At 43.4% G+C, this 251,402-nt stretch overlaps 10 protein-coding genes, 2 long non-coding RNA genes and 2 pseudogenes across 19 annotated transcripts; 6 read left to right on the plus strand and 8 right to left on the minus strand.

Annotated features, from left to right (window-relative positions):
• Positions 1–5,770: 5,770 nt before the first annotated feature.
• Positions 5,771–13,445, minus strand: LOC126508336 (uncharacterized). 2 transcript variants are annotated; one of them, XR_007593783.1, is made up of 3 exons: positions 13,369–13,426; positions 12,996–13,227; positions 5,771–6,712 (listed from the first exon to the last, which is right to left on the minus strand). It is a non-coding gene; the product is annotated as an uncharacterized lncRNA (long non-coding RNA). The 2 variants fall into 2 exon arrangements; XR_007593782.1 differs by having other exon boundaries at positions 5,776–6,712; positions 12,996–13,069; positions 13,369–13,445.
• A 31,664-nt stretch (positions 13,446–45,109) lies between these two features.
• Positions 45,110–46,551, minus strand: Rps29 (ribosomal protein S29). Its single transcript, XM_050153644.1, has 3 exons — positions 46,384–46,551; positions 46,049–46,148; positions 45,110–45,211 (listed from the first exon to the last, which is right to left on the minus strand). Exons 1-3 carry the CDS (start codon positions 46,443–46,445, stop codon positions 45,203–45,205), a joined length of 171 nt encoding a protein of 56 aa, XP_050009601.1. The 5' UTR covers positions 46,446–46,551; the 3' UTR covers positions 45,110–45,202.
• A 6,571-nt stretch (positions 46,552–53,122) lies between these two features.
• Lrr1 (leucine rich repeat protein 1) lies at positions 53,123–62,491 on the plus strand. Its single transcript, XM_050153666.1, has 4 exons — positions 53,123–53,317; positions 55,954–56,052; positions 57,297–58,018; positions 62,122–62,491. The coding sequence occupies exons 1-4, from the start codon at positions 53,138–53,140 to the stop codon at positions 62,360–62,362; spliced, it is 1,242 nt and encodes a 413-aa protein (XP_050009623.1). The 5' UTR covers positions 53,123–53,137; the 3' UTR covers positions 62,363–62,491.
• A 1,448-nt stretch (positions 62,492–63,939) lies between these two features.
• Rpl36al (ribosomal protein L36a like) lies at positions 63,940–65,404 on the minus strand. The gene is made up of 2 exons (XM_050153672.1): positions 65,273–65,404; positions 63,940–64,369 (listed from the first exon to the last, which is right to left on the minus strand). The coding sequence occupies exon 2, from the start codon at positions 64,337–64,339 to the stop codon at positions 64,019–64,021; it is 321 nt and encodes a 106-aa protein (XP_050009629.1). The 5' UTR covers positions 64,340–64,369; positions 65,273–65,404; the 3' UTR covers positions 63,940–64,018.
• A 284-nt stretch (positions 65,405–65,688) lies between these two features.
• Positions 65,689–67,560, plus strand: Mgat2 (alpha-1,6-mannosyl-glycoprotein 2-beta-N-acetylglucosaminyltransferase). The gene has a single exon (XM_050153665.1). The coding sequence runs from the start codon at positions 65,953–65,955 to the stop codon at positions 67,279–67,281; it is 1,329 nt and encodes a 442-aa protein (XP_050009622.1). The 5' UTR covers positions 65,689–65,952; the 3' UTR covers positions 67,282–67,560.
• Positions 67,561–70,064: 2,504 nt separating this feature from the next.
• Positions 70,065–79,184, minus strand: Dnaaf2 (dynein axonemal assembly factor 2). 2 transcript variants are annotated; one of them, XM_050153660.1, is made up of 3 exons: positions 76,726–79,184; positions 74,622–74,765; positions 70,065–72,027 (listed from the first exon to the last, which is right to left on the minus strand). In XM_050153660.1, the coding sequence occupies exons 1-3, from the start codon at positions 78,511–78,513 to the stop codon at positions 71,482–71,484; spliced, it is 2,478 nt and encodes an 825-aa protein (XP_050009617.1). In that variant the 5' UTR covers positions 78,514–79,184; the 3' UTR covers positions 70,065–71,481. The 2 variants fall into 2 exon arrangements, with proteins under 2 accessions (XP_050009617.1, XP_050009618.1); XM_050153661.1 differs by lacking the exon at positions 74,622–74,765.
• A 1,973-nt stretch (positions 79,185–81,157) lies between these two features.
• On the minus strand, positions 81,158–105,064 carry Pole2 (DNA polymerase epsilon 2, accessory subunit). 2 transcript variants are annotated; one of them, XM_050153662.1, is made up of 19 exons: positions 104,978–105,064; positions 103,191–103,291; positions 101,290–101,365; positions 100,656–100,733; positions 99,955–100,048; positions 98,467–98,541; positions 94,964–95,047; positions 94,379–94,435; positions 92,832–92,880; positions 92,165–92,237; positions 91,600–91,772; positions 91,138–91,227; positions 90,558–90,612; positions 89,170–89,229; positions 89,000–89,077; positions 87,655–87,763; positions 86,389–86,565; positions 83,470–83,537; positions 81,158–82,619 (listed from the first exon to the last, which is right to left on the minus strand). In XM_050153662.1, exons 1-19 carry the CDS (start codon positions 105,043–105,045, stop codon positions 82,505–82,507), a joined length of 1,680 nt encoding a protein of 559 aa, XP_050009619.1. In that variant the 5' UTR covers positions 105,046–105,064; the 3' UTR covers positions 81,158–82,504. The 2 variants fall into 2 exon arrangements, with proteins under 2 accessions (XP_050009619.1, XP_050009620.1); XM_050153663.1 differs by having other exon boundaries at positions 81,158–83,112.
• A 4,813-nt stretch (positions 105,065–109,877) lies between these two features.
• Klhdc1 (kelch domain containing 1) lies at positions 109,878–146,300 on the plus strand. 4 transcript variants are annotated; one of them, XM_050153669.1, is made up of 14 exons: positions 109,878–110,050; positions 111,829–111,976; positions 123,444–123,514; positions 124,001–124,118; positions 124,526–124,644; positions 126,458–126,536; positions 127,602–127,685; positions 129,400–129,483; positions 129,950–130,008; positions 133,484–133,596; positions 136,101–136,173; positions 137,451–137,535; positions 139,286–139,338; positions 144,799–146,300. In XM_050153669.1, the coding sequence occupies exons 2-14, from the start codon at positions 111,899–111,901 to the stop codon at positions 144,983–144,985; spliced, it is 1,203 nt and encodes a 400-aa protein (XP_050009626.1). In that variant the 5' UTR covers positions 109,878–110,050; positions 111,829–111,898; the 3' UTR covers positions 144,986–146,300. The 4 variants fall into 4 exon arrangements, with proteins under 4 accessions (XP_050009626.1, XP_050009628.1, XP_050009625.1 ...); XM_050153671.1 differs by lacking the exon at positions 111,829–111,976 and having other exon boundaries at positions 109,879–110,050; XM_050153668.1 differs by lacking the exons at positions 109,878–110,050; positions 111,829–111,976 and adding an exon at positions 113,074–113,258.
• On the minus strand, positions 115,001–122,661 carry LOC126508430 (uncharacterized). Its single transcript, XR_007593812.1, has 2 exons — positions 120,937–122,661; positions 115,001–117,026 (listed from the first exon to the last, which is right to left on the minus strand). It is a non-coding gene; the product is annotated as an uncharacterized lncRNA (long non-coding RNA).
• Positions 146,301–156,085: 9,785 nt separating the features above from the next.
• Klhdc2 (kelch domain containing 2) lies at positions 156,086–167,919 on the plus strand. The gene is made up of 13 exons (XM_050153667.1): positions 156,086–156,549; positions 159,676–159,755; positions 160,349–160,466; positions 162,411–162,526; positions 162,805–162,886; positions 163,268–163,351; positions 163,855–163,935; positions 164,011–164,069; positions 165,215–165,324; positions 165,666–165,738; positions 166,666–166,753; positions 167,448–167,500; positions 167,612–167,919. Exons 1-13 carry the CDS (start codon positions 156,397–156,399, stop codon positions 167,733–167,735), a joined length of 1,221 nt encoding a protein of 406 aa, XP_050009624.1. The 5' UTR covers positions 156,086–156,396; the 3' UTR covers positions 167,736–167,919.
• On the minus strand, positions 167,842–212,833 carry Nemf (nuclear export mediator factor). 2 transcript variants are annotated; one of them, XM_050153658.1, is made up of 34 exons: positions 212,418–212,833; positions 212,138–212,339; positions 211,435–211,503; positions 211,189–211,291; positions 209,643–209,768; positions 207,298–207,446; positions 206,292–206,359; positions 202,319–202,405; positions 199,394–199,467; positions 197,849–197,919; positions 197,695–197,770; positions 197,190–197,252; positions 193,032–193,109; positions 192,730–192,938; positions 192,349–192,534; positions 191,370–191,433; positions 189,249–189,337; positions 186,421–186,524; positions 185,606–185,668; positions 185,034–185,146; positions 182,955–183,012; positions 182,072–182,130; positions 181,877–181,997; positions 180,119–180,389; positions 178,494–178,536; positions 178,325–178,374; positions 175,419–175,572; positions 174,355–174,432; positions 173,670–173,867; positions 171,079–171,111; positions 169,186–169,286; positions 169,033–169,076; positions 168,872–168,951; positions 167,842–168,662 (listed from the first exon to the last, which is right to left on the minus strand). In XM_050153658.1, exons 2-34 carry the CDS (start codon positions 212,194–212,196, stop codon positions 168,585–168,587), a joined length of 3,219 nt encoding a protein of 1,072 aa, XP_050009615.1. In that variant the 5' UTR covers positions 212,197–212,339; positions 212,418–212,833; the 3' UTR covers positions 167,842–168,584. The 2 variants fall into 2 exon arrangements, with proteins under 2 accessions (XP_050009615.1, XP_050009616.1); XM_050153659.1 differs by lacking the exons at positions 211,435–211,503; positions 212,138–212,339; positions 212,418–212,833 and having other exon boundaries at positions 207,298–207,396; positions 211,189–211,204.
• A 7,029-nt stretch (positions 212,834–219,862) lies between these two features.
• On the plus strand, positions 219,863–219,953 carry LOC126508469 (uncharacterized; annotated as a pseudogene).
• Positions 219,954–231,114: 11,161 nt separating this feature from the next.
• Positions 231,115–233,177, minus strand: LOC126508389 (40S ribosomal protein S3a-like; annotated as a pseudogene).
• A 3,971-nt stretch (positions 233,178–237,148) lies between these two features.
• On the plus strand, positions 237,149–240,374 carry Arf6 (ADP ribosylation factor 6). The gene has a single exon (XM_050153649.1). It carries the CDS (start codon positions 237,151–237,153, stop codon positions 237,676–237,678), a length of 528 nt encoding a protein of 175 aa, XP_050009606.1. The 5' UTR covers positions 237,149–237,150; the 3' UTR covers positions 237,679–240,374.
• The last annotated feature ends 11,028 nt before the right edge of the window (positions 240,375–251,402 follow it).

Here is a 251,402-nt window from a genome sequence, read left to right on the forward strand (position 1 = left end):
GACACCACAACCTCGCCATCATGACGGGAAGGAGGGAGATGAAAAAAAAAACAAGAACGTGAGGCAACACTCGATGAAGGCATGGATGGAATCTGACTAGAATTAGACAAGAGTCAGAGGAGTGTAGGAGGAGGGCCTGCTTGTTCATCCTGACCGCCCAGCTAGCTTAGCCCCAAAATAACCATGACAGAAACTGTATTCATTAAATCACTGCTTGGCATGTTAGCTCTAGCTTCTTATTGGCTAACTCTTACATCTTAATTTAACCCATTTCTATTCATCTGTGCATCACCACAAGGTTGTGGCCTACCAGCAAAGTTTCAGCATGTCTACCTCCAGCCACGGATCCATGGCGTCTCTCCAACTCTGCCTTCTTCCTCCCAGAATTCAGTTCCATCTTCTGCACCTACCTAAGTTCTGCCCTATCAACAGGCCAAGGCAGTTTCTTTATTCATTAACGGTAATCACAGCACACAGAGGGGACTCCCACTTCAGAGGAGTGTGGCAGCAAGAAACAGAACACTGCAATAAAAGAAAAACCCTTACAGTAAAATGCATCACAGATGCTGTATTGCTTTCCTGCTCCAAAACTCCAGGAAGAAATTGCTTCAACTCCTGCATTGCTGGTGGGAATGCAAGCTGGTACAGCCAGCCCCCTTGGATATCAAGGTGGCGATTTCTCAGAAAATTAAGAAACAAACTTCCTCAAGACACAGCAATACCACTTCGGGGTATATATCCAATGGATGTTCAATCATACCATAAGGACATGTGCTCAACTATGTTCATAGCAGCTTTGTTCGTCATAGCCAGAACCTGGAAACAACCTAAATGCCCCTTGACCGAAGAATGGATAAGGAAAATGTGGTACATTTACACAATGAAGTACTACACAGCAGAAAAAAATAATGACATCTTGAATTTTGCAGGCAAATGGATGGATCTAGAAAACACCATTTTGAGTGAGGTAAGTCAGACCCAGAAAGATAATTATCACATGTACTCACTGATAAGTGATTTTTAAACATAAAGCAAAGAAAACCAGTCCACAAATCACAATCTCAGAGAACCTAGACAACAATGAGGACCCTAAGAGAGACTTACATAGATCTAATCTACATGGGAAGTAGAAAAAGACAAGATCTCCTGAGTAAATTGGGAGCATGGAGACCTTGGGAGAGGGTTGAAGGGGAGGGGAGGGGTAGAGAGGGGAGCAGAGAAAAATGTAGAGCTTAATAAAAATCAATAAAAAATGTTTCAGAGACTTTCCCAATCTCTTCAGATGGTGTTTGGCAAACAGGTATATAATCAGAACTCTCCGGGGGAAAAAACAGAAGTGACAGGATTCAGATACAAAAAGAGGTTTGTTAGATATTTGTATTACTTGTCTTGTTGCTGCAACAAAATGTCTAACAAAATCCACTGAAAGAGGAAAATCGAGATGGTTTAGCAGATAAATGTGTCTACCAAGCCTGAACCTTAGCTGGATCCCTGGGACCCACAAAGTAGAATAAGGGACCCAACTCCTGCAGGTTGTGCTTCAACCTCCACAGGGACACCAAGGCATGTGCATGCCCGTGCACATACACACGAAAAATGAATATATATGTGTAGCCTTGGATGTCCTAGAACTTGCTTGGTAGAGCTAGAGAATTAAATTTAATTTTAATTAATTTTCTTTGTCAAGACTGTTTGATCCAGGCTGGCTTTGAACTCACAGAGATCCACCTACCTCTGCCTCCAGAGTGTTTTGGATTAAAGGCATGTACCACCACCTGGTTCAATTTCTACTAAGTTTTTGAGACACGGTTTCTTCGGAGCCTGTCCTGGGATGCGCTCCATTGACCACCAGGCTGGCCTTGAACTCACAGGAATCCACCTGTCTCTGCCTCCCAAATGCTGGGATTCAAGGCATGCGCCTCCATTGCCTGGCTCAATTTCTACTTTTTAAGGATGGGATTTTCCTTAGAAGGAAGACCCAAGGTCTGGAGGGTCCACGGCCATTTTGTGATGATGGGAACAGAAGCCATGTTTTGTAGATGCTGCAGCAGGACCGTGGAAGCCTGGACCCTTGGCCATGTCCTCCAGGAGTACTTCAGCTGTGGTCTGCCTGCCTCTGGAGTTCCAGTTCTATATGAACAATAAACCCTGACGTGGATAGACAAAACAGTATGGGTTTTGTGGGGCAGGGGTTGGGGAAGATTTTTTTTTTCCAAGACACGGTTTCCCTGTATAGCCCTGCCTGTCCTGGAACTCACTCTGTAGATCTGACTGGCCTCAAACTCAGAGATCCTCCTGCCTCAGCCTCCCAAGTGCTGCAGTTAAAGGCGTGTGTCACCACCATGCTTGGATTTCAAAACTAGACAGACTCATGACACAGTCGCTCCTAGTTGTTGAACAGACAGCACTCAGTCAAAGGCAGGACTGTGCTCAGGATAGAGGATGTGCTCAGTCTGTGCCAGGCCATCGGCTCAATTCAATCCCCAGCATCTCAAATGAGCTTTCAAAATAAAAAATAAAAACCAACAAATAAAAAGCCAGGCAAAACAACTTAGCTCAAGCAAATGAGTTATCTAAAATATTCTTATCTCTGAACTTCAAAAGTATACCCTATGTCAATGACGTCTCTTTTCTTTCCAAAAAAAAAAAAATTTTAAGATGTATTTACTTGTATTTTCTCTGTATGACTGTTTTGCCTGAATGTGCATGCCTACCATGTCCATACCCTCAGAGGTCAGAAAAGGGTACTGAATTGACTGGTACTAGAGTTACAGAAGGTTATGACCACCATGTGGGTGCTGGGAATCAAACCCACATTCTTTACAAGAACAACAAGGGCTCTTAACCCCTAAGCCATCTATCTAGCCCCAAAATATTATTTTCTTAACATATTTTACTTTATGCAGATATGCAGATGAATGCTTTAGCTGCATATAAGTGCATCACAGGTGCGTAGTGCCTACAGAGGCCAGAAGAAGGCATCAAGTCCCCTGGAACCATGTTACAGTGACCATGCCAGTGCTGGGGACCAAACCATGGTCCTCTTAACAGCTGGGCCACCTCTCCAGCCCCACTCCAACAAAATATTTGTATTCAATGGTTATATTCCTTACTTAACCTTTAATGTTTTTAATGTAATTATTTTTATCCATTGTGCAAAAATTAAAAATATCCTGAATAGATTTTGGGGGGAAGGGTTTATTATATTGAGCAACAACTTTTTTTTTATTTGCGTATTATTTATTTAATTATTATTTATTTATTAAAGGTTTCTGCCTCCTCCCCACCACCGCCTCCCATTTCCCTCCCCCTCCCCTTTCAAGTCCCTCTCCCTCATCAGCCCAAAGATCAATCAGGGTTCCCTGCCCTGTGGGAAGTCCAAGGACCACCCACCTCCATCCAGGTCTAGTAAGGTGAGCATCCAAACAGCCTAGGCTCCCACAAAGCCAGTACGTGCAGTAGGATCAAAAACCCATTGCCATTGTTCTTGAGTTCTCAGTAGTCCTCATTGTCCACTATGTTCAGCGAGTCCAGTTTTATCCCATGCTTTTTCAGACCAAGGCCAGCTGGCCTTGGTGAGTTCCCGATAGAACAACCCCATTGTCTCAGAGTGTGGGTGCACCCCTCGCAGTCCTGGGTTCCTTGCTCGTGCTCTCTCTCCTTTTGCTCCTGATTTGGACCTTGAGATTTCAGTCTGGTTGAGCAACAACTTTGTGTTTGATGTAAAACTGTGCGTGAAACTTTCAATACGTGGGACACACTTGTCTTTGTTCTTGTCTTTAAAGAACATAGAGTTGATTATTTCTTCCTGGTATCTGCTTTAAGGTGGGGGCAGGGCAGCTGTCAAACAGCAACAATGGAATATTGTAAATATTTTGTCAAGTAAAAGTATGTGGGGGAAACATCTTTTCCATTTTTGCTGACAAGTTGAAGTTGCTTTTGTTTTTAAACAAGCTTGAAAGTTCTTGATAATATGCTTTGAAAAGATTAATACACAGGGCCCATTAGAGACGGGGTGTGGACATGTCTGGTATGAAGGCAATTGCTGGTGACACTGGATGTTCACAGAGGGATATCTGAAGATGTTTGTTGTATACCACACATTAGAAAAGGTGTGTCAAGCCTTCACCCATTGCTGTAGCGACACACAGGGTGTCTTAAAAAGCAACTTACATTTGTTGTCTCTGTACAGGTTTGTGTAACACGAAGGCCTGCTGGTTGGGGTTTCTGTCCTGCCCAGTTTCCACAGCAGGTAAGCCCCAAAGAAAAGGTACCTTTTTCAGCAGGGCAGGTCACATCTTCCTTCTTCGGTATCTGGACAGGACTGGGGAGGAATGGGCTTCCTCCTTCCCAGAATTCTCCTGTTCTCTTTGACCCACCTCTACTTTCTGTCTGGTTGTTCCGCCTATGCTTCCTGCCTGGCTACTGACCAATCAGCGTTTATTTAAAACATAATTGGCAGAATACAGAATTGTCTCACATCAGGTTTGGAGGCAAGAAATCCAAAGTCAAGATGTTGGTAGGGCCAAGTTCTTCTGAAACTTGTGGGGTGCTCTTCTGCTGCCTTCCACTAGCTTCTCATGGCTGTCTTCCCTTGAGTCCTGTTTTCACACGGCAGTCTCCCTGTGTTTATACACATCATTTTCCCTCTGTGTATACCTACATTCCTATTTTTATCTTTCTCCCTTAGGGCCTGACCCTCGTGACCTCATTTTGACTCCATTATTTCTCGTACGATCCCATTTCTATACGGCCATAATCTCAGATGTCTGGTCTGATATCTGAAGGTATCAACAGGTTTCAACCCATAACACAGGTGCATTGGTTACTGCTATGGATTAATTTATTGGACTAAATGGTACTCAGAGAGCTGGTGAAACATAGGAATAAATGTGTCTATGCAGGTGTTCCTTGAAATGGGGCACCCCACTAAATTCAGCAACAAGGCATGATGGTACGTGTCTTTAATTCCAGCACTCAGGAGGCAGAGGCAAGACCTTTATGAGTACAAGCCCAACTCATTTTACAGAGAATTCCAGGCCAGGGCTGGAATAGCGAAATGCTGTCTCAAAGATGATGAAGAAGAGGAGGAGGAGAAAAAGTAGAAAAAGAAGAAGAATGGAAGAACAGTGTTCACTGAGACAACACAAACAAGCAGTTGGGGAGGGAAATGTGGCTCAAAGGCCATTCACTTACCTAGGATATGATGACATTAGTTCAATTCCCGGCACCGCAAACAGCATTGATGCTGATAATAGCAATAACTGGCAGAAGCAGGAAGAGGAAGAACATGGAAGTCCTTCTCGGCCTTTGCACTCAGTGATTTCAGAGTCACAGAACCATAGCTGGGAGGATGAAGGGGGACTGGCGGGAACACGACCCAGGTACTCACCCTCCCTGGTACCCAGTCCTACAGATGAGAGCATCAAGGGTCCATGACGAGACCTCCAGATCTCCAGTCGAGTGCTAGGTGGTATCCATTGATCAGGAATCAATGATCTTTTATTGATATCAGTGAACTTTCCAAGTGCGGGTGCTTGGAGCCATCAGCGCGGCGAATAAAACTGTGAGACTCTCCATCACTTTGGTTATTGCCTTTTTTTTTTCACGCCTCATACTGGCATCTGTTGAGCCCAGGGTTATTTGAGGCCTAATGTTCGTGGCGCTGTAGTGTACCGTGAGACGAATGGAGGTTCAGCTAATTAAATGCCTGAATAACATGAGGTGCTTGGGAAACCTCAAAATCCATCTATTGGCCTGTCCCAAAGCCAAGAGCTGCGGCTGTTATATGACACAGTAAAAGAGATGCTATGTGGATGTTAAATATTTTATTGAACATAAATAATTAGACTATCTAGCCATTTTCCAGGGCAGGAACCTGATGGCTAGCGTGCAGAAAGAGTCGCAGATGTTCGCAAACTGCAGAAACGTCCATTTGCTTCTGAGCGCCTTCTGAGCAATTTTTTTTTTAACTCTAAAGAAGGAACATTTATAACTGTGAATAAATTGTTTGTGGTTTAGGCAAATGTTTAGGAATATTCAATAAAGCGTTCATATAAATATTCAGCTATGGAGATAATTTGATTTAAATAGATGGTACTTTCAATAAATAAACATTGTTCAACATGAATAAACATTTTAAGCAAGCGGCGAGCATCAAAACCCAGCTGATGTTTCATGCAAATCTTTGGAAAACACTCTATTAACGGTGCTTCTTAAACCCAGCACACATTGTTAGCGATGCTTCTGTACCCCGTATCGTCAGGAACGTTTGTGTAAAAGCGCAGCCTTGCTCCAAAGAATGCACACATCCTACGACACCGCCATTTTATTCCAGTCTTTCCTTCTTCACAGCCTTTTACCGTACAGCACTATGGTGTCTGAGGGTCTGGACAGAGTGGGAAGAACGAGATAGCCCAGGGCGCCAGCCATCACTGCCTTTTACCTCTCTGTGACCTGGGGTAGTTAACAGTATTTGTCTTCAATCTCACCATTTGTGCACTAGAAATCAGAACAGCTTCTTCGTAGGAATGAGGTTAGATAAGATCCTGTTATCTCCTCTATGATTCTGTATAAATGGACGGAGCACCATCGGAGTCATCTGAAGCAGGCTTTGCGCAGTATTGTTGCCTGTAACTGTCACCATACACCGTGAAAGAGGGTGTAGGTTGCTGTAGCTTCCATCTCAGGTTCAGCTTGATTACTCTGTGTCCTGTACGCAAAATGTTAAATGTCTTACCATAAAATTCCAGCATGCAACCAAGAGCAAAGGCATAGCCTGTATTGTTTTGAGAGTTTGATTGGGCTCATAGGGAAGTACCACCCCATACCTTGGACTCTGGGGTTTTCATTTTAAAACCCGTGGCTTCTGGGAGGAGCACATTACTCATCCATGCAGAATACCTTCATTCAAACTCTTTTCTTAAAAATTATATGCTGTCGCAGGCCAGACATGGTATCACAAGCCTTTAATCCCAGCATTTGGGAGACAGAGATAGGAAGATATTCATGAGTTCAAGGCCAGTCTAGTAGGCCAGCCTGTTTCAAAAAATTATATTTCTAGTTAGCTTATAAAGTAGTAGCTTTCTGTGTGCTTTTTTTGGGTAACCCGCTCACACCTCACCCCCATTCCATCCACTCCACCCCCTTTTAACCCTTTCCTCCCCTAGTGTTTCTCCCCCATTTTCATATCACACATGCTTTATTAACTCCCTTACTGCGGTTTGAATATAACTGGCCCTCATAAGCTCATAAGGAGTGGCCCTATTGGGAGGTGTGGCCTCTTGAAGGATGTGTGTCACTGTGGGGGGCAGACTTAGAAGTCCCTTTTGTTTAAACTTCTCTCAGCCTCACAGTTCACTTCCTGTTGGCTTCTGAACAAGATGTAGCCAGTACCTTCCTGTTGGCTTCTGATCAAGGTGTAGCCAGTACCACGCTCCCTGCCGTGATGGCAATGAACCGAACCTCTGAAACTGTAAGCCGCCCCCATCAATTAAATGTTTTCCTTTGTAAGAATTGTTGTGGTCATGGTGTCTCTTCACAGCAATAGAAACTCTGACTGAGACACTTAACTTTAAGGCCTCCTAACTGCTCCTCCTTTGTTGTTTCCTGGCCTCCACAGACACTCCAGTTTAAATACAGAAATCCAGAAGTTTGAAGCTGAGAATGACGTATGATTGAGAACTTACAGCCTCTGTCTTTCTAAGTCCAGGTCACCCTCACTCAGTATGATAGTTTCCAGCTCTACTCAATTCCTGAAATTCTCACTCAAGTGCAGAACAGGAGTCCATGGTGTATAGGAACCATTGTGTATAGGAACCACTGTGCATAGGAACCATTGTGCATAGGAACCATTGTGTATAGGAACCATTGTGTATAGAAACCATTGTATATAGGAATCACTGTATATAGGAACCACTGTGTATAGGAACCATTGTGTATAGGAACCACTGTGTATAGGAACCACTCTGTATAGGAACCACTGTGTATAGGAACCATTGTGTATAGGAACCATTGTGTATAGGCACCATTGTGTATAGGAACCATTGTGTACAGGAATTGTGTTTTCATTCTCCATCCATCAGCTGACAGACGTCAAGATTGGTTCCATTTCCTAGCTATTGTGAGTAGCACAGCAATGAACACGGCTGGGCAGGCATCGCTGTCATAGGCTACAGAGTTCTTTTGGTATGTGCCCAAGACTGGTAGAGCTAAACATATGAGTCTTCATGGTTTAAAAACAATAAAACTGTAGCTACATTAAATAGGTAAAGAATGCATCGTGTCTATTTGTGCATGTACACATGTATATGCACATGTGTGCTGGCACAAGTGCACATATGTGCATGTGGATAGTAGAGGATGACAAGGACTTCTTCCATCACTCTCTACCTTATTGTTCAAGACAGGCTCTCTAACTGAACATGGTGCTCACCGTTTACTTAGACTGACCTGCCAGCAAGTCCCCAGGGAGTCTACAGCCTGCCTCCCCAACACTAATATTACAAGTGTGCTCCACCTTCTTGACTCTGCTTTTGAATATAGATGCTGAGGATCTTAATTCAAGTCCTCACGCTTGTCGGCAAGCACTTTACTGACTGAGTCATCGCCCAAACCGAGGAATACATCTTAAACACCAAGTGTTAATAAGTTCACGTGGGGGCTGGGAGATGAGCCAAAACTTGAGTTCAAGGCTACTCTGAGCTGCTATCGTGATGACACAGGAACTTAGGGCGAGGATGCTGCCACAGATGATCCCTCCCCCACTGATGCACTAGCATAGATGTTGGATCCTCGACGCTAAGCCTTCTCTGTCTCCATGTCACAACTCAAGGTTCAAAGTTCAGGGCAGGACCAGCCAGTCAAATAAGATAAAGATTACTGCCCAAAAAGAAGGACCTGTGGGGTAGGAATATCTTCCTCCCTCACTGGCTGCCGCAGGAGGACCACCTAGAAGCCGGGTATAGGGGAAAGACGAAGGGATCTGATTGGTTGCTTCTGTTTTCTCCATGCATTATGGCAATGACCATCAACCAGCAGAAGTAAGCAGACAGTACTAGAGATTCGAGGAAAGAAAGGGTGTGGACCAGCACTTCAGACGATAGTCTTCCAGTGATCCACATAGTAAACTACCCCCAAACAGTGACCTGCAAAAACAACAACCACTTATTTTCCCATGAGTCTGTCCGTTTTCCTTCGGTCCTTCATAGGATCACAGTGAGATGGTGGTGGAGTCTACGTCATCCTGAAGGGTTGTTCTGCTATAATTCTGGTCCTGGGCTAGGAAGGCAACACTGGAGCACCTCACAGTCTCTCCCTCTCTCCCCCTCCCTCTTTCTCTCAATTTACATATATATATACATATACATGTATGAAAAGGTTGGGGTGCAGGGCAACAGACCACAGCCCTGACAGAGCCCAGACCTTAGTTTCACTTCACTACAATGGACAGAGCTGAGCAAGCAGGTCTCATGAAAACCATAACTTCTGGGTGACCATTATCAGCAAGCACCCCCACAAGCCCTTCTGCTAGCTCAGCAGATGCCCCCCAGACTTCTGTAGGCTAAAGATAGTTTTCCCTACCCTGCTGCTGGAAGATTCCTAACCACTAGGACCTTCCACCAATCAACTCCAGATTAATTCCTCCTCTCTGAAATTCCCTAACTCTGCTTAGAAGGAGCTTGTGACCTTCTTTAGGGGTCACTCTTTTGCCACCCCAGCGTTGGAATCAATAAATGCTCTTGTTATTGCATATGTGGTTGTTGGCCTTCTTTAGGGGCTTTTTCTTTTTTTAAATATTTATTTATTTATTATGTATACAATATTCTGTCTGTGTGTATGCCTGCAGGCCAGAAGAAGGCACCAGACCCCCTTACAGATGCCACCATGTGGTTGCTGGGAATTGAACTCAGGACCTTTGGAAGAGCAGGCAATGCTCTTAACCTCTGAGCCATCTCTCCAGCCCTAGGGGTTTTTTTCTTGAACCCTAACAATGTGTATATATTTTACTTGTATATTCATCATGACACACATGTGTGCGTAAGTGTATATACACATCTATACACTGTTGATATTTATGTGTATATTCACTTAGAAATGGAAGACTCCCAACGGCCCAAGAAAAACCAGCAAAACCTTTGTGGCCTATTTTAACCTGGCCTCAGAAGTCACGGCCATTCGTTCTGCTGCAGGCCTACTCATGGCAGCGGAAGGACTTTGATTCTGAGTGGTGACGTCCTACCCAGACTCAAGGGAAAGGGGTGTAAGAGGTCTCTCAACGTAAGAAATGTCAAAGAATTTGCAGGAGTAGTTCTAAAGCACTACAAATAGAAAAAAAGAAATATCGAAGAAGAGGAGACAGAGGAAATGTCAGGGCTACACGGGCGTTCCTTAGGGATTCATGGGCAGGAATCAGAGAGTCTGGTTGGAAGTTGACTTTAGGCTTGTTGGGTATAGATCCAGGAGGAAGACAGTCTATTTACAATAGATTTCATCAACAGTCCTCCTTGTGAGAACGTAAGCGCCGTGAGGGAAGGACCTTTGTCTGACTTATCTCAAAGGTTAAGCGGATCAAAGGGGTCCCTTGATGCATCCTTGGGTTGATCCTGGGTCCCTCGATACATCCTTGGGCTGATCCTGGCTCTTTCAAACTCTTTCAAGTCAGGGCACCTGCCTGCCTCCCTGTCTCTGACTCCACCATTCGACTCCACACAGCTCCCGTGAGTGCTCAAAGCCTTAGGTCGCACATCTATAAAATGAGGACAGTTTGGTTTTCAGAGCTCGTTCAGGCATGAAAGTCACATCTTGCCGTCTCGTCCCGCTCACCTGATGGCCTGCAACACTGCTGCCAAAGCACACCCGTTCAGATGAGGGCACCAGCAAGGTGCCTTCAGGTTTCTGCCGTACAACTGATCCACTTAAGAGGGAGCCTTTGCGCTGAATCTAAAAGCAAAGCTGCCTACGTTCAATAAACCCTTGCTGGATTTCAACTTAAGAACACACAGAGAGAACTATTGACGCTGTAGCTGTAAGGTCCTAACAACAGATAGATCTAGCCTATTATTTGACCTCTTGGGTGTTCGCTTCCTTTCTTAGTGATCACCCAGCCCAATCAGGTAAACCTGTCTCTTTTTATCTTCCCAGGTATGTCTACCCCTTTCTCTCCCAAATCATTTTTGTTACTTTTCTCTGAACATTCCCCCTGTCTTTGCCTTTCCAATATCTAATGCAAATGTCGTGCACAAGGTAGGGAGTTGGGGCAGAGCTGCAAAAGCAACAGAGAATATGGAGCAATGAACACAAATCCCATTACTAGGTTGGCAACATTGCCTGAGCATTCACTGTGCCCTAATGGCTGAAGCATACCCTCAGGCCAGATTTACTAGCCTGGCAACTGCCTATGGGGTGGATTTGAGGACTCAAGTTAGGTCTGCTGCTCAAAAGTGGCTAGGCAGGCTTCAGGGCCAGCTCAACCGCTAATAAAATGCATGTGTGATCTCAGAAAAACTATTTCTTAACCACTTCGTTTCTTGGTTTCCTCCTTTAAATTATGAGGATGCTAGTGTACAGGATTGCAGGATCAAATGAAATAACACACACAGTGCTTTGACCCATGCCTCGGACAAAATGAACACTCACAAAAGCAAGGGTAGTATCTGCTCGCTTTCCACGCTGCCTGAAATTCTACCATAGCCACTTATTCCTCGGGGCCAAGGCAGGGACCCAGTCTTGCAGCTACTCTAACCACATTGCCAACCTAAGCCCAATTTTCTCTTCTTTTTTCTTTGGTGGATGTCCATGTGGGGTGGGAGGAAAAAAAGAGAGAATCAGAGCCTGGATAAATGCAGTGTGGTACTGATACCACAGAGACAACAGAGAAGGGGTTCCACGCCATTTATGAAGGAGGAGAAAAAAACAAAGACTCTTGGTTTGGGATATGGGAAATAAAGAATAGGAGAGTTTGAGGATTTCTAACCAGATAACCAGACAGATGTTGATGCAGCTGATGAGAAAGGATGCTGTCATGGAAGTTTGACTTGTTCATTGGGCACGTTTTAATAAAGTTCATAGGACAAGACACCTCGAGAGCATCATGATAAAAAGTTCTTGTGGAACTTACGCTGCCACAACAAAACACCCAGGCGAAGAACAGTGGTCCCTGGGAAGCAAAAGAAGCTGGTGCAGTATTGAGGATTGGGGTCCGGGGGTGACACGCTAGAAGGGTTATTGTGGAGGCCCAGGAAGAAGGACCGGAGCTTTGCCCGATGGAATCAAAGAAAATATGTCAGAGCTCTCGAGTTTGCACTGGGAGTGTACTCTTTCCCTGATTAAATGTGGGGGAGACCACACAGAGAGATGACAGGAGACCAGGACAATAGGTGACTAAGATTTAAGAAGGAACATGATAAAGAAATTATATTTGCGAACCTAAATTTCAAGCAGTCTCTCCCACTAAGATAAAAGGGGGGCGGGAGAATGTGAAGGTGTGGACTGGTACAGTGGCACCCCACTTGGCTCTACTTCAGGGTCAACAGTAAGATCACCCTGCAGGGGTCTTAAGGAGCCTAAGCCTTTGAATTGGGTTTCAACAGCAAAGGACCCAAGACTCTGCTTCATTCAGCAGTTCTGCTGGCCTCTTTGATCTCTGAAAAAGTCAAGCAACAGATTTTTCTTTTCTTTAGTCAAAAGCTTTCCATGGGTGGTTTCTCGGGAGCCTTGAACACTGCTCTTTGGCTGGGTGTGTGGTGCCCAGGAGGGAACCACGAACCCTGAGCAGGCTCAGCCCTGGGCAGGGAGACAGGTCCCAGGGTTTCAGAAACCTTTTCAAAAGGAACTTCTTTTGAAAAGAGGCAGCCAGAAAAGCCCACACCCAGAAGAGAAGCAATGCAGATGGGGGGAGGAGGGGATACGCACCTTAGGAACTGGAATACAGGGTAACTAATTGGAAGTATACCCAGAACGTTAAAGAATTAGGCACGGTGCCTAGGTTTTCTTACCAGTGGAGTATGAGCTTTGATAACGGACCTCATGGAAAGCACGGATGATGAAGGGAAGTCCGAGGATGGCATCGCTAGAAGGAGAGAGAATGGATTTACTTCCTGCTGACCAGCTTTCACGGTTCCAGAAGGTGCTGTGCGGGCTACTGGCATGAAAAGACATCAGGGTTTTTCCACAGGGCCAGACTGCATGCTGCATGCACACCAACCTCCAAGCAAGATGCATCCCCTGCTGCAATAGTAGGAGAATTACTATTATAGGATAACTAATCACTTTTTGTTTGTTTGTTTTTCAAGACGGGGGTTTGCCCTGGCTGCTCTGAAACTCGCTTTGTAGACCAGACTGGCCTCAAACTCACAAAGATCCACCTACCTCTGCCTTCTGAGTGCTGGGATTAAAGCCTGCACCACGAAAGCCCTGCTGTTACCACTGCATAGTTGAATTTGAAACTTGGTCTACAGGAAGAACTTTCACTGTAACCCTTGTCAGAAATCAATAGTTACAGAGGTCATAGGCCCTAGGATAGTGCCTCTTTTTGGGATTTTTGCCAAATAGCCATGGTTGACCTCTCTTTCTCTCTCTCTCTCTCTCTCTCTCTCTCTCTCTCTCTCGCTCTCGCTCTCGCTCTCGCTCTCATATTTCACATTTGATTTGTTTCAATTTAGGAATTTTAACAAATATTTCTGAGACGTGTGTTTTTCATTATTATTATTTAATTGAAAGTTTACATACCAATCCCAGTTCCTACTCTCTCCCCTCCTCCCGCTCCCTCCACACACCTGAGCTGCTGCCAGCCTTGCTCAGGGAAGCTTTTGTGGGGAGAGGGTTGTTGTTGTTGTTGTTGTTGTTGTTGTTGTTGTTGTTGTTTTCCAGTGAGTAGCACTCAGTGGAGAGACGCATATCTAGTCTAAGTTCTGAGAGAGGACACTGAGAGCTCAGCCCCAAATAGAACACATCTCTCAACCCCTGTCAACCCGAGTCAAGGCTCAGGGAACATCACAGAAGAGGGGGATGTGGAGAAGGGCTGGGAAATGCTCCTCTCTGGGTGCGATGTGGCTGTGGCACTCGGGAGTCCATAGCAGCTGTGGTTAGCTGCATAGGATCAAGTCATTTCAGCACAGGTGGGGGGGGGTTGCGCCTAGGCCTCAACCCTTACTGAGCAGCTATTGGCAGTTGGTGGAATTGGGGGAGGGAAACTCATTCTTCCTAGAGGGAGAAGCCTCTGGTGGGTTTCCCACACTCCAGGGGATGGCCCCATACTCATGAACATATGGAGGGGGTCATGTTGGGGGACTTAGAGAGAAAAATGGGGGGATTGGTGTAATCATATTTCATTGTGTACGTATATAAAATTGTCAATGATAAAGAAAAATGAAAATTTAAAAAATAAAAATACTTTTAAAGAAAATGTTGCATTTGTGTACTTTGGAACATGCAGCTCAGGATGTTAACTATGAAGAACAGCCCGGAGTCCAAGGGACAGTGGACTGAATACAGAGATCTCACAAATAACACGTAAGTGATGGATGAAGTCATGAGAAGGGATGCAACTGCTCCAGAACAAGGTGTAGAATGAGACAAAGAAGACACTGGGAGGAAGACCCTAGGAGAAAACAGTACCTACAGACTACACAGGGCTAGCAAGATAGCTCAGCAGGTGAGGGCACTGCCACCAAGCCTGATGGCCTGAACTTGATCCTTAGATCCCACACAGTAGAAGGAGAACAATGACTCCCACAGATTGTCGTATGCCTTCCTCGTGTGTAGTGACACAAATGCACACATACACACATGTAAAAATAAACAAAGCATAGGAAACAAGAAACACACACACAAAGGTAAAAATAATAAATAAGACATTGGATTAACCAGGAGATAATACCAGAGCAATTAGGAGAAGATTTTCAGGAATGGAGTCATCCAAAAAAAAAAAAAAAAAAGCCAACTGTTCTGTAAGTGTCAACTGAAATGTCTGTTCAACTTAACAGGGAATTCATTAGTAAAATTTTCCAGATAGAGCTAAGCATGATGGTGCACATCTTTAATCCCAGCACTCAGGAGTCAGAGACAGGCGAATCTCTGTTAGTTTAAGGCCAGCCTGGTCGACAAGAACATACCGAATTCCTAGCCATTCAAGAACATATAATGAGACCCTATCTAAAAAAAAAGAAAGAGAGAGAGAGAGAGAGAGAGAGAGAGAGAGAGAGAGAGAGAGAGAAGAGAGAGGAGAAAAGAAAGAAAAAGTCTTTTCAAGATAGAAGCAGAAAATAGATTATTGAGGATTAAAAAGCCAGAGTGAGGCAGTGCTGATGGCCCTTTTACTACACTTAATGTGTGGAGAAAGGAAAGAGAGGACAGTAAAAAGGAAGAGAAATGTCCAGAATGGGCACTGAGCCACCAGCAGATATGACTTTTGCTGTTTCTTTATAATAAAAAAGATGTAAAGGTGATTCTATCCTGTGTAGAAGAGTCTACCTGGGATGAAATGGGTAAAAATACAAAAAAAGGAAAGAAGAGAACTCCGACAGTAAAAGATAAGGGCGGAGACTGAAGAGGGAGAAAGGGAGAATTTACTCAGCTGGCAGATCACCCTTAGTATCAGAGCATCAGGAAGAGAGGTAGACACACAGGCTGGTGCTGATGCAGGTACATTCGTTCGTGAAGCAATTGCTCTCTATCTTGTTCCATCTTGTTCCTAGAAGATATTAGGAAATGTCGTCTGCAGAGAGTGAAGTAGCTGCCCTGCAGGTAGGAGCCTGAGGGGTGAGAAAAGCTCCGACGCGCGGAAAGAATCGCCAAGCAGAGCTGACCACGTCCTTGACCTACATCAGGGCCACCGCGTGTACTTGCTGCAAGACTGCCTCTGTGATCTCTGAGCAGCTCAGGTTTGGGAGAGAAAGCATCTTAGGGAAGAAGATACAAGGTGGAGGTTGCAGAAAGGGTGGAGCACGCTCACGAGAGAACAGAGGAATTAAGGATGCTAGAAAGAGGGCGGCAAAAGCAAAATGCACCATGAGGCTTCATCTAAGTGATAACGACATGAAACCACAGGCAGGGGCTGGCTAAAGGGAAGCGGGAGAAGGGAGCCAAGAGACTGGAGATCACCACAAAAAGCGAAAACAGGCGAGCTTTTGAGGCAGGAGCTCACTTTCTGTAGGTAATATGGGGAAAGTGCCCAAAGTAAGATCTCTAGTTTCACATATGGTACAGTGAAAACGGACGTGAGGGTTAAAACCACAAGGCTAAGAACACTAGGGAGAAGATAGTCAAGTGGACCTAATAAAAGACAGAGAAGCCCTGAAAAACAAAGCCAGTGTTAGTGAGCTGGCCAGTTAGCGTTCACGAGACCCCAGAGTCCGTGAGGCACACACAACCTTATTTCTAGCAAGCAGGGCTTCTAACTTAGAAGCTCCCATGTAGTAGACCATGCCATAGACAAGGTGCTAACTGTGAGGTAACCCAGAAAGACGACAGCTACATCTTAGTGGCTGTGATAGTGAACTCGTTGCCAGAGTCAAGCTAAAAGTTGATCATGCAACTATTATAGCAAAGAGAGCTTGGGAGTCATTAGCATTTGAGACACCTGCAGAGCCAGAGAACAGCAATGCCAGCCAAGTGGCTAGTGGTCAGCTATTTTTTTTTCTTAAAATATTTATTTATTTATTATGTATACAATATTCTGTCTGTGTGTATGCCTGCAGGCCAGAAGAAGGCACCAGACCCCCTTACAGATGCCACCATGTGGTTGCTGGGAATTGAACTCAGGACCTCTGGAAGAGCAGGCAGTGCTCTTAACCACTGAGCCATCTCTCCAGCCCTAGTGGTCAGCTATTAAGGTCAACATATAACAAAGGCAGAATCCAACACAGAAAAAGCAGGGCTTCAGCTAGCCCTAACTGATGGGCGGAGCACAAACAGCATATGGTCATCTCCCTGGCTGGGCCAAAGAGACGTGCAGACCCTCCACTGGCTCAGCCCAAGATAGCCCAAAGGACCAACCAATCTCCTAAGAGCCTCAGCTTTGCCTTTGATCCTTTAAAAATCCCTACACAAGAAATGTAGACAGGTTTTGTTGTTGTTGTTGTTGTTGTTGTTGTTGTTGGGACTGCCAGTCGGCTCTGCCCTGCCAGCTGGCTCCCCAAATAACCACACAGAGACTTATTAGTAATTTTAAATGCTCAGCCAGTAACCTAGGCTTGTTTCTTACTAGCTCTTCTATCATAAACTAACCCATATTTCTATCTATGCTCTACCACGGGGCAGTACCTTGGTTCAGCCCAGCATGTTCATCTCCGGCTTCCTCTGCATCTGTACGGCAACCCCACCTTCTCTTCTTCCCTCGCTCCCTTTTTGTCTGCAAGTTCCACCTAACCTCTACTTGCCTAGCCTCTGGACATTTAGTCCTTTATTAAGCCAATCAGAAGGCACCTTCATATCTTCACAGCATACGTAAAGATTATTCTAGAACAAAGAAAATTCATTTTAACCCACATCTTGCCCCTTTTTCAACAGTAAAACCTGATATCATTTGCACCCCAGAGAAACCACGGGACATGCTGAGGTCACATCTCTCACTCCATTCTCTTTTTCCCAACATAATATTTGGGGATTTCGTACAGTGCACCCTGACCTCTCACTTCCTATTTCTCCCAGGTCCACCCTCCCACTTCATACCTTCCCTCAAAAAAAAGAAATTACACAGGTCCAATTTCCATTGCCCATATACTCACTAGAGCATGGTCAAACTCCTAGTGAAATGCCCCTTAAAGAAAACGGAGTCCTGCCAGGCAGTACTGGCATATGCCTTTAATCCCAGCACTCAGGAGGCAGAGACAGGTGGATCTCAGTGAGTTCGAGGCCAGCCTGGTCTACAGAGCAAGTTTCAAGACAGCCAGGGCTACACAGAGAAGCCCTGTCTCAAAAAAAGAAAAAGAAAAGAAAGAAAAAAAGAAAACTAAGTCCTTCCTCACCTACCCTCCCCTGCCAGAAGAACCACACTTCAGCACCTTTATCACAGGTTTTACAGACACTTTTCAATGTTTAGCAGTATCCTTCCTTCCCCTTATTCAATTTTCCTAAAAGCATTATTTGAATAAGCTCTGTGTCCATAGCAGACAGACACAGCCTCTGCTTCGAGACAATTCAAAATGAGTCTACACTGCTTTCTCAGGTGGGAACTGAATACCATGCCTGGCACTATGATTGCTCTGTGGGTCTGAGCAGAAAGTAGGCCAGAAAGAATGGGATAAACGATCATGATGATGTTATAAAACCCCAGGCTAGTGGTTAGGCCCGGGGAAGCTGCCAATGCACCCTAATAAGTAAAAGGCTGAACAAATTGAAAAATCAACAGTTCCTCTTGGATCTGTCAGAGAAGCAAGATCACCAAGCAAGCCGCTGCCCCCAAAGTGGGAGAAACAGACAGGCAGATACAGAGAATCACAACTCACACAGCAGAGAGCCCCACAGGAGCCAGCTCTGAGCAGGATGACCGCTGTGTTGCTGAAGCCCCAGCATGGATAACCCAGAGAGTCTAAAACTTTCACGAAGCCAAACACAGGAGGCATCAATATTTTGTGACTATTACCTCTAATAGTCCTATCAGATTCTCCAAGCAAATATCAAAGGGAAACCATTTTGGACCAACCCAGAACATTCTTCTTAACAAGGCCTTCCTGAAGTAAGACACACCTTTTATCCCAGCACTTGGGAGGCAGAAGCAGGCAGATTTCTGCGAGTTTGAGGCCAGATCGAGTTTCAGGACTGCCAAGGTTACATAAAGAAACTCTGTCTCAAGGGGAAAAGAAAGAGAGAGAGAGAGAGAGAGAGAGAGAGAGAGAGAGAGAGAGAGGAAGAAAGAGAAGGCAGAAAGGGAGGGAGGGAGGGGGAGGGGGAGAGAGAAAGAAGGAAGAAAGAAAGAAAGAAAGAAAGAAAGAAAGAAAGAAAGAAAGAAAGAAAGCCACAAGTGGCTGGAGAGATGGTTAAGAGTACTGGCTACTCTTACAGAGGTCCTGAGTTCTGTTCCCAGCAGTTGCATGGCAGCTCACAGCCATATATAATGGGGTCTGATGCCCTCTCCTGACATCATATACATAAATAAATCTTTGAAAAGAAAACCACTGAAGCTGGGCATGGTGACACACTCTTTTAATCCCAGCACTTGGGAGGCAAAAGCAAGTGGATCTCTGTGAGTTCAAGGTTACCCTGGTCTACTAGTTCCAGGACAGCCAGGGCTATGTAGTGAGACGCTGTTTCAAAAACTCCAGAGACAGACAGACAGACAGACACACACACACACACACACACACACACACACACACACACACAGAGAGAGTGGCTCCTATAGCCAGAGACCAACCTGCCAACTGTTGTCAAAGTTTAACCAACCCAGGGGAAGGTCAGCACAGCCTAGCCATCCCGTCCAGGGCACGGTGATACTCACAGTCCAGATTCAGGTTTCACTAAAAGTCAGGTTTCACTAAAGTAGGAGAACTATCCTTCTCCTACACTTTATTGCCTATGTCACTGTGAGCAAAATGCCTGACAGAAACAACTCAAGAAAGAAAGATTTCTTTAGGTTCATAGTTTCAGAGATTTCAGGCCTTCGTGGTGCAGACGGCATGGCCACAGCAGTGGAGCCTAAGCTCTCCACAAGACGACACACCAGAAGCAGAGAGTTAGACAGATTCGGGGGTGCTATGCCTGGCAAAATCCCGCCCTCAGAAAGTGGGGCGATCCCAGCACTCAGGAGGCAGAGGCAGGCGATCTCTGTGAGTTCAAGGTCAGTCAGTCTGCTTTACACAGTGAGTTCCAGGACTGAGGATCAAGTATCCAAAACACTTGTATCCTGGCAGTGGCACACAGCTTTAATCCCAGCACTTGGAGGCAGAGACAGGTGGATCTTCGTGAATTTGAGGCCAACCTAATCTCCAAAGTGAGTTCCAGGACGGCCAGGAGACTGTTAAACAGAGAAACCTTGTCTCAAAGAACCAAAAAAAAAAAAAAATCCAAAACTTGAGTCTATGTGAGACATTTGAGATGCAAGCCATAAAATATAAAGCCTTAAAACCTTAAAATATATGATGCCACATGATAAAGGTCTATATGTGAGCGTTCCTTCTCCCCATGTTAAGAGGGCTTTTTGCTTTTTTCTTTTTTCTTTTTTTTTCTTTTTTAGACAGAGCCTCACTATGTAGCTCTGGTTGTCCCGGAATTCACTATGTATATCATATGGAATCAGACTGACCTCAAACTCTCAGAGATCTTCCTGCTTCTGTCTCCACCCCAAGCCCTGGGACTAACTGAAGGTGAGGGCCACTCTGCCCAACTGAGGGCATTATTTTTAACTGTGTTTCTGCACTAGGCCCCAATAAACCTGACTGAAATCTAAAATGGAGTCTCTAGCACTGAAGTTCCACATTGCCAAACAGAAACTAAGTTGTTGTCTAGCTTTCTCAGTCATAAGGACGGAGGGAAAACCAAATTCCCCCGTGAGCCTGTTCCAGTTAGTGTGACAATTAAGGACCTTGTGATCTTAAATTTGAAAAAAAAAAAAAAAAAACCCAAAATATTCTGATGTCTACAACCAGTTCCTTTTTTATCCTTATTTTTCCCTGACTCCTCCTTGAAAGGAAAGAGACTTCAAAATGGCCAGTCTTCGGTTTGTTCATTTCTGCTTTCTTCAGCCTTTTTCTTCCTATAAAACCAATCTCCCCTGCTCAGCTCATTGGAACACCTGCTCTGTTTTATGAACTGGAATGTTGCCTGATTCTGAAATCACAAATAAAGCCAATATATCATGTACAACTTTCAACAACAACAAGAAGAAGAAAAAAAATAGGTCATACCAAAAATGCAAGAATACAGTCTAGGGGCACAGCAAGTGTTAGAATCAGCATGGTATGGAATTATCAAACTGGGAATTTAAAACAAGCAGGTCAGGTTAGGGGCTGTCTGGTGAAAGCAGACAGCACACACAAGTCCATGGGTGAAGTCAACAGAAACAGAAAATCCAAAGATCTGCTGAAGATTAAAACATATAATTATGAATTATGAATGCCTTTGAAAGGCTGATTTGTTGACAGGACAGGGAGAGACTTTCTGGGTCAACAGGAACTTGCAAAACTGAAAAGAAAAAAGAAAAAAGGCATATGCATGTCTGCATGCCCCTGTTTGCACCTGTGCGTGCACACATATATACACATCAATGTTAAAGAACCGGGGAACAATTACAAACCCCCTGGCTTTCCAAGAACCTCAAACAGATTCCCAGACTTTAAAATGACTTTCTGTTTACCTGCAAACGCTGGACTCCTGAAGCAAAGAAAACTCTCCTCTCGGCCACTCTGACTCCTTGTTGCCATTATGTGGCGATAAAGGAGAAAGCTGAGTCAAAGGTTGGGAGCCGAGGCTCCCTGAAGAAGCCCCTTCTGTGCTGAGGAGCCTGCAGAATGCTGGGTTAGCTGTCAGACTTGGGGCAACTTGTTACACAACAGTAAGTTCCTAGTCATGCGGGAAGACAATGAGGTCCCAGGTATTGGTGGTTCGGTTGAAAACCATTGAGGAAATATAAAGACTGTGAATGAGATGAAGGTGGACTAGCGTGGACTCACCCTTTCTGATGAGGAGCACCAGGAGGGTCAATATGAAAAGAAAAAGGTAGCAAAAAACATCATTAACAATGACAAACTCAGCCTTTAATCCCAGCACTCAGGAGGCAGAGACAGGCGGATCTTTATGAGTTCGAGGCCAGCCTGGTCTACAAGAGCTAGTTCCAGGACAGGCTTCAAAGCTACAGAGAAACCCTATCTCGAAAAACCCAAAAAAAAAAAATAACAAATTCAGTATTAAAATATGATGTCTAAGGTTCCTTGGGGCATCCAAACCAGAAGAAACTGAAAGATTAGCCAGATGCAAAGTGTCACTATTAAGAGGGAGACAGAAAGTTTTCTAGTTATAGAAACAGAAAAAGGGAATGATTGTGCTTTTATTCTTAAAATCGGGGATTAATCTTCAGTCTTCTGTGACCTGAACAAGGAGTTCCAGGCAATTCAAACCCTTTGAACTCACTCAGAATTTTTTTTCTGGTCAGCTGACTATATAAATTAATAAGATTCTGCTATGGGCTCAGTCTTAGCTAGAGAGATTTCAATAAACTTTCTAAAGCCATTGTACATTAATAGGTTCCCTGGACATTTTCCAAGGCAGCCCCACAGCTTCCTTCCCAAAGTTGCAGGAGCTCCGTATCGACCCAGAGTGCCTCCCTGGCAGTGTGATGGGGTAAAGTTTCAAGGGACCGGGACTTGGATTCCGGTGCCCGCCTTGTCTAACCAGCCTGAGATCCTCAACCAAGACCTTCTGCTTCTGGAGCATCCTTATTTGACAAACACGGCTGGCAACGGCATCCTTCACAGCCCTGACGTCAAGATAAATAACAGATGGGAAACGCGCTTGGCAAACTGTAAAGTGCAGTGCAAACCGAAAAGAATTCCTTTTAGCAGCCATGTTTTCAGAGAAGGCTGTCTCTCAGCTAGGGCCAAGCCTCCAGTCAGTTTAAATCTTTTATCAGGAGACATTCCTCTCCAGCGTCGGCTCCCTTTGAGCGTGGCGTCACCGCGCCCCTCTGCATCCCCCCCACCCCCACTCTTACCTCCCTTTACCACCCTTTCTCTCCTGCTGTTTTCTCTTTCACGTCTGCCTTCTCCCAGAGCGCTCTCTGACTTTCCTGTCGCCCCCTCTCTGTTTCCTTTACCGGGGAGACATTTCCCACTAGTAAAAGCTCCAGCCCTGTCCTTGAGGAAAGCGTAGGAGACCCATCCTGTTTTCATTTGCCGGAGAAAGTGCCACCTGCAGAGTGAGGACTCATTCTCCGCAGTGCCGCAACCCTAAATGTCAGCTCTAAATTAACAGAGTTCCTGCGAGCCTGGGGCACTGAAGACCCGGAAAACTTAAATTCTAACCAACACCTCATTCTCCCAAAACCCTGTGTTCGCCAGTGGTCTAAATTTCGAAGGTCATACTTGCTTCCCCCAAATCGACATCTCCGTCCCCCAGGGAAATATTTGATGATTAAGAACACTGGTTTCAGAACTGATTGGGTCACCATGGGCAAGTGATCTAAGCTTCGGTTTTCCCAGGAGAATGAAGCCATCTGCTTCTCGGTCCTAAGTGTATTGGTTACTTTTCTTTCTCTGTGACCAAATACCAGACAAGAAGCAACTTGTAGAAGGGTTATGCTAGCTCGTAGTTTGGGGGTACGGTCCACGATGACGGGGAGGTCGAGGCAACAGGACCAAAGGCTGCTCATCGCTTTCCACGAGCCCTCAGGAAACGGATAGCAATGAATGCAGGAGCTCAGCAAGCTTTCTTCCTTTACTAAATCCCGCCCACAGAATGATGCTACCCACATTGACGGTGAGTCATCTGCCTCAGTTTACCCAATCTACAAACTCTCTCACAGATATGCCCAGAAGTATGTCGCCAGCTTGATCATAGGTCCTTAACAGTCAGTGTTAGCCTTCATACCAAGTATGCATTAAAAGGAACAACCTAGCAGGGAGGTGGTGGCGCACACACTCGGGAGACAAAACAGGCAGATCTCTGGAAGTTGGAGGCCAGCCTGGTCTACAAAGTGAATTTCATTGCATGAAGTACTTTCAAAGATGCCCCACGGAGGAACCTGTAATTGTTAACTAGCAAACAGAGCCATTGCACACAAGGCTCTGATTCAGTCCCTCTCTCTGCCTTGCCTAGCCTGCTGCCCTCACAACCCCTCTGTCCTCGGAACGCCTTCTCCCTTCCTCTCCGCCATTCCTAGAGGACCACAGCAGGGCCTGGCTCCTCAGCAAAGCCATTCCTGCTGCAGAAGTCTACAAGGACTTCTTTGCCGGGCCTCTCATAGCTTGTGTAGCTGGTGTCTGCACTACTCATCCACAAAGTACACTGCACTTTCTTAGAAAAAGGCAAGGACTGTTCTGCTGCTGGTCTCATTCAGGACAAGTGGCTTTTATCGCTGGTACTGTGATTTGCGTCAGTACCAAACAGACTTCCGGCAGGCCCACTAATGTGTTTTCCTGGTTTCATTGAGGTAAGGTCTCACTCACACTTGTAGCCCAGCCTGACCTCAGACTGTCCACGGCACACCTGCTTCAACCCCCAAGGACTAGAATTACATGTATGAGCTACTACATCCAACAAACCCTGAGTCTCAAAGTGTACGTATAGGCAGTGAAAAACACCGAAGGGAGAAATGTTGTTGGTTGGTCAATTAGTTGAATTTGAGACTGGATCTCACTATGCAGACCTGGCTGGCTTCAAACTACAGAAATCCACCTGCCTCTGGTTCCCTGGTAAAATGTGCCATTTTCAAGGTGAAATGGCTTGAAGCTCACTTTGTGTTCTCTAGATATAGTATGAACACAGCTTGGTCAGTAAATTCAAGGGAAAAAAATAACATAAGAGAGATAAGCTTGAGAAGATAAAGCCGTTAGGGTTTAAGAAAGGTGACGGCAACTGGCTGGGACCAGTAAATGTGTACCCAGGAATCTTGATCTTCAAAACTGGGAAAGTGTGGGGCTGGAGGGTGGCTCAGAGGTTAAGAGCACTGACTGTTTTCTCTGGAGTTCAATTCCCAGCAACTACGTGGTGGCTCACAACCCTCTATAATGAGATCTGGTGCCCCCTGCTGGCATACGTGCTCGTAGAACATTGTATACATAATAAATCTTTTTAAAAAATACAGGGAAAGTGTGGGTTAAGGTTAGTTAGATTGTTTGTCTGCCCAGAACTCATGAGTGACTTTAAAGTCATTTGTTAATAAGAGGTGGAACCTTTAAGGCATGATTAGGTCATAAAGGCTAAATCATGGATTAATGGATCCTTCCCAACGGTCTGTTACAAAAAGCCAGCTGTCTCTCAGTGATGCCTCGTGTCCCACGATGCCTTGCACCACCTTGTGGCTCTTCAGAGTCTCTGTCCAAAAGACTCCTCCACCAAAAGCAGTCCTTCACCCTTCAGTGCTGAACCTCTCAGCTTCCAGAAATGGATAAACCTTTATTCCTTAAAATTTACCCAGAGATTTATATCTCATGTCAAAAAAAAAAAAAAAAAAACCACTGAATCAGTAAAGTTGAAGAGAGGGTTGGCAAAAAAGGAAGGGCATTGGTGGGGAAAGCTCCACCTTAACACAGGGGTAGAGCTTCCCAGGTTCCAAGGATGAGTTTACAGAGCCCCATGAACTATAAGGAGGGTCAAGAAGGGGGAGATATCCCCTGCCTGTCTTTTAGACCCTATCCAAAGAGACAGAGCCAGGGTTAGTCTCAAAAGCAAGGTCAGAGCCGGGCAGTGGTGGCGCACGCCTTTAATCCCAGCACTTGGGAGGCAGAGGCAGGCGGATCTCTGTGAGTTCGAGACCAGCCTGGTCTACAAGAGCAAGTTCCAGGACAGGCTCCAAAACCACAGAGAAACCCTGTCTCGAAAAANGTCTGAAAAAACAAAAAAAAAAAAAAAAAAAGCAAGGTCAGTATTAAAAGCCTAGAAGCTGGACGTGGGAGTATATGCCTGTAATTCCAACACTCAAGAAACAAGGCAGGACAATTAAGTGTTTAAGCTTAGACTTATGTTATAATATAATATAAGCTTGCTTCTAAAAGAAATCTAAGACAGTTTTAAATGTCCTTACCCAAGGATGAGTTTGCTGACTTCTAAAAATAAAAGACCTTTAGTCTTGCAATTAGACACTGAAGCTTTAAGTGTGAATACGGTTCATAGATAAAATAATCACCAAGTGCAGTTAGTGCCAAGCCACCCTTGGAGATATTTGGCTAAGAAAGAACCAAAAAAAGAAAGAAAGAAAGAAAGAAAGAAAGAAAGAAAGAAAGAAAGAAAGAAAGAGAAAAGAAAGAAACCTGGTTACTGAGACTTTCAGAAGGGAGTCAACCAACACTGAACTTCAAAGCTGAAACAAACTTGTGTCCCAGGACAGCTTCCTTCAGAAAAACTGGGGAGCACGGAGGATGCCTCAACGCCCCAGTGAGGTGTCGCAGTCAAAAGTCAGCGTGTAGCAAAATGCCATCCTTAAAACTTCCTCAACAGTCTCCGCCAGCATCCAGGCTGGTGGTTACAGACTGAACTGTAACCACACCTTCTCCCTACTCCCACCAAATCTAAATGCTAAATCCCCAGCTGCCAGTATGACTGTATTCGAAGTCAGGACCTTTGAGGAAATAAGGAAAGTTAAATAAGGTCGGAAGGGTAGGTTTCTGATCCAGCAGACCTGGCATACTTTTGTAGGTTAGAATTAGGTTTCACTACTCTCTCTTCCTTCCTTAACCCTGCCCCGTGAGTGTGTGTGTGTGTGTGTGTGTGTGTGTGTGTGTGTCCAAAGAAAACCCGTGGGAATCAATCCTCCCCTTTCACTCTGTGGCATCCAAGGATCAAATCTCAAAGATCAGGTGTGGTGGCAAGTGCCTCCACCCACTCAGCCTTCTCACCAGACCTGTTGTTGCTGCTATTGTTATTGTTGTTGTTGTGTTTGTTTTCTGAGATAGTGTTCTCCTATATAGTTCTTGCTGACCTCCAGCTCACAATCCTCCCACCTCCACCTCCCCATAGGACTGGGGTGGCAGGTGTGCACCACCACGTCCCCTGAACTGGTCTTGATAATAAAAGTGACTGGTAATCATTGCAGAGGAAAGGTTGTGTGATCATATGAGAGTGGTAGAAGCCAGCTGTGTGGACACCAGGGGGAGAGGCCTCACCAGGAACTAACCCTGACGGCACATTGGTCTGCAACTTGTAGCCTCCAGGACCCGTGAAAAAATTAATTTCTCTCTAAGCCACTTTATCTGCGGTATTCTACTATGGCAACTGGAATAGGCTAATGCAGGGGCCTAATGAATAACTGTGCAACACATTCAGACACACACATACACACAAAGAGAGAGACACGGGGAGAGAGGAGACAGAGATGGAGACGGGCAGATTTTTGTGAGTTTGAGACCAGCCTGATCAACACAGAGAGACGTCCAGGGCTACATAGAGAGACCCTGGCTCAAAAAAAAAAAATCTAGGCATCTCCAGATGTCCAGCTAGCTGTCCAGAGGTTCCTGGAACCACTAATTTGGGTCTGTAAGAGAGGCTTCACAACACAGGTTTTGTTAATTAAATTCTGACCACTAGTGGGTGAAAGAGTTAAGAGTGCTTGCTGTTGCTTCAGAGGGTACAAGCTTGGTTTCCAGCATTCACGTCAGGTGGCTCACAGCCCCCTGTATCTCCACTTCTAGGGAATCTAACACCCTTTTGTGGATTCCACAGACACCCACACCATGTGACATACACGCAGATACATGTATAAGTCCACAACTACCCAATACGCATGTATACACACATACACATAAAATAACTAAAAGGTAAATATTGTTTAAAACACTAGCCACTGATCTTAACAGTCTTGAGCACTTCTCCCCTTCTGTGTGTTGAGGGAGGGGGGGATGAATGTTTCAACCCTCCAAACACAGGAAACAGTGCGTCCCCCACCACCACCACCCTGCCCAGGACTCCCAGTCACTAGATTTCTCATTTAGGTTACAAAAACATCCATCACCTGAGTGACAGCAAGGGTCTCAGGAGCTATGCGCTGGGACCTAAGGGCACAGACCAAATATGCATTTCCTAATATATCACACTACCACGGCGGTCATTTCTCACAACGGCAAGGCAGCTCTGCAGCCCAGGATTGTAAGCCTCACGTTTGCTAAGAAAGAAAAGCACATTTCAGAGAAATTTTGCGATACAGCCAAGGTCACAGGACCCCAGTAGCCTGGACACAAAGCACTGGGCAACTGTCATACTGCTGTATTCCCTGATGCTTTTCCCACCTTTGTTTTTCTTTCCACGTAACAGACCTGGCTGCCCTGGAACTTGCTTGGTAGACCAGGCTGGCCTTGAACTCACAGAGCTCCCCCTGCCTCTGCCTCCCAAGTGCTGGAATTCAAGGTGTGTGCCACCAGTGCCCAGTGGTTTTCTTACTTTTGGTTCAATATCTTAGGCATCTTCAGATATCTGCTTTTGTCGGTGTCCTAGCTACGTAAAAGAGTTGACGCACACTCCACGATGAGAGCCGTGAAGAGAACAAAGGAATACAATGGATAGAAATTTAAATACAGGAACTTCATCAAAATGGCTTGAAAGAGATGTGTGAATCACTTGAGCTGAAGATAAGGCAGGAAGATCAAAAGTTCTAGGCCAGCCTGGACTACATTGCCCAGAGTGATGAAGGCCTGTAATCCCAGCGCTGCAGAGGCTATAGCAGGGCAAGGTCAAGTCTGAGGTTAGCCTGTGCTACATAGCAAAACGGTCTAAATAGCAAGGAAGAAAGGGAGAAAATGAGAAAATAAAAAGAGGCTCCCTGTACTGGCCTCTGCCAAATCCATATCTCCAATAAACTCTGTCATTTGTGGGAGGGTAGAAGCAGGGGCAAGACAAGGTCTCTCTGTGTATCCCTGGCTATCCTAGAACTCAGTCTATAGACTAGGGTGGCCTCGAACTGAGAGATCCAACTGCACTGCCTTCCAAGTCCTGGGATGAAAGGCTTGAGCCACCACTGCCTAGCCCTGTCATTCTTTTTTTTAATATTAATGATGTATTTATTCTTATTTTATGTGCATTGGTGTTTTGCCTGCAAGTATGTCTGTATAAGAGTGTCAGATCTCCTACAGATAGTTATGAGCTGCCAGGTCAGTGCTGGAAATTGAACCCAGGTCCTCTGCAAGGGCAGTCAGTGCTTTTAACCACTGAGCCATCTCTCCAGCCCTTTTTAAATTAAATTATATACATTAGCTGCTTACTAACTCTTCAAGAATTTTCATGCATGAAGTTTGTTATAATTATCAAATCTGCAATATATTTTTCTGACTTTAACCTTTAAAAACGTCTTTTTTTTACCATCAAATTAAAGCACCTTGTTTTTGCCATTCATATAAGCAAGAATTTCTCTCTTTTTTTTATTCGAGAGCTTAGCTCTCTCTGCAATGGCATACGAAGCTTTTAACTGTGTGATCACTCTGCCATCTAGCTTCCTAATCCTATATAGCTTTCCCTGAGAGTCTCCTGGGTCACGTTAGGACTGAGCATGCTTTGGTTCGAAGTACATTGTTTTAGAACCCTTAACAAATGTTCAATCATGCTAGAGAGAAATCACGATAACAGGAGGCATCGTGTCTCCTCCGAAACAAGGAACGGACCTTATTTGAAAGGTCAATCTATAGTGTTGTCAGAGACCCCAGGGCCAGGTACGATTGCTGCTTGTTAAATAAAGGTCAATTGAACAGCACACGTTTTCCTCCAAGAATCTAGAATGCAGATCGGGGACTTAAGCTTCGCGGGTTAATGTGAAGGCCAACAGACCAAGCGAGTATCCTTCCTTCTGTTGTTTGCCGTGTCCTGCACACGTGGGCGAAAGGGCCAAGTTTTCCCTAGTAGTCTGCATCTGACTGACCAACCCTGCTTCTCTTAAGTTACCAAGAGTAACAATTAATATGGGAATTGTATTGTTTCTGGATAATGATAACGTACCCCAAAGAAACAAGGGAGCTCTCTATTTTGGCTTGAAACTGTGTTTGAGGTCATACTACAGCCCTTTCCTTGAATGACCAATATTAGGAAATAAATGTCTTCCTCAGGCTCGAGAACCCTGTTAACGATGGAATGAGAACAACCTGAGTAGCAAACAGCAGCACAGCTGTTCTCACCCACATGGGGAGCCAGATGTTTGCCTGTGAAAATGCTCCTTTGTTCCTGGAGGGTTTGTGTATGCTTGTTCTGGAGGTCTTGGCATCCTGTCATGTCCCTCTGGAGCTCCACTCTCTCTCACAGCTCTTTCAGCAAAAGCATCTAATTTGGCAGTTGGAGAGATGGCTCAGTGGTTAAGAATACTTCTTGACTGCTCTTCCAGAGGTCCTGAGTTTGAGTCCCACCAACCATATGGTGGCTCACAACCACGATGAGATCTGGTGCCCTCTCCTGGCCCGCAGGCAGAACACTGTATATATAATAAATAAATAGATTTTTTTTAAAAAAATGCATCTAATTTGAAAATGTTTTTAGTTGAACCTAAATGGAAAAAAAAAAGGCTACTGGGCGTGGTGGCGCACGCCTTTAATCCCAGCACTTGGGAGGCAGAGGCAGGCGGATCTCTGTGAGTTCGAGACCAGCCTGGTCTACAAGAGCTAGTACCAGGACAGCCTCCAAAACCACAGAGAAACCCTGTCTCGAAAAACCAAAAAAAAAAAATCATTTAATTTCTATATCCATCAAAACACTTTAATCCCATTAATCCCAGAAAGGCAGAGGCAGGCAGGTAGATCTCTGTGATTTTTAAGGTCAGCCTAGTTAGTCTATATAGAGAGTTCTAGAATAGCTAGAGCTACATAGAGAGACCCTATCTTACAAAAAGAAAAAGAAAGGGAGGGAGGGAGGGAGGGAGGGAGGGAGGGAGGGAGGGAGGGAGGAAGAGATTGAGAAAAGAAAAAGAAAACTTTGTGGTGCTACACAGATTATTAGAAATGGGTTAAGCAAGATGTGAGAACTAGCAAAGAAGAGGCTAGAGCTAATGGGCCAAGCAGTGTTTAAAAGAATACAATTTGTGTGTTGTTATTTTGGGGGTAAGCTAGCTGGGATCCAGGTGGGAACGCAGCCTGCTGCTCCTTCTACAATCCAGTATCAGCTATCTGACATCCAATATCAGATTCATTCAGCTATGGGTGCTGACCTTGCCTTTAATCACCCCCTTTGCATTCTGAATTAGCATTTTTAAAAACCAAAGTTTCAATTAATATTTGTCTAACTTCTGGGTATGATAGCATCCTATTTACAGCTGAAGTCAATCTTTGTGAAAACGTCTTTGGGGACTTGTATAATTTTAGTAAATGATTTAATCCTCTTTCCTGATTCTTCAACCTTGTCCCAAGCATTCAAAGCTGCTCTACAGCATAGAATCAAGGTATCATCATCAAATAGAGACTCTCTTTGCAAATCAGAATACTGGTCCCCACGAGAAGCTGGTCTTTGGAAATCTCATGACCTCCATTCCTATCTCATTGTTCCTTGACTCTAGTTCCTTCACTCCACTGTGTTCTCCATTGTTACTGAGGAAGAGCATTTAATACTACTGGAACTAAATCTTTCTAGTCTTATGGAATGATTCTATTCCTAGTTGCCCATCAATTTAACATCTGTTTCACAAAGGGTGAATTCATGCCAAATGAAATGACTGCTACCTTAAATCTCTCCAGATCTATCATTTCTATGGGACTCCAGTTAACTTCTGCATAGCCTTGATGGTGCCTATTGTCTGGTAGTCGTTCTTGTATGGTAACTGGATAAATTAAGGCTGTTGTTCTAATAACTGCAGGCTGCTCTTCTGCAGTTCCATAATGCAATGGGGTGGTAGGTCCTGCTCTAAATTCCTGTTTGTGTATTATGAATGAGTATGTTTCTTATTTTTATTAGTGGGTCTTTCTAAAGTTTATGTCTTATCAGTAGTAAGTCCTTCTAAGACTTGTATCTTATCAGCCAAATTTTTCTTATTCTCACTAGTAAGTCTTTCTAATGCCTGCATATTATCAACCAAATTGTCATATTTGGCACAGTTATCAAGCCACTTTTTCGAGGAGAAAATATTGATTATCAAACTGATAGTAATTTCAATCGACATTATGTCAATCCCAGCTGAGTCATTTATCCCCTCATTTAAATTTTTCATTTTCAAACCACCCATAGTCACACTATATAGGATCCTAGCACCCTGCATTGTGATGTTCCCCATTCTCAATGTGGGAAAGATTTTCTTTCTGTATTATTTAACTCTCCCCTAAAGGACTTCCCAGGTATCTCACAAAATCTGCTGACGTTTCAGTAGTGGTGACAAACTCAAGCCCCTCCCACAATTTGAGCCTGCTTTCCGGGAGTCCTGGCGAGCAACCGCCACCTGCTGTGAGTGCCCCAGGCACTGCCTCCCTGCCTGCTGGCGTGGCCTCTCTGTCCTTGTGTTCTTGCCCCGTGTTGGTGTGCCAAATGTTCTTTTAACTTCAGCTGTGGTTGTGCTGTTGTTTCAGTCAATGATTGTGACTCCACAGTCACTGGCCTGCTCCTCTAGCGGCAGCTGACCACTCAGGCCAAAGCCTGGGGCGAGTTCTATTCCTGCTGCTAAAGGTAACTTTAATGAAATCTCTATCGCTCTACTTACAAATAAAACTTAAAATTCAAAGGCTGTGGTGGAAACCTGCAATCTCAGAGAAGCTGAGTAGCAAAAAGCCAACCTTTTCTCCTCGCTGGTAACCCGTGATTCCACTCCCCCAAACCAGAAACTACTACTTCCTGTGCCTCTCTATCTCTCTCCCAGAAGCCCTCTGATACTCTATGATTACTTTCTGTCAACTAGTTGCTAACTCAGCCTCCTAACCCAAGGTTGATTTTATTTAATAAATGTAAATGCAAACTCAGGGTTCACAGCGTGGTCAAATATCCCCTATTTTTATTGCATTAGTCCATTTAGACACTTTCCAGAACTATGGACTTTGGTGGGTTAGATCTCTGTTTTCGTTTTGGATGGTGGTGCTGTCTATATGCTGAATTTTACAACCCGAATGGCACTTCCATCATGGGTAAGGTCTGGGGCCCTGGTACACTTACTGTGAGGGAACAGCAGGCCACAAGGGTGAAGATACCCAAGGGTCCTGATTGTTTTTTGAAGGTTTTTTTTTTTTTTATGATGTTCAAAAAGAGTTTGGTTACTAGAAGCATAATGAGAATGGTTCTTTGTTTTGATTGATTATATCACATACTTATTTCTGTTGCACATGTTGCTTCTTATAATGGGAAATTATAATTAAACCAATGATCTGATTTTAATAATATGCATAGCCAATTACTCATAGGCCTAAAATGGTAGGCAAAAGATTCTCCCTAAAAGTTCACTTGAAGATATAGCTTTGCCTTACTGCATGTGTACCCAAAACCAGTTGAGGCCAGATCAGCCCATCTTGTATGGTGTCCAGACATAACTAGGAGTATGACTAACTAGAAGCTGTCATGGTCATTAGGAAGAAAGAAACCTGCTCCACTTTTGAAGTCAGGTGTATATGCAACTCAAAGCAGGTTGGGGGGGGGAGCTTGGGAGGTCCTAGATTGCTAACAGGTTGCTAAGAACATTGTTTAAGTGCAGTGTAAGGATGTCAGAGTGTCAGGTACAATATCAGAGCGGGACTGTGTATAACCCAAATCAACTGGAGTTCCAGGCTATTAAACTATTCTCTATGCTTGCTTGCCTTAAAACAGGAGAATGCACACACACACACACACACACACACACACACATACATATATGCCAATCCAAACATGCTTGCAAACACTTGTAATCCCAGCTTGGGAGGTAGAGCTGGGGACACAGGAGTTTACCAGCCTCTACCGCACAGCAAGTTCATGGCCAGTCTTGACTTCATGAAAAGCCTGTATCATAAGAAAAGAAAAGAAAAGAAAAGAAAAGAAAAGAAAAGAAAAGAAAAGAAAAGAAAAGAGAGGGAAGGGGAGGGGAGGGGAGGGGAGGGGAGGGGAGGGAAGGGAAGGGAAGGGAAGGGAAGGGAAGGAAAGGAAAGGAAAGGAAAGGAAAGGAAAGGAAAGGAAAGGAAAGGAAAGGAAAGGAAAGGAAAGGAAAGGAAAGTCAGGCAGTAGTGGTACACAACTTTTGATCCCAGCTCTCAGGAGGCAGAGGCAAGAGGAATTCTGAGTTCAAGGCCAGCCTGGTCTACAGGTGAGTTCTATGACAGGAAAAGAAAAAAGAAAACAAGGAGAGATGGACAAATGGAGGAAGGAGAAAGAGAGATAAAGAGAAAATAAATATATTGGGGTTGGAGAGATGGCTCGGTGGGTAGGCATCTGTTGCATAAGCAGACCTTAACTGTCCACACAAATGCTGGGTAGGCCCACCTGTAACACCAGTTCCTGAGTGGTAGAGACAGAGGATTCCCCATAGCAAGCTGGCAGGCCACACTAGCCAAGCTGGCAGACTCTAGGGTCAGATGAGAGTCCCAGTCTCAATATATATAAGGTAGAGTAAAACCACAGAAGATACCTGACATCAGTCTCTGTCCACCACACACAGATTAGCACACACCCAAACACATTCATGTATACACGCACATACCACACATAGACACGCAAAAAAACAGAAAGGAAAAACCTACCCCATACACACACAAAAAAATAAGGTAGCACTATCAATAATGCCCATAATATAAAAACTCTGGCCTTGAAGTCAGTTGATCAAATTATAGCTACACAGCTTATTAGCTGTGCATCTCCAAGTCATTTAATCCCTAGCAGCCTCGGTTTTATGGCCCATAAAACACACATAACAACCGTTATCTGCTTTTCAGAAGATCAGTGGAGACAGTGTGTGAGAAACTGCTCTCTGGCACTAAATAAATGTGAAATCTTTGCTGCTACAAAACCTTGAGTCTGAAGATATCTTTCAAAGAACACTCAGATGTAACAGCTGTATTTTGTTGGATTTTTGGTTTTGGTTTTTGCCGTGTGTTGTTCTGAGACAGAGTCTCACTGTCTAGGTGACCTAGAACTTACTATGTAGACCAAGCTGGCTTCAAACTCAGAGAGCCTCCTGCCTGCCTCTTGCCTCTGGAGTGCTGGGATTATAGACATTTGCCATCATGAGTTGCTAAACAGTAGTGTTTTTCCCCATAGGCTGCAAAATGACCCTGGTGTGACAACAGGTTGAGATGAGAAGAAGATAAAGGAATGAGTGCTAAGAACGGGATCCTGGAGCAGGAGGGTGGCTAGATAAACATGTTCTCTCCAGGAGTCCTGGAGCAAGAGGATGGCTGGATAAACACGTTCTCTCCAGGAGTCCTGGAGCAGGAGGATGGCTGGATAAACACGTTCTCTCCAGGAGTCCTGGAGCAGGAGGATGGCTGGATAAACACGTTCTCTCCAGGAGTCCTGGCTGGGCACCAGCACATGAGTCCTAACTGGGCGTTTAGCACCACCCTGGGCCAAAGGCAGTTTAACAGAGCATAAACTCATGCCATTAACCCCAGAAATTTGGAAGCCGAGGCAGGAGAACTGCTTTGAGTTCAAAGCCAGCCTGGACTACATGGTAAAACTCTAGGTGGGTCTGGGTTGACAGAGCAATATCTTGTCTCAAAAAGTGAAATATAATAGCAACAGCAATGATAATATAAAAAAAAAAAAAAAAACTAAATCCTGCGGTGGTAAAGTTGGCTTCTCCACCGCTTAGCTACCCCTACCTGGATTTCTCCAGGGTGTCCGTGCTGGTAGAATGAACCAGCTTTGTCTTGTACAGTGGTTCTCAACCTGTGGTTCAGGACCCCTTCAGAGTTGCATGTCAGGTTATTTACGTTATGATTCATAACAATAGCAAAATTGCAGTTTAAAGTAGCAATGAAATAATTTTATGGTTGGGGGAGGGGGGTGTCACCGCAACTTGAGGAGCTGTGTTAAAGGGTCCCAGCAAGAGGAAGGTTGAGAACCACCGGTCTTGTGGCTGCAGTTCCAATTCTGTGCGGGTTTCCGCAAGCCTTCTCCTTCCGCCGTTGGCGGGGTGCATCATCTGTGCCGAAGGTCCGCACTCGGTCTTCATGAATGTTAATATGAGTTAATTAGCATCAGAGGAAGAGCAGATGCCCGAGTGCCCGGCGAAGCGGGATTTGCAGGTAGGGGAAAGCGAGAACACGGAAGGGGCGGGGCGAGCAGGGCTCAGCCTGGGAAAGTCAATGAATACACCGCCGAGAGCCAGGGTCCATTTCTTTTTATCTTATTCTCTTATTGATTTGCCTGCGCTGCCGTGAATGTTTATCACTCTGTCAACTAGTCCTTTAATTTGCAATCTTGTTATTATTTAGGAAATAAAATGCAAACCTCCTTTAGCATTAATATAATGAGACATTACACTTTATGGGCAATTGTTAGAGGTTTTAGCAACCCATATATCTCTGGTTCCCGGGGAAAAGACTTATTGATTTTTTTTTCCAGCAGTTGCTGTTAAAGCTCGCTATTCAGCAGTGGCGTCTCAGTGTGTCGACACAGGGGAGCTGTTTACACAATCGGCGTAATTACTACCAGGTTGCATGTGTACATCACGCTGTTGGTACTTACACTCTTACAGTGTTATTAAACTAAGCCATTCTTTTCTCGCTTGCTGCTTCAACACTTGAAATCTTAAACATACCTACAGCGCTCACTTCTGGGTTTAGATCATATACAGTTGGAACTTATGGCTGCAGCCAAACGCATCCTCAGCTTGGTCAGTATAAGCCTATATCCCCCAGGGGCAGACAGAATCATTGTGCTATGCAGGAAGAGAGGGGCTCCTCATTTATCTCTCCAGATATTTCTTTACTCTTCTCCCCTTCTTCAAAACCTCAGCAACAGGCTACAGTCTTCCAAAGGAAATAAACTCCTTCCCTGTTTGTGCAGGATCTTGTGTGAATATTGTAAGATTATCTTAACTGTCTTTTTTTTTTTTTTTTTTTCAAGACAGGGTTTCTCTGTAACTTTGGAGCCTGTTGGAACTCGCTCNCTCTCTCTCTCTCTCTCTCTCTCTCTCTCTCTCTCTCTCTCTCTCTCTCTCTCTCTTTCTCTCTAGGGCCAGGATTACAGACAAGTTCCACGACACCTGGTTAGTACTACTGTGTTAAGGATAGAACCACAGGTTCATGGTAAGCATTCTACCCTCTGGACTACATTTTCTTCCATCCCAGCTAAATTGTAAATTGTAGTCTAAATTGTTCGCCCCCTGTTAAGGAGTCCACGTCGACTGTTGTCCTTCCTTTATCCTGTCCTTCTCTCCTTCAGCTAAGACTTTACACTGCAGATCTAGTTCTGGGAGAAGTTTTTTTTTTTTAAAAAAACATACTTATTTATTTTGGGTTTTGTTTTGTTTTTGAGACAGGGTTTCTCTGTAACTTTGGAGCCTGTTGGAACTCGCTCTGTAAACCAAGCTGGCCTTGAACTCACAGAGATCCGCCTGCCTTTGCCTCCCAAGTGCTGGGATCAAAGGTGAGCGCCACCACCGCCCAGCTTCTGAATTGTCTTATAACAGGGGTGCTGGCAGAAGTCTAGAGCACTGGTTCTCACCCTTTCTAATGCTTCGACCATTTAATAAAGTTCCTCACGCTGTGGTGACTCCCATAAAATTGCTTCATTGCTACTTCTTGACTTTAATCTTGTTAATATTATGAATTGTAATATAGCTACATGTGTTCTCTGATGGTCTTAGAACATCCTTGTGAAAGAGTCATTTAACCTCAAAGGGGCCATGACCCACAGGTTGAGAACCACTGATCTAGGGGCTTTCTAGACTTCCCTAACACAAAGCATTGATGTTAGTGAAACACAGAAGACAAAGCCTCAAAGAAAGGGAAAGTAACAGCTTTATCTCTTCAAGATGGGTATGGCCCTAAGGCTAGGAATCCCAAACCCAGAAGCTGACTTGGGTATGGTACAGCACCCTTGGGTCCTCCCCTTCTCTTTATTGCCTTTTTAGAATCTCACCCTGTCTGGCGGTGGAGGCACACACCTTTAATTCCAGCACTCAGGGAGGCAGAGGCAGGCAGATCTCTGAGTTTGAAGCCAACCTGGTCTACAGAGTGAGTTCCAGGACAGCAGAGATACACAGAGAAATTCTGTCTCTAAATAAATAAATAAATAAATAAATAAAGGAAAAGACAGGAGGAAAGGGGGTGGGGGGAAGAAGAAAGGAAGGAAAGAAGGAAAAGGAAGCCACCCCTGTGCCTTCCTGTTCCTGCCCTTTCACCTCAGAGGCATGAACAAAAGATCCATCATCTTGGTGAGACTGCACTTGCTACCTATGTGGCTCTAACTCTCCTTCAGGTTCACAGTCAACTTCTAGTGGCTGCAGGTTCCATCTCATTAGTTGACCAGGGACATTAAAGGCTAGTTCAGGAGGACTCAGCCACACAGAAATGGGAAGGTCTGGGGAATGGACAGTAATCCAGGAAGAGAATAACTAGACGGTATGAGGAAAGAGATTATTGAAAGGACATGTGTAGAGGGTGAGGGCGGTGGGGTTGTCGTTCAGTGGACAGAAACCCTGGCCTTGATCACCAACTCTTTATAAGCTGGGTGGTAGAGGCAAGACGATCAAGAAGTTCAAGGCTATCCTTGACTACATAATGAGTCTGAGGCCAGCCAGGGCTAGAGATTCCATCTGAAGGAAAAGGGAGTTGAGATGAAGGAACCAGAAAAGGGGGAAAGAGTCCAGTTGAATCTCCTCAGCTGAGAACCAAAAAGTCCAACAAAATTAACATTTTCTGTGAAAGTTTTAGAGACATATTAATAAAATAGCAATGAGGGCTGGAGAGATGGCTCAGTGCTTAAGAGCACTGACTGTTCTTCCAGAGGTCTTGAGTTCAATTCCCAGCAAACACATGGTGGCTCACAACCATCTAAAAGGAGATCTGGTGCCTTCTTCTGGCCTTCCAGCATACATGCAGGCACAGCACTGTAATAATAAATACATACATACATACATACATACATAAATAAATAAATAAATAAATAAATAAGCAATGAATTAACACACTTAATAAATCAGCATAACCCCTAACTACAATCTAATATTTATCCTTAAACCCACAAATAAGAGTATGACTTAGGGTTTTATTGCTGTAAAGAGACACCATGACCAGAGCAACTCTTTTTTGTTTTTTTTTTTAATACTTATTTATTATGTCTACAATATTCTGTCTGTGTGTATGCCTGATGGCCAGAAGAGGGCGCCAGACCTCTTTACAGATGGTTGTGAGCCACCATGTGGTTGCTGGGAATTGAACTCAGGACCTTTGGAAGAGCAGGCGATGCTCTTAACCACTGAGCCATCTCTCCAGCCCCAGAGCAACTCTTATAAAGGAAAACATTTCATTGGGGCTGGCTTACTGCTCAGAGGTTCAGTCCATTATCATCATTTTGAGAAGCATGGCAGCATGCAGGCAGACATGGTGCTGGAGAGGTAGCTGAGAGCTCCACATCTGGCTCCACAGGAAGCAGGAAGTGACAGTGACACACTGGTCAGGCTTGAATTTCTGAGACCTCACAGCCCACCCACTAGTGGCACAGCTCCTCCAATAAAGTCACACCTGCTCCAACAAGGCCACAGCTCCTAAGAGTGCCACTCTCTATGGGTCTATGGGGGCCATTTTTATCCACACCACCATAGTGAAGTTCTCACCCTAATCGAGGAAATGTCTCTTTGTAACAAAGACCGTTACAGAAAACCACACACGATCAAAATCCAGAGGTGTGGAGTCTAGTCCCATCTGATACAACTACAACACAATTCCTGTACCTCAGGCTCAGAGATCATTGCAGAAGAGGGGGCAGAAAGATTGCAAGAGTCAGCTGAACAAAAAGCTTATTGTGAGAGTGTGACTCCTGGAAATGTCAGAAGCCACACCCTAGAAGTCTTAGCAACGTGGCTACCTAAACAAGGACAACATCAGTAGACAGACAGATGTGGAAGAGAGAAAGCTCTCCAGACCTCAGCCCTGGACAAAGAACCAGGCAACTAAGGAGTGCTGAGAGCAGGAGAAACAGGCTTCCCCAGGGAAGAGCACACCGCTTAGTTATCCAATCCAAATGGTCCCTGAAAATGTATTACAGGTAACACTATAAAGAGGGAGCAAGTTGCTTTTATCTATGTAGGCATACACACACACACACACACACAAAAAGAGGACATGAATTTGAAAGATAGCAAGAAGTGGATGAATGGGAATGTTTGAAGAGAGGAAAGGGAAGGGGAAATGATGTCATTATATTATAATCTATATATATTATACATATATTTAAAGTTAAAAAATAACAATGAATCATGCCTATTTCCTAAGCCTATATGACCTTCAAATATGGCCTATTTTCCCAGATATTCTGGGAATCTCACAAATGGGACTAAACATTTGTTTATAGTTTTTTAAAAAAAAAAAAAAGAACAGTCCTTGAAACCTAAGAAAATAGGCCTGCAAGATTGACAGTCCTGGTTTCCAAATGCTTATTCTACACTGTGTTTCTACAGCGAATCCCCTTAAATTCAAGACTACATAATAATTAACCTACCCAGATTCAGCTTGTCACTCCCTAGAGTTTTAAAAGCTCCATACAGGACGTCTGTAACCAGCACAAATAACTTTAAAAGACTGGTTTGTAATATTATTTATGTGTCTGTGTGTGTGTGTGTTGTACTTGTTTCTGCAGAGGCCAGAAGAGGGTGTCAGTTCCTACACCTATATTGGATATGGGTACTGGCAAAAGGTCTGAGCCATCTCTACAGCCCTACAAAGAACTTTTCAAAAAAGATTTCATTAGCTGGGCGTAGTGGTGCACACATTTAGTTCCAGCACTTGGGAGGCAGAGGCAGGAGGATCTCTGTGAGTTCGAGGCCAGCCTAGCCTATGCAGAAATAGAATCCCTGCAAACCAAACTGAGAGCAGCTGGGGCTGGAGAGATGGTTCAGCTGTTAAGAGCATTTACTTCTTGCTTACTTACTAGAGTTCTGTTCCCAGCTCCTACCTGGAGGCTTACAACTGACTGTGGCTCCAGTTTTGGGGAAACCTATGGACTCTTCCTGCCTCTGCAAGTACTTGAACTTGTAATGTCATAACACCCCAACACACACACACATTTGCACATATTTGTAAATAAATAAAAACTTAGTACCTGTGTGAGAGAAAGACAGACAGACAGACAGAGATGGTTCAGTGTTAAGACCATTTATCCTTCTTGCAAAAGACATGAGTTCGGTTCCCTACACGTATATTAAGCAGCTCACAAACAGTTGCCCATCACTCCAGTTGTAGCAAGGTCGATAGTCTCCATGGGCACCTACACATGCACAATAACTTCACACAAACACACATATACACATAACGTAAAAAAAATTAAAATTAAATAATTTTTTCAAAACCAGCAGTCACCAGATACCCCAGGCCTAACAGAGTTCTAATCTCCTGCCGTACCTACATTTGTCACAGAGGCAAGCGTGGCTAACATAATGGAATGTTCACTTTCCTGTAACAATGAAATCGTTCCACATACACAGTCTCCTACCTTTCACTGAAAATTGTTTCTGCTTGTTAGACTACAGATACCTGCTAAAGCTTTCCCTTGCTGCTGGGCATTCAGAGTTTAGTGGCAAGAGTGATTTTTAAACTACTGCCTGGTCTGAACCTTACTGGCTGTGCAATCCCTTGTGCCTGCCAACTACATTTGTAAAATAGGGATGAGTTCTCACAGCTGGAGAAAAGCCACCCCAAAACTCATGTTGAAGCCCTGGTCCCCGAGGCGTTGATTTCAGGGAAGGCCTTTGGGAGGTTAGTGAATACCAAGGGCACTCACTTGTCACTCACAGTGAGGACATTTAAGAAAGCACTATCTGAGCCACAGCTCAGAGCATATCCTTCTCTAGTGCGGTGATTTTAACTTCCCAGTCTCCAGAATGCTGAGAAACAAGTAGTTCAAGCATTCAGCATTGTTTCAAAGGCCATAACAGACCAGAGACCCCAGCCTAAAAGCTGTGCTCCACTGGCTACCTAGCGAGGCTATTTTGCCATCAAAGTTTATTTGGGGGCCCCTGTTAATTAATGCAAAGCATCTTGCTTGTGCTGTTGTAAACACACTAGCATACGTAATAAATGACATTTGGAGATAGAGGTAGTTCTTTCACCGTGTGCTGTGACGGTTAAGAGCTTAAGCAACGATGTCAGATGTCAGACAGACTCAAGTTCTGGTTCAGTTTTGTCTCTCTTGGGAAGATTACCTTGGGGTAACTACCCCATGATTTGTCTCTCGGGGAAGTTACCTTATGTCTAAACATTAGTCTCCTGAGCTATGTAATGAGGAGCACGTCTCCTGAAAGGGACTCTAAACCTTGAAAAGGAAAGGTCTGTAAAGCCCTTCACATGCAGTCTAGCAAAGAACAATTTTTTTTTTTTTTTGTTTTTTTGAGACAGGGTTTCTCTGTAGCTTTTGGTGCCTGTCCTGGAACTACCTCTTGTAGACCAGGCTGGCCTCGAACTTACAGAGATCCTCCTGCCTCTGCCTCCCGAGTGCTGGGATTAAAGGCGTGCACCACCACCGCCCGGCTCAAAGAACAAATTTTAAACAATCTCTATTGAGAGTCCTGTTCAGCCCGGGTAGAGTTGCCAGGCCACCTTTCCACAGCAGGCTTTCCTCCAGTGTCACAAGGGGTCGGGACTGGCTAGTTTCCCTCTCGTATTCCCGAACTGCGAGTGTGTTACAGAATTTACTCAGGGCCATCAGACTCGAACAGACCTCAGGTGCATCCAGGAGACGCATGATCAAGTCAGATTCTTCTCACACTGAAACATGAAATACGTGTTAAGTTTCTCTCGTCTTCAGCTCCCAGATTCTTTACTTGCTCAACTGACAACTTCTTGTCCATCCTCAATATACAACATGAAGCTCACCCCATTGCCAAAAGAACATCCTACACCCTGACTAAAATATAGCTTTCTTAGATGGTTCCTGACAGCAGCTGAGGTGTGGTTTTGATTTTGTGCTGGGGAGCCAGGCCTCTAACTCACTACTTCCCCTAAGCTGTCCTTGAACTCTTGATCCTCCTGCTCCCACCCACCAAATAAGGAGCTCAGCCCGCACCACACCTAGATCACAACTGCAACTGATCTCTCTAAAGGTCAAGATGGAGCACTAGGAAGCTTGTAAACTTTTGGACTTCAGGATTCTTGGGAGGTTCACCAGCAATGCTTTTAAAAACAATAGGCAATTTAACTGCAGTTAATCCAATCAGCTTTTTCCCAGCCACTTCTCTTGTCACTTTCCCTGTCACATCAAACAGTGGAGACATCAATTCTGCTTTTTTGTCAAATGCACATGGTACAGCTCACTCCCTGCTTAAAACAGATCCCACACTTGGCCCACGCTGGTCTGAACTTCTGAAGGCAAACCAGCCTTCAATTCTTGATCCTCCTGCCTCCACCTTGAAAGCTGGCATACTGGCACGCACCACACCCGGCTTAGATCTCCACCTTCATCCTGATTTGCTCAGCCCTAAACCCCGAATAACCCAAGAATCCTTTCTTTCGTGTAAGAGACCTGAAAATACAGGCCTCCACACTCTAAAGGACTGAAAATTCTGTTTCCAGTTTTCACCCCACTGTACTCTGTGATTTAAACAAGCATTTAGCTGGGCAGGGGTGGCACACACCTTTAATCCCAAAGCTCAGGTAGTAGAGGCAGGCAGGTGGCTAGCCTGGTCTACAAGAGCTAGTTCCAGGACAGGCTCCAAAACCACAGAGAAACCCTGTCTCGAAAAACCAAAACAAAAAAAAGCACTTCCTAGAAGGCTGCACTGGCTGTCTAATGGGCATTGGAAACAGTATGGCAACACTTTCTCCAAACCTGCCTTCCACCCTACCAATAATTCTTCCAGTTGCTCCCATCTCCCACCTTCAACAGAACTTAAACCACTCCAGCCAGTGCCGGTCCAAGATCACCTGCTTAGATTCTCACTGCCATGGTCCCATTTCCTGTAGGCCCAGCCTCTTAAGCACTGGGTTAGAGTGCATAAACACAGCTCTTGCTATGCTTTCAGCACAGGTATAAAAGAGTAAGGCCTCCTAACAGCCAGCACTTTGCTTCCACTCTCTACTGACCCACCAATTCAGCACATCTGAATTTGGTACAGAATTCCCGAGACCTAATAGCTTCTCAGACCTGGAGTCACCTCCAGGACCCATCTCTTAATACTTTTGTATTTATACACACATGGAGAAGAGCACATGTATGTCATGGGACAATTTGCAAGACTTGGCTTTCTCCTATGTGGGTTTTATAAGCTTGGCAAACACCTTAAAATCCACTAAACCATCTCCTCTGCCCTTTAGACAGTCTACGTAGCCCTGGAAACCAGGCTGGCCCATCTTACCTCTAGGGGGTGTAACTAAGACCACTGTAAACCAACTATAATTATATACACTTTTAATTCAAGCACTAGATGAGGCCAGAGAGCCAAAGTTCAAGACAAACTTCAACTACACAGTGAAACCCTATCAAAGAGCACTGTATTCTGTTTTGTCTCCATGTAGCCCTGGTCTGGCTCTGCCTCCCAAGTGTTGAGATCAAAAGGTGTACAGCACACCCATCTGGCTAAAAAACACTGTATCTAATAGATTCCCAAACTCATGGCAAGTCCACAGACCATAAACTTTAGTGAAAACAACTTTCTGGTCTGTTACTTACCCGGTCAAGTTAAAAACTCATACTATATCTTTCACTGAGTTAGCCTTCATTGACCAGCTTCCTAGATCTGCAGAAGCTACCAGCAAACATTTGTCTACAAGCTACGTAGGTGCAGTACCCATAGGAAGGATTCCCTAAACTGGAGCTAGATGGCTATGAGCCGCGGGTGCAGGGAATCAGAACATAGGTCCACTTAAGAACCCTCAGGTGGGCGGTGGTGGCAAAGCCTTTAATGCAGGCACTCAGGAGGCAGATGGAGGCCAGTCTGGTCTACAAAGCAAGCTCCAGCACAGTCAGAGTTACAGAGAAATCCTCCAACCACACCACCCCCCAAAAAACAACTCTCTCCAGCCCTAAGGCATTTTTTAAAAAAAAAAAATCTTTTTCATCATACATACAAACATGTGTACATGCCTTAGGAGTAAAGTTCCCACTCCCTCCCCCCTAAGGCATTTTTAAAATTATTTCTGGACACAGTAAAACACCACCTATCAGGACTGGGAATTTAGATCAACTAAACTGATAAAATGCTCTAATGACAGGAGGAGATACAAGCCTTTAATCCCAGCACTCAGGAAGCAGGAGGATCTCTTTGAGTTCCCTAATATACTTCAGGATAGGCTACAAAGCTAGAGAAACCCTGTCTAGAAAAATGGGGGTGGGGGAAATTGTTGATCCCAGCACTAGGGAGGCAGAAGCGGATGAATGGGTCTGAGTTCGAGGCCAGCTTGTATTTAGAAACCCTGTCTCAAAATAAAAAAGAAAGAAAAGAAAAAAACAACACAACTTGAAGGTCTTCACTTTGTTTTATTCTTATGTACAAAGACTGGCGTTCATCTTTTCCACTGGGCAGAGTCTTGAAGAATCCATTCAAGGTCGCTTAGTCCAACTGCAAAGAAAAAGCAAAGAATTTATTAGATCCTGCCATTTTTTACTAGTTCACTCACCAATACCACAGAAACAACCTGAACCAAGTGTTCTGGAGAGCTACAAAGCAGTTTGCCACAGCTCATCTTAGTCTGAAAAAAACTGTCAGGGAGCCCGAACCATTCTAATCCACGATCTTCTCACACTGAGTCACTCAAATCTCCACACTGTGTATTACTGGGCTTACGGCAATAATTATTATAATGGAAATTATTTCCAATATTGGAATTTTGAACTGTCCCTGCTGCACCAGAGAGCTCACGTAAAATATGTAGGCCCATTAAACACAAGCTTTTTAAAAACTGGTCCCGAATTCGGGTGCGGTGGCTCACACCTTTAATCCCAGCCGTCCAAGACCAGCATGGCCTACTGAGCTCAAGGGTTCCAGGGATACAGAAAAACCCTGACTCGAAAAAGCAAACTGGTACAGTTAAAGAGAAAGCTGGTGGTTTTATGCCAAAAAGCAAATTGTTTTTGACCAAAAAAAGTGACTTGGGCAATCAACAAAGTTTCAAATAGCAATAATGTGACCACGACCTCAGAATCCTCCAAAGGCAAAAAAACCTTTGCTAAACATGTCTAAGGCTCTTCCCAACCTATGATCTAACGCCCCCGGCAGGACATTTAAGGCACATAGTCGATTAGCAAATCCTCGGCTACTATGGAGAAAGCGTAGGCTCTCCTACCAACCCGACCCCCAAACCTGGCAAGGCATTGGTCTTTCCAGCCCCCTCGGCCTGTGGGTCTCGGTCCGAGGCTCCCGCCCACACGGGGACGACAGCGTCGGGAGTGCGCGTACCTTAATGAAGCCGATGTCCTTCGCGTACTGCCGGAAACACTGGCGGCACATGTTCAGCCCGTATTTCCGGATCAGACCGTGGCGGTTTGAGCAGACGCGGCTGCACGGGGGAAGAGAAAGAGAGGGCATTCAGGCAGGCCATTTCTCACCGAGGACGCCGCACCGCCCGCACCCCGCCCGCCCGCCCGTCCTGCACGGGCCCGTCATGGCGGCGGCCGCCATGGAGGCTCCGAACGCCGGGCCTGCGCGCGGCCCGCGGGCGCCGTCACCTCCAGCAGCCCCGCCGCCCACAGCGGCCCTTTCCCCTACGCACAACCCCACCATCCGCTTCTCACCAGGAGCGGGATCCCTGGCCGAACTTCCGCGGGTGACTCCAGTAGAGCTGCTGGTGACCCATGTTGCCTCACTGACGGCCGACGAGCCTAAAGGAACGAGCCAGCGCACGCACGCGCTCTTCAAACTTTCCGGAGCCACACTTTACCCAGAAGACACCGCTCAGGCGTGACGCGTGCGCAGTGCGGCGGCGCTGGTCGGGGCAGGGCGGTTTGAGTGACAGCTCTCGAGACGACGGGGCGGGCACAGTGGCTGACGTCACCGCAGGCAAACCTCTAGTATCTTCCCGGCCGCGCTGTCGACCGCCGGGCGCGGTGGCGCACGCCTGTAGTCCCAGCTACTCGGGAGGCTGAGACAGGAGGATCGCTTGAGTCCAGGAGTTCTGGGCTGTAGTGCGCTATGCCGATCGGGTGTCCGCACTAAGTTCGGCATCAATATGGTGACCTCCCGGGAGCGGGGGACCACCAGGTTGCCTAAGGAGGGGTGAACCGGCCCAGGTCGGAAACGGAGCAGGTCAAAACTCCCGTGCTGATCAGTAGTGGGATCGCGCCTGTGAATAGCCACTGCACTCCAGCCTGGGCAATATAGCGAGACCCCGTCTCTTTTTACGTTTTCAACGTTATTTTACATCTTTTTTTTTTAAAGATTTTTCTTTAAGACCGCAAGCTTTTAAAATTTTTTTGAGGCAGAAAAACGAGTTTAGCCTTCGCTCAACACTGACACCTACTGGCGTGAATTTATAAAACAACTTAAAACAACTGCAATGATCAGGCGTCGACGATAGGGGTCTCTTTCCCTCTTATTAAACAACGGCTTTTCCGTTTTTTGGATTTGATACACTCCACCGAGAGATAAAACAACTTCTAGAGATTGGCGAATAATGTTAAGGTGTTCAATATTTCAATATACTTGAGTATATCACCTTTAGTATACTTCACACCTAAAAGTACTTGGTACATTTAATAATAAATGTAAAAAATATTTTTTTTTTCATTTGTTTTTGTTGTTTGTTGTTTTTGTAACAGTCTCCCTGTGGAGTCTAGGCACGCGGGGAACTTGCTATCTGCCCAGAGTGGACTTACATTTGCCTCCATTCCAAGTACTGGGCTTGTGCCACCAATAGCAGTTTAGGTGGCTGAATTTGAAGAAAGATGAAGTATTTATATTTATATTTACTAGCGAAATAAAGGGTGCTTTTGATTAGGTAATTTGATACCAAAACAACTAACAACAAATTTCAGAATGCAAGTAAATATCTGATCTAGATGCCATATTTCCACAGAAACATAAAATTGTACATAGTCCTGAAATAAAAGCTTTAACTAGATCTACAGGATGTAGCACGGTGTGCAACAATAAGGTGTGGGGAGGGAACAACACAACTCTGAACAATAGCTCTTATGAGAATTCTTCCAATTCCACTTCTATTTTCCTTTTTAGCTTTGATGACGTATAATACAACTAAGCAAGCATATGGGACACAGACAGACCTGAAATACTATCCATGCTAGACAAAGAATAAAGTCAATAGTGCAAAAGCATGCTGGCTTATCAGTGCCTTATTTTTGGTTCATCTAAGTGGCCCTGGTTGCTATTGGTGGGATCACTGACTTTACGAAAGCAAGTAGCCCATGCCTAGCATTCTCGAAGAGTCTGGCAGATCTCTTTGATCAGGTCTCTTGGGATCCAAAGAGCATCTGTGTTTTCCTAGCTGCCTCTGAGAGACTGGCTAGCATTATGCCAGTGAGTCTGGGCCAATCTGGAAAATGTATGCTTGCAGGCTTGCGTGTACTCACTTGCCAATTTGCTGATAATTGCCAAATTATTATATTGGATAGAGTTCATCATTCCAGGATTGGAGAGATGGCTCAGTGATTAAGACCATCGGCTGCTCTTCCAGAGGACCTTGGTTCAATTCCTAGCTGCCACATGGTGGCTTCACAGCTGTCTGTAACTCCAGTTCCAAGAGATCTGACACCCACTTGCAGGCAAAACACCAATGCACATAAAATAAATAAATAATTTTTAAACAAAGAGTTATGGTCCCAACCTTTGGGGAGGCACTAATGATTGACTTTATATTTATATATCTTATATTTGCTAGTGAAGCACTATCACTGACTTCACACTCTCACTACTTTCAGTGACAATCAGTGTTCTCTGTGCTCTTAGACAGCATAGCAGTTTAGGTAAAATCAGATAGAAAACAAATTCCAGCTAGGTGTGGAATTAATCCCAGCACGTGAGAGACAGAAGCTGACAGATCTCTAAGCTGGAGGCCTACCTGGTCTACATACCAAGTTCCGGGCCAGTCAGGGCTATATTATGTCTCTAAGTTAAATCAAATTTAAAAATAAATTTCAGAAATGCCAAAACCAACTTACAACGCTCAGTAAAATTCTGTTTGTTGGCCAGGTGTGTGGTATACTTCTTTAATCCCACTGTCTCTGTGAATTGGAGCCTGGTTTACAGAGAAAGTTCCAGGCCAGCCAGGGCTGCTTAGTGAGATGCTCTCAAAGAAAAAAAAATACTTCTTTCTTGAGTCAGGTGTGGTAGTGCATTTGGGAGGATAAGGCTAGAGAATCAAATTCAAATGTGAATTCAAAGCCAGCTGAGCTATAGAGCACGGGTGTGGGTCAGCCTGAGCCACATAAAAGGATCCTATCTTTAATAATAATGATGACGGTGATCGTGTTCTCCAGAACAACTATTGACTTTAAAATTCGTATTACTCAAGGTTCTCCAAAGGGACAGAACCAATACACTATGTGGGTAGGTGGATAGCTAAATGATTGATATCCATATTGTTAAGGTAATCTATTATAAAAATTGGCTCACATACCAACTGCAAGCTAGAAACCCTAAGATGCTGGTAGCATGGCTCAGTCCAATCCAAAGGCCTCAGAAACTGAAGGCTTGATGATTGAGGGTGTCCCGTTAAAAGTACTAGAAAGATCACCCCGCTTCCTGGTGCCTATGTAATGGAGGGTGGATCTTCCCCACTACTCTACTTTCTCATCTGTCCTCTCTAGAAGAAACCTCATAGACACCGTCAAGAACAGTGATGTAATTTGTTTGTTTTGTTGGTTGGTTTTTTAATTTTGTATTATGTATATAGTGTTCTGTCTACATGGATGCCTGCTGGTCAGGAGAAGGTGCCAAATCTTATTACAGATGGTTGTGAGTGACCATATGGTTGCAGGGAATTGAGCTCAGGGCCCTCTGGAAGAGCAAACAGTGCTCTTAACCGCTGAACCATCTCTCCAGCCCCTGTTTGTTGGTTTTTTGAGACAGGGTTTTTCTGTGTAGCATTGGCTGTCCTGGAACTTGCTCTGTAGACCAGGCTAGCCTCAAAATCACAGAGATACACCTGCCTCTGCCTCCCAAGTGCTGGGATTAAAGGCATGGGCCACCACTATCCACCAATATTCTTTAAACCAATCAACTGATATCCAAAATTAAGCATATTTTTTCATGCAAATTTTTTTAAAAATTGAATTTAGTTATAGAGAGTAATCATGTACATGCTAATGTAAAGTATCAATTTTAAATTAAATTTATAGTTTTACTTTATATATGCATACTGTATCTATATCATTTCCCCCTTCTCTCTCCTCCCTTAAACCTGTTTCATGCCTCCCTTCTTCTCAAATTCATGGCCCATTTTCTTTAATTATTACTGTCATATATATGTAAATAAATATGAAAATGCAGCCGCTGAATCTCTTTAGTGTTGTCTATCTGCATATGTTTTCAGGGCAGACTACTTGGGATTGGATAACCAATTACAGGATTCATGCTGAGGAAGACTGGTTCTCTCTCTCTCTCTCTCTCTCTCTCTCTCTCTCTCTCTCTCACACACACACACACACACACACACACACACACAGCAGTCTTAATTACCTTGTAGCTCTTTCTCTAATGTTTCCTTATGAGACTTCCCCCAATCCCATTTTTGTGTCCACTGCTGTTGCCACTCTCTAGGTCTTGTTAAGGCAGCTACATTGTTTCGATGAGTGTCGTTTGCCCGACATATTGAGGAGATACAATCCGGAAGCAGATGTGCTTGGCCTCTGGCCCTTAGAACCATGCCACCTCCCTCTTCTGGGATGTTGCCTGAGTCTTAGGTGTTAGCGATTGCGATTGCGGTGTAGATGCCCAGGAGGGGCTGGGCATCCATCTCAGAGTCCGCTGTTCTCTTCGTTTTGTCCAGCTGTGGCTTGCTGCCAAGGTCTCCCTCTGCTGGGAAGAGGAGCATCGTTGATGGAGGGAAGGAGCTATGCTTGTGTTTGGGTACAGAGATAAGGGTTAGAATGAGGTTAGGATTTTTTCTGTTTTAGGATGGATGGTGGCAGTAGTAGGTTCTCCTTTAAGATCCATGACCTTGCTAGCCACGGGTAGTCAGCCAAGTTTTCAGTACTAGGCAAGGTTTCCCTCCAGCTGAATGGTTCTCATGTCCAATAAGACAACTGTTGATTAACTCCCAAGAGATAAGTACCACTATTGCACCTTTAGGAATACCTTAGATATTCTAAGATATCTAATATGCTAGGTGGGGGGGGGAGTTAAAGTTTATGTACTTTAAATTTTTTTTAAATATTTATTTATTTATTATGTATACAATATTCTGTTCGCGTATATGCCTGAAGGCCAGAAGAGGGCACCAGACCTCATTACAGATGGTTGTGAGCCACCATGTGGTTGCTGGGAATTGAACTCAGGACCTTTGGAAGAGCAGGCAATGCTCTTAACCGCTAAGCCATCTCTCCAGCCCCTGTACTTTAAATTTTGTCTATGTCTTAAATTACTGCTTTTAGGTTTTATTTTAAAATTCTTGTGTGTCCATGTGTTTGTGTGCATGTGTGAGAGAGAATCCTTAAGAAAGTCAGCCATAGAGTCACTAGGGATGTGGCTTAATAATAGAGGACTTGTCTAGCTGCTGCGAAGCCCTGGGCTCAATTCCTTTCACTGTTTTGTTTTGGTGATGGCGGTTGTTATTTAAAATAAATTATTTCCCTGTGATACTTTCATCTTTTCACATTACATTTTAAACCTTGAATCCATTTAAAACTAACTTTTTCTGCCCCACTCCCAAGGTAGAGGGAGACAGAATCAGAATAGAGACTAAATGGCTATCTACTTTTAAAAGAAATATAAATTTAAGATGAGCCTGCTCTGTTGGCTAAACAAATAGCACATATTCCTAAAATTTAAATAGCATATCTACACGTACTATCAATTTATCCTTTCTGCAAATATGTTCTGAGTGCCTACTCTGTATAAACACTAACAAAGTCTTGTAGATAACACTGATGACTCAGAACCCAGAAGCTGGTAGTCTAGCTGTTAAGACAGGCATAGCTAACCATAGCCTGGTGTGTTAGGATTCCATGCGTTTGTGTTCCAAGACAAAGGGCTGCCCCAATGGTACACATAGTTAAAAACAACAATAAACACAATTTATTGAGAAAAAGAAAGCACTGTTGAGAACAGAAGTGAGTGAGGAAGCTGGAAAAAAAAAGGAATTATTCTCATGGGAGTTTTACATAGCAACAGCCTCTCCCAAATTTGTACTACAGGGGCTCTTTTTGCACTTGCTCTGTTAGGTCCGTGAAGCCCAGGAGAGGGAGGCCTTCCAGTCTTTCTTGGCACACTGTCTATGCTTCATTTGCTATATGAAGCACAAGTGGGCAAGGGCTGCCAACTGGCTTCAGTCTCTGGTCCCTGCACACCACAATGAATAAGGTTGATTATGGGAGCAGATGAGAACATTCAGAGACATTCAGTCTATTATCAGTCCTATGCCTAGTATATGGCAGAAACTCGGGAAAATAAATGTAAGGAAGTTTTAGGTGTAATTGGAGTTCTCAAAAAGGAAAACCGATGCCGGGCATGATGGTGGCAATACTGGGCCGAAGAGAGAAAAGCAATCAAATATAAGAATGTATGAGGGAATACTGAACGGGTGTGGGGTGTGGGTGACAATTTATTATCTGTGCCTCTCTCCTGTGGTTTTTCCAGAATGCGAAATCAACACACGCAAAACGTCAACACGCTATATATGTAAACAGGGATGTTCATTGCTTAACCATAATTTTACCACAGCTAAATTGAAAATTCGTGTTTCTGAACGCCATTTCATAATTATAAAAGTGCAGCTTGGATAAAGGAATGAGAAGCGAAGGTGGGTGTCGAAGTCCTTCCGAGGCTCAGCAGCCGATCACCGCTACAAAGTGAAGTTTGCTCGACGAGCATCGCCTCGCCCGCCCCCGTCACCTAAAGCGGCGCTCTGACTTGACTGATGCTGCCTGGCGAGAGCACGTCCTCGGCGGCGCACATCCCAAACGCCTAACCCTGTCAGCAGGGCGACCCCTGCCTTCCCGGGTATCCCCAGCCCAGGGTGTGAGGAGAATTGCAATGAGCGCCCGGACAGCCCGACCCGCGCGCCCCGGGACCCACCCCACCACCTGTCAAGGAAAAACATGGCGTCCTCGGCGATCGCCTGTCCAGAGCCTGACGGACGGTCCTCCGGCGCGCACCGAGCATGCAGGGATTCACTCAGAAAACATAAGGAAATGCTAAACACGGGCATTCTACCCGTCTCACGGGGAATTTGCCATGGAACTCCGGGAAGTCCCAAAGCCCGCGGACGCAGGCGGGCCACGGGCAGCCCTCGGGTGAAGGACCCCGGAGGCCCGTCCTCCGGGTGGCGCCAAATTCCAAAGGCCGGGCGGCCGGGAGGCGGCTGTCGGGGCGATGAGGCTGCCCTGTGAGGTGGAGGTCCTCAGCCGGCACTTGCCGGTCTTGGGGCTCAAGAGCCGCGGCAAGGGCGTGCGAGCGGTGGTGAGCCTGTGCCAGGCGCCGCGCGCCGAGCCGGGCGGCCGCGCCTGCCTGCTGGTCTCCACCATGAAGGACAAGCGCGGGACCCGCTACGAGGTAAGAGACCCGGCCGCCCTCTGAGCATCCTTCCTCTCGCCGCCGCCTCCCCGGGGTGTGACTCGGTGACAGCGACGCGGCCCGTGTACCCCGCCTCCTCTGACAGCGATGTGAGGGCGAAGGGACCCCGCAGAATCGTTCAGTCAAGCGTGCCGCCCCAGTGTTTTTCAGAGCTTTTTAAATTTCTTTTTTTTTCGTTGGGTCTGGAGCTCAGTTGTGAAAAGCTTGGCGATAAATCCTGAGGTTCTGGGTCCAGTCTGCAGCACACACAGGCAGAATGCATGTGCCGGGGACTGCTAGCCAAAGTTGAGTTTGCGCTAAATCTGACTGTCGTTGTCATTGTCCTCGCTGTCGCTGTTGTTAAAGTTAAAGTTTCCCCGTGTCCTCTGCTTTACTTCATAAATGCTTGACCCGCGCGCGGTCCCGAGATTGTTTGTACCTGTAGGTAGGTGGCAAACTCTAGAGTCGTCTGCCCGTCACTGAACCGAAGTTTGAAAACGAGCTTTATAAAATCCGCTCTCCTCCGTTACCAGACACTGCTGTTTGATGAAAACTAACGAAAACAGGAGATCTTTGTGTCCACCATGGAGATGAAGGAACGATTCATCACCTACCCTTTTTATCTGGTTTTTTAGTGCATTTTATACGTTTTCTAGGATTCTTTCCCTTATATATTAGAGTTCATAGCAAATACTTAGTTGAGGAAAGAGAGGGTTTTTTGTTTGGTTGGTTGGTTTTTTGGTTTTTTGAGACAGGATTTCTTTGGTACCTGTCTTGGAACTAGCTCTTGCAATCAAACTGTCCTCGAACTCAAGAGATCCACCTGCTTCTGCCTCCCCAGTGCTGGAATTAAAGGTGTTTGCTACTACCGCCCGGCTACAGTATTAACTTTTTGAAGCTATTTATTTTTATTTAGTTGTTTACTTTTGAAGTGCTGGAGATTGAACCTAGGCCCTTGTGCATGCTAGGCTAGCTGTAGCACTATGTAACTAAAGATGGCCTTGATTTCCTGATTCCTGCGCGCCTCTCTCTCTCTCTCTCTCTCTCTCTCTCTCTCTCTCTCTCTCTCTCTCTCTCTCTCTTTCTCTCTAGGGCCAGGATTACAGACAAGTTCCACGACACCTGGTTAGTACTACTGTGTTAAGGATAGAACCACAGGTTCATGGTAAGCATTCTACCCTCTGGACTACATTTTCTTCCATCCCAGCTAAATTGTAAATTGTAGTCTAAATTGTTCGCCCCCTGTTAAGGAGTCCACGTCGACTGTTGTCCTTCCTTTATCCTGTCCTTCTCTCCTTCAGCTAAGACTTTACACTGCAGATCTAGTTCTGGGAGAAGTTTTTTTTTTTTAAAAAAACATACTTATTTATTTTGGGTTTTGTTTTGTTTTTGAGACAGGGTTTCTCTGTAGCTTTGGAGCCTGTCCTGGAACTAGCTCTTGTAGACCAGGCTGGCCTTGAACTCACAGAGATCCACCTGCCTCTGCCTCCTGAGTACTGGGATTAGAGTTGTGAGTCACCACACCTAGCTTCCCAGGAAAAACTTTAATGCAGATCTAATTATCCTTCTCAGTTTAAATCCTTAGTGAATTTTATGGTTCTTAACTCTTTCACTCTTGGGTGTCTGTTTTTTTTCCATACATATTTGCTCTCCTCCCCACTTCCCACCTTTTCTCCTTGCTAAATTCCTGAATTATTGGCTTCTCACAGTTACCACGCTCTCCCTCCCCGGCTTTGCATATGTTGCCTCCACCTGGAATGCTATTTCCTCCTATTCCCCTTACTACATACTCAATGTGTTCTAGTCCTTCAACTCTCTCACCTTACAATCCCATTTCTACTCCTAAACTGGGTGAGGCTTCCTTGCCTAGGTTATAGTAACCCCTACTTTAGCTTTTTGTAGTACTTTTTAATAACTGTGGTTATTGTCTCAGACTGTGGTTTTGGTTTTTCAAGACAGGGTTTTTCTTTGTGCCCTGACTGTCCTGGAACTTGTGCTGTCTGACCCTGTTGGCTGGCCTTCAACTCATATAGATCCGCCTGCCTCTGCTGTGATTAAAGGCATACGCCACCACTGCCTAGCTAACCATTCTTATTCAACACTGCTCCAACTTTTTATCTTGGTGCCTAGTACACAGCGGCCTCTCAGCAAAGAGTTATTGACGTCTAAGGCAAAAGCATCAGTTATGAAAAGTTCTGAGCACCAATTATATCAGTTACTGTTCTAGCTCAGAGGTTACCGTAACAAGACAGACTTTTTGCTCTCATGGAGTTTGCATACAGTCTAGCTAAGGGCATGTTCACCCGGAATAAGGGACTGAGGCTGTGAAGGTGGGGAGCTACTGCTGGCACTTCTTTCTATAGCCATGTAGCTGGGTTGAGAGAAGGGGAACATTCTCTTAAAATGAAGGAAAGTAGTACCCAGTGTCAGCTGGCTGGAAGCTATAACTATTCACTAGCTTTAAAGAAAAAAGAAAAGCCAACCAAACAAAAACTTCATAAAACACTTAGACTTTGGGACTGAAAGCCAACTAAAACCTGGAAGAAGACTAGTACATTCTAGTTGCAGTAAGTGTTATTGAATAGTCATGACTAGTTTTGTCCTCTCCCTTACCCTTCTTCTTTGATTTTAATTAGCTAAAAGAAAACATTGAGCAGCTCTTCAACAAATTTGTGGATGAGGGGAAAGCCACTGTTCGGTTAAAGGAACCTCCTGTGGACATCTGTCTGAGTAAGGTAGGATATTGAAAACTGTAGCAAAACATATACAAGCTAGGTGCAGCATCGCATGCCTGTAATCCCAGCTCTCAGCAAGCAAAGTCAGAAGGAGTTCTATAAGCCCAAGTCTAATATGATCTACGTGTCAAGTTATTGACCATCCAGGGATGCACAGGGAGACCATATCACAAATACTGAAAACAAAATGTTTGCATGTTAAAGCATCTTGAGAGCCCAAATAGCAATTAGAAACAGTATTTGCAGGTGTATTTTTGTTTGTTTGTTTGTTTATTTGTTTGTTTTGAGATAGGGTCTTAGGTAGCCCAAGCTGACCTGAAACTGACAGCAATCCTGCCTCAACTTCTCTAGTGCTGGTATTACAGACCTAAGCCACCACTTACAGCTTCCTAGAATCTGTCTTTACTCCTGGTGTAAATACATTGACTTAGTCACTGTTCTATTGCTATGAAGAGACACTATGACCATGGCAACTCTTCTAAAGAAAAACATTTCACTGGGAGCTTGTTTACAGTTTCAGAGGCTTAGTTTACCATTGTGGCAGAGAGCATGGTAACAGGCAGATATGTGCTACCACAGTATCTGAGGCCTTCACATCCTGATCTCTGATCTGTAGGCAGAGAGACTGAGACCATTGTGAGCTGCTGGGAACTGAACCTGGGTCCTCGGCAAGAGTAGCAAATGCTTAACTGTTGAGCCTTCTCATCAGCCCAACACTTATTCTTTTTTTTTTTTTTTAATATTTATTTATTATGTATACAATATTCTGTCTGTATGCCTGAAGGCCAGAAGAGGGCGCCAGACCTCTTTACAGGTGGTTGTGAGCCACCATGTGGTTGCTGGGAATTGAACTCAGGACCTTTGGAAGAGCAGGCAATGCTCTTAACCACTGAGCCATCTCTCCAGCCCCCAACACTTATTCTGTGTGTATGTATGTCTCTACATGGGTGGAGGTCTAAAGACAGCCTTCAAGAGTAGGTACTCTGCATCTGCTATATGGGTTTCAGGGACTGAACTCAGGATGCCATGCTTAACAACAAGCACCTTTACCCACTGGCCCTCTCACTGTCCCCCGAACTTTGAAAGTTAAAATTTAGACCAAGTGCTAAAATATATTTTACAGCTCATTTCAAAATCTGGTTACTAGCCTGTGTATGCAACTGTAGGATTTTTTTAAGGGAAGAACTAACAAGCATGAAGTATCTAAAATGGGATTTATAATTGTGTAACTTTTTTTTTTTCAGGCCAATCCTGGCAATTTAAAGAGTTTACTTTCAGCTGTGAGAATGGCTCACAGAGGCTGTGATGTCAATATACCACTTTCAACACTTACACCGGCGAAGACTTCAGAATTTGAAAATTTAAAAACCAAGATGGTTATCACATCCCAAAAGGATTATCCTCTGAGCAAGAGCTTTCCATGTTCTCTGGAACATCTTCAGGTTTCTCATTGTAGGCTGGCTCGAGTTGATATGCGAATGCTCTGCTTAAAAAACCTTAGGAAGTTAGACCTAAGTCACAACCGTATAAAAACGCTTCCAGCCACAATTGGAGACCTCACCCACCTTCAAGACCTTAACCTTAGTGACAATCACTTGGAGTCATTTAGTGTGCCCTTGTGCCAGTCCACACTCCAGAAGTCACTTCAGAGTTTGGATCTCAGCAAGAACAAACTCAGGGCACTCCCTGTGCAGTTTTGCCAATTTCAGGAACTTATGAGTTTAACCCTTAGTGATAATGAACTGATTCAGCTTCCCTTCAAGATAGGACAACTGAAAAATCTCCGTTTTCTAGCAGCAGCTCGGAACAAACTTACAAAACTACCTTGCGAATTTAAAATGCTATCCCTAGAGTACTTGGATCTTTTTGGAAATACTTTTGAAAAGCCAGAAGTCCTTCCAATTGTAAAGCTTCAAGTACCATTAACGTTACTGGAGTTTTCTGCTCGAGCTGTACTATCCCATAGGTAAGACTTTCAGTCATAAATATGGTTCTTTGGTAGCATCCTGATAGTCTGATGAAACTCGGGGTGTTATCATTCATAAAGAGGTGACCTGAGGGTGGCCCCACGAGGAATAGCAGTGGGTCACCCCAGGCACTGGGATCCCCTGAGGCCACACAGGAGACAGACAGATAGATATGCCATGCAGAGAGAGCTCGGGTATAGAGTTTATTCAGTGGGTTATGGAGGGGGAGAGAAGGGAGTACAGATGGGGGCGTGACACACTGGAAAGGTGGGAGATACACTTGCCTTAGCAGAAGCAAGGAGGTTGGGAGTGGGCGAAGCTTGTCTCTTAAAGGGACAGGGTACCCAAGTGACAGACCAGGCCAGCAGATAACAACATTCTCATCTTTTTCTTATAATATAAAGGCAGGGAGTTAGGCATAGTAGGTTGAAGGAATTCGGATGGTGGGGTCTCAAGACTGCTTCCTGCTTGTTTGTGGGTGGTGATGTCCTTCTTGGGGGACCTGAGAAAGCTGGGTGCTGGTTACACCCTGGGGTGGTTGGTCACTTTACTCCTGTCCAGGATTTGTGGTATGGAACTGTCCAGTGTCTCTTAGACCTAGCAGAGCAGAGGACAAAGTTAATTTTAGGAAGAAAAAAAAATTTTCAGGACCAAGGAATTGAGAGGGTTGTATCTGACCTGTTTAAGGTGAATCCTTAAATTCAGCTCCCTGGAATTCACAAGAATTCTTTGAGTTCGTGAAAACATAAGTTTTAGAAAACAGCAGCATATGTATGTCAGAATGACTGACATGTTTTGCACAATGAAAAGTATCTTTAAGACTATGAAATACAACGTGAGAAATTTGATAACTTCTATTTGTCCTCACACCTTATAACTTGCAGGTACATATTTTAATAATTTGCATTTGTATATCTTAAAAAGAACATGTTAAGAAGTTGTACCGAAATTTGTTTGGTGAGGTTGTCCTTTGAAACTGACAAAACCTCTCAGCTGTCAAACTACATCAGCGATCTTTGAGAAGGATAAAATTTTAATTGTGGAGTTATTGATTAAAAAACGATAGAGAACTTACCCAGTTGTCTACCTCAGAGTCCTCCATGGTCATTGAGGGTAATAATTTGCCTTTGCTGTTTAGCACAGGGCCTGCCTGGTTTTAGAAGATCCTGTGGATTAGGAAATCTGTAGGAAGACAAGCCTACCTCAGCCTGAGCAGCTAGGCAGTCACTCCATTTGAATCTTTGTCCACTTCTGGAGATCTTCAGTTTAGATGAAAGGCAGTTCGCACAGTGGTTAGTGCTTTCACTTGATGAAGTGAACTGCTGATGACGTTGTTCTGTGCCCATCTGTCTTCTGTTTTCTTTGGAGGAAATAGAGTGCTGCTGCTAGGAGCTAACCTGTTTTTCTGTTATGAAAAAATCTTTCAATAATTAAACATTTAAATGCCATGTTCCCCAGATCTTTGGGCAGTCGAGGGCTATTTATTCGGGTATAGATAAGTTATAATACACTAGGCCAGCAAATTAAAACACAGAGTATTTTTTTTTCTTAAGTTTTTTTGGTGGAATCGGGAAATAGTGGGGCATGTATGATGCCACAGCATTCGGAGGCCAGAGGACAACTTGTGGGAGCAGGTTCTTGCTTTCCACCATGTTAGTTTCTGGGATTGAACTCAGGTCATCGGCCTTGACAACAAGCACCTTCACCCACTGAGCCATCTCACCCTCATCTCAACATCTCAACAGTCAAGTTTTAATAACTCCTTGGCGTGATGGCCTACACCTTTACTCCCAGCACTCAGGAGGCAAAGGCAGAAGGATCTCTGAGTTCAAGGCCAGCCTGTTCTAAAGAGTGAGTTCCAGGACAGCCAGGGCTGTTACACTGAAAAACCCTGTCTCAAAAAACAAAAACAAACAAAAACCCAAAAACTCCTATTGTGATTTTTTTTTCTCTATTTTATATGGCTTACTTATTTTTGTTGTTGTTACAGTACTTTTTACTTGTCTTGTTTTCTCTAACATTTTATTTGCTATCAGTTTTTGCCATAAGAATATAAGATTAGCAAGGGTATGGACTTTTTTTTTTCTCACTATTTCCTACTTGTGTATTAAATGTTTTGTTTTTGGGCTGGAGAGATGACTCATAGTCAGGGAGTACTGACTCCTTTTGCAGAGGACCCAGATTCAGTTCCCAGCACCCTCTGAGGGATGCTCACAATCACCTGTAACTCAGGTTCCAGAGGATCTGGTCCACTGTACAAGGGTACATCCACACCCGTACATGCTTCCACAGGCACACATACATTGCACATTCATATATTTAGGTAAAACATTCATACACGTAAAATAAAAATAGATACATCTTATTTTAAATATGCTATCGTGTTCCTGGCTTATATCAGACATTGATGGCTAGATGAGTGTATAGCATCATTTCTCAAAATACAGTGTCCTGAGCAGCTGAAACACCATCAGGTGGATCAGGAAGGAACTTGTTAAAAGTTGCAAGTTCTTGGTGTATACCCAAAACCTACTGAATCAGGAATTTTCAGAATGGGGACCAGCTCTCTGTTTTAATAAAATCTCCAGGTGAGTCGGGCAGTGGTGGTGCACGCCTTTAATCTCAGCACTTGGGAAGCAGAGGCGGGCGAATCTCAGTGAGTTCAAGGCTAGCCTGGTCTACAAAGCAAGTTCCAGGACAACCACAGCTGTTAAACAGAGAGACCCTATCTCGGGGGTGGAGTAATAAAAGCTCTGATAACCCAGAAATTTGAGGATTTCAGTCTGGCACAATGATGAAGTGTGGTTCACTAAGCCAGACTTGAATTGGACTACTGGCTTCACCCATTTGTATGACTTTAGCACATTAGTTAAATTCTTAATCTCATCTGAAATTGGAATAATATCCACTTTATAGAATTTTGAGGCTAAATGAGCTAATTTATACCAAAACATATTGGACTTGGAAGGATTCGGTAACTGATGGTTCTCTTCCTCCTAGCTCTAAACACTAACTGTAGTTGGTTTCATGAGAATGAACTTCATTGACTTGATTTTTATTCATTGATTGGCTTTTGGCTTTTGTTTTCTTTTGTTGTTCATGTTTCTTTCATATCGAGATGGAAGCTAGGAAGTGAACTAGCCTAGTTAGCATCACTGTCAACTTGACACAGTCTAAAATTACCTGGAAAAAGAGTGTCAGTTGAATAATTTTCTCTATCAGGTTGGTTTGTGGCCATGTCTGTGAAGGATTGCCTTGATTAGTAAGTTCACACTAGAATACTCAGCCCAGTATGGGTAGCCCTGTCTCTGGGCAGGTCCTAGGCTATATAAGGAAGCTGGCTGAAATTAGCCTGAGCTAGCCATGAGTGAGCCGACGAGCAGTGGTCGTCCATGTTTCTGTGCCCAGCTCCTGCTTGGGTTCCTGTCTGACTTCCCTCACTGCTCTGACTGTCCTGGAAGGATAACGTGAAGTAAGCCTTTTCTGTCCCTGAGTTGCTTTATGATAGGGTGTTTGTCATAACATAGGGTGTAATTAGAGCAGGAATACTTAGTGCTTATAAAATAGTAAGATGATATTTAAAAAAAAATCAACAACTGGCCTCAAACTCAAACTATCTGCCTCTGCCTCAAGTGTTCTTTTTTTAAAATGACGATTGAACCTTAAGGTGCAAGTACCCTTCCACTGAGTTATACCTTCTGCTCAGTCAGTCAGACCTTGAGTTTAGGATCTTTCTCTTCCAGCCTCCAAAGAAGTTGAGATTACAGCCAGTCAACCCAGCCTTGCTTTTTAAGACAGGGTCTCATGCGTTCAGCTTCCTTGGCACATTTTGTTTGTTTGAGATGTCTCCTGTGTAGGCCTGTCTGGCCTGAACTCCAGTGGGCCTCAGCCTCCAGAGTACCTTCAGGATTATACCTAGGAAAATCAAGGGACATTTTGTTGTCTTTTTGCCATCTCTTTGTCCTATTCTTAGCAGTTGGAAACATAAAATGGTTCGATTGAGTCCCATCATTTTTATTTCATTATAATCCAGTGTTCTAATTCTTGTCTAAACACATGAAATTCACAATATAGTAACATTATATATTTTTCCCCCATTTAGGATTTCGTATGGCCCTCATATCATTCCTTTCCATCTTTGCCAAGATTTGGATACTGCCAAAACCTGTGTTTGTGGAAGATTTTGTCTAGACTCTTTCATTCAAGGAACTACTACAATTAATCTACACTCTGTTGCCCACACCGTGGTCTTAGTAGATAATGTGGATAGAATGGAAGCTCCTATTATCGCTTACTTTTGTTCTCTAACTTGTTATGTGAATTCTTCTGATATGTTAAAATAATTAGTTAATAACAAAAAGTTTCTTAGATGTAGATGGTTGATTATTTGTGTTTTAACAGTAACAAATTGGAGAAAGGGAAGCTTTTTGTATATTTTCATGGAGGAGAAAATATATTTATCTTCAACCATTTGACTCTGGAATTTAAATTTAAAACTTAACTTTTGGGGGGTGGATTAATACTCGGCACTTAAGAGCAAATACTCTCTTGCAGAGAACTGGGGTTCTGTTAGCAGCACCCACATTATGGCTCACAATTGTATGTACAATTGTGTATGTACAAATTGTTCCAGGGAATTCAATGCCCTCTTCTGACCTCCAGGGACACCAGGCATGCATGAGGCACATACATATATGCAGACAAAATACTAAATGAATCTTTAATCTTATTGTGAAGCTAACAGATTTATGATTGCAGTGGTTTCTGTGCTGTAATCACCCCACCCCCATCGTGGATCAAAGCCAGGGCTTTGTGTGTGAGCATAGCTCAGGGTTTGTTTTGTTTTGGAGCCTGGCCTCTAGCAATTGTAAACCAGGCTGGCCTTGAACTCAGAGATCCACCTGTCTCTGCCTCCAGAGTGCTGGGATTTAAGGTGTGCACCACCACCACCCAGCTCATTTTCTTTTTTTAAACAAATCTTTTTTAATTTTTTTTATGTGCATTGGTAACTTTGCTATGGGTGTCGGGTCCCCTGGAAGTGGAGTTACAGACAGTTGTGAGCTGCCATGTGGGTGCTGGGAATAGAACCCTGGTCCTTTGGAAGAGCAGTCAGTGCTCTTAAACTCTGCTGAGCCATCTCGCCAGTCCTTGCCACATCTTTTTTATTTAACAAAGTAACAAAGTTAAACAGATACTTATTCCAATCACATAGATCGTAAGAATGTTCTTGCTCTCAACAGGGCAAGGTGTTTGTTGCAAAGCCTGACATCTAAGTTTGATCCTTGGCACCCACATGCTAGGAGAAAACAGATTTCTGCAAGTTGCACATATGCATATACAATAACTTCTACAAAATAGAGTAAGACAACTGAGGTGAAGAGCACTGGTTGCTCTTCAGAAGACCACCAGTTCCCAGAACCTACATGGTGGCTCACTACTGTCTATAACTCTATTCCCAGGGACCTGAGGCCCTCTTCTGATGTCCTCAGGCATAGCACAAACTTGGTGCATAGATATATATCCAGATAAACACCTTGAACTCAGAGATCGCTGCCTCTGCCTCTTGAGTGCTGGGATTTAAAAGTGTGCACCACCGCCACCTGGCTGAGGATTAAATCTTTCCCACCTGTTCTGTGAAATGAGCGACATATCCACAATATATATGTTTTGTGCCCATTATTTAGCAGTCAATTGTATTATCTCTGTATACTTCTTGTGGGGCAGCAAGTAGAGTGCATGCCTAACCTAGCATACAGGAAGCCATGGATCCAATCCAACAGAGCACCAGAAACACAGGGTATGGTGCAAATTCTTGTAATCCTAATACCCAGGAGGTAGAGACGGACCCTATCACTAAGCACCACATTTAAAACAACCCTCAATATGCAATTGTTAGAATCAAAACAGCACAAGGCTTAGGTATCAATAACAATAACTTTTATTTTCTAACAGGTAACTTTCCTGCTGCTTCAGCATTTTCCTCTCAGAAAACCCAAGTTTTAGAACTGGATCACTTGGCCCTTTCTCTTCTTGTCTCCTCCCAGTTCAAAATGCTTGCATCTCTTAATGGCCAGCATCCTCTTGGACCTGCAGTTGGGCTCCACACACTCAAGCCTGAGCACGATCTTCTTTGTGGTTTTGGCCTTCTTCCGGAAAATTGGCTTTGTCTGCCCACCGTAACCACTCTGCTTCCGATCGTAGCGCCGCTTCCCTTGGGCGTACAGGGAATCCTTGCCCTTCTTGTACTGGGTCACTTTGTGAGGCTGATGCTTGCCACATTTCTTACAGAAAGTCCTTCGAGTTTTGGGTACGTTGACCATCTTTGCAGTAGAGCGTCTACCCGATGGAAACTGTAATTTAAAAAAAAAGATTCAGGCATAGACTCTGAATTGTTAAAGTTTTAAAAATATAATTTTTAGGAATTTATAAAGACAGTCATCAAAAATGTGTAAGGCTGCTGGGCGGTGGTGGTGTGCACCTTTAATCCCAGGCAGAGGCAGGAGGGTCTCTTGAGTTCAAGGTCAGCGTGGTCTACAGAATGAGTTCCAGAACTGGCTTCAAAGGTAGAGAAACCCTGTCTCGGGTGTAGGAGGGAGAAGGTATGTGTAAACCCACCAAGTACTCATTTTCCACATGAATACACGGCCATGCCCGGGTACACCAGTTTGAATGCCTCAAGTGCGAGGCTGGGCACGAAGCTCAGTTCTGAAGCTTGCTTATAGGGCTTAAACAACCTAGGTTCAAACCCCAACACTGCAAGCCTAAACAAAAACTAGCTTTTGAGACACACTGCAAAAGCACACTTGACGGACGATGTTCTGAACTCCACATAGAAATCCTGTCTCCAAAGGAAACTAAGACATCGGACACGTGGGGTCCGGGGAGGGGCCAGCTTCTTTCAGACTACCCCACACCGACTCCGTTTTCTGGCTCGTGGCTATCTATGACTGGCGGAGTTCCTGCTACGGCCCGCCTCGCTCTCCCGAACCACGTCGGTCCGCCTCGCCTTTACCCCTCTACCCGTCACGCGCCAGCGGCCCCGAAGGCTGACGTGTCGTTAGCAGCCCGCGTGTCCCGCGGCCCGGGAGCCGCCATGCTGGAGCGCTTCTTCCGAGAGGGCCGCAGGCTGTTGACCTCGGCCGTGCCGGGCAGCGCTCGCCCGCTTCCCGCGACGACCGACCCAAGCCCGGCCGACCCCTGCGTCGGGAGCCCCGGTCCCAGAGCAGCCAGCTCCCGCTCAGCACCAGACTTACCGAGAAGAGCCGGGGTCCGAAACCGCCGCCACCACCGCACGAGCCGGACGGGAAAGGGCCGAGGCGAGCGGAAATCGGAACTGGGTCTGAGCGACGGGACCACGAGCCAATAGGCGGCGGCCGCCTCCGGAGACCCGCCTCCGGACGCCCCTGGGAAGCGCCAACCAGCGGCCGGCGGGGCGGGGTGGAGGGTGTGGGCCGGAGGGCCCGGGCGCTCGCGGGGCCAGTCGCGGCTTGTCAGAACGGTCGCCGGCGGAGCGGGGCGAGGCTGCGGCGCTCGGTGGCGGCGTTCGGCCGCGCAAGCGAGGATGAACTCACGGAGGACGCAGGGCCGCGGGCAGCGCAGGTAACGGAACCGGGGTGCGGCGGCCGCGGGCTGGCTTTCTTCCGGGACCCGGGCTGCTGAATGGAGAGGACCGAGGCGACGCTGAGCCGCGGCTCGTAGCGGCGGGGCGGCTGCCCGAGCTGCGACTGCCAGAGAGGATGTGCGGAGCCTGGGCGGCGCGAGGCAGTTGAGAGCCGTCGGGCCCAGGCCGCCGGGGCCCGGGATGAGTTAGCGAGGGCCGCCGCGGGGGCCAGTTCCTAGGGCTGCAGGCCAAGGCGACGGCGCCGCCCGCCCGCCCCTTCCGTGCAGAGGCCGCCAGCTCCTTTCCGCGCCCGCGCTCCCAGCCCTGGAGACCATGAGGTTCCGCATCTACAAACGGAAGGTGCTAATCCTGACGCTCGTGGTGGCCGCCTGCGGCTTCGTCCTCTGGAGCAGCAATGGGCGACAAAGGAAGAACGACGCCCTTGCCCCGCCGCTGCTGGACGCGGAGCCCCCGCGGGGTGCGGGCCATCTCGCCGTGTCCGTAGGCATCCGCAGGGTTTCCAACGAGTCGGCGGCTCCTCTGGTCCCCGCGGCTCCGCGCCCGGAGGTGGACAACCTCACGCTGCGGTACCGGTCCCTGGTGTACCAGCTGAACTTTGATCAGATGCTGAGGAATGTCGATAATGACGGCACCTGGACTCCCGGGGAGCTGGTGCTGGTTGTCCAGGTGCACAACCGGCCGGAATACCTCCGGCTACTGCTGGACTCGCTTCGAAAAGCCCAGGGCATTAATGAAGTCCTGGTGATCTTTAGCCATGACTTCTGGTCCGCAGAGATCAACAATATGATAGCTAGGGTGGATTTCTGCCCTGTTCTGCAAGTGTTCTTTCCGTTCAGCATTCAGCTGTACCCGAGTGAGTTTCCGGGTAGTGACCCCAGAGATTGCCCCAGAGACCTAAAGAAGCACGCCGCTCTGAAGTTGGGGTGCATCAATGCCGAATACCCTGACTCCTTCGGCCATTACAGAGAGGCCAAATTCTCGCAAACCAAACATCACTGGTGGTGGAAGCTGCATTTTGTGTGGGAGAGAGTCAAAGTTCTTCAGGATTACACTGGCCTTATCCTTTTCCTGGAAGAGGACCACTATCTAGCCCCAGACTTTTACCATGTCTTCAAAAAGATGTGGAAATTGAAGCAGCAGGAGTGTCCTGGCTGTGATGTCCTCTCCCTAGGGACCTACACTGCCAGTCGGAGTTTCTATGGCATTGCTGACAAGGTAGATGTGAAAACTTGGAAATCCACAGAGCACAATATGGGATTAGCCCTGACCCGAGATGCCTATCAGAAGCTGATCGAGTGCACAGACACTTTCTGTACTTACGATGATTACAACTGGGACTGGACTCTTCAGTATTTGACTGTCTCCTGTCTTCCGAAATTCTGGAAAGTCTTAGTTCCTCAAGCTCCTAGGATTTTCCATGCTGGAGACTGTGGTATGCATCACAAGAAAATATGTAGGCCGACCACCCAGAGTGCCCAGATTGAGTCATTCTTGAAAAATAACCAACAGTACCTGTTTCCAGAAACTCTAGTTATCAGTGAGAAGTTTTCTATGGTAGCCATTTCCCCACCTAGGAAAAATGGAGGGTGGGGAGATATTCGGGACCATGAACTCTGTAAAAGTTATAGAAGACTGCAGTGAAAAAAAATCACCGTTGCGAAAGTGACAGTCTTCTCCTTTTTCTATTTCTCTCAGAGGGATGTACAACTGAATAGAGGGTATAGGAACTGGTTTCTGCTTTAATACATACATTTCTTGTTAAAGGTGTCCAAATACATAGTAATCCTTTTCCGTTATGTCTTGATTAAAATTTCAAACTGAAATTTTCATTTTGGGATTTGGGTTTTAAAATTCAGTCTGTATCTGCTTAAGGGTAATGATTCGATTATTATTGATTAAAAAAAGAAAATTTTATTTAAATCGCATCTGTTAATCTTTTTATCTAAAACTTTGTAGTATACGTTTCCACTTTCAGAACTTATTTTAAGTACAGCAAGGTTTATTTAAAAGTGTCCCAGCAGTAACAGTATTTGAGTGGACGGAACCGTTAGAGCTCTGCTGGGACGGCTCTTAGGAAGGAGCTGCCTGACGGCTTCAGAACTCAAGTTCCGTTTGTTCAGCACCCTGTCAGAAGTCATTTCAGTGTTACTGATTCCTGTGCTGTTGTTACGGTTTGCCTGTGCTTTCGGCCTTCATACTACACGATTTCTGTTGGAATGTATTTGGTTAATAAGAAAGTTTAAACACTGTTTTCACCTCAATGTAGAAATACAGTGGTTTTGATTTTTATTTTCCTTTCTAGTGCTGCCAAAATAAAATACTCATTTTTGCATAAACTATTCCCTAGTCATTTTGCAGAATGTTGTATTTGTACCAGTAAAGGCATTCTAGAAGTTTTGAGCATGAGCATCGTAGCTCAGTTTTTACTAACTATGCATTATATGAATCTAAAATGAAGCTGGCTCGTGACAGTGCATTCTCTCAGGAAGAAATTGTTTGGCTTTCAGATTAGTCAGGCATAGATAATGAACAATAAAAAAAAAAAAAAACTGCTGCATAAGGGAAATACTGCCTAAACTGTTTTTTTGAAGGCCAGAAATGATACAAAGTTCAGTCTTGCCAAGGTGCAGCAGGTCTGGTGCCAGCTGTGACTGAGATACTTTTAAAAGAACAGGCACAGTACCAGGGAGCAAGCTTTAGATTTACTCCATATTTTTATATTACTTTTCCATAATGTAATTATATTCAGCCAAAAGTTAGAAGACTCGTTGAACCAAAGCCTCAAAAATTACTTTTCATCAGTTTTGTACTAGAAATGGATGTTCTCTTTAAAGGTGAGGCATAGTTGTGTGGTTTTGTATTGCCCGTACCTCTCAATCTATCAATGTCTTTTTAAATGTTTTACCACATTTGTTTCCCATGTGCACATGTATGGTTGTACACGTGTGTATCCAGTGTGCATGCTGAAGGTCAGAGGGTAAGGGTCAACTACAGGTGCTTGGCTGTGCTACCCACTGAGCTATCTCACTTTCTTCTTTGCTTGTTTAAAAGATTGGTTTGTGTGCACGCTCTGGCTGGCCTTGAATTTGTAACCCTTCAGTCTTTAGCTGGGATTACAGAGCCTCGTGCGTGCAAGGCAGGGACTACCCGGTACATGGTGCTGCCTTTGTATAGGGAGCGATGTGTGTCAGTCTCCTGCCCTGCTATCGCCAGTTCAAAGGACTAAAGGAAGTAGACGTTTCCAGGAGTGTTCGAAGGTTGCTCGTAATTAGCAGCCTTGTCTGAAACAGAGATACTTAAGTTCATGGCCTTGGGACCAGTAATGACATCAAGAGAGATTTTCTTTTCTGTGTTCTTTCATCCTGTTCTAGATATTGTGTGTGTGTGTGCGCGCGTGCGGTGGAGGGAACCTGTGATGGTCTCCTCTACCACATTTTAAGAGTTATAAATTGATTCCAAAATAATGGTTTCTCACGTAAAAGACATTTTTTTGGTAGAACAAATGGCTAGGTTTTTATTAATTTCTGTTGTAAGGATTTTTAAGTCATTTTTATATGTATAGGTATTTGTCTGTATGCTTATCTGTGAACCACCTGTGGAGACCAGCGCAGGGACATTGGATCCTCTGGAACTGGAGTTACAGACAGTTGTAAGCTGCCACATGGGTGCTGGGAATTGAACCTGGGTCCTCTAGGAAGAGCAGCCAGTGCTCTTAACCACTGAGCTGTCTCTCTAGCCTCTCTAAAAAAAAAAAAAAATCTTAAACGCAATTATTTAAAATTAATTTTGAAAATGATCATGTTTGAAAATTTCTAACTTTGGGCTAGAGAGATGGCTCAGCAGTTAAGAGCACTTGACTGCTTTTCCAGAGGACCTGGGTTCAATTCCCAGCATCCGTGTGGCAGCTCCTAGCTGTAACTCAAAGATCTGACACCCTCACATGAATGTACATGCAGGCAAAACACCAAAGCACATAAAGTTAAAAAAAGCTTATATGTATTGATGTTTTGCCTACATTTATATATATGCTTGTGAGCTATAATGTAGGTGGTGGGAATCAAACCCCAGTCTTCTGCCAGAGCAAGTATCCCAAACTCAGCCGTCTTTCCAGCCTCCAAAGTTTTGAGGCAGGTTCTCTCTGCAGCTCTAGCTGTCTTTGGACTTCCACCTACCTGAAGCTGGAGAGTATTGGGATTAAAGCCATGCACCACCACACCTGATCTTAAGATATAGTTTTTAATTATATTTTTATGTCTGTATATGTTTCGTGTGTGCGCACAAGTTTGTGTGCCACAGTAGGTGTGCAGTCAGAGGGAAACTTGCAGAAGTAGGTTCTCTCCATCCGAGTAGTACCAGCAATTGAACTCAGGTTGTCAGATTTGGCAGTAGGTACCTTTATCTGCTGAGCCATCCAGCCATTCCCCCAAATTATTTTCACTCATATATGTGACACTTATATGAAAATATATAATTGGTACCAAAAAAGTAACATAAAATTAAACACAAAAGCCAGTATGTACTTGTAATACAACTATGTAGTTTTGTTTTGCATTTCAAGACAGTGTTTCTCTGGGTATCCCAGGCTGCCCTGGAACTAAGATCTGCCTGCCTCTACCTCCCGAGTGCTAGCCTGTACCACCATCGCCTGGCTCAAGTATGTATTTTAAAGGTCTGGCCTGCTTGTGCATGCCTAAAATCCCAGCACTCAGAAACTGAGGCAGGAAGACTGTCACAAGTTGGTGCTAGCCTGACTACAGGGAGTATGAGCCAACTGCATTTCACAAAACCAAGGGTCCAGAGAAATGGCTCAGTGGACAAAGACCCTTTCCACCAAGGCTGGTGGCCTGGATTTAATCCCTGGGACACACCTTGTCCTCTGGCCTCCATGTTCTTGCTGTGGCCTACCTGTCCACCCCCCACCCACAAATAAGGAACGTGTTCGTTTGTTTCCTTTGGTTATTTATTATGTATACAGTGCAGGCCAGGAGAGAGCACCAGATCTCATTACAGATGGTTGTGAGCCACTTTGTGATTGCTGGGAATTGAACTCAGAATCTCTGGAAGTGCTCTTAACCTCTGAGCCATCTCTCCATCCAGTTTTTTGTTTTTTAAAAACGATTTTACTCTTCTTGAGAAAAATATTTCTATTAGAAAAATCACAAAGCTTATAATTAAGGAAACTTCAAAAAAAGTATCTCTTTTTTTTTCCCCCCCTGGAGACAGTGTTTCTGAGTTGGGGGGAGAAAAAAACAGTCCTGATTGTTGTAGAACTCACTTTATAGAACAGCCAGGCCTCTAACAACTTGCACTCCTAAGTGCTGGAATTAAAGACGTGCACCACCACTGTCTGGCATTTTTGTTTTTAAGGCAGCCTCTCATGTAGCCCAAGCTGGCCTCTAACTCATTATGTAGCCTAGGCTGGCATCTAATTCATTAGGTAGTCCAGGCTGATCTCTAATTCATTAGGTAGCCCAGGCTGGCCTCTAATTCATTACATAGCTCAGGCTGGCCTCATTCATTATGTAGTCTGAGCTGACCATGAGTCTTCTCCAACGTTAGGAGTTGCAATTACAGGCACCTACCTGGCTGCTGGCTCGCCGTCAGGATCAACTGTAAATGTTTATTTTTACTTTTTTTTTTTTAAGTAGCTATTTTTTGTTTTTGTTTTTTGAGACAGGGTTTCACTGTGTAGCCCTGGATGTCCTGGAATTTACTCTGTAGACCAGGTTGCCCTCAAACTAACAGAGATCACCTGCCTCTGCCTGTTTTATAGTTAAAAACACAAGCTATTTTAGGTCCCAAATTTTTTAAACAACATTTAAATTTCAAAATTATATACAACTAATCCAAGTCATACAGCAAAGCGTTCTGAAAACTGAACGCACAGCGAGTCGTGTGGTCTTTGATGATCTGCACACTGCCATCCTCCGTATTGGTCTCTTTGATGATCTGCACACTGCCCTCCTTCGTATTGGTCTCCTTGATGCTATCCAAGTCAGGTATGTTTTGTGCTACAGTTTTGTTCAGTACTGAAGACAGGTGATCACCATCTAATTCCTTTTCCTCAGTCACAACTGTCTCTTTTATAGTTTCCTGCTCCTCGGTTGAGCAGGTTGCACCGTTTTCTTTTATAAACTCAGGATCCGTGTTTGGCTCTGGCTGCTGGGGTTTTCCAGATAGCACGTGAGGAGCGTCAGAACAAATGTGTTGAGGGCCCACAGCTGAGCCACAGGGGTTTGTTTCTAATGCTTCCACTGTTGCAGATGAACGGGAGTCAGTTGTAGAGGAGGGAAAATGGTCTGTGTTTCCCTTTCCACTCAGAGGGCATCCTTCACTGCCCCCTTTTCCCGTTCCTTGAAGCCCATCAGGATCACTACATTCTTGTGACTGTATCAAGAAAAACAGCAAATTAGTAATTCTTTGAAGCAACAGAAATTGAATCATAGTACTCTCTGAAAATCATATTTTTAAAAATTGTGTGTATGTTTGTATATTCACACATGATACAGCACATACAGAGAGGTCAGAGAGCAAGTTATGAGCGTTGGTTCTCACCTTCTTATGACATAGGTGCTGGGAGAAAACTCATCAAGCTTGGCATTGGAGCCTTTACTGTGTGTGTGAGCAAGGAGGGATACGATTAGGGGTGCTCAGAGGTGTGAACAATTTTCTGGAGGTCTCCTTTCACCTACATGGTTTCAAATTCAGCTCACCAGGTTTGCACAGAAGCACTGGCTCTACTGAACAATCTGAAGTACAAACTAGCTTCAGTTTTCTTTTTCTATTAAGTTTTTTAGACAGGGTCTGGCCTGGAACTCAAGAGATCTGCCTGCTTCTGCCTCCTGAATGCCGGGATTAGCCACAATGACTTGTGGCTTTAATTTTCTGATTAAATCCTTTCAGTTAGGGCTGGGGAGATGGCTTAGCAATTAAAAGCACCTGCTGAGAAGACCAGTTTCATTTCCCAGCATTCATATGGCAGGTAGGGTGCTCTCTCCTCTCCTCTGGCAGGTACCACAACAAGATACACGCAGACAAAACACTATACACAAATTTTTTTTTAATTTTATTTAATTTTATGTATGAGTACTCCACATGTATACCTGCTTGTCAGAAGAGGGCATCAGATCCCGTTATAGATAGTCATGAGCCACCGTGTGGGTGCTGGGAATTGAACTCAGGACCTCTGGAAGAGCAGCCTGTGCTCTTAACTGCTGAGCCATCTCTCCAGCCCAAAATAAAATCTTTATATTCGTATTTTTCTCTTTCCTCTTCTCTCCTCCCCTCCCCTTCTCTCTCCCTCCCTCTCTCCCTCCTCCCTCTCTGTCTGTCCTATTGAGACAAGGCTTCTCTACACATCTCTGGCTATCCTGGGAACTTACTGAGGAGATCAGGCTCTGACTCCCAAGTGATGGGATTAAAGGCCTGTGCGGCCACCACCATTGGCTAGATTTTAGGCCTTTGATCCCAGCACTTGGGAGGCAGAGGAAGGCAGATCTCTGAGTTCGAGGCCAACCTGGTCTACAAAGTTTCAGGGTAGTCGGTGCTACACAAAGAAACCCTGTCTTCAGGGGGAAAACATGTTTTAAAAAATCCTTTCAATTATTCGTCATCTCTTTCACGATAGCTTCAAGGATCAGCCTTTCAAACATGGCCACAGATGTCGTCAAGTCATTACCATAGTGGCACTGTGGAGTTTCTTGACTTTTCTCAATCAGGAATGCTAGTTCCTAAGTTGTTTTGTCCAATGTTGAAGACCATAAACATAACCAAACTTAAGATTCAGCTAAAAAATGCTCTATGATGTAATTTTTATGATTTGAGAGTCAAAAAATACTTGCTCATTCTGCAAAAATCTCAAACTTCCTAAATATATGTATATTTGGAGGAATATTGTGGAATTAAAAAAATTCTGTTCTTCTATGAATCAGATTTTAAAGTATTTTATTTATGGGATAGAGAGTAGGTTCAGTGGCTGCTTTTCCTGAGGATATGGGTTCGATTCCTAGCACCCATATGACGGTTCACAGCTGTCTACAATTCTACTTCCTAGGGATCTAATGCTGTCTTCTGACCTCCAGGGGCACCAGGCACATATGTGGCGCACAGTCACACATGCAGCAGGACACGCATATACATTAGATCATATGCGACACAATGCATATGCACAAGTTGTTCCCATATAAATAGTTTTTTTGGATTAACAAGAAAACTGTCGCACTAAACTGTCTGGTGTATTTCTTATCAGGGGAGCCACGATTATCTCTTTTGAGATGTGTGAGCCTTTCAATGCTTTTGATGTGGTGTTTCTATAAATATTATCCAGAATAAATGATTCTGTGGGGCTGGAGAGATGGCTTAGTGGTTAAGTGGCTGCTCTTCCTGAGTCCTGAATTCAGTTCCCAGCATCCACATGACTGCTCACAACTGTGTAACTCCAGTTCCAAGGGATCTGGCACCCTCATATAGTAAACATGCAGGCAAAACAGCAATGCACATAAAATAAAAATGAATAAATCTTAGGGAAAAAAGGTTTTGGATTTCAAGTAACAGCAAGACAAATTGCTAAATTTGTCTAAATGTAAAATTCTGAGTCCAAGGTTCATTTGCAAATTCACTACTATCTGGCAGAACATCAAGTTTATCTGATTTTTATCCCTTCTTTGTTAGTTACAGTAAAATGAACACTTTTTAAAAAATAATATGAAAACAAAGAGTAGAGTTTTTAGTCATACATAAACATGCAGAAAAATCTGCAGTCATGGTGTGGCACATATCTTTAATCCCAGCACTAGGGAGGCAGATGCAGGCAGATGTCTGTGAGTTCCAGGCCAGTCTGGTCTACACAGTGAGTTCCAGGACAGCCAAAGCTACAAAAAGAAACCCTAATTTGAAAAAAAAATTTAAAAATTAAAAAAAAATCAAAAACTGAAGTCATTCGGCCAATAGTCACCACCCTTTAAACCCCACCGAAATACTACCTTTGCACAAATCTGAATCTTCTCGTCTGTAACCTGAAGAACTTCAATCAACGGTGGGACTAGAGGCCTTGCCTGTGTCAACGGGGAGCCCAGGACCTCATCAAGAAACTCATTAACGTTTTCTTCATCAAGAAACAATCTTTCCTAAAGTAGAAAGAACAAAATGTTGCATCTTCTAGGTAGGTCACTGTAAAAGTCCTTACACAGTTCACTGATACAGTTTTAATGTTTATCTCACCGACAGTGAGTGCTGTCTTGAAAAGAGGAATTCTAGGATTGTCCAAAATATAACATGAAAAACATGTGTTCACAAGATCCACCTTAAAAGAGAAAAGGAAGTCTTGATGCTTTTTCTAAGTTTACTAAAGTAGAGGTCTGCTTTCCCTACCAAGATGAACTTACTTACAAATAGTATTTCTTTCATTTTCCAAATATATAGTGTCTTCAGTAGCCCAAGCTGGCCTCTGTGTACCTGCAGGTGACCTTCAACTTCTGATCCTCCTGGCTCCACCTCCTAAGTGCTAGGATTGTGCACGCAGCACCATAACTGGTGCCCCTGGTATTAGGAATAATCACTTCAAGGCTGTAGGTACAATTCTAGCTATTACAGTTCAGCCTTCTAATAATTCCTAATGACCCAGCTAAGAAATAAACAGAATATGTCTTTTAAACTCTTTACTATGCAAACTGGATACAAAACTGTATTTGGGAAGTAAAGGCAGGAAGATCAGATGTTCAGGGTCACCTTCACCTACACAAGAGTTCAAGGCTACCTTAGGCCACTTCAGACCCTGCGTCTCAAACAAAATACAGAAAAAGTTTTTGGACACTTAAGAGCCAATTACAATATTTTATTTAAAAGTACATTCTATTTACTTTTAATTTTTAGAAGCAGTGTCAGAGTTTAACAAAGGTATTTTAATACTAACTTTAAGAAAAAAGATTATAAAAAGCACACTCAGTGCTGGGCATAACGTCACACACTTTTACTCCTAGTGATGGGAGCTGAAGCTAGTGGAACTCTGAGTTCCAGGCCAGCCTGGTCTGCAAAGAGAGTCAGTTCCAGGCCAGTCAGGACTACACAGAGACACATCTCAGAGGAAGGAAAAACAGGCACACACGTGCAAACACAGTGCAGGATTTTCAAAAACATCATCACGTTTTGTTTAGCATTTATTTATTTATTTATTTATTTATTTATTTATTTATTTATTTATTTATTTTGGGTTTTCGAGACAGGGTTTCTCTGTGGCTTTGGAGCCTGTCCTGGAACTAGCTCTGTAGACCAGGCTGGTCTCGAACTCACAGAGATCCGCCTGCCTCTGCCTCCCGAGTGCTGGGATTAAAGGCATGTGCCACCATCGCCCGGCCCACGTTTTATTTTTAAGAATTGATATATTTTAGTGTGCTGCGTGTATATAGTTATTTAAAAGTAAGCTGAGCTGGGCGGTAGTGGCACACACCTTTAATCCCAGCACTTGCTAGGCATAGGCAGGTGGATCTCTGTGAGTTCAAGGCCAGCCTAGCCTGGTCTACAGAGCAAGTTTCAGGAAGGCTCCAAAGCTACAGGGAAACCCTGTCTCGAAAAAAAAAAGTAAATAGATTTTAAGACAATAGCAGAATTCTCAACAATTACTAGAAAATTTAAACCACAATCACCCAAATCTAACCACAATATAACTTGTTTATATGCATTCAAGTGAGGAACAACCATCTAACGATATTCAAAATTATTTAATTCATAAGATCAGTTTACTGTTACTCAAAATAAGATTATCTTCTGTGCTTATATGAGTAAATATGAAATATTATAATTATAAAGTAAAGATTATTATGTGGTCCAATGAGGAGGACAGAATCAAAGAAATGTTTCAAATTCTCTTTGATTAAACAGTATATGAATTTGCAAGTGAACTAATAATTAGAAAAATTATATATTTAGAACAGTTTGCAACCTTTGGATATGTGCACACTTGGCTTTGAGAACGCACTTACCGCGTACTATCTTTCATAATATGAATAGACGGGAAACATTTGTGTACGTGCCTGTAATCAAAAAAATTTTAAAGTAAGATGGAATATTTCTAATAGTGAAAACGGTTACCTCCAAAGAATCATGGTTCAAGCCACAATACCATTCTCGCCAGCGTCCACGGCTCTCCGGAGATTTTGCCAGGACTATCACAGCATTGTTTAAAGAAATGCTAATCTCGGGTTCTTTGGTACTCAATGTATTCTCTGGAGCAAACTGCAAAGTGAAGGAGTAGCCCGAGTCTGGTGTGGAGAAGCACAATTTGTAACGGAGGGGACTCAGGTCTCCGTGAAGACTTTGCGGCTGAATCCGAGGCACTTGAATGAGCAAAGTCAAGGAGTCCTCGTCCTGATTACACCGCAAAGGAGGGCACAACGGTTCGATGCTCTCGGTTCCGGGGCCACCCATGGCTGGGCCCGAGGCGTCGTGCAGGGTCTCCTCCCGCTGCTCACTCGTCTGGGCACTGAGGTCTCCGCACGGTCCCCGTCTTCCCGCAGGGGGCTCGGTGTCGCAGCCCGGGAACGCAGAACAAGGGAGGCTTCGGTCCCCAGAAGGGGGACCTTCCCCGAGGCCTGGAGACGCCACCGAGTCCCCACCGAAGTCTCGCTCCCCTTCAGCGTCTGCAGCCCCGAACCCTGGGGCTCCCACGCCGCTCTCGTCCCCGCGATCGGCTCGGGTCCGCTCCGCCGGCTCTGCCCGCGCGGCAGCAGGGTCGCCCTCGGAAGCGCAGGCTGCGCCGTCAGTTCCGGTCTCGGCCGCGGGCTCTTCCGGCGTCGCGGCGAGGTCCCGGCGCGCGATGTGCAGCGCCACGGGCAGCGTGACCACCAGCTGCCGCCGCGCCTTGTTGAACTGCGCCTTGCCGCGGCCGTCGTCCACCGGGTAGGGCAGCGAGAGTCGCAGGCGGTAGTCGGGGCTCCGGGAGTCCAGGCACAGCAGCTTCCCCTTCACCTCCAGCTCCGCCTTCTCGGCCGAGCGCAGCAGCGGCAGCTCGATGGTGACCACCAGCTCGTGCGGCACGGGGCTCGGGGCGGCGTCGCGCGAGCAGCGGTAATCCTGCAGGTCCACGTGGTGGCGCTGCACCACGGTACAGCGCGGCTCCGTGGGCTCCGGCCGCTGCTCGGCCTGGGGAGCCGGGGGCGCCGGTGTGCGAGCCGTGCTCTCCGCCGCCGCGGGGTAGCGGTACGGGTACTGCAGGTCCGGGAGAAGCCCGGGCGGCTCCCCCTCGGGCTGGGCAGGGACACCCCCGGGAAGGGGCGTGCGGAGCACGGCGGCCTCGGGCACCCCCTTGTACTTGATCTTCAGGGTCTTAGCGTTCCTGCGGTCCAGCCTGACGCCGAACTGCTGCTCCACCGCCTCCAGGGCCGTGGCGTTCAGCATTTCGCGGAATCGCTCGTGGCTCCGGGCTAGCGCTAGCGCGTCCGGGTGGAAGACCACGTCGTAGACGGTGTAGCGGGAGCCGCTGCGCCCCGCATACTTGCGGCCGGGCGCCAAGCTGTAGGGCAGGGACCAGTGGCTGCCAGCTGCCGTGCCGCCGCTCCCCGGGCCCGGCCGGCTGCTGGGCTTGCCTACCAGCTTGTTGCTGCACACGTTCACGAAGCAGCGATGCTCCCCGTCCAGGCTGGTACGCAGCACGTGGCCCGGCTCCGGGTGCACGAACCGCACCTCCACCCCGCGCTCCCGCTCCAGTGCTGTGATATCCTCCTCGTAGCGTCTCCGGTTCTCAGGGTCGGTGATCTCCGAGGCGTACTCGGAGAACATTCGGCGGAACTCTGGGTCCTGAAAGGCGGAGGTGAGCCGCTGCACCTCCTCTCCGCTCAGATCCAAGTCCTCTAGCGCTGAGGAGGCCGCCCCCTTGGCCATGGTATCCCACTCGGCCCCTCACCCGGGTGAAGGATCAGCCCGAACTGGAGTGTCTTAGGGCGCACTTGGCGTCTGGTGTCACAAGTGACCAGCCTTAGGAAGGTAACGGCTGGATGGCAGGGCAGCGCGTGCTTTGTTGCCATAGTAACACCTGGGAGGCGGGGCAGTGATCTCGTGGAACTGCTAGAACTAGGCCCTTTCTCCAAACCAGGCAGCCATTCTACCTGCTGCAGGTTTGAGATCTCAGTGCCAGGGCACACTTTGCAGTCTATCGTGATAACTGTCCTCATTTTCAGCACTGTGTCTTTATCTTATTAACCGTTCACTTCTACAGACAAATGAGAAGTTTTCTAGCCAAGGTTACAATTCACAAACCTAACTTTTATCTGAGTCTTTTCATTTTGTGAAACCGACATTTAAGCCCTAATTATTGTTACTTCCATTTTCAGGTATAACACCTTATAATTGTCCCACAACAACTCCTGGAGGCAAAGGATGGACTCGAAAATCTCAAATCCCTGTAATCAGGGAAACGTTATTCACTTTTCAAATGTAAATATAAGATCCATAAATCATTTAGCAAAATCACGCACTTTATCCCGACCAGCTTCCTTGGGTTAAGAATAAAATTAAAACTGCACATCTTTTTAAAACCACATTTCCAGGGCCATTGCTCAATGATTAAGAACTCTGGCTGGTCTTCCAGAGGACGTGAGTTCAGTTCTCAGCACCCACATGTCAGTTAACTGCAGCTCCAGTCGCAGAGGATCCAAGAGTGCCAGGCATCAACGGATGCAGACAAAAATAAATAAATAAATAAATAAATAAAGAAAGAAAGAAAGAAAGAAAGAAAGAAAGAAAGCCACATATCCTTAGATCGACTCAGTAATTTCTAACAGGGTGATTCTAAAGCTAAAAATAGGAGCTCCACAAGGAATTGATACAGCAGGTGTGGTAGTAATACAATGGAATTTTATGCCGCCAGACTTGATAGGAATTTTGTTTAGTTATGGTGCTAGGGACCGAACCCAGGATCTCACACCTACTCTTCCACCGAGCCACACCCCCAGGTCCAGAGAAAGGTTATGAACTGATAATTGGCCAGTCCAGGATCAGTTTTATGTGTGCAGGATTTAGCACAGTTTACATTGGCATTAGAAGGCCGTTTCTAAGTTTTTCTCTTACCTCATCCTTTTTTGTGTGGGGGAGAGAGAGGGCCTGGCGCATACAAGACAAGCACTCTTCCACTGAGCTGCACCCGAGCCTTCCAGCTCATTTCTGCACGTCTTCCTCTGTTAGGTTTTAAGAATGTCCCAAGATAGCACCTTGTCACCATTACATCATCTCTTTTTTTTAAATTTTACTTAAGATTTTATTTATTATGTATAGTGTTCTGCCTGCATGTATGCCTGCACGCCAGAGGAGGGCACCAGATCTCACTATAGATGGTTGTGAGGCACTTTGTGGTTGCTGGGAAGAGCAGTCAGTGCTCTCAACCTCTGAGCCATCTTTCCAGCCCACATCATTTCTTCCACAAATATATAAATATTTTATGTATTCAGCTGGACATGGTGGTGTATGCTTTTAATCCTAGTAGGTGGATCTCTGAGTTCAAGGCCAGCCTGGTCTACAGATGGAGTTCTAGGACTACACAGAGAAACCCTGTCTCCAAAAATAAATAAATAATAAATAAATAAACTCACAAATAACCAACTTATGTTTCAACTCCTAAACTCCAGATTCATTCAACTATGCATCTGATGTCTCCATTTGAGTAACAATTATCAAATCCTGGAGCCTTGAAATGGCTGAAAGCAGAACTCTGGACTATTATCCTTCATCTCAGCAGTCGCAGGCCTGGCTTGGAATGCATTGGTCTCTTGATGTCAGTACTCAAAGCTCCTGTTCTCTGCTCTCCTTGCTCGCACCAGCCAGTTTCCCTGTACATGGGACCCCAGTGCTGGCTCACCCCTCCCTGTCTTTATCACGGTCTAAAGCCTCTTACTCTGCCTACTATGTAGGTAGGCTAATGCTCTTTGGGGAATTTATTTCATTGTTTATGCTCCTGTATTTAATGCACATGTGTAGGTCAGAAGACAACTTTTGGGAGTCTGTCTCTATTTCCGCTGTAGGTACCAGGGATCCAACTCAGGCTGTGGTCAGGCTTGCACACAGCAAATGCTTTTATTCACCAAGCCATCTTGCCAACCTGATAAGTTAATGCTAAAGCACTAGGAAAATAAAATCATTGTGCTCTAAGGACCCCAGGCCACTGGCTCTCTCTCATGTTGGGGAAACATGCTGAACAATCACACGTAGAGATTACTATTGAACATATGCACATAATGAAAAACTCCATTTCGAGGTATACGCCTAGCAGAAACATCACCACAACATATGCACTAGATGTGTTTGTACACACACAAGCACAGTTTAAAGATTTATTTTCAGTTGTGTGTGTATGTGCATAGGAGTACAGATGCCCACTGAGACCAGAAGAGTAAGTCCCTGGTGCTGGACTGTAGTGGTTGTAAGCCACCCACTATAGGTACAAGGAACTGAACTTGAACCCTCTAGAAGACCAATATGCAATCTTATCCACTGAGCCCCTTAGAGTGTGTGTGTGTGTGTATTTAACAGCACTATTGGTTAGTAGTCCTCAAATACTAGAAAATAGCTTAGCTCTCATTCGTAATCAAGTGGATAATTAGCAGCACATATCCAGCACACATCAGCTATACAGCAATACCAATGAATGCCACTACTGTAATGTTATATAAAAGAAACCGATACAAAATAATGCGTATGTCTGGGAATAGTCCATTACACAGTCAATAAAAATGTGGCTAAGTAAACCTCACTGGTAGAATCTGGGCTATACAACTATGTCAATGAGAAAGAAAATACCACACTAATGGTTGTTCTGAAAAGGGGGAGTGGAGTGTTGGGCCCGGAAAAGAACAAGAGTGGTCTTCCAGGGTAGGCCCCTTTCTTAATCACGGTACACTGTGATATTGGGTATACTGTTGCGGGATATTCGATCACACTGATAACCCGGAGATTGCGTTATGTAAATAAAATCAACAATCGGTCAAGAGGCAGAGCAACCAGTTGGCTGGAAGTCACCTTAGCGAGTGAGATGAAGCCAGGAAGTCAAAGAGAGCCACAGGAAGTAGAAGAGGACATCTGGTTGGAGAAGGTTGTGTTTTAGACAGGGGTAGAAAAAAGCTCTTTCTTCCAACCGAGGACGGAGCAGCTAGGGGCTTTCTCTGCCTCTCTGAGCTAGCTAGTGGGTTTTTCACCCCAGCATCTGGCTCCCGAGTCTTTATTGATAAAAATAAAAAGACAGGGACTTAGTAAAAACATTTACTCCCTATGTGGAGGCAGCTGAGGCATTGGTAGGTTCAGGTGCAGTCACTGTGCCATAGAAAAACAGTATACAGCTGGCAACGATGCGCTGAGGTGTGTGTGGTAATGAGGGGCTTTATATCTTGTATTTCGAAAGCTTCAGATTTTGTTTGGAAGGAAGACCTTGAGCCAGGTAGAGTGGTGCATATCTATAATCTACCACGTAGGAGGAAAGGGCAGAAAACTCATGAGTTCAAAACCAAACTTCATTAAAAACAAGTAAGATGCCTTCGTGGGTCTTACTTTGTGGTAACTATTGCCTACAAGATTAGACCTTCATTCATACCTGACCACTGAGCGTTGGAGACCCACACATTAGATTTCTCTACCTGAACATTGGCTAGGCAGTTCACCATGTTCAGAACAGAAACCCTGACACCTCTCAAACCTGAGGTCTCGGTAAATACCTCCCTGGCTTTTAGGCCTGTATCTAAATATATCCTTGATTCCTCTTTACTACCCTTCGCTGCCGCTCAGCTACCAAGTCCTACCTTGTCCTACTGTGGCCCCACTATCTGCTGCTTTCCACGCCTGGTCTGAGTCACCATGTCCATCAGAGGTCCAGCCACTTCACAGTTTGTCTTCACACAGAACAGTGTGATTCAAAGCAGACCGCCGGCTCCAGGTGTCGCTCAGTAGTGCAGTGCTTACCTAGCAGTGTGGATGGTTCTGGGTTCAATCCCCAGAAAAGCAAAAAACTAAACAAAAATCGTATGTTTTATAAGTATAAAAACTATGGGAATGATAATTAAAAATTAAAAAGTTATGGATAATTATGTTGTAAATACCAACACCCTAAAACAGATTTTTCTCAACTTTGTAAAAAGAATTTTTACGTGTGAATTTATTAATACAATTATGGTGCCAATAACCCAAGTCAGACTGAAAAGCTTCTCAAAATGTTAAAATACTTATTTTCTAAAATGAACGGATTGTGACTAGCATGGAATTAAACAAGCACAAATATGTAATCTGAAAATATCTACATGTTTTAGAGACAGCAGAGAAAATAGTTTTCTATAAAACTTTCTGAAGTGTAATATAACATCAAATTTTATTAAATACAACCTGTGCTGAACTTTCTAAGGTTTGCCATAATTTTATTACAATTTAATATACAAATTACACAAGATAAAAAATGAGAAAATTCATTTCCTTTATTCTCATGAGTCTCAAAAGCCCTGAAGTTTGCTGAAATAGAAAAATAAAATTAAATTAAACATTATCACTCATTTCTGACCTGTGAACCCATCACTTCACACATCTAGCATCTCTCTACATTGCTACTACTTTGCCTAGGCGTTGAGAAACAATCCCGTGGAAGACAGGGCTGACCTATGTGAGGAGTAGGAAGCATCCTCAGTCGCCAGCCTGAGAAATCACTAAAAAAGTTCTTATCAACAGAAACAAACCAAGCAAGAACTTAGCCTGACTACTGTTCAGTCTAAAGCATTCCCAGTGAGCCGCTGCAGACATACACAGAAAATCTAAGCATACCTAGCAAATATGACTTTCAGCAATGGAAAAGCAAGAGAAAGCCAAGCTCACCTGTCTTCCACGGTCTTACTGGAAGGGTAAAAAACTTTGAATGAAAATCCACTTCTTGGAAAAGAGCCCTTTAGAGAGACAAAAATGTCCACAAGTGACTATTTGACTTGTAAAAAATAATCCCTATTTTCAGAATCACATTTCTTAGCCATAACTTAAAATTACAATATGTGCAGCCTGGTCTACAAGAGCTAGTTCCAGGACAGGAACCAAAAGCTACGGAGAAACCAAAAAAAAAAAAAAAAAAAAAAATTACAAGATGTGACAATAAAATAGAATAGATGTTAGCGTGATTTTTTTTTTTTAGAGGTTACTATAAAATGTCACAATCGAGTAGTCTTTTTAAGTTGACCAGTTTTCTGTCAGTAAGTGTCCCTGGAAATGCTCTGGCATGGCTCAGTGTGGAAACAAGGAGTACTGTGAAATATTAAACACACACAGAAGACAGACCTCGTGTTCAAGTAGTCTCCCCTGCCTCAATGGCGAATTGGCAGGATTCCAGAGTGCCCCCGGCACCACTAAGCAGGAACTACAAGCAACTGTCTATGATGAAGCCCTAATGTTACCTCAGAGGTTCAAGTTTTTCAGTCTGTCTGAAGCCCTGATTCAATGCCTGGCCTACAGCAAGCACTCGATACTATAAGTAAGTACCAAGATGAAAGAAAGAAAAAAAATGGAGCTGGAAAGATGGCTCAGCAGTTAAGCACATATACTGCTCTTCAAGAGGATCTACGTTCAATTCCCAGCACCCACTTCAGGTGGTTCAAAACCATTCTAGCTTCAGGAGCATCTGACCACCCCCCCACCCCCACCCCCGTCTCTGGGGGCACCTGCACTCAAATGCACATAGCCAGAGACACGTATAACTTAAAAAATAAGAAGAATCTTTTTTCTTTGTTTTTCGAGACAGGGTTTCTCCATGTAGCTCTGGAGCCTGTCCTGGAACTTGCTCTGTAGACCAGGCTGGCCTCAAACTCACAGAGATCCGCCTGCCTCTGCCTCACAAGTGCTGGGATTAAAGGTATATGCTGCCACTGCCCAAAAAAAAAAATCATTTTTTTTAAAAAAAAAGTAATGAAGCAATATCAAAGCCAAGTTTTGAAGCTGACCAAAATGTATGAATAAGAGAATGATGCACTTCAAAGAGTGGGAAATTCTTTGGTAAGTTGTTTTTAAAATAGCATCAACTACAAAAGTGTTCAAAGATTTAACAGATGTCTAAAGAGAATATCCAATGAGGAAACAGTCTCACTGTGAAAGGATGGTTGAATGTAATAAAGACTGAGGGGTTAGAGATGGCACAGCTGTGAAGAGCACTCGATGCTCTTGCAGAGGAACCAGGTTCAGTTCCCAGCACCCCATAGCAGCTCACAGTCATCCGTGACTCCAGTTCTAGGGAGTCCAATGCCTTCTTCTGACATCCTCAGGCACCAGTCACACACGGTACACATCCTTTCTGATCCTTAGAGAATGATTCCCAACCAAGGGTCACCATCCCTCAAGAGACACTCAGGCATTTAGGGATACTTATGATCGTCACAAATGAAAGATGTATCAGCAGCATACAGTGGGATGCAAGGATGCTGCTGAGTTTCCCACACTGCACAGGAAACCCCCTACAACCAAGAATTACTTGGTCCAAGATGCAAAAGTGCCAAGGTTGATAAGTCCTGTGTAGAGAAAGCCACACAGATGTACATGTGCCAGAAACAACCAGTCCAAGTCATAATGCTTCTAGTCATGACCCGGATGAAACAAAGAAGTATTCAGACTTAGAGTTCCTAAGAATCAGCATGCAAATTAAAAATCACAAAGGAGCCAGGTGTAGTAGGGCACACTGTTAATCCCAGCACTCAGGAAGCAGAGGCCGGTGGGTCTCTGGGTTTAAGGACAGCCTGGTCTATACAGGGTTCCAGGACTACACAATGATACCCTGCCTCCTATCAAAACAAACACAGCACTAGTAAAGACAATACTTTGTTTGATATAAACTATGTTTATGTGATTATCTGTGTGGTTGGTATGTATTTTCCACGTCCTAAAGCCAATCATATATCCAGACACTGAAGCAGTTTGAACATTCTAGAGTAGTTTCAGGGTTCTGTAGAAAAATGAAGTTCAGTGCAGCATAATGTAATCTCATCCATCCAGGCTTGGATTCTGGGCATTTGGGCAGTTTCTACGAGTCACAGTTCTCAAAAGAGAAGCATCAACAAGGTTAAGGAAATGGCTACAGGATCTGAAAGCAGCTCCCAAAGAGGATTGCACAGTGTATGTGACTTTGCTACCTTGAAAGGAAAAATACTTATTTGATTTCATATTTTGGTCTGCTTGTTATTTAAAAATTTAAGCCAGGTGGTGGTGGTGCACAGCTTTAGTCCCAGCACTTGAGAGGCAGAGGCAGGTGGATCTCTTAGTTCAAGGCCAGCTTGGTCTACAGAGTGAGTTCCAGGACAGCAAGAGCTACACAGAGAAACCCTGTCTCTAAAAAACAAAAAGCAAAACAAAACAAGAAGAGAAAATTAAAATATTTTATAGTTGTATCACATACTGAGAGTCTGGAAATCTTCTATGTATACTAAACTATATGGTGCTGGACTAGTTATGTATTTTATCACAATGATTTTATGCTCTATATAAATTCATAGAAATGTGCTGTAGGACACAAAGTGGCTCAACAGGTAAAGTACCTGCTGCTGAGCCTGACAACCTTGGGTCCATCTTTGGGACCCACATGGAAGGAGAGAACTGACTCTCACCATGGCATACACACCCTGTCACACACACACACACACACACACACCCTGACACACACAGACACACACACACACACACACACACACGGACACACAAGAGGTAGGTTTGAAAATTAGAAGAAAGACCATGCACTATAGTCTTGACCATCCACGACATCCTTACAGGGTTCATGCAGAGGCACTCCGTGTTGGTCACAGTGAACGGGTCATACTTGTCTGCGATGACCAGCAGGTCGGGCACAGGGTACACTCTCAGGGTGTAATCATATGCCCAGTAGACGGGGCAGACATAGATGGGTAGAGGAGTCAGGTGTCCCTGAGATAAGACCGTCTTGACAAACTACAACAGAACACAAACAAAGCAAAACACCTCATCAGTGCACACAAAAACAGTGGAGCAAGGAGTTTAAATAAAGCATTGATTTTCATGAAGATCTAGTTACAAAATTTTTGTAAATTTTACAAAATACACAAAATTTGTAAAAATTTTACAAAAATATTTACAAAACAAGGAAGTCTTTTTTTAAATATTTTATTTATTTATTATGTATACAGTGTTCTGTCTGTGTGTATGCCTGCAGGCCAGAAGAGGGCACCAGACCCCATTACGGATGGTTGTGAGCCACCATGTGGTTGCTGGGAACTGAACTCACAACCACCAAGGAAACAGACTTATGCCAGAGACCTCGGCAGGACCAGATGAGAGTCAAGGACCTCTAAAGGACTAGGCCTGAGCTAGTGTAAGACTTTAAGACAATCCTGAAGCCATTTCTGACAATTCTGAATNGATGGTTGTGAGCCACCATGTGGTTGCTGGGAATTGAACTCAGGCCCTTTGGAAGAGCAGGCAATGCTCTTAACCTCTGAGCCATCTCTCCAGCCCCAACAAGGAAGTCTTGAATCACAGAACATCAATAAACATTGCTCTTAGAATGAAATTATCACATATTCTAGGAAAAACAATCTAAGTTTTCATTTAATGTCACTGTTCATAACACCGTGCCCCCTTTAGTCATTATGAATCAACCACACATATATAGTCATTTACCAATCCAACTCATAAAAAAATAAAAAGGTGTGGTAATCTGAACTCCCACCAATTACGAAGCTGAGTATTGCCACGAATTTAAGGCCATCCTGGGCTACAGCAGGAGACTTTGTCTCCAAAAATCTAAAATAATAATAACTAATAATACCAATTTGATTCTGCTGGACATGATAGTGTAGCTAGGCCAGCTACAGAGGAGGCTAAGAGGATTATTTGAGCCTAGGAATTCAGGCCAGCCTGGGTAACTCAGTAAGACCCATTTCTTAAAGAAAAATCAGACACAACCATGGCTCAGTACACAACATGCAGGTAAAACACCCATATATACAAATTAATAAATAAATATAAAACAAAAGGTAGTTTGTCAAGGAGACTACTTACATGAGTAGGAATATCCAAATTGCTACTAGGAAAACGGACACAGTTTCTACACATTTTATTTACTAAGTCTTCACGGAAGATAATAATTTCTTGTGTACAATACTGAATTCTGAAATAAAGCAGTAGTTGAAAAAAAAAAGCAGTAGTTGAATATTTGACTTCCTCGGGAAAAAAAATAATTTTAAGTCTTTTAATATCAATATTCCCCACTGCATTTCTTAATGGTCACCACAGCAGAAATTCAACCAGGCCATCTCATCTCTTCTCCAATTTAATTATTTGGAGTTCTCTCTTGCTCTCTCTCTCTGAATGTGTGTGTGTGTGTGTGTGTACACAGAGCTAGGGTTTGAGCCAAGCCCTTACATTTCCCATAAAGCCCTCTACCACTGAGATGTGCTCCCAGCCCTTTACTAAGCTCTTAATGTGTGCCCAACGCTATGCACAAGGTAAGTGAGCAGAACAGAAGAAAAAGATATGAGTCTTCTATATTTGACATTCTCACGGGGGAAGAGGCCAGAGAAATTAAAGACACGACACTGATGTATGCTGGAAAGGAGAGAAAGGCGAAGTGGAATTGTACCTGGGGAGGAAAGGGTTCAGAAGGCTGGGGATTAAGACAGAGTTAAAGCGGGGAAGGCTCATCAGGCGGTGACCTGAAACCTCTGGAAGAGGAGCACTGCGGGCAGGGGAAGAGGCATAACCCAGCACCAAGACTGGGGTGTGCTCGCGGGCTAGGGGCGCAGAGGCTGGAAGTAACTGGGAGAGGAAATTTAAGTGGGAACGGAGGACACTGCACGGATGCGGACTGTTGCCAATGGCAGCAGAGACCCCATCTTTCAACACAGGGACGACATGATAGGGTTTCTTGTGTTAAAAACAGACCACACAGGGGGAAGAGTAGAAGCCAGAGACCAGTGTAGAGGTTACTGATCCAGATTATAGAAGACGGTGGGTCACAGAGGTCAAAGGTGAGCTGTGAAGAAGATAGGGCTACCTCAAAAACTGTAAGGGAAACTTCTATGGTTACGGCCCCAGAATAGGTGAGAGACGGCAGCTTGGGGCAGGATCGGGGCTGTCATTTATCTACTGGGCATCCAGAGTGAGATTTCGGTGGACATCTGGGCCCACATGCATGGGGTTCATGAGACAGCTAAAAATAATGTCGGCCAACCCAGAGACCATAAATTCACTATCAGTTAAGGATTTGAACAAAGTTAAAATACTTTTCAAACCTTGAGAACCCCAAAATCAAAATTTCTTTTTAGATTTACTCAGATTTCAGAAATAAATTAGAATATTTGTTAAATGGAATGAAAGAAGTTCAACGCAAAACGCTGCTACCTACCTGCACGGGTTAGTAGTGAACACTGAAAACGGCACCCTTTCTCTGAACTCCTTCGTGATACTCTCGGCAAGCGGAGGCCTGGGAAGACAACGTGACAGAGGATGTGTTTACAAAGTTAATACAATTCTCTTGACTGTCAAAAAAGGGGGAAAAATGTGAACAAAGATTACCTTGGTAAGATGGAACCAAATCCAGGGTCCTCAGGACCAGGAACAAACACAAAGCGGCTACTGCAGGGGAATGCAACATCAGCCATTAGAAATGACGCCTGCAACACTGCCCCAAGTCACTGCCTTCGGGTGAATCACAGGCGCCTTGCTATATAGTCCGGGCTAGCCTTGAATCTACAGTCCTCCGTCTCCCCAGTACTGGATGCCATTATGCCTACCTACGATTATTTTTTATTTCATACATTTCAATAAACTGCTAAAAGTCTCCAATCCAAACTATGTAATACTATTGTGGTGACCAAGTGTTCTGCATTTGCACCGTCCAGTCACTGAGTATGCTCTTACTGTGGCTAGTGTGGCTGATGGACTGGATCTCATTTAATTTTACATGTGTGTGTACATTTTACACGTATATGTATGTGTGTACGAGCCAATGTCTGCTATTGCACACATGTGGAATTCAGAGGACATCTTGTGGGAGTTGGTTTTCTCCTTTTTGGGTCTCAGGAACTGAACAGTTACTAGGTTTGGCAAGCACCTCTACCCATCTTGCTAGCCCAGGAGTTTATCTTTATAGAGGCACATGAGCATAGCACAAATTCTCACTGTTCTTAGTAAAAACCCAGAGTCAGATATTAGGGGGTGAAAGCTGAGAGAGAAGCAGAGCAGCCATGCACTAGAGAGACTTTTCACCTCTACTGAATCCTCAGACCAAAAAGGCAATCCTGTCCTCAGACTGTGTCCTCAGACTGTGTCCTCAGACTGTGTCCTCAGACTGTGTTCTCAGACTGTGTCCTCAGACTGTGTCCTCAGACTGCATCTGAGCTCCTGTCTCCTCCCACCTTATATTCCTCTCTCCACCCAGCCATATCACTCCTGTCTCCATCTCCCTAGAGCTGGGATTAAAGGTGTGAGCCATGGCCTGGCTTTGTTTCTCTTTGAGACTAGAACAGTCTAGTGAAGTCCAGGGTGGCCTTGAACTCACAGAGAGGCCCCCCCCCCTCTCTGGAGTCTGGGATTAAAGGTGTGTGCACTACTCCCTGGCCTCTAGTGGCTTACTTCTGCACTCTGATCTTCAGGCAAGCTTTATTTGTTGGAACACAATATCACCGCACACGAGAGCGCTGACGATCACACTAAGGTCCAGCATCACCACAACCCAAAATGCACTTGCCGCTCTCCAGTCTGGATTCACCACAAATCCAGAGAGCAGTGTAACAAACACGATGATGTGAGAATTTTATCCCGGGATCTTTTAATACTCTCAACTCTTTCTCTTTCTACAGGCAATTTCTTTATATTGTTGATATAAACTTCATTATTCAAGTTTAAAAAAAAAAAAACTATTTTGGGTTAAAAACAAAAAAGGGAGCCAGAGAGATCTTTACCTTTGGTGGATACTTGGGTATTCACATATTATGTCTGCCAAAGACTTTAGGGAGTCTAAAAAAATTTAGAGATATTTCATTTGTATATGTCCATAAAGTTACAGTTAATTAAACACAGCCATATATCTCCTGAACAAAATTAAAATATTATATATAATTTATCAATATACTTTATATAAATATAGAAACACTCAATAATTATTGGGTTTTGTTTTGTTTTTGAGACAGGTTTCTCTGTGAAGCCCTGGCTATCCTAGAGCTCACGCTGTAGAACAGGCTAGCCTTGAACTCACAGAGATGAGTCTGCCTCTGCTCCTGAGTGCTGGGATTAAAGGTGTGCATCACCATCTTAGAAACAATCTTTTTCTTTTTTTTTAAGATTTATTTATTATGTACACAGTGTTCAGCCTCCATGTATGCCAGAAGAGGGCACCAGATCTCATTACAGATGGTTGTGAGCCACCATGTGGTTGCTGGGAATTGAACTCAGGACCTCCGGAAGAGCAGTCAGTGTTCTTAACCTCTGAGCCATCTCTCCAGCCCCAGAAACACTCTTCTAAACAAACGAGATCCTCAATACCTTTCAAAGCCTGAACTTGATTTTTTCCATAGGGTGCAGATGAAAAGTTACCGCACAGAATGAAGCAGGTTGGAGGTGCCGGTGAATAACCTAGTGGATAAAAAAACATAGATTTTCATGGCAGAACATTTTGCTTTATTAATTTAATTATTTTTGAGACAGGATCTCACTATATAGCTAGGCTGCAATTCACAGAGATCCGCCTGCCTCCGCCTTCCAAGCAATGGGACTAAGGGCGTCTGGCTGGCTATAACTGTGAAAGTTTGGGTTGGTTGTTTTCTTTTTAGAAGAAGTTTGCCTACACAGTCCAGGCTAATCTCTAGTCCTGGCTCACTCCCCCACCTCAGGCTCCCACGCCTCAGGGCCCACAGATGCACTCTACCACCACAGAATGGCACACATTTAGCTTTAGGACACAATCCCTCAGCACAGTTCAGGAGGAAATACAGAAATAACACGTACCAGAGAACATGACGTGAAGCTTCTCCAACACCTGCACTTGGTCCAACCAAACGTCAGACACAAACACAAACATGGCGTCCTTGTTCTCCTCCTCCAGCTGTCTCAGCTTGGCAGAAGTCTTCACTGACGCATTAGAGGGCCCTCCAAAAAAATTAATATTTCCATAGTACGCCCTATATAATTATAACACAATTATCACCTATACCATGTCTGTTCACCGAGAAAGTAAAACTGTGCCAGACATACAATCGTCCAACACAGTATTCCAGAGATGAAGCATTTTGCCTGCAAATTATTTAAAACATATACATGAAAACAGCTATAACAGGAATATTCAGTATGAACGCTTCAAAAGCTGTCCTCAGAGCACAGCAGCCACCTCCATTTTAATCAGCTTGGCTGCGATTATCCACAAAACTGTCAAGAGACCATCAACAGGTCAGCTTCTATTGCTTGTTCCATTTTAACACAAAGCCTGACGCCTTGTAGTGGCTGAGATACACTATGTACGTCCACCATTGCCAGTATATAAATTCCTGTGGCACAGAAATCAAGTATTTAATACCTTGTGGTGCTAGAGGGCTCGGTGGGTGGAAATCCAAAGGCATTGACATGAAACACTTGATCTTCAAACCAACCTAAAGAAACAAGAAAATAAACAAGTAACAACTCACTTTTATCTGCTCAGTCACCTTTTTCTGAAAAGACAAATCCATCCCACATAAAGCAATGAATTAGACCACAGAAGTCACCGATCTTACTGAGAAAGCCCACTCTAGAGCCACAGACAATTCAAATTTTATAAGGGAAGCTACATTTAACGAGTATACCCCATCTCAACAGACTCATATTTTAGGGTGGAGCGGGGGTGAGAGGGATTCAGAGCACACGGTGGAGTGCAGGGAGAGCAGCCCCTCGGTGAGACATGATTGTGTGACTCTGTATGAAGTCCAAAGGTTTTTTTCAGTTTTACAAGCTGTGACTCACACATCACACAGCCTGCACATGGGTGGTTTCCAGTACACGCGGTGTGCAGTTCCTCCCGTCTAACCTCAAGGCTTTCCCTCAGCCCAGAGAGCCTTCTAATGGCCTGTTTAAAAGTCACCTGCTCATCATGCCGAGGTCACCTGCTCACCATGACTGCCGGCTGGAATTCTATCATGAGGGGTCATCCTCAAGCAGAAGTTTTACTGTCCAGCAAGGGCGTGGAAAGAACGCGCGCGCGCGCTTACCTTCAGCCAGGACAAAGCACGCCTCCGTGTATAAGCCGCTGTGGAACTGGTGCAGACAGCTGAGGAAGTTCAAGACTGTGCTGGGAACAGCAGTGACGCCAACACACAGCCTGAGCCCCAAGGCTCGGTTAGCTTCGCTGGGTTGTTTTAGATTTCTCTTAGGGGGTTGTTCTGGTGTTGTGGGGTGGAGGGTGTGTGGGCAGGGGAGGTCTTATTTGTCTGTTGCAAGGGCAAGTTGAGACATGCAGCCGGGACTGGCCTCAGACCCCCTAAAATTCAGCTTTCCAAGTGCTAGGATTTCAAGTGAGCACCCATGCCAGGCCCTGAAAGGAGTTTTAAATAATAAACTGCACGAAAGCAAGACAGCTCAGCAGGTAAAGACACGCATTGGCAAGACTGAGTTCAGCACTCAGCACCTGCGTGGTAGGAGAGAACAAACCCCTGCAAGTTGTCCTGTGATGTCCACAGACACACCATGATATACATGGATACACATTACACACACACACCCAAATGTAATTTTCAATTAAATAACAAACTAAAAACTCCACACGGATGTATAGGTCATTCTCGGCATGCTATAAATTTCTTAAGGGCAGGGCTGGAGAAATGGCTCAGAGGTTAAGAGCACTGCCTGCTCTTCGAAAGGTCCTGAGTTCAATTCCCAGCAACCACATGATGGCTCACAACCATCTGAAATGAGGTCTGGTGTCCTCTTCTGGCCTTCAAGCATACACACAGACAGAATATTGTATACATAATAAATAAAAAATATTCTTAAGGGATTTTAATCTCTAAGAGTATGTCTACATTCCCATGTTTCCAGCACATGCAAGTCACAGTGGAAACCCAAAGAGAGAAGTTGAAGAACGATATAAAAGCAATTTCCCCAGTTCACGTAACTTAATAATTGCATTTACTTATGTATTTAATATGTTTGTGGTGCTATGCAGGTGCTCTCCCAAGAAGGTAAACTCCCAGGCCTCTAGCAGAGTTTTCTTTTTAAATTTTCAAAAACATATTACTTTATTCTGTGTTATATGCTTGGGTGTTTTGCCTGCATGCATGTCTCTACATCATACGCATGCTGTTGCCTGAGGAGACCAGAAGAGGGCGGCAGATCCCTTGGAACTGGAGTTGCAGATGGTTGTGCACTGCCATGTGGGTGCTGGTTACTTAATCCAGATCCTACGGAGGCAGAGGCTCTTAACCACTGAACCAGCTCATTAGCTCTGAAACAGGGTCTCCCTATGTAGCCCTGGCTGGCCTGGAGCTCACTATATAGACCTTAAACTCACAGAGATTGGCTTGCCTCTATCTCCAGAGAGCTGGGATTCAAGGCACATGCCAGCTCACCCGACTCAGAATTTCTGTTTTGGTTTTTTAAGACAGGGTTTCTCTGTGCAGCTCTGGCTGTCCTGGAACTAGCTCTGTAGACCTGGCTGGCCTCAAACTCACAGAGATCCACCTGCCTCTGTCTCCCAAGTGATGGGGTTAAAGGCATGTATCACCAAAAATGGTCAGATTTTTTTTTTCTTTAAGGATATTGCTTTACTAAGATCCAGCTGTACTATCCCAGTAGGATCTTCCAGGAAAAACTTCCCCTGAAACAGAATGAAACAAAACAGACTCACATTGGTGTAAGAATGAATACGACAGCATACGAGAAAGAGAGAGAAGTGGATCCTGTCGGCGGAAAACCGAGCCCGCACCCCTGTGTTCGTTTCTTGGCAACCTCAGACTCACTAGTCGCTTACGGGAGACTCACGGGCGCTAAGGACAGCTGCTGCAGACCACAGGCTGACAAGGACAACCTGGGTGGTTGCCATTCGGCCTCCCCAGATGCCTTCAGCTAAGAGAATGACCAGCACCTCCAGGGCACCAGGATGTGGTCAGCAGCTGGCTCATTCAGAAACCCAGAGCCAGTTCAAGCAGGGGTCACTTGGGGGTCTACCCGGAGGCTATGCAAATTGAACACCTGGTCAGTCTGTCCCACCAATGTCGCAGGAGCGGACACAGGTGAGAAGGTTCACTTCTGTGCTTCCTGTGGAGACTGTGTTGCTAGGTTTTTATGAAAATGCACAGCCAACTCAAGTCCAAAAGTAAAAAGGAACACGTCAGTCTTAACTTACCTCTTTCAGCTGGGTTATCATTCCAAGGACAATCACGTCGCCGACTTTGCTTGTACTGCCCAGTAGAGTTTCTATTGTTTTAAGCTAAAAGAAAAGAGAACAAATCCTGAATGATGAAAAGCATGGTCTCATTTTCTTATAGACAAGCAAATGCTGAGTAAAGGTTACTACATACAGCTGCTTTACAGTAGGAAGAGTAATCTGCAAGTTTTGTCCTACAAAAAGCTAAAACGTCAAATGTGTAATGACCAAAAATGTAACCAAAGAAGTCAAGCATGGGGATCCATACCTAAGGAGGAAAGATGTGTCTGAGGCCAGCCTGGACCACAGTGAATCCGGCACCAGTCCAGCTACAAACACACAATCTTTGATTTATTTTTTTAAACCTCATTTTGTTTGTTTATTATGTGTACAGTATTCTGCCTGCATGTGTCCCTGCAGCCCAGAAGAGGGCACCAGATCTCATCGCAGGTGGTTGTGAGCTACCATGTGGCTACTGGGAATTCAACTTAGGACCTCTGGAAGAGCAGTCCCCTGCTCTGAACCTCTGAGCCATCTCTCCAGTCCCAAATACACAATCTTAAAACAAAACAAAACAATACACAATAAAGAGGACTAATATAATTTATTCAGACGGTTATCAATGACTAGAGCTTCATGATGATGTACCACTGTAGACAGTAAATATTTTTTTGTTTTATTGTGTTTTTGTTGTTTGTTTTGGTCTGGTTTGGTTTTTCAAGAAAGGGTTTCTCTGTGTAGTCCTGGCTGTCCTGGAACTCATTCTCAAACTCAGAGATCAGGCTGCCTCTGCCTTCTGAGTACTAGTATTAAAGGTGTATGCCACCGCCTCCTGGCTTGTTTTGTTGTTGTATAGCCCTAGCTGACCCGATACCCCTTGTATAGCATAGCCTCCCAAGGGCAGGAATCATAAGCATACACCATATTACTTTCATACTGGGGCAAGGGGCACGCATACACATGGAGTCTGTGAAGGTCAGAGAACAACCTGAGGGAGTCCATTCTCTCCTTCACCACAAGGCATCAAGTTGAGGTCATCAGGCTTGACAGCAAGGACTTTACCTGCTCAGTCGTACTGACAAGACTTATTTATATGGTTTTCAATTATTTTTTTATACTCACATACATTTGTGTACTGGAGAGAGGAAATGTGGTGTGGTGCACTTGTGGAAGGCAGAGGATACTATAAGGGAGTCTGTCCTTCTGCCATGGAGGTCCTCCTCTACCCACTGAGCCAACTCGCCAGCCCTGTTTTTACTTTTCAAGGCAGAGTCCTGGCTATGTTGCTAAAGCTAGGCTAAAACTCTCAACTCTTGCACCTCAGCTCTTTGAGAGGCAGGATGGCAGGTGCCATCGTGCCTGGCCCACTTTCATTGTGTGAGGAAGACGACTTAAAACTTAATGAGTCTGGGGAACTAGTGAGATTGCTCAGCAATTAGGAATAGTTACCGGTTTTGCAGAGGACCTGGGTTTGGTTGATGGTAGATGTTTGGAATGCCATTTCAAAACATCAACATGAGGCAACACGGGACAAAGGCATGACAAACACTGTTGTTTTTAGAATCAAACCCAGGGCTTTAGATACGCTAGGCAAGTGTCTGATCACTCAGCTTAAACCCAGCCCTCCAAATATGCACAAAACATGCTATTTTTGTAGTTTATAATAGGAATTTTCCGCTCAGAGTCTACCAATAGCCTACTTGGGGTTCTGCTTGTTCTTAAGTGTTGCTTAAATAGGAAACAAACTGTTACAAACACAGAACTAAATAGGAAGATTGAGGGGCTGGTGAGATGGCTCAGTGGTTAAGAGCATTGCCTGTTCTTCCAAAGGTCCTGAGTTCAATTCCCGGCAACCACATGGTGGCTCACAACCACCTGTAATGACGTCTGGTGCCCTCTTCTGGCCTGCAGACATACATACAGACAGAATGTTGTATACATAATAAATAAATAAATAAATATTAAAAAAAATAGGAAGATTGAAAAGAGCAATAGATTATGGAGCCACAAGCATCAAAGAGGAGAGAAGGCATTGCTTCTGGGCTGTGGACACGCAAGCTGACGTCAGAAACCTAACACGTGACACAGACTTTGTACGGAAATTTAAGTAGCGTCGATTTCGAAAACGACACAAATTACGCTGTGATACAGTTAAGTGCAGAAACTGACAAATAACTATTAGTGGTTTCTCTTTGTGTGCCATCACTGAACGTTACTTTTGGTTTTTTGAAACAGAGTCTCATGCAGCCCAAGTTGGCTTCGAACTCACAACCAAGCTGAGAATGAAGGGGGATGACCTTGAATTTCTCACTCTCCTGCCTCCAAGCTCGAGGATCACAGGCCCGATGACCACACTCTCAAACATAACTTTAACGTCATCCAGGGCTACTGTTTCAGCCTCTAGCAGAGTCCTCAGCATGAGGACTGATCTACCAAGGCAGAGAACCTAAGGAACACTGGAGAGGCTGGACTTCTTCAAAATCCATCTGACCCTCAGGACGCTGGCAAGGCCCAGACAGAAGAAGCAAGGACTTCTAAGCAGGGTTCCGAGCACTGGAGAGGAAGAGAAAGCCACAGACAAACGGTGGCCAGGCCACGCCTACTGCTGAACAAAAATGACTGAGCTGTTTGGAATCATCTTCCGAACTACAGCAGTGGAAGGTGCACACAGGTCAGCTCTCCTCCCAAGTTACCCCAGTAAGGCCGTCTGTGTTCTCACTCATTCTTCACGGCTTCTTCAGCACACCTGGGGGGCGGGTACCGAAACCAATGTCCTTTGATACATAAGTTTTCCTTACAACTGATATGACACATTTTAGTGTCACAGGTATGGTGATCAAGAGAAGGATGTGCAATAATCAGTGTTTTGAGTGAGAACACAAAAGGTAACAAAAAGCTGGTCAGGAAGCCAGCGCAGGGCTCGGGAAGACTGGCACTGGTCTGGGGGCTGGAGACTAAATGTATGTTCCCCGGTACCAGGCCTGCTCCAAAGATGAAGTAACTTCTACTGAAGAGCTACGGAACCCCCAGCACTGGGCATGACACTTACCAGCAACAGTCGTGGGCCAGGCCTACAGCCAGTTTAACAGGTACATGGCTTTATTTTCAATTAAAATTCAAGGAATTAACCAGGCATGGTGGTGCATGCCTTTGGGTACATTGGGCGGCAGAGGTAGGTGGGTCTAGGGCCAGCCAGTCTACAGAGCAAGTGCCAGATCAGCCAGGGTACATAGTGAGACCTTGTCTAAAGCAAAAATTAAAAAAAGATGGCTGACTAGGGAAAAGCACCTGGCTCTAGGCCTAATGACCCGGGTTCAATGCCTAGGTTACACGTGGTGGAATAAAGAACCTCTCCTGCAAGCTGCTCTGACTTCCACATACACAGGAGCACACACAGAAAGAAGTGTACAAAAAACATAACAATAAATATTGCACTTGTATTAATATATACAGCCCCTAAATAATTAAGACAGTGCTCAAACCTGGAATTTGCTTCCGCTTTCCTCGGGGTGTGAGCCTATTACCGGAGGAGTGAATAATTCATGTCTGTGCGTCCTCTGTGAAAAAAGAGAGATCCCTATGAATTACTAAACTAAACATTTAAAAGAGTCATTAAAACACTGAAGAGAAAACACTGTCCTTAAGGCAAATCCTCCCACTGCAAATCCAGGGCCTTGCACCAGCGAGGCAACTCTACCACTGAGCTAAATCCCCAATCCCTACGGCAGCTTCTAAAACAAAAAGTATTTAAAACCCTGAACTTGGAAGCTAGCGAGAAAGAGAAAAGTCACCTGTGGTTGAAAGAAAACGGCCCCCAAAGAGAATGGCACTATTAGGAGGCATGGCTTTGTTAGAATAGGTATGTGGAGACGGGCTTGAAGGTCTCATAGATGCTCAAGTCATGCCCAGTGTCTCAGACCACTTCCTGTCGCCTGTGAGTCAAGATCTCAACTACCTCTCTAGCACCACGTCTGCCTGCATGCTGCCTTGTTTCCCGTCATGACAATTATGGACTGGACCTCTCAACTGTAGGCAAGCCAACACAATGAAATGTTTGCCGTGGCCGCGGTGTCTCTTCACAGCAATGGAAACCTTGACTACGACACCACCATAAACACAGTACTGTAAGCGCTGGCTATACACCAGGCCAAAAGAGACCCAAGACCCAACTGAGAGAACGCAGAAGGGATAAAAAGAGGGTGAGCCAAGATGCTTCAGGCTAAGAAATTGGGGTATCCAAAGGAAGAAGGCTGTGGGAAGCTCTGTATTAGTTAATTCTCTCATCCACTGCTGCAACCCAATGTCCAATAGAAAGAAGCTTAGGTGGGAAGGGCTTTACTTGGCTCATGGTTGAGAACTACAGTCCATGCTAACCATGGAGAGGTGCAGGGGAAACATGGGGCTCAGCTGCTTGGCTTGCTTCCTTGTTTTCCTTTGTCTTTAGGCCAGTGGATGGCACAGCTCACACTGGAGTGGGTGGGAGGATAATTCCCTATCCTTCTGGAGGTCAGGCTTACAAACAAAATTAACCACTGGCGACAGCCAAGTCACATTAGCAAACTAAATGAGGGGGAAATGCATGCAAAGCACTAAACAAAGCCTGACATCTCAGTACCAGGTACTGAGTGCTGGCCACTCCCTAACATCTAAAGGGAAATGTACTTCATATCCCTGTGTTCTCATGGGGTGTCAACCACAGAACCCATGAACAGTCTACAGTGACCTTCTCTGTTGTTTGGGGACAGGGTCCTACTATAAAGTCCCAGTGGTCTGGAAATCACTGTGTACACCAGGCTGGCCTCAAACTTGCAGCAATCCTCCTGCCTCTGCAATCTTAAATACTGGAATTATGGAACCCAGATTTGAATGACCAGCTTTAATCTACAAAGTTGCATTCTTTAAACATCCTTGAGATTTCCCAAAGCTCTTTTTCTCCCCAATTTACTAGTGTTCCCCCACTCCCAATTTACCTGGTGTAAGATAGTATACCGTTCACGATACAGCTCAGCTTTATCTCGTGCTGTTCCAAATAAGGTTGGCGCAGCGTGATTAGTCATTGATAGACTAGAAGAAAAGGAATACCATTTAAGTATGTATGTCTGTATATGTGCATATATATAAACTATATATATACATATATGATAGTTATAAAAAATTAATACAAAGGGGCTGGAGAGATGGCTCAAAGGTTAAGAGCACTGACTGCTCTTCCAAAGGTCCTGAGTTCAATTCCCAGCAACCACATGGTGACTCCCAACCATTTGTAGTGAGATCTGAGGCCTTCTTCTGGTGCTGCAAGCAGAATACTGTACACATAATAAATAAATAAATAAATATTAAAAAAATTAATACAAAGGTCAATCAAAAGTGAAACATAAAACTTTGTGAAAAATTATACAATTGAAATTCACTTAATCAACAAGTAGAAAGATAGCCCGGTGGATAAGAGCACTTGTTGCTCTTGAAGAGGTCCTAAGTTCAATTCCCAGTACCCATACAGAAGCTAAAAACTGTAACTCCAGCTCCAGGAGATCCAGTGCCCCCTTTTGAGATTCATAGCACCAGGCATACACGTGGTCATACTCATATACTCATGACAAAATACTCATGCATGTAAAATAAATAAATCTTTAAAAAAATTAAATCAATAAATGATATGTGGTATACTTACGGGAGGAATTTTTTTCTTTCTGAACTGTACACAAAATGTGGAATATCAAAAGCTCCAATAATATTGAAAATATGCTCTCTGAAAAGCAACCCATAAAACACAGACCAAACTTATTAAAACACAAGGATTATAAATAGTAGTAATTCACATCATAATTTTTTGCATATAATACTCTGCACATTTTCTTCAAGCCATGACCAATTTTTTTATAGTGTTACAAATAAGAGGATAATGTTTTTAGCTTGTACATTCCACTACTTTCGAGAGATACGACAGTCACAGGTGTGATGGTGCTTCCCATTATCCTCGCACTAAGAAGGCAAAATCTAGGCCATATAATGAGACCTGTCTCAAACAACCCAAACAATAAACTATACTTTTGATGCTCAATTTAATTCATTCATAACGCACAGACTATGAAATAGGCTGGGAACACACCACGTCAGTAATAAACAAACACTATAATCTCACTAGAAAAAAAACAGTAAAGACAAATCATTTAGCAATCAAATTTATAATGTGGGCTCACTTAAAATGAAACAAATAACGATGGCTTCTAATGTAGAACTATTGACCACCCACTGTTTTCCCTTGGTAAGGCTCCCGCAGGAAGGAGCCGATGTGACCCACATACATAGTCTCATCGACCGACTGCCGGCACTCCTGGACGGCCGCTTCCACCACGGACCGCTCGATCATGTCTGATGACACTGAAACGGCAAGTTCAAAGTCACAGTTTAGAACAGGGCTGAAAACTCGGGTGTCACAGCACCCACCTTCTAAGGTTAGTAAAGGCGTAAGTCACAAAACAAACAGGTTAGCACTTGGAAACTGGAAGCAATAGGAACAGGTGTTCAAGGCCATCCTGGACTACACAGAGAATCTTGAGGCCAGCCTGGGCTACACGAGATCCTGGATATAGAAGTACACAGCAGTAATTACAACACTTTTGAGGCTGGCACGCACACACACATAAAATCTCTCATTGTACCCATTTCTTATTGATGGTAGACCAACCTTGAGTATCCAGCCCAAGAACACAGCTAAAACAGTTTAGAAAGCAGCACAAACTTAGGCCTGATCAGAAAGCGGGCACCCTTAATCACTCTGTTTTCAGGCAAAAATACCATATGCCATTAGAAACTAACATACAATGATTAATCATCATGATTTCCTAAACTGTTTATTGTAAAGGAGTTTTTTAAAGGAAGACTGGTATTTTGAATGTAATTGGCCCCCATAATCGCATAGGGAGTGGCACTATTAGGAGAGGCAGCTTTGCTGGAGGAAGTGCGTCACTGTGGGGGTAGGCTTTGAGGTTCCCTATGCTCAGGATACCACCCAGAGAGTCAGCTGTCTTCCTGTTGCCAGCAAGATGTAGAACTCTCAGCTACACCTCCAACACCACATCTGCCTGCATGCTGCCATGCTCCTTGCCATGATGATAATGGACTGAACCTCTGAAACTGTAAGGGAGCCCCCTTAATTAGATGTTTTCCTCGTAAGAGTTGCTGTGGACACAGTATCTTTTCATAGCAATAGCAACCTTCACTAAGACACAGAATGTGCGGAAATCCTGCCTTTGAAGGTGTGATATAGAAAGACGAGAGAAGGCTACAATTCCTGTCCTGTGGGCAGTAAAAACATTGGAACATTCCTTCTTTTCAGGCTGCTGCCTGCAATAGCAGATGAAGTGCTTAACCAGCACACCAGGCAAGTTAAGCCTTCTCACTTTTGTCTCCCCCACTCACCCCTGCAAACATTTAGGAGTATCTGACTTAATAAGACAGTCACAGGGGGCTGGAGAGATGGCTCAGTGGTTTAGAGCACCGTCTGCTCTTCCAGAAGTCCTGAGTTCAATTCCCAGCAACCACATGGTGGCTTACAACCATCTGTAATGAGATCTGGCGCCCTCCTCTGGCGTGTGGGCATACATGGAGGCAGAATGTTGTATACATAATAAATAAATAAATCTTAAAAAAAAAAAAAAGACAGTCACAGGTGTGAAGGGAGAAATGAGTGACCATTAAGGGTCAGCGACATGATTCAGCACATAAAGGCCCTTGTCACAGAATTCTGATGCCTGAGTTTGATCCTCAGATCCACATGGTAAAATAAAAGAACCCACTCCAAAGTTGTCCTCTGACTTCCACATACATACTGTGGCATAGGTGTACACACACACACACACACACACACACACACACGCATGCGTGTGCGCACACACATACCACACATACAAAATAATGGTAATAATATAATCCTTTAAAGGACAAGATCAGATTTATGAGTTAAATATAGAAAAGAGACCATGGCAATCCCACCTCCCCAGGGATTACAAACTACAAAAGGGCCATTAAGGAATAGAATACCCCGAGGTCACAACTGAACTAAGCCTTTGGGAAAAGACACTGCGATGTGTGTATTGCAGAACTCTGGAATATCTTAATAAACAGAGCCTCAATTTCCATTTAAGTCTAGATCTGAGGACACGAAGCTACAGCAACTTAAGCATCATCAGAAAATGTGACTTACAGGGCTGCTTTTCAACTGCATCGATGATCTTTTCTAGGGTCTCTTCAAGCTCTAACTCGGTGACAGACTGAAGGGCTTCAGTGAGATACTTAGTGGCTTCCCTGAGAAAGAAGGAAAAAAAGAGGCCAAGAATTTCACAAAGTGCCCATTCATTCCTCCCATCAAGTGGTCCTCATTTTGCCTACAGTTTCTGAACAAAACTATATCCTTTGATTCTTGGCTATGAAAACTGTTTTTATTGTTGCTGTTTTTGAGACAGGAATTCTCTATGTAGCCATGGGTGTCCTGGAACTCGCTCTGTACACCAGAGCTGGCCTTGAACTCACAGAAATCCACCCACCTCTGCCTCTAAAGTGTTAGAATTAAAGGCTTGTGCCACCACAACTGGCTAATAGAACTGTTTTGTTTGGTGGTAGTAGTACCAGCACACTTTTGTTTAAATCTTATAAAATTCAAGCTTTATAAAAAGCCAATGTAACTGAAAACTCAGTTCTCTCTCTAAAGCCTGAACTATCAAGGTTGGAAACTTCAAAAATAAGCAAACAAAGCCAGGTGATTGCTGTGTTACACGTCTTTAATCCCAGCACTTGGGGGACAGAGACAGGCAGATCTCTGTGAGTTCAAGGTGAACTTGGTTAACGGAGTGAGTTCCAGGACAGGCTCCAAAAATAGAGAAACCTTGTCTCTAACCACCCCCCAAAAAGAGCAAACAATTAAAATAACAACATATCCTTGCAAGCAGATCATGCTAAAATACCTTTTTAAAAATAATAAGCAGGATACCCTGGACATCGGAGATGACCCCATCTTGACCAGAGTGTATGAGACCAAAGCCGAAACCCCAACTCAAGTCTTTTCTGGATTCCTGGCCCACAGAAAACGGCTAAAACAAGAGTGCAGCTTTAGTCTCTAAACCTCAGGGTAATCTGTTTCACGGCAACAGGTAACTAACACCATCTTCCTATAGTAAAGTTCTATGGTGTTTAATACTACGCATGGCGCCTTGAAACTAAGAGATGTGAATACACATCTCACTGAATCAATGAGCTTCCGACAGCTTAATAAAAGTTCGCTTATAGTGAAAGGAGTTAACTGATGAATTATTTTTCTTTTCAAATATCAGAGATTAACAACTAAATCCATCATTTTCTCCCAGGATATACCCAGGTTGACACTTGGACACTAATGGGCAAAAGGTAAAGTTAAAAGATGTAAAAAAATCATTCTAACTGTATACTGTGCTCAGCAGGTACTTAAAACGTTTACTGTATTATAAAATGCAAAGACAATGCATTTGGGCACACTGCCTTTTGGGCAAGATGTAAACTAGAAAATCTACAAAATAAAAATAGATACCTAAAACACCTTTAAATTTTATCCAGTTTTTAATTGTCCAGGCAATAAAGCGAATCCCAAACCGTGATGGGTGGGAGGCTCACAGTCTGCGCCAACATACATGCAGACGGAGTTACCCAGGCCGCTCCTTTGACCTGTCTCCCTGTAACTTCCAGAAGTAACAATGAAACGATTTGCACCCAGCAGAGACGGGGACCTCGGCTGATCTGAGGCCCTAAGCCTCTCATTTCCCGGGTTCTCTTGAGCCCCCGGCAGCGCAAGCTCCGCCCAGCCTGGAAGTAACATTTGCACCGGGCGCGAGAGTCGCGGAAGCCCCGGGAGGATCTGCACCCTCAAATGCACAAGACCGACCTCTCCTTTTATAACAGAATATTCTAAGGGTCTCTGGGCGCCCGGGGCACTGCGGAGGGACAGGCTGCCTTACGACTCACCCTCTCAGCAGCAAGCCGCGCAGCTTAAAAGCTGAGACCGCGCGGCTCCGCAGCCGCTCCGGCGCCATGTTCGCAATTTGGCGCCACCACCGGGGCTCCGCCCCTCCTCGGCTAGACACGCCCCTGCCCCGCCCCCAAATTCTTGAACTGGTGAGTTGTGCGTTTGTCCGTCACATAGCAAGAGCTGGAGAATCTCAGATCCTAGTCCTGAAGCAGAAACCCGCCTTGCCTGGGGAGTGAAGCAAGAGCGATCTAAGTAGGAACAAGCTTCCTTTATTCCAAGTGCATTTCTGAAACACTCGGCGCTCTCATATTCGGGCTTCGCTCTGACTCTAGCCAAGCTTCCCGCACCCAGGATCTTTCCTTCCAAGGCTATGGAAGGTGTAGGACCGCCCTGTTTACAGGTTCTACACAAACCCTGGGAAATATTGTGTCTTCACTGTTTCCTCCAGCAGGTACTCTCTCCATCACTCCCATCCAACCAGCATTTTAGCTGAGGGCCTCTTCACAATGTGTTGTTATTAACAATATAAATGTATTAATTGATGTGTTTCATACATTAATTAGCAGTGTCCCCACTTCTTCCACTGCAGCCTTTTTTTATATATGGAGAAACAAACAATTACAAGCGACTTACTTGCGACGAAGGAAGGTACTTTTGGTAGGCCACATTTTAAAATGTTTGCTCTTGCCTGGTCTACAAGAACGAGTTCCAGGACAGGAACCAAAAGCTACGGAGAAACCCTGTCTCAAAAATAAAAAAATAAAAATGTTTGCTCTTGCTGAGTGTGACAGCACATGCCTTTAATGCCAGGACTCAGAGGGCAGAAGCAGGCAAATCTCTTGTGAGTTCCAGGACAACTTGTTCTACATAGTGAGTTCCAGACCAGTCAGTGGTGCACAGTGAGACCTTAAATAAAAATAAAAACCTAAATAATAAAATGCTTTTTCCGGTGAGCTGAAAAAAACATGGAGTGCTTACAAGTGAGCCTGCAACTTTATGGGACACAAGGAAGCACTGGGCATGATATCTCAGGTCTGTAATCCCAGCACTGAGAAGGCAAGAATATCATAGCAAATTCAAGGCAAGCCTGGGATACATGAGACTTAGTGGGAGGGAGACAAATAAGCAAAAAACATGAAAATGAGGTGGGTGGTGGTGGCGCACACCATTAATCCCAGACCTCGGGAGGCAGAGGCAGGAAGATCTCTGTGAGTTCAAGGCCAGCCTGGTCTACATAGAAAATTCTAGCACAGGCTCCAAACCTACACAGAGAAACCCTGTTCCGAAAAACAAAACATGAAAATGATTTCTCTCTTTCTTTTTTGGTTTTTCCACACAGGGTTTCTCTGTAGATTTGGAATCTGTCTTGCAACTAGCTCTTGTAGATCACGCTGGTCTTGAACTCACAGAGAAGTGCCTGCCTCTGCCACCTGAGTCCTGGAATTAAAGGCATGTGCTATCACCACTCAGCTGAAAATGATTTTTTTAAATATTTATTTATTGAGTATACAATATTCTGTCTGTGTGTATGTCTGAAAGCCAGAAGAGGGCACCAGACCTCATTACAGATGGTTGTGAGCCCCAGATGTTTGTGAGCCACCATGTGGTTGCTGGGATTTGAACTCAGGACCTCTGAAAGAGCAGCCAGTGCTCTTAACTTCTGAGCTATCTCTCCAGCCACAAAAACTTTCCTTTTTTATTTAAACAGAAAAGGGGAAATGGTGTGGGAGGTCCTTCTGTATATATGTTGCTTTATTGATTAATGAATAAAGAAGCTTCCTTGGCATGTGATAGGGCAGAGTAGAGCTAGGTGGGGAAAACTAAACTGAATGCTGGGAGAAAGAAGGCAAAGTCAAGGAGAAGCCATGGAGCAACCAGAGGAGAAAGATGTGCTGTCAGATGGAACCTTGCCAGTAGGCCACGAGCCTCGTGGTAAAATATAAAATAATAGAAATGGGTTAACCAAAGATATAAAAACTAGGTAGCAATACACTTAAGTGACTGGCCAAACAGTATTGCAAATAATATAGCTTCTGTGTGATTATTTTGGGGCTGAGCAGCCGGGAATGAACTAACAGCCTCCTACAACACTCCAGAGAATTGACAATGACAGGGGTACTCATTTCATAAATACCGGTGTGCAGAACAGGCCTGGGGACAACCAGCTCCAATGGTACTTCCACCTACCCTACATCCCTATAGGGCCTGGGTAAATTGAAAATAAAAACATGTTGCTAAAACAGCAGTTACAAAAAAAATTGATTGAAGATACCCTGCAAGGGTAGGGCACTCACACAAGTCATAGATAATAAACAAAGGAAAATAGCAGTGTTAGTCCTGGCTTACCACCTGATGAGTTGTATGCCAAGGGGGTACCTGAGGTCCCCCAAACAGTACAGACTGTTGCCTCTGCTATTGGTTGCTCACCATATTTAGATAGTGTGATGACTATATTTGGTTGTCAATGTGACCACGTCTGAGATTAACTAAAATCCAAAAATGGAGGGCACCTGTGAGGGACTCTTTTCTTTAATCTCAGTTTGAAGTAGGAAGATTCACTTCTAAACTGGATTTTGAGGTGAGCTGACACATCTTCAATCTGGCCACACCTTCTGCTGGAAGCCTATATGAGGACAAGGAAGGAGGCTTTTGCTCTTTGTCATTTGGAGCCTTTGACAGACCCCACCACCACCACCACCATAGATGAGTCACAGAGGAGACCTTCGAGATTCCAGAGCAGGGCTCTATCATCATCTGCAGACAACTATTCTCCCTTTGAAAGACAGCTCTTGGCCTGCTATTGGGCTTCCGTGGAAACTGAAGTTTGACAATGGCCACCAAGCTACCGTGTGCACTGAGCCCTTCATGAGCTCCGTGTTATCAGTCCACCAAGTCGTAAAGCAGGACATGCACAGCAGCTGTCTATTACCAGATGCAAGTGTACATATGAAATCGTGCAAGATCCGGCAGTTCTATACCTGAGCAGGTCCTGGAGGCACAAGCAGTTACGTGAAAAAGTTGCCCCAATGTCTCTCATTACAATGCCTTCTGCTGCCTGGTCTACACCTATAGCCTCACGGGCTATTCCCTAGGATCAACTGATTGAGGAAGTCTAGGGCCTGGTTTACTGATGGTTCTATACATTATGCAGGCACCACCCAGAGGTGGACAGCTGCAATATTACAGCCCTTTCCTGGGACAACCCTGAAGACACCAGTGTAGGAAAATCTTCACGATGAACAGAACTTCAGGCAGTACACATGGTATTACAGTTTGTTCAGAAGGAGAAGTGGCCATATGTGCGATTGTTCGCTGATTCATGGGCTGTAACCAATGGATTAGCTGGATAGTCAGGGACTTGGAGCGATCATAATTGGAAAATTGGTGAGAAAGACATCTGGGGAAGAAATACATGGATAGATCTCTCCAGATGGGTGGAGGATGTGAAGATGCTTGCGTGTCGTGTAAACGCTCATCAAAAGGTGACTGCAGTAGAGAAGCCAATAGTGGATGGCCCTTTCTGTGAACAGCCAGTCTCTTTCCCCAGCAATTCCATCACTGCCCATTGGGCCCATGAACAAAGGGGCCATCTTGGCAGAAATGGGATCAACCACATGGACTTCCACTCACCAAGGCTGACCTGGCTACAGCTCCTCTGGGTGCTAGATTTACCAATAGCAGAGACCAACACTGAGCCTTAGATACGGGGCCATTCCTCAGGGTGACCAGTCAACAGCCACTTCCTCCATGGAAAGAGCAATGCGTTTTCCTTACTGGAGTAGATATTTATTCTGGTTATGGATTTGCCTTTCCTGCACATACTCCTTCTGCCAAAACCACCATCCTTGGACCTACAGTATGCCTTATTCACAGTCAGTATTCCACACGGCACTGCTTCTGACCAAGGAAGTCATTTCACAGCCAGAGAAATGTAACAGTGAGCCCACAGTCATGGGATTCACTGGTCTTACCATGTCCCCTACCATCCTAAAGCAGCTGGCCTGAAAGACAGATGGGATGGCCTTTGGAAGACCCAGTTACAGAACCAGTTAGCTGGCAGCAGCAAGGAAGACTGGGGTGGGATTCTCTAGAAGGCAGCAAAGGCTTTGAATCAGAGTCCAGAATAAGGTAGAGTTTTTCCCATAGCCAGGATCCATGGGTTCAGAAAGAGCTAGTTCCAGGACAGGCTCCAAAACCACAGAGAAAAGCAAGACAGTAATGTGACAGGGCACTTCTCAGTGATGCTCTGGTCTCTGGTCTGCTGCATCAACGGAGAACGCAGAACTGACAGGCATTGATATGAGCACCAGGCAGAACACACGACAAGTCCCCGAGTTAGAATCTTCTGTGACTCCTTGTCTGAGAATAGCCCCAGCACGATGCACATCCCATGTCCCCAGGCTTGCTTGATTCCCCTGGGATGAATGCACAAAGATGTGATATGAGAGGAAAGAAGGAAACAGTCCCATGCTCCAAGGGCGAGGGAGATGGAAAACGGAGAAAATGGTCTAATGGTCTAAAGAGAAAATGGGAGTGGAGTGTCAGCTCTAGAAGATGGCGAACCATCCTGGATGCTGGGCAGACAAGAGGAGAAGGGACTTAACATTACCGAACACTTACACACGGCTATGGTGGCAAATTCTCTGGTATGTCTATTTGTCGCAATTAAAAATGTAATTCATTCTTTTTAAAAAAAAAAAAAAAAACAGAGAAACCCTGTCTCGGAAAAAAAAAGAAAGAAAGAAAGAAAAGAAAGAAATCGAGGGGGTGGAAAAGGGAACAGTTCCACTTACTGACACTTCCAGTGAACCCCTAGAAAAACTTCTGCTTCCTGTTTCTGCAACCTTATGTTTTGTTGACTTAGGAGTTTTGGTTTCAGAGGACGAAGCGCTCCTGCCAGGAGCCACGACAAACATTCCATTGGACTGGAAGCTCAGACTTCTCTCTGGCCACTTTGGGCTCCCAATGCTCTCAAACCAGCAGTCTAAGAAGGGAATAACAGTGTTTGTCAGGAGGGGCGATTGATCCAGATTGCCACGGGGAAATTGGATTACTTCTCCACGATGCAGGTAAGAAAGATTACGTCTAGACTGCAGAAGATCCTTTAAGGCATCTCTTGGTGCTACCACGTCCCGTGATTAAAGTTAATGGGAAACTAAAGCAGCCTCCTCCAGGCAGGGTGACGAAGGGCACAGACGTGTGTGGAATGGAAGGGATGGGTCACTCCTCCAGGAAAAGAGCCGAGACCTGCTGAGGCTCTTGCCAAGGAAATACAGAATGGGTAGTAGAGAAAGGTGGTTCTAAATACCGGCTAAGGCCACGTGACCAGCTACAGAAACAAAGATTATACTTAACATGAATGTTTCTGTTGTATTTTGGTGAGAATGCATTTGTACAGATATTTGTGTTTATCATGTGATATAATGTAAATTAAGAGACTATCAGTGGTTATGATACTTAAGTTTGAGATATTAAAAGAATGTCTCCCAAGAGACATTGCCACCTATTCTAAATTTGTCATGCATTTGTGGTTGTCTAAGGGATAACTATATATGTTATGTGTAATTATGACCTGGTTAAATAGATGATGTGTTCGTGATTGTATGTGGGTGTTATGACCTGGTTATTGTTTTCATTTGGAAATTAATTATGATATAAGAAGGTGATTGTATGTCAAGTTGGCAAGGGGGTGGGCTGTGACGGCTATTCTTAGATGTCTACTGGACTGCATCTGGAATTAACTAAAAATCCAAAAGTGGAGAGCACACCTGTGAGGGATTTTTGCTTAATTTGACATGGGTAGATCCACTTTCTTTTTCTTGTAATACAGGGTTTCTCTGTGTAGCCCTGGCTGTCCAGGAACTCACTGTGTAGACCAGAAAGGCCTTGCACTCAGATCTGCCTGCCTCTGACTTCAGAGTGTTGGGATTAAAGGTACATGCCACCATAGCCAGGTTTGGTAGATCCACTTCTCAGATGGATTTTGAGGGAAGACATTCACCTTTAATCCGGATCTTGAGGTGGGAAGACACACTGATTAGTGCCTTCCAGAACTAGGAAAGCTAGCCTGGAGCGAGGAAGAGCCAGTTCAGTCCCATATCCAAGGCGTGTGGGCCACGCCTTCTGCTGGAAGCCTTCCATAAATGAACATGGAAGAAGGAAGCTTTTGCTTTTTGCCTGTTTGCCCTTTTCTTGCCAGCACATCCATTCCTTCACTGGCACTGGTGTTAGAGCCTACTTCTACTTCTTCAGGGTCCCAGCACCTACAGAAGACCAGCTGAGACAGCCAACCTTGTGGACAGAGCACCTGCTGGGTTCTTGGACTTCTGGTTCACAGCCAGCCATCATTGTTGGATTAGTGTTAAACCATTTTAATAAATCCCCTACCTCTACAGAGATTCATTCTATAATTTCTGTTATTCTAGAGAGCCCTAATACAGATAGATGCCAAAGACATCACATACAACATGCTTTAGTGAAAAGACACAGAAAAACCGATATCGGACTGAACTGGTCCTCCTCCCTCCAGGCTAGCTTTCATGGTTCTGGAAGGCACTAATCGGGCTGCTTAGGGGAAATTGTAACCACCGGTCCCACTTGGCTGGGGATCCTGGGGGCTACAGTATCAACACATTAGGCCTGATGTGCCCTTTGGTGAAACTGTTACCAGTAAAACCAATTATTTTCTGATTGGATTCATGGACCTCATAAGAGAGAATTGGTGGCTGGTTCTGTAAACCCGGTCAAAAGCCCGTGGCGAGAAACCATAGACTTTCTGGAAGGCTGCTAAGTGATATGTATCTGTCTAACTGCCTCCTAAATATTTGTGTTTCTGCCCAACCATTAGTACAGCTGTCATCTTTGGTCAATGAAGTTTCTGATACTGCGGGAGACTCAACCAGTAGAAATGTTTCTGAATGCCCAACCCGAATGGTACATCTATACATCCTATCCAAGTCTCAGGGGACAACCTGGAAGAGGGAGGCGGAAGGATGGTAAGAGGTGGACCATTGTAGAAAGCGATCAGCATTGACTGTGGGGTGGGGGAGGGGCTCCCTGCCACCAGTGGATTTGTAGACAGTTGACAGTTGCGAGGGAAGTAAGGTTCACGAGCTCCCATCCTCCAGCTTTTGTAGGCAGTTAACAGTTGCTAGGCAGAGACATTTTTTATTCAGTGGTCTAGGCCATGCTCTTGTAACTGTAATTAAACTCATTAGTTCATCAACCGAGACCTGGACGGAATTGTTTCCTCGGTCTATTGAACAGAAGGTTGTTCCTCTCACCAGAAAAAGTTTATGCAAGTGGGGAAAGCAAGATACAGAGCCGGGCAGACAATAATGCTCTCTTCTGGGTTAAGGGGAATTGTGCCTGCGTTCACACACGTTACCACGAAGAAACACTAGAAAAGTATCACTCGGTGCCTCAGGCGCCAATGCCTTCTACTGTGATTAGCACTAGAGTAAGTACACGTGAAGGAAAAAGAAAAAAAAAATAAGCACTCAGACACTACAAAAGCAAAAACCTCAGACGTGATTTCCAACCTATAGCCGGACGTGGTAGTGTGAGCACGCTGGAGGCTGAGGCAGGAGGATTGGCAGAGCACTGCCAGAACTACAAAAAAAGTGGAGAGGATACAAGTCAATGAGCTGGCCCAGGTGAGGTTCATAAGCCCAGCACGTGGCCCAAGTGCAGGAAAATAAGCAAGCTCACTTCACAAATGAACATCATGGAGCTGGAGAGGAAGGGCTGAGGGGACCCAAGTTGGATTCCCAGCACCCACATGGAGGTTCACACCCATAACGCTCGGCCCACGATGTACATGATCCACAGACATACACATAAAATAATTTTTAAAAATAAATGAACGTCACGAGAAGGAAGTGAAGAAACGGTTCCAGATGACTAAAGACCTAAGAAGTCCAGACAGTGGCTGCAGAGAGGCTCAGGTAGAGGAGCGAGATGTGTCTAAGGAGCTTTCCTGGGAGCATCCTGCCCCCCCAACCCCAGAACCCCTCTCTCCCCCTCCCTCCCCCGAGCCCCCCCCACCGCCGCCGCACCCGGCGGCCGCGCAGCCGCGCAACCGCGCAGCTTTCCCGGTTCCGCCTGCGCCAATCTGGACCCTCCTCGCGTTCCGTTCGTGCGTGCGAGCCGGCGCCGAGCTGGCTGGGCCGCGGAGGGCCGATGGCGGACTCGCAGGCCTTCTGCGTGGCCGAGGAGCGCAGCGGCCACTGCGCTGTGGTGGACGGACACTTCCTCTACGTGTGGGGGGGCTACGTGGTAAGGGGAAGGGGCGGGCGCGCCGGGGCGGCGCGGGAGCGGCGGCTGGGGGGGGGGGATGACTGCCGGCACCGCGGCACCCCCAGCGGCTTCCAGGAGGCTCGCCTGCGCAGCGCACCCCACTCGCCGCGGGCCGCCCGTGGTCGCCCCGGCTCCCCAAACCACCCAACCGGGGTCTCGGGGTGCGTGCCTCCTCCAGCCTCCGTGGCGCAGGACTGGAGAAGACCCCTGGACTCTGTGCTGTGTTATACTGTCTTTATTGCCACGGTGCGACCTAAAATACCCAAGTCACCAAGCAGTTAAATGTATCAGCTATTTTTAGTGGCATTTCTTTGCTAATTAAGTACTTACGTAGTCTCAAAAATAGATTTGTATTCGCAACACCGCACCACGGAATTCTGTGGTTGAAAATTCGTATTGCCATGGCGGTTGGAATGTGAGTTTGTCTGTTTCTTTTTTTTTTTTTTTAATATTTTATTTATTAGCCGGGCGGTGGTGGCGCACGCCTTTAATCCCAGCACTTGGGAGGCAGAGGCAGGCGGATCTCTGTGAGTTCGAGACCAGCCTGGTCTACAAGAGCTAGTTCCAGGACAGGCTCCAAAGCCACAGAGAAACCCTGTCTCGAAAAACAAAAAACAAACAAACAAACAAAAAAAAATTATTATGTATACAATATTCTGTCTGCATGTATGCCTACAGGCCAGAAGAGGGCACCAGACCTCATTACAGATGGTTGTGAGCCACCATGTGGTTGCTGGGAATTGAACTCAGGACCTTTGGAAGAGCAGGCAGTGCTCTTAACCTCTGAGGCATCTCTCCAGCCCCAGTTTGTCTTGTTTCTATGGTCGGAGAATGATAGCAAGAATTATCGAGTTGGAAAAATAATTCGGGTCATCCACGCCAACCCCGTTCGTTTACGGATTAGAAAATAAGCCCCACGGAAGCCCTACTGGAAATAGACGCTATATCGTCTGACTTCTCTATACCTTTATACGACAGACCTGTAACCCGAGTGACTCACAATGAAATAAAGTGCATAATGTGTGTGTTAAGAATTCTCAGGTCTAAGTGGGCTTTTGTTGTTGTTTTGTGTGTTTATTCCTAATGTAGTGCAGCATCGGAAAGAAAAAATCAGAATTAGCTTTTGAGAGTCCCTAGGAACTCTCAGTCTTAACCAATAGGATCATAGATTACGGTCTAATCTGTATAGCCCACAAGTCTCCATTTTATTTTAATATTTTTAGATTTATGTACACAAATGTTTTGCCTGTATGTACGTCGTTGCGTCTTGTGTATGCTTGCTGTCCGTGTAGGTCAGAAGAGGGTGTTGGATACCCGGAACTGGCATTATAGACGGTTGTGAGCCGCCACGTGGGTACTGGGAATCCAATCCAAGGCCTCTGCAAGAGCAGCCAGAGCTCTTAACCACTGAGCCATCTCCCTAGCCCCAAGTCTCCATTTTATAAAGAAAGGCATTGACCCTTTGATGGTCATATGACACCAGGGACTGCTTTCTGGAGCCTTGTTTTATTAATTTAGTTAACTGAGACATCTCAACACTGCAGCTCAAACAGGTTGGCCTAGAATTTCCCGTGTAGCCCAGGTTGGCTCCAGAGTTAGGGCTAGCTTCCTGTTTTTGCCTCCCAGTGTTCAAACTTACAGGCAGGAGTGACAACAACTAGCTCTCCCATCGTTTTTGGCTTTATCTGTTTTTGTTTATTTGTTTGTTTGTTTGTTTGTTTGTTTTGTTTTGAAACTGGTCTCAGGTACCACCCTGGAGCTCCTGATCCTCCACCCTCCACCTTCCACCTCCTGAGTGTTGGGATTATTAGTGGTCCTTTCCTGGCCTGGCTTCATAACACACGATAATGGCAGTATGCACATATTACATATACAAATGATGGCCGTGTGCACATTAAGTTTTTAAATAATGTTTTTAAAGATCTACCACTTGGAGATATAGACTTACTAAATTTTATATGCTGTGTTATTATCGGGTTGTCTTGATAATGGTATAAGGTAAATGGAAAAAATTAAAATAATAATCTTGCCAGCCAGGTTGTGTAGCAGCATACCTGTAAGGCCTGAAGTTGGGAGGCAGAAGCAGGAGAAGCAGGAGCTGAAGGGCCTTCTCTGCTAGATTGTGAGATCAAGGGTAGCCTGGACTACAAGACCTTGCCTCAAAAATAATAGCAATCTTCAAATATCTCATCTTTGTATGGATTCACCTTAACTCCACAAATGAAAAAGACCAGTGCATTATAATTCTTTGGCGTTATAAAGGAAATGTTGGAATGTTTTAAATTTTTATTTTACTCTTGAAAATTATAATCAGTAAGAGTCCAGTTCTCCAGAATATTTCAAAGAGCAGAGGCATTCCACACACCACCCTGAAAAAATACAACACAGATTAAATACTGGGTCTGTTCCTTCCTAAACCCCAGGAGCCAGCAGCAGTGTGGTACACCTCAGGTGTAAGTGGGAGGGGGAAGTCATCATCAGTGCGGTAACGCCTCAGGTGTAAGTGGACGGGGAATAAAAGTAGGAAGCCAAAAAGACCACATGCCTTATCTCCAGAAAATGCAGGATTCTTTCATCAACTGTCCTAGAAGGGCCTTTGGAGCAGGAGACGGCTGAAAGGTCCAGGCAGCTGGAGGGATTCCAGCAGTCGGTGGTTAGGAATATGGTTGGCGTCGTCTGTTTTATATTCCAGTTTTCCTCGTTAATGCAAGCGGCGCCTGTGTGGAAGCTGACAGATGCGCGTCCTGAAAACAGATAGCTGTCCGAGGTGCTTCTTGCTTGAGAAGAAGCAATGGAACTGAAGCTGGTCTCACGAGGCCAGTGCAGGTCGTGCTAGGATACTCTTGCTCTCTGCTCCCCTGTGGCTTTCCCAGTTTGTTGGCGTCCACACAGGCTGTCAGTGCTGCTGGCAGGGCCGTGAAATGTGGGTGGTTCCCGAGATCGTGAAGGAAGAGTCATTGTCTGTCCATAGATGGTGGATCTTCCTCTCGGGACCTCAATCAGGCACTTATGTTTCTTAACAGGACTGATAAGGATGAATTTTTCTCTGAACTAGAAAATTTAATCTATAAATATGATAATCTTGCCTGTTATGTATGGAAGATCTGTTTAGAAAATGTTTGAGAGGGGTGACGGGAGGAGGACACTCTAAAGCAATCAGTGCCATGGGCTGGGAGAGAGATCGCACGGACAGTCAGGCTATGTGACTGTTTTTGTTTGTAAAAGCAGCATTTTGAATCTGGATAACTAATTATACAATAAATGCTTCTTCTAAGATAGCTAGAGGAAAATTCCATCAGAGCCTTAGGACTGACAATTCAACAGGAAAACAGAACTTCGCTGTGGGGGAAGGAAGAGGACTATTTTAAAATTCTGGGTCGAGAAAAGAAAATCTGAGTTGGAAAAATATATAAAGAAAAAATTGACAGTTCAAAGTTTTTAAAATAGCTTTTATAAAAGCACCGCGAAATGAGAACCCTAATCTTAAATGAGGAAATATGTGTAATGTATATGGTAGACTCAAGTCCTACAAAAATCAAGAGCAGTTGGAAAGTGAGTTTCAAAGAAGTGGAGGACGCAGGAGGTAGAGTCCTTGCCTGTGCATATGAAGTCCCGGGTTGGGTTGGGAAGATGGCCATGTGATCCCCGCTGCAATCCCAGCACTGCAGAGGTGAGGCAGAGGGAGCAGGTGTGCAGCTCACCACTGGGCGAGCTAATAGGGGGCTAGTAACCAGTCTGGGCCAGACTCTGTCAAAGAAGAAGATTTGAAAAAGTAGAAATAAAATAGGAGTAAAAACATAAAAGTCCATTACCTACCTGTAGAGTAGATATGATCAATATCTTGAATTTCTTCTTTGACACTATCACACATACATCTATAAGCAGTATAGTATTTGATCTGAGAATTTAATTATAGCATATTTTCCCTTTTAGGTTTATGTTTTGCTTTTCTAGACAGGGTTTCTCTGTGTAGCCCTGGCTGTCCTAGAACTCACTTTGTAGACCAGACAAGCCTTGAACTCACAGAGATCCACCTGCCTCTGTATCCTGAGTGTTGGAATCAAAGGCTTGTGCCACCACCTCGAGACACATGTTTTTTAAAATCAGTTTAATTGTTCTTTTTAAAAATTGCTATGTGTATGTATGTATATGGCTGCTGTGTGTGGGAGTACCTACAGAGGTCAGAAGAGGGCGCCAGATCCCCTGAAGTAGGAATAGCAAGTTGTGAGCCACCCAAGTGCCTGACTTGCATGCTGGGATCTGAACGGCTGTCCTCTGGAAGGGCAGCAAGTACTGTGTGTGTGTATGTATGTATGTATGTATGTATGTACGTACGAATGTAGGAATTTAGAGACAGGGTTTCTCTGAGGTCCTGGCTATCCTGGAACTCTCTGTAGACCAGGTTGACCTCAAACTCAAAGATCCACCTGCCTCTGCCTCCGAGTGCTGGGATTAAACCTAGAGATTTAGCTGTCTACTGCCATCACCACTAGCACCACTTCACCTCACCACCTTTTAGTCCTCTTATTTATTATCCATTCCATTTCTTCAGGACCTGTGCTATAACTTCGCTAAATATCACCAGATAGTTCTCAAGTACACTGCAAGCCACGGTCCGTTACTGAAGTGTATCCTATGCAATGTTGCGCTGTGTAAGCTCGCTGTTACTCGGCTAGTCCACTTTTGGTGACTGTTGTTGTTGTTCATTGCTATAATGAGCAGCGGCAGCGAGCATCCTTACGTTGTCTGTTACACGCACAGGGCGTGTTCATTCTCTAGGGCCTGTACCAAAGAATAGAGTGCTGGACCACTTGTCGGGCAAACTGAATTGGAGATTTCAGATGGTTGACAAAATATTTGTATTAATTTACATCTCCACCAGCCTCCTCATTCTTCCACATCCTAAACAACATTTGCTACCATCTGCCCTTATTTTTTCTGCCAACACAATGAGGGTGACATGGTATTTCATTGTAGTTTTGGTTTTCATTGCTCAGATTAATGATGTTTGCCGTGTGTGTGTGTGTGTGTGTGTGTGTGTGTGTGTGTGTGTGTGTGTAGAAGTGCAGGGACGTGTACTGTGGTGCATATGTGGAGGTCAAAGGACAACTTTGTGGAATTGGTTCTCTCCTTCCCTTTGTTTCGCCATGCTGCCTGCTGCTGCTGCAGATTCCAGGCGAGCTGGTGCTCGGTTCTGGGCGATTCTCCTGTCTCCGCCCCATGTCTGGGGCGCTGAACCAAGGTTCCCACGCTTGTGTGGTAAGTGCTTTTATCCACAGAACCAGCTTGGTGGTCAAGGTTACTGATAAGTATCAGTTTATTTTCATAACTTTGTGATCTATTTGTGTTTTCTCTTTTGTGAAAATACTGGTCTATGCATTTTTCTGTTGGGTTGTGTTTTTTTAAAGATTTACATGGATTCTTTTAGTGTATAGTTATATGAATTGAAGATGCTGGGCCAGTGAGATGCTTCAGCAGGTAGGGCACTTGGTGTCGAATCTGATGATCTCAGATGGACCCCTGGGACCAACGCTGTGGAAAGAGAGAACCAACACCCACATGTGTCTTCTGATCTCCACAGGGGTACTATGGTGTGCACACACTAAACGTAAAAGCAAAGGAAAAGCCTAGCACACTGGAGACGTGGCTCAGTGCTTAAGAACACTGACTGCTCTGGAGGACTGGGATTCATTTCCCAGTGCCCGCAAGGTCGCTCACAATCTTCTGTAATTCCAGGCCCAAGGGATCCAACACCCTCTTCAGACCTCCTCAGCTATCACACACACACACACACACACACACACACACACACACACACACACACTTACACATTTAAAAATAAATATAAATTGAAAAAATGTCAGTTTGGAGTTTGTTTTTGTACTTTCTCAATAGTTCTTTCTTTGGCCAAAAGTTTTACATAATACATTCTAATATAATTTTAATTCCAGCCCTTTTCTCAGTGCTCTGTGTTTTCTGTAGCTTGTGCCCATTATTATTTTCTAAACATTTTAGTTTGCCTTTCATGTTCAAATTTTTCTTTAGTTGATTTCTGCTGTTGGTCTGGTTTAGTGTAAGGAATTTTTGTCTCTATCTATCTATCTATCTATCTATCTATCTACCTACCTACCTACCTACCTACCTATCTAAACTATTCGATGTAGCACAAGTAATAAAAACCCAGAGACAAACATTGGGGTTCAAAACTGAAGATCAGAAAAGCAAAGCAACCAACAACTAGAGAGACTTTTTACCCCAGACCAAAAAGGTGAGATCCTGTCTCCACAAATCCTCAGACTCCAACTCCCATGAGTTCCTGTCTCTTCCCCTTATATTCCTCTCTCCACTCAGCCACATCCCTCCTGTCTCCACCTCCCTAGTGATGGGATTAAAGGGGTGAGCCCCCAACACCTGGATCTGTTTCTGGATTGATCTTGTGTAGCCCAGGGAAGCCTTGAACTCACAGAGATCCTTCTGCCTCTGTCTCCTGAGTCCTGGGATTAAAGGTGTGTGCCACCACCCCCTGACCTCTAGTGACTTAGCTTTGCATTCTGATCTTCAGGCAAACTTTATTTATTAAAATACAAATAAAATATCACTACATACATATGTCCCCCTTTCCACTCTAAAAATTGCTGTTGGTGACTTCTTTCTCCCTTAGATAATCTCGTCAGAGGTTTATCAGCCTTTTGAATAATAAGCTCAATTTACCGGATCCTCTGTACTTTATTTTTCTGTTATTAGTATCTATTTTTATTACTTCTAGTATTCTGTGATTTATGTAGTGGTTTTTGTTTGCTTTTGTTTGTTTGGGGGACAGAGTCTTACTCTGTAGGCCCAGCTGTCCTGAAACTCGACATATAGACCAGGCTGGCTTTGAACTGGTAGTCATCCTCCTGCTTCTCACTCCCAGGCTCCTCCCCACCAGCTTCTTCTGCGTTAGTTCTGGAATTTTTTTTCCCCCAGGACTGAGAATTGAACCTAGGATCTTGCTGGCAAGCTCTGCTGCTGATCTATGTTTCAAGCCCTTTTTACTTTGGGTCCATGTGTCACACTGGTCAGGTGCCCTTGAACTGCACTCACTCCAAGGCCCAGGCAGGCATTGAACTATTCCTGGCTCAGCTCCTTGAGTAACAGTTGCAGACTGCCCCACCAGCCTCATCTCCTTCTTGAACTGCTGAAGTTGGGTTCTTAGGTTGCTCCTTTAAATTGGCTAATATACTTGAGGCTGTGCATTTTCTTACAAATGCCCCTTTAGCTACAAGTTTGGGTAAGCAATATTTTGTCTTTTTACAATTCTAAATTTTTAAAAATTATTTTCAAGACTGGGTTTTTCTGTCTGGTTTGTAGCCCTGGCTTTCCTGGAACTCTTTCTGTAGACCAGGCTGGCCTTGAACTCACAGAGATCTGCCTGCCTCTGCCTTGGATGGGATTACAGGTGTGCGCCATCAGTGCCTCGCATACTTTGTATTTTCCATTAGTTGTTGGACCTATAGTTTACTTAAGTAAACGTTCAAAATTTCTGTACTTACAACAGTATTCTTTTAAATATTATTATTGTTATATTTATTTAATTGTTTGTCTGAGACAGGGTTTCTTTGTCTAGCCCTGGGTGGCCTGGAACTCTCTCTGTAGACCAGGCTGGCCTCGTACTCACAGAGATCCTAGAGATTTTCTGCCTCTCCTCCTGAGCTGCGGTGAAAGGCTTGTGCCACCACACCGGCCTGGTGTACTCGTCACCGAACGTGTCTTATGTGTTCTCCTCTCGGCTGTTCCTCATTCTCCTTCCTTAACTTTTGCAATTTGAGGATTGCTTCAGAAGGGTTTGTTCTTCTTCAGTTCTTTTTGTTTACGTAGAAATTACGCAACTTATTTTTAGTCATTTTATTGCTCCCCTATTTACATTCATAGGAACGCTTCATAAAGTTCAAGGTGAAAATCTGCGCTTGTTTATTTGTGTGTGCCTGTGTTGCCAGGTGGGGTGTGATCTGAGGACAGTTTGCAGGGATTCGTTCTCTTCTTCCACCATGACAGTCCCCAGAGATGTCATTCAGGAAATGGACTCCTTTCCGCGTTAAATCTTTGTGTTGACTCTCAAAGTTCAAAGGTCAAGGGCCAAGCCAGGGGTGCAGCACAGCTGGCCGCTAGAGCACCTGCGTAGCCTGCACAAAAGCCACGGGCACAGGCTGTGTGACAACAGCATCTACTACAGATAATTCAGTGCGGATGGTTGGTTGGTTCTTTGGTTTTTCTGTGACGGGAGCATAGGAGTGGAAAGAGAGGAAGTCGAGAATGGTTCGGGTTTTAAAAGATGGGTCAGATCAAATTTGGGACGATTCATAGGGATGATCCAATGGAAAAGGAAACTTGATTTAGAAGAGAGGAGATTGGTTTGGAGAGGCATCCCAGTGGCTAAGAGTGCTTCCTGCTCTTCAACAAGCCCCTGATTTGGTTCCCAGCTGCCATGTCGGATGGCTCACAAACACCTGTAACTCCAGCCCCAAGGGATTCCATGCCACTGACCTTCATGTGCACCTGCACAGACAGACAGACAGACAGACAGACACACACACGCACATACACACACATAAATTTTTTTAAGCTCCATTTAAGAAGGTGTAATGCGGGGGTGAAGGCTCTGAGCAACTAGTGCCAACTTCTCTGACTCGGGCTTCACTTGTGTTTCTGTATCCCCCGTGAAATGTTAGTCAAACAGAGCTTTTCCTGGCTAAAATGAAGTTGCAGTCAGTTCTTCAGGAATTAGCCTGCTTGGCTATCCAGTATAAATTCCATTTGCCATAGCCAGCCGGTGATGGTGCACACCTTAATCCCAGCACTCGGGAGGCAGAGGCAGGGTGATCTCAGTGAGTCTGAGGCCAGCCTGGTCTACAGTGTGAGTTCCAGGATAGTCAGGGCTACACAGAGAAACCCTGTCTCAAAAACAAACAAAAAATTCCCTTTGCCTTTTACGTATGAGGCATTCTGGCACTAGCTCTGTAGACCAGGCTGGCCTCGAATGCACAGAGGTCCACCTGTCTCTATGAGGACACTGTCCAAAGCTCTGAGAAATTAACTATAACAAGTAGATGTGACCTCTGCCCCTGTGGTGTTTGTGGTGAGCTGCAGGCCTGTCTGAACAAAGTGAAGCCCTTTCTCAAACAAAGAAAAACCAAATAATTTTTTTTTTTTTTTTTTTTTTTGGTTTTTCGAGACAGGGTTTCTCTGTGGCTTTGGAGCCTGTCCTGGAACTAGCTCTGTAGACCAGGCTGGCCTCGAACTCATAGAGATCCCCCTGCCTCTGCCTCCCCAGTGCTGGGATTAAAGGTGTGCGCCACCATCGCCCGGCACCAAATAATTTTTTAAGGTTTAATGAGGTCTGAGATAACAGTGTCCAGGACGGGGAATCAGGCATGAAACAGCCTTCAGAGCCAGCGATGCCGAGGACACAGCAGGCACTCACAGAACAGTACTCTGATGTTAGAACTGTCAGCCTGCAAACTGCCGCATGGAGACCTTCATTAATTGTGACAGCTTGGCCATCAGCTTAGCCACTGTCCCATTAGCTCTTATAACTTAACCTGCTTTAGTAATCTACCTTCTTCCATGTGGCCCGGCTACCTCTGCTTTGCACCCTATGTCCAACCTCTCCAGTGTCTCCTTGACCTCCCCACACTACCCATCCTGCTTCCTCGGCATCTGGGTGGTAACTCTGCCTTTCTTCTCCCCAGAGTCCTCTGTCCCCTGGAAGTCCCACCTAACTAACCTCTTCCTTCCTAGCTATTGGCCGTTCAGACCTTTATTACACCAATCACAGCAATCCATCTTCACACAGGGTACAAATGCCCTACAGCACGCTCCAAATGTGTTCAGTGTGTGAAGGTTTTCGGTGCAGTGTGCCTGGTTATATCTTCAGGAAAGCCCTTCTTTCCCTAGCTCTCTTCACCCCAAGCAGTCTTCTGTAATGTGTGACCTACAATGCTCTGCTGTCTTTAGTTGTTTTTCTAGGTGAAAGTTTAGCTACCCTGAGCCTTTTTCTTGAGACTCATATATTTCTCGTTTTATTCTAAACATTGACTTCAGTTTTTCTCACCCCAAGGAACTATTTGAACTTCATACGTGAAGAACATAATAAGAGTGGTAATTTTGTGCGTTCTTCATTTTTAGTCTATTGAAGACAATGAGGTGTACTTGCCGAGCGATGAACTTTGGACCTACGACATTGACAGCGGGCTGTGGTGAGTACTGTCATAGCACAAAATGCCAGTCTTCGTAGACCCTAGGGGACAAGAGCAGGCTTCGCACACCCCACGTTCACAATGGCCCCTCCTCTCTCTACAGTTCTCTCCCTCCCTCTGTCCCTCCCCATCCCTTTCAAAGCCTTCACTGTCTCTGAAGAGGGTTTTACTCAGGGTGACTCAGCATGAGAACTTCTTGGACCGTGCCCTCCCCGGCAGGATGAAAGTCTTTATTGTCTCTTCACCCTTCTTGATTTATTCATTGTTTTCTTTTATTTGGGGATAGGGTCTCGCATTGTAACCCAGACAGGTCCCCAGCTCTCATCTTCCGGTCTCAGTCTCCCCAGGGCTGGGATTACAGGTGTGTGTGATGGCACCTGGCTATACATTTTGCTTCCAGTTGGCTATGGGAAGAGTACTCAGGGAATTTAAAGGGAGCTTATGTCTGCTAGGAAAGTAAGAGATTCTCTGTGGTCCTTGTTGTAGGAAAATGCACCTGATGGAAGGAGAGCTCCCCACCTCCATGTCGGGAAGCTGTGGGGCTTGCATCAACGGCAGGCTGTACGTGTTTGGAGGCTATGATGACAAAGGCTACAGCAACCGAGTAATCCTTTCTCCTACCTCAAGAGTGCGGTACATGAGTCCCTGCTGTGCTAGCTCATGCCACACATCTGCAGATCCTTTAAGGAGAAGACAGCTGGAGGGCATCCTAAGTTTAGAGTCGGTAGACGTTAAAGATAGATGGAGGACACAGCAGCCGTGTTCCTCTGTGTGTCCCTCCTTCAGTGAGCTGCATTCTTGATTGTTGCCCACAGGCAAGAGCAGGGGGGAAGGGGCTGTTGCAGTATGTTCTCCACACCATTGCTTCTGTAATCCCGTCTTGTTTTCATCAATTCTATAATTTAAATTTTCTAATGGGTATTTATTGGAAATAAAAGTTGGGTTAGTTTTTGGATGGCAGACTCATTTCCAGATGTGTTGGCTCCTAATGTTACCGTCATCTTTTCAAAGCTCTACTTTGTCAACTTACGAACAAGAGATGGAACTTATGTCTGGGAAAAAGTCACCAAGTTTGATGGACAACCACCCACACCACGTGACAAACTTTCCTGCTGGGTGTTCAAAGACAGGTAAAGCGGCACCTGAACTTTAATATCCTTAGGTTAGGATATAGCCTTTGGCCAAGCTTGAGGAATCACCATGTTTTCCAGTAATTATAATATGTTTTGATGTCAGTGGCAACAGCGCCCTAAAACTGGTAAGAACCATGTTATAAAAGTGAACACGGGAGCTGGGCGGTGGTGGTGCTCGCCTTTAATCCCAGCACTTGGGAGGCGAGGCAGGTGGATCTCTGTGACTTCAAGGCCAGTTTGGTCTACAAGAGCTAGTTCTAGGACAACAAGATCCAAAGCTGCAGAGAAACTGTGTCAAAAAACCAAAAAACAAACAAAGGAACCCAAAAAAACCCAAAACCAAAAATCAACCAACCAAATAAACAAAAACATGGAAGAAACGATGTTTGGATTTTTCGCCTTGAATAATTTATTTGTTTCTAGATCATTATCACATTGACCTGTTAAAATCTGAAGCTATATTGAAAAGTGCACATGGAAGGCCAGCTTCCTCTGTCTACCCTGTCCACCACGATGGTCCCTTTGCCCCCACCACAAAGAGCCCCTAAGTCTGTGTTTCTTTTCTTCTTGGGTGTGGCTTCCACACATCGGCTACTGGAAACTTCTAAAGCTCCAAACGCTATTCAAGCACAGTCCCTGGTGGTCTTGACTTTTTCAGATTCCTCAGATGATTCCTGGGTACAACTTTGCTCTGACCCAGGTGCTTCCAGCAGTTGAAAGTTTAAATTATCCCCAGGGGATTTGCTCACCTGTCCTCTTGAACTTCAGCTTTTTCCCCTTCAGTTCTTCAGCGAACCCAGGGCTTCACACAGCTAGGCAAGCACTCTGCTACTAATTATCCCGAAAGCCCTGGTCCAGCTTTTGAAGACCCTACTGAGCTTCCCTAAAGACTACAAGAGTCGGGACACGGGGCACGCGTTCAATCCCCTGAGGCTGACTTTCCTCTGACTCTAATTTGCCATCCCAGCCCAAGCGTGACTGCTGGCAGCGTGGTGGTTTTTCTTTACATGTCCCCACGTATCTAGTGGCCCCTTTCTCCTGCCCTTGCAGGAGGCATGAGGAAGCCTGTGAATCTCTTCTCTCCCACTGTAGGTTCATCACCTGCTGAGGTTATTTCCTTCATGTCTCGTTCCCTGAGTTCTTTGTTTTTTTAAACCCTAATTGTGTAGTTTATTTGGCTTGTTTAGGTGGGTAAGGTAAGAGAAGAAATCGATTTCAAATTTGTTTTTTTAAGAAATGATTTATGGAGCTGAGGGGGGTGGTACACTTTAATCCCAGCAGTGGGGAGGCAGAGGCAGACAAATCTCTGTGAATTCGAAGTCAGGCTGGTCTACAAAGCAAGTTCCAGGATAGCTAAGGCTGTTACTCAGAGAAACCCTGTCTCAAAACACCAAAGCAAATAAAATAAATAAATAAAATAAAAATGATTTATTACTCATCTTTATATCATGTGCATTGGTGTTTTGCCTGCATGTAAGAGAGTATTGCATTCCCTGGAGTTGTGAGCTGCCACGTGGGAACTGAACCCTGATCCTCTGGAAGAGCAGCCAGTGCTCTGAACCACTGAACCATCTCTTCAGCCCCTCAAATTCTTTTTGTTTATGTGACTTTTGCTGCAGGGTCTCATTCTGGACTTGGCCTAGAATTCATTAAGTAGCCCAGGCTGACTTGGGAACACATGATAATCCTCCTGTCTCAGCTTCCTGAGTGCTAGAATTGCAGACCTGAGCAATGGTGCCCAGCTATTTCAACTATCTGAGCAAACTAGAAACAAGACTCCTAAAGTTTGTCCTCTGCATTTGTTTTTCAGATTAATATATTTTGGTGGTTATGGGTACAGGAGGCACAGTGAACTTCAAGACTGTTTTGATGTACATGATGCATCTTGGGTAAGGAAGTAATCACTCTTTGATTTTTTCTTTAATTCAGCATCACTATACGCCTTAGGAATTGCCCCCCCCCTTCTCTCTCTCTCTCTCTCTCTTTCTTTCTCTCTTTCTCCCTCCCTTTTGTTTTTCAAGACAGGGTTTCTCTGTGTAGCTTTGGAGTCTGTCCTGGAACTCACTCTGTGGACCAGGCTCTGCTCGAACTCACAGAGATCCACCTGCCTCTGCCTCCCAGGTACTGGGATTAATCATGCCCAGATATGAAAAACATTTTTTAGAAAGGGGAACCAAATTTCTTGGTAAAGTAGAAGGGATCAATTAGAGTTTAACTTTAAATTTACTTACTTACTGTTTTTTTTTTTTTTTTTTTTTTTTTTGAGACAGGGTTTTTCTGTGTAGCCCTGGCTGTCCTAGAACTCACTCTGTAGACCAGGTTGACCTTAAACTCAGAGATTCCCCTGCTCTGCCTCCTGAGTGTTGGGATTAAAGGCATGCACCATCATGCCTGGTGAATTTAACTTTTTTACCTTTATTTTTATATTATGTGTATAGATGTTCTGCCTGCATGTATGTCTGTACACCATGTGTGTGCCATGCTGGCAGAGGCCAGAAGAGGGTGTTGGATCCCACGGGCCTGGAGTTACAAACAGTTGTGAGCTGCCCTGTGGGTGCTGGGGGTTGAACGTGGGTCCTCCAGGAGAACAGTCAGTGCTCTTAAATGTTGAGCAGTCTTTCCATCCCATTCCCCTCCCCCATTCCCCTAATTAGTACTTTTTTTTAATGTAGCAAACAACAGCCAACTAAAGTTTATTATAGCAAAGATAAGTTTTGAAATAGGTCTCAAAATATAAATGTTCATTCTGTCTCATACAACTGAGGAAGTGAAAACCCCCTGAGTGAGGGAGTCGCTGTCCTGGAGGCGGGCAGCAGCGTGGCGTGGGCTTGAGGGCAGCTGTGGGGTGTGGCGTGGGCCAGGCTTTGCCACCGTGGCGACGCTGTCCATCACTTCACCTTCACCAGTACATGTGTTTCAGCCACAGAGCTCCTAACCGATGGTTTCTGTTCCAGGAAGAGCAGATCTTCTGGGGCTGGCACAGTGATGTCCATGTGTTTGACACAAAGACAAGGACTTGGTCTCAGCCTGAAATTAAAGTAAGCACTAAGTTACCTGGAGCCTCCGGAGCCGAAGCCCTTCCTCTGAGCCAGCCCACTCTCATTCTTACTAGCTTTTCCTTTCTTGATAAACTCTTTTTGTGTGTTAGTTTCTGCGTGGGGGTGCTATTTTTATATTCATTGATATTTTAAAAATGCCTTCTTCCTAAGTTACTTGATTTTAGTAATTGGGTTTGTAATTGCATGAAAAATAATTCTCCCTCTCTCCCTCCCTTTTCTGTCTTTGGTGTTTTGAGAGGGTCTCACTATGTGGACTATACTGATGTGGACTACACTGACCTAGAACTTGCAATCCTCCCTGACCTTTACATCCTTGGTGCTAGGTCACAATTATTTATTTATTTTGGTTTTTTGAGACAGGGATTTTCTGTGAAGCCCTGTCTGTCCTGGAACTCGCTATATAGACCAGGCTGGCCCTGAACTCACAGAGATCCACCTGCCTCTGCCTCCCAGGTGTACCTACCCCAACACCGCCCAGCCAGCTTTTCATTTTTAAGAAAGAGTCTCACGTATTTCGGCGCACCTCAAGCTTGCTGTGTGGTCGAGACTGGCCTGGAGCTCCCGCCTCTGCCTCCCGTGCAGCTATTCCAGGTGTGGCTCTCTACAGCCGCTCTCCACCCCACGTGTCTGTGGAATTAGCAGCTCTCTTACAAAGCCCTTTTAAAACAGAGTCCAAGAGTTTTTTCTTTCTTTTTCCCCAATGCTAGATCAAGTGAACAGCCTCATACGTACTAGGCTTGTTCTCCACCATGGAACTGTACCCTTAGCTCAACACCTGTGTTTTTACAAACCCATGAGCTACATGCGATTCTACCAAGAGAAAACATATTATCACTATTATTTTATTCTGAACCAAACATAAATTCAGATTCATTTAAACAGTATATAGAAATCAAACAGATCAACACCTTTTAAAGATTTATTTTTATTTTATGTGAATGGGTGTTTTGACCTCATGGATATGTGGGAAACGTGTGTATAGCCTGAGGAGCCTGGAAGAGGCGTTGGATCCCCTGGAACTGGAGTTACGGAGGGTTGTGAGCTGCCATGTGGTGCTGGGAACTGAAGCAGGTCCTCGGCAGGACCAGTCAGTGCTCCTGGCCGGTGAGCATCCCTCTAGCTCTAGGGACCAACTTTTTAAAATGATTTTGTCTCACTTTAACAGTTACAGAGGTAAATGCTAATTCTTTATACCAGCTGGATCTCAGTACGGTTATTCAAGTGAGCCTCAAACATCAGCTGAGCTTCATTCAAGATAAAGGATAGAGAAGTATTTTTTTATATAGTCTAAGAATTTTAGGAAGAGAAAAACAACAAAAAACCCAACTTCTAAAATCCAATATTGCCTAGGAAATGAGAAGGACTTAAGCTTGACTTAAACCATCATTGAAGTTGTTTTGTGAATTTGAGGACTTTGGGGGCCATGAGGAAATTCTTAGTCTCTGTGATGTAATATTAGATCTTTGGTGTGGAGTAAGGGAAGAAAAGAGGAGAGATTTTTTAAATCTGATTTTTAAAATCTTTCTATTTCAAACTAAATTTATATGAACTTTCATTTTGTCGGGGTGGTGGGCATTTAAGGACAGAGGGGTGCGTTTTCTTCTTGAAGAAGCTATTTGTAGTTCTGACTGAGCACAGGATGTGGCTGGTACAGCTGCCTCAAGTCTGCCTCTGTTCTGATCTCTGCTTGCAGGGTGGAGTTCCGCCACAGCCACGAGCCGCGCATTCATGTGCAGTTCTGGGAAATAAAGGGTATATCTTTGGCGGACGCGTTTTGGTCAGTGTTTTCAATGGAAATGATATTTTCATGGGTGATGTTTATCAAAACTTGTCCTCTGACTCTGTGGAGCATCTGAACATTCAAATAACCTACGAGATTAAGCTGCACCTAGTGCTGATTTGTATTTGTCTTCTGTTTCCCAAGGAGACCCTCCACACTGTTGTACATGATTTGTAATCGTATTTTAGTGAGGACCCTCCACTTGCGTGCAGGGTCAGGAATGTTTAGTTTCTTAACATCTAAGCTGTTACTTTAAACCATCTCTTCCATTTGCTTCTCTGGCACATTATTCTGGGAGCTCCATGTTAATTTTCTTAATCCTTAGAATTGATTTCCAGTATTTAAGCTTCTAGTGCGCAGTAGACTAGGGCAATTCGTGCTTGATCTGAACTTGTTTGCAAACTAACATTTTATTCCATAAAAGAGTTAAAATGCTGTCCAATCATTATGCGTTTTATTTCAGCAAACTAGAATGAATGACCTACACTATCTAAACTTGGATACCTGGACTTGGTCTGGCAGGTGAGTCTGAAGTCCTCGGTCCACTCTGGAGGGATGGGTGTGGGCGGGGGTGTGGGCAGAATCCAAACTTGGGTTTCTGACATTGAGCTGATATTTTTTTAGACTATGTATCTAAATAAAAAACATGAAATTTAAATTTTTTCCCTTGCTCCCTCCCTTTTGAGACAGAATCTCACCAAGTAGCCCAGGCTGGCCTTGAATTTTGGTTGTCCTGCCTCAGCCCCCCATGTGAAAGGATTCCAGGTACCACAGTCAGCTAAATGGGGTTTGTGCAAATTATACAAAGCATAAAAATAGTAAGAGTTGAAAAGAATCATGTGAAAATATCGGCTTTAGAGTAAGTATTCTTTGGGGACTGGTCTAGTGGAGATGGAGTGGCTGGTGGAATCATTCTACACACCTTCACCTAGATAATGAAATGGATGAAAGACAGATTACATATTAACTTGGATATGCCTGTAATGCAGTGTAATCAGGGCTATATATTATTATAAAGTATAAATACTATTAAAGATAAAACCATAGGCTAGTTGATGGTGGTATGAACCTTTAATCCCAGCACTTGGAAGGCAGAGGCAGGCAGATTTCTGAGTTTGAGGCCAGCCTGGTCTATAGAGTGAGTTCCAGAACAGCCAGGGCTATACAGAGAAACCCTGTCTAGAAAAATAAATAAATAAATAAATAAATAAATAAATAAATAAATAAACAAACAAATAAATAAATAAAACCACGAGGACTAGGGAAGTAGCTCAGCCAGGAAGTGCTTGCCTAGCAGACATGAGGTCCCAGCTCAGGTCCCCAGAACCCATATAAAAAGCCAGGTATGGTGTGTGAGCTTCCAGTCACAGCCCTAGGGAGGCAGAGAGAGGTGGATTCTTAGGGCTAACTGGCCAATCAGCCTTCCTGAGCCAGCAAGTTCCAGGCGGGTGAAAATCCCTGTCACATATAAACACACAAACAAAGCTAATGTAGACAGCTCCTGAGTCACAACCCTGTGGCTGGCCTTTGGCCTCCACACATACACAAATAAAACTGTGATTAGCCAGACACAGTGCTACACCAAGTAATCTCACTTGTATACTCAGGAGGCTGAGGCAGGAAGACAGTGAGTTTGGGGTTAGCCTTGGCTACATGGCAAATTTGAGACCTGACTGGGGTATATAGCAAGACCCTGTCTTTAAAACAACACAAACCCCAGCAAATAAAAAAATAAGACCATAAAAGTGTGAGAAGAGCTGGGAGGTGGTGGCGCACGCCTTTAATCCCGGCACTTGAGAGTCAGAGGCAGGCGAATCTCTGTGAGTTCAAAACCAGCCTGGTCTACAAGAGCTAGTTCCAGGACAGGCTCCAAAACTACAGAGAAACACTGTCTTAAAACAAACAAACTAAAAGTGTGTGAAGAAAATATCTAGTTATTCTTAAAACTTTGGCATTAAAAATTATGTAACCCTGAACTCGGTAAGAAAGACTTATTCATAAAATCAGCTAAAGATTAAAGATTTCTCTACAAAAAAAAGTACACAAAATACTAAAAGGCATATTGGAAATGGAAACCAGAAGTAAACTGAAAGCAATATTTATTTATAGCCTTTTTTTTCTTTTAGAGAGAAAGTTGAAGTCAAAAGTCCCCAAGAACTCTTAGAGGGGAAAAACCGACAATCTAGTAGGAAAGTGGGAAGGACACAGAGGAGCAGCTCCCAGAAGGACCGGGTGCCCAGAGGCCACCCGAGGCCACCCGTGCTGAGCTGTGGCCGGCACAGTTTCTTCCCGAAAGGTAGCCTACAGTTTGCTTCAGCTAGACACGGGAGCGGGCGGTGGTGGTGCAGGCCTTTTCTCCCAACACTCGGGAGGCAGAGACAGGTAGAGCTCTGGAGTTTGAGGCCAGCCTGGTCTACAGAGTGAGTTCCAGAACAGCCTGCTCTACAGAGTGAGTTCCAGGCCAGCCTGGTCTACAGAGTGAGTTCCAGGATAGCCTGGTCTACAGAGTGAGTTCCAGGACAGCCTGGTCTACAGAGTGAGACTCTGTCACAAAGAAACAAAAAGAAAAGAAAGTTTAACTTTAATTTTGACTCAGGAATTCTCTGAAGACAATGCAAGTATATTTATGGATATGAATGTGTGCGTATGAATCTAAAAAAAATGCTTATTGCAACTTTTAACAAGAGATGGCTCAGCAGTTAGGAGCATTGGCTGCTCTTCCAGAGGACCCGCATTTGGTTCCCAGCATCCACATGGTGACTTACAACTGCCTGTAACTCCAGATCCAGGGTACCCTCACACAAACACACAACACCAATGCACATAAAATAAAAAAATAAACAAAAGATAAAAGCACTGGGCAGCGGTGGCGTACACCTTTAATCCCAGCATTCAGGAGGCAGAAGCAGGTAGATCTCTGAGTTTGAGCCAGCCTGGTCTACAGAGTGAGTTCCAGGACAGCCAGGGCTATGTAGAGAAACTGTTTCCAAAAAAAAAAAAAGCAAAACAAACAGCAACAACAACCAAAACAATGAAACCCAACTAAAAATAAAAACAAAGCCTGTACAAAGCTTGATCTCAGTCCTTCTGTCTGCTGTAGGATTGTTTACATCACAGGATCTGTGTCCAGGGCTGCCAGGCTTCCAGTGCCAAAAGACACTGCTCTGTGGAAGCCTGAAAGTCATACTGAGAGAAATGAGGTGCAGAGCAGTGTGTGATCCAGTCTGTGTTCTTAGGAAGCACAATTAGCAAGCACGTAGAAGTCCTTAAAGATTGGGCCAAATTAATATTCGTTCTTGTTGCTGGGGGGCAAGGCTATAGTAGTCTCCTTTCAAAACATATTTTCGTACTTGTTAAATGATTTATAACCAAAGTATTTATTTTCCTTTGTTTCCTCTTTCCTCCATTCTTTCTCCTTCCTTCCCTCCCTTCTTTATTCCCCTGCCCTCCCTCCTTTCCTGTCTCTTTCTTTCCCAGCAAGATCTCTGTATATAGCTCAAGCTGACCTTGAAGTTACTGTGTAGCCCAGGATAGCCTCAAATGCACGATCTTGGGGTGCTGGGATTGCAAGTGTGCACCTCCACTCCCCAGCGCAATTTTCCTTTAAGATCTGAGATGAGCCTGGGGTGGTGGTGGCACACACCTTTAATCCCAGAACTGGGGAGGCACAGGCAGGGGGATCTCTGTGAGTTTGGGGCCAGCTTGGTCTACAAGAGCTAGTTCCTGAACAGACCCCAAAGCTACAGAGAAACCCTGTCTCAAAAAACAAAAACAAAAAACAAACAGAAGATTTGAGATGAGCGTGGTGCTCAGTGCATAGCACTAATGGCCAAGGCAGGAGCTCTGTGAGCCAGAGGCCAGCCTGGCTGCGTGATGAGACTGTGCTGGGGAAAAATACGACCTGAGATGATAAAAAAAAAAAAAAAAAAAAAAAAAAAAAAAAAACCTCATTTTGTTTAATTCAAAGTTTGAGTTTAATTTTTTTCCCTTGCTGCAGGATTTCTGTTAATGGAGAGAGCCCTAAACCTCGGTCATGGCACACACTGACAGCAATCGCTGATGACAAGCTTTTCCTATTTGGTGGACTAAGTGCAGACAATGTTCCTCTGAGTAAGTCCATACAGCCTAGCATACGGTCATTTCCTCCTTTACCCCAAGTCCTGTGGTGTGCAGTACCCAGGTGGCAGGCATCGGGGAAGGGCGTATCCGTGTCCCAGTCCCTGCCTGAGGCGTGTGGGAGCCTGAGGGGGCCTCTGTCCTGGGGGTGTGGATGGTTAGAAACTGTTTTTCATTTCTTCCTGTTCTGTGTGAGATGTGCCTATGCGCATGTGTGGAAGACAGGACAGCATGAGAGTTGGGTCTCTCCTAATACCATGTGGGCTCCAGGGGTCAAACTTAGGTCACTGGGCTTTGCAGCTGGTTCCTTTACCTTCTGAGCCATTGCTCTCTCTCTCTCTTTTTTCTTTTTTTGATTAATTATAGTTCATAGTTATACTGAAGTCATTCTTTTCTCCCAGTATTCTTAACCATATATCTGCAGGGTGGGATTATAACTCACTGGTAGAATGTTTACCTGACATGTACTTGGTCAAGGCTCTAAGAGAGAGGACAGAGAGAGAAAACTTAAAGCCCCCTTCCCTCCCCACATCCCATGATCCTGCGTCCGGACTGTCTGTCCAGAAGCTGTTGTACTGTAAGCCAGAATGTGAATCGCAGTCTTCCCTGAGGCTGGAAGCGCAAGGTGAAGCCAATGTCTTCTTTTTGTTCTAGAACTACAGAATGCTCAGTGGGATCCTGTAACTCCTCTCATTGGTGCTTTGTTTGTTTGTTTTACATTTATTTATTCATTTGTGTATGTAGTGTGTGTGTGTGTGTCCCACACTGACTTGTGGAGGTCAGAGAACAGCTTGTGGGCGTTGGTTATCTCCTGCCATTCTGTGGGCTTCAGGGACGGAGCCCAGATCCTCAGGTCTGGGCAGCAAGCACTGCGATCCACTGAGCTGTCTCTCTGGCTCAGAAGTCTGGAGCTCCTGTTACTGCTGATTCTAGTAGCTGTGAGTTTTCCAGTGAAGTTCTTTTCGTATCAGTAAATTGCGGCATCAGGACACACAACTGACCAAGGGTATGCATGGCTGGGTTTGACATGTTAGATTATTTTCTTAACTATTTTTTCCGTTTTATTATTTGTGTGTCTGTGTGTATGTACACATGTGCCATGACATGGGTGTGGAAATCAGAGGACAGCTTTACAGAGTCAGTTCTCGTCTTCCAGGTGGATTCTGGGAACCACTCTCAAGACTTGACTACAGATGCATTTATCTGTTAAGCCATCTTGTGGGCTCTTCTTTTGAAATTTATTTGCTTTATATGTACTGGTGCTTTGCTTATATGCATGTCTGTGTGAGGATGCCACATCCCCTGGAACTGGAGTTATAGACAGTTCTGAGCTGCCACGTGGGTGCAGGAATTGAACCCGCATCCTCTGGAAGAGCAGCCAGTGCTCTATAACATGAATTCTAATTAGTCTTAATAAATAAAACCCAGAGTCAGATATTAGGGGTGAAAGCTGAAGAGACGCAGAGCGGCCAGCCACTAAAGAGACATTTTACCTCTACCAGTGCTCAGACCAAAGGGGGGTTCTGTGCTTAGACTGTCGCTTCAGACTGCACCTCAGACTACCTACCGGTGCAGGGGTGATGCTCAGACTGCAGCTGTCTCCCCCAAACCTCAGATGGCAGTGAACTCCTGTCTTCTGCATTATATTCCTCTCTCTGCCCGGCCATATCACTCCTGTCTCCACCCCTAGTGCTGGGGTAAAAGGCATGGGATTTGTGTAAATTCTCTTTCTTTTTGAGACTGGATCAATCTCACGTAGCCTAGGGTGTCCTTGAACTAACAGAGATCTATTTGTCTGTCTCCCGAATCCTGGGATTAAAGGTATGAGCCACCAATGCCTGGCCTCTGGTGGTTTAACTCTGTGCTCCGATCTTCAGGCAAGTTTTATTTGTTAAAACATAAACAAATGTCAGCACACTGCTCTTAACCACTGAGCCATCTCTCCAGACCTAGGCTTACTATTTTTGATCATTAGCATATGGGAAGTTGAATGATCTAACCCTTCCTTATAGAGTAAGATGAAGATTTGGTTGCATGGGTACCAGAACATTTAGTTTTGTGTCCATTCATCTTGGCAATGTGTACTGCCATGTTTACGGGGAGAATCACGCAAGACCTAGAATCATGCAAGATCTAAGAAGTCATAGGAAGGACAACACAGACGAACAGAGCACATGTGGCCGAGCTCTTCTCTTCTCTCTCTCTCTTCCTCCTTCCTGTTCCTTCTTCCCCTCTTGTCTTTCCTTTTTCTTCTCTTTGGCTGACATTGAGCCCAGGGCTCACTTGTGCTAAGTAGACTTGAGTATAAGCCCAAACCTTGATGGTTGTTGCCTCTAGGGTGTGGGGCACTCTTGCTTTGTAGATGCTTAAAATATTTATGAAAAATATGCAGACTCACCCAAGATAATGATGCAAGTATAACATGACAAACCTGTAAACAACATTAATATTATAACCAATGCCCTAATCATCATTTCTGAACTGCCCTAATATTACAGGTGATTGCTGGATTCACAATATCACAACAAACTGTTGGAAACAACTGAGACATTTACCTTACACCAGGCCCAGGTAAGCCCAAAGGAAACCAGTGAGAGTTTGAAGATTTAGGACAGAATGCAGTGTCGATAAGGAAACCATAAGCAAAATACTTACTTCTCAAATAAGCTTCATGTTAACTGAATAAATTAATTGTCATTTTAATTATGTTCATTGGAAATGATTTATATACTTTTTATACATAGTTGCAAAATTGAAAATGTTACTTTTAGCTAAATATATAATCTTGGCTAATAAAGTAATTTAAAAACTGATCGACTTTTAATGTTACTATTTTTAATAAATAGATTGGAATAGGGTTAGCTTTAATCATAGTTGTTTTTAGGAGATATTTGAAGTAATTTATTAGACATATTTGCTTTCAAGTTACTGTAGAGATAGATGTTTTTTCTTATTAACCATTTGAGCAGGTAGTGATGGTCCACTCCTCTGATCCTAGAATTGGGAAGTATGGGCGGGAGGACCAGAAGCTTGAGGCTGTCATTGGCTATGTAGTGAGTTTGGTGGCAGCCTGGGCTACGTGAGACCATCTTTGAAAATAAACAACAGTCTGGTATATTCATTAATGTGAACAGTTTGAGAAAGAAAATGCTATTTATTTGTTGTATATTGTAGGATAAATATTATAGAAACAATGTTATTATTAAAGGAAATCAAATAGCACCATAACAGTTTCTCAGATTTAGTTGACTAGTGTAATGAAAATGCCCTCACAGGATATTCAGATACAGCAGACCGCAGGATCCTCTGCAGACACCATGCTGTCTCGCACCATAGTCCAGAAATAATCTTTCACCAGACTGTGTAAAGTCAGATTATGATAGATCTTTCTGTTATTTAACAAATGACAATTGAGAAAAAGATTAAATATTTATATGTGTGTTGATATGTAAATCTGTACTAATGCTGTTTTAGAGTGATGGCTTTGAAGTAGACGTAGGAAGGGGGTTCCGGGGTTCCGTGTGCATTTGTCAACTGATGGGACGCAGAGCGCAGAGGAAGGACAAAGGTGACAGGAATTGACGTGGAGGCCACCGAAGGTGCTAGAAAGGGTGCTTGTTGCACTTGAGGAATTGAGCCTTTAAATTCATTTCAGGGATAATATGTATAAGATAAGGGACTTAGCAAATCTGGGAGCTGAGACAGAGTTAGCAGGAGTCATCTCTCTGACTGAAACATGATGAACCTGTGGCATAGATCACTTCAGAGTGTGAGCTTTGGAATCGGCTGTGTGATGTGCACTCTCTTCCCTGACAGCATCTCACTCTGTCCATACTTTTCCATCACAGGTTATGGCACACGGCCTGCTTGGGAAAAGAAAATGAAATAATGGTCTTTGGTGGGAGCAAAGATAACTTACTTTTCTTGGATACAGTAAGCAAATCTTATATTTGTTCCTTCCCTCGTGGGCCATGGGAAGTGCAGAGCAGCTGGCCACTCCCCCTGCTGCACTGGATGGACAGGCACTGGGTGCTCCAGTTTGCATAGGCTGCTGAAGAATTCCAGGACTGAGTATGAGGGCTGGCCACAGCGAGCCAGAGCTGCCAACAAGGCACTAGCTCCCTTGCTTGTCCTGAGGCACAGATGGCTTCTGCAGAGTGACAGACCTTGAGAAAAGGTGGCTTCTCTGCAGAGACTTGGGTTGACCTTGTAGTGTGTGGCCACCAGCTCAGACAGTACAGTGAACCCTAGACTGTTTCCAGCCAGGACGCGGTGCTCTTAACTAAAGCTCTAGCGCCAGTTAAATAGTTAGCTGCCTTAGTTAAACAGAAAAGGCCCTGGGTTCAAGTCCCATCACTGCCCCTCCCCCAGTGGAACATTAGTGGTTTGTCTTATTTTTCTTGGCACTGGAATCCCTTGTTTAGAAGGTAGGCTTGGTGGTACATTCCTATACCCAGCACTTGCTCAGGAAGTTCAGGATGAAGAATTGAGGGTTCAAGGCCAGCCTGTGCTATACAAAGAGACTCTGTCTAAAAATATTTTAAAAATGAACAATGAACAAAACCAACAAAAATAAAAACCTTCTTCTCAGAATATAAAACTTACCCTGTAATGGTGGTACAAGTCTTTAAATCCAGTTCTCAGGAGGCAGAGGCAGGTGAATCTCCATGAATTCGAGGCCAGCCTAATCTCCAAAGCAAGTTCCAAGACAGCAAGGACTGTTACAGAGAGAAGCTTTGTCTTGAAAAACTTAAAAATCTTTGCCAGTTGGTGGTGGCACACACCTTTAATTCCAGCACTCGGGAGGCAGAGGCAGGCAGATCTCTGAGTTTAAAGCCAGCCTGTTCTTCAGGGTGAGTTCTGGGACAGCCAGGGCTAACAGAGAAGCCCTATATCAAAAATAAAATATTAAAATAAATAATAACATTTTCAATACAGAGGAAGATATCATGGGGATGCCAGGTGTGGTTTGGTTGCTAGTTCACAGTACTAGGGAGGCTGAGGCAGGAGAATCACCACAAATTCAAGAGTAGCCTAAATTCCAGGCTAGCCTGAGTTGTATAGAAAAATCTTTTTTTTTGAAAGAACACATATGAAATATTTTATTTAACTCATTAATAAGTAAATTAGGCAAATGTCATAATGAACTCAAAATAGAAGTCAAAAGTCAGAGGCATTTTTAGATTTGTATAAAAAAATCTTATCTGAAAAGAATAAAACAAACACGGAGGAGGTGGCACTCACTGGGGGACCTGCCTGCCTATCAGAGGAAGGCATCAGTGCCACAGGAGAACCTGGAAGATGGAGACAGTGCACAGGACCTTTCAGGGGAAGAGTAATTTGGCAGAAATCTGTTTAATGAAACAAATATTAACAAGTTCTGTTACTGTTCTCAGAGAGCTGTCTCCTATTTTTAAATTTGTAATTATACTGGGTATTGATTAGGTAAAATTTTGGTTACTGAAATTTGTGTTTGTAAACCTCATGCTTCCAAATAGGAAAAACATGTATGCAGATGTATGTCTGTGGTTGTGTACACTTGTATCCTCGTGTACATGTGTGTTACTAGCTAAAGAGAAATTTATTGACTGTTTTATACTTATACAATAGAAATCATCTATAGTTAAAGCTGTTATTTTCTTTAAATCCTTAATAAGACCTTTTTTTTTTTTTTTTTGACTAGGGTCACTGTAATGATTTATTGATCTTTCAGACACAGCCCTATTCACTGCTCAGGTAAGTAAATACAGTATTTTCCACATACATAATGTCATGTGTAGAAGTGTGTGTTTACTCAGCATTAACAAGGCCCTGGGAACAATCTGCAGCTCTGTATATACAGAATATGGCATCTGGTGTCTGTAATCCCAGTACTCGGAGGAGGACACAGGGGCTGAGGAGTTCAGTCTCTTCAGCTATGGAATGAGTTTGGTTTTAGGGGATTATTGTTGTATTGGGTCTTTGTTTTCTTTTCTTTTCTTTTCTATTTTTTAGAGAAACCCTAAAGCTGGGCGGGTAGGGAAGGGGAGAGGATCTAGAAGGATTTGGGGTAAGGAAGAATATGGTCAAAATATATTTAAACTTAAAAATGTTTTAAATAATAAAAAAGCCAGGCGGTGGTGGCATATGCCTTTAATCCCAGCACTCGGGAGGCAGAGGTAGGCAGATCTCTGTGAGTTCGAGGCCGGCCTGGTCTACAAGAGGTAGTTCCAGGATAGGCACCAAAGCTACAGAGAAACCTTGTCTCGAAAAAACAAACAAACAAATAATAAAAATTTTAAGTTTTTTAAAAGGAGAGAAATTCTGACATGAGCTATAATGTGGATTGGCCTCTAAGATGTACCTAGTGAAATCTGTCAGTCACAAAAGAACCAGTGCTGTGTGGCTCCATGTGTCTGAAGTAGCCAGAGTGGGCACGCGCGTGTGGACAAAGGGTGGATTAGAGGTATCAGAGTGGGCACACGCTGTGGACAAAGGTGGATTGGAGGTATCCAGAGGCTTGGCTGGGGAATGGGAAGTTGGTCTAACATGGGTTCGGGTTTCATCTAAGGAGGATGGAAAGATTGGGGATGGCGGGTGTGGTGGCTGCAAGTCCTTAACAGTGCGGAACTGTTAGCATGGTGAAGTCTCTGCTCGGTTTACTTTAGCTTGGCTTTAACAGTAATAAAATGTCTGTTAAACAACAAAAGGCAGAATATGAGCTACGAATATGTGATAATCTCTTGTCTTTGGGGAGGCGTCATACTATTTTACAGGTAGTTTATCACTTGAATTCAAGAAAATATCTACATCTGCCTAAGAATAAAAGCCAGATGTAGTGGCACAGGCCTTTAATTGCACACTCAGGCAGAGGCAAGTAGATCTTGTGAGTTCAGGCCAGTCTGGTCTAGATAGCAAGTACGAGGCCACATAAAGCTACATAGTGAGACCGTGTCTCAAAATAAATAAATCTTTATCTCATCACTCGGGAGGGGAGGCTATAGTTCAAGTTTCTGGAAATCAGAATATGTCTGCTAATGTCATATATAATATATGGTATAAATATATTTAACAGATACACTTAAAGGAATTTAAGCTGGGATTGGTGGCACACACCCTTAAGTCCAGCACTTGGAGGCAGAGGCAGGCAAATCTCTAAATTCAATGCTAACCTGTCTACAGAGTGAGTTCTAGGACAACCAGAGAAAGCATGTCCCCAAAAAACCAAGTCATGATGATGATGATGATGAAGGAATTCTTTTAACTCCAAAGCTGTTTAGCTGCTTGGACACATGGTCCTCTGCCTCTGTCTCCAAGATGCTGGGATTGCAGATGTGCCTCACACCCAGACGACGCAGTCACGAGGAAGTAGATCTTAGCAAAAGAGAAAAACAGACAGACATTGACTGAACAGGATGCTCTTCTTTTTGACACAGCAGCTGGGGTACAGCTAGTGGGAAGTGTGTCCAAGCAACTAAAGAAGCATATGGTGAGCCAGGTCGTGGCTCAGTGATTGGGCTAGAATGAGCGGAAGGGAAAATAAGGGGGCCTGGGAGCTGGAGACCGACACTGGGCCCCCGTACTCAGCTGATGCTGGACGTATTCTTATATGTCAAAATTTGAACATGAGGACTAAGGAGGTGGCCCAGTCAGTAAAGTGCTGGCCATGCAGACATGAGGACCTGAGTGTGGATCCCCAGCACCCATATTCAAAGCTAGGCACAAGAGTGGGTGCCTGTAAGTCCACTGGGGAGGTGGAGACTTTTGAGTTCCTGGCGCTGGCTGGCATCAGTCAGGCTAGTCAAACAACTGAACTCCAGGTTCAGTTAGAGACCCCGTGTCAAATCATCATCAGTATCATCATCAGTAATAATATGTGGAGAATCATCATCATCATAGAGAGGAGGGTGCCTCGGTCACTTTACATGTACATATGCACATATGCACACACGCATGAACATGTATGTGCCCATGCATACAGCACGACCACTCATGTACAACACCCGCCATACACACACACACACACACACACTTGAATGTGACAGGAACATAGTTCTCCTGTGGTGCCTACTCCCCGTGGTGAATCATCCACACTGCAGTAATGTGTTCATTTTATTTTAAATGTTAGGTCAAGGCATTTGTCACTGGCTGTTCTGAAGTGCTGGGAGAAAAGAATCATGAATAGGGCAGAAATCATTGGAAGCCTTAGTAGGAACACATGTGTACACATGTATGTATGTGCGTGTATGTATATACATATATATGATATATGAACAAACTAGATGTGCTGTCTTATGGTATTTTCCAGCGTGTGGGTATGTCCCATGTAACTGTGTGGTCACTAAGCATGACAGTCTGTATCTATGTCAGAAAGGCTAGTAAGGGTCTCTCTTATGGACAGGATTTATCAGACCGAAGATAGCTATTTAGTATGTTCGCAGTTTGGGGCTGTTACAAAAAACTTAGGTACGAAGTCATCTCGGGGATCCTCTTTGGAAAGTGTACATACAGATCCTTTCGGGAGAAATTCCCAGGAGTATTGATACGGCAGACTGCACTGTGATGCTCTTTGGTGGCCCCACTTCTTGCCCAACCTCCGTCTCTCTGCCTCGCATCTTGCTGTGCCCGCTTTGATCTCCAGCTATATTTGATCCTCTGACTGAATTGTGCTTTCTCTACTAAAGCTAATCTTTCATTTCCGGGGCTTTGGGAGTGTTTGTTGAGGTCCTGAGGTCTTAGCATGGGGGTCCCACCCAGAACACTCCCTGACTTGTGTTGTTGAAATCATCTCTGCGGAGCCCTTCAGAGCCGTAGGACTTCCATCACGGGCACTCGGCGTTTCTATCAGCTAGACGCTTACTTCCTTTGCTCATGAGCTCCTTGGATGTGGACACAAGGGTTTCCTGTGTTGATTTCCTCTCCCAGGAAATGCCCACTGAAAGTTATCTTTCATAGGCTGGCTCCTCTCTGCCTCCTCCTCTTTCTCCCCATGACTGAAGGCGTAAGTCACGAACAATGCCACACCAGTTTGGAGTTATGATTAATAGGGTGTTATTTATTTAAAGGGGAAAAAACTTACAGATCACCGTCCCTGACAACAGCCATCTGCACAACCAGGAAGGGAGTCTAGTCTCCTGCGGAGTTCCTGCTCCTCCGGAGCAGGAAGTGAAGAGAGAGAGCAGAGGAAGTAGCCGCTTTTTTAAAAGGAGAGAGACCACGCCCCAATGGGCTGGTATCACAGCAGCTATTGGTTGGAGGGGTGGAAGGACCTCCCGCAACACCACGACAAGGTCACAGGAGTTGGGGTGCCAGCATAGGAGCAGAGCTGGGCATCTACCTGGGACAGAATTCAAATCTGCCTGTACTTCTACACCCAGAACTTCTTAACTCTTCTTATTTGGACTTAGTAATGGGAAGGAAAAGGCCCTATGAAAATAAGAACGAGTGATGAGGGGGTCAGCTCAAAGAATTCAGACCTACATGGAATGTTTGTGCCAGTGACAGCTAAAGCAAGCGCCGGAGGCTGATGCAGACCCGTGCATGGTGGGCAAGAGTGACCTGTGTCCAGTTCTCCAGCCCTGCAAACACTGAACAAGAAAGAAATCCACTCTTGTTTTTCTTTTAGAAATCAGAAATGTTTTATTTTATAATTAGTTTTGAAATTATCAAAAACAAATTAAAGAGGTAGTTAGAAAAGAGCAAAAGGTAAAGCAAAAAAGATGACAGGAAATATGCAAGTTTCATAATTTTAAGAAGATTTATTGTTATTTTCTGTGTCCAAGGGTTTTACTTGCATTTATGGCTGCACACCACCTGCATGCCTGCTTTCCATGGAAGGTGTCGGATGTATGTGAGCCACCGTGTGTGCTGGGAATCATACCCAGGTCCTCTGGGAGAGCAGCCAGGGCTCTTGACCACTGAACATCTCTCCAGCGCAAGTTTCATAAGTTCTGTATTGTTTTTGTTTGTTTATTCGTGACAGCTTCTCTGTGTAGCCCTGGCTGTCTTGAATTTGCTCTGGAGATCAGGCTGGCCTCGAACTCACAGAGATCCACCTGCCTCTGCCTCTGAATTCTGGGATTAAAAGTGTGTGCAACCACTATCTGGCAGCACTTATAATTTTTAGTTTTTAACTTTTCTGAGAATTTCATATGTGACTATACTGGGCTTTGTAACATTTCCACTCCCCCCTCTTCTTTATTTATGATTACTGGTACATAGACAGTTAATAAGTTAGTGTGACGCGGTGTCTTGTCCATCTGTCCCTCTGTCTTCTCTCATTTCATCACTGGTCTTCCTGTCCTTGGCATCTGAGTTTTGCTTTTCTTTTGGCCTTTATGCTTACTGTCAAGTGTTCTTCCCTTTAGGTATATCTCTATCCCTGAATCTTCTAATGAAAGAATATTATGTGTGACAAATTGCATTTTCTATTTCCTTGATTTTTGCTCAGATATGACCTCTTTATTGTATAAAAAGCATGATTATTGTAGTGATCTAAAAAACTCTCTCATATTACAAAGAATATATGTGTGTATACACAAACACATTGCCATCTAGACTTTTTACATTGATTTTGTAAGAAGGAAAAGGGACTACTTAGCTTGTCAGGCATGATAAGTACACTCCTGTAACCCCATTACCTGGAGAAGGTGACATGGGAGAGTCACCTCAAGTTTGAGTCCAGCCTGGGCTACAGAGTGGGCCCATATATTTTTGTTTTCTTTTGGGCTTTGTGGATGCTGGCAAGCATTGATGATATATAAAAATGTTCAAAAATAAACAAACAAAAGCCGGCGGTGGTGGCGCACGTCTTTAATCCCAGCACTCGGGAGGCAGAGGCAGGCGGATCTCTGTGAGTTCAAGGCCAGCCTGGTCTACAAGAGCTAGTTCCAGGACAGGCACCAAAACCACAGAGAAACCCCGTCTCGAAAAACCAAAATCAAAAACAAAAACAAACAAACAAAGCTTGATGTGGCTCAGAGGTCAGGAGGACTGGTTGCTCTCCCAGAGGACCCAGATTTGGTTCCCAGCATCCATGGCAGGTGGCTCACAACCCTCTGCAGCTCCAGCTCCAGCTCCAGGAGTTATGCACCCTCTTCCGGCCTCTGCGGTACTTGTACCCTCATGACATACATTCACACAGATACACACATACATAAAATAACACAATGAATCCTGGGTTCAGAAGCTAACCGTTCTCTCATGCTTTGTCGACAGGTCGTGTCTTGACTGCGTTGGGAAAAATGCTATCATTTTAAAACGTCAGATCTCTTTATTACCTCCCAAACTTCTGCAGCAAGTTCTCAAAAAAATAACATTTTGGACTGCAGCCAATTACCGAAAAGAGCAAAGAGCCCTAAAAGAAGAAACGGAAAATAAGCCCCACTGGGTCAATGGCCACTGATGCCCTGAGCCCCCTGTGTCAGCGCGTTCCAGTCAGACTGCGTTTGACCCTCCCCTCCAGTCGCGGGTTTTATTTAAAGGATAAAATTTACAACAAATGTTTTGCTACTGTGATTACATGATATGGGATATATGGAAATAAGATGTAATTTAAGATTTGTCGGTGTATTTGTAAACTGATTTACTTGTAAAAGATTACATGTTCTTTCTGGAAATAAGTATAGTAGTAACAGTTCTTAACTCAGTGAGTACTTTTCTGGAAATATGTCCATTTGAAAAACAAATTACCCCCAAATCTCCAGAAATCCTCCATCACAACTGTGGATGTAGATATAAAAACACTGATTAATTACCATTACTTTAAGAGCACCCAAGTGTCTCCTTAAATATCATCAGAGCTTTCCATGCACCTGCCGAGCAGAGGACCTTGTCTAGATAGTTCTGTCTGCACCGCCCAGGACCGCCTGGCTGCAGGTTGGTTTGTCTCACAGGCTTTGAAATATTGGGGTGTGCGATAGCGAGCAGCTTTGGATCATGGGAAACCCACATTGCCTTGGACACGTGTCTCTAAAGTGCTGTTTGCAAGCAATGTGGAGTGACCATCTGGTGGCTTTGACTCTCCAATCCGCGTTTGTGCTCTGCTGCCCCACAGAGTTGAGGCTTTCTCTAGACACCGCTTGTCCTGACGACGACAACCCCTCGCTCTCGGCATCATTTACTCAGAAACGGGAGACTGTACTGTTGCATTCCTCAAAATGGTACTTTGGCCATTTTGAGACATTTTTCTTCATGTGCCCAGTCTCGTCCTTCCATTGGGATCCTTGTTACAATTGATTGCTAAAGGGTTATTACATTATTATACGACATAATCTTATCACTGTCAGCGTGTGAATTATCGCTGAACTTTAAGATGCTGTCAAAGTATATTTCTGTATTGTAGATAATTTATAGTGAAAATTGTAGCATTTCATTAAACTGTAGATATGTTTTATAGTGCTATATTTTGGATGTGTAAAGCTTCTATTTATGTATTGGGATAGTTTGTGTTTACATTTTATTTAGTGAACTCAGTATACAGAATTATCACCTCACAGTTTACTCAGTGTGGACCAGTCAGAGTTCATTCCAGTGTGGGGTTGGCAACGTGGCCCTGGATGTAAAAGGGCTTGCTGCACAAGCCTGGCCTGAGTTCGTCCCTGGTACCAACATAAGGTGGGAGGAAAGAACTAACGCCATAATGGTTGCCCTCTGACCTCCACATGTGCTCAAACATATAATGCACACACAACAATAGCAAATAAAAATTATAAATTTTAGTGTGAATTTTTATTTTTTTCTTACCATTTTTAGTCTGATTAACAGACTTGGAAACTGAATTTCATAAATAATATACTTATTGGGGAAATTATTTTTTATGAACTTAAATATTAATTAATGTCATAATAATCAAGACACACACATATATATGTATGTGNGAGAGAGAGAGAGAGAGAGAGAGAGAGAGAGAGAGATAGCCCACAGAAAGGCAGAAGACTATGGCACAGAAGATGAGAAGACTATGGCACAGAAGATGTCTCTATGCCTCATTGCAGGCAGGAAGCAGTGGGGTAGGGCTCAGTGCCACATTCAGAAGCTCACCCCAGTGGCATACTCTTTACAGCTAGGTCCTCCTGGTTTCCATGGATGCCCCAAATATCCCCACCATATGACAACCAAGTGTTTCTCATAGCCTGTGTGGCGCTTTCATCTTTAAACCGTAATATTCTACCGCTAGCCCCAAAGGCTCGGAGCTTTCATTTTTAAACCGTAATATTCTATCGCTAGCCCCAAAGGCTTGGAGCTTTCATTTTTAAACCGTAATATTCTACCGCTAGCCCCAAAGGCTCGTGGCCGTCACATGCATTCTCCTAGAGTCTGAGTCTTAACCATGCCAAGACCCTCAGAAACCCCAGTTCAAAGTCCCTGAGACTCATCTCCTGGCCTTGGGGATGTCTAAGCATCATCCCATGGGTCCCGCTGACAACAGAGGCGAAAGAATCCTGGACCTAGAATCTGAGCATGCCTGGTTCTGGGGTGTCCCTGCTCCATGCCTTGGAATCTTCTAGCACTAGCCGTCAGAGGAAGACAGACTGCTGTCGAGGAGTGATGGCTTCTGGGAACCGGTGATGATCTTTCAGGTTGGTCAGCACTGATACTTGTTAGGAGAGAGTGGCAACTTCCATCAGTCATAGAATTATGATGACCTGTATGTAGTCAGTTAACATTGTTGGGCTGTCTTTTGAATGAGAACTATCGGAATGGCACTGTCAAGAGGGCACTATCAGGTGGGTGTTATCAGGAGGGTGCTATCAGGCGGGCGCTATCAGGTGTGGCTCATTGGAGGAAGCGTGTCACTGAGGATGGGTTCTGAGGCTTCAGAAGCTCAAGCCAGGCCCAATATCACTCTCCTTCTACTGGTTTAGATGTAGAACTCTCAGCAACCTCTTCGACACCATGGCTGCCTGCATGCCACCATGCTTCCCACCACGATGATACTACTGACTAAACCAGTAAGCCAGTCCCAGTTAAATGTTTTCCTTTATAAGAGTTGCTGCGGTCATGGTGTCTCTTCACAGCAATAGAAATCCTAAGACAATGAGGAAGGAGTTGGACATTGGTGAAGATCTCCTGCCCTTCTTTACTATATTTGGGGGCGGGGTGTAAACCATCAATCAAACAGCCTAGCTGGGATGATCCTCTGCAAGGGGGGGGATATGACTGAACTCCCCAATATGGTGGTCGCTTGGCTCTGAGGACACTCATGATAACTTGACAGAGAATTGATAGATTGTATAAAGAATTTAAGAAACAAAGAATGAAGAAAACAACCCAATTCAAATGGGCCATAGGTCTTGGGCAGAGAGTTTTCAAAAGCAGAAATAAAATGACTAATACGTATCTCAAAAAGTGTTTGTCGAAACCCTGTCTCGAAAAACCAAAAAAAAAAAAAAAAGTGTTTGTCATCCTTAGCAATTAGGGAATGAAAAATGACATTGAGATTTGATTGTTGGCCCAGACAGAACGACTAAGGTTGAGAAAAGAACTGACGGTCGAAGTTGGCGAGCGTGTAGGGGAAGGGGAACCCCAGTCACTGTTGGTGGGATGGCAAATTGGTGGAGCCACTATGCAAATCACAGAGAATTCTTGAGAAGCTAAAAATGAATCTACCGTATGACTCCGCTGTGGTCCTCTTGGCGCACGCCCGAGGGACTTGACATCCTTCTCCACAGATGCTTGCTCAGCCAGCTTTGCTGCTGTCCACTCTCCAGTGCCAGGAAATGGAAACAACCTCAACGTCCTTCAGCTGCAGCTGGTGGATAATAAAAAGGCGCTACACACTGTGGTACATATGTCTAGCCGTAACACACAGTGATATCAGGAACTTGGTAGGGAAGTGGAAGGAACTAGAAAATATTATACCCAATGAGGGAACCCAGACCCAGAAAGACAAGCGACACATGTCCTTTCCCATCTGTGGTTCCTAGCCACAAATCTTCAGACATGAGTACATGACCTGGTGTGACCCTCGAAAGCAGAAAAGCAAAAAGGGCCATGGGGGGGGGGAGCAGCACCTGAGCCTAGCAGACTAGCAGGGGGGGGTGATAGGAAGGGAGAAACAGGGAAAGTGGGAGGGGGTCTAGGTGGGAAAAGACAATAAGGGGAGGACGGGTAAATAATGTTAAGGATTTTTAACATGTCGTAGGGAATCATTATAACCTGAGATTACACATAGTAAATATGTGTTTGTCATCTGCATGAATGTGTAGTTTGATGAAATTAAACTAAAATGTAAAAGTTATTATTTTATATACACCTAAAATTACATATAATAAAAGTACATATAATAAGCATTTGTGTGTCTGCTTGTATGTGTAGTTCAATGAAGTTATTAAATTGTGTTATAGACACCTAAAATTACATAATAAAAGTGTGTGTGTGTGTGGTATCCATATACATGAGGGTGCATATGTGTTCATGCATGTGCACATGTAGGCCAGACAATGACCCGGGCGTCTTCCTCAGGTGTTCCCACCTTATGTTTTTGGACTGGGTCTCTCATTGGGTGTTCGCCAACACAGGTAAGGACCTGCGTCCGCCTCCTCAGTGATGGGAGCATACAGCCATGCTCCTGCTCCGTTCTTACAGCTTCTGCGGATCTGCACTCATGTCCTCACGGTTGAATCAGCACTTTGCCAACTGAGCCACCCCTCAGGTGTTTGTTTGGTTGACAAGGTCTCTCTGCAGCCCAGGCTGGCTTCGAAGTCATGGCAATCCTCCCGTCTCAGCCTTTGGATTGCTGGGGTTGAAATCACTATTCCTTCATTTGGAAATCTGATTGCTTTTTAAATAAAATTTCAGTGATTTTAATAATAATGTCTACACTTCTTCCAAAAGTACGTCGTTATAAAAGCGTATGCTAAAGATCTTTGAAATTTTATTTTTAAACAAACTTTATTATTAAAAAAATCTTGCAAGTAAATACATCTACATGAAAATTAACCAGATCCAAAGTCTCTACCACTTAATGGGTTTGCAGCTGGAACTGTCACTCAAGGTGAAAGCTGGGAGACCTCACAGTGAATTCCCTGTTTTAATTACTGAATACATTTTATACACTCACCACCCAAACCAAGATATCCGTGACAGGATTATGGAAATACAGATCATTAGCTTTACGTCTCTTTCGTAGCTCATGTCCTTTGCCTGCATTCAGCTCTTCTTGTGTTCTCTAGAACCCTCGTGTACATTTCTTCACATTTATACACACTGGCTAGATTCCAAACACGTGAGAGAACAGACTCCTTCCCATCTGACACTGGGTGACCTTGTCTAACATTGCACATTCTAAGTCCATCCATTTCCCTGCCCCAAAAAAATTATTCATTTTTCTTTAGAGCTGAGCAGTGTAAAAAACATGAGATAGAGAGGCAGACTCCATCTCCACAGGCCACGGAGAGAGGCTGACCCACTCTGTTTCACAGGCCACGGAGAGAGGCTGACCCATTCAGTCTCCGCAGGCCATGGAGAGAGGCTGACACACTCAGCCTCCATAGGCTGACACTGCTTTATGGGACAATGAGGGTCCCAACCTTTCTTCAGGATGAAGGCTGAGAGCTCTTAGAGGGGCTGGGACACACAAACACACACACACACACACACACACACACACACACAACAAGAAGTTGTAGCTGTTATTTTTTATTTATATGGGATTTGACTGGAAGTAAGTTACTTTTGTCATCCAGACTTATTATTTCTGCAGGCAGGTGGAACAGTCAGGGTGGTGCAATTCTTTATGGCTTGGGGCTATTGCCCAGTCAGCCTGACGCAATTCCTCATGACCTGAAGCTGTTACCCAACAAGTTGCATTCCACCTGTCGCAAATACCAAATTTTCATTACTCATTCATCTGCCGATAGACAACTAGGCTGATTCCAATAAATAAGCATGGGGTACTGGAGGCTATGGAGTTCTCCGTGTGTGTGCCCAGGAGGGAAATAGGTGGGTCATATGGTAGCTCTATTTTTAATGTTTTGAGACGTCTCCAAACTGACGTCCACAATGGCTGTATTAATTTGCATCTCCACCAACAGTAACAAGGGCTCCTTTCTCTCCACATCCTCGCTAACGTTTGTTTCCACATTTGTTGATGATGGCCATTCTGTCGGGGTGAGGCAGCGTCTCAAAGTAGTTTTAATTTGCATTTCCCTGATGGGTAGATCGACTGAACACTTTTTAAAATAGCTAAAAAACAGACCGAATGGCAAACATGACAAACAGGCCGTGTGTGTGTGGTTTTTTTCAACTGTCTATTCCAGCTCATTTGTTCTATTTGTTGACTAACGGCTTGACCCTTTGTTGTAATCCTTTATAACGGCTACAAAGCCTAGAAAAGGGTACTGGTCCATGCAGAACCAGAGTTACCACAGCTGTGAACTGCTATGGGGGTGCTGGGTATTAAATTGGGGTCTTCTAAGAGCTGCTGTACTCTTAAGCCCTGAGCCATCCCCCCAGCACCCATCCCTTAATGTTACTTTTTGGTTTGTGATCAGTTTCATGTAGAGGAGCTGGAGGGGTGGCCCAGCACTTAGCAACCCTGGCTGCTCTTCCAGTGGCCCCGAGTTCAGTTCCCAGTACTTACATGGCAGTTCACAACTATCTGTAACTCCAGTTCTGGGAGACCCAGATCCCTAACACAGACAGACATTCAGGCAAAACACCAATGTGTTCAAAATAAAAATAATTAAAAAAAAACCCATAAAACTTGTTAGAAGGGTGCTGGGGAGGAAGGAAGCTCAGTTGGTAGAACGTGTGACATGTACAAGGTCCTGAGTTTGATCCCTGGCACTGGATAAAGCAGATGTGGTAGCACACACCAGGGAGGTAGAGGCAGGAGGATTAGAAGCTCAAGGCCACCTCCAGTTCTGTGGTGAGTTTGAAGCCAGCCTGGGCTTATTAATCTTGAAGTCTTTCCTTTTTTTGTAAATCATATTTATGGGCCAGCCTGTGTAGGCCTGGTCCAACCTTCTTCTACTCCACCCACTGCTATCTGAGCGTGGAGCCACCCTACGACTGCTCTGGAGAGGGCAGACAAGGCGACAGAACCGTCAGGATGTGGTCTATCTTTGTGACCAGCTTTTCCACTCGCCAGAGATGAGGTTCTCATTCGTTGTATACATGGCCTTCCTGAGCTTGCTGGCCACCAGCCTCTTCCCGCTGACTTAAGCACCAGTTCTTGACCTGCGTGGGTTAAGTCCTCCACCTTCAATCTTTTGCCCACAGTCTTGTACTCTGTTTCCAAGCTCTCAAGAGTGGAGATGGCCCAGGACTCTTGGGAGCACCTATTGATAGTCTCACTGACGTGACAATAGAACTCTAGCCTCTTGAGGACCAGGATCAAAAGTGTCTCTGTGACGTCGGCCACCTTCATCCTGGCTTCTGTAGCAGGATCCTCTGGGATACCAAAGTCCAGGCAGACCATGAAAGACAGGATGTGGTGTGTAGCTACTCCAACGGCATGAGCACCTTGCTGAGGCCCCAAATGTGCTGCTCAGCCAGATTCTTCTCTTTCAATATTAGTACATCTTTTTTATTTAAAAAAAATTCCATTAATTTTGTGTGTACAGGTGTGTATGTGGGTGGAGGTGCCCAGTTGTATGGATGTGTAGGAAAGAGGTTGGATGTCTTTCTCAATCACTCTCTGACCTTATTAGTATAAAATGATAATTATTAAACCTTTAAATTTAGATTGGAGATGAGTGGGTGTGCTCGTGCCACAACGGAGGTCAGAGGACAATTTTGTTGAGCCTGTCCCCTCCTTCCACTTTTCGTGGTCTGATAGCTAATCTTGGTTGTCAACTTGGTCACAACTGGAATCAACTAAAACTCAAGCAGCTGAGTCTTTCTGTGAGGATTTTCTCATTGGAACATTTGAGGTGGGAATATCTGTCTGTCTGTCTGTCCGTCCGTCCGTCCACCCATCCATTCTATCAGCTGTTCCTCTACATCACTCAAACACACATGGGCTCTAGGGTTCAGGTCATCAGGCTTGTTCATCAGTTTTATCCACTGAACCATCTTTCCAGCCCCCAACCTCATTTTTTTTTTCCAAGACAGGATTTCTCTGCATAGCCTTGCCTGTTCCAGAACTAGTTCTGTGTACCAGGCTGCCCTCCGGCTCAGAGAGATCCACCTGCCTAGATATCCCGAGTGCTGGGATTAAAGGCGTGCGCCACCACCACCAAGCTTCAACCTCAGGTCTTTCATTGAATCTGGAGCTCATTGACTGGCTGGGACAGGCTGGCCAACAAGGCCCTAGGATCATTTAGCCTCTACAACTCAGTGTGTGGATGACAGAAGTGTAATTTTTTACATGAGTGTTGGAATCTGAATTCAGGGTTTTGTTTGTTTGTTTGCTTATTTGTTTTTGTTTGGTTGGTTTTGTTTTTTTAGGACAGGGTTTCTTTGTGTAATCCTGGCTGTCTTGGAACGCACTCTGTAGACCAGGATGGCCTCGAACTCATAGAGATCCTCCTGCCTCTGCCTCCTGAGTGCTGTGATTAAAGGCATGCACCACCACTGCCCAGCTCTGAACTCAGGTTTTTTACATTTGCATAGAAAGCACTTTACCCACTGAGCCATCTCCCCAATCCTCTGTTTATCCTTTGGGACAGGTCTCACGTTGCTGAGGCTGACCTTCCTCCCAAATTCTGAGATTACAGGCGTGCACCACGACAGCAGGTTTTGTTGTTGTTGTTTTGGTTCTGTTGTGTGTGTGTGTGTGTGTGTGTGTGTGTTTGAGGTAGAGTTTCCTGGAGCTCAGGTTGCCTCTCAGCTGACTGCACGTCAAGGATAACTTTGAACTTCTGACCCTCTCATTTCTACTTCCTACATACTGGGATCACACCACTGCATATCCAGTTTATACGCTGTTACAGATTAAGACCAGAACTTCCTGCATGCTGTGCAAATACTCCACCTGCTGATCCACATCCTCAGCTCCTCACTGAAACAGGGCCCAGACCTCAGCAGAACTAATTCCATGATGGAAGTACCACTCAGGCCATAAAACTTAGCACAGAGGCAGCACCACCTGTCAATGTGAAAACAAAGACCTAATCCATCAAAGTCCACAGTTCTGGGGAAAGTCTCAATGTACTAACCTTGCCTTTTGGCTTCTGTAATTCTGTTTCTGGCTAACCTTGTTAACAGAAGTATGTCAACCCAGGATATGGTTTTTGTGCTTAAAAGCTCACCCTGAGAAAGGCTTGGTGCTACACTGCAATCTCAAACACCCAGGGTAGTCAATGCTCAACCAACAAGAACTTTCTATTGACTTAAATTCATGTCTTGTTCTCGGGGTTTCTGTCCTGCCCAGTTCCCACAGTCATTAAGTCCCAAAAAAATCACACAGACGTCTACATTAGTTATAAACTGATTGGCCCATTAGCTCAGGCTTCTTATTAACTCTTATAATTTATATTTGCCCATTATTCTTGTCTATGTTAGCCACATGGCTCAGTATCTTTTTTCAGCGAGGCAGTCACATCTTGCTTCTTCTGTGGATGGATCTGGACTGCAGAGAGATCAGTTTCTTCCTTCCCAGAATTCTCCTGTTATCATTGACCCGTCTCTACTTCCTGTCTGGTTGTCCCACCTATACTTCCTGCCTGGCTACTGACCAATCAGTGTTTATTTAATACAGACCATTCTCCCACACCAATGTCTGAGTAATCTTCTCCGGTGGTCACCCCTACAATATCAATGAATTGTTCTTGCAGACAACAATCTTGGGGCAGTAAAATGTGTCTAAGGGCAGGTCCTCTGGGACAAGGCTGATTTTGTAGGGAATATCCGCATGCATGCTCCCTACCCCTAGGACAAGGTGATCTCCACTGTTGGGAGACCAGAGATAGACCTCAGCTTCAGTGTAGACTTGTCATTCAAATTACAGGCAGACTTGCAGAATGAGAGGTTGTGGCCAACAGTCTGGTGTCTTCTACCAGACTGGAAACTGAGGCTGGGTTGTCATCTCCAGTGTCATCCAACACAATGTGGTCGGTAGAGCCAGCAGAAACACTGCCAGAAATCTCTTTCTGGCAACTTGCGTCCTGGGCGGCAGCACAGAGGTTATTTCACTGTCTGGCTGTCCTCTCGTAATGGTTGGTGAGGAAGGCCCCTTCAGCACTGCACAGCGTGCGTTAGGTTCACATTCTCTTCCATGGCCACAGCCACAAGGAGACCTGGTTCATGCTGGTCATGCTGGCGATGGTCAAGAAGAGCCGACCGTAGCTGATCTTGGAGTCGCAATCCACCAGCACTTGGACGGCAAAGTTGGGTGGATCTCTGCGAATTGGAGGCCAGCCAACATGGTCTACATAGTGAGTTCCAGGACAGCCAGGGCTATGTAGAGAAACCCTGTCTCAAAAACAAACAAAGAGGGGGAGGAAGGAAGGAGGGAGGGAGAGAGGGAGGGAGAGATAAAAAGAAAAAGCTATAGTTCTCATGGTCTAAAAACATCCTGACTATAGGAAGGGCCATCTCTGAAAGGCCTCCTTAAGCAAAAGACCCTTGGGGGTTCACCAGCTAGATGTAAGCTTTACACATTTTCAGAAGCAAGTCTCACACACCTGGTCTGGGTTTTCGTTGGAGAGGGTAGAAATAAGGGCTGTTGTTAAGCAACAAAAAGTGTTTGCTGTGTTGTAAGGATGTAAACCTCTAAGGATGGACATTTAAGCCGGGTATGATAGGACATGTTGGAAATCCCAAGCTTCGAAGATAAAGGCAGCGATACAGCGTCTCAGAAAACAAAAAAAACAGACAAACATTGATAAGAGCATTGGGTACATGATAAATGAGCTTTATATGCGACAGTCATTTTGAATGAAACAAAACGAGGATCCCTCAAGTGAGAGCCAGTCAAACACGTAGACTGGCCTTGATCTCAAAGAGGTCAGCCTCGGCTCTGGTGCTGGGATTAAAGGGCCTGCGCCATCCCTTCCAGCTGCTGGTGTTTTGTTTTAGATAGGGTCTCATGTAGCTCAAGCTGCCTCTCAAACTTTCTGAGAAAGATCTTGAACTCTGGCTCTTCCTGCCCGTTTCCCAAGAGCGGGAATAACAGTCATTCAGGAACCACTCCAGGCCCTTAACTGAGTTTCAGCAAGCACATTCCGCGGCGCCTGGAGGAACGCCAATGAAAAAATGCTTTTTTGTTGATTTTTTTTCTGGCATATATTGCTCTTCGTGGCAGTCCCAAAATGAAGACAGGAAAGAAAAGGCTGAGCAGCTCTGAGAGACACCATTTAGATGAGGGACCTGAAGTGTTTTCCAATCCAACCTTATTTTATAGCCGCGGAATTGGGTTTAAATAATTTGTAATTTTCATTTGGTCTCATTAGAAGCCCCAATTGTGAGTCTGGGATTCGCCCTCTTCCACAAGGGTGGTCTGTCAGTGGCTAGGAACCTTCTAGGCCTGGAGCGTCGGGAGGTGGGCGGGACCGACCACTGGAAGACCAACGGGCGAGGTGGGAGGGGGCACGATCGCGCTTCCGGAGCGCGCGGGCAGGGTCGGCTGTGGCGACTTCCGGCGGAGGCGTAAACAAGGCCCTAGCGCCTGGAGGCGGGGCGGGCTGCGAGTGCGAGCCGCCTCGGCCGCTCTCCCGCTCAGAGCCAGGGTCCGGTGGCCCCGCGGTCCCCGCGAGCCCCGCAGGCGCTGCCCCCGCGCGCCTCAGCGCTCGGCCGGGAGGCGGAGGCGCAGCGCGGGAGAGGCGGGTCGCCGGGGCTGGCCGCGCGCCGCTGTCCACCGCTCCGCTTTCCTTTGTCTCCTGCCTGCGGGGCCGGAGCGGTCCTGGTGCACAGCCCTGCAGCCTCAAGATGGCTGATGGCAACGAGGATGCTCGAGCGGACGACCTGCCGGGTCCGGCCTTCGAGGGCTACGAGGCCATGGAGCTGGCCTGTCCGGCCGAGCGCAGCGGCCACGTCGCCGTCAGCGATGGGCGCCACATGTTCGTCTGGGGCGGCTACAAGGTCAGCGGGGGCGGGGCGGGCTCCGTGGGCGGTGGGCGACCCCCGTGGCTCCTGTCCGTGCAGGAGAGCATCTTCCTTCCCGCCTCGGTGGACTCCAGCCTCCTCGGCTGCTGTCACCGCTCTCTAGGACTTCTGAGTCACCCTGCCCCCACCCCCGCCCGACGCGGTGTTGTCTTTGGAGCGCTCGGAGCCAGGCTCTGTTATGTGGGTTGAGTAGCGGGTGACTATGGCCTAGGATATGGAGAAGGGTGGAGGCGAGGTTGTGCGACAGTCATCCATCCACACCTTTGGCCCAGGTCACCCACGAAGGCCTCGCATCCCGAGGTGGGCCAGTTAGCCGACAGATAGTATTTGCCCACTGTATGGACCAGGGCCATAGGAATCGCGCACTCAACCTTCCGAGGGTGTAGCCGTGCCGTCAGCGTGAGCTGATGCTCACCTAATTTTCCCTAACTGGTTTCAGCTGAGGAGGGTTTGCTCCTCAGAAGGCCCGACTACGAAAATCAAAGGAAAACGATTCCACCAGTCAGCAGTGGATCCCCGGCAGCATTTGTAATTGGAGTGCAGTTCTTTGGCCTTTGTGACCAAGTGTCTGTTTGGAGTCGTTTGCACGGCGCGTTCTACCCCGAGCTGGGCGTACTGCTCTTGTCCCCCATTTCAAACGGTGCTAACTGGTTCTATAGTACTGGTTTTAGAACTCCACGATACGCTTCAATTCCTGGATTTCATTTGGTTCCCACTTGTTTGATCCATTTGAACCACAAAACTATGCATACTGTTTTAATATTAAAAGGATCTCCCCCTTGGTATTGGCTTGAAATTCACTTCTCTGCTCCCATACTGGGAGTGTTTGCTTAGGGACTCTAGTTCTGGTAACACTTTAGCTTCTGGTACTGGCGACCTGATCATAGTTGGCCATTTTTTTTTGTTTGTTTGTTTGTTTTTTTCGAGACAGGGTTTCTCTGTGGCTTTGGAGCCTGTCCTGGAACTAGCTCTGTAGACCAGGCTGGTCTCGAACTCACAGAGATCCGCCTGCCTCTGCCTCCCGAGTGCTGGGATTAAAGGCATGCCCCACCACCGCCCGGCTCAGTTGGCCATTTTTTTGAGAGAACTTTCCCGATTTGGTTCAACCATTAGTTATTTTGCTAGTCCTAATGAATGCATCATGTTGTTCCCCGCTTCCAGGGACTAAGTTTTTAGAGATTGGTGATCAGAACTTCAGAGTAGGAAGCAGATGTGTGGTGACCATTATTAAAATGTAAATTCTGGGGGTGGAAAGGTAGCTCAGTGGTCAAGAGCACTGGCCATATTTCTGAGTTGGAGTCTTACCACCCATATAGCAGCTCACAACTGTCTGTAACTTCAATCCTGGGGATCTGACACCCTCCCATGGCCTTTTTGGGAACTGCACCCAGGGAGTGTACAGACAGTCATGCAGGCAAAACTCTTTTTAAAAATGTAAATTCTCTTTGAGGAAGGTAGACCTATTGATCAATCACACTTCAGTCTAAATTATGTTATTCATAATTTGAGCCTTGTGGACATGGGAATGAGACTCTTCTATAGTGTTGGGAAATTGCCAGAGTGGAAACTTCCTGATGGTTTCCAAGGTCCTCAGTGCCTTGACGTTAGGAGAGGGAGCAGTCACTGTCCATGAAGTTGGTGATACAGCACCTGCAGTCCTCCACTTCAAACAAAGATAGGGTCTTGGTATCTCTGACTAGTTTGTAAATTGCTATGTGGACCAGGCTGGCCTCAAACACCCAGAAATCCATCTGCCTTTGCCTTCAGTCCTGGGATTTAAGGTATGTGCCGTCATCACTCGTGGTTGGAACCCTGAGAAGAGGCACAGGAGGCCTTGGAGATGATGATAGATGATCTGGCCTCTTCCTAGTGCCCCCACTTCAGGCCGGTGACCTTCTCTTCTCTTCCCACTCCAGTAAGAGAAGAAGGGTTCACGGCTGCTCCGTCACAGGATAATACTCAAGTGCATTGGTCCCTGATGCATTTTCAGGGAAGTGCAGTTTCTCTTGTGTTTGGTCAGGATCAGAAAGTGGCCAGGGAGGATCCAGGAATGCAGTAAGGCAGTCCTCATGGAAAAGGAAGGGTTCTGGTCTCACCACTGCTTGCTAAATAACCCTAGGCAAATTATTTATACTTTAAAACTTTGTAATAACTTTTTTTTGTTTGGTTAAATAAAGCAATTTGAGGACATATAAACTTGATCTTTGTTAGTTAATACCCTTCATTGAACAAACAAGGAAATTACAGTTGCCACTGAAGACTCAATATTTGCTTGCAGTTTTGCCCTCAGAATGAGTGGGCGAAAGGAAAGCTTGACTAGAACACCATATTAGCATGGGCAGGGCATGCAAGTCACCTACAGGCAGGCAAATGAGATCAGGTGCATGGTCTGGTCTGTTCGGACACAGCATGACCTTAGGGCAGCAATTCTCAACCTGTGGGTCTCTCTTGCTTTGAAGGTCAAGTGACTCTTGGCTCACCTAAGAGATTTACATTACAGTTCAGAACAGTAGCCCAATTACAGTTATGAAGAGGCAACAAAAGTAATTTTATGGTTGGGGTCACCACAACATGAGGAACTGTATTGAAGGGTCGCAGCATTAGGACCGGTTAGAACCACTGCCTAGGGACTCCCTGGGGGCTCTTGTACTATTTGCAAGTGTTGTATCAAAAGTTTGACTGAAGGTCTGTAGGTCTGTTTGTACTAAGCATTACTGTATGTAGCTGGGTTCTGGAAGACTGTATTTTATATTAATTAGAACACAAAACTTAATTTTATATCATCAATATCATAAATAGTATCTTAGATAAGATACATTTTAAAAACCAAACCATAAAACGCCTCTTTGAAATGAGTTACTGGGGCAGGGAGATGGCTCAGTGGGTAAAAAACTCACTGCGCAAGCCTGATGATCTGAGTTCACTCCCCAGACCTCATGTAAGGGTGGAAGGAGAGAACTGACTCGGTTGTCCTCTGAGTTCCTCTGAGCTCCGCATCAGCACTGAGGCACGTGTGCTGACCCATATCACGTACACCCTAGTTTTAAGTTAAAAATAAAATGGCAAGTTATTTATCTCTGCATTCTTTCTTATTCTTCACAGAGCAATCAAGTGAGAGGATTATATGATTTTTATCTGCCCAGAGAAGAACTTTGGATCTACAATATGGAGACTGGAAGATGGTAACTGGGTATTAGGGCAGGTGGTGGGGTACTTAGAAACTTTAAATAAGGTTGCAAAGGAAGTTGAAAACCTATTCTGCTGGGCCAGGGGGAGGTTTCTCTCTACATAGCTCCAACTGTGTAGTCCAGACTGACCTAGGACTCAACAGAGATCCCCTTGCTTCTGCCTTCTGGGATTAAAGGCATATAGCACAATGCCCCCTGAAAACCCATTCTAATCAATGAGAATATTATAATTAAGGATGCTAAGCTCGCTCTAGTCTAGTTTAGATTAGCTACTGATCTTAGTACATACCAGATACTGTCAATGCTTAGAAGCTTCTAATCAAGCCTTGGTCAAAGTACCAAGAGGAAGGTCATATAGAAACTGGAATGGGAAGATGCTACAAGTTTGACTTGGTATTTTGAAAAAAAAAAAAAAGGTTTTTAGTTTGCTATAATTGTTAGGTTTTATATGGTTTATAATTTTATCAGCTCAAAAATTTTGAGAAAATTTCTTAAGAGTACTATTTTCTGGGTTGCATTATTGTCAGCCATCTTTTATTGTGGGATATAAATTAAGTGGGAAACTTATTGAACCATCTTCTTTTTAGGAAAAAAATCAACACTGAAGGTGACGTTCCTCCTTCCATGTCTGGGAGCTGTGCTGTGTGTGTGGACAGGGTGCTGTACTTGTTTGGAGGACACCATTCCAGAGGCAATACAAATAAGGTTAGTGTCTGCGAAGATTATGGTTTGGAACAGTTTTCTCCTTTCTCGTTGTGAATCTCAGATTTCTAAAGTTCAGCTTATTCTTCTGCACTCTAGTTAAGCATGTACTTGATTGTGGTATGATTGTGTATGGTGAGAGTTTCTCTACAGTCTGTATGAGGCCTGTGTAAAGTCAGTGTTAGCAGCCAGCCTGTGTGTCATCACTTCCTAGTGACTTCTGATTGGTGCTCTCAGTTACACATTCTCTTGACAACTCTGAGGGGTAGAGGATGTTAGCTAGAAAGCATTTTCAAAGTCAATTATAGACAAAACTGGTAAAAGTGAACTCAAAGTCATAGGGATAAATTAATACTCAGAAAAGAAAGTAGCTGGTGATGGAGGCGCACACCTATAATTCCAGTTACTCGGGAGGCAGAAGCAGGTGGATCTCTGTGAACGTGAGGCCAGCCTGGTCTACAGATAGAGTTCCAGGACAGCCAGGACTTGTCTTGAAAAACCAATAACCTAATGATGCCCTAGGACACATGCTGCTGCTTTGATTTTTTTTTTTCCAAGCAGGCAAAAAGAATTCAGTTGTTTTTAGGCCAGTTAAAGACAGATGAAGTTCCAGAAAGGCACATGGTTTATAGGCAGACTCTTTTTACTCATTTATACTCAGAGTAGAAGGTTGGACAGCTCACATTCTGGAAGAGACACCTAAAGGAGTGACTAAATGACTGCCGTGTAGCCATTCGGTGGCGCCATGCAGAGCCTGGTGCACAGTAACAGCTCTGCTGGGTTTGTAGAGTGGAATGGAACAAGTGCTTACTCAGCAGGCAGTGCTTCAGTTGAACAGTGAGAAGTCACAACGTGGAGACTTGCAGGTCTGTTTTATTCAAGGACATGTCAGGTGGCTTCGTGATTTTGAGATCTGGGAGGAACACTGTGGTGTCACTTGGACTCCAGTCCATCCCTTCTTTCCTTACATAAACAAATGCAGATATGGCAGGAAAACAAGTGGATACGACCTGAAAAGGCTTCGGGGGGAGTGAAGCTGGTTTTTGGGGAGTGGGTAATAGGACGACTAATAGTTACTAACACGGCTAGAGTTCAGAGGTCACCTTTGACCAGAAGGAAACTTAGGTGTTTCAGAAAGGGAGGGATGTGTGTTCTGTTACCTGAACTCGAGTCCTTAGTCCAGTATTTAACCTTCCTTTTTTCTCAGGATTTATTTTCATGTGCACGAGTGTCTGCTTATGTGTATATCTTTGTACCATGTGTGTGCCTGGTGCCTGTGGAGGCCAGAAGAGGACAGTAGACCCGGTAGTCTAAGTATGGACTGATCTTTAGCCCCTAGAAGTAATTAGGCAGGAAGACGTGTTCAGTTGAATTTGAAGAGCTAGGGTTTTGTTTTTGTGTGTGTGTTTGTAACATGGTCCTGCTATAAACAAACCCATAAAATCAGAAAAATTCAAGCTGCTTATCCAAAATTAGGGTAACACGTGGAGCTTGTGCCAAGATACAAATGATCACATAGCCAATTCCTTTGTTATAGAAGTGTAGCTAATGAAAACAAAAGTAGCTGAACATTTTTAAAGTGTTAGTGATTTAAGAAATTTACATTCTGGGGGGCTCAGTGGTTAAGAACACTGACTGCTCTTCCAGAGGTCCCGAGTTCACTTCCTAGCAACCATATCTCACAACATCTGTTATAGGATCTGATGCCCTCTTATGGCATATGCAGGTATACATGCAGAGTGGTCATACATAAAATATACATAAATAAAATTAAAAAAAACCTTTATATTCTTTTGTAAATTCAGAATCTTGATCCAGACAAGTGGCAGCCAGTCTGCAGTCAGACTTAGCACTGACTTACATGACACCTTTATCATAAAATACAAAACAAATGTCAATATGAGTTTTCTTGTACCCAAAACTAACTGAAATCATTGCTTCTGACAGTTCTACATGCTGGATTCAAGGTCTGCAGACAGAGTGTTACAGTGGGAAAGAATTGATTGCCAAGGAATTCCTCCATCGTCAAAGGACAAACTTGGTGTCTGGGTGTATAAAAACAAGTACGTTAGACGCACTGTAGGTTGGCCTTTTGTACAGAATGTCGTTACCTTGTAAGTACCCTAGTCAGCGTTATAAGTAAGCATGGAGCATATCACATAGCAAATACATGAGTTCATTTAACATAGCACCTAAAAGCTAGTTGTCATGTTAAGTATTATTGAGTATTTTCAAATACTCTGTTATACCCAACTCACTCCATATATCAATGTTTAAAAAAACACTATGACCTAGCTTACAGATACTTAAATCTTTTATGGTTTGGTTTTATATCAAACAGGTTAATATTTTTTGGAGGATATGGATATTTACCTGAAGATAAAGTACTGGGAACTTTTGAATTTGATGAAACATCTTTTTGGGTAAGTGAAGTTTCATATTGCCTATGGTCTACTTAGATATGTTGAAAAAAAATCTTTTTTTTTTTTTTTTTTTTTTTTTTTTTTTACTGTGTGAACTTTTTATTACATTTTGAAAATTTTTGTGTGTGTTAGTGCATGACTTTGTGAAGTGTGTTTCCAAGTAAGAACAATTTGTGGGAATTGGTTCTCTCCCTCCACCATGTGGGTTCTGGGCAGTCAACGTAGGCTTGACAGCAAGTGCCTTTACCGGCCGAGTCATCTCACCAGCCCAAAAGTCCTTGACCAGAGTTTTGTTTGTTTTACTTGTTAATAAATGGGCAAGCAAGGGTTGTATAATTTTATAAACAGTATTTATAAAATAATGCAGATGCTTTTCCATAGAATTCAAGTCATCCAAGAGGATGGAACGATCATGTACATATTTTAGACACTGAAACGTTTGTCTGGAGCCAGCCCATCACCACCGTGAGTTACTGAAGGAAGTGTGCTTAGAGAACAGGGTACCCGAGTTGGGAGGGTCTGAAACTGACAGTTCATTCCTGTTTTCTGGAGGGTACAATCTGTAGCTTTCTTGCTCTTCCAGGAGTATAACCTCAGAAGTTTAACAAATATATAGAGGCTATGTTGTACCTTCATTTGCTAGTAACTAAAATGAGCTTTACATTGGAAGTTAAAGATTAGATTTCTTTCCTTTTAAAGATACTATACAATGTGCTAGTCTTTTTTTTAATTACAGCAGCCATACTGACATAACTCATTCAGTAACAGTCTCAGAAATATTAAAGTGTTCAGCTGTGGTATTTAATACTGTTTTTAATATTTAATATTGCTTTTAATACAAATTTGTACTTTGGCATTTCTGAGTATCTGGCATATTCTTGTTCTATGATATTCATAAAAAAATGGTATTTTCTCTCTGTTTATAAAGTCCACATATTTATGAAGCTGTTTTCACACCTTTGTAACAGGGTAAAGCTCCTTCACCTCGTGCTGCCCACGCTTGCGCAACTGTTGGAAACAAGGGCTTTGTGTTTGGTGGCAGATACCGAGTGAGTATACAAACAGTTTTTAATGGTGTGTTTTTGGATGCTTCAAATGGTAACTACTTACTTACTCTTTTTTAGGATGCTAGAATGAATGATCTTCACTGCCTTAATCTGGATACATGGGAGTGGAATGAATTGTAGGTATTATTTTAGGTATTTAGAAAAGCTTTCCAAGGTACATTTCAGACCCTACGCCCACTCCCTACTCGTATGTAGTGAACGTGCTTTCAGTTTCTTACTGGGGTCCTTCAGGAAAGAATTTTATTTTTATTTTCAGTCTTCTTAACTATGTGCCTGGTACAGCATGTTTGCTGAAAAGAGAAAGTCTAAAGTTGATCTGCCTTCAAAGAACATAGTTCAGTATAAAGTATGTAGTTAATATACTGATAAGTTTCTTTTTAAGCATGTGTCTGGATTTAAGATGTGCATACATGATGTATGTTTGTGTGGCTGCATGTTGTGGTATGTATAGGTCCAAAGCTGACATTAGGGGTCTTCAAACATTGTCCACTGTATTCATTGAGGAAGGGGTCTCTCAGCTAAACCCAGAGATCGCCACTAGAGCTGGCCAGCCTGCCTGTTTAGAGGATCTCCTTGAGGCCTTCTAAATGCCACTCAGTGCCACTATGTGCACTTGTAGGTGGGCTGCCGTGTCCCCATGTTACTTACATAGGTGCTGGGGATCTGAATGGTCCCCATGCTTTTATGGCAATTTCCCTGCTGAGCCATCTCCTGAGACTTCAGGAAACCTTTTCAAGTTTTCTTTTTCTAATCTATGTAAATTTTAAAAAAACTTTTTAGCATTCCTGTGTTACTTGCTTTAAACAGATTTTTGTGTATAAGGTTGATGATGTGTGCGTGTGGAGATTAAGTATAGTCTTTGGTATACTCAGTGCTGTCCACCTTTTCTATTTTGTTGTGGTTTTTTGTTCTTGTGAAGGGGTATTACACTGTATAGTACAGGTTAGCATGGAACTTAGTACATAGCCTAGGCTCTCCTCAAACTTGTGCAAGTCTTCTACCTCAGCCTCCCAAGTGCTGGGATTCTGAGTGTGAATCTCTTTTTCTTATTGAGATATGGTCTCTCCCTAGCTTGGGATTTTCCTAATAGGATAGGCCAGCATACTCCAGGGGTTCACCTCCCCAGCAATAGAATTGCAAGCATGCATCAAGCCTGTCCCCCCCCCCCTTTAAATAATGTATGGATTCTGAGGATAGAACTGGGGTTCTCAAACACTTTATTGACTAACCACAGATACTATAACTCAGCTGTTATTTTTAGAATTCCACAAGGCATATGCCCCGTTGGCAGATCCTGGCACTCACTGACACCAGTCTCTTCAGATCATCTTTTTCTCTTTGGAGGATTTACCACTGAAAAGCAGCCACTAAGTGAGTCCTTTAAATAGATATATTATCATATATCATATTTATGCATTTGTAGTATACTACTCATGAAATTCTGTCCTAACTGTATCCTTTCAGGTTGACTTCATGTTGACCCTGTAACACCTTTTAATTGTACATATTATGACCTAAATTCATTCTGCCTTGTTTAAAAAAAAATGACTTGGAGCATTTAAAATCCCTGCTGATAGGTTGTACAAGTTATTTCTGTAACTAAGGAAAACAGGGAACAGGATATGACTTAATATGTTTCTTGCTAAAGCTGTGCCCTCTAAGTTTAACACTGATAGGATGAACATGCTTCATGGCCTTTTCTCTTTAATTAGGTGATGCCTGGACTTACTGCATCAGTAAAAATGAGTGGATTCAGTTCAATCATCCTTATACTGAGAAGCCAAGGTATGAACTACCTGAAAGGTATAATTTCTTATAATTCATAAATTACTAAATCAGATGAGTATACAGGACTGGTAAGAACTGAGGATGTTTTGGCTGAATTTTATCAGAAATTCTTAGGAAAATCTGGTACTCATATTAAAGTTTAACATCATACTTCCCCAATCTAGATGAAGAACAGTGGTGATGCTTTTACACTTTCAAGAATATACATGGAAAAAAATCAAACCAAGAATTGTTCATTGGTTTGCAGTAGCATTATTCATTAAAGATTTAAGTAAGACTGTTTTCAAAGGCGGGGAAGGAGACACACACCCGTAATCCCAGCCCATAGGAGCCAGAAGCAGGAGGGTCGGGAGATAGGGGCTCTGGGCTACATGAGACACTCTAAATTTTAAAGTTGTTCTTTTTTTCATTTTAAACACTGATGAAATATTCTTTTTAGTCTCCAAAGGAATTGCTATAGGCAATCACATACTTAGCATTAGTATTTAAAGTGTATTTAAATATGCCAGCCATTTTTTTTCATCCAAGCCTCATTCTGCTAAGACATTTGGCAGAAATGACCTTTCCATGGAATTAATCCAGTTTGGAGAGCTTTAGTCTGAGATACTGTGTGTGGGGCCAACTCACCTTGCCACTGCTTAGCTCCCATAAGACTTTTAGCTAACAAAGAGCTAGATTGTTTGGTTAAAAATCCCTTATTATGTAGCTCTGACTGGCCTCAGACTTGGAGATCCACCTGCCTCCACTTCCATTGTGTTCCACACCAAGGCAGGCCTTATATAAAGCTGCTTTTCCTTGAGAATGGATTTTTACTATATTTGGTATGAACTACCTTGAAATCTGTCTATCACTAGTTCTACAGTGTAGTTCAAATGATCAGTTTGGACTTCTGAGTTACTGAACTCACTCTTGTTTTACATGCAGGTTATGGCATACAGCTTGTGCAAGCGATGAAGGAGAAGTCATTGTTTTTGGTGGTTGTGCAAACAATTTGCTGGTCCATCATAGAGCTGTAAGTATACCTTTACTGCTGTTGAACATTTTTGTGTGCAGGCACACGTACATGTGCGCCATGGGATGAGGACAATATTTGCAGTTAACTTGTGTGGGTTGTTAGATCTAACTCGTGGTGACAAGAGCCTTTATCAGGTGACCTTGCTGGGCTTTTTAAATTTCGATTTTTCAAGATAGGGTTTCTCCGTGTAGCCCTGTTCTGGAACTCTTCTCTGTAGACCAGGTTAGCCTTGACCTCGAGACCCACCTGCTTCTGCCTCCTCAGTGCTGGGATAAAAGGTGTTTTGCCTGCATGTATGTCTGTGCTCCATGTGCCTGTAGTTCTCATGGAAACCAAAAGAGGGCTTTCAGACCCCCCTAGAACTGGGGTTACAGTTGATTGTGAACAGCCCCAAGTTGGTACTGGAAACTGAACACAGGTCCTTTGGAAGAGCAGACAGCTGAGCCATCTCTCCGTCTCTCCAGACCCTCTTTTTATGCATTGCTTAGGACTGAGCACAAGGCCTGTGAATGCTAGGTAGCATTTCCTCACTGAGCTATACATTCCCAGCTTGGGGTCCAGCTCCTGCCCTCGCTGGCCTCAGACTTGCTGCAGTCCTCCTGCCTTGCATCCTAGAGCCAGGGTTATAAGAGGGCACCGCAGCAGCCTGCTTTCAGCACTTGCCTTTTAACCTGGGCTTCTTTTCTTTTAGGCACACAGTAATGAAGTGCTTATATTCTCAGTTCAACCAAAATCTCTTGTTCGGTAAGTTCTTGCCAGGTACTTGGTACCAGGTATATGGTTATTTAAAGGTAATAGTGAATCTTTATTCAAGTTAATGTAAAATTATTTTTCTCTTTCCTTGTCCACTTTTAGGCTAAGCTTAGAAGCAGTCATTTGCTTTAAAGAAATGCTAGCCAACTCATGGAACTGCCTTCCAAAACACCTCCTCCACAGTGTTAATCAGAGGTTCGGTAGTAACAACACTTCTGGATCATAAGGCTTCAGAGATAATTCTGATCTACTTGCATGGAAGACAACCCTGTATTTGTCAGAGAGTGGCATCCTTTGTATAATTATATACATTGTTGTAGTTTGCAGCTTTCTGGGTTTTATGTGCATGTGGATGGCCTAGAGAACCTATTTTTGTGTCTAAAGTTTACAATAAATGTATTTAACATGTACCTATTGTTAAAGTTAAAGAAAAAAAAATCATTGCATTGGCTTTTTGTACCAAGAATGGGTATAACGTTTTTTATAAAATGTACTTCTGATAGTAGAGATTAAGATACTATTTGATAGCTGCTAGAAATGGAAAAGAAAATGGCACACAACTGAGTGACATTACAAGGAAGAAATTAGGGTGATGCACAGAAATAATGTCACCTTCCTGTTATTTTTTGCATATGATGTAAAATTTGACAAAACTTTCAAGACACAAACTCTAAGTGTTTAATTGCCCACATAAAACCAAACAAAACCCCTCATGATTGGCCATAATATATGTGTATTAGAAGTCATCTACAGTAAAGCTCCGGGTCAGTAGTTAATGCAGTTGAGCCACTTCAGGGTCTTTACATCATTAAATGAAACCTCAAGAATTTCAATAAAATGTAGAACAATTACAGATGTGTATCATTTAACTTCTCACAAATATTTTAGGAAATACTATTTAACAGTTTATATATATATATACATATAAAACTTGAAAAAAATCTTAAGTCCTTTTGGTGATACAGCAAGGCAATGTGTTCATTTGTAAATATGGAAGTCCTATTAACACGTCTGCATCTGTGACTTCCAAAGGCTATAGAACTGGCTCTTCCCAGTGTCTCAGGACTCATTTCAGCTATTTTCTTTTTACATGAAGAAGATTAGGTGCAGACACTTTCACTTTGCCAGGAATGTTTCTTGATAAATCTGTGTCCTAAAAAAAAGAAAAGTGCTTAATATCCCATGTAGTAAATGATGTTTAGGATGATCCTCTATATTCTACTGTCAGAAGAAAGTCATTATAACCTTTGCTGAGCTGATTATACTTAATCTATGGCTCCTAGTAAAATAGCACTGAATCAAGACAACAGACAATATCTGGACCACACCACCAGTCCCCAGAGTTCTGAAGGAAAACTTTACCTTCACACTGCGGAATAAATCTTTTTCTCTTGCTGTTGCTTCTTTGGAATGCATGAAACTATTCAAGGCCGTCTTTGCAGCTGTAAATAGAGAACTGAAGAATGTACTTCTGGTTCAGTCACTTAAACTATTTTAAAATCACAACTAAAACTCTAAATTACCTTTTCCCTTTTTCTGAACTCCAGGAGTAAGTTTCACTTTGTATCTTTAAAACAAACAAAAAAACCCCAAAAAACATTACACAAGTTATTACATGGAGATCGTAAAGAGATTCATAAAGGCATTGTGTTATGAATGAAATAATACTGGCTTACTTATAATTTGTCATGGTGGTGTAAGGGGCACAGATTGGAATAGCAAACATTAGTACATCTTCAGGATGTGGCTGCCCTGTCAAAGAATCAAATAGATTTTCCTAAAAGAGGAAAATAAAAACAATTAGAAAAGGAAATTATGCCAAACTTTAAAAAAAGAACATTAGGTGTTGGAGGAGGTAGGGTGTTGAATAGTAGAGCCCTTGCCTAACATGCAGACCCTCTGTTCAAATCACACCATCATAAAAGCAAAGGCAAGATCTAAAAATTAACATTTGAATACATAATGCATGTTTAGCCTTTTCTGAAAAAAAAAAAAAAAAAAAAAAAAACAAGCCGACAACAGTGCCTCAACTCTGCTTTATAATTCCAAAGAACTTAAAAGTAGTGTTTCAACATATTTCCTTTACAACTTACAGTTTTGGCCTAGAATAGTCAACAATAGGAACAGCTTTTAAAGCACCACTTAATGACAGAGGTGAGGAAGACAAGTTGGACTCTGCAACTAAGCTGCAGGGAAGCTATTGTGGATTCAAAAGATGCGCATGAATAACTGCAAGGAATTTAAGTCTGTTGCAAGGAAACAGGACTTAAAGTGTGGGCTAGACCAGTGATTTTCCTGTGTAGAAGCCTCTATTCTTGAACTTATTCAAGTCTCTTACTCAACTCAGAGCTCACAAACTGAGCAAGCCTAATTGGCCAGCAAGGCCAGAGCGCCTTTTGTTTCCATTTCCTTAGTGCCAAAAGGTACATGCTATGCTGCTTTGCCTGGTTTTTCATGTGGGTGCTGGGGATTGAGTTCAGGTCCTCATGCATGCATGGCAAGCACTTGACAGACTGAGCTATCCCATTAGACAAAATAGTCTCATTGTGTAGCTCTTGCTGTCCCTGAACTCATTGTAGACCCACACTTCAGCTAGACCAGTGATTTTGAATCAGGGACTTTGCTCCCGCTACAGGAGATTCATCAATATCTAGACATAGTTTTGGCTTTCAGAATAAAAGGAGTGGCATCTAATGGTTTAGGCCATGTGTATTGTTAACTTATGTTATATAGGCCTGGCAACAAAGGATCATGCTCTCCAAAATGCTAACAGTGCCAAAGTTGAGCAAGTCTAGGCTACTTTCCTTTTTTAAAATGTGTGTGTATTTAGGTGTCAGAGAAAAAAGTTTATTGTGTGTATGTATGTGCATGCATGCATGTGTGTCCATGGAGACCAGAAGAGGACAACAAATCTCCTAAAGCTAAAGCTACAGCTGGTTCTGAGTGGCCCCATGTAGAGGCTGGGAAGTGAACTCAGGTCCTCTGGGAGGGCAGCAAGTGCTCTTAACTGTTGAGCCATCTCTGTTCTTTTTTTTTTTTTTTTTTTTTGGTTTTTCGAGACAGGGTATTTCTGTGGCTTTGGAGCCTGTCCTGGAACTAGCTCTTGTAGACAAGGCTGGTCTCGAACTCACAGAGATCTGCCTGCCTCTGCCTCCCAAGTGCTGGGATTAAAGAAATTTCAGATCTCCTTAAACTAGTTCTCATTTGTGGGCTATTTACAAGGGCAAAATGCTTGGTGCTGAACTTTTAAATTAATTTACAGAATACTATAAATTATTATCCCCCGTAGTAATAATTTTGAGGCACAAAGGAAGGGGAGGGATAAAGAATATTTTCAGGCCTAGGTATGGTGGTGCACCTTTAATCCCAGCTCTGAGGAGGCAGAGGCAGACAGTTCTCTTGAATTCAAGACCTTTCAATAATGCATAGCAAGTTCCAGGCCAGGCAGGGCTACATTCTGAGTAGAATAATTTGAGATCCACACAATCATCTGGCTTAGTTTGGAGTGATAGCTGATGCTCTGGCAAAGATTACAGTGAGATGGAATAGCAACCCCACTCAAATCATACCTCATTTCCCTGCTGATCCAGATCGTGTTCTTCCTAGGTCCAAACAAAGATTAAATTCAGCTTTTGTACCAATATGCATTAAGCAGAAAGAAATTGATATAAGGCTGTTTTATAACTCACAAAATAGAAAACTGAAGAATACAACTTGGATCCCCTAAAACTCTAAAGTGGATTAGTGTGTACATATTTAGTACTTTAGAAAACACTGCCATTGAAAGAAATAAGGTTTTTTTTTTTATCTGTATGACAAAACCTTTTACTTAAAGTATATGATGAAGTCATGTTAAGTTGTAGAGACAACTGAAATGACAATATTTGTAGAGAAAAGTAATCCTACAAAAAAACCTCAAAAAGTTTGCCAACAATTTTTAAAAAATATTTATTATATTTATTTATTTATTTTATATACAATATTTTGTGTATATGCCTGCAGGCCAGAAGAGGGCACCAGACCTCATTACAGATGGTTGTGAGCCACCATGTGGTTGCTGGGAATTGAACTCAGGACCTTTAGAAGAGCAGGCAATGCTCTTAACCTCTGAGCCATCTCTCCAGCCCAGTTTGCCAACAGTGTTAAGATAAACTTTAAATATTGAGATAAACTTAATTTTGTGTATTTAAGTTACGAGGACAATACCTATTCAGAGACAAACTAGGCTGCTGTAACAAGAGGCTTCAGAGTCCACAATTTTTTAAATAATAAATTTACACCTAATGGTTCTGGAGGCTAAAAGTTCAAGATCAGGACAAGAGTAGGTTTTGTGAAGACTTGTCTTGAAATGGTCCCTTAGTAGAGCGCAGTAGCACACACTTGTAATCCCCGCACCCGAGGTGTTGAGGCAGGAGGAGCTGACTCAGCAACAAGTTTAAGACCAGTCTGTGCTACCTGAGACAGCTGTGTAGTCCTAGCGGTCCTGGAACTCCTGGAACTCACACTGTAGACCAGGCTGGCCTTGAACTCTGAGACTCTCCTCTCCAAGTGCTGGGACAAAAGGCGTGAACCACCACCGCCCAGTACATGAGACTCTTAAAACAGTAACAACAAAAACTGGCATCTGATTGCTAGGTTTTCATTTGAGAGGTCCCTTTAATCTCAGAAGGGCATAACTTCACTTCCTAAAAGCCTAACCTCTTAATATTACTACACTGGCATTTAGACCAGAATTCATATCCATGAAAGACTAATAATACCTCTTAGGAATTTTTCCTTTGTCCTAACTTGCTACATATCTTAAGCTGGCCCCATACTGTAGCATGATAAATAAAAACCCAGAGACAAATATTGGTGTTCAACCTGAAGATCAGAAAGGCAAAGCAGCCAGTCACTAGAGAGCTCTTACCTCTATGAAATCTTCAGACTGAAAGAGAGCTTTATCCTCCTCTCTAGTCCTGGGATGAAAGGCCACACCTGGCCTCTATGGCTGACTAGTATGGCTGTTTTGCATTCTGGTCTTCAGGAAAACTTCATTTATTAAAATACAAATGAAATATCACTCCATCATACTTTAGCTCCTTCCTTCTGTTTTGGCTTCTAAAGTACTGGAATATTAGCTATATGCCATCATATCTCGTATGGATATGGATATTTCTGGGCCTAAAGTTTACAGATAAAACTACACATATGGCAGTAATAGAAAAACTCATGAACAAAAGTGAAATTTAGAAACATTAAAAACACTGCTCAGTAGAGGAAAAAAGAATAGTGACAAATTCCTACAAGCATCTCACTAAACAGGTAACTCACACTTCACTAAAACAGTGTGGCCCAAGTAAGAACAGCCAAGTCAGGATTATAGTGATTACCACACCTGTTAACTTTCAGCTTGTACTTTATACAGATTTATTTTTAAAAGCTCAGTATTTCAAGAATTTTACCTACTCCGGTACAAAGATATACTTACTGTGATTTTTAAATGATTTATTTGATAACACCATTAAGTAAGTACCTTAGCTGGAAAAAATATTTCTTCCTGCTTCTACAACTGAGACCTAACCTCTGACAACATAGTTATTTTTAATATTATATAATACAAGAAAGCTTATAATACTATAGAAAAGTTTACACAAGTAAAACTTTATTTTCTACTTAAGCCCAATATATCCTTATTTTAACTGAGTTCCATTGGAATCATGTGAAACCTCTCCCATAAAACTGTTACTTTGTGTGTGCTCTGTGCATGAATACCTGTGTGCATGTGCCTGTGCAGGTCAGAGGGCAATCTTGGATATCATCAGAAATACCATCTACTTTAAGACAAGATTTTTCATGGCCCTGGAGCTTGCTGAGTGGGCTCTGCTCCCCAGCCAACAGCCACCCCAGTGCGGGGATCGTAAGTAAGTAAGTAAGTATATAAATTACAACCAGTTCTGGGGCTAGAACTCAGGTCCCATGGCAAGCATTTTACAAAAGGCCATCTTTCTAGACCCAAACTAATTTTCCAAAGGCATCTAGTCAATTTATCAGCAGCACATTTTTTTGTGAAACTAATTTTATCTTTGAGGCTTTGTTTCTATGATGAAGACCGACTTATCTTGGACTAACCCTGGCTCTCGTCACCCAGGCTCTGGTCACCCCACTTGGGAACACTCACCTTGTCATCATGAGGATCATCTACAGCCAAGTCGTGTATGTCCTGAGTCAGGACCTGAAGGGACGGTGGCTCCTTCTTAACCACATCGAGAGCCCGCTGTGCCCCCCTGGGCTTCTGTGGCTGCTTCATCACAGGCTCGTCTTTCGCTTTTCCTTTCTTCCCTTTCTTCCCCTTTTCTTCTTTGTTTGAACCTGCAGACTTTCAATTCATAAGGGGGAAAGAATCAATGTAATTATTATTAATACAAAGGTTTTAAAATAATTTTACTTTAATGTTTTGAATCTACGCTTTTGTTTTTCCTTACAATTGTGTGTACGCTTATGTGTAGGGTGCCCATGCCATAATAGACATTTGGAATTCAGAGGATGACATGTAGGAAAGTTTTCTCTTTTGAACACGTGGGTTCTAGGAACTGAATTCAGGTTGCCAGGCTTGGTGGAAAGTGAAGTGCCTTTACACACTGAGCTGCCTCACTGGCCCAAATAATGTAAAAATTTTATTTTCCTTTTTTTTTTTTTTTTTTTTTGAGATAGGGTTTCTCTGTAGCTTTGGAGCCTATCCTGGAACAACCTGGAACAAGCTCTTGTAGACCAGGCTGGCCTTGAACAATGTTAAGGTTCTTAATGTTTATCATAGCCTAGATGCCCACTGAAAAGCAAGAGAAATAATTTAAGATGTTACTCACCGCTAGCAATTTCATAATAAGTTCACGATCTTCTTCATCCTGGTCTTTGTATTTTTCCTTCATTTTTTTCATTTTACTCTGAAATCAAAAGATTTGAAAAAAAGCAATAAACAATAATTTTTAAATGCCTCTCCATTCTACCAAATATGCTTTTGAACAAGGCACCAACCAATATAAAGATCAATGCGGAGGATAGGAAGATGAGTATGCCATAGTCCTCATCCAGCTGGGACAAGGAAGGGGAAGTCAACACAACTTATTTTGTATTAAAAGCGGCTTTAAAAGTCTGGCTCTCTGCCCTTCTCCCGCCGTCTGTGAGCCTTCCTTCTTGGGCCCCTGTGCAGGAACAGTGCAACAGGTACAGTGGATCCCTGAGTAGTGGAGGGCTAGGACTGAGCAGACTCCTCTAAGTGGCTTCACTGGTGACTCAGGTTGGGGTCACATACACTGGCAACCCTCTTGTCAGGATATAGGTCTCCTGTTTACTGCTTCCCACTGTCTGAAGCGAATGATGCCCCTCAGATGGTCTGCCACAGTGAGAACATGTTATCTATATCACAATGGCTGCCTTGTTCAACTTTCAAATCCCAGTGCAACAACACTGAAGGAAGGTGTCCCCACCATCTCAGCCTCCATGCTAGTCCTCATGATCTCTCAGCAATGTTTAACATCGGAAGTTTGTATGTGTTGGTAGAAGCCCTTTCCCGGTACAACCTTCATCAGGTACAGTCTTACCTTTCCAGCTAACTTTCAGCCTCAGAATTAAAAACTTATGTACATATTCTATTTTACTTAAAAATTACTCTATGTATATAGGCATTTTGCCTACATGTCTATCTGTGCACCACTTGCAAGAGGCCAGAGAAGGGTGCTGGATGTCCCGGAACTGGAGTGACAGACAGATGTTAAGTGCCATGTAAATGCTGGAATTGAATCTGGTCTTTTGGAAGAGCAACCAGCCCCTTTTATTTCACTTTTAAACGTTTAAACAAGACCAAGAGGAACACCGACTTCACTTGCGAGCCATACTGAACTAAGGGGTCATTCAGAAGCATATTTATTACCTTTTGCCCTCTTTTCATTGGCTGTCCAGCTGCAACATTTCTGCCTGTGTTCTGGTTAGCTTCAGTGTGCACAGCATTTTCTCTTTCTTTCTCCTTTCCTTCCATCACTTCTAAATCCCCTGAGTCACTTGGAAGCTTTTTCTTTTTCATTTCTCTAAATGAAAAAAAAAAAAAAAAAAAAACAAGTAATATCACATTTTAAGAATGTCAAATGTGTCCTAAAAATGTCTAAATGGGAAGGGGAACATATACAATGTTTGCCTTTTTAACTTAATAACTACTAGACCACTGTATATAAAGAGACTCATATTATCAGGTAAAAAAGACCTGAAAAATCTTTCAAAGATTTCTTATTCTGTCATCAAGACTCAAAAGTATTACTTTTGCTTATCCCTCCTCAACTACACATTCATTCATTGAACCAACAACCCTCATGTGCAGACATCAGGACTTCAGAAGGGTACATTCTGTTGCTTTGGCATCTTTCTATTCCCAGTGCTACTGTCCAGGTCCTCACTGCCTCTTAGACTCCTTTGAGTCTTTATAACCTTCCCTGTTTCCTCACCTTTGTCACAGTTCCACTCAAAAGTTTCCAAAATATTCTCCTAATATCACTTGTAAAATAAATCTCCAAGTCCTAAGTCATGCCAGGTTCTCTTATATTTAATCTAAATTTACCTTCTACTCTAACCATCTATGACTTTATAACATATACAAAACCTTTCTTTTTCTTTCCTCTCAAGTCTATTTATCATTTTTCCAAAATATCACAGATACATTTTACTTCCCAATCTGTCTTTCCTTGTTTTAATGCTAATTGTCCTTAAAGTCTTTTTCAATTTCGTGTATCTGTTAAAATATCTAAGGTATATTTCTTTTCTTTCTTTTTTTTTTCTTCCCTGAGACAGGGTTTCTCTGTAGCTTTGGAGCCTGTCCTGGAACTAGCTCTTGTAGACCAGGCTGACCTCAAACTCACAGAGATCCGCCTGCCCCTGCCTCCAGAGTACTGGGATTAAAGGTGTGAGTCACCACTGCCCGGCCTAAGGTATATTTCTTGTGTATATGTGCATGTAGAGCCCAGAGGATGATGTGTGTTTTGCTTCATCAAACTCTGCCTTATCCCCTTGAGGTAGGATCTCCCACTAAACTGGGAGCTTTCCTGTTCTTTTGGTTTCTGACCAAGCCCCAAGAAACCTCCTGTTTCTTTGTCCTAGTGCTGAGACAACAGGTGCTCACTGCTGTGCTCAGCTTTCTACACAAGGTCTAGGAACTGGAACTCAGGTCCTATGTGTACCTGACAAATACTTTACTTACTTGAGCATCTCCCCAGTCCCTAGGCTTTTGACATATACAAATTTTTCCTAATTAATTAAAAATTTTTCTATTTATCTTTATTAATATCCTAGAATTAAAGAGAAAAAAAAGGGAAGAACAAGAGAGGGTAGGAGAGAAAATGAAAATAAGATCAAAGCGTGGGAGCTGAAGAGATGGTTAAGAGCACTGACTGCTTCTCCAGAGGACCAAGGTTCAGTTCCCAGCACCCACATGGCAGCTTATAACTGTCTGTAATTCCAGCTCCAGGGGACCTAACACCCTTACACAGACACACATGCAGGCAAAACACCAATGCAGAGTTTAAAAAATAAGTTATTAAAAAAGACCAAAGCGGGGCTGGAGAGATGGCTCAGTGGTTAAGAGCATTGCCTGCTCTTCCAAAGGTCCTGAGTTCAGTTCCCAGCAACCACATGGTGGCTCACAACCATCTGTAATGAGGTCTGGTGCCCTCTTCTGGCCTGCAGACATACACAGAGACAAAAGATTGTATACATAATAAACAAACAAACAAACGAATGGATGAATAAATAAATAAATAAAATTTTTAAAGAAGATCAAAGGATGGTATAGAAATGTATGGAAATATCATGATGGAATTCATTAATTTGTATACTATAAATGAATTTTAAAAAATCAAGTGCTGGGGCTGGAGAGATGCCTCAGCAGTTAAGAGCACTGGCTGTTCTTCCAGAGGACCCAGGTTCAATTCCCAGCACCCATACGGCAGCTCCCAACTGTCTGTTATCCAGCTCCAAGTGATTTGATGCCCTCACACAGACATAAAGGCACATAAAAATGAATAAATTAGAAATTAAATAAAAAATCAAGTGCTTTATATCCATAATGTCGTACATTCACTGTACATGTTTACATAATAGTAAAAGGTTTGTTTTACTACTTATCTATCTCACCTATCATAAATGAGCCTTAAATACAAAAACACATATTAGAATTGGACATAAAGGATCTTGGTGATGGCCAGATGGAGGTGGCGCATGCCTTTTCTTTTTTTAAAATTTACTTATTTTATGTATATGAGTGCTCTATCTTCATGTACACCTTTATGCCAGAAAGGGCACCAGTTACTATAGGTGGTTGTAAGCCACCATGTGGTTGTTGTGAAGAACAGAGCCATCATCTCCCCAGCCCCCAAAGGTGGTGGTGCACACCTTTAATCCCAGCACTCTGGAGGCAGAGGCAGGTGGCTCTCTGAGATCCAGGCCAGCCTGGTCTATAGAAGCAAGTTCAGGATAGTCAGGGTTGCACAGAAAAACAAAAAAATACCAGAAACAAAAGAATTTTGGTGATTAGGAATCTTCAAAATAGTCAAATACATGTTAGCTAAGTTATTTTAAAGTTTAAATTTATTATTTATTCTTCTGGATATATGATGTGTGAATACAGGCACAAACGTGCTCTATCCACGTGGAGGTCAGGATAAGGCCCAGGAGTCAGTTCTCTCCTACAGTGGGGGGGCTGGGAAGTGACTCTGTCATGCTGTACAGCAGGCAGTTTTACCCTTCCCGTCTCTCATTGTTCAGCTGTCAATGTTTTATATAACCCCTTTTTACCTTCTTTCTTTGGCTGACAAATGTCTTCGGCTCTGTGATTTACTGTCACTCTATTAAACAAAACAAAGAATAATAAAACTATTGCTATTATTTTTTCAAATAGTAAATTACAAAAGAACTTATTCAGAAAAACCATAATTTTTAAAAAATAACTTCAAAAATAGCTTACTGCATTAGAAGATTCTTCTTTTGTAGCCAGTTTCTGCAGAGGCCTATGGAAACAAAAGAATTTATTAGCCTACGAATGCCATTTAGTTCGTCTTAAAATTCCCCCATCTGCTTACAGTCCTACAAACCTTCAAATACAACAAAATACATCCAAATCATATTCCCATGCTTTTATATACATTCCTCGTGTGACATGCGTTAAATCTTTTTCTGTGTCAGCTGCTGCTAGAAGCTCTGCACTAAAATCTCCACCAAAACCCTGTAAAGGGAATACTGTTTTCTAAGACAGAAATTCATGCTTTAACACAATGTAGCTTGCCCAAAGAGACACCCTAAGACTTAATTTCGGTCTGTCTGACTTCTAAGCCATGCTTTAAAACTCTAATAACAATTCTTAAACAAAAACAAACCAACAAAACATCATCCTCTGTGGTAGTGCACGCCTTTAGTCCCAGCACTGTAGAGGGAGGCAGAGGCAGGAGAATCACTGTGAGTTCAACACCAGCCTGGTCTACAGGGTGAGTTCCAGGACAGCCAAGGCTACACAGAGGAACCCTATCTTAAGAAAAGAGAAGAAAAAAGAGGGGTAGGGAGGGGGAGAGGAGAGGAAAAAGGGGGGGGGGGGGGGGGGGGGGGGGGGGGGGGGGGGGGGAGGGGAGGGGAGGGGAGGAGAGAGAAGAGAAAAGGAGTGACTGATTTGTGAGACAAGGTTTCTCTGAGTGTTATGAAACTCATTCTGTAGAGCAGACTGCCTCCCTCTGCTGAGATTAACAGTGCACACCACTATGCTCTGCTTTAATATCTGTATTTCATTATGTATATGTGTCTGTATTTGGGTATGTGCAAACGAGTGGAGGAAAGCCAGAAGACAGCTTGGATTCCCTGGAGCTGGAGTTACAGGCAGTTGTGAGTGGCTCAACAGGGGCGCTGAGGAAAAAACTCATGTACCCTACAAAAGCAATACACTCTTTTGAGTTGTCTCCCCAGTCCTTCCTTCATAGCAATATTTTCAAATAAATGCTTTAGTAGAGTCTTCATCCCCATCATCTCCTGAGTTCCCCTAGCTACCCCTCACTGCAGTCTCCTTTCCTCCTTCCCGTTCTGTGTCCTTTGCACCGCCCCCACTCCATGTCTCTTCATCATCTATTTGTTCCTCTTGTCTCCTCCCCAGGGTTTTAGGCTTTTTACACCAGACCCATCTCTATACACATTAGAGGCTAACATCTGCATTTGGCAGAGATTGTAGCCTTTTTCTTTCTGAGTTTAGATCACTTTGTTTAATATCTTATTATTCAGATCATCCATTTTCCTGAAAATGTCATAATTTGCTTTTGCAATGCTGGTTGAACCCCAGGTTTCTAAGCATGCAAAACAAACACTATTACTCAACAAACATGTCCTGAGGCTGGTTATTTCTAGTCTGACCTACTTTGGCTACTTTATATACTTTTCTCCTCTGATCCTGGGACTTTCTAGCAGAAGAGGAGGGTGAAAGGACTAGACTAACCCCGAGTAATAGCTACAGCATGAAGAGCGGGTGGAGACTGAAGCTAGTGTTACTGTTTTATAAGGGTCCCTCAACATCACTTCCAGTCTATGAAGGAAACTTCTTCTTTTCACCGTTACCTCTGGGACTGAAGGTGGGACAAGTCAATGGTGGTGTCGGGGTAATCGAGGATGCCTTCCTCCTCACCCTTCATCTCACCAATGGGCTCTTCGTCTTTCGTGACTTCTTTGGATTCCCCATCTTCAGAACTTTCCTCCTGTATTAATTCCTTACTTAATTCATCTCTGCCACTCTCAACAGCAACCTCTTGATCGACCTGAGTCACAAGTTCTACTTCTATAGGAGTTTCATGTAATTCCTCTTTATCGTCTTCACTGCTGTCACCCCCTTCTGTAAATTCCATAAGGAAAGTCAGTATGCAGCTTCCATTGATGCTATGTGATTGATTCCAAGAATTCCTAGGTTGCCCAAGTGGTCAACAGAATAATTCCTGATCATCTCCACAATGTATTATGCCCTATTCTGACAAAAGGATAGTCCTTACATGACCTCCAAGATCACTCTATCACAGATGGACAGTGCTGATATTTCTGTAACAAACCTAAGTTGTCTGTCACAGCTACCTCCAGAAGGCAAAATAATAAAAGTAGCTGTATAAATTCTAGTTTTATTAATTTGTAAATGACAACCAACAAACATAATATAATTAACTTCACACTTAATTGAAAGAATACAAATATTAATAACTGGACCCAATTGCCATCTTGCAAGGATTATCATGAAATTAAATAATATTATTGTTATTTATATAGCACTTTATAACAGGGACATGGTAGCTATCAATCAACAAAATCTAACAACATAGTAGTTTTAAATTAAGCAATGCAATATGACTTCACAAAAAAATGACCCTAGGAGAGAGAATAACTATAGAAGTAATTCAGGGTACCCTTTCTAGGCACACTGGCTTATACCCATAATACTGGCATTTGAAAACTGAGTCAAAATGATAGTCAAAAGACTGGCCCTAACCAAAATGTTAGGAACTATACTGGATATAAATTCATCTTATCATTTCTAACTCCTAAACCCAAATGGAAATGTTAATTCAAGTTTACCTGTTAGATATATTTACAAGATATCCAGTAGGAACGCAAACTTTGCCAAATGTATTTTGATTATGTATTTAGTTAACTATTTTTATCATTAGAATATTTTTTTTTCAATCCTTAGCACAAAAAAAAGCATATTTAGCATTTCCAGAAATAAAATTCAAGAAAATTAATAGTACTTTGGGTTATTTTTGAAATTCTGGTCATCACAGAAGAGGCACAATTTCTCAAGATTTAGGAATAAAACTAAAGAATGAAAAATCACAGGGCTTGGCTGGGTATGATAGTGAAGTCCTTTAATGCTAACACCAAGGAGACCAAGAGAGAAGGACTGATAGAAGGTCAGTGCCAGCCTGATCCATATGACAAGGTCTAGGCAAGCCAGGCTCCACAACAGTCTCTTGTCAAGAGGAAAACAAAGCCCCAAGCCTGGTTGGGAAGATGAAGATTTTCATTGGTAAAGTGCTTGCCTTTCAGGACATGGACATGAGCTAGATTTGCAGAAACAACATCAGGGAAGGGGACCAACAGCAAATCAGGCGTGGTGGCAAGCACCTGTAATCCCAACAACCATGGTAAGGGGTAAGCTCACTGCCCAGTTAGCCTTGTTAATGAGCAAGCTCCAGACCAGAAAGAAACCCAACTTTTAGAGAAAGTCAACAGTGCCTGGGAAATACCCAATGTGTCCTCTGGCTTCCCACACACATGTGCACATAAACAAGCACAAACAAATCACAAGCCAATGTATTATAACACGTCAACTACCTAGTTGCTCCATCTCTTCTGACACGAGTTCACTTGTGCAGCTTGTCAGTGTTTCCATGTCTTCATCCTGTGTTCTGACTTTTCGTTCACCTCGATGTCTCCAGACGCAAGACTCATCTACCTGAAGAAAGAGTTTTTCCTCACTGCTGAGCTTCAGTGAGAGTATAAAGTAAGCCCAAAGAAAGTGAAGAGTACCTTAAAAAGGAAGCTAAACCCCATCATTAGATACGACGGAGGAAGGAAATTCTTTTTTCCTATAAAAGATAATATACATTAATATTATAAAAATCATTTTTTCTACTTTTTTGTCTGAAAATAATACATACCACTGATTATATCCACTTTCACCTTGTACTAGAACATAAGCATTCAAAATACTTAGTATTATATATATAGGAATAGTTATCAAGAAAAAGTATGAGAGCTTGTTCCCACCTTTTGAGTTTGCCAGAACCATAATAATCTTTTTTTTTTTTTTGATTTTCGAGACAGGGTTTCTCCGTAGCTTTTGGTTCCTGTCCTGGAACTAGCTCTTGTAGACCAGGCTGGCCTCAAACTCACAGAGATCCACCTGCCTCTGCCTCCCAAGTGCTGGGATTAAAGGCGTGCACCACCACTGCCCGGCTTCATAATAATCTTTTTTATTTAAAAAGGTCAGACTAGGGGCTGGAGAGATGGCTCAGAGGTTAAGAGCATTGCCTGCTCTTCCAGAGGTCCTGAGTTCAATTCCCAGCAACCACATGGTGGCTCACAACCATCTGTAATGAGGTCTGGTGCCCTCTTCTGGCCTGCAGGCATACACACAGACAGAACATTGTATACATAATAAATAAATAAATATTTAAAAAAAAAAGGTCAGACTATAATTCTTATTCTTATAAATCCAACTATGTGAAATACATTCTCATCAATAACTGTATGACAACAAATGCTGACTTTGCCATGCCAAGGCAAAAATTTCCTTGTTTCTCAACAAAATTTGTATGTGCAATTATAGCAACCCATTTCTACTCAAGAATATCTGTAAAATGGCTTCTGCCTTCATAATTCAACTTAGGGATATTTTTCATGTTGTTACCTCTTATCATGAAGCTTCCTGTTGTCAAATATTCTCCTGTTGGTGCTGTTTTAGACACCTGAAGAACACAATAATGCATTATATTCTTATCTAAAGAAAAAAAAATGAGACAGGTTCTCAGTTATTATAGGTCGGCCTTGAATTTGCTCTGTGACTGAGGATGACCTTGAATTTCCAGTCCCTCCACCTAGGATTACCACTGTGGCCTCCTTTACATGACCCTGGGATTAAACATTGGGCTTTGTGCATGCTAGAAAGGAAATCAACCCAACTGAGTTACATCTTTAGTCTCTTCAGATCTTCTTTTAAAAAGTTTTCTACCCAAGAGGAGGAAATAATCATATTCAAGTGAGCAAATCTAAGTGCTGAAAACTTTATAATTTAGTAAAAATCCTCAACATTGCAGACACATATATCCTTCCCACAACAGATATACTTGACGGCATAAATGAAGAACAAAAGACCCACTACTCCAATAGAATGACATGGACTAGACTGGACCTAGCTTTTCCTTCTAGCATAGGATATAATGAGTAGAGAATAAGTTTAATAAGCTTAGCACAAAACTTTACTAGAAGATAAAGTTATAGTCACTAAAATCCTTTTCTAGGATTCTTTTTGAAAGTAAAACAGCTTTTTTTCCTTAAAAAACAAATAGTCTGAAAGGTTTTTTGTTTTGTTTTGTTTTTAACTTTTCAAGACAGAATTTCTCTGTGTAGCCCTGGTTGTCCTATAGACTAGGCTGCTAGCCTCTAACTCAATTCTAATGCTGGAATTAAAGGCATGCACCATGTCTCGCTTTGAAAGATTTTTTTTAAAGATTTCTTTATTTATAATGTCTACACACACAAGAAGAGGGCACACACACACACACTGCAGAGATCAGAGGACAGGTTGCAAGGAATTAATTCTTCCCTCCCACCATGTGGGTCCCAGAGATTGAACTCAGGTCATCAGGCTTGATGATAAGGGTATTTACTGACTAAGCCACCTCCCCGGCTCCTAAAACAGCTTCTCCTACAAGGAAATAAAAATTAATAGAATTTTCAAAATGTAGTTTGATAACACAAAGTGAGAGAGCTCATTCCAAAGATTTTACAGACTTGTAAATTCTCTGATTTGATGGTATTTTTATTAGTTATAAACAGTTAGAAAACCACTTCAATAGTGATTTAATAGTGGATGTATAAAGTATTATCCCTGTAAGTACATTAATTTCCTAAAACCACATCACAGAATAGCAAACATAAATATAAAATAACTCTTAAGGATGGTATTTTTTAATCCTACCACATAATTTATGATTCTTGCATAATTCATATATCATTGTCAAATATAATTCTTGAAAATGTGGATCTATTTGCAATGGGAAATCAAATATGAAATGATAATATCAAATAGCACTAACAGCTGAGCTTAGTGGCACAGGCCTGTAGTCCCAGCTACCTAAATGGCTGAGGTAGAAGGGCTGAGAGTTCAAGCCCTGTGTGAGATATATAAGTGAGCTCAATGCCAGCTGGAGGAACTTAGATCTCATCACAAAATAAAGTAACAAAGAAGGCTAAGGGCACTGTTTAGAATGCATTAGTCTCTAAGTGCAATCTCCAGTATGACAAAAACAAATCAAAAAGGCATCCAAAAACAAACAAAAGAGCACTGAAAACATAGAGGGGCACTTACTAAAACCAAGTGAATACACAAAACACAACTGACACCTAGTTTCTGGAGAGGCAAAAGAGAATTCAGAAAATCTAATTGAGCCGAATGTGGTGCTGCACACCTTTAACCCCAGCACTTGGGAGGCAGAGGCAGGCGGATCATGTTTGTGATCAGCCTGGTCTACCCAGCAAGTTCCAGGCCAGCCAAGGCTACACAGGAAGACCCTGTCTCAAAAACCCAAAGGAGAAATTTTGTTTTTTTCTTCACAGCACCTACCACCTGGTTTGCATATATTTTTCTCTACTGCTTAAACATAAACTTTATCAAGGTAGGTACTGTTCTTCCTTCTACATCCTACCCATCTGTAATGAGGTATAGCCCTTAAGAGATTATGAAAATGGACCACACAGCCCTTATTACCTGATGATGGTACACCCACCAAGCACTAGTGATAACTCGAGCATCCCAAGCAGCACTATAGCAAAGTGCCATTGTGCCTGCCTCAGTCAGAGTCCGTGGAGGGATGGGTTCTCCTACAACAGCAATGCTATGTTTCAATACCAAAGTACAGAGCTTCTACAGAGCAAGATGTCAAAGTTATACTTAGTACACAGTCAACCATCTTCTATCTTAAATATTTACACCACATTTATGTCAAGATTCTACCTACTTCTACCTGTTGTTTAGTGTTAGGGACCAAAAATTTGTATTTTATTTTTTATACTTATTTGTGCATATGTGTATGCATGTATGTGTATGTGTGCTTATGAGTGCATGATAATGCAGTGTAACTACGGCCACTATAATTCCAAAACATTTTATCACATCCTGTGGTGAGCCCACAAGTATTATACAGCAAATGTACAGCTGACAGATCTATTAGACTGTCCATGATAAGTGTGTGCAATTCACATGCATGCATCCACACACATACATAACCGAAACATTTTTTTAAAATGTTAAGAAAACTCCAGATAATGGAATTATATTACCTGTTGGATTCTTAATCACACAGCTGGTAGCTCCATGAAGATCAGCATGTACATAAATATCTCCTTAAAGAAAGACAAATGTGAAGTGATATTTTAGATCCTGTTCTTTCTGTTATCTGTTTTTGTTTTGTTTTCTCCTAAAATTTTACTTTACTTAAAAATTTGATGTTCACGATTGTTCTACGGCATGTATGTAAGTGAACTACCTGCATGTGGTGTCCACAGAAGGGAGAAAAGGGCATCAGATCCTCTGGAACTCTGTTACAGGTGGTTTTGAGCCACCATGTGATTGCTAGGAACTGAACTCAGGTTAGCTGCAAGGGATGCAAATGCTCTTAAGTGCTGAGCAATCTCTCCAGCCTGCTTCTTTCCTGTTTTTGAAACAGGATCTCTTAAGGCTACTTAGTTTATCTGGAACTTCTGGGTTAAAGTGGCCCTCTTGATTTAGCCTCTCCAGCAGCTCAACTACAGGCATGCATTACACACCCGCCTATAAACTGGACAAATGTTCAGACTTCAGCACTTAAACACTAAGCTTTAAAAACTTGGATCTTTTGTTACTTGGAGAACTGGAAGCTATTCTGTAAATACAGCAGAAGATCAAAAGTCCAACAGCACAGAATAGCTCATCAATACTCCTTTTGCAATACCCACTCAGCAACAAGTGGTAAAGACTTTCCTAACAAATTGTAAGACGGAGAGCATTAAATTTCTACTGAATTCTGTCAAACAAGAGTATAAGATGAAAACCAGTGCCTATTGGTGAAATAAATAATAAATCATTTAAGAGAAAATTTCATAGATTTTAGTCTTACCTGGTGTCAAGTATCTTTTTACAATGATCTCATTCTGTTGCTGATCTCGACCACCTATAATTAGATAGTTCTCTGAGCTAATGAACCACAGAAATTTCTCAAACCTATCAAATTGAAAGAAAATAAAGTTAACATTTTCTTCTTTATAGCTGCCTGAATTCATACCCTTTTTAAAACAAAAAGTAACAGAGAAACCCTGTCTCGAAAAAAAAAAAAAAAAAACAAAAAATAACAAAGCAGGAAGCTGTCATGCCTGTATAGAATAAGATAAAAACAATACAATTACTCTTCAAGAACCAAGCAAAAAATTTTTTAAAAATTAAAAAACAAACAAAAACCTGTAATGTAATTTTTACAGCAGTTTTAGAAGAAACAAAATTCTGTTAGGATACAGTGACACGTGCCAGTACTGGGGAGGCAGAGGTAAAGGTGACACAGTCTCTGGGGTGGGGGGTGGATGAGGACGCCATGGGGAAGAGGAGGACAAAGTTATCTCACTAGGTGTGGTGGGTGAGACTCACCTATGCTCCTAGCACTTAGAAGAGAACCAAGAGCTTTTCAAGGCTAGCCACAGCTACGTGTCAGATTAAGGCTAGCTTAGGCTATCAGAACAAACAACAACCCACAAACCCAAGTTATTTCCATTTAATTCTTCTTTTGGTTTTTAAGACAGGGTTTCTTTCTTTGCTTTTCCTTTTTTGTTTTTCGAGACAGGCTTTCTTTGTGTAACATCCCTGGCTGTCCATAAAACAAGCCAAGTATAGTGGGGTGATGCAGGCCTATAATCTAGAGTATTTGGGAGGTTGTAGCAGGAAATTTGCAAGTTCAACCAGCCTGCCCTACACAGTGAGTTCTAGACCAACCAAAAACACACAGACTGTCTTTGTCTTAAAAAAAGCAAAGAAAAAAAGGGAAGAAGAAAGAAAGAAAGAAAGAAAGAAAGAGAGGAAGGAAGGAAGGAAGGAAGGAAGGAAGGAAGGAAGGAAGGAAGGAAGGAAGATTGACTCAAATTTGTAATGGAACACTTCCTCACTTCCCCTCCAAGGTTTCTTTCTCTATGTTGGCCTGGCTTGAACTCACAGATCTACTTGAGTGCTGGGATTAAAGGTGTGTACCACCATACCAGGCTTTTGAAACACTTTCCTATAAGAAAAATTTTAGGACCATTCACTCCATTTTATAGGTAAATTTGATCTACATTTAAAGACAACTCAAGAAAGAACATTTCTAGCTTGTTTTATTGGGGCACTACGACCATGATATGACTACCTGATAAAAACACTGCAAGAAAAAAAAAATCACTACAGTATATAAAAATAAAAATTATAGTCAAGCTGGTCAATATAGATGTCAAATGTAACCAAACTAAGTCGAAAGAAAAGGAAACCAAAAAATTCAACAAAAACTTGATAAATGGGAAACAATCAATCATATTAGACTCAGGAAGCTGAAATGACTCCAGAACCCAGGAAAACAACTTCTTTTACAATATAAAACTCAAAATGTCAACATAAGTAAGATGTGGTAGCACAAATTTTTGAAAGCCGAGTCAAAAGGATCACAAGTTCAGGGCTAGTCTGGGTTACACTGAGAAACCCTGCCTCAAAACAAACAAAAGATGGCAACTTAAAGAACTAGTTTTAAGATGGCGTTAAAAACAGGACTGGCTAAAAGTTGCTTAAATAGTTTTCTATCTTCTTTCCAGTTCTAAATATGTTTGTAGTCCCCTTTTCTCATGCCAACAGAAGGTGAGGTAACACATAGCACACGTTAAACAGAAATAAAACAGAAACAATAGAGGTCTAACATAATGGATGCTACCACCCTCTACCATGTATGGTTCCCACTGGGACCTGAGATTGTGACAGCTAAGCCTTCACTTTACAAGTAGGTGGGGGGGGGGGGTTTAACACAGATCCTGTCACAAGTCCAACCATCAAGAGAACATCTCATTAGCACTTTAATATCCTACTCTGAAATATGAGCAACAAACAAGGGGCATCAGATTCTAATGAATGTCGTTACTATGAAAGCTGGAGAGTCCAGAAAAAAGGAGGTAGGTAAATAAGGTCATAAGGCAAATATTATTCTAAGGTTACCAAGTTATGATGGCTGAACAAATCTGTAGACCAACAGTACAACATGAGAACTATAATTGTAAAGCCAGGTGTGGTGGTGCACATCCTCAATCCTAGCACCTGGGAGGCAGAGGTAGAGGGACCTCAGGGAGTTTGAGGATAGCATGGCTGTACAGAGACCCTATCAAGACAGAGAGACAGAGACTAGAAAGGTGAGGCACACCTTTAATCCCAGCACTGGGGAGGCAGAGGCAGGTGGATCTCTGTGAGTTCAAGATCAGCCTGGTCTACATACAGAGCAAGTTCTAGGACAGCCAAAACTACAGAAAGAGACCCTGTCTCAAAAAAATAAAACAACAGAAATAAAAAAGCCCACCAACTTTCCCCTCACAATCCCACTCCCTAAAAAACCCCCATGAAGTCGTAATACAAGCTATTACAGAGAAAAGCAAGAGTATATAAAAGTCTGACCTAGACGAGCTAAAAGTAGCGACTGAAGAGATGGCTCAGTGGGTAAATGTACTTGCCGTCAAACTTGAGGTGAAAGCCGTCCTCTGACCTCCTCAGTGTGCTCTACAGCACGTTTCCCCACTCATATACCCACATACAACACAATAAATAATTGAATAAGTAAATAAATACAAAGAACAATGGGATAAGGATGAAGAACAATAGGACTCCTGGTTTTAGAGCTAGTGCTGTATTCCAACACAAAGAAAAACTAAACATAAAAAAGAACAGAATACTTACCAATACACTTTTCTTGCCTTCTGGATAGAAGTAACTGTTTGTACTTCTTTTAAGGTTTGCTTTGTTTTCTTTTCTGCTGATTTAAATGCCTATTTATAAAAATTTGTTTTCATTATTTTAGAATGTAGCTACGTAACATCAATGTACACAATGGCATAACATTGCTTTAGACAGCTTTCACTATATTGCCCAGCTGGCCTCTAACTCACAAAGATCCTTCTACCTCAGCCTCATGGACTACAGGAACACGCCACCACACCCAGGTTAATAAACAGTTGTTGTGACTCATGAGCCTGCTGACCTGAGTTTGATCCCTGTGCTCACAAATTGTCCTCTAATCTACATATGTGTACTATGTGCAAAAGATAAAACAGAAAAAAGATTCTGTCATAAGTGACTTGATTTATACACAAGTACATATATAACAAAAAACAAAAGATATTTACCTTAAGAAGTAAAATGAATTAAATATTTACTGCATGCAAAATTTTAAGACCTACAAATTAAGAACTTTCTTGTTGCTGGGAATGGTAGTGTACTCCTATAACCCCAGTACATGAGAAACAGAGGCAAAATGATCCTGAATTAGAGGCTGGCCTGATATACAAGAATGAGGCCAGTCTGGATTATAGAGCCTAGATCAAGAAGGTTATTCATTAATAGAAATTAAAGCCTCTACTTTGTTCCAGACAACCTTTAGAGACCAGAATGCAACAATGAACAAAACAGCCATGGTAACTTTTGTTGGTGGTGGTATTTTTGTTTTGTGTTATTTTTAGTATGTAGCTCTGACTAGCCTGGAACTCCTCATGTACAACTCACTATGTAGACCAGGGTGGCTTTGAACTCACAGAGATCCACCTGCCTCTGCCTCCTAATTGCTAGAATTAAAAGTGTGTGCCACTACATCTGGCAACAATGATACTTTTATGGACTTACATTCTAAAGGATAAACAGACAAATATTCAAATAATTTTATATCAATTGAGGAATTAAGAAAAAAAGCAAAGTAGAGTAGATTAAGGGTGGCATTATTTTTAGTAGAAATGGTCAACAAAGACGTCTCTGATGTCTCACTTGGGCGGATATGTAAATTAACAAATGGAGAGAAAAAACCCTTGAAAATCCGAGGGCAGATCATTTCAGGTAGGAAGACTAGCAAGTGCAAAGATCCATAGTGCACTATGGTTTCAGCAACAGGTAGGATTCCAGTGCAGCCAGAAAGAGTATGTAGAAGGAAAAAGTCAGGCGATAAGGAAAAAGGCAAACATCATACAAGGCTCTGTAGGCCAGGAAAGTAGCTCTGAATTGTATTAAGATGGAACGAAACTGGATGCTTTTCAGTGAAAGAATGATGGAGTTTGCTTGTGGTTTAAAAGTATCACTATGGCTGCTAAATTGAAAACAGTCTGCAGTAGGAGAAAAGGTCTACTTATGTGAATATAGATAACCAAGGCCTAAACCAAATGAATAACAAAACATGGTCAAAATATATATATATATATATATATATATATATATATTGTGTGTGTGTGTGTGTGTGATGTGACAAAGGCTGCTCTCAAACTCACTGTACAGTTTAGGATGACCTCGAACTCATCATCATTCTGCATCCACGTCCCAAGTCCTAAAATTACAGCCAAGTGACACAGTATCCAGCAGGTTCTGGTTATACATTAAATTGAGAAAAAAAAAGAATGTGGGACTGGCAAGATGGCTCATGGAGTCAAACACTTGATCCAAAGTCTGAAAACTTGAGTTTGATCTCTGGAGCCCACATAAAAGTAGGAGAGAAGCAATTTCTACAAAACTGTCCTCCAGTCTACACGCTTCCTGTGGTATAGGCACATATATATGTACATACATACTAGCAACAGTAAATGACAAATTTAGATATGAGAAAAGAATTCTGGACATCTCTGACATTTAAGCAGATAACAATGAAAATGCTATTTGCTGAGATGATGAAAAAAGGAGAAAGTTTAGGAAAGAAAGTAAGCACAAGAAATATGCATATGTAAAGCAAAATTAAAAATGAAAGATTTCTAAACTAGAAAACCTCACTTAAACAGAAAACAACAGTAAGCTGCAGAAACAATGTACATCATTTTATCAAATTACCTTCTCAGCAGCTTCAACAGTCCTCTGTGTTTTTTTAGCAGCATACCTCTTATGATCATAATATCTAGAAAAATAAATCTATTTTCAATATTAAGTAAAATCTTTCTTTAGTTTTTATTTTCAATTTTACAATCCTAGATCATATCGTAGCAAGTTGTATAGAGCACAAAATTAATTTTTACCAAAAGAAGTATATAAACTTTTCCTACAAACTGAAACACTCCCTTCCAGGAGGGGGTACTAGGAGACCCAGGAAGCAAGCACACTTCCCATGTCTGAGAAAGCTGTAGCCTGCAGTAAGTTTCATCAGGGTCCCTTTGGGTTAGAGATGCAATAAACAACTGCTTGAGGAGACGGCCAGCTGGACTGCAAGAGATCCCTTGGATTTGTTGAGGTGTTTCTAACTTGAGCACAGGGCTCTAGATAAACAGATTTCCTGAGGCATCACCCATGCTGAAGTGGTCTTTTCAGAGATGCAGCTATTTCTGCGTTATCCTTGCTCCTATAAGTCAGCCCTCACTCGTACTTCAGTTAGTAACTCCAGTAACAACTCAGTGGTTTGCCAACTTAGACTTTGATCTGCAGTGGATTCCCTTTCTAGGGTGAACAGACATATATGAGTACATGTGTGTGTGTGATGTTTCATTTCCCCAGATGAAACATTCTATCATTCAACAGGCAAAATGACACCTGTTACTAACATCCTACTGATTTAACATAGGCAATATTTTATCAAGAATTTATAGTTTGAGAAGTATAACTCATCAGTTAAGAGTACTGGCTACTCTTCTAGAGACCCTTGGTTTGGTTCCTGTTACCCATACTGCTGCTCACAACCATCTGTAACTCCAGTTCCAGGGGACCTGATGCCCTTTTCTGGCCTACTCAGGCACCAGGCACACTGGTGCATATATTTATTACATGCAAGAAAAATACCTATGAAGTAAAAGCTAAAAGAATCAATGGTTAAATGGCTTACTTTTTGGCATTGGCATAGGCTGACAGGCTGAGATCCACATCAACAAGCAGCGGCTTGTTTTTCTGAGGCTTCTGCAGCTGCTTGTTCTTTTGCTTTTTCTTTTTCCCTTTTGGTGGTTCAGCATCATTGTTCTCAACACTGGCATCACAATCATCATCTTCCTCCTCTGATAACAAGTATGGATTTCTATTAAAAATATTCAATAGTATTTCACTAATGTCAATGACATCACTTTTCATTTCAAACTTTCTCAAAAAAATTAGAAATGATTTAATTATATATTTTCTATTTTTGAGAATTCCCAAAGAAAACAATTTACAAGAATACAAAAAACAATTAACAAAATAAAAGCAAGCACTAAGTGGTAAGAGGCACACTTACCGCAGCAGCATTGAAACATGGTTTGTTTGGAGTTTTAGTTCTTTGATTGCACTTGCAACAGGGTCTCCTTGAGCTTGTGCTTCTTTCACAATCAGGCCAATTTCCGTCCAGTCTATCTGGTTGGCTAATGCACTTCGGACTACCTGAATGGCTCTATCGACTATCTGCAGGTTCATCTCTATGAGCTCTCCTTTCAGTTTGTCTATTTCCTTAAGAAGCAAACCAAATGTATTTACTATAATGCCAGTTGAGATAATCATATAATGCCAGTTGAAAAGAATTGGAAAAGCTAGGGATAATACCTGAGCCTGCTGAAGAGCTTCTAATCTGGTTTCATGATCCTTTCGAACATTATCTAGTTTCTTCAGCGCTTGTTTTTCCTTTCAGTAACAAAACAGATTTTTCAAGTTAGGCTTCTTTCAATACACAGCACTTCTACCTCTCAATTCCTAAAGCTTATTGTCGTAATGCTTCCTCTGCTTGTCAATGGTGTCACTTAGGCAGCTTAAAAAGTTTGCCCACAAGTCAGGCGATGGTGGCACACATCACCATCTGCTCGAATCCCAACACTTGGGAGGCAGAGGCAGGCAGATCTCTGAGTTCCAGGACAGCCAACACTACACAGAGAAACTGTGTCTTGAAAAACCAAAACGACAAAAAGTCTCCCCAGAGTTCACTCCCTCAAGTCTTACCCTCTTAAAAATGTCATGCTGAAATATTACCTCTACCTCCCAGTCCCTGTGTAGACTGTGTGTTTTGGTTACAAGTAAATTATATGTGAAGTGTGGCCCCAATCTCTCAACATTATTCAAACAAACAAAGATTTCTTATGGCATATGTTTTTCTTTCTCAGGCAGCATTAGAGATCAAACCTAGAGTCTCACACATACAAAGAAAGTACTCTACCACTGAATTACATCAGTAGCTCCAAATAAAAATTTTTTAAAAATTGTTTTAGTTACATGTGTATGAATGTGTACTTGCTTATGGGTGCCCAAGGAGACCAGAGAGGACACTGGATCCCCTGGTCGTGAGGTCAGAGGAGATTCTGAACAGTATAGTGTGTGCTTTTTGCAGCTGAGCTCTCTCCACACCTCCATAAATTCTTGTGTAAAATACATACTTAAAGATTCCACTTTCAGGGCTGGAGAGATGGCTCAGTGGTTAAGAGTACTGGCTGCTCTTCCAAAGGATCCAGGAGACCCAGATTCAACTTCCAGTACCTACACGGCAGCCCACAACCGCCTGTAACTCCAAGATCTGACACCTTCACACAAACATACATGCAGGCAAAACACCAATGCACATAAAAATAAATAAATTAAATAAAAAAAGATTTCATTTTCATTTATGCGTGTATATGTGTGGATTTCTGTATGTGAGCGCAGATCCTATGAAGTTCAGAAAAGGGCTCAAATTCCCTAGCGCTGAAGTTACAGGCAGTTGTGAACCCCTTGGCATGGGTGCGAGGAACTCAACCTGGGTCTTCTGGAAGCACATTATGCATTTCTTACTCATTGAGCCCTCTCTCTAGCCTCCCAGTAAGTTCTTTAAAAGTACAAACTAGGAGCTGGAGAGATGGCTCAGTGATTAAGAATACCTGCTATTCTTGCAGAGGACCCAGGTCTGGTTCCCTGAATCTAATGGTGACTCACAACCATCTGTAACTCCAGTTCCATGGAATTTGACACCCTCTTTTTAACTTTTATGGACAGTAGGCATACATGTAGTATACATACATGTAGGCAAAACACTTATACACATAAAATAAATACATCTAAAATCAACTTTTTTTTTCTTTCTTCAAGCCATGGTCTTACTCTGTAGCCCTGAAACTCACTCTCTAGACCAGGCTGGCCTTGAACTCACAGAGATCTGCCTGCCTCTGCCTCCCCAGTGTTAGGATTAAAGGCGTGTGCAAGAACCCCGTTACCCCTCTAAAATCAACTTTTGAAAGGCACACATTATCGTCTTATTTACATTTAGTTCCCTCAGCATTATATTCCAGTATTTTCCACATCTTTCACTCACATAATAATCTGACCTCCTATATAACATTTTATCAGACATAATTCATGCTTCAGAATTTGTTTTTTGGGATAGGTAGCAGACAAGGCTGGTCTCAAACTCACTAGCTAAACTCCTGATCTTCTTGCCTCCACTTCTCATCAGCAGGTATTACAGGCATACATACACCACCATGCTTGACTTACATTTCAAAATTACTGATTTTAGGAATATTTTTTCATGCTTTATAACATGGTCAAATTAATTATTATTTAAATGTTGGACAAAATAGCTAAAAGATTTAATTTATAAGAATGGTGACTATTAAAAGTGATTACCACAAAAAGTTATTGGTGTAGTTCAAGTATCCTTAAACAGGTGTTTGGTACAAGAAGTATTTCATATGCTGGAGTTGTTTTAGATTTTTGGAATACTGGCATACACACTATGGTATACTAATATTAAGTATCTGAAACCCTTCGGTATCACTGTGTTGATATAACTGCATATAAAATTGTACTGGTGCCCTATGGAATGGGATTAGGCATACATATGTACATATACACAGGCAAAATATTCATACTTGTAAAATAATTTAAATTTAAAAAAATATTAAATAAAGAAAATAATGAGTATCGCTGTGATACCTTTAATCCCAGTACTTAGGAGGCAGAGACAGATCGATTTCTGTGAGTTTCAGGACAGCCAGGGCTATATATAGACCCTGTCTCAAAAAAAATTAAAAATATACTAATAATGAGTATTCTTGCTAAACATCTGTTCGCCAGACAAAGTGCTTCCATCATGTGAAAATCATAGTGCAATTTATTTAACTACATGCTTGGAAACTGTACTATTTTAAAATAAAAGGGAAGAGCGTATAAGCATTCATATAACTTGAAATTCTGCACTGTTTTTGTTATGCTTAACTCTTTTTTTAAAGATTTATTTAGTTAGTTAGTTAATTTTGTATAGTGTTCTGCCTGTGTGTATGCCTGCAGGCCAGAAGAGGGCACCGATCTCATTATAAATGGTTGTGAGCCACCAAGTAGTTGCTGGAAGTTGAACTTAGGAACTCTGAAAGACCTCTGAGCGATCTTAACTTTTTATTTATTTTTTTTTATTTAATTTAATTTTATTTTTTTGATTTTCGAGACAGGGTTTCTCCGTAGCTTTTGGTTCCTGTCCTGGAACTAGCTCTTGTAGACCAGGCTGGCCTCGAACTCACAGAGATCCGCTTGCCTCTGCCTCCCGAGTGCTGGGATTAAAGGCGTGCGCCACCACCGCCGGCCTTCTACTTTTTATTTTTTGAAACTACATCATTTCCCCTTTCCTTCCAACCCCTCCCATGTACCTTGACTCTTTCTTCAACCATTGTTACATACACTCCCCCTACACCACCATGCCAAATACAAAACACAACCTGCTCAGTCCAACTAACACTACCAGTATGTTTACGATTTCAGTTGTGCCCACCTGGTATTGGACAATCAATTCAGGGACCGTTCCTGGGGAAGACCTGGGAGCATTCTCAGCATTCCATAGCTGCCCATAATTAATTCTTTGTCTGGGGTTGAGACCCTACGGCTAATATTTTTTAAAAAAATCAAATCTCTTCCAAATTAAAAGTGACTTTGGGATATATTGTATAAGAATAGATAAAAATTAAAAAAGGAAAAAGAAACAAATGTACAGCACATGCTCTAAAAATATGGTCAAATGCAGCAAAAATAGTGCATGTAAAATTTTCATTGCAGAATCATCACACAGAACAGACAAGGACCTAGTTTTAAAACAGCTTACAAAAAACAACACAACGTTTACAATAAAGACACAGGAAAGGAAATGCAGTTTATCCTCTGGCCCAAGTAACATGTTCCTTATAATGTAGTCTCATAGTGTTCAAGTTGAGACGCTCTGGGTTGCTTTAAATACACTAAGTCATACTGGGATATATAACAGGCTAGATCTCACTCCCTTTAGATCTTTAGAAAGATCTGAATATGGAATAAAAGTGGGAGGATGGAATGAGGTTATACTTCTCAATAAGACTCCTCTGGGCTTTTATCATAAACTAAGAGAAGGGCATATCATAAACTAAGAGAAGGGCAAATCATGGTAGCATATGCCTTCAATCCCAGATTTCAAAGTTTGAGGCCAACTTGGTCTAAATATCAAGTGTCAAGAGTAGCCAGAATTGCAATGAGTTCCTATCTCAAAAACATAACACTTGAGCTAGAGGTTAAGAGCACTTACTGCTCTTCCAGGACTATTCCTTTCTCGGCATCCACATAATGGTTCATAACTATCTTTATCTCCAGTTCCAGTGGTCTGAGCTGAGAACTCCCATATGACATCCCATTCTTCTAGAAAGCAACTTATTCTTAAATGAAAGCACTTCCAAATCACTCTGACTAGCTAGTCTAATATAAATGCTTTAAATTATACTATACCTGTTGTAAAGCTTTTAAATCAATTTTCTGACCTTCTATCTTGGAATAAAATTCATCCACAGCCTTATTAAAACAAAACAAAACACAATTAGCTGTAAGGAAAAAAGCATGGTCTCTACTTCACCTTGTGCACACACAGTGTTAGCCCATTTCATACCTTAGTATCCTCATTGGACCTGACCACATTTCCAATGATACAGCTAATAATGTCAGGAATAAAACTAAGGTCAGGCATTTAGTCTTGTTTGGAAATAAAAATGGCAACAACTGTTTCTAATAGTTGTATGTGTAACTGTATTGATTTTTAATCAATCCCCAGATTCACACTGACTACAAGGCAAGAATATGTTCTGAGTTTCTTTTATTTTTGTTTGCAGTCAGGACTAAATCCAGGGCTTTGTGCATGCACTCACATGGGGCTACACTCCCAACCCCAAGACAGCAAAAATAATCCTTACCGCTCATGTCATGTTAACTTGTAAAACAACAGAACCAGAAAACCAACCTTGTCAAATGATTCAAATTCTATATATGGACATTGTAAATGTTGAGAAAACAAGAAAGGATGAAATTCTTCATACCTGTAAAACATTTATTATATCACAATTAAGAATATTAATTAGCATACAAAGCAAACTGACCCATGGCTACAAACTCACGTGAGTATGTCTTCAGCTGGTTTATCTGCATCCAGGCTTGGTTTTACTTCTCTTTTCTGAATTATATAGCCCTACAAAAACAAAAAGCAACTAATATTAGACTCATCTATATTTATAATTCATAAGAGATTGACATATTGACTGTTGTTTTCCCTAATTAAAGATACATTTTGAATACATAAGAAAAACATTAAAATGAGGTGATTTTCTAACTGTTAAACTATGAGGAGATGATAAGCCACCGTGTTGGTTTTTTTTTTCTTCTTCTAAGTACTGGCAAATTAAAGAATGCTTCTCTAGGGGCTGGAGGGATGACTCAGTGGTTAAGAGCACTGGCTGCTCTTCCAGAGGTCCTGAGTTCAACTCCCAGCAACCACATGGTGGCTCACAACCACCTGTAATGAGATCTAGTGTGCAGGCCTACATGGAGGCAGAATGTTGTGCACATAATAAATAAATAAATAAATAAATAAATAAATAAATAAGTAAGTAAGTAAGTAAGTAAATAAAAGAACTCTTCTCTAAAATCAATTCAAGATGGAACGTTTTAGCTATAGTGATACTGCCTATAAACCCAGCACTCGGGAGGCTGATGTAGAAAATCTTAAGTACTAAGGCCATCCTGGACTCCATAGCAAGACCTTGTATCAAAGAAAAACTGGCTGGAGTAAGAGTTCAGCAGTTAAGACTGATTGCTGCTTTTCGAGAGGACCCAGGTCTGGTTCCCTGCACCCACATTAGGAGGCTCACGATTGCCTGTAACTCTAGTTTCAAGGGATCGGCACCTTCTTTTGGTCTCCAACGGTACCCACACACTGTGGCATGCACTCACATATGCACATAAACATAATTAAAAAATCTTTTTTAAAGTCACTTTTTTTCCTTTTACAAAATTTCCTCAACTTTTATTGTCTTTTGTGGGTTTTGTTTCTTTGTTTTGTAGGTGGAGTCTTGTTTAGCTCTGGTTGGCTTTGAACTTGCTACTCAGACAAGAATGACCTTGAACTTCTGATCCTCCGGCCTCTACTTCTCAAATGCCCTAATAGTGCCTAATTTATGCAGCTCTGGGGACCAAACCTAAGGCCACGTGAACTCTAGTCAAGACTTTTATCAACTGAGTTTTTTGAGTCACACACAGTATTTCCTATAAAAGATATAGAAAAAAATTTACAAGAAGCAATACAAAAGCAAAGAGACTACCTCAGAACTAGGTGTATAGTCCAATAGTACAGTATGAATGTGTATGGCTCAAGACTCACATAAAACAAAACAAAACTATAAGTTAGAACAATAAACAGATAAAAGATATTTTATTTCTGGAAATCCAAATAAGATCAAAATAATACAAGGCTGGTGAGACTGATCAATGAGACGTCTGTCACCACGCCTGACAAGCCTGAGTTTGATCTAGGACCCACACAATAAAAGGAAAGAGAAACAGTCACCTCCTGCAGGTTGTCTAACCTTCTGAATGCTATGGTACCTTCCCCAGTAAACAGATACATTGTAAACAACACACAGTAAGTATTCATATGCTGCTGCTACCTTTCCACTGAAGTTGGATGTTTTTTTCATATAGTCTTCTGCCTTCTGCACACAAACCAGTACTTTTTCAATATCTAATGGAGAAATAAAACAAGGGGAAAAGGAATGCCAATCAAGTTGATTAACCACTTTAAGTAATTATACATTATTTATTTTTGTTTTATTGAGGAGGGTCTCACTATGCAGCGCCACCACACCTGGCTCAACATATTTATTAAAAAAAATAGCAGAAAGGTAGCTGAGTATGGTAGTACAGGCCTCTAATGCCAGCACTAGGGAGGCTGAGGCAGGACAATCACCATGAGTTCAAGGCCAGCTTGGCCTGTACGTACGGTAAGACCCAATCTCAAAAAGACAAAAAACTGGGATGCTGTCAAGTCTCCAGGAAGTGGAAAGAAGACCAACTCCTAATAAGTTGTCCTCTGAACACACACACTCACTAAATGTAATAATAATTAAAAAGAAAAAACCCACAAAAAAAACAGGCCAATGAGACAGTCCAGTAAAAGTGCTTGCTACACAAGCCTAGAGACATGAATTCAATCTCAAGAACCCAAAATAAAGGTGGAAAGAGAATATAGATTCCACAAAGTTGGTCTGAAATCTCCACACATAAGCTATGGCATGTGTCTTGCCTCCCCATATATCAGGCACACACATACACACAAATTTTTAAAAATTGAAAAGAAAAAGGAAAAGTATTTATGATATAATGTAAATGCTTAATAAAATGAGATCATTGTTTCATTTGTATGATTGGGCATATATGTGTGTATATTATATATATTTATGATTATATTTTGGTCAGCATATTCTAAATCATCCACCTTTCTTACAAAGGATTCTTTATTCATAAACCTAATTTCCATATATACTTGTTTCTGGGTTCTTTGTAAATTTATCTAAAAAGTTACTATTTAGGGCTGGAGAGATGGCTCAGTGCTTAAGAGCATTGCCTATTCTTCCAAAGGTGCTGAGTTCAATTCCCGGCAACCACATGGTGGCTCACAACCATCTGTAATAAGGTCTGGTGCCGGCTGGGCAGTGGTGGCTCACGCCTTTAATCCCAGCACTTGGGAGGCAGAGGCAATCGGATCTCTGTGAGTTCGAGAGCTAGTTCCAGGACAGGCTCCAAAACCACAGAGAAACCCTGTCTCAACCCCCCCCCCCCAAAAAAAAGGTCTGGTGCCCTCTTCTGGCCTGCAGATATACATACAGACAGAATATTGTATACATAATAAATAAATATTTTAAAAAAAGTTACTATTTAATTACTACAGTCTCATAATACATTGTAACATGTGGAAAGGTTATATATCTACATTAAATAACCAGAGTTGTCCCAAGCATTTCCCCATGCTTTTGTTCCATGAGTATCGTGTTCATTAAAAAAAAAAAATACCATAGGTTGTCACTAAAGACAAAGAGAATACATGGCATTAGTTTATTTCAGAAAATATTTTATTTGTATTTTGTTTGTTTTTTGAGACAGGGTTTCTCTGAATAACATTTCTGGCTGTCCTAGAACTTGTTTTGTAGACCAGGTTGACCATGAACTCACAGAAACCCAGCTACCTCTGCTTCCTGAGTATTGGGATTAAAGGCATACACCTTCACTGCCTGGCATTGCTTTGTATTTTTAAACAAATAACATTTCATTTCTAAAATGAAAAATATTGCAATACCTTAGGAAATGATCAATAACCCTCAAACACAAACACTACTGATGTTTCAAACATCATACAAGGTTAGACAAGTTAAAGTTTTTCCAAGAACAAATCTTCCTTACATTTCCTTTACTTTTTAAATAACAGCTTTAAAGAATTTATTATTTTTATTGATTTATTGTGTTTCTGTGTGTGCTTCAGTGTGCATGTGGACAGCTTGCAGGAGTCAGTGTGATCCTGGGGTCAAACTCAGGTCATCAGGTTTGGGAGCAGGTACCCTTCCACTGGGCCATCCCACCGGCCCTTCCTGACTCATCTTACTCTGAAAAGAGAGCTTCCATAAGTAGTTAGAAGAACCTAATTTCATCATGCAGCCACTCTACACAACTGTAGAAACTCAAATGTGTGTTGGATGCTATTCTAGATGCACCCGGTACTGTAAGTCAGAAGGCTAGTAATCCAGCTATTCAAGACGTCTACTATCCCAAGCTCAGTAAAAACTAGGGGTATGAAAAGAAAAGTGTTAGAAAGTCCAAAGGTACGAAGACCAAAGTGCTTATTAACAGGGATAAATGTTCACAATGAAGGAAGAATGGAGGAAAACCCGTATGTGCAGGACACTCTGGTCAAATTTTTGTTCACTGTTTTGTTTTTTTTTTTCTGTTTGTTTTTTTAAGACAGGGACTCACTATGTAGTCCAGACTGTTAAATTATTTCTAGAAAAAAACAAAACCCAAAAAAACCAAGGGCCAAAGGCTAGAGAGATGGCTCAGCAGTTAAGAGCACTGGCTATTCTTCCAGAGGACACAAGTTCAATCCCCAGCACCCACCATGGTGGCTCACATGGGTTGTTAACTCCAGTCCCAGGAGATCTGACACCTTCTTCTGGCCTTCCAGGGCACCAGGCAAGCATGCAACAGATACACAAGGAAGCAAAACACTCATACATGTTAAAAAGGAAAGAAGGGGGAAGGATGACTAGGTGTGCTAGCAACACACATGTAACCTCAGCATCCAAGAGGCTGGGGCAGGAAGACACAGAGTGCAAGATGACCCTGCGCTACAAGGTAAGAGAAACATTATTTCCAAAAAAATCAAATCAAATAAAGGAAATAAACAAAGTGTTTATCAGTACATTTTCCTAGCACTTATGGGGTTTTAGGTTCTATTTCCAGCACAATGAAACTTCAAAGAAAAAGGACCAAAGGAAAAAGGAAACAAATTAAATCTGAACAAAATCTGAACCATACAGACATACCTTTGCTTTCAAATTTTTCATCCACTTTGACATTACCAGGGAACCCATTTTCTATAAGACAGTGTTCAATGAGAGCTGGTCCATAGGCTATAAAAGCAAAGAGTATTGTTACTACTTTCCTATAAAACTTCATATTTAAAACACTATAAATTTATAGCTCAGTATGGATAACCTACTCAATATAAACAGCCAGTGAAAGTAAGTTTAGTTCTTTTCGAATGGTTTGAGAATTAAGACCTGAAGTAATGAAAAGGAGTCTGAAATTACAATAAGCAGAGAATTGGTGCATGTTACAGGCATTTAACAGCAATTAAGAAACACACATATAAGATTAACTAGAAATGTAGTTCAGTGGCAAAGTACTTACTGAGCACACCAAACAAACAAACAAACAAACAAACACCCTAGGCTTGATCCTGAATACCACAAAGAAATCATAAGGAAAATTATAAACTATGACCAGGAGAGATTTATCACTGTAATTCAAGGTTGAATTGTTTCTAAAAATTGACTAAAGTGTTCCAATTAGCAAGTGTGCAATACTTAGACACTTTTCAAAAGATACACAAATGTCCAAAAGTTATGAAAAACATGTTCTACACAGGCTGGAGAAACAGTTCAGCAGTTAGGGCCCAAGTATGATTCCCAGCACCCACATCAGGCAACTCACAACTGAACTTAACTGTTCCAGGAGGATCTGACGCCTCTGAGCTCTACAGGCAATGGCACATATATTCACATACCCACACATAAATAAAATAAAGTTGTACAAGATCACTGATTTTCTACAAAATGCACACCAAAACAATAATGAAGTATCACCCTATAAAATGAATTACATAAGACAACCAGCACTATTTAGAGACTGTCTCAAATACAAATATATATATATATGTGTGTGTGTGTGTGTGTGTGTGTGTATTTATAAACACACATTGAATGAATGCTATTTGTCTATTAAAAAGAATGAAATCCTGTCAAGTTGTCATTTGCAGTAAGAATGGAACTGTACATTATGTTAAGTGAAATAAGCTAGGCATAGAAACACAAGAACCACATGACTTCACAGTATATAAAATCTAAAAAAGTAAACCTCAGAAACCTAGAGTGATTATCAAGGGACTAGGCATGACAAGTTAGAGAAAAGTTGATCAGTGGGTACTGTGTTAGAGTATAAAGTTCTGGCACATTACTGCACAGTAGGGTGACTAAACATAACCCTAATGTATTGTACATTTGAAAAAGCTAGGAGAAAGTATTTAGAAAGTTTTTACTCCAGAGAAATGACAAATATTTAAAGGTAAGTAAAAATGCTGTATATGTATACTAAAATCTTGTTACCCTAATAATACATACAATTTTTATTAGATATTAGATTTTAAAAAATGTTGGGCATGTTGGAACATGCTTACTATCCCAAAAGGCTGAAACAGCAAGATCCCAAGTTAGAATCCAGCCTGTGCTACACAGTAGAGGCACGTCAAAAATTTAAAAGCGGGTGTGTGGGAGGCTAAACAGAGACGGCTCAGTGGTTAAGAGAGCCCTTACTGCTCTTGCGGAGAACCTAGGTACAGTTCCCAGAACCCACAGGGTAGTTTACAACCATCTGTAAGTCCACTTCCAAGGGATTTGGTGCTCTTTTCTGACTCCATAAGCATCACGCATGTACAAGTACGCGCACACACATTCACATACACATTCTCTCTCTCTCTCTCTCTCACACACACACACACACACGCACGCACGCACGCACGCACGCAAAACATTGAGGCATAAAATTAAAACAAAGAAAGAGCCCAGGATATAGCGTGGTGTAAGATGGAAGATTTGATCAATATCAAACAACTTGGGGGGGGGGTTAAATTAAAACAAGCAATTGGCCAATAAGATAAAGCATATTCCCAGAACACAGTCATATTCATAGAACCATATATTAGTGAGATACAGAAAAGCCCACCACCAATTGCTATTTTAAAAAAAAAAACACTCAATAGGGCTGGAGAGATGGCTCAGAGGTTAAGAGCATTGCCTGCTCTTCCAGAGGTCCTGAGTTCAATTCCCAGCAACCACATGGTGGCTCACAACCATCTGTAATGAGGTCTGGTGCCCTCTTCTGGCCTGCAGGCATACACACAGACAGAATATTGTATGCATAATAAATAAATAAATATTAAAAAAAAACACTCAATAAGCCAGGCGGTGGTGGTGCACACTTTTAATCCCAGCACTCAGGAGGCAGACACACATGGATCTCTGTGAGTTTGAGGCCAGCCTGGTCTACAGAGGGAGTTCCAGGACAGGCTCCAAAGCTACAGTGATATCCTGTCTTAAAAAAACAAAACAAAAAAAAGACAAACAAACAAAAACACTAAATAAAGGAACCATTTCCACCTGTCAATGAATACCAATTAAAAAAAAAAACTATAATATACCATACTTACTAATAAAACACTAAATATATTCTCTCTCAGATGAGGTAAAAGATAAGGCTATTTATTCGTTTTTACCATAGCTATTCAGCACTGTACTAGAGATCACAGCTAGTGTAACAAAATAGAATTAACTGGGGCTGGAGAGATGGCTCAGTAGTCAAGAACACACTTTCAGAGAGCTTAAGTTCAATTCCCAGCACGTACATGGTGGCTCACAACCATTTATAGTGGGAATCTGATGCCTTTTTCTTGTTTGTGGACAAAGCACCCATATACATAAAGTATATGAATAAATCTTAGCAGACACACATGCAGTTGAAATACCCATACACATAAATTATTTTTAAAAAGATATAATTATTCAAGGCCGGGCGATGGTGGCTCACGCCTTTAATCCCAGCACTCGGGAGGCAGAGGCAGGCGGAGTTCGAGACCAGCCTGGTCTACAGAGCGAGTTCCAGGAAAAGCTCCAAAGCCACAGAGAAACCCTGTCTCGAAAAACCAAAAAAAAAAAAAAAAGATATAATTATTCAAAAGCATTCAGATTAAAACAGAAAAAGTAGCTTTATTCTCAGAGGAGATAAGACCCTATATGGGACAAATTCCTAAAAACACACACAAGCGCACAAGAGTGCGTGTGCACACACACACACACACACACACACACACTCAATCTTCTAGACTAAATGACTTTATTAGCTCTGAAAGATAAAAACTTAACTATCAAAATATATACATATCAATTGGGGGACTAGAGAGATGGTTCAGTAATTAAGAGAACTTGCTAATCTTAGAGAAGATGTTCAACAACACAACAGCTCACACCAGTGTGATACCAGTTCCAGGGGACATGACTACCTCTTTTGACCAGTGTGGACACTAGACATACATACATGGGGTACACATATATCCATGAACGTACTCACGTGTGTATATAAAATAAAAACAAATCTTTTTAAAAAATCAATGGTATTCCTAACAAAAAGTTACGGGTGGTGTGTACCACCAGACCACTTTTATATAATCCTGGGCTTTGCGAATGCTAAGAAGGCACCCTACTAACTGAGCTATATCCCCAGCTCCATCTGCACTGTTTTTCAATAAGATCTAAGCACTATAAAAATCCCCATCTTTTAGGACAATGAGACTTAGTGGTAGATAGATGCTCATTACCAAAAAGTCATGGGTTCAATGCTCAGCATCACAAAACAAACAAACAAAATCTTTCTTTGAGAAAACCATACTTAGTCAAAAGATCCCTTTTAACTTCTTGCTCAAAAAATAATCATAATGCTTTCTTTTTATTTATATGTACACGTGTGTAAATGTATGCCTCATGATACCCATGAGAGCCAGCAGAGGACGTCAGATCCTGGAGCTGGAGTTATAAGGGCTGTGAACCATTGGGAATGGTGCTGTGACCTCAACTTAAGTATCTTTCCAGTCCCTCTTCAATTTTTTGAAAGGGGAAAATTTTTTAAAATATATTCATGAAAGTGTTATACACAAACATCTTCCATAAAATGCAGGAGTGTACTCACGAAGTAATGGATTAAGAACTCTCTTCAGCAGTTCACCTTTAGGAGCACCAGTTATTACTTCAGTTAATCTGTGGACAAAATCGGCAGACTTTTTATATTTAATAAACCTTATAGCATCATTCACATTCATATTACCTTTATATCAACTTATTTAATCTTTACAAGAGTCTGAAATATAACAGAAATTGTTCTTGTAAATACGAAAAACTAGTTCAGAAAGTAATTTATCCATGGGGCTAGAGATGGCTCAGAGGTTAAGAACACTTGCTCTTGCAGAGGACCAGAGTTCAGTACCCAGCACTCACAACTGGTAGACCACAACCATCTTAATTCCAGCTCCAGGGGATCTAATGCCTTCTTCTAGCCTCTGTGGCAAAGATACACATAGACACAGACACACATTTTGAAAGTTTTTTTTTAAAGCTAGAGCTGGGTGTGGTGATATATATGCTTACAAATTTGAGTGGGAGATAGATGGAACACCCTGAGTTCAAGGCCAGACTAGGCTACAGAGACCCAGTATCAACACACACATACACATGCTCATAATTTATCAACAATTAGAAGGTTCTTGAGTGGTAACGTGAGACTTAAATCCAGGTTTCCTATAAGAAATCAGCACTTTAAGCTGGGCAGTGGTGGCGCACGTCTTTAATCCCAGCACTCGGGAGGCAGAGACAGGCAGATCTTTGGGAGTTCGAGGCCAGCCTGGTCTACAAGAGCTAGTTCCAGGACAGGCACCAAAGCTACAGAGAAACCCTGTCTCGAAAAACCAAAAAAAAAAAAAAAAAAAAAAAAAAAAAACCTTGCCTTAAAAAGAAAGAGATGGAGGGAAGAGTATGGGTAGAGGGAGACATTTGCTATCCACAAATAAAATTGCTTATATACTTGTTTTATACAGTCCAGTGTTAGTTATATAACTAAAGATTTTTAATTGAATTTTTCTAATTCTGAAACATAATCTAGCTTACTTTTTAGTACAATATATGATTTTATAAACACTTACCTTTCTAAAGTCAACAAAGGTTCAGCAGCTCTAGCATGATCAATCGGATAGCGTTCACGAACAGCAAACTTAACATCATCTGCTTCGTCAGTTCGAAACCTTAGGATATTTAAAATTAGGTACTCATAATCTGTGAGAACAATGTTTCCCTGCAATAGAGTAAAATATGATTTAATGTTTTTCCAAATCAGTCTTGAAACATCTTAAAAACAGATAAAGATGCCTCAGAAGACCCATGTATAGTTACAGAAATGAAGCTGTAAAACAGAAAGCAGGAGGTACATCTAACAAGGGCTCCTTGCACTGACCCAATAGGCTGTGAAATAAATTCTGAGAGCACCAAGTTGGAAGCAACCTAGAGCTAACCTAGAGCAACTTTATGTTCTTTGTCTGGGTACTGCACAAGTTAACTGAAGTTTTCATTATGAAAACCTAACAGTTGAGTGCCTTTAATTAAGTGTGCCAAAGCTAGGCACACTTATGGCTGGGATTACGTCTATAATCCCAGCACTGAGTGCAAAGTCATTCCTGCCTATAGAGCAATTTGAGTTCAGACTCAAGTATGTGAGTCTGTCTCACAAATCAACAACAAAAGTTCAAAGTTTCAAAATATTCAGGTGAAGAGAACATGAAATGCAAATGCATGGAATTATGAAATAGTGTAGTGTGTCTAAAAAAGGACAACAGTGTAGCCAGCAGTGGTGGGGCAAAACTATAATCTCAACACTCAGAAGGTTGAGGAAGGAAGATTCCAGATTCCAGGCCAGCCTAGGATACATAGGGAACACTGTTTTTGAAAATAAACAAATAAATTGAAAACAAGCCGGGGAAATTGCTCAGTGCTTAAGAGTACACACTGCTATTGCATAGTACCTGAGTTCAGTTTCCAGAACCCATGGCAGGCAACTTACCACGGCCTCTTACTTCAGTTCCAAGGGAATCTGAGGATTTTTTTCCCTCTGTGAGCATTTACATTCAAATGCATGCATGTATTTGCACATGTACAAATACACACAATTAAAAATGAAAAAAAATATCTTTTTAGAAGATCCATTTTAAAAAATTAGGGGGCTAGAGAGATGGTTCAGCAGTTTAAGAGAACTTGTTAGTCTTCCAGAGGACTAAGGTTCAATTCCCAATACCCACATGGTGGCTAACAACCATTTGTAATTCCAGTTCCAAGAAATTTAGTGCCTTCTTTTGACCTCTGCAGCAACTAGGCAAAGGGTCTTTTTTTTTAAAAGACAGGGTTTCTCTGTATAGCCCTCACTGTTCTGAAACTCACTCTGTAGACCAGGCTGGCCTCCAATTCACAGAGATCCTCCTGCCTCTACCTCCTGAGTGCTGGGATTAAAGGCGTGTGCCATCATTGCCCCGCTAATGAAAATCTTTTTTTTTTTTTTTTTTTTACAAAATTTCAAGCACTAGTTAAATAATCCCTCCCCTGCTATGCTGTTTTTTGACCTTACGTTACTTTTCTCAGAGCTGTTCCTACTAAAATAGGTATAACTAAAAAAAGTTTTAAATTTTATTATTCTGTGTGTATGTATGCATATACACACATATATACACATATATGTGTATTGTGTGCGTGGTGGTGGAAGTAGCATATGAATGTGTCACAGTGTGTGTGTAAAGGTTTGTGGAGTTTGTGGAGTTGGTTCTCTCCTTCCACTTTCATATGGGTTCCAGGGAATGAACTCAGGTCTTCAGGCTTCATGGCACTTTTAGCTGCTGAGCCATCTCACTGGTCCAAATTTATTGTAAATTTGTATTTTTCAGTTTCTTAAGTTGATCTTGAGTTACAGTAATCCTCTTTACACACAGTCTAATCAACCCTAAATGCATCATCCTCAAAATTTCAGACAGGAAAGCTAGGTCAAATTCTGGTACACAGAAGGAAAGAGCAATTTTAAATTTATTTAAATAGATTTGAATATTTAAATATATTTATTTAAATATATTCTAAAGTATCAACAACTACCTCTTACAGATACCTCAATGACTAAACAAAAGTCCAAATGCACACTCTCATATATAAATTCTTAGTATTTATATCAAAGTCATCACTAACTGGGTTTTCTTTGAGTTCGAAGCCATTCAGGTCTACAGAGTGAGTTCTAAGACAGTCAGAGCTACACAAAGAAACCCAGTCTTGAAAAAAAAACTTAAAAAGAGATAGAAAAGTATTAGCAAAGATGTAGAATTAAAATAACGCTTAACATCATCAAATTAAAACAATAGTGTTGAACACGATGAGCACCTTAAACACACCACTGAATGAAAGAAGTGAAAAACAAATAGGGCTATTATTCTATTCGCTTGCTCCTCTCAATTTAACTTACCCTATCATAGAGCTCAATGATTAAATGATAAGCAGCTTCGTCACTTCCAAATTGGAAATCCACAATTCTATCCACCCCAAGTTGTTTTGCACTGACTAACCTCCGACTCTTCAAATGTTTTCGACACTAGCAAGAAACAGAAGAAAAAAGCACTTATGCAATAAAAGTAAATTCTTAACCACTTGGTACTAGTTTATGAAAATTGTTATGTCATCAAGAATATTTAAGTGGTAAATAAAACAGTATGGTCATAAACCAAAAGCTTACAAATGATAATCAGAAGAAATTTCTTTTACGTATTTATTTATTTGGGGTATGAGTGGTAACATATGCATGCCACAGTGTGCATATGCAGGTCTGTAAATAACTTGCATGAATAGGTTCTCTCTGTACTCCAGGAATCAAACTCAGGTCATTAGCCTTGTAGTTTTTGTCCACTGAGTCATCCTGACAGTCCCCAGTGGGTGGGAAAATCCTTAAGCCTTTATTCTAATAACTTCTAACTGAAACAGTTGTATTCTGTGTTTTAGAGCAATGATGAGAACCAGGGAAACCATTGATTTACCATGTACTGGGCACTGCCCTGCTTATTTCATACACCAGGAGCTCCTTATTTATTTAAAATACCTTCTGCTCTGCTGCAAAAAAAAAAAAAATCTTATTATTTAAATAGACAAATAGACTTAACTCATAAGAGTGCCAAGAGTTTGCTATTGCTTTCTCTTTTTTGAGGCAAATGTCACTCAGTAGCTCAGACTACCAAACCCGAGCATTCTGTTAGAGTGACACATGATGGCAAACTCCTGTCATCCTAGCACAGGAAGAAAGAGTATCCCAAATTTGAGGTCAGTCTGGTCTAGATAACACATTCCAAGCTGGGAATGGAGCCACATGCCTTTGGTTCCAGCACTCGGGAGGCAAGGGAGGTGGCTCTCTGAGTTTGAGACCATCTGGTTTACACAGAGAAACCCTGCCTGGACAACAACAATAAAAAGGAGTAAAGTTCCAGGTCAAAATGTTGTGGAATATTCCTTTGACACTGTGTGAAGATATGTCACTGTGAATGGTTTAAATAAAAACTAAACAGCCAATAACTAGGTGGGATTTTCAGGGCAGAGAGAATGCTGGGAAGGAAGATGTAGAAACCAGACAGATGTCAAATGACTGGACCTCATAAAATGGGATAGAGGTAAAAGTAGAACACAGATTTAATAAAAATATGGGTTAATTTAACTTATAAGAGCTAGTTAGGAACAAGCCTAAGCTATCGGCCAAGCTTTCATAGTAAGAAGTCACTGTGCGGTTATTTGGTAGGCAGGACAGTTAAGGTACATGCACCAAGTCTGAGGATCTGAGTTGGATTGTAGTCCCTACCCCTCATCTTATGGCGGGAGAACTGACTCCCCACAGGTTGTCCTGACATTCACTTGAGAGCCCCAACTGTGCCTGTCTGTTGATTCCACCAACATACACACACTCCCACATTAATGAAATGAATGAATGAATGATGTAGTTTTAAAAATTAGCTTCAAACTTAAAATTTTACCTTCATGGCAAAACTAGATGGCATCATGTTCTTAGGCCACTCGAATTCTGTTGTGTGAATACGTATACCAGATTCAAGTAACAATGTAGCTTTAAAATCAGGTCTGTTCAAGAGAAAAACAAATTTTTCTTTAGACATTTGCCAAAGTTCACTTTCTGGTGGGAAAAAAAAACCTAAAACGCAGGTTAAAAAACAACAACAATGTCATATCTATTTACCAAAAATAAGCCTATAAAACATTCTTACTTTTGAAGCCGAATAAGATATGTCTTGTTATCCACATCATAAACGTTGTTTACTCTCATTCCTAGCAAGCTGTAAAGATAAAAAGAAACATGTAACAAAATCATGCTCTTGTTTGAAGCAAAACTTTCCGTCATTTAATGTCGAGGACCGGGAACTCTTCAACTGGGTATCAGGACCGCCTATTAAGGTTACCCTCTCCCCCAATTAACAGTAGCCATTTAAGCATCAGAAACACCTGACAGCTTCCTTCAATTGAACCGGCCCAGGGCTTTGGGGAAAACACAGTAAAACTGAATCTAACTGATTTATTACGAGGGGCGGGAATGGCCGAGCCCCACGAAAATACGCCAGAGCTCCCACAGCTGAGTAAGAGCCAAGCTCAGAATCCAGGTCCCGGTCTGCGAACCACAACTGAATGGCACTGCTCGCTCTCCTTGGGATTGAAGGATGGGAGTTCCGGAGAAGCCAAACCTTCGCTTGGGGACTCAGGCCGCCCGGCAGGACGCAGACGGACCAGCGCCCGGGAACGGCAGCACGCGGGCACGCGTCCCCGGGGGTACCCCGAGGGCACCAGCTCCGAGGTCGGCCTCCAGGCCCCACCAATCCCCGGGGCACCGGGACGAGCGTGGGGATCCCGGGCCCGTTTCGCGGCCGCCCGCTGCTCGGCCTCCTGGCGCGAGCCTGCTCACCCGCACCACCATACCTCGCATTCAGCTCGGCGAGCACCGCGCGGAGATCAACGGTGCTGAAGCGGCTCTTCATGGCGACGGGACGCGTCGCTACCGCAGTCCTCTCAGCTGCTGACCCGACGCCCGGCCGCTTGGCTCCTGCGCACGCGCGCTCAGCTCGTCGCTACGGCAGCCCGCACGACCCAATATTTCTTGAAGCGATAGTGCGTCCTGTAACTGAAACATTTTGTGAAATCAGGGTCAGCTCCGGTTTTTTCTCACTATATCAAAACAACTCGAAATAGGGCCAACTACCTTCTCGAATCTGCGTCCCTTCCTTGGACACCTATAGGATTAGTACCGTCCCCTTGTCTCCTTGCGTTTGGGGCTGGATCCATGTCGGCCACCACAGCGGCCCTGGTGCTCAGTGACAATCTTGAAGCGAGTTGGCGCTCCGGGTGGAAGAGCAAGGGCGCTTTCCGAAGGCGAATTTGAGCCAGGAGAAAACCGAACAGTTGGCGTGTCCGCATCCAGACGAGCCCTAGAGAGGGGCTCCTATTTGGTTGGCTGGATCCGAAGTAGGCTTCTGCAGCGTACTGTTAGATCCTCATTGAATGTGGTGGGTGCCATACAGCCTGGGTTTCATAAATCCCTGGCATCTCAAATATTCAAGAATTTCGCTAAGATGTCAGATAAAAATAAAGCGAGAGTTCCCGTGGGAGAACGAGAATAATTACTTCTCGCCCACATCCCAGCCTTCTCTGAACTTCCGATTCTGCGATTCATGAATTATTCCGGGTCCAAATATACGCTAGTCTGTTTTTTTTTTTTTTTTCGTTTTTAAAGGTTCTAGTATTAGTAATAAAGTTAAAACTAAGAACAAAAATCTATAAAACAAAATTATTAGTTTTGGACAGTAGAAGGATGTGTGTGTGTGTGTGTGTGTGTGTGTGTGTGGTTGTTTTTGAGATGGGCTCTTGCTATGTAGCCCAGGCTGCCTTAGAACTCTCTCTTCTTTTGCCTCAACTGAAATTACCAACACACTTAACAAAGTGAACAAATTTTACACTAGTGATATATGTACTTAGAAGTTAAAAGTCATAAGCATTCAAATGAAACCCATCTGAACAAAACACCAAAATCAGGAAAGGATTTTTGTAATTACTGTTTTGGGTTTTTTGAGACAGAGTATGTTGTATAGTCAAGACCGCTCTAGACCATATAACCCAGAGTGGCCTCCGCCTCCCTCTGTCCCTAGTTTCCTGGGTATCAAAGGTACAAACTGCCATGCCCAGATCATAAACCTTAACACTGGCAAATGTCTTCATCTGTTTTCTGTTGCTGGAACAAAATGCCAAAGGTTAGATGATAAAGCTCACTTACTCCACAGTTTTTGAGTGCTGGAAACCTGAGACTAAGTGGTCTTGCCTGTTTCAAACTTAAGAAAGGCTGTCACAGGTGACATCATCATGACAGGGCAAGGACAGGGACAGGTGAGAAGGGAGCTGCAGGGACCAGGTGCCAGGCTGCTGCTTCTCTCTCCTCCTCCTCTTCTTTTGTTTGTTTTTTTGAAACAGGGCTTCTCTGTAGTCCTGGCTGTCCTGGAACTCACTCTGTAGACCAGGCTGGCCTCATACTCAGAGACCTGCCTCTCTGCCTCTTGAGTGCTGAGATTAAAGGCCTGTGCACCACTGTCTGGCCAGGCATCTTTGAACAGTTTTCTCTCATGGGAGTGAAACTTTTTTTCTCCCGGGAATAGTACTGATTCTGAGACACAGGATTCCTAGTTTTCTAACGTTTCTACCTGGTACCATCTAAGCCCCAACTGTTAAAGCTTCTGTCACCTGCACATGACTCCATGGGGCATCAAGATTCCAGTGCTCAAACTGTATCACTATCACAGCATTCTGTAGTGAGCATCAATTTTTTTTTTCTGAGCTTGACAGTGGTGGCGCATGCCTTTAATCCCAGCACTCAGGGGACAGAGGCAGTGAATCTCTGTGAGGTCGAGGCCCTGGTCTACAGAGCGAGTTCCAGGACAGGCTCCAAATCTACACAGAGAAACCCTGTCTCAAAAAAAAACAACAAAAGTAATTTCTGTTCTAAATACAACTAGAAGGTTAAGTGCATAGCCAAAACACATGCAGAGGTATAGACACAGGGGAAAGAACCGACATAGAATACTTAAAATATAGGCATGTGGCAGAAGAGCAACAGACACGAATGTGCTCAGCTCTCGGTTTTGCTGCATCACCCATGAAGCTTTACTTCCTCTGTAAATGGCTTGTGTTGCAGCTACACCAGCCACAAGTGTAGAGATGTCAAGAATGCAATGCCATAAGCATGCATGCACAGCATCCAGGGATGGATCTGACTAGGGCAGTAGGGGATGAGGAGAAGACAGACACCCAGACAGAAAGCTGGCATCAGATGGAGAAACTGCAGCCCCTGCCTTGAGCTCAGCGTGTTTACCTATTTATTTTTATTCAGAGTTGAAGAGAGAGGTAGGGTTACTACACCCAGTTGAACAGGGAGGCTGAGTTTGTGGTATACACCTGGATCAAGGAGACAGGTTTAGCTCATCTCAGTAAGAGTAGTTTTTGTCTGGGAGCTGCTTTAGGCTGTAAACATCCAGTGGGGGAGAAAGATGTGGTGGACACTCCTGCACACACTGTCAACATCCATACTTGGACCAGACGAAGATGCCATGCCTCTGAACCTCGTCCTAGGGGGAAGGCTTTGCCATTCCTCGTGGGTCTCAGTGGGCATCCTTGGAATCCTTGCCACGGCTGTGCCTATATCAGCAATACATATTCACATGGGGGCTTTCTCTATTCCTATAAGACAAGTTTATTCTCTAAGCGTTCTGAGGGTCAGAAGTCATAAAGGGATCTGCAGAGCTGTGTTCCTCTACGTGTATGTGTCTGTGGGGGGGAGGGGGCTGTCTCCGGAAAATCTCTTGCATTGTCCCTCACAGCTCCCAAAGTAGCCATATTCCTTCATCGGTGATCCTGAATGGTTCTGCTCTCTGCTTCCAGGCTGTATCTCCTTCCATAATTCTAGTGCTCTTATCTTTTTATAAGGACCTTTGGATTATATTTGGCCCATGAGAATAACCTACCTACCTCATGATCTCAAAGTTAATGGAATCTTTGAAGTCTTCTTTTTCCCCTACAGTGTCAAATTTGAAATACTGACATCTTTCGAGGAGAGAAGAATTATGCCATCTCTCATGGTTAGGTTCCATAAAGCTGAGACGTTCTATAGGTTCTATAATGCCAGGGCTAAGAAGGTAGCTAGCTACTCTGATGTAGTGCTTACAGGCACGGCGAAGCTGCTGTGGATCAAATTCAGGGATCTACTTAGAAGAGGAGAGAAAAATGAAATGAGATATACTAAAATTGTTTTGTCTCTATTTTTGTAGTAGGGAGAGGGTAAGTTTGTTGTTTTTTAAATACTTAGCATCTCTGCTGTTTCCATCTAGTAAAAGGACAAATTTCTTCTGTCCTTTTGATAAGGACTTGGCGTGGCTTCAAAGTTTTTAAAGGGTGTTCTGTATCCATCTGCAATAAGACTTAACACGAAAGACTACAGAGGCATGTATTTAAAAAAAAAAAAGCTAGAAAGACATTACAGAAATGACAGAAAAATCTCCAGCTAAGGACTGAAGTCGGGAACACAGACATAGCTAAATTTATCAGTTGCCACTTAGCGGCACAAGTTACTTGAGAAAGTACGTTTTATGAGACGGCCGTTTTTCTCCAACGGCTTTTAATGAAACTAGCAGCCCCTGCTGGTTCCTTGGATAATAACACCTTTTTTCGTGGTATGTTTTGACCATTCTCCGGTAGGAGTCAGTAGTGAGGCGCTACACGTCCCTGACTAGCTTGAGCAAACCTCTTACGTTTTAACCCCCATGTTGGGCAACTCCTTTGAAATAAATCTTAAAAATAAATTTTCTTAGCGAGACGCCGTTTAAAAGACGCAGTGGTAGGCAAGGCACTAAAAAGAGACGGGGTCTCGCTATGTTGCCCAGGCTGGAGTGCAGTGGCTATTCACAGGCGCGATCCCACTACTGATCAGCACGGGAGTTTTGACCTGCTCCGTTTCCGACCTGGGCCGGTTCACCCCTCCTTAGGCAACCTGGTGGTCCCCCGCTCCCGGGAGGTCACCATATTGATGCCGAACTTAGTGCGGACACCCGATCGGCATAGCGCACTACAGCCCAGAACTCCTGGACTCAAGCGATCCTCCTGTCTCAGCCTCCCGAGTAGCTGGGACTACAGGCGTGCGCCACCGCGCCCGGCGATCGACAGCGCGGCCGGGAAGATACTAGAGGTTTGCCTGCGGTGACGTCACCGGAGGCATGGCGAAGCCTTTGGTCACAACGTTCAGACACGCCCAGCGCCAGGCTGTCTAGAGGCTGAGGCCGCGTGATGTCACCTAACCCCGCCTTCTTCCGCTAGAGCCTTGCGTTTTGTTCCAAATCGTGTGTTTAATTCAAAAATCGCCCTGTGTTTTCTTGCTCGTAGCTGTATACGCCGCAAGAGGGAAAGGGAGAGCCCCAATCCTGTTGTTCTGAATCGCGATGCTTCTCAGGCCTGAAGTCCCTGCTACATCTTTTGGGAGATGCTATTTACAAGCGAGGCACCTAAATATTGTATAGCACGACCCCTAGTGGCAGAGGTTAGCTGTGCTAAGGTGCCAAGACTAGCCCGGTCTCAGAAGGAAGGAATGAAACTTTGGACTTCTATCACTGGTTTTGGGTTTCTCTGTTGGAGGAAAGATAGTAAGTAGACTGGGGTGGGTGTGGATTCCTTACAGTTGTGTTGTGTTTTGCAGTGTTTTAGAACAAGCTTGGGTTAAGAAGGCATTTAAGGGGAGAGAAAAAATTCCGACCATAGATGGGCTTGCAGCAGACCCCTTCTGAGTCGTGTGTGTCGTGCCCCCCCCCCCCCCCCGCCTTGCCGCAGATAACTTCACTTTTTGGCCTTTTAGAAGGAAGAAGTCTTTTAACCCTTTCCCATTCCCCGCCTCCTCTAAGTCTACGCTTTAGACCTTCCTGGAAGATAAACCCTTCGTGGTCTCTGAACTCAGTAAAAACTCCTTCCCCAAATGTTTCTATCTCCTTCCCCCTCTCCTTTCTCCCACTCCACCCTGAGATTTCACTTTAAAACAATAATTGTTTATTCCCTTCATGCCTCTTTTCAACGTAAAACAAAAGCTGGAACCTGAAGGAGGAGGGTGCAGTGATTTTGACTGAGAGCAACAGACCCAGTGTAAACTAAAGAGCTCGTCTTAAGGAATTAAATAAAAACGAAGGTGTTGCTGAAGGTTGGTTGGACCCAAAATCTCTTGCCCCTATTATTACATTAATACATTTTGGTTTGATATCCCAAACATTCCATAATTTCCTAACATTTTGCGTTCTCACCAGTGGCACATGAATGAAAAGTGGTGTGATTTGTAACATTTTTAAAAATAAAAATTCCAGGGTGGGCACGCTCCTGGAATCCCAGCGCTAAGTATGCGACTTCGAAGGTCAAGAGTTAAAAGCCCTCTTCAGCCACACGGAATTTGAGGCGCACCTCAAAAAACCCTCTGTCCATTTGCTTTGCTCCAGCGCTAGAGGGCGCCAATGAAGACTAGATGCAGTGCCCCAGATTTAATCTAGCCTGCAAATCAGGAAGAGGGACATGGGACAGCCTTAGGAAGAAAGAAACCAGGGTCTAAATATGAGTAACGTTGAGTCACTCGGCCAGCTCCGGCTTTTAAATCACTATATTTGGGGCTCTCTGTATCTATCTCAGTGGTTCTCAACCTTCTGAATGCTGCAACTCTTTAATACATGTTTGGTGGCCCCCCAACGATGTATTATGTTGCTATTTCATAACTGTAATTTTGCTACTGTTATAATGTAAATTTCTGATATGCAGGATATCTAATATGTGACCCCTGTTGCTATAACTGATAGAGGGACACTCACAGGAGAAAAACCCAAGATAACTAGAATTTAGAAAGGTGAAGAACAAGCCGGGCAGTGGTGGTGCACACCTTTAATCCCAGCACTAGGGAGGCAAAGGCAAGCGGATTAATTAATTAATTAACTTTTTAATGAAATGGGGTATCACTATGCTCCGGGAACTTCCTATGAAGGTCACGAACTCACGGAGATCCAGCTGCTGCTGCCGCACAGGAACAGCAGGGCGGGATTTTTGAAATGTAACCTGTTATCCTGGGGAATCCTGGGCGCTGAACATTGTCGTAGATAACACTCTCGCCGCAAATGGAATGTAGACCTGTCTACGAAGCACACCTCAGGACTCATGACGTTTCTAAATTAGTCCTAGGAAGACATCAAACCTAGCGGAGCGAGGGGTCTGATGGAAAAGCTTTTTGCAGGGTCTTGGCTATTAGACAAAAGCAGCCACCTGAGCAGTCGCACAGGACCAGGGGTGAGCTGGACGCGGAGAGGACGCTGGGGAAGGACGGCTGCAGGCAGCGCAGAGGTTATAGACGAGCTTGCCACGGACGGATTCAGGGATTCAGTTTCCAGCCCCAACTCAAGGGACTTAGGGCCGAAGCTTGCAGGGCTCGGGGGGCCCTCAGTAGAGGGGCGGGGCCCACAACTGAAAGAAGGGCGGGGCCAGGGAGGGGCGGGTTAGGGCCCCTGCTGAGCGCGAAGAGAACTGATTATTAGGCGCGAACTCGGCAGGCGCTTTTAGCTATTGTTCCTCTGTGAGCTTCGCCCTCCAAACCGAGCCCTTGCTTCCCCGCGGTGGACAGACTTTTCTGCAGTTCGCCATAATGAGATCACCTGATACTGCATACAGGCTATTTATTAGGACAGACTTTATTTGCATTTTTAGGGATGTATACCTTGTAATCTGACCTTGACTCATTACATTTAATAATACTTAAGAAATAACTAGAATTACACTTTAATATAGCACACGTTTGCTTAATGGCAGCACCTTATTTGGAGGAATTCATTTTAATGGCATTAATTTTTTTTTTATCAAAACAAAAACTAGGCTGAGAATGTAGCGTAGTTCACAAAGTGCTTGCCCAATTTGCGTCAAACTCTGTATTCCGGAGTTAGATCCCCAGCATCCCATAAACTGTTGCGAGGTGGAGGTCGCGGATCAAAATTCAAGGTCAGTCTTAACTACGTAGCCGACCTGTTGCCAGCTTGAGGTAGTTGAGGAACTATCTCAAAAACAAAAAGCCAAAAATGATTTTTTTGTATCAGGTTAACTCTCAGGCTGGGAGTTTAAAACAGGAGAACAGAAATACCTTGTTTTTACGTCTAAATCCAAAGGCTAAGCACAGCAGAGTTGTAAAAATGGAGCCCCACTTCATCCAATTCGCACGAATGCTAGCATTTACACTTGGAACAGCCTAGGTTTGATAGAAAATCACATTCTTCAGATTGCACATAGCTTTCACTTGCCAAGGTGAGAGATGAGGATAATGCTCTGTCCAAACCAGTGGTTCTCAACCTGTGAGTCTTGAACCCTTCAGGGATTGAATGACGCTTTCACAGAGGTCACTTAAGGCCGTCAGAAAACACAGACGTTACAGTTCGTAACTGTAGCAAAACTACAGTTATGAAGTAGCAACAAAAATAATTTTATGGTTGGGGGTCAACACAACATGAGGAACTTGTATTGGGTTGCAGTGTTGGGAAGGTTGAGAACCGCTGGTCTAAACCATTCTATCGATCCATGCAACAAATACAGAACCAGCTGGTGGACAAAGGCAGGTTAGACAGGTGCAAAAATAAATCCTCTTTTGCAACCCAGAACTCATTGTTCAATATGAGTTTTGATACATACAAGAAGGAATATATATATAATTCAGCATCAAGGGATTATGGTATTGATGAGGCCCTGGTATGCCTTCACAATGATTAGTATGATGTTAGGAATGAGTAAGCAGAACTCTTCAAACACACTGGGTGTCAACAAGTGAGAGGCCTGGTTTAAAATGGTTCCTAAAGTAAATTGGTTTGAAGAAGGCACCAGAATTGTTACGGTGAAAAACTGAATTAGTCATGAGTGTTCTGGCTTAAATTCAAGGAGAGACGAGAACAAAAGGGCTAAAGAGTACAATCAGACAGAGTGAAAGAAATCTGGAAACCATGTGACTCAAGATGGAGAGCAATGGAATCAAATCCCTTAAATAAAAATTTATTTACAATAAAAAAAACAAATACAGAACACCAAGACTCTGCTTGTCTACTGAGACTCTAAGTGTCCTGAAGTGTTAATGTGGGGGATAAGTGTTAAGTATTGAAATTAAAACTATAAGCAAGGAATAATTTCCTCAACATGTTACAGTCTCACTATGTATAAATTCATGTCTGTTCACCCTGAATCCCAGAGAAAGGGCATCATTTCTGAGTAAGGACTGAAAATGTGTACAATCTTGTCAACCCTTTGTTCTTGACCATGAGTAACACAAAAATCCAAGGACTTTCTTTCTGTGGAGGTTTTAGGGGAGTAACATCTTCTATAGACCTCCTTTCCTCAAGAACTGACTTAGAATATTGAGACTGCAAATAGCCTCCCTGGGCTGAAGTGGCAACCCACTTTCACTTCTTTTATTGTGGAGGGGGAACTTTAAGCTTTCTGTGTGTGGTTAGTCAACTTAATATTCTGTTTCAATTTTATGTTGTCATTATTGAGTACATAGAGTCAAGGTTCATGCTAGGGATGCTTCCCAAATACTATAACCTAGTTCACATTGTCAATAATTAAGAATGTTGCATTACACTGTGGACTCTGTTCCACTTTTTATGACCACAAGGATTCAATCTTTTATAGCACAAATTCTAATTGATATTAATAATAAAAACCCAGAATCAAATATAGGTAATGCTGAAGATCAGAGAAGCAAAGTGACCAGCCACTAGAGAGTTCTTTTACCTCTCCCAAGGCTTAGACCAAAGGGGTGGTCCTGTCCTCAGACTGCATCTCAGACTTGCATTTGTCTCCACCAAACCTCAGACTGCACTGAGCTCCTATCTCCACCTGCCTTATATTCCTTTCACCGCCCAGCCACATCCCTCCTGTCTCCACCTCCCTAGTGCTGGGATTAAAGGGGTGAGCCACCACTACCTGACCTCTAGTGGCTTAGTTCAGGGCTCTGATCTTCAGGCAAGCTTTATTTGTCTAAACACACACACACACAAAATCACTACGGTCTTTCCTCAGGGGTTGGATTTAGGGCTAATGCCCCCTGCAAGCAACCCTATTTACATGTAAATACAGAAGGCATAGGCTGCAACTGACCTCTTCCCCACTCCACAGTACAATGACACAGCTCTGATTCATTTTGTGTTGCAGTTTATTCCCAAAGAGGAGCCTAGTGGAAAAACCAACTACAGATAAACTACATTCTGTTAAGAGGCGCTGTGACGTACAGTTTTACTCCCAGCACTCAAGTAGGCAAGTAGAGGTCTGATTCAAGACCAACCTGGTTTATATAGTGAGGCCCAGGCCAACCAGTGCTACATAGCTGAGACCTTGCCTAAAAGAAGAGAAAGAGAAATGGGCAATCTATTGCCACTGTCATATACGGACAAACAATGTTGCATGTGTGTATGACTGAAGGGCATGTATATATAATATATACTTATAGTTTTCTAAATTATAATTTATTATCTTGAAAACTATTATTAATGCTTTTTTTTAAAAAAATATTTATTTATTTATTATGTATACAACATTCTGCCTCGATGTATGCCCACACGCCAGAGGAGGGCGCCAGATCTTAGTACAGATGGTTATGAGCCACCATGTGGTTGCTGGGAATTGAACTCAGGACCTCTGGAAGAGTAGCCAGTGCTCTTAACATCTGAGCCATCTCTCCCGCCCTATTATTAATGCTTTTATTTGTTATTAGGAAAGAAGAAATTTGTCTACTCTGATTGAAAGGTTTATTAATAGCTGGGCAGATGCTTGTAATCCCATTCATGAAAGGTGGAGGCAGACTAGCCATCAAGAGTTCAAGGCCATCCTTTTCTTCATCTGGAGTTCAAGGCCTGCCTGAGATATAGGCATCCATAGGTCAAAAAACCAGGGCAGGCAGGAGCTTCACGCCTGCCACCAACTGAATAAGCAGTGGCGTGCATTACCTCTAGATAAGTAAATGAACTGTTTTTAAAACTCTAGAAAAATAATCCTGATTTTTTAAGAAAAGCAAAAACAAAAGTACAATAAGATGCAACTCCAAGCCCACTATGATAACTGTGATACTCTGTGTAGCCTTGGCTGTCCTGGAACTTGCTCTGTAGACCAGGCTGGCCTTAAACTGACAGAGATTCTCTCTGCCCCTTGAGGGCTGGGACTAAAGATGTGCTGAACTTGGTGTTCATTTGATCTTTGAGGTAGGGTCTTACTATGTAGTCAAAGCTAATCCAGAACTTATTATGCAGTTTAGATTGGCCTCAAACTTCTAAGTTCTGGGACTAAAGGGATGTATGCTCTTTCACGCTCAGCTTCCCATGCATGCTTTATAATGATCTTTCCTATATCTTATATCCAGGACAGCTGGATGTAGCAGTGAAACATGACTGTAATCCCAGTGTATAGGAACCTGAGGCAGGAGAATCAATTTGGGGGCTCACCTGGGCTACATCAGTTTTATGTCGCCCTGGGCTACACAGCAGGATCCTGTCTTAAAGAAACAAACGGGTAAGCAAACACTGAAAAAATTCTTTCCAGCATTTTTATTTTGAGACAGAATCTCATTATGTAGCCCTGGCTGGTCTGGAGCTCTCTCTGTGGACCAGGCTGGCCTTGAACTCACTCATAGAGACCTGCCTATCTCTGTCTCCTAACTGCTAGGTTAAAGGATGTGTACCACTACATCCAGTCAGTAAGGTTTTTTTTTGTTTTGTTTTTGTTTTTGTTTTTGTTTTTTTGGCAGCGTTTTATGTGGGTTAGGCTGGCCTTGAAATTACCTTGAAATCACTTTGCAACTGTCGGTGGTGACTTTGAAATCTGGTTATGTATTATTGTCCTTACAACTAGTACCATGACGCCCACTTAGGGGGTAGTAGGGATTGAACTCATCGTGTCGTGAATGTTAGGCAAGCACTCCACCAGCTGGGCTCCTGGGATTAAAGGCATAAATCACCACACCCGGCATCTACCTTCTTTATTTCTGCTGAGACTTTTTTTGGGGGGGGCCAAGATTTTATATTTTTTTCAGCTCTTTGAAGTATGTTCACAATTGCTTACTATGGCATTTTCATTCTAGCTGTTGCTAGGATCTTGTTGGATAGTCTAACACGATTTTCATCTTGGGTTGTCATTTATTATCTTTTTAAGCAAGTCACTTTGAGTTCTTGTGAAGAGTAGGTTTGGGTTGCAAGTTGGATGTTTTGAGCATTATTAAGTTTCTAGATTTTACGTAGACTTCCGTCTTTAGCTGGCTTCTTCTAGTGCCCCTGCAACAATGAAAGTGTTGCTAGAATGGCTCTGGATCACCCCCACCTCCCAGCTCCCCAAAAGAATCAGCTGAGGAGTTGGGGATGTAGCACAGCCAGTAGAGCGTGTGCTTAGCAGGCAAGAAGCCTGTGTTTGATCCCAGCATTCTGTAAACTGGATGTGGTGGTTTGAAAGAAAATGGCCCTCAAAGGGAGTGGCACTAACGGAAGGGGTGGCCTTGTTGGAGGATTTGTGTCACTGTGGGGGTAGGCTTTGAGCTACACCCAATGAGACAGACCACTTCCTGTTGCCTGCAAGTCAAGATGTAAGACTCTCAGCTACTTCTCCAGCACCATGTCTGCCTGCATGCCACCTTGTTGCACTATGATTATAATGGGCTAAACTTCTGAATTGTAAGCCACCCTAAGTAAATGTTTTTCCATTATAAGAGTTGCTGTGGTCATGGTGTCTCTTCATAGTAATAGAAACCCTAACTAAGACACTGGGTGTGGTCTAATAGAACCCTTGGGAGGTAGAGGCTTTCAAGGCCAGCCTTGGTTGTGCTTGAAGGCCAGTCTGAAAGAGAGGGGAGAGGGGGGGGAGAGAAGGGGAGGGAGAAAGGGAGGGGTAGAGAGGAAGGGAGGGAGAGAGGGAGAGAGGGAGTGAGGGAGGGGAACACTTGCTGCCAAGCCCATAGACCTGAGTTCAATTCCTGGAACTCGGTGGTATAAGGAAAGAACTGACTCTTTTAGAATGTCCTCTGATATCTACATTCACACTGTGGGAAACACACACACACTCACATGCACACACACACACACACACACACACACACACACACACCGCTTTAAAAACAAGTAGGTCAGCACAGTGATCTCTTGCCAGTGGATCTCCTGTCCACTCTCACCCTCTGAGAGCGTGCTCTTGTCTACTCTGCTGGAGACAACCTATCCTCTATACTTCACTGCTTGTCTCCTCTGAATTGTTCTCTTAATTTTTTTTTTCTTTTTACATTATGTGTGTTCAATATGTGTGAGATACCCTCGGAGGTCAGAAGAGGGCATCAGTTCCCTGGCGCTGGAGTTCTGAGCTGTCTGACTTGAGTGCTGAGACTCTGGAAAAGCCAGTGCTCTTAACCACTGGGCCATCTGTCCAACACCCCACCCATCCTGAACTACGTTTTAGGCAGGATTTTCCCTCTTTCTGACGTCACCAGAGGAGAGACAGCTTTTCACAAGGGGTGTTGCCCTGCCCAACATGGACAGCCCCACGTGGATAGACTTTTACTGGAGGGAGAGAACCGTGGTATGTTTCTGCTCCTCTTTACCGCAAAGCCTCCAGATAGAGAGTCATCTCACAAAGCTTGGGTGACTGTTTACCGGGGCCCTTGCAGGCAGTTTTGAATGCTGTGCCTCCACCCAGGCTCAGCTGTGACTCAGACCCCATTCTGCACACCAGTAGTCAGAGTTGTGTGGTTTCAGTTCTGGTTTTTACGAGCTGCGGATCATGAAGGTGCTGTTGAGCCCTAAAGACCTCCAAACCTGCTAATATTTACTAGCTTCCTAACGACAAGGGAACCTTGCCTCGCCAGGTAAGGGCAATCAATAGTTTAGGTTTCCTACTGGGCTCTGTTGACATGGTAAGGGGTGGAGATGCTCCTGGGCAGATGTGGGGGACACTGGTTCCCCATGAGACTTGTCTAACTGCTTTAGCTGAGAAAGGCAGCGATTTTATAACTGATCCACTTGGGTCTCGCTGACATTTTATCACAGGAGACAGTGATACTGGGGGTGAAGGGTAAGAGACAAACCACTTTCCTGTTCACTCCCAACATTTCTGGGATGACCAAGTGTGGAAGTTCCCCGCACATTAAGCAGTTTAGTAAGTCTCTGGACTCGGTTCTGACAGGAGCTACCCTGAGTCAGTGCAGAGCCGGCTGGCTAAGGGTTCAGTTTGGTGGTACATACCTAGAATCTCAGCAGTTGCGGGGTGGAAGCAGGAGGATCAAGAATTTAAGGTTATCCTTGGATATACAGCAAGTTCAAAGCCAAGCTGGGTGTCATGAGACCCTGAATACATACATACATACATACATACATACATACATAGAATGTTCCTGTTTCGAGTATCAGTTTCAAGTCCCAAGTATGAACTGACATTTCCAGAAAAAAGACAAACGTAAGATATTCTGCAAGGCTGATTGATTAGAGTGTCATGACTTTAGATAGTTGGAATGTTGCAGATCTGGAACCAAATTATCTCAGGCCACCTTTAGTCCCTTTAGTAGCCAGTTATTGCAGAACTCTATGTCTGATGTAACATCCTTTTGGTTATAAGGTCAAATGCATTAGCTTAGACCACTGACTAGTTTCCACTAACTCAGCAGCTGAGACTGTCATCAGATAGCGTACGACAAAAACCAAAGTTTTCTCTGCTCTGTTGTAATCTGCCTACCTGATGTTCCCACTGATGAACTTGGAAAATATCTCCATTTAGAACTTTCTAGTTGTTGTCCTGTGAGTATATAAAAAGTTCACGCAACTGTTTCCATACTGGAACATGTCTGGGGCAACTCGACTCTGTCTTTGTAGGCCGTGGTCGCTCATCTTTGGCTCATCTAAACCATCTCTTGGTCCCTTTGAGCTGGGAGCTGTGTTTTGAGCTGACAGTGGTAATTTGTACTTGGACCGACGGCCTAAAACTATGACTTCCTCCTGCGGGTTCCTAATATGCTGAAGTAGCCCACAGAGCTCAGGCAGGAACTTTCCTACCACCAGCTTGCTTTAGACAGTGCAACACTGGAACAGTCAAAGGAGCAAGATGTCTGGTCAGGTTGTGGTGGCACAAGGCACCCAGAGCTTCCCTGCCTTTCTGTGGGTGCCGGCTGTTTGGGGCCTTGATGTATTCACCAATCCCAAAGCTCTCTGAACATTTAGGCTGCTGTAGAGGTTCCACAGTGTGTGATTGACCAGCATTGACTGATAGTGGCTTACTCAACGCCCCCCCCCTTTCCCCCTGATATCTCAAAATTCCAACCCCTTGTCACATGGTTGGTTCATCAGGCGATACCCACCTCTCTAGAGTCACCTCATTAGAATAAACATGGGTGTGTCTGGAAGGGTTTATAATGAGTAATAAGATGTTTCCTTTACACTGCTGATTGTTCAGAGAATTCCGAACTATAAATTGGGGACAAAACCCAAATACAGATTACATATACAATGTCACAGCAGGGCATGGTGAGGGGCCTGGTCTCATTATGGTATCCTGGTTCTCCACCAGGCTTCCTCTCATCACCCCAGCGGGAAAGAGTGGTCAAGTGATCAGTACTGTCAAGTGGCAATGGGAGCCCAGGTCCCCGTGTAACTCCATCCTGCAGTGACGCTGTGTGGTCCAGGTTGGCCTTGGACACATCTTTCAGTCATATCCTCCTGAGTGCTACATGACACACATGTATTTCCATGCCCAGCTTGATGCAGTTGTTTTGATGCTAAAAATTATTTTCCCTGCATATTTTCCCTTGCCGTGTTTTGTAAAGCTGTGACTTCTGTTTACATGTAACAGAAGCTGACTAGAGCTTGCCTTAACAAAAAAAAAATGTCATTTGATAGGAAGATATAATCTGTCTCATAAAGCTCACGAGTTGACATACAGAGCCAAGGAAGGACCTGGAACTATAGAGGAGTTGTCTGCGCCCTCCACATATCTGCTCCTTTCTTTCTCCTGGAAAAAGACAACTTGCGTCATCACCCAGTATCCACTGACACAAAGAATAGACTTTGACCCAGATCCTGGTTAGTAGCAGGTAGATGTATTGAGAAGAAACAGATTACATAATCTTTCCTTGTATCTAATTCTAAATTACTGCTATTTGATTAGCGCCAAGCATGATCCACACCTAAGATTTTAGTACTTAGCAGCAAAAGCAGGAAGATCACAGGTTTGAGGCTAGCCTGGGCTACTTAGTGAGACTGCATCTCAAAACACAAAATGTGGGGATATACTCAGTGGTCATCCTGGTAGGCAGGTTCAATCCCCAGCAGAGGGAGAGGAGAGAGGGAGGGAGGAAAGGAAGTGGGGAGGAAGAGCAGGTAATTAGAATAGTTTGTCTCCCTGTGGACCAGGTGGTGTGGTCAGAGACGTCTGTGTTGAGGGATCCCTGAAAAATGGACATCAGGACTCCGCTCTGTGTTCTGTATTGGGGGTGGTGTTCCTGAAGGCATTTGAGTGTTGGGTGTCCATGAAGCAGGACGTGTTTTATTCCTAGAATCTCAGCCAAATCTACTATGAAGTTTTAGCTCAATCTTCTTACATAACCAAGGTTACTTCCTATAATCAGCATGTTAATTCATAGGACATTTCTTTGTTTCTTGTGGTGATAATAGGATATAATAAGCAGAAGAAAGATCCATTCTTACTTTGTAAATGAAGTCAGGCCTTAAAGACTGCTCTGGAATCTCTGGAGTTTCCCTTTCGTGGCATTACTCTCGCAGACTCTGAAATCACTGCACAGGGTAACTGACCTTCCCACGGCGAAGGCTGCACAGAAAGGGCTGGCCCAGTATCCACCAGAGAGGGTCACACACCACTGACCCTGTCCTCAGCACCACAGCTTGTGTGACAGGGCTGTTATTTGTGGACAGAGAATTCAGTAGGTGTCTTTCTAAATCTACTGTAGTGTAAATCCTTCTTTCTCAAAATAGAAAGGGACTCAAATGCTGTTGTTAAGTTGGTTACAGTGTAACATCTACCTAGGATTTTACAACCATTTCCACACTCATAAATCTTTGCCACGGTGTTCAAAACTGTATCTCAGGGTAGAATCTATTGCAGGTAATCACATACTGGTGGTTCAAAGGTTCTGAGCGGCATCAAAGCTGCTCCAGTGTTTGTCCTTGGTACACATACTATGTGTGCTCACGGAGCCAAACCTCCAAAGGCTATGGAGCAGAAAGTCTCACGCGAACCTACCTGGGTATGTTTTCGGTGGCATTTCCCCTTCTCCTGACCTGCATTTCCAAACTCTCCCTTCCTTGCAATGCTCATCCTCACCCTCCCCTTCATCCTCCTCCCTCCTTTTTATTACTCTGCTTCCTTGCTCTTTAAAGCAACACTGTATGGCACTAAAGTTACTTTATTCCAAATTCTAAATTAGTAAATTTGCTGGTTTACGAATTACTTTGTTGCAATATGGAAGGTTAGCTCTTTTTTTTTTCTGGATCGGATGAATGGAATGTTCTCCTAGACAAAGTGGACATTACTACGAGGTAGACAGGAGGAGGACTCACTTGAAAAGTTGACCATTGACCTATAAATTATCAAGTTAGGCAGAAAAACTGCAAAATTCCATCCAGAGGCAAAAGAGCGACACAGAGCACAGTAAACTTGTAAAATACTTTATCGACTCTGTTTAGTACCATTTAGTTGGTGATGTCACCCACTAGAAGTTAGTGTTTGAATATATATATCATCATCATCCGTCAGTGTTTAGAGGAGAAAACAAGTAAAACCAGAACAAAGCAGAAAATCTGGATGTTGGGAAATTTTACAGTTGAAATAGCCAGAGCTTGTCCAATCTGCATTTGTCCCAGGATGGCTATGAAGGCAGCCCAATAAATTTGAAAGTGAAAATGTTGGATGGCAATGGCCTTTGAAGGACAAGAACAAGTCATCAGAGGCCTGGTTTCCCCTGAGTATCTCCTGAACAGCATCATCTGTACCAAGATGCCTCCAGCGTGTGACTGTATCAGACAGTACAACCAAGGAGCTGATAGTACAGGCCCAACATTGCCACTGCAAATGCTGTCTGGAGTGCCGCTTTATGACTTAATTATTAAGTTTGGAATAATATTCAGCTAATGAAGCAGCCTGAATGATTGAGCCTCTCTGCTCTTTAAAAATAACCCAAGACTATCAGCTGTGTAAAGTCTGGGCCAGTTTCTGCTGAAATAATAATCTTGGTTTAGCTTAAAACTATGCTTCTGATTTTAAAAAGTCAAATTTCTGATTGAAACAGGATTTCACTATGAAGCTCTGGCTGGTCTGGAACTGTAGGCTACACTATGTAGACCAGGCTAGCCTCGAACTCACAGAGGTCCATCTGCCTCTGCCTCCGGAGTGCTAGGAGTAAAGGTGTGCGCATTCAGTGAAAACTTTGGAACTTTCAATCTCTCAAAATTCAAACCCGGGAACAACAAGCCGATTAGTTAATTGGTCGAGCATAACTAACTCGCACGAATCCTGCGGAACACCAAGGCAGGGTAGAGGATTTACTCGCTCATCCTCATCTCCCCTTCCTCCTAATTTGGAAATAAGGCCAAACAGGAGAGAAAGACCCCATTCTCAGATCACACCATGCAAAGGTATGTGGAGATGAATCACTTTAGGGATGAGGGATAATAAATGGGATTCACACCTCACAGAATTTTGAATGCGAGAAGAACTTAGCAAGTAGTTCTGTACCTCAGCTGCACACGAGGCTCAAACACAGCTAAAGGATGAGTCAGGGGTAGCGACCCTGCCTGTGACCCTAGCAGTTGGGATGTTGGGACAAACAGAATGCCATGAGTTTGAAGCCAGCCTGTGCTACGCAGAGGTTCCAGGACAGGCTGGAAAATCAAAACCGGCTAATCAATAAAACAAACAAAACCAGAATTATTTTGAAAAAGGAAAAAAAAAAAAAAACCCAAGCCCTGCCCTCAGATATTTTGTCTCCATTGGTCTGGCATGTGATCACGAAGCTCCTCAGATGATTTAAATGAGCAGTCAGTGCTAAAAGCCATGGATCCAGCCAGCTTCCCGAGTTCACCCATAAACACAACAATTCAGTACATAGAGAGAAAGACTGTCAGATGTGGACTCTTTGAAAATCTTTTCTTAGCACTTAGAAGGTTGAGGCAGGAAGATTTTAATTCTGAGGTCAGTCTGGGTTACATAGTAAGACCTAATTTTAAAAAATAAAATAAAAGCCATCTCTGATGGTGTATGCCTGTCACCACAACACTTGATGGAGAATAAGAGGAATTCAAGATGGCTTTGTCTATATCATGAGTTTGGGCCAGCATGATAATTACCCAGGACCTTGTCTCATCTCCAGTCCTTAACAAAATAAATAAAAATAAGTCTCAATTTGAATCTGCTCTGCATCATTTACTGATTTTGTTTTTTTCCTGAGACAAAGTTTCTCTGTGTAACCTTGCCTGTGCTGGAACTTGCTCCGTAGACCAGGCTGGCCTCGAACTCAAGAGACCCACTAGTAAGGGAGAGGGGGCCGCTTGTTTGTCCTGGCTGCCCAGCTAGCTTAGCGTCCCCCTTTACCCACTTGCCTCTGCTTCCTGAGTGCTGGGAATAACGGTGTGCGCCATCACCACATGGCTCGTTTATTAATCTTAAGAACTTTCTCACCTTTTTCTGTGCCTCAGTTTCTTCAAGAAGACAGACTGCTTCAAGAAGACAGGGGGAAGAAAGACTTTCCCCCCCTGACGGGATTAGAGAAACTGATAATCAATAATGAGTAAATCATCTATGTAAGCCAAGAATTTAAGGATCTAATTATGTGGACTAAGTGTCATGCCTCTAATCTCAGCACTTGGGAGGTGCAGTCAGGAGGGTAAGGGGTTCAAAGTCAGGCTGGGTTACAAGAGACCCTGCCTCAGAAAAGAATCCATTAAAAGTACCAAAGAACATTTGTACATGAAATGATTTTAATTTTTTTTCACAAAGAGGACTTTTTATTTGTCTCCATTAAACACCTGGATATAACATCAGCTCATTCAAGATGGCTTTCGCGACAGTCTCATCACCAGTAGTTTTTCCAGAACCTTCACCATGGAGCTCCATGAGTCTTCTCACTCAAACTTGGGTTTCTTGGGCATTTTTCCTTTCCTGACACAGACAGTGTGAACCAGATGAATGGAATAGCAAGGCTTTTCTGTATCTTTCCCCACGTTGTCTGGAAACAATTTGCTAACTCGAAACAATTTGAACACTCCCTTCAAGTCATTTGTCTGCACTTCTCAGGGCGTGACTTCCATCTTTTTCCAGATCTGGTGGACCTGGTGATACTGCGCGTAGGACTTTTGTGCATCTGGTTATTTCTGGTTTTAGTGAAACCAACACAAAACAGATGAAGCAAGTAACCATCAGTGGTTCTGACATCAACATGCGCTTCAGTCATGGTCTGCACTTTTTGACCATGGAGTGGGTTTTGTCCGGGGTAAGAGCCATGCCATGGAAGCAGTCAGACAGTTTTTATTGTGAACATCTTCAGTGATTACCTTCAATTTTCTAAATGCAACTTTGTCATTCTGTAGCTCAGCAAAACTCACTTTAAACATGCCGCCCTCGAGGCCATCAGATACAGTGTTGCTTCCTTGAGTTCTTGTGACTTCGGATTTTCCAATGTTTTTAATAATAAAACTGGAGCCATATGCCAATCACACCGAGCTCCCATCATGCCATTCTGTCTTAGAAAATGGATCAATCTCTTTCTTCTTGCCGCCTTTCATTAGGCATTTGCTCTTGCTAGTCTGACTACCATGGTGCTCTCAGAGAACCTAAAGGACATCGGTACATTGTCCAGTTCTGTGTTGAGTCTCAATTTTTACTGTTTTTGCTCATTAGAAAGCCTTTTAAGTTGGGTGTATCATAATCCTATTGCACTAAGGCAGAGAATGGCAAGTTCAACACCACCTTGGGGAGTCCTTCCTGCCTCAGTCTCTTCAGTGCTGAGATTATAGGCTTCTAGTTTCCAGGTTTTCTTTAGTTTGTTTTTATTTGTTTCTGCTTAAAATAAATTAATAAAACAGTACCAGTAAAGAAATATAATATTTTGTTTCATAAACACAAATGTTATTGGGGGGAGGATGCAGAAAGATTGCTGTAAGTTCAAGGCTGGCCTGGACAGCTATGGAAAGTCTACAGCTCAGCATAAACTGCCAGCCTACCATGTTCTACCACAGTTCAGGGCCACGTGTTCAAGCCCCAGTCCTGCAAGAACAAAAATGGCAACAACAGTAAACAGATCCATGCAAATGCTAGTCTGTTTATAAACTATTTAACTGGATGGAAATGTTATTTTCAAAATTAAAATGTGTTTGATTTTTTTTTTCCTGAGACGGAGTCTCACTATATAGCCCTGGCTGGAACTCTGTAAGTAAACCAAGCTGGCCTTGAGCTCACATAGATCTGCCTCCTCTGTCTCTGCTGTGATGGAAGGGATGAACTGTCATGCTGAGTCTTCTTTGTTTTGGGGACACTGTTACCTAGAACTGGCTTTGAATTTGCAGTGATCCTCCTGCCGTGCCTTCCCAAGAACTGGAATAACAAGCTTTAGCCACCACTTCCGGCTTTAAATTTTACTTCAAAAACTGTCTCCATAGCCGGGTGGTGGTGGCGCACACCTTTGATCCCAGCACTTGGGAGGCAAAGGCAGGTGGATTTCTGTGAGTTAAAGACCAGCCTGGTCTATAGAGTGAGTTCCAGGACAGCCAGGGCTATTACACAGAGAAACCCTGTCTTGAAAACAAAATAAAACAATAACAAAAAACCAAAAAATACATATAAAAAAATCAACCAAATAAAATTTAAAAACATTTTTTTCAATGTTCCAGACACAGAAGAAAAAGTACCACTTCATCTCACTCCTGTAAATGTGTAAAAAGTCGAATTCATGGAAATGGAGAGAATAGTCATTACCAGGAATTGCGGAGAGTAAGAGGGAGTGGGGTGGGAAGGGCTGACCCAGTGACTATACTGTAGACAAGAGCAAGAAGCCCTGCTGTGATGGCGTGAGATGGCAGACGGTAAGACTCAGTGGCTGAAAATGCCACATATCTTCGTCACAGTACATAAGGAAATTAAACTGAAACTGGGCAGGAAGCAGCCTCCTTGCTGGCCAGCCCTTGAAGCACTAGGAGCGCTCCGGAGGGCACTGGGGAGAATTGTCATCCACATGCTCACTCAGCAGAGACTCCTTTGTGCAACAATACTGACTGACCAGCCGTGGTGATCCTGTCAGGAGAGTAACCAGCTCTCTGATTGGAATTTATGCCTGCTCCACAGGAGGGAATTCGTGCCTGATACTGTAACCTGGCCAAAAAGATATGGCTTGGGAGGTCATGGGCCCCACAGGGAAAGCTACTGCTGGTATCTTGTTAAATAGACCTGATGTACCTATCAAGTTGCCTTCTAAGTAACTGTGTACGCCCGTAGTGTTGTCAATGTTGGCCAGAGAAGCTTCTCTCTGCAGTGGGCAGCAGTGACGATAGAGACTCATAATGACTGGGAGTGCCAAGCCATAAACAGTCCATCTACATTACCTCCTCCAAAGTCAGAGAATATCATGGAAGAATCTAAGATACTGGGAAGGAGAGGGAGAGGATGGGACAGACTTCCAGGTATGGCGTGACCTGGCTCTTGGCACTCTTGAACTGCTCTGTCAACAGCCATGATTACCTCCCTGCAGGAGACTGGGTCTGTAAATACCCTATCATGGAGGTGGGGAGGGCTCATGTACCTCTCCTCTTCCAAGTTTATAGGCAGTTAATGATTGAAAGGGGAGGGAGAGGCATGTTTTCAGGGTCATAGCCACTGGGAAGGTGCCCATGTTCCTGTAAACAACCCCAATGTGTCTCAAAAAATTAAAAAAAAAAAAGGCAAGAAAGCAGAAGGGGTCCTAGTTGAAAAAAGGAAATCAGTGTAAAGGGGATTAAGAAAAGGTAACTGAGGGTGAGTACAGTTGAAAAATATTATGTACATATTTGAAAATGTCAAAATGAGACCAACTGTTATGTACCACTAATAAGATAATAAGAATTCAAATAAAAATTATTCCCCAGAAGGAACCAAGAAAATAAAATGCTTTATCCATGGTATGGTTTAATAGTTGCCTAAATTGTTACCACTTAGAAGTCTTTTGATTATATTAAAATTCATTACTTTTTTTTTTTTTTAAAACAAAACAAAACAAGACTCCACTATGTAACCTTAGCTGCCCTGAAGCTTGATATGTAGACCAGGCTGGCCTCAGATATACATCAGCCTATGCCTCCTAAGTGCTGGGGTCAAAGGAATATACCATCTTACATTTTTAAATCTATTTATCTATCTATCATTTATTGGCTTTTCAAGACGGGGTTTCTCTGTGTTTACAGCTCTGGCTGAACTGGAACTCACTTTGTGGACCAGCTGGCGTCAAACTCTCAGACATCTGCCTGCCTCTGCCTCCTGAGTGCTAGGATTACAGGTGTGTGCTAGCACCACCTGGCAAACCTCCTATTTTTTAAAACTATGCTTTATTTGGTGTGTGTGTGTGTGTGTGTGTGTGTGTGTGTGAGAGAGAGAGAGACACTGTGTGCTAGTGGAGTTCAGAGAACAACCTGTAGGAGTTAGGTCTCCTTCTACCATATGGATCTCAAGGATTGAATTCAAGTCAGGGGTGGTAGCAAGCTTTAACCACGGAACCATCTCAGCCAGACTCCAAATTGACCTATTTTTAAAAAGTGGCATGATATACAAAGTTTAAAATTCTGTCTCAGTGACTATGTTCTAGCTATGTTAATGGTTTTGTATTATAATTATTCTTTAATATTTTATTATTGGGGCTGGGGAGATGGCTCAGTGGATAAAAAGCACTTCATCTGTAAGCATTAAGTACCAGAGTTTGAATCTTCAGTCAGCACCCACGCGGAAAGCCTGGGTTCCATAAATTGGGTCACACCGGTAACCTTACCCTGTATCCTGGGAGGTGGAGGCTGGAGAATAATTTCAAGATCATCCTGAGCTACACAGTGAATGAGGCCGGCCTGGGAATCCAGCCTGAAATAAACATTGGATGTATTACTTGTCAACCAGTGACACACTCTAGCTTAGGCCTAGGCTGACCTAGAATTTGTGGCAACTCTTTGGCCTCCTCACCGTCGTCAGTTCTGGGATAGGCTTGAGCCACCATGACTGCCGGTGGCTTCCAAATTTCTTAACTTATAAAATAAAAGCAGTAAATTATCATCCGCTGTTGTAACAACTTCTTTTAACTTCCCTGTTTTTCTCCCCTTGCGTTTATTTTTGCCCTTATTTGATAAAGTTTCACCCTATTCTAACCTTAACACTATCCATTTAATACAAAAAGGTTTCCAGTACCAGCATGGTGGAAGAGGATTGACCCTGGCAAGTTGTCCTGACGCACACACTAAATGAAAGAATATTTAAAACCAAAATCCTACTAGGTTTTCTTATTATCCGTGGAGTCCAGAGGTCAATTTAAGGGAGCTGTTTTTCTCTTTTAACCATAAGGGTTCTGGGGATGGAGCGCGGGTCCTCACTCGCGGTGCCTGGCACCAGAGCCATCCCGTCGACCCCATTCTCTTTTCCTAAGAAATGTGGGTGGTTCTGACGAGGTTTACAAAGAGAGCGAGTTTAAACGTTCAAAGGCAGGGTCTAGGAGCAAACCCGAGACTAGAAAAAGTGCGCGCTACTTGGACTGACGGATTCTGTGCAACGCCGACCTCCCACGTGTCTTCCAGAAAACTGGAGGAAGTCGGGAGGCGACGGTGTAAAAAGGAGACCCGGGCGCAGGAAGGCTTGGGGCGAGCGGGAGGGACCTCGCGCGGGAAGTCTGGGAACAAGCCTCGGCTGCGTGGGAGGGGGCGTCGGCCTCGAGGGACGACGAAACCCACACCCAAGTGGTTTTGCTCCCCGGCCTCCGGGTAGCGGAGGAGAAAAACCGGAGAGACGCTCGGAGAGCGACAGGTGGGCGCGCGGCCAGCCCCGCGCCGCCGGCTTCTGCGAGGCGCCTCCCCGAGCTCTGCGAGCCGCCGTAGCCCCGCCCCCCGGCGCGTGGCGCCCGTGACGTCAGGCGCGCGGGCCACTCTCCTTCCAGAGGTCGCGCTCTTCCGAACGGTCGGCCCGAGTCGCGCAGGCGCAGTCGGGAGGGGAAGTGAGGCGGTTTCCTCGGCGCCTTTTCCGGCAGCGGCGGCGGCGGCGGCGGCAGAGCTGGGAGGAGGAGGTGGAGGCCGGAGGGAAACCCGCGCTTGGGGCGGCGGCTGGAGGTAACCTCACGGGCCGATCCCCGGGAGGCGGGCCGCGTCGGCCTCCGCACCCACGGAGTCCCGGCGGTAACTCCCCTTCTCCCTCTCTGTGTCCCTGCAGGCGGCAGCGAGTTCCCGCGAGGATCCATGACCTGACGGGGCGCCGAGCCGCGCTCCTCGTCGGGTGACCCGGGTCGGGACCGAAGCCCGGTGCTCGCGGACCGGCGGGAGGGTCGCGGTTGAGCCGGCCGCGTGTCGAGGCGGCAGCCGCGGCGGAGCAGGAGCTGTCGGCGGCGCTCGCGCGGCGCCCGCGGGGGGGAAGGGCAGTTCCGGGCCGGCCGCGCCTCGCCTCGCCTCAGCAGGGCGGCGGCTCTCTCTCCCCGGCGCAGACGCAGGGCCCCGGCGGCGGGCGATGCCCGAGTGAGCGCAGGCCGGGCCCCTGCCCCTAGCAGGCAGCTTCGAAGCAGGGCCGCTGGGCGTCCTCGCGGCGGGGCGGCTCCGTTTCGATCTCGCGGCGGCGGCGGTGGTGTAGGCAGAGGGGACCCGGGACACCTGAATGCCCCCGGCCCCGGCTCCTCCGACGCGATGGGGAAGGTGCTATCCAAGATCTTCGGGAACAAGGAAATGCGGATCCTCATGCTGGGCCTGGACGCGGCCGGCAAGACCACGATCCTGTACAAGTTGAAGCTGGGCCAGTCGGTGACCACCATTCCCACGGTGGGCTTCAACGTGGAGACGGTGACTTACAAAAACGTCAAGTTCAACGTGTGGGACGTGGGCGGCCAGGACAAGATCCGGCCGCTCTGGCGGCATTACTACACCGGGACCCAGGGTCTGATCTTCGTGGTGGACTGCGCCGACCGCGACCGCATCGACGAGGCCCGCCAGGAGCTGCACCGCATTATCAATGACCGGGAGATGAGGGACGCCATAATCCTCATCTTCGCCAACAAGCAGGACCTGCCCGATGCCATGAAACCCCATGAGATCCAGGAGAAACTGGGCCTGACCCGGATTCGGGACAGGAACTGGTATGTGCAGCCCTCCTGTGCCACCACCGGGGACGGACTCTATGAGGGGCTCACATGGTTAACCTCTAACTACAAATCGTAATGAGCATCCTCCACCCATCCCCCGGAAGGAGAGAAATCAAAAACCCATTCATAGGATTATCGCCACCGTCATCAACCTCTTTCAATTGCCACTTTCTTTTTTGAATCTGAACTCTGGAGTTACTGTTCTATGGTTTAGTGGGGTTGGGGTTTTCTTTGTTCCCTTTTTCTTTTTCTTTCTTTTTTTTTTTTGGCTTTGCGTTAGGGTGCGCTGATCTGATCTGATATTTGACACGAATACAGTGCTAGATGCTCTTGTGACTTCCAGCAAACGGGGTGGGGTAATAGCAGCTCTTGGTAAAGTCCTTTATAATAATGGTTTGATTTTTTTATTTCGAGAGGATCTTTTTTCCCCCCAATGTATGCTTTTTTCCTTTTTGCCCCGTTTCTTATCACTTGCTGTAGATGGCTTATTTTGCATTCATGCAGACTATGTTGCAAGTCTGTTTCATCTAGTAAACTGAAAATTATTGCTTAATCAAACTGCCGTTTGTCTTTTATATTTAAGGCCTTGTCCCCCTTCCTTGTTAGCGCTAACTTTAGCAATTTCAAATGTGACCTTTTCTATCCAAGACCAGTATGGTGAATTTAGCCCACAGTGGCAAGCTAATGAGTAATACCAGTGTAATGTTCCAGTTGCGCACGAGTGTGTTAAACAGGCAACGGAAGAAGTCCCTTGAAGTGTCAGCTCTTAGCGTGCATGAGTAGGGCAAACTCAAGCTCCCCTATCGTAGCTAACTTTCGCTGCCTGAAACAGCTCCCCTGTAAGAGGGTGCAGATCTTTTTCACGGCAAAGTTGTTAACTTTGCTGGTTCCCTATCCTTACCTTTAAAAATAGACTCTTTCCAGAAAATGGAGCAATAATGGTGTATGCCACACACAGATGAAATCTTTGTAGATATTTTAAGTGACTTTCGGGCAAAATCAGAGTATGTTACCTTGTTTCAAATGTTTTAAGACCAGTAGCTTTAAAATTACTAAACATTTGCTTTGTTCACTAATAAAACATTGAAAAAGTCAAATTACATGCACCTTTTACCTAGCTGGGAAAACACACATTCCTGTTGTCACATTACAGCAACTGCTTAAACTGAAGACATACGACTTTCTTTATAAATGAGTGATCTACATCTCCATTAATTAAAACACTGGAAAAGATGTTTTATTTAAAAAAAAAGGTGTTTAGTTTTGCTTGATTGTAGGATTAACTCATGCATATAGATATCCTGTTGGTTCAGTCATACAGTTTCTCCTTAAGGAAATGTGCTGAGTGAGTGGTGTAGACTGGAGGGGTGACAAAGGAGAAGTAGGAAGGAGAGAAAGAACCTACAGATGACAATGAATGTAAACCTATTTCTCTTTAAGGGTAAGCATTGTGCTCACTGGTGATAACCCAGATCTTAACAAGATGAGCTGGTTAGGACCAGTTGCTAGATTGAGACCACTATGGTAATATTCTGAACCAAATGTTAGTGTTGATTCAAAATTGTGAAGCAGCATCTGGTTCTTATGTAGCCTTAAGGATTAATGTAGTGATCGTCAAGGAGTTAAACTTAGGGAATTTCAGAAGTGTAGCCTGCAAGGGCAGTATACAGGAAAAGGTGGAATGGTTTTGTTTATGAGGGTGTCTGAAAATTAAAATCAAGCCGGATATCATGGTATAGTTGCACAGTATTGGTCCTTCATGTTTTGGCCATATTGTATAATGGAGCTTTTACCAAAGATGTATGAGAAACAGAAGGCTATACAAAAACAAGCTGTAAGGAAAAGTAACTTAAAGCAGATGAGAAAAGGTGCTATGTTGTAGGCTCCTATTGGTGCAGAGGGATTTTTGAATTCAAGATGCAACTAAAGCCTAAAGTTATCAGTTTCACATTAATAAAAATATCTCTAGAAATGAGGCTGATTCACATATTTAAGAACAGATAGTTGCTTTTTAAAATTCCCAAAGCTCCACCGTAAATGTAATTCTTAGTGTTTTAAATGATTACATTTTAAGGTACATAAATACGGTTATACAAATATCAATGCTATAGTAACATCCTGAAACAATAAGCACAAAGGTATAAATGCCTAAACTGGAGGAAACTTGAAACCCTCATGTTGATTCTTAAATGTAGTATTCTAACTTGTGACAGACAGATTGGTAGACAGCCATTTTTTTGTGTGTCTTAAAATAACTGGGGGCATAGTTAAAATTTTATACAAGTGATTGCTATTACTGAATGTTGCAGGTGAGATGGGTTGTTTTTAGTTTATTTGACATGTCTGAAAAGGTGGGAGGGGGGAAACATTTGAAATTTGAAAACCTTAAACCTTTTGGAAAGAAACTGTAATTTTCACTTACATTTCTTTAAGAGTATCTATAAAAGGTTTATAATTGATGTAGTTAAATTGAACCATAACCATTGGTGATTAAGAAGCAGGAAATTGAGCCTGCAGAAAAAGTTATAATGGAAGAATTAAAACAATAACGTCCTAAAGATTTTGTTTAATTGCATCAATTTCTGTATTTGTGTGAATTTATAAACTTGCAGTAAGTTCTGATGAGGTTAATCTTGTCTGATATAAGTAAATGAGTCTGTAGACTGTGATCCCCCTCCCCCAGCTAAAAAGTGCAGTACTTGGAATTGTTCTTTATGGTTGTAGTGTTGCTGAAGCACTAACATGCAGAAAATAAAGGAATTACACAGTGCAGTTTCTCACGTTATGTTACTTGGAATAGATAAGTGGGATGTACTGGTGTATTGGGCCATGTTACTCTCCAAGGATATATGGTAAAATGTGAATTTGAGACTCACCTGACCTTTATAAAAGATTCCCCTCCCCAGTAGTGGCTGTTTACGGTATTTCCTGTTTTAATTTCACCAGTGTTTTGTGACAACTGAGGGGAGTATTTGAGGTCTCCCCTCCGCCTTGTAGAGACTAGGCAAGTGCTCCATCACATGCTGGCGCATCCTTGACCCTTTTTGCCTTAGTTTTTATTTTGAGATAGGGACTTGCTTAGTTGCTCAGGTGGACTTTGAACTTGTGATCCTTGCTTCATCCTCCTAAATAGTTGGGTTACAAGCCTGTGCTACCATCTCTACCTCAGGAGTCTATTCTTTGTTTCTCAAATTACAGTCTTAGCATTTTGAAAGTACAAAATTGTGTTGGTAAGGAATTGGTTTCCTTTTTTTAGTTGTCTTAATCTTTAATAGTTGGATTTAAAAATTCTTTTTAGAGTTCAAAGTTGTTTGTTTAATAATAAGGGCAGAATTATAGCCATGTGAAAGGTAAAGTTGTGTACGGATAGCTTGAAATCATTTAAATATTCTTTATTCCCTATACTATCTGTCAATTTTTTGTAGGTTTGAGTCTATAATGTCTGGATGAGACATATAGTATAATTTAGATTATACATTAAGGCTAGGTTAGCCTACCTGTAATCCCAGCACTTGAGAGATGGAGGCAGGAGGACCAGAAGTTTGAGGTCAGCCTGGTCTTTATGAGACCCTGTTGTAACTAACTAGCCAATAAGGCTCATAATGATACTTCTAGTATATCTCTTACTGTGGCTTACTGAGATGTCCAAGGTCAGTTTTTCAGTGGTAACAGTAGAAAATATTTTCCAATGGTTTATAATGTTTTAGACAGAAATTGAGACATTGTATAGTCTGAATAGAGATACTTTATCACATTCTGGTTACTCATTATCTTGCTCTCTTTCTCTGTGTGTGTGCAGCTTGTGATAAGTCTCGTCTCTTAGATGTGATAATTATATTTGCAAGACAGCATGTAGCAATTTTAAATATTTTTCATATCAGACTAATCACTGAGCATAACATAGTTGCAGCCTACCTGTCAGTGGAGTCTAGTATTTTGCTTGTTTAATCAAATGGTGGATGGTAGAAGTGATAGTATTCAGAAGTTTATATTGAAATAATGTGAGAAGGAGCTGGTTTAAGAAAAAAAGTAACTTCTTGCTTTGCCAAACTTTAAAGCTGCCAAACTAGTTGAACTGGCAGGGAACACTTGCGGATAAGATCAAAGAAAGTAGATCTGTAGAGGCACTTAGGAATTATAATTGAAATTTGTTTACTACACTAGCTAAAGTAATAGTATGCTTCAAGAGAATTAGACTAGGAACCAAACTTATTTCGTGGGATGGTAAAAAGTACTTAAATTTTTTATTTTGATACAGTTTTACTATATAGTCTAGATTAGTTTTGATTTTGTAGTCCTGTCTCAGACATATCTAGCAAAAATGCTTTAGCTTTTAACACCCTTTATTTAAACTTTCTTATGACTACTTGAACAGCTTTAAATTACTTGTCAGTTTTGCCTTTGAGCATTTTTTTAACCTGTTGGATTACATGAAGTACACCCTTCTGGTATCTGTTGTATGGGTTTGAGGGTAGATTGATGTATTTAGAGTCTAATGTTCCTGAAACTGTTTCCGTGCAGTGCAAAGCAACCAGTGTCTGCCTTCATGGACATGCATGGGTGGGTGGGGAGAGAACAGATTGGACGGTAAGTTTGAATATTGGTGATACACTAGCACAGTGTGTTCATAGAGGGGGCAGGTAAGGACTTGTTGAGAAGGCTTCACCAAGGTTATGTTGAACTAACGTTTGAGGAAAGAAAGTAGTGTAGTTGGTACTGGGACAAAAAGATACAATGTAGAAGCTGGACTGGGAAACGGGATCAAGGGCAAGTCTAGTTGTAGCCTGTTTTTACAGAGATTATGCTAAGAATAGTTTTTATATTTTCAAAGGAGTTTTAAAGATTATAAGAAAAGTAGGGTTGGGAAGTGTGTAGCTCAGTGGTAGAGCACCTGCCTAGCATATGCGAAGCTCTGGGTTTGATCCACGTCACTTGGAGGAAAATGTAAGAAACTGACACGGACAGGATATGGCCTGAAAACTCATGATACTGCCATCTGGCCCTTTATGGGAAATGCTGACTCCACATCTAAAGCCAACATTTTCAAATACTGTAAGCATATAGGAAGTCTTCAGAGAAGACTATTGTTAAGATAAGTTGAATCAAAAGTTTGAAATACAATGGCTTATATAATTTTCCACATTTATATTTTTAATGAGCCCTAGAGGCTTTTTGTGACTTCTGGGATAACAGGCTAACATGGAGTTTCTGTGGTTTGGTTGGTTGGTTTTTTTGATGTAGGCTTTTACTGTATACCCCAGATAGACGTCAGATTTGTAGTGGTCCTCTCAGCCTCCCAAGTGCTGAGATTACAAGTGTACACCAACACAACTTGCTTTATTGACTTTTTGTTTCTGCATGTAAATATGTGAAACCAGAGGTTTTCAGTTTCATTTCTTGAAAAATTTGTGAATTATTTAAGATGTTTACTTTCATGGTGGCTTAATATTTGAATTTAAAAGTGTTTCTCTATTAAAAGTGCATTTCCCTTTAGATAACCTAGATTAATTTGGAATAGGTTCAGATAACATTCAATTGTGGCCTTTATTTTGTGATATTACTGTAATCAGTTCTGAATCCGATTTTTTATATTATGAAACTTTGCAAGAGGAAAAATTTTATTGACATGGCAACTGATAGATTTTGTTTCCTCCAGTATTACCCTGTTCCGTATAAACCAGGGAAAACCATTGATTCCACATGTGGCTTTCTCTTGCCTGGAAAGTTGTTCTGTATAACAGGATGTGGGAACTGAATCATATAGTTAAGAGGAATTATGGAAGTAAGGTGGTTTTAGTTTTGTTTTTCAAAGAGGGTCTGACCTTGACCACAGTAATCCTGCTTCAGCCATCGAGTGCGGGGTTACAGGTATAAACTGCCACACCCAGCTAGAAGTTCCAAGAAGGACATTTACAAACGAGCATTTAGCATTCTAAATCACATTTATTATCTGTACGTATGTGGGTGCATAAGTGCCCAGGACTACGTCGGGAAAGCTTGTACGAATTAGTTATCTCCTACCGTGTGGGACCCAAGGATAAGACCCAGGTCCTTAGCATCAGTGGTATGATCCTTTTCTAGATGAATATTTTGCTGGTCCCACAAGTGAACTTTTAAAAAGGAAAAACTTGTAGTTTATAGGCTATGTGAAACTCATTGATGAGCAAAAAGTTTTCTATTACAGCTAAATAGACTAAGGAAGAAGATCACCTATTTTGTTTATAGAAGTGGGCATTTGGATCTTTGAAGCTCATTAGGATGTGGTAAGCCAACCAGGGATGCAGCACCCTATCAGAGTACTCACCTAGCATGGGCAAGGCCCTGGGTTTCATCCCCACCATTAAGAAAAAGTTTTATGAATAATTCTAGGTTGCAGTCGGACTTAAAGGGATCAAAATTAATAAGAATTCTAATAATCATAGCATTTGCTGAATGTCTGGCACATGTTGGACATTGTTCTGAGCACGTAATACGTATAGAATCTGAATTGTTGAAATAGCAGCGGCAGGGCTGCGTCCCCGGCACCCGGCCGCCCGCATGGCTAGCTTATGCCCAGAAATAATTACACGGAAACTGTATTCTTTCAAACACTGCCTGGCCCGGCTAGTTCCAGCTTCTTATTGGCTAGCTCTTACATATTGTTCTAACCCATTTCTAATATTCTGTATAGCCCACGAGCTGGCTTACCAGGGAGGATCTTAACCTGCATCTGTCTGGAGCGGGAGAATCATGGCGACTCCTCGACTCAGCTTCTTTTTCCCAGCATTCTCTTCTGTCTACTCCGCCTACCTAATTTTCTGTCCTATGAGGGCCGAGGCAGTTTCTTTATTATTACAAGACCCACCTCCATCACTGAATAACCTCCCAATAGCCTTAGGCACAAGGCTCCAATTTTATAGTTGAAGAAACTGGGGCACAGAGAGGGTCATGTTAATCTCAGGGCTGAGATTTAGATTCAGGTAGCCTGTCCCTTACTATGAATGTGGCTAGATGACAGTGATTATTAATTTTACTATTTTTAGTATTTTGTTTAAAAATGCTTTCAATAATTTCCCATAATTTTCTAATTGGTCGTTTTGAGTCCCTGGAGAATGATATTAGAGACAATTTAAGAGACTTCTGTAAAAATCAAATGCTGAGGCCCATGTAGTGGCTTATATATTGCGATCCTAAAACTTCAGAGTCTAACCCAGGGTTGCTGCAAATTCCAATCCAACCTAGGCTTAAGACTTTGTGTAGTGGCATTTCCATTGTGTTTTAATAAATAAAACTTGCCTGAGGATCAGAAAAGCCACACTGGCCAGCCTTATTGACCAGGTAACAATAAAACACACCTTTAATCCCAGTAGACACATTGGTTTGCCATAGAAACCAGGCGATAGTGGTACAAGCTTTTAATCCCAGCCCTAGAGAGGATTACAAAATGGGAAGGAGACAGCTCTCAGACACAGTCTCATTCGGAGATTCCTGCAGGCAGGATCTCCACTTTTGACTAAGTTGAGGTAAAAGCCAGTGGCTGGCTGCTTTGCTTTTCAGATCTTGAGGTTAAACCCCAATTTCTATCCCTGAGTTTTTACTAATCGTGTTTCAACTCTGTTTCATGAAATAAATTAAAGTGCTGGTAAGCCTGTGTCATGACTCAGACCTTTAATCTCAGTGCTCAGGAGGCAGAGACAGGCAGATCTCTGGGTTAAAGGCTAGCCTGGTCTACAGAGCTAGTTCCAGGACAGTTAGGGCTATACAGAGCCTGCTGGAAAAAACAGCAAAATTTAAAAGTGCTGGTGGATAGCTCAGTGGGGAAAAGTGCTTGCTACCAAGCCGTGTGGTTAGGGAAGGGAGTCTCATCTGGGTCCTGAAAATTTTGTGTAAAGGAAAAAATGGATCAAGACAGCTCAGAGGAAGAATTCTTACCTAGCATTCATAAGGCCCTGGGTTCCATCCCTGGCACCATGAAATAAACGAATAAATAACAAAGAAAAAAAATATTAACAGTATTTCATACAAAATCTTCATGATTTAGATGTAGTATTTTGCATTTAAAGCATGTCTCAATGTGAACTAGCCACATTCCCCTGGCACAGAAGTTTCAGGTAGCTAGTGGCTGACATACAGGACAGCTCTTTCCATAAGATGATTATTTATTGGACTTGAGAGATGGCCCTGTGGTTAAGGAGCATACTCTTCCAGAGGAGCTGGGTTTGGTTCCCAGCAGCCATCTTGTGTGGCTACAACTGCCCATAGGTCAGCTCCAGGAGACCCCACACTTCTGGGCTCCATGGGCATCTGCACTCAGATGCCTGTACATTCAGAGAGCCACACATACATACTAAAGTTTTTAATAATCTTTTTGAAAGAAAGGTGATTGTAGCACTGGCTGTCCTAGAACTCACTCTGTACCCCAAGCTGGCTTCACACTCACAGAGTGCTGGGATCAAAGGCATGTGCCACCACCTCCTGGCTTCCAATTCCATTCTTAAACCTTTTATAAGGTGTGATGAATTTTCAAGACCACAGATTATGGCCTGTGAGGCAAAATATGTCCACTGCTTGCTTTTGTAAGTAAGAATTTATCAGAATGTACCTGCAGGCGTTCATTCCTATATTATATGTGGTCCCTTTAAAATTTTGTGTTACATTTTATTTTGTGTATGTGTTCAGAGCACATGCACGGTCAAAGAACAACCTCCGGAAGTCAGTTCTCTCCTTCCACCATGTGGGTTCCCGGAGTCAAACTTGGTTAGTTCATCATACTTGGCAGCGTGCACGTTTGCCTGCTGAGTGATCTCGCCAGTCCCAAGGGAACCATTCAGAAAAGACACCGGAGTCAGCAGGACTTTCCGTGACACAGTTGGAAACTAGTTCGCAATGAAAGCGAACACAGGGGGTAACAGAAATATCCCAAAAAGTTGGAGATGCTAGGAAGTGGTAGGTAGAGGACATGTGGGTGAAAGTTAGACACGTCAGTGCACCAGGGGCCATTCTTTCCTTACAAGCATTGCAGGGATTGGCAGTTGGGGTGGAGCGGGAGATGAGGAACATGAGTTCCTCACAACCAGTTTCCTTGAGGCATGGGAAAATGAGAAGAAACCATTTGAAAATGTTGCCTTTATTCCTTGTTTTTTATTTTATTTTATTTTTATTTTTGCTTTTGCATTGCTTAGGTCTCCTGGAGTTGTTTATGATGGCCATACCTAAACCTAAGTAATTCTAGTCCCATAATTATACATGTAAGCCTGATGTCTCCTCTCAAAACTGTATAAAATTAAGTTGCAGGCTGGTAGCTTGAGACTAGCGCAGCAAATCATAGCAGTGGCTACTTGTTAACACTGGACTCCAGTTTTCTGTATGTTTATCATTCAAGTAGTCACGGTGTGCAAATTCTCTCTCTCTCTCTCTCTCTNCTCTCTCAAGACAGGGTTTCTCTGTGTAGTCCTGGCTGTCCTGAAACTTGCTCTGTAGACCAGGCTGGCCTCAAACTCACAGAGATCCACCTACCTCTGCCTCCTGAGTGCTGGGATTAGAGGCGTGCCCTACCACCTCCTGGTTTAACTTAATCTCTTAACTAATATAAAATTACTAATTAAAAAAATGTTCTGCTAGCTGAGTGGTGGTGTTTGCATGCCTGTGAGTTTGAGGCCAGCCTGGTATACAGAGTGAGTTCCAGGACTGCCAAGGCTACAAAGAAACCCTGTCTCAAAAAAACAACAACAAAACACTGTTCTCCTTGCATGTATATGGAGTGTGTGTGTGTGTGTGTGTGTGTGTATGGCAGAACACATATGGAGATCAGAGCAACGTGTAGAAGTTGGTTCTTCCTTCTACTCTGGATTCTGGGGATTGAACTCAGATCAGGAGGGCTTGTACCTGCTGAGCCATCTCAGCCCAAAGTTAAGAGTTTATTATATCCTGTAAATTTATTACATTAAAAAAATTAACATCGTGTGTGTGTGTACACGCACGCTCACACGCATGTATGTATGTTTGCTTGTTGAGACAGGGTTTCACTTGGAAGCCATGGCTTGCCTGGAATTAGGTATATAGATCAGGTTGGCTGGAACCCACAGACTCTCCTGCCTCTGCCTTCCAAACAGAACCATGGAGTTAAAGTTGTGTGCTACTGCATTCGCTCCTCTTTCTCTCACATTTTATATGAAGCCTCTCTTTTTTTAGAAAAAAAATATCTTGCAATTATTTTATGCGTATGAATGTCTTTCCTTCGTGTATACATGTGTACTGCACGGTGTCTGGTGTACAAAAAGTCAGAAGAGAGTTTCTGAGGACTTAGAACTGCAGTCACAGGTTGTTGTGAGCCCACTATGTGGGTGCTGAGAATTGAACCCAGCTCCTTTGCAAAATATCAGCACACGAGTGCTCTGAGCTGCTGAGCGGCTGAGCCACCATCTCTCCAGCCCCTTGGTGAAGCTTCTCTTAAGATTTGCAAACTGAAGCCGGGCGGTGGTGGCGCATGCCTTTAATCCCAGCACTTGGGAGGCAGAGTCAGGCGGATCTCTGTGAGTTCGAGACCAGCCTGGTCTACAAGAGATAGTTCCAGGACAGACTCCAAAACCACAGAGAAACCCTGTCTAGAAAAACAAAACAAACAAACAAACAAACAAACAAAAGATTTGCAAACTGAGACTTAACCCTTTGTTGACCTCAGTTCTGAATTAAAGAACATTTCATCCCCATCTACAGGATCAGAAAATGGAGCATATAGTTAAATAATAGCAGCTGTTGAGTAATTGCTGTGTGCTTGCCAGTATGCTGTGGACTTTAAATATAACCTTCCGGACAGACCAGAGGAGGAGATGTTATCTCCCATTGTATAGATAAGGGGCTTACTGCACAAAAATTTAAGCTGTTTGTCCCTGATAACACAGCTTAAGTGACAGAGTCTACTCAGCCTAAGTCTTGTTGGCTCCAAAGCAGTAGCCTTTAGAATGGGGGCCGTCTCAGAGACTGCAGGTATGTGCATGATTTTAAATAGCAAATCTAGTAAGATACCGTGGCTATGGTGGATCAGATCTGTCAGTTCACATGGTCAGATGTGTGTGCGCTCCTGAAGACGCTGTGGAGAGGCGGGACATAGGTGAAGTATGCGAGGGAAGCACGAGTTGGGGATGTTACTACCGGACTTTGCTGTTTACGTGTTGTTGAGCTATGTGTCAGTGAGCCACGTGTCAGTGAGACACGTGTCCGTGAGACACGTGTCTGTGAGCCTGGCTGAGGAGAAAAGGGTCGAGGGTAGGGAGTGGTGAGGAGCAAGAGAACAAAGCAAGTGGCTCTGTTCTCTGTAGCATTGATCAAGGGACTTGTTTGCATGACTAGATTCTCTTTTATTATTTTTTTTCTATTCTTTAGTTTCATACATGTGTACAAAGTATCTTGATCACATCAAATCCAAATCTCTCTGTTGTAAGGAGGAGGCCACTTGTTTGTTCCTGGCTGCTCAGCCCAAAATAACCACGCAGAAAATGTATTAATTAAATCTCTGCTTGGCCCATTAGCTCTAGCTTCTTATTGGCTTACTCTTAGATCTTTTTTTTTTGTTTTTTTTTTTTTCACTTTGGATAGACATTTTATTTTATTTTAATAACTCTTACATCTTAATTTAGCCCATTTTTATTAATCTGTGTATCGCCACATGGCTGTGGCTTACGTTCTGGCATCTGTCTCCAGTGGGGCTACATGGCTTCTCCTGACTCCACCTTCTTTCTCCAAGCATTCAGTTTAGTTTCCCCCACCTAGCTCTGTTCTGTTAAGCCACTGGCCAAAACAGCTTCTTTCTTCATTAGCCAATAAAAGCAACGCATAGACAGAAGGACCTCCCACATCAGCTCCCCTCCCATTCCACTAAGATTTCCTCCACTTAATTTCATGTCCTTCTCTTCTTTTAAATAACTTTTAAATAACCGCCGAATCAGAGACACCTGCTTATTCATGGATGTAGGGCCGTGAAATGAAGCACAGGGCAATCTACTGGTGGCCCCACCCCCAAAGAAAAATGACCCCTCCCCAGCAGCCATCAGTTGTGAATAGTTCTGCAGGTGAGGGTGGAGTCTCACGAACCCCTTGCTTGTTCGTGCTGGAATGTCAGCTATCTGAACCTCGCGTGGGTCTGGTGGAAGTCACCATAGCCCCTGTGAGTTCATGACTGCCATGGCCGTGCCGTGGCCACGAGACAGCATTTCGCAGCACCCTCGCCATTCTCTGGCCCCTGCCTTCTCTGTGCTCCTCTTCTACAGTGTTCCCCGAGCCTTGATGGAGTATGTGATATAAATGGCCCTCTTACAGACTGGCACCCAACAGTCACTTATTTCTAGGATTTTAACCACTTATGAGCCTGCATTAACGGCCGCCCACAGAAAATAGGCTCCCCTAACCGAGTCCGAGAGCAGCACTGGTCTATGTGTCTGAACGGAAGCATTCAGAAGGCAGTTTCATATGCCCATTCGACAAAGCAGCCACGGCAGTTTCCTCTTCCCGGGCCCAGCAATAGGCTTTTGATCAGGTTTACAATACCATTTTTAAAAGTATTTATTTACATGTATTTGTGTATATAAACGAGGAGTTCATGTGTGTCACGTTGCATGTGTGGAGGTCAGAGAGCAGTTCTGCCCTTCCCCCTTACTGAGGCAGGCTCCTTGCTTCTGCTGCTGTGTACTGCCTGCTCCAAGAAGGCTGGCCTTTTAGATCCTAGAAGATTCCCTACATCTGCCACACATCTCCCTGTAAGAGTGTTCTCATTACAGAGGCTTGCAACTGCATCTAGTTTTTGCATGGGTTCCAGGGACTGAAGGCCTTTTCTTAGCTTCCTTGAACCAGTATCGATTTTACCCCTTGAGCCATCTCTCTGGGTCCAGAATTTGCTCGTTTTCCACAGCAGCATTGAAACCCTGATAGCAGAACCTTTATGGCTTTGTCTTGCCTTTGCTTGGAGAGCAGCCAGGTGTACCCTTTCTCTGCTGTGCATTTGGCCAGCCGTCACGGGCATGTCAAGTCACGTCCCAATCTGCTCATTCTTTCTTCTTTCATCAGATTTTGCATTAAGTATACTCATGAACATGTTCATAAGGAACTCAACATTCACAGTGTGTAATATGTAAAGAATGCATGGGGAAAAATAAAGTTCAGATTTAACTTTTAAAGGTTTGTGTAGGTTAGAAGAAAACCACACTTTTTAATAAAATCATTTTTGTGTCAAGAAAAAAAATGGCTATCTTTAAGAATTGAAAAAATTCCTAAAAATGTAAAATATCTCTTAGAAAAATCTGTGTAACATGTTCTAAATTTGACCCATTCTTAGCTGAATTATATAACAGGACTTCAGTTTCAAAAATTGTATAAAGGCTTGTAGACTTAGTTTATTTACGAGGTAACCAGATGGTAACGCAGAGAAACAACCCTGAGGGTATCGGGTCTACCCCCCTCTTCCTAGTTACAGTTGGGAGGAGGGGATGACAGTCAGCCACAGGTTGACTCATCTGAGGAAGTGAGTAAGCGGTGTGAACCGGCTGATAACAGTGGATTCAGAATTCATTTTTGTTTTAGAAATCTTCCAAGGCCAGGATTCATTCATTCTCCTAAAAAAATTTTAGTAAAGATACAGTAATATTAAAAGTAGTAAATATACGTTTCCTGTTGAAAAAAGTGTAATTAACAGAATGAGTGATAAATCGGTGTCTCTGTGTATATATCCAGCTGTAAGTAACCCGGAGTGACTGTGTATATATCCAGCTGTAAGTAACCCGGAGTGACTGTGTGTATATCCAGCTGTAAGTAACCCGGAGTGACTGTGTG

The sequence above is a fragment of the Alexandromys fortis genome, unplaced genomic scaffold, assembly GCF_014885135.2.
Source record: "Alexandromys fortis isolate MF-2015 unplaced genomic scaffold, M_Fortis_MF-2015_v1.1 scaffold_82, whole genome shotgun sequence".
Classification (NCBI taxonomy): domain Eukaryota; kingdom Metazoa; phylum Chordata; class Mammalia; order Rodentia; family Cricetidae; genus Alexandromys; species Alexandromys fortis.

What these genes read in the sequence shown, in the direction of transcription:
- Rps29 (XM_050153644.1), bottom strand. Translation starts at nt 46,445, where the DNA reads ATGGGTCACCAGCAGCTCTACTGGAGTCACCCGCGGAAGTTCGGCCAG. An exon ending in GGCCAGGGATCCCGCTCCTG is followed by an intron (nt 46,149 to 46,383) that starts GTGAGAAGCGGA and finishes TCCCCCGTGCAG; the next exon opens with CCGCGTCTGCTCAAACCGCC.
- Lrr1 (XM_050153666.1), top strand. Translation starts at nt 53,138, where the DNA reads ATGAGGCTGCCCTGTGAGGTGGAGGTCCTCAGCCGGCACTTGCCGGTC. An exon ending in TGGACATCTGTCTGAGTAAG is followed by an intron (nt 56,053 to 57,296) that starts GTAGGATATTGA and finishes TTTTTTTTTCAG; the next exon opens with GCCAATCCTGGCAATTTAAA. An exon ending in CGAGCTGTACTATCCCATAG is followed by an intron (nt 58,019 to 62,121) that starts GTAAGACTTTCA and finishes TCCCCCATTTAG; the next exon opens with GATTTCGTATGGCCCTCATA.
- Rpl36al (XM_050153672.1), bottom strand. Translation starts at nt 64,339, where the DNA reads ATGGTCAACGTACCCAAAACTCGAAGGACTTTCTGTAAGAAATGTGGC.
- Mgat2 (XM_050153665.1), top strand. Translation starts at nt 65,953, where the DNA reads ATGAGGTTCCGCATCTACAAACGGAAGGTGCTAATCCTGACGCTCGTG.
- Dnaaf2 (XM_050153660.1), bottom strand. Translation starts at nt 78,513, where the DNA reads ATGGCCAAGGGGGCGGCCTCCTCAGCGCTAGAGGACTTGGATCTGAGC. An exon ending in TGAACCATGATTCTTTGGAG is followed by an intron (nt 74,766 to 76,725) that starts GTAACCGTTTTC and finishes TTTCTACTTTAG; the next exon opens with GAAAGATTGTTTCTTGATGA. An exon ending in AGATTCAGATTTGTGCAAAG is followed by an intron (nt 72,028 to 74,621) that starts GTAGTATTTCGG and finishes TTCTTGATACAG; the next exon opens with TCACAAGAATGTAGTGATCC.
- Pole2 (XM_050153662.1), bottom strand. Translation starts at nt 105,045, where the DNA reads ATGGCGCCGGAGCGGCTGCGGAGCCGCGCGGTCTCAGCTTTTAAGCTG. An exon ending in GCTTCACGTCATGTTCTCTG is followed by an intron (nt 91,228 to 91,599) that starts GTACGTGTTATT and finishes TTTATCCACTAG; the next exon opens with GTTATTCACCGGCACCTCCA. An exon ending in TCAAGTTCAGGCTTTGAAAG is followed by an intron (nt 90,613 to 91,137) that starts GTATTGAGGATC and finishes AAATTTTTTTAG; the next exon opens with ACTCCCTAAAGTCTTTGGCA.
- Klhdc1 (XM_050153668.1), top strand. Translation starts at nt 113,163, where the DNA reads ATGGCGGACTCGCAGGCCTTCTGCGTGGCCGAGGAGCGCAGCGGCCAC. An exon ending in ACGTGTGGGGGGGCTACGTG is followed by an intron (nt 113,259 to 123,443) that starts GTAAGGGGAAGG and finishes CTTCATTTTTAG; the next exon opens with TCTATTGAAGACAATGAGGT. An exon ending in ATGTACATGATGCATCTTGG is followed by an intron (nt 126,537 to 127,601) that starts GTAAGGAAGTAA and finishes TTTCTGTTCCAG; the next exon opens with GAAGAGCAGATCTTCTGGGG.
- Klhdc2 (XM_050153667.1), top strand. Translation starts at nt 156,397, where the DNA reads ATGGCTGATGGCAACGAGGATGCTCGAGCGGACGACCTGCCGGGTCCG. An exon ending in TCGTCTGGGGCGGCTACAAG is followed by an intron (nt 156,550 to 159,675) that starts GTCAGCGGGGGC and finishes TATTCTTCACAG; the next exon opens with AGCAATCAAGTGAGAGGATT. An exon ending in ACATGGGAGTGGAATGAATT is followed by an intron (nt 164,070 to 165,214) that starts GTAGGTATTATT and finishes TGTTATTTTTAG; the next exon opens with AATTCCACAAGGCATATGCC.
- Nemf (XM_050153658.1), bottom strand. Translation starts at nt 212,196, where the DNA reads ATGAAGAGCCGCTTCAGCACCGTTGATCTCCGCGCGGTGCTCGCCGAG. An exon ending in GGTGGGTGTACCATCATCAG is followed by an intron (nt 183,013 to 185,033) that starts GTAATAAGGGCT and finishes TGTGTTCTTCAG; the next exon opens with GTGTCTAAAACAGCACCAAC. An exon ending in ATGATCCTCATGATGACAAG is followed by an intron (nt 171,112 to 173,669) that starts GTGAGTGTTCCC and finishes GTTTGGACCTAG; the next exon opens with GAAGAACACGATCTGGATCA.
- Arf6 (XM_050153649.1), top strand. Translation starts at nt 237,151, where the DNA reads ATGGGGAAGGTGCTATCCAAGATCTTCGGGAACAAGGAAATGCGGATC.